Source organism: Chelonia mydas, chromosome 1 (assembly GCF_015237465.2).
Source record: "Chelonia mydas isolate rCheMyd1 chromosome 1, rCheMyd1.pri.v2, whole genome shotgun sequence".
In the NCBI taxonomy this organism is placed as follows: Eukaryota; Metazoa; Chordata; order Testudines; family Cheloniidae; genus Chelonia; species Chelonia mydas.
The window spans coordinates 324,180,029-324,411,080 of NC_057849.1; the positions used below are offsets into that span (position 1 = coordinate 324,180,029).

General features: G+C 42.4%; 2 protein-coding genes across 10 annotated transcripts; one reads left to right on the plus strand and one right to left on the minus strand.

The window, feature by feature from the left end:
• Nucleotides 1–14,380: 14,380 nt before the first annotated feature.
• TMEM60 (transmembrane protein 60) lies at nt 14,381–22,545 on the minus strand. The gene is made up of 2 exons (XM_037889229.2): nt 22,321–22,545; nt 14,381–15,045 (listed from the first exon to the last, which is right to left on the minus strand). Exon 2 carries the CDS (start codon nt 14,994–14,996, stop codon nt 14,592–14,594), a length of 405 nt encoding a protein of 134 aa, XP_037745157.1. The 5' UTR covers nt 14,997–15,045; nt 22,321–22,545; the 3' UTR covers nt 14,381–14,591.
• A 365-nt stretch (nt 22,546–22,910) lies between these two features.
• PHTF2 (putative homeodomain transcription factor 2) lies at nt 22,911–203,855 on the plus strand. Of its 9 annotated transcripts, XM_027826238.3 has the most exons (19): nt 22,936–23,228; nt 24,226–24,323; nt 49,133–49,212; nt 92,352–92,408; nt 115,898–115,967; nt 123,058–123,216; nt 128,130–128,295; nt 129,020–129,184; nt 141,326–141,527; nt 147,375–147,533; nt 157,801–158,019; nt 167,023–167,151; nt 168,639–168,911; nt 171,464–171,595; nt 177,562–177,648; nt 179,423–179,578; nt 192,341–192,436; nt 200,496–200,621; nt 201,408–203,855. In XM_027826238.3, the coding sequence occupies exons 3-19, from the start codon at nt 49,168–49,170 to the stop codon at nt 201,426–201,428; spliced, it is 2,262 nt and encodes a 753-aa protein (XP_027682039.2). In that variant the 5' UTR covers nt 22,936–23,228; nt 24,226–24,323; nt 49,133–49,167; the 3' UTR covers nt 201,429–203,855. The 9 variants fall into 9 exon arrangements, with proteins under 9 accessions (XP_007063857.3, XP_043408096.1, XP_043408090.1 ...); XM_007063795.4 differs by lacking the exon at nt 24,226–24,323 and having other exon boundaries at nt 22,911–23,228; XM_043552155.1 differs by lacking the exon at nt 129,020–129,184 and having other exon boundaries at nt 22,934–23,228.
• The last annotated feature ends 27,197 nt before the right edge of the window (nt 203,856–231,052 follow it).

Genomic DNA, 231,052 nt, shown 5'->3' on the forward strand with positions numbered 1-231,052 from the left:
AACTTCCCCAGTGCTCCAAGACCTATTGAAAATCAACATTAACAGAACACCAAGCACCTCAGCCAGCTGTCTTGAAACTCTTGTATGCAAGTTATCTGGATCTGCTGATTTAAAAACGTCTGAGTTTTAGTAGCTTCTTTTTAACATGCTCCAGAGATATCTGGGATCTGGATTTCAAAAACTTGGCATCTAGCTTTTGCGCTATTCCTCTTTGCTCTTCCCTGCTACTCGCTCTGCTTTGGAGTGTATTGTACTTGAATGTCAATTAAAGACTGGTCTTCTCACAGTCTGGTCACACAATTATGGGAGTCCACTGATGAGCTCATTAGTCCAAATAGATTAATTTAAATATTTGCTAGGTATGCACATATAGCCTAAAAGGACAAGCATTTATGAAAACAAAGGACTGTACATGCATGTTCCACAAAATATTTGAGATTAAATATTATATTTTTATTTTCCAATTAGCTTTCAATATCTAAAATTGAGTAGTGTCCTACTTCCTTTCTTGCCAGGAAGAACATGAGAAGAGTTCAGTTTTAATATTCTGAACTCTCTTGGTGGTGGTGTAAGACCCTTGCTAGTTATTTTATTGTCATTAAAATTAGCTGATTAATTTATCAGCCTAATTCTGTCATAGAATCAAAGAAGTTTAGGGTTGGACGAGACCTCTGGACGTCATCTAGTCTAACCCCCTGCTCAAAGCAGGACCAACTCCAACTAAATCATCCCAGCCAGGGCTTTGTCAAGCCAAACCTTAAAAACCTCTACGGATGGAGATTCCACCACCTCCCTAGGTAACCCATTCCAGTGCGTCATCACCCTCCTAGTGAAATAGTGTTTCCTAATATCCAACCTAGACCTCCCCCACTGCAACTTGAGACCATTGCTCCTTGTTCTGTCATCTGCCACCACTGAAAACAGCTGAGCTCCATCCTCTTTGGAACTCCCCTTCAGTTAGTTGAAGGCTGCTATCGAATCCCCCCTCATTCTTCTCTTCCGCAGACTAAACAAGCCCAGTTCCCTCAGCCTCTCCTCATAAGTCATGTGCCCCAGCCCCCTGATCATTTTCGTTGCACTCCATTGGACTCTCTCCAGTTTGTCCACATCCTTTCTACAGTGGGGGCCTCAAACTGTATACACTACTCCAGATGGGTTCTCACCAGTGCTGAATAGAGGGGAATAATCACTTCCCTCAATCTGCTGGCAATGCTCCTTCTAATTCAGCCCAATATGCCATGAGCCTTCTTGGGAACAAGGGCACACTGTTGACTCATATCCAGCTTCTTGTTCACTGTAATCCCCACGTCCTTTTCTGCAGAACTGCTGCTTAGCCAGTTGGTCCCCAGCCTGTAGCAGTGCATGGGATTCTTCCATCCTAAGTGCAGGACTCTGCACTTGTCCATGTTGAACCTCATCAGATTTCTTTTGGCGCAATCCTCCATTTTGTCTAGGCCACTCTGGACCCTATCCCTACCCTCCAGCGTATCTACCTCTCCCCCCAGTTTAGTGTCATCTGCGAACTTGATGAGGGTGCAATCCATCCCATCATCCAGATCATTAATAAAGATGTTGAACAAAACTGATCCCAGGACCTACCCCTGGGGCACTCCGCTTGATACTGGCTGCTAACTCGACATCAAGCCATTGATCACTACCTGTTGAGCCCAAAGATCTAGCCAGCTTTCTATCCACCTTATAGTCATTATAGTTGGATAATGTCACCTCTCATTTTAAATGCAAGTATTTTAATGTATTTGTTCTAACACTTCAGGGATTTTGAAAGAAATTATTTAAGTACTTAATTGTTTGATGGATTACAATCCATGTAGATGAAAATGTCAGTGTCTGGAGTTGGGGGGAAGGAGGGGTGGCCTGTCTGTTTTCTAGAGGCCATGCATTTTAAGTATTGCTTTTCTCAGGTAGCATTATGACAAAGTGGAGTGACTTTTACTAGCTGAGGAACCTGCCCTGAAATTATGTGGTGAATCCTAGGAAACAAAATATATAAATTAGCTGTTAGACTTGGGCATTAGACACTGACAAGAATATTTGGGTCAAGATTCCAAAAGTCATGTCCGTAAGCAATAATGCTTAAAAATACGTGCCTGTGGTGTAGTAACATGCAGCTGAGTGCTTCCCGCACCTCAGAATGTTATGTTAGACTAATATACATCCTGTAGTAACCGTTTCTTTATGAAACGCATTGTTCATTTTTATATTTAGTTATGCTGTAGCACTCATTTCCTTCCTGCTGTTAGAAATGTGTTTCTTGCTCTTTTATGACACTGTCTCAATTCCGCCCCACCCTACACACACACATACTACTTTACATTTAAGATGATTTGCACTTGACTTCTGTTTTTGCTGGAGGTGGACAGTGACATCACAATAGTCTGAACACTGAGCTGCAGCTTTCTCAGCCCTCAACTCAGGATGGGTGTTGACTTAGATAATTTGTGTTGTAATTATTCTAATGGTCACACAGTGGTAGCTGCTTAGACTGCCTGAGATTTGGAAAGATGTAGCTCAGGTTTCTGGTACTGTGACTATTCTTCTCCAGCAAAATTGGAAGTTCAAACGTAAGATGGGCTCAGTTTTAAAAAATGTCGTACATCACAAAGAAGCCATGAAGAGAACACACATTTTGTGTGTAGTTCAACAGTAAAACTTAGCTGCATGATTTCCACCTCTGGGTACATGTACACAGCAAAAAAACTCCCGTGATAGCAAATCTTATAGCCTGAGCCAGCTGACTCTGGCTTGAGCTATGGGGCTAAAAGTAGCAGTGTAGATGTTCGGGCTCAGGCTGGAACCTAGGCTCTGAGTCCTGGCAAGGAGGAAGGGTCTCAGGGTCCAGCCCAAGCATATACACCGCTATTTTTAGCCCTGTAGCACAAGCCCCATGAGCCCAAGTCAGCTGACCTGGGCTCTGAGCCTTGTTGCAGTGTTTGGGTTGGTTTTTTTTGTTGTTTTTTTTCCTGCATAGATGTACCCCAGTCTCAACACAACCAAGCTGATGGTCATGATGTGACAAGATGTGCAGCCATTTGGATGATTTGATTTCCTCCAGTCTATTATGACGGTATTTGGGAATGAGGCGGCTCCAGTCTGAGATGATCTCAGAAGGTAAAATGTTTTCATAATGTAACTATTAGCTTATTTTCAGCAACTCTAAAACCGACAGTGTTTCTAACTGGAAAATTATTGCTTTCCCTTGGACTCGAGTGCAGTGATTATTAAAAGGGTTGTCTGAAAGCAGTTAAATTTATGGGAATATAATCATAAATCCCTATTTTCATATGCTCATTCTAACTTTGAACTGAAGTTTCTCATGTTTTTAACCCCAAAATGATAATTTTTGGACATTTTGAGAAAAATATGTATGACCACTTGAGATATGAGTGTAAAAATAGTTGCACTAAAAAATTAAGGTATTTATTCCATACATTTTAAAAAAACAAAACAACTCCATTTGAAAATTCTGGGGCTCATTTCTTTCCATTTTCCAAACAGGTTCAGAGTTACATTTAGAAAACAATTCTGTAGATGAAAGTTTAAGCCACATAATCTTTTTGAGCCTTAGTTGGCAGTGAGGCAATGCATGCAATTCCCTTAAACACTACTTTCTACAGATTGACTTCTGTTCTCCCCTCTCTCTCTTTCCACCAGTTTGAGCTGTCACAGAACTAACCTCTCCTCTTCTGTGATAATCAGATATACTTGTAAATAACTATAAAAGTGGTTTACATTGTTAGCATATTATTATTATTTGTATCACCATGGTGCTTAGGAACCCTAGCCATGGGGTACCTCATTGTGCTAGGTACGGAAGAGACAAAGAACAAAAATCTAAGTGTAAAACAAGAAGCAATGGATGGATACAGACAGATGGGGGAATGCAAGTAATCAGATAATATTGGCAAGCATGGTGTAGGCTGTGGTCTCTGCACACCAGCAGCCTAACCATTGTGAAGTTTTATGTAGGCATCATGGCAGAGGAGGGTTTTGAGGAGGGATCTGAAAGTGGATGAGATAGCTTTATGGATGTTTATGGGGAGCACCTCCCAAGCATGTGGGACAGCATGGGAGAAAGCATGAAGGTGTTTGAAAATTTAGTAAGGGGACAGGGAAGACTGATCAGAAACAAGCACCAGGGTCTTGATAGAGAATAAGATGATAGGTAGGGTAGGGACTGACTGTGCAGAGCCTTGAAAACGAAAGCAGCTTATGTTTGATCAGATAGAGAATGGGAAGCCAGTGAAGGGATTCAAAGAGAGGAGAGTGACATAGTCAAAGTCATGGGCTAGGAAAATGATCTCTGCAATCTGAATGGATATGTGCAAGGCCAGAGAGAAGGATATTAGACTAATCAAAGTGAGATGAGAGCTTGGATGAGAGTTTTAGCTGTGTGGATGGACAGGAGAGGTCATATCTTAGAGATGTTACACAGAAATAATCTGCAAAACTCCAGACAAAGTTTGGATTTGAGGCTCTAGAGAGAAGTCTGAAGATGACACCCAGTTTATGGGTCTAAGTGACAGGCAGTATGGGGGGGGGGGGGGCAGGGTGGCCATAGTGATTGAGAGGAGGTAGTGGGGAGGATTGAGGGTAAAATTAAGAGCTCTGTGTTAGTTATGTTGATCTTGAGCTAATGAGTCGACATCCAAGAAGATATCTCTGAGACAGAGTAAGATTGTAGTCAGGACAGAAGGAGACAGGTCTGGAATAGAGGGGGTAGATCTGACAGTCATCAGCAGAGAGACTGTGATTGAATTTGCATTTGCAGATGAGATTACCCAGATATCAGGTGCAGAAGGAAGAAGAGAAGGGCACCAAGGACAGAGCCCTATGAAACCCTGACAAAAAGTTGGAGGGTGGATGAGGATGATCCTCCAAAGGACACACTAAAGAACCGATTGCAGAGGTAGGAGGAGAACCAGGAGATGACAGTCACAGAAACCATGGGAGGACAAGATTTCAAGAAGAGGAGCATGCTTGACTGTCAAAGCCAGGTGGGTGAGGATGGATTACTAGTTCTGAGCTTTCTATAGGAAGAGGTCATCAGAGACTTTGGTGAGAGCAGTTTCAGTGGAGTGCAAGGGATGGAAGCCAGATTGGAGAGGGTCTAGGATGGAATTGAAGGACAGGAACTCTAGAGAGCAATTCTAAACAGTGTGTTCAATGAAATTAGTGAGAAAAAGGAGATGGGGTGGTAGCTGGAGAAGCAAGTGGATCAAGTGTGTTTGTTTTTTTTTAAATGGGAGAGACTAAAGCATGTTTATATTGTGAGGGGAAAGAATCAGAGGGGAGAGAGAGATTAAGGAGAAGAGTAAGGGATGGAATAGAAGTGGATGCAAGGGAGATCAGGAGATGGGATGGAATGGGGTCACTGGGGCAATGCAAGGCATAAGGAGAAGAGCAGATGAGAAACTTCTCTGGGAAATCGGGGAGAAAGGAGAGAGAGTTGTTGGGGGAAGAAGGAAGGGAAGGTGAGTCGATGAGAGGGTGAAGACAGGTCATGTCATATTCATCAGATCTGCACATTGTAAGCTCATGAAATTTGCCCCCTCCCTCAAGTGGAGAGAGAATATACAGCAGCTTTTTGCCCCAAATTATAACTCCCACACACTGGTTTGTGATAAAGCAAAAACAAATGTATTAACTACAAAAGATAGATTTTAAGTGATTATAAGTGATAGCAAAAAGATCAAAGCAGATTACCTAGCAAATAAACAAAAACAGTCTAAGCTTAATATACTAAAAAGATCAGATATGAGTAGCAAATTCTCACCCTAATTGTTGATTCAAGCAGGCTGCAGGCTTTTAAGGGGCAAGATGCACTTGCTTGCAGCTTAAAACCCCCAGGTGTTCCTTTCACAGGCTAAAAATCCCTTTGGCCTGGGTCTAGCACTTCCCCCCCAGTTCACTCCTTGTTCCTTAGGTGTTTCCAAGAGTCTCTTTGGGTGAGGAGTCAGTGAAGAACCATGATGATGTCACTCCCCTGCCTTAAATAGCTTTTTCATATGGTGGGAACCTTTTGTCTCCAAGCTTGGTTCCCACGCCCTTTAGTGGAAAAATAATGGTATTCCAAGATGGAGTCCAATACCAGGTGATCTGGTCACATGCCCTGTAGTGTCATAGCAGCCATGACTCAGAGGCTGTTTGTAGCATCCTCAGGAAGGCTCCCTGGTGGGAGATTAGCTTCTTTTAACACTTATTCTCCCTAATGGACCATTGACTTGAATGGGCCAGCCATCTAGACTGACAGTCTTTTGCCTAGTGGGCGTTTTCCAGGTGTAAACATATTTGTAATAAATACATAGAACTTCAGATACCAAAATAATTCATGCATACAAAAAGGATAATCATATTCAGTAAATCATAACCTTTTTAATGATATCTTGCATGACCTATCTTGCATAAAATAAATCATAATTATGCCATACTCGTATAATAATACTATTACTATAACGGATATGGGGTGTAGTGTCACAGTGAGAGCAAGGAAACATGCAGTTAAGGGGCTGGATGGGTCATCAACATTCAAGTTGAAGGCACAGAGGATGAGTAGGAGATTGTGAGTGTGACAGGATCCCTAGGGTGCACCCTAGGGTGCAGCCTGGCACAGTGCCCCCTTAACTCACTCCAGCCTGGTCTGTCTCTCACACTGCCTTGCTAGTGACAAGCAGGAAACCCCTCCAGGTGCTGTTATCACTCAGCACAACCACATGTGGAGCCCTGCACCCAGCTAGATTGCATGAATGCTCCTACAGCCACTCATGAATCACACAGAGAAAAGCACCAGCCCAATCCCCCCAGTTCCCAGCCTTGCACCTCAGAAATATACCATCTTGCACTGCTCAAGATGAGCAGTGAAAATTTATTAATTGGGTCACCACTTCATCAATGGAAAGTGGATATACACTAGCCTTTGCAAACCTGAGCAGATTTACCAAACACTTCAGGCAAAGTCACTGGTAAAGATAAACAGTAAAACAAATTTATTGACTACAAAAGATAGATTTTAAGTCATTATAAGTGATAGGCAAAAAGTCAGAGTTAGTTACCAAAATAAAATATAACCACGCAGTCTAAACTCTTAACCCTATTAGACTGGGCAACATCTAGATTAAGCAGTTTTTCTCACCCCACTGAATATTGCAGTCCTTAATATACAGGTTTGTTCCTTAAACCTGGGTCAGTCTCCTCTGTTGGAGTCTTCAGTCTTCTCAGTGTCTTTGTTGCTTGCAGCATAGGTAGGGGCTGGAGAAAGGCCCAACTTGTGGCCCCTGTTTTCTGTTTTATACCCTCAGTTCCAAGTGCTTGGAGAACACAAGTCCAGGCACATCTGGTGGGCATTGCTGAGTCCCCAACCAAGGTTGAGCAATTCTCCTGGTGTGGCCTTATGCAGGTGAGTCATTGAATTGTAACTCCTCTGCTGGACAATGACTGGTGATGTCTGCTGTTCAGCATCCACCCAGGCATTGGTTACCTCCCTTGTCATTGTCTCTGGAGAACTAGTATCTGGGTGCTTCCTAAACCCACAGCATATTTTAGTGACAACCATACAACACAATCTCATAACTCCATATGCACTAATGATGTACATATTTAGATAGAACAGTGACTTTCACCAGACCATAACCTTTCCCCTGATACCTTACATGGCATGCTTTATATGCAAGATCACAATTATATATAAATGAGGAGTATGGGAGTTACAGGGTGCTCCCCCAAGGTACAGAATGTCACAGTGAGGAGAGGAACAGAAGAAGTCAGGAGTCAAAATCAGAGATAAAAGCTGATAGAGAGAGGAGTTGGGCAGACGGTAGATGACAGCAGCATAGAGGAGAAGAAAGAAGAGTTGGAATTTAGAGTTTAAGCTGAAAGGTCTTGGTTTTATTTTAGTTTTTTACTTTAATTGAATATGTGGTAGTTTCAAGTCTCTCAAGATTATGGATTCATCTAAAAATGGTTTGAGATATTTCCCTTTCCCTGCAATGTTCTGTGCTTCAAATAGACATTAAAAGTGTTTTTATGTCTTGTGCCATAAATATAAAGGGAAGGGTAACAACCTTCCTGTATACAGTACTGTAAAATCCCTCCTGGCCAGAGGCACAAAATCCTTTTACCTGTAAAGGGTTAAGAAGCTCAGGTAACCTGGCTGGCACCTGACCAAAAGGACCAATAAGGGGACACAGATTGCTTGCTTCCTTGATCTAATTCCATTAAAATCAGTAAGTACTAGCAAGGGAATGCGTTAGCTTATTTTTGTTTTGGCTTGTGACTTTCTCTGTGCTGAGAGGAAGGTGTATTCCTGGTTTTCTTTTTGTAACACTTTAAAGTTACAAAAAGAAAACCAGGAATACACCTTCCTCTCAGCACAGAGAAAATCACAAGCCAAAACAAAAATAAGCTAACGCATTCCCTTGCTAGTACTTACTGATTTTAATGGAGTTGGATTGCTTGCTTCCTTGATCTGTGTCCCCTTATTGGTCCTTTTGGTCAGGTGCCAGCCAGGTTACCTGAGCTTTTTAACCTTTTACAGGTGAAAGGATTTTGTGCCTCTGGCCAGGAGGGATTTTATAGTACTGTATACAGGAAGGTTGTTACCCTTCCCTTTATATTTATGACATCTTGGGGAATGGTATCCTTGTAACATCAATTCCTGCAAGGCCTTCACAAAAAGGGTCCCAAAAGGACAATAGTACCCTTTGCTCAAGAGGATCAAGTGGCACATGAGAATGGGAGATCTGGAAAGGTGTCTCCATGCACAAGTAGCGTGATTGCTAAGGCTCTCTCAGTGCTTAAGCCTGATATGAAATACCAGGCTGAAAGGGGTCATCCTCTTGTTAAAATATCCCCTGAGGAACCACAAGGACCAGGAATCCATAAAGTTTTGCAGATGAAAACAAGGAAAGCACCTCTTAAGTGCTAGTGATTCCAAGAGACTGCATGGTAACAGACCTCTGACAAGGGTCTCACCAAATGTACCTAGTTTCCTTGGATCCCAGAAAGAGCTTCCTCAGATCTGGGATGGTTACACTGGTTATCTGCACTGAGGTGCCCACATAGCCCATCTTGCCTAATACACCAGGAGCCTTCAAAGGCTCTGGTGGAAGAGATGTTGGGGGACAAAGAACTATCATCTGTCATACTGAACTTAATCCTGGGGGAATTCTGCACCCAAAATTAAAAATTCTGCGCACAATATATTAAAATTCTGCAAATTTTATTTGTCAAAATAACACTACATAATCAAGCCGGTTTTAATTATTTTGGGAATTTATTTCAAAATACCTGTCACAAGTCTGTCTGTAACAATACAGATACAAAAATAATTCCCCCAGGAGTAGAGAGTTAAAGAAACCCCTATGACAACCCAGTTTCTGTTTCTCTGCCTCCTCCTCCTCCCCCCAGAGCCTAGCCGCAGGGCCCCCCTAGCCCAGATACCTGCACACCCCCTCTCCACAGAGCCTAGCTGCGGAGGCCCCCTGGCCAGATATCCACACATATGCCCCCCAGAGCCCAGCCATGAACCCCCTTGCCCAGATACCCACACCCCCTCCCCACCAAAGCTCAGTCATGGGCTCCCCCAGCCCACGCCCCTGCTCCCCAGAGCCCAGCTGTGCCCCCCCAACCCAGACAGCCCCCCCCCCCCAGAGCCCAGGGATCCAGAGGAAGAAACAGCCTGATGCTGGGTCCCAGACTCGTGTGGAGTTTCCTGCACACCTCTGTCTCCTTCCCTCAGGGCATGCAGGGAATTGCAGCTGCCAGGAACCCTCTAGCTCCTTCCCCCTCCCCCAGACAGTATCTTCTATATGCGAGCTGGGCTCTGCTGGGTCCAGCTGACCCCAGCAGCATTGCAGCCAATTTCTGTGGAGGAAGGAAATTCTGCATGCACATTACTTTCTGCAAAATTCTGGATTGCGCAGTGGCGCAGAATTCCCCCAGGAATATGAACCCTAACTACAACCTGTTGGAATCCATCAGACTGCTTCATATAAGATTTTTCTCCTGACCAGTCTTTCTCTCCTTGGCACCAGATGGATGAGACCTCTCCCTGGTGAGAATCTGTTGTGAGTCATTCATCCAGATCTGTCTACACCTGTAGATTTGGGAGATGCAAATGAGTCAGAGAACATTTGAGCACTTAATGAATCTTATGAGGTTTGCAAGGGTGTTTGTCTACTATGAACTGGAGAAACTTTGTCTTGTCCTTACAACACTATGGAAGTAGCCCTCCCAAGAATCTGTGGCAAACCAGTCCTAAAGGCTGAAAGAAGATATTGTGCATGGTTTCTCCAATGAGCAGAATTTTTGCATAGGCATTTTTTCAATTTGCAGAGATGCAGTAGAATGTGTAAGACCGTTTCTATTAGAAATAAGACGTGGTTATAAAGGAGGAATAAAACCATTCTCCTTTCTCCCCTCCGAAGTCTTGTACTACTTCTGTCTCCAGATTTCAATTTTTCAGTAAGGTCAAGACCACTTTTCGCATCATTTTTTCATGAAAAGATCCCTGGGGGTGAGGAAGGACTGGATGTTGGTATGATCTTGAAGTCTGTTCTGTTTGATTTCTAGTACAGAGCAGTTTAACTAAATAGCTTGTCATACCTGAAACAATTGCGGACAAATTGTCTCCAAAAAGGAGGAAAAGAAAGAGAGGATTTAAATCTTACAATTGGTTTGGGATCCTCTGAGGCAGCAGAGGCTAGGAAAAAACAAACTTTGCCTTTTTTGATATGGCAAAAAATTTTACTAGACTGTCTGGGTCTCTGTACGTAGACAGATACAGAAGATTTATACTGAAATCACACCTGCTGACTTCTGAAAGAGAATTTTGTGAGGCACTGATTGACTCAACCTGAAATCTGGTGACCTTTAGTTCCTCCAAGACCTCATCCGTTTTAAAACTAAAGATCACCTACCTTTGTAAGTTCATCTGTTGACTTGATATTTTATAGAAATACCTGAATTCTGGAGCCATGTACATCAATTAAGAGAGAAAGTTGAAGACAAAGAACCTGTCAGATCTAGGTTCAAAATCCTAAAGTACCCATGCAGAGGAAAAACTTGGTAAGGTTTAACCTCTGGAACTGCCAAAGATATGTGAGATTCTAAAGATGTTCTTGTACCTGAACCAGAATCACTTTAAAGGTGAGATTGCAGCAGAATGGCAAGAGATCTGCTTTTCCCAGTTCTGAGAATATCTTGGCACCAAGCCTGAAATTAGTAGCAGTTGTGGACTCTACAGATCTGAATATTGCACCAGCTAATTCTGGAAGAGCTCCATATTGGGTCACTTGCTCTCTGTTCAGATCTCTATAAAAGAGTATACTAAAGGTTTCAAAACCTTTATAAGGTTCCCCATAGATTCTATAAGAGTTCTAACTTGCCTACCACAGGACATATTCTGAGAACATAACCAGGCAGTGGAACTAGCCAGTGTGTTTTTAATCTTGGGTCTGATAAAGGGACCTGCTCCTGCGACTCCTTTTGCAAGGCTAGCTGCATTTGGTATACAAATCAACATACACCTGTGGATTTTCCAACTCCAATATAATTTCCCACAGACTGGAAGCAATCCGGTGTTGCAGGCTTCCAGAGTGCATTTCCCACTCACTTCTCCACTGTCAATGCTGCTCTCATTTTGGTGTCTCTGTGCTGGAGCGAGCTTGGCACACAGCTCTAGGAATGTGGCCTTTTGCATCAAAAAATTCTGCAGCCACTGCTCATCGTCCTAAACCTGCATTATGATCCCACCAGTCAGTGCTTGTTTCCAGACCCAGACGCAGCACTCCACTGTCTGCAGCTGCTCCATGAATACCACCAAACAACCTTGAAATATTTTCTGTTATGTCCCTCAGCAAACTGCCCTCAAAGAAATTGTCATATCCCTGATTGTTGTGGTACTTCCTAGAGCCTGCAGATACAGTAGAATCATGGCATGTATTTGCAACATTCATGAGATTGGTGCAAAGCTCTGGGCGCTCCATGCTTCTTTCTGAGTGGCAGAAACGAAAAAGTTGTGTGTGAGTTTGTGAGATTTTTAAAACAAGCTGAAAAAAGTATGGGATGGAGACAGTTGCATGCTGGGAACCTGAACCCTAGCTCCTGGAGATACCTGGGTGAGTCAATACTATCCCATAAACATTGCAAAAATAACTCAAAAGGCATTCACTGGACAGCGATGCATGGCACACTGGAATACCTCCCCATGGTGCACCACCCTTTACATCAACACAAGTGCTCCTGGTAAGCACAAAGCTGATACAAGCAGCCAAATATGCCCAAATTATATAAACTTCAATGGCTATATGCCCATGTAACCTGCCTTAACCAAAGTCTGTAGTATACAAAGTATGCTACAGGTATCATCTGCCCTTTGAAGAGGTAAACAAGAAAGCTCACACCTTCAGGTGGAGTTCTGTCAAGGGGAGTTTGGGGCCTTAGCCCTGTTTCCTGGGAGGGTGCAGCAGGCTGTGTGGTTGCACCTCTCTGGATAGATCAGAAACCTGAGTGTGTTGAGTTATCCTAAGACAGGGCTGTGCCTGAAGTCACTGGTTCAGATGCCAGAGGCTTAAAACACATGAAACTAGTGGCTTTATCTTCTCAACTGGACCTGACACACATCCCTAAAGGGCTGAAATAAGGTTTTACAGGCAATCTTAATTCCAGCCCTTCCTAATTTTTGAGTGCTTGACTTTGTACCTTTGCATGTTTTAAATGTATTTTGTATGTAATTTTCTAAGTAGTTAAAAAAGTAAACCGAGAAAACAAATCCCATCATGAGGCATAATAGTGAAAACTACATGGCTCAGCATCAGGGACTGAGATCTTTACATCCACCATACAAACCTCTGCTACTAGAGTTAAGTAACTGATAGTAGTAGTAGGAAATCATTCTTTAGGTCAACCATCTCTAGAAGAGGATGGACATTTACCAGGGGTGGTCTCAAATGTTTGCTGACAAAGAATGGTGAAATTTACATCTTGGGATCCATTCCAGGAACTGGAGCAGTGTGTTATCTACTAGGCATAAAATATACTACCCATCTCCCCCAAGCTTGATTTCTTTTGCCTATCTCCCCCTACCTGCCTGTGTCTACCACACCACTGGCCTTTTGTCCCAGTTTTCTAACCTAGTCAGTCTTCTTCTCCACTCTTTAGGATTCTTATCCATCTCCTTGCCCATTCCCAGTTCTCTCTCTCACTCCCTGATCTTTTTCTTCCCTCCCATAGCCTTTGGCTACACACTCCCTTAATCACTGGACACACACGTTCCCATCCCCATTGGCTCCCGGTCAGTCTCCCTCCCTGGGTGTCTCATCTAATTTCAGCATCCTCATCTACCCTAGCTTGTCTGATGTCTCTCCTTCCCCCAGGCCCACTAGGTGCCTGCTAGGTTACAGATCTAGTCTCCTTATCTGGACAGGCCCAGTTCCCACCCCCAGGCTCTTTCTACTAATCTACTCCACAATTTCCTAGGTCTGGGTCTTGTCCTCTCCCCATTTGCATCACACAGCTTACTCTATGCTGCTTTGGTGCCAGGAGGGAGGTCACTGTCAGCACAGGACAGATAAACTCCCAGGTCTTATTTCCAGTCATTAACCCCAGAGCAGCTATTACTGGGAGAGTCTGACTTCACCTTTGTTGCCCTGGGCTTTGTGGGGATGGTGCATGAACACTCTGGTCAGCACTAGGAGCTGAGAGAGATCTGAGTGGGAACTGAATCTTTTGAGAGTTTTAGCTCAAGCCTCTACTGGACATGTGCAAACATTTTTTGCCCAAAGGCTTATAACTTGCCCAAATTTGTGCAGATGGTCACGGAGAATGGCAAAAGGCACCTCCCTGACACAAAGTGACTTCCTCCCTCACTTCAAATTCCTTGCTCCAAAATCCAGGAGTGCTAGAGTTTTTGAAAGAGAACCTGTCTCAGAAATGGCTGAACCCTATTAGCCAAAATTAATTAACTAAAAAAAAAATCATTCTGAGGCAGAAACCCCCTGGAAAATTTCAACCTGAACTGTTAGTCTGGCATAGTTGTAAATTACAGAAAAACAGCATCTTATGTGACATGTCAGGCAATGGTAATAGGCAGGGGTATTAGCCCCACTGTAAATACTTTCAGCTGTTATCAATGCTCCACAGAAAATTTAGCACATTATAGAAAATTGTATTAGAACTATTCTATCAGTTCCAAGGAGCTACTTATTACAATATGTAGTGGAAAACTAAATCCTCCTCCCAGAATTTAAACAGGTTGCACTCTTTAGAATGGACGGTCTAGTAGTTTTATGAGGCGGTGAAGATGTGTGTCACAAAAATGCATGAATTCTGTTTTAACAAATTACATCATGTTTAGAAACACAGCTGAAGTCAAACATACTTTATTTACATGAGGATATTTGTGACAGTTCTAAAATAAAAACTGAACAAATCCACTTTAAATACCAGTCTGTCTTAAATAAAATTTTCAGATTGACATTTATTATTTGTAGTTGCTGTGTGAAGTTTAAGCTTGTACCAAGATAGGATGATCCAGTAATTTCATATTGGTCAACTTGAAAAAGTTTTGTTACAACTTAGTCTCTTCGTACATAGAAGATGTTATATCCAAGCTCAATCATTCCCCCCATGAGCAAGGCCCATAAGGGGATAAAGACATACACTAGTTTCATTTCAGTAAATTGTTCCAGTTTAGCGCAGAGGGCAAGGCAGAAAGCTAATTTAAGCAGCATTGCGATGAGGTACCAGGCCTTTTTCTTTACGTTTTGAGAACCATTGCGAGGGTCATAGCCAGACTTACATCGCCCAGCCATTTTTACAATTAGCATAACGAGAAGGATAGTATCAAATATCCAGACTGGAATAAAGATAAGAAACCAGTTCCATGGTGCTTTCTCGTCCAATTTTAACACCAACATAATCAGGAAGAGTAATGTGAAAAGCCATGTGAGCAGCACTCTCTGTGCCAGGGACATTCTCATTTAAACAGCTTTGATAGGGAGTTTTCCCCCCGCAACTGTCAGCAACAACCTAAGACCAGGAAAAAAAAAAACAACCAGTCAAAAATGGCATATCAAGAACATATGGAATATATCTTGAAGATTCACAAGCAAAAGTTTCATTCCTTGTTATTGCTTTCAGAACCCATCACAATCCCACCTCACCTAGATAGCAGACATATTTCACATTTCCCTTTTATGACTCTGTTCTTCCAATGATACAAGTCTTAACACTGAGCATTTTAATTCTGGTCCTCTTCCCAAATGAATTCACCACTCAAACCTGAATGCTTTTTGTAAGCCAATTAGCCAAGCCCTCATCCTCTCATGTCCCTAACAAAACGCATTCTGCAGAGCAAATACAGCAATTTACAGTTAAACTATAGAGGCCTTAATCCTAAATCATCCTTAACTTTGGACTTCTCTGTGCAGGCTGTCATCTTTGTGAATCTCTCCAGATTGTGGTCAACAAATACAGTTTCTGCTTTGGAGGTTTGTACAAGGCTGAACGCTTTTTTCGGGACTATGACATACACAGAAGTATTATGTTACTTAGTTCCTGTCAAAGCACAAATAGTGTGTAAACTTCTCTAAAATGGATGCTGCTCTTGTAGAGATGCTTTTCTCATCAAAGGAGTAAAATGCAGAGGAAGTACAAGGTAGCAAAGACACTAACTGAAATGTCCTGGAAACTGCTGCTCAGACTGAACAATCTAAGGGAAACTAATAAGGGTTAAGGACAATTTTTGTGATAACTTAGCCAATAGACACCCAGCCCTTTGCACAGTTAGTGTTGGCTCTGACATCAGTTGTATTACAGTAGTGCTTAGAGGGCAGTCAGGGATCAATGCCCCACTGAACTGGTTATGGTGTGTATGAACAAACAGGCCCCAATTACAATCTAAGTTTATTTTGTTCCCTATTCACAGTTCCAGTTGTTCATGATTTTAGCTTGGTGTCACAAGAGCTGGAGTTCTGAGGGCTCCTGCATACAGCCCTATATATGACCTGCTACTACAATATTAAAGACCAAATTTCAAAGCAGGAAAGAAAGACAAGTGATTTCAGGAATACCAAACCCCTCCTACCCACACCTTCAGAAATGTATTTTAGATCCATGGTCCCACAGCTTTTTCTGCTTCCACTATTTCTCTGTCAGGCGGTGTTTTCAGAAAGTCAAACCCTACAGACATTTTTCCAAAGAGGATCTCAGCTGCCTAACAGCACATATTCAGATTTGTACAACTTTCTTCCTATTTAATCTTTAAGAGGCAAAGAGCTTTGCCCAGGAGACAGAAAAAGCTATTCCTATCCACTTGAGTGCAGAGACCCATTGTTTACTGAAAGTACTTCTCCCACATGCTCTGATTCCGAATTCCCATAGAAAGGGATAAACAACACAAGCTGCTGGCAAGGGATAAAACAAGAATGCTGCCTGGCTGGTGGGGGTACTATCAAGGAGATGTAGTCTGGAAATGCTAGTTTCATAAATGCACATCATCCAAGAAGGTGACTACTTCTTGGATAACCAGGTTCAGCAATTGTTGCCACAGACACCACAAGGGGAAGGACTGGCAATAAGGGAACTAGAAAGAGCAGAAAGCCAACAAACAAACTGACCATTTGTGACACAGAGCTAGGAGGCATTCAGCCTGGCTAAAATTATCAAATAGTTATCAGATAACCAGTAAGTCAACTATCGAGAAACGGAACAGAAAGCTATTGGGGTCATAGCTGATGGGCATCCTTGCAGTTTGGTAGCTGTTTGCCTTGTGACAGATTATTCAGTCATCCTGAAAATGCAAACAATTATCATTAGTGATTCCATATAAAGAAGAGTGGAGAGAGAACTCAGCAAGGGACTGAAGAATAACAGGATGGTGTGTTGTCTCCCTGGAGCAAAAATTTGACATGTAATTGCATGATTGGACAGGATTATGAAGATTGGACAGGATTATGAAGTAATCTGGCAAGTCTCCACTGCTGTTGAAACATTAGAACCAATGACTTAGCATCACATGGAACTACACAGACTACAAGAGACTTAGATCTTGAAAAGGAGCTGAAGATAAAAGACCAAGTGATATTCTCATAGATCCTTCTGGTCCCATCAATAGAAGGCTGAGGAGATGAATTGCTGGCTGCACTACTAGTGTGACACTGGAATTTTTGTGGAACAGTAGGCCACATTCCAGTGGGAGAGGGGGCACAATGAATGAGATGGCCTGCATCTTGCAGGCTCGGGGTAACAGGGGCTGAATTTCTCAGCTGGAGACTAGCAGAAGCAGCCTGGAGAGCATTAACCTAACAAAGAAAGGTGAGAGTGGAGGAGGCAAACGTCGTACCAACTCATATTCAACATGTTCCAAACACATTGAAGAGATGTGGGAAAACATGTGAAGAGAAAAAATTAATTAACAATGCTAGGAGTATGGGTAACAAGCCAGAGGAACTGAAAATTCTTAATTAATAGAAAATAGACATTGACCTTAATGAAACGGGTGGGACAAGTCACAGGTCTGGAATGTCAAATATCATTGGTTATAACCTGTTTAGGAAGGATAGTGACACCATTACCTGTTTTAGAGTTATGCTTAATGCAAAACTATAGGATCTTGACTGCATATAGATCACTGTGCTAACTACTGGGGAGATCTGTTACAGACCACCAAATCAAACCAGGGTGTTCTTAAATTGTCCTCTAAGTTACTCCTTTGGTAACTGTTTAGTGTATGGGGGGGAAAAAACGGTTGTTATGGACAACTTCAATTTGAGAGGCATGAAATGGAGGTTTTGTGCAGCTGGTAGTAAAACACTGGAGTTTAGAAAATAATCGTTTATAAGTTTATAACACAAAAAGATACTGCACCCAACACAAGAACTATTTTGGACCACATTATGATGGATAAAGATGAGTTAATCACTGGACTGGAAATTGCCCATTGACCAATGATCTTGATCTGATTATATTCAATGTAGACAATGAGGATAGTCCCAACTAATAATTTATGTATTTGGTACTAAAAGGGCTAAATTTCCCACAGTTGAGAAAAATTATGCGAGAAACTTATTGGAAAGAAAAATTAGATGGAAAAATATGACTAAAACCCAGCAGTTTAAATATGTTCTTCAGAGAGAGAATACTTAACAAGAGATGTATAGCCAAAACACTTACATATACCAAACGGCCAACTTCCTTCCATAAAAATGGTGATCTAACAACAAGTGATTAGATCATCCATCTCCCCCCCGCCCCAAACATGTTAAATTATGGAACGGGGGCTTTTTGTATGGAAATCTCTACTACAATTCCTTAGAGGTTTCCTCATTGTATCCTGTAAAAGGGGGATTGGGGTCAATCCTTTACCTCAGTGAGACAAATCTGTCAGATCCCAGGAGATTTTGTAGAAGACTTTATCCCTGCACCACAACTGGCCCCCAGCACTCAGGCAGGATGGCTCCAATGGAACCGTGCTATGAGGAAATGCCTTTTTCTGTCGTGCATTCCCTGCAAGAGGGCAACACAGGCTGACTGGGGAGTTGAAAACCCAGCATGGAGGCACCTCTCCACATAGGGATGTAGGGAGCATGATATGGTCCAAGCAATGCAGAAAATCTTGTCTGCTCTTTTAGATTTCTTGAAGTCAAAATTTTGCTCTTGGAGGATGTGTGCACGCAACTCACATTTATTTTAGTGGAAATATTGATGCATGGACCAAGGGTAGAACCTGAACGTAGAGCTCGGCAGGTAAGAAAAGGTTAATGTATTGGTCATCCTTAAACTGTGTAGTATATTAATGATTTGGACTTTTAAACAGTTTTTTTTTTTAAAACTGTTCTTCTCACCCTTAAAAGATAAGGTATCCTAAAACAATGTTCCAGTTCAAGGAACAACCTCATCCCTGTAACACTGAATGTTAAGAATGATTGTCTGGATCAATTTTCTTCAACTAATCCATGGCCATTTTACCTTATGAACGGCTTTAGCTACATATCTATTTTACTATGCTAAGGCATTTTATTTCTCGAGTTAAAAAATTTTTAGGGAAAGAAAACTACTGACATTCACTAACTCCAACTAATTATCCAAATGGAAAGAAATGCCATCTTCTGTTGTGTTTTTGGCACATAGTATATTCACTGCTTCTGGGTAACAAGTTATTGTCAGTTGCCTCATTATTTGGTACACTTCATATTCACAGCCTCCTTTTGCTGGCCTGAAGGCACTGATAGCAAGAATCCTGGACACCCCTTTTATTTTGGGATATTAGGGCTTGTCTGTCCCTGGACACTGATCTGGAATAAAGCAGGGTGTAATTTAAAGCAGATTAACTGTTTTAGTGGATGCTCTTACTCCCCCATAAATGCCATATTCCAAATTCGTTTAATCTAGAATAACTCCCTAGGTCAATAAACCCTTACTCTGTGTCTATACACTGGAGACTGGAGTGTAGACATAGCCTACACCAGTGGTTTTCAAACCGTGGGTCGCAACCCAGAACTGGGTCACAGAATGGAAGGGAGTGGGTTGCAGTTGCTTTGGTCAGCACCGCTGACCGAGCAGTTAAAAGTCCCATCAGCGGTGCTGCCCAGCTAAGGCAGGCTAGTCCCTACCTGTTCTGACACCGCGCTGCGCCCCGCAAGTGGCCATCAGCAGGACTGGCTCCTGGGGGGGTGGTGGGGGAAGCGGCACAGTGCTCCACGCACTGCCCCTGCCCCGAGCACCAGCTCTGCACTCCCACTGGCCTACTGCCTCTGCATCCTGGCTGTGCTGCTGACTGGGAGCTGCCGGAGGTAAGCCCACACCCCAATCCCATGCCCCAATCCTGAGCCACCCCTGAACTCCTCATTCCTGGTCCCAGCCCGCAGCCCTCACCCCCCCTACTCTAACCCTCTGCCCCAGACCTAAGCCCCTCCTACACACCAAACACCTCATCCCCAGCTCCATTGGATCACAGGCATCAACAATTTTCTTCAACTGGGTCATCAGAAAAATAGTCTGAAAGCCACTGCCCTACACTGATAGGAGTAGTTTTTCTGTCAAGGTAGGAATACCACCTCCCTGAATGCTGTTAGCTATGTTGATGGACAAATACTTCTGCTGACGAATATATCAACAGTAAGGGTTACGTCAGTGTTTTCCCCCACACCCCTGTGACACAGCTATAAGTATCATGTGTAGGCCAACCAAGCCTGAGTCTAGAGGAGCATTTCCTGCGATTATGCCTGGCCAATTAGGATTAGCAGGGTTCTGGAATTCATAGTTGACTTCTGATATCATGAACTCCTCAGGGCCCTGCACTACTGTGGTCTGTTCCCCACCCAGAGTGATTACTTGGAGCAGGCAGCAGCTGTATTCCTGTCCTCTGTGTCAGCAGGATTCTGCCATGGCGGAAGGTGCTTGTGAGTCAGTGATGTTCCCCGAAGCGCATGAGTCTTCACCCCTGGCCCAGGGGTGCCATTTTGGGGGGGGGTGAGGACTCTAGGCCCTCTCCCCAAGTTCCCTAGGGGAGGTCTTCTCACTCTAGCCCCAGACAGAGCTCTTAACTGCAACAGCTTGAGTGTGATATGTCATAACTTCTGAAGCTAGGAGCAGCATAGCCTTTGGTGCAGGGAGTTTGTTTATAACCAGAGACAGGGTGATTAAGACAAAAAAAGGCTTATCATTAAAGTAAAAAGAAAAGGAGTACTTGTGGCACCTTAGAGACTAACCAATTTATTTGGGCATAAGCTTTTGTGAGCTACAGCTCACTTGCTTATGCCCAAATAAATTGGTTAGTCTCTAAGGTGCCACAAGTACTCCTTTTCTTTTTGCGAATACAGACTAACACGGCTGTTACTCTGAAACCTGTCATTAAAGTAAAGTAAGTGATCCTGAAAGCACTGCCAGGCACTTCAGTTAAAAGATAGGAAACAAAGGGTAGGAATAAAAGGTGAGAATGGAGAGAGGTAAACAGTGGTTTCCCTCAGGGGTCTGTACTGGGACAAGTCCTATTCAACATATTCATAAATGATCTGGAAAAAGGGGTATGCAGTGAGGTGGTAAAATTTGTAGCTAGTTCAGTCCAAAGCAGACTGCGAAGAGTTACAAAGGGATCTCACAAAACTGGGTGACTGAGCAACACAATGGCAGAAGAAATTCAATGTTGATAAATGCAAAGTAATGCAGTTGGCAAAATATAATCCCAACTATACATACAAAATGATGGGGTCTAAATTAGCTGAACCCGTCAATAAAGAAGTCTTGGAGTCATTGTGAATAGTTCTCTAAAAACATCTGCTCAATGTCCAGCGGCAATTAAAAATGCTAACAGAATATTGGGAATCATTAAGAAAGGAATAGATAATATGAGAAAAATATCATATTGCCTCTACATAAATCCATGGTATGCCAACATATTGAATAGTGTGTGCAGATTTGGTCACCCCATCTCAAAAAAGATATATTGGATTTGGACAAGGTACAGAGGAGGACAACAGAAATTACTAGGGGTATGGAATGGGTTCTGTATGAGGACAGATTAATAGGACTGGGACTTTTCAGCTTGGAAAAGAGATGACTAAGGAAGGATCTGACAGAGGGCTATAAAATCATGAATGGTGTGGAAAAATTTAATAAGGAATTATTTACTCCTCATAACACAAGAACCAAGAGTCACCAAATGAAATTAACAGGCAGCAGATTTAAAACAAACAAGTATTTCTTCACAGTCAACGGGTGGAACTCTTTGCTAGGGGACGTTGTGAAGGCCAAACTGTAACAGGGTTCCAGTAAGAACTAGATAAGTTCACGGAGGATATTAGCCAGGGTGGGCAGGGATCCAACACCATGGTCTGCATGGCCCTCGCTGTTTGCCAGAAGCTGGGAGCGGGCAACTCGAGGATTGCCTGGTGCCTGTCCTGTTCATTCCCCCGGGGCACCTGGCAGTGGCTACGGCTGGAAGAATCAACCTCGACCAAAAACTGAACTGGCGCCCCTGCCCCGCCGCGACAGGACTCGCAGCCCCGCTGGGTCGAAGGGGAGGCTTCCCTCTGCGCCTCACTCGCCCCGCCGCTCCGGCTCCCCGCCCAGCGGGACGCCTCAGCCAACCGGCAGCTCTGAAAGGCTCGGGGGCGGGGTCCCCTACGTGCCCACGGGAGGGGCACCCGCTCCCGGCCGCAGGGCCGAGTCCGGCTCGCCCTCCCTGCAGCCCGTTCGGCCTGTGTTGGGCCCGCGCTGGGCACGGACAGAGGGTCCCCCCCACCCCGCTGGGAACCCGTCTCCGGGACCAGGAGACGAGAGGCCTCCACCTCTCCCTGTACCTACCAGGCAGGCCCGGGCCGCCCTGCGCAGCCGCCGCCTCACCCCGAGGCCAGAGCTTTCCCCCTCCCTTCGCAAGGTCGCGGCTCATCACGTTACAGCCCCCGGCCCCGACGCGCGTTGTAAGGGCCCCAGCCAACAAGCGGGTTGCAGGTGGAGAGGAGGGGCCCCCTCATTAGGGAAAAGAGAGCGCGAGAGACGCTCCGACCACCTCTGCAGCGCGCCCATTGGCTAGCCCATCACGCCATGAACGGACTCTGACTCACTCCCATTGGGCGGCAGAGGAGCCGATCAAATTGATGCCGTCTTTGCACCACGTCTTTAGATGGGCCAGATGCCCATCAAACTGAGCCCTGCCTTCGCACCATAGCCATTGGGTATAAGGGAACCTGAATGCACACTCAGCCCGCCCACTTTTTCCCTTCTGCCAATTCAGGGACAGGGACGTCAATCAAACAAAGGACTACATCAAGTCAGCGACTCTTATTGTGGTAGAGACTTGCCCATCTAACGGAATCCCGCCTCACCTCCTTTCCCATTGGATAAAATAGCTATCCATCACATATAGCGCCCGCCCCTCTTCATGTAGTCGAATGGGAGGGAGCTCCCTTAAATTCTTACGGAAGGTGGTAACTGGCTTGATGACGTATCTCCGTATGTCTTTCCTCGGGCTAGGGCGGAGCGTCGTTTAAAGCCCGGCCCCTTTCCCCGCCTCTGTCTCCTGGCAGCGCACTGTTCCCTCCTCCTCCTCCTCTGTATCCCGGCCGCGCGCTGTTGCTGCCGCCGCGACGGCTCTGCCTCCTCTCGAGCTCGCGCGTCTTCACAGCTGTTGCCTTTCGTTACCCCCGCACAGCTGCTGTTGTCTGCGGCGCGCGCTCTCCCCGCTGCCGCCTCATCGCGGCGCCGGGTAACCGGTAAGGTTTGAACCCCAACGGTTACCGGGGTCGGGGACAGAGGAAAAACCTCCTTACATACGGGAGGAGAGGGAGCAGAGGAGCCTACGCACCCCGCGTGGGTGGGGGGAGCCAGGCTGGCTCTGGCTCCTCCGTATACTGGGGAAGGGATAAGGCGATAGTGTGTGGGGAGGGGGGTTTAAGCTTTATTGGGGCAGGCAGGGGAAGGGAAGAGGATTGGGGGGTAAAGCAGCTTCCACACATGAGGAAGGCGTGGCAGTCGGGGGGGAGACTGAGGGGCTGGAGCTGTTGTCACTGGAGCTCACTGGTCTTTTTTATTGAGCTTTTATTTTATAGTGGTGGGTTTAGTCTTCGGGCAAATAGGTGTACTCTTACATTGTTCAAGCCCTGAGCTAATGGTTCCTTATTCATGGGTGCTGTGTGAAAAGCCTAATTTTGGGGCTGCTGTGAAGAACCCGTATTTTCTTGGGAGAGGGTGAATTTGGTTCAGTAGGTTGAGCAGATGATGGGAATCACATTGACTTTTTTTCCCCCTTGCCTTAAAGGCCCTGTATCACACAGTCCATGCTTTCAGCTCTGGCCTCGTCACCTTTCATATTCTCTCCTTCACACATTGCATCCCTTCCACTCATTTGCCTTTTTTTTTTTCATCCCCACTTCTGCATCTTCCTCATCCCACTGCTGACAGCCCCTCTATTCCAAGCTGCCCTTATGCTTGGATCTCCCTCTCAGAAACTGTTTGTTTGCCAGGCCACCTCCTTCCCCAAATTAGAAGTTCTCTCTAAAACTCCTCCTGACCTCTCTTCCATGAGAAGTGGAGGGGAAAGAGCGAACAGCTAAAATGAGCAAAATAATAAAACTGTCAAGTTGTGTAGCTGCCTTACTTCTGTTGTCCCTCTTCCCCCTTTGTCTATGACCCTCACTTACAACATTTTATACATTTTAGTCTCTATGCTCTTTAGACTAAAGTTTTATGGATTTTTTCATGTTTTATCAGGTGCCTACTATACTTTTGGGTGCTTGAAAAATAATGGGGAGTTGAGAATGCTGGTTTTTATTCCAAGCTCTGCCAGCATCTTGCTATCGTGACCTTGAGTAAGTCGCTTAACCTCTCTCATCGTTAGATACCCACCTGAAATATGATTTACCTCCGAAGAGCGTTGTGAGGTTTAATTAATGTTTGTAAAGTGTTTTGAGGTCCTTTTGATAAAAAATGGTTGAAGATAATGTTAAGTATTCGTATTATTATTTTGACATGGCATAGCTTTTTTTTTTTTTTTTTTTTTTTGGGTCTTCACTCTCCAAAGAGTGATACAATTTGGCAGTTTGGAATGTGTCCTCAGTAATCTTCCCAATTTACTTCTTTATGCTGATTCTAGAAACCAGATGGCTGCATCTTTTGTTTCAACTAAGGCATCTCCTACGGATATAATCTGATAATCCCAGTATGTGAAAGGCCACCATTTTTAGCTACATTTAGTGCAATTACTAAATGGCAGGTTATAGTCTCATTATGTATTACAATTCATTAATGCTCTGTATTTGCTGTTTTTGGTTTCCAGTATATGTCTCTCTTTGTGAGGAGCTGTATGCATTTGACTTTTTCTGCTGCTTTGGTGGGCTCTAGTGAACTGCCGTGTTTTGCTGCTTAATTTGTAGCTTCCTTGAAAGGATTATCCTTTTCTCAACAAGTTTATTTTTGTTTCTGTAAAGTGTTCAGGAACTGATGTGTGTAAGATATAAAACATTTATTTTAGTTTTAAGTTTTGTTTTGTTTCTATGGCTCCTATACAGTCTTTGCAAACTACTTCAGTGCTAAAAGGGAAAACAAAGGATACTGTTTGGAAATGATACATTTTAAGATCCTGATTCATATTTGAAATGGAATTTCCATGTAAGTAGGGTTTTTGTTGCAGTGTGTTTTTGGTACCAACATATTTATTACTCTAAATATAAACATTACTACTAATGTGAGTTTGAGTCATCTGAGCGGCAACTTTGAATTCATGAAAGACTTACTCAATGTGGATTTGTAGGAAAAAATGAATTATACTGTACATAACTCTTTAAAAAAATTATTCCAGTAACGTAACATTATAAGCTATTTCTACTCTAGAAAAAGGCCCAGTGCTAGAATAGTTGAAGTGTTTCAATAAGTTCACAAATGCATGGGGAAACAAGGAAATACTAATGATATTGGGCATGGACATATAGCGTAGTTGAATTAAGAGACCTCGTTCATTTTGATGGAGCAAGAGAGCTTATTCCTACATACCCAGCAGGGTGGGGCAGCTCTTGGAGCCAAACAATGCTGTTCCTGTACTGACTGGAAGGGGTCACTGGAAAGTCCTCATTCCTGAGAGTAGAATGTATTCTAAATAGGTTTAGAAGAATTAGATTGTTATCAGTAAATGTTCGTAAACTATGATTTCACCTCCCACACAAACCAACTAAAAATGTATACATCTATAATAATTAAAATTTGCAGGTAGGCAGAGTAAGGAAAATGCTCCTTGAGAACTTATTAGAGTTTGATTTAAGGATATTTACTTAGTATATTTTGACATGTGATGTTGATAATTTGTGTTTTAATGGTTCTCCTTCAAGTGATTGTGCACATTAGATTCCACTTTAGGTCTGTGCAAGTCTAGTGCACTAACGTGGGAGATTCTTGCCAGCAGTATGTCTAGGTGGTGCATGAGCCCAGCCAAGGCTGTAAAGTGGGTGTGTCCACCGCTATCCTCTCATTTCCTTCTCATGGCCCGTGGCAAGAGTCTGAGCTCCCCATAGCTTTGCAGTTCAGCCAGCTTTCTAAAAATCTTTTTGCAAATAGTTGTTTATACTTGGGTTAGTTTAATTAGCTTTAGGTTAGCTAGTTTAGTTTTAAAGTAAATCCTGGAGGTTAATTATGAAGAAATCCCTGGGTTTCAAACAATGTGCTACATGCAGGGCTGTGTTCCCTGTCCTGAATAGATAAGAAAGATGTTTGTTCTGCTTAGGGGAAGGGCATATGAGGGACAGATGCCCAATTTGTAGCTCCTTGCCCACTACAATGAAAAAGCAGACAGACTGTTGTTCAGTGGTCCATCTAATGGACATGATCAGACCTGTGTGTCCAGTATCAGAACTGGACCCTAACTTTGAACCAATAGATTCTGTATCAGGAGTGCCCCTCCTCTAGCACAAGACTTTAAGCACAACTTGGATGAGAAACATTGTTCTTCATATGCTTCTGCTGTCTCATCTAAGTGCTCTAAGTGTTCTTATCCTGAGAAGCATTCAAAAGTCTACACCCTCACCAAAGAAATTGTACAGTAAGTCTTCTGGAACTGGTTCAGCACATCAAAAGCACAAGAGCACGTTGGCTCTCTGAGGCAGTGCTGTTGACTCTGGCACTGTGAAGTCTGGTGTTTTCACCTGTCTCAATCTGAAGTGATGAAAAAGGCCCTATTTTGGCATTATTGATGTACCATGCTCTTTCACTACAGTCCCCACCTCTTTTGGTGCCTTTAACGCCTCATCTCTTTGTCTTGGAAGAAATTTGATGTCTCCCTCTACTGGACTCTTCAGGACTATTGGCTATGTAGGTACATCCAAAGCTAACAGCATTATTGTTTGTTCTGTGCAATCAGAACACTTAGCACCTCCGTGCAGTCATGTTACTCAGCACTGCTGTAACAACAGTAACATCAATATGGTCTGCACCATCAGTGCAAGAGAGGGTTACTTACCTTGTGCATTAACTGAGGTTCTTCAAAATGTGTGTCCTGGTGGGTGCTCCACTTCAGGTGATGGTGCGTCCCGGTGCTGTTAATCAGAGATTTTTGGTAGCAGTGCCTGGTGAGGCCATGCATGTGCAATAGCTGTCTCGCGGTGTCGTTGGAGTCTCGTTCAGTGTGCACACTGCCTGACCCCCTATGGTTCCTTCTCAACCGTCCTCGACTGAAGACGGAGCTCGGGGTAGTGCGTCAGCTTCTACCCCTAGAGATAGCAAAATAGTTAATTGTTCGCTTCAGTTTAACTTTCCTTAGATAAGTAGTTAGTGTTATAAAAAAAATTTACTTAGTTTTTTCTGTGTTCCCCCATTCCCTGCTTCCTGTGGAGCACAAAACTCAAAGTTCTTGGTCCACCTGGGACTTTACTTTGATCATGCCAGGCTCCCCTGGTGTAAAAAAATGCGGCTCTTGCAAAGAAGCTATGCTGTGCTCTGATGGGCACTCTCTCTGTGTGAGATGCCTCACAGAGATGCACATACCATCCGAGTGTGTCTGCTGTAGCAACCTGAAGGTGAGAGCGACTGGGATCTCCACCTCAAAAATGATCCTAATGGAAAAATCACTTCAACCTGAATCAGAGAGGGACACCCCGAAACCTTCTCCTTAGTGCTCTCCAACTAGGTCTAAACCAACCACGAAGAAGATATCCAAGGAACCAGAGGAAGAACCCGCTCCTAAGAAAGTATCCCTTGAACATAATTCTTTTTCTTCTCTTGATGAAGCCATCATGCCATCTCCACCCATCCTGGCTGATGACTTTAAGCAATTCCAGGAGTTATTCAAATGCATAGTGATTAGCCAGAACCTCCCATTTGAAGTCCAAGAAAATCAACATAAACTGTTAAAAATCTTGCAATCATCTTCTTCCTCAAAAATAGCCCTATTCATAAATGATGCTATTCTAAACCCAGCAGAAATGGTGTGGCAGACCCCAGCCACCGCCCCTCCCCCCCAACATGCAAAAGGGTGGACCAAAAATATTATGTGCCAGCCAAAGGAATGGACTTCCTGTTTGTCCATCCACAACCAAATTCTTTAGTGGCTGAAGCTGCTAACCACAGGACCAAACAAACTCAACACTGATCTATATCACAGGACAAAGACCATAAGCAACTGGACCTTTTGGGTCTACACCTCCCCGACATTGTAATTCCGGATTGCCAACTACAGTGCCCTTGTGGCTAAATATGATTTAGACAATTATGGAAAACTCTTCGAGTTTACTGCGGAGATCCCTGAAGACAGAGCACAATTCAAATCCGTGCTTATTGAGGTACAACTGGTAACAAGCATGGCCCTACAGGCCTCCCTGGATGTCGCCAGTAATGTGGTCCGTACCACGGCCACAGCTATAGTGATGCGCAGAGCCTCCTGGCTACTGTCATCCGGCATAGTGAAAGAGCTACAAGTAAAGGTAGAGGACTTACCTTTCAATAAGGAAAAACTTTTTTCAGAAAAAACTGAAGTTCTTCACACCATGAAAGACTTTCGCGTGACTCTTCATATGCTCGGCATCTATACGCTGCACCCTAAAAAGAAGCGGTACTGACTCTACCAACGAACCAGGGATACTCAATATACCTGCCCTCAATCCAGACCATCCGAGGCAGGAAGGTACAGAAATAGACCACCTTGATGCTGGCAGACACAACCACAACCAGCGGTGTCTCAACCTTCAGGGAACAAACCACAGTTTTGAAGGTCTGATCAAGGGTCTGAATGACCTCCCCTTGACACCAGCCCTTACCTTCCCATTTGGTCACCACCTGCACCACTGCCAGGCATGGGAGTGCATAACCCAAGACCGCTGGGTCTCAGAAATAATACAGTCGGGCTATTCTTGTCCCGCTACCTTACCCTCCTCCCCAACCCTCTTCAGGCACCCTTCTCATGAGCACCTCTTAAGAATGGAAATAGATAGTCTATGACAGCTAGTTGCCGTGGAACCAGTATCAACACAATACAGAGGGAAGGGTGTTTGTACTATTTTCTGACCCAGAAGAAAAGTGGTGGATGGTGCCCAATACTAGACCTACGAAAACTCAACAAATTCTTATGCTCCCAAAAATTCAAGATGGTCATTTTAGGCATAATAATCCCAGGGCTGGAACAGGGGGACTAGTTTTTAGCCATCGAACTACAAGATGCATATTTCCACATTACAATACATCCATCTCACAGACTATTCCTCCAATTCACAGTGGGACACAAGTGTGTCTACTTCATGCCAGATTCCTGGCCATCAAACATCTCAGAGACACTGTCTCCATCTGCCCATGAACTGAGGCAAGGACCTGTCTACAACTACTGGGACACGTGGCCACCACCACATGCCAGGTTACACATGCAGTGTCTCCAGGGCTGGCTGAGTTCAGTATACAAACACAGCCAGAGTATGATGGTAACACCACCTCTTGATGTTCTAACATCTCTACAGTGGTAGACAAGCCCTGGAAACCTCTGTGTAGGCATCCCTTTTCACCACAGAGCATCTTCAGTCATGATCACAGCAGATGCCTCCCTGTGTGGCAGGGGGGCACACCTGGACCACCTCACAGTACAAGGCAGGTGGTCTCCATCGGGGAGATGCCTTCACATAAACTTGCTAAAACTCAAAGCAGTAAGGAACGCATGTCTCCACTTTGTACCACTCATAAGGAACTAATCAATTCGTGTGATAACTGACAATGTCGCATGCATGTTCTAAGTCAACAGACAAGGGGAGCCTGATCTCACTCCCTATGCACCAAAGCCATGAGACTATGGGACTGGTGTATCCAACACCACATCGATATTTCAGCTTCCTACCATCCAGGATGCCAAAACACCACCGTTGACAAACTAAGCAGAAGGCTCTCACAGGAGTACAAATGGGAGTTGAATCCTACAGTCTTACAACAGATATTCCATCAATGGGGGGTTTCCATCCATCAATTTATTCGCCACAGCGCAGAACCACAAATGGCCTCTGTTGTGTTCCAGGGCAGGACTCAGTCCCTGATTGCTAGGAGATGCTTTCCTAATCCAGTGGGACAAGACACTTGTGTGCATTCTTGCCAATCCCTCTGATACACTGTCCTGTGCAAGTTACAGGATGACAAGGCCAAGATCATTATTATTGCCCCAGTGTGGGCCAGGCAGACCTGGTACCCTTACCTGCTGCGTATGTCAGTTTGTTCTCTGCGGACTCTTCCGATGAGACCAGACCTCCTGTCATAAGCCAATGGCCAGATACTCCATTTGAAAGCATTTTTTTCCCATGGTTCCGTTTGCATGAGTTAACCTGTTCAACAACATGTGTTTGACTAGTGTCAAACAGCAGATATGAATCCACACACAGTACTTACCCACAAGAATGGAAATGTTTTTCTATATGGAGTCTTACCAAACAGCTCACTCCCTGCACCATGCCACTACCAGTGATGTTAGAGTACCTTTTTAGAGCTGAAGAACAAGAACTCAGGACTGCCCTTAAGCTCTATCAAGGTACACCTCATGGCGATTAACACCTTCCATGACAAGATTGATGGATTCTTGACATTTACACATCTGACTACAAAACGCTTTCTGGCTGGCCTCCAGAATCTTTACCTTGAAGTACACTCACCCACATAGGATCTGAACTTAGTGCTCAAGGGACTAATGAGACCCCTCTTCAAGTCACTGGCTACCTGCTCATTACTACACATGTCTATGAAGGTAACATTCCAGGTGGTTATCACATCTGCTAGAAGGGTTAGAGAGATTAGCGGACTAATGGCCAATCCACCCTACACAACCTTTTTCAAGGACAAGGTCATGCTGCGACCTTATCCGAAATTCCTCCCCAAAGTGACGTCAACCTTCCACGTCACCAACCTATTAATCTCCCTACATTTTTACCCTAAACTGCACAAAATCTCACAGGAAGCAGCACTGCACACCTTGGATGTGCGAAGGGCTATAGCCTTCTACCTAGACAGAATGAAACCTTTCCGTAAATCCATAAGGCTGTTTGTCTTGACTACTGAATGATCCAAATATCCAAACAGCGGCTTTCTAAGTGAATATCTAACTGCATTAGCTTATGCTACCACACGCATAAGATAGAACCCCCAGCGGGGATCAGATCCCATTCTGCTCAGGCTATGGCAACATCTGTGGCATTTCTGCACAATGTACCCATTTTGGAAATTTGTAGCGCCACCACAGGGCATCAAAACATACTTTTGTCAATCACTGTGCCATTACACAGGACTCCAGGGCAGATGCCATACTAGGCCTTATGGTCCTTTCCACTTCTACTATGCACATAACTCCAAAGTCCCCTCAACCATAAGGGGTACTGCTCTACATTCACCTGAAGTGGAGCCCCCTCCCCCCAGGGAGAGCACTCGAAGAAGAGAGGGCTACTTACCTTGTGCAGTGGCTGAGGCTCTTCGAGATGTGTCCCCCTGTGGGTGCTCCACTACTCACCTCCTCCCCTCTGCTTTGGTGTTCGAAACTAGGACTCTACAGTAGAGAAGGAACTGAGGGGATCTGGTTGTGTGTGCGCTGAACAAGACTCCAACAGCGCCTCAAGGCAGTTACTGCACGTGCGTGGCCCAACCAGGCACTGCAACAGAAAATTTCTGTACAATCAACATGGTCTGTACCATCAATGCAATTAGTACTAATCAGTGAGGCTAACGCTGCTGAAGCAGTCTACTGTGCTAACATGGCTGGCACTGTCAGAACCTTTTGATGCTGTCTCTCCATTCTCTTAGGCTGATTGTCGGCACCAGGAGCTCCCCTGGTACAGTTGGCACTGATTGTATCCTTGGCATTTTGACCACCTTATCCAGTACCATCTATTGATTATAGGGGGTCTCCTTTACTGATACCTCCTTCAACCTCAATGGGCCAAGTGTGCCCTCCACACACATCTGCATCAGCAGTCTGGCATCACAACAGTGACTTCGTACCTAGGAAATAGTGGTCTTATAAGGAAGCCACTGTATGGTGCCCTTTTCCATGGGTGACCCAGGCTTTACTGGTCATGGCTGGTCAAAGAGAATTTGGATGTTTGTCAGTGTCCCATGCTGAAAAGAGTTCCTTCTCAACTTTGAGAAGCCCCTGAACGAGTTCCTTAACCAGTCCTTCCGCTATCCAGGTTGGACCTTTATTGAGAGAGGAGAAATAATGGAGGAACACACAGATGTCCCTCCATATCTTGTCACTGTCTGTGGACGATATATTCATGCCTGAGTGTCTCTCTCCTCCCCCAGAGAATTACAAGCTATTTCAGGATTTGATGAGACAAGTGGCCAATTCTCTGGGAATTCAGATAACTCAACAGAGAATCGGCAAACCATCCTTTACATTTTACAGATCCCAGCTCTGAGAAGGGGTGCCCTTCCAATTAATGAGGCTTTTGTGGAGCTATCAAACTCTGGCAGACCCTAGCATCCATTCCACTGACTGCCAAGAGAGTGGATAGACATCAAGTCCCCCAGAAGGACTTTGATTACTTCTTCACTCATGCCAATCCCAGTTCAGTGATCACAGCCGCATTTGAACGCTTGTGCCCATCACACCCTAAATTCGTCCTAAAGACAAGGAGCATGAGAGACTCAGCCTCTGTGGCAGAAAGGTTTATTCCACATCAAAAGAAGGTGGCAAATTATCAAGCTGTCTTGCCCAAGTATAATTTTAATTTCTCTGCAATTGCTAAATTTGTGGACAAACTACCAGAAGACTAGAGAGAGCAGTGTATGTCTGAAGTCTCTGAAGGACACTTTGTGCAAGGATTTTGCTCCAGCCAGCAACTGATTCAGTGGATATGGCTGCATGATTCATGGCCTTTGGAATTGATGTAAGATGTTCCTCCTCGCTCCAGGCGTCAGGAATTCCAAAAGAGCTGCAAAACTCAATTGAAAATCTGCCATTTGAGGGCTCTAGGCTATTCTTTGAATTTTTTTTATCCTCTCCTTTTTGCTATTAGTTTAATGTCCTCCTGACTACTCAGGCAGGCCTGTCCCTGAGGAGCTTGTTTCCCCTTCTACTGAGGTGGAGGCCATCCAAATTATATAGCTCTTTCCCTACAGAAGGAGGACCAATGTTCCATCAAACCAAAATCCTCCTCCACTTATTTAGGCAGCAGTTCATTTCCAGAATCTCCTGCCTTCTGTCTTCCTATGATACAAGCACCAGAATTGTCTGGTCTCTGGGGTTTTACATCGACCCTAACGGGATGCGACCTAGTTACAGTGCCATTCTCCCGAGCAGACACAAACTTAGGGCCAATCCCTTTCTGGGCTTTAGCTGAATCCAGAACCAGCTCTGAGACAACTACACTATCCTCAACCATCACAGGCTGAAAGGCGCCTTCTGTCTGCTCCACAGACAAAGAAGAGCCAGGCACGCTTTCTCCTTTACCAGAAACACAGCTTGGGATCTCATTCCCCTTGTCCCAGCACACAAGACTGGTCACAGACAACTCCTTGGAGATCAGGGTAGCTCCCTCCATAGGCAAGTCAATACCCCTGACAGACACAGGCACATTTCCTTCACTGTCACAATTCTCCACCCAGGTAATAGGTAAGGTACAGGGACACTCATCTTCCACTCTCCTCGCCTTCCCACACTGCTGACTAGACACAGCCATCAGTTCACAAGGCTGCCTAGGCTCATCCAGACTTTCCTTACCAAGCACCTTGCCACTCCCAACAGATCACCTGCCCTGCCTGTGTCTCCCCCCACTCAGCTGGGGTCTCAGCTCCCACTGGGCTCAGCGCTGCCCTTGCTGTCCTAATGGGGGTAGGCAGCGAGCTCCCTGCTTTCCTCACTGCATCAGAGACAGCCTGAGCTCCCTCTCCAATGTGCAAGGGGGGCGGGGAGCCCCAGGGGTCTTGTTGCAGGCAGGCAGGTAGCATAAGCCGAGCAGCTCCTCCCCCCTGCCAGCCAGGTCATCTGCATTTTCACTGACCATTTCTCTCTCCACCGATTGGTTCCCTGGATTCAAATTCAAACCCTTGGCAGTTACCGGAGCAGGGCCTGGATCCTGTCCCAAAGAGACAGTCACTCCACAACAGGGTCTCGCAGCTGGTATCCTGGAGCACCCCAACAGCCAGCCAGCCCGACCCCTCCTGGGTCTGCACAGGAGACATAGGCAGGGTGAGGGCTTCATCCCTAGGACCCTCACCCAGCTCACGCAGCCCCTCAGCATCTGAGGCTGCACCACCCAGGGCCTGACAACAGTTCTCTCTGTCCCAGGATCTCGCCACCTCAGGAATGTCTCCCCATTGACCATCACCTTCTGCTCCCACTGGAGGTCCGAGGGGCCTGGCCCCAGGAAACTCCACACAGACATATAGGTTGGGGTCAGGAGTGGGAGCCTGTCCACCTCCCCACCCATCTGGCTGACAGAGTCTTGTGGGAAAGGAAGAATCTCAGAGAAGATGATTGGACATTCCTCTTTCATATGTTTCCAAGTTCCCTGAAGTCATCTATTATCTGTAAGATACCTTGCAATGAAATAGCTGTAGTGCTTATATGAACCATCACCAATGGATCCTTGCCCGTCGACTTTAGAAGCTCTTCCAATCTTAGAGTGAGGTCTTGTATCTTGGGTCCAGGAAGGCAGCACACTGTCCTTTTGTCTGCCTGTCCCTTGCAGAATGTTCTTTTGCATACATGCACAAGTAGCTGGTGGTTACAACCCTATTTCAGTGGGGGTTCCTTTTCTAGACCCAGAACTGAGAATGACATTTTTAACATGTGTCCAGGACAGATTGGGGTGCCCATTTTGGTACACTCAAGGCATAAGTTCATTGGTAATGCTAAGAAGTCTCGCTTCACACAAACATGCTGGAGCTGCAGGTGATTCGCTGAGCAAGTGAGATGTTTATGCCCACTCTCAGGAATTGGGTAGTGCCATGTGTGTGAGAGCCAATTGGTTATGTCAGGAAGCTCTCCGTTGTTGGAACATATGGATTAAGAATTGCGTGTCTGTTTAAAAGCCTTCCATCTCCTGGGAGAGAGAGACGCCATTGTTAAAACCTGCTGAGGGAGTCATGTGGACCATCATGAGTGGTCCATCGGAAAAGGACATACTCCTTGTGATCTTTCAGCAGTGGGGAACCCCATTAATAGATTGACTATGATAGATCTCAACAACAAATGCAAGAAGTTTTGCTCATGGGCAAGTCCACAGGCTGGTTCAGTCACAGTCCCCATTTTCTCCCATGGTTTGGTTGGCTACTTATATACATTCTCTCAACCCCAGGGTAATCAGGAAGCTAAGACAAGATAAAGCAACATTGATTTTAATAGCTTCATCTTGGCCAAGACTATGCTGCATCGAGTCTCCATCAGCCCTCCAGTAATGTTACCTCTCATCAAGGATCTCCTATTTCAGAACCAGCGTCAGTCACTGCACCCAAACCTTCGGTGTCTCCTTCAGGTTCTTACTGCATGGATGATGATTGGCTAAATGATCATGAGAAACTTTGCTCTACAGATGTTCAGGAAAGATTCCACTAGGGCCACCTATGCTGCAAAGTGGAAAAGATTTTTCTCTTTGGGAGCCATCTCATCTAGTCTAATATAAGACTAATGTGCTACTGCATGGACATTAGCCATATACTAGATTACTTATTGCATGTGGAATCATTTGGCCTTTTGATTAGCTCTCTAAGGGTTCATCTAGGGTCTGTATCTGTGGCTTTACCACTGATAGAGGGTGTTTTTGTTTTGTTTTTTTTTTTCTCACCCTCTGGTGTTCAGTTTTCTGAAAGACTTAGTCTCTCTCATCCAGTACTAGTGTGGGATCTTAACCTGTCCTGTCCAGATTAATGGTGTCTCTTTTAGAACCCCTGGAGACTACGCCTTTGTCTCGGCTGTCTATGAAAACTGAGTTTCTGGTAGCAGTTGCTTCTGCCAGAAGAGTTTCAGAGCTCCAGGCTCTCCTAATTGACCCTTCCTATATGGTCTTTTATAAGGATAACCTTTCTCTCAGTCCACATCCTAAATTCATACCAAAGGTGGTGTGAGCTTTCCACATGAACTCATCTTTTTCAGCTTTCAGCCTTCTTTCCAAAACCATACTCATCTAAAGCAGAGGGAAAACTTAACACCTTACGTGTGTATTGTGCTTTGGCATTCTATATCAACTGTACTAAGTTGTTCAAAGCCTCTACCGGGCTATTTGCATGTTATGCTTGATAAATTAAAGGAGAACCAGTAGCAGCTCAGCGTATCTCAACTGTCTCTCTAACTTTATCAAACTTTTGTTTTGAACTTGTGACAGTCACTCCTCCACCGAGAATAATGGCTCAGTCTGCTTCTTCAACCTTTCTGAGTAACCATCCTTTTATGGACATTTGTAAAGCAGCAATGTGGTCTTCTGTGCATACGTTTTCAAGATGTTTTGATATCACTCAGACCTCTTGAGACAATGCCAGTTTCAGCAAATTGGTGCTTCAGATCTGAAGTTCTACCACTTGTTTGGGAACTGCTACAGAGTCATCTAAAGTGGAATGTAAGATTTACAATCCACTCAGAGAAAGTTTCTCTCTTGCAGTAACCGCTCTTTGAGATATGTTGTGCACATAGACATTCCACAACTCTCCCACCTTTCACACTATTTCAGACAATGTTTCAGAAGTGGCGAGATGGGACACAGAGGGAGGCGGCAGATATGTCCCCCACTTATGCCCTCAGCTGGGCACACAAAGAGAGATGAAGTGTGTGCCCTGCCTAGTGGTACGGCTGGCAAGAGTCTCCTACTTGAGTCCCCTGGGCGTGCACACTCCACTTTAGATGGGTATCTGTGCACAGCACATCTCAAATAACATTATTGCAGGTGAATAATCAAAAGTTTTAATGTCTTTAATCTCAATGTCTAGTGTCATGAAACAGTTGTCTAACCCCCTGTCGTTTGACCCCCTTAATAATTTCCTGCAATTGTAAATCTTCAAAAAATCTGAGAAAAATAAGTTTTGTCAAAATTATAGAAAATAAAAATCATTGTGCCAAACCTAATTTTAAGCACCAACATGTTTTTAGCATCATCCTCTGTTCTTCTGTAAACTTCTGAAATTCAGAAGAACATGGATTCTTGTGCTTATCTCTGGCGTTCCCATCTGAGTGAGAATACTGCAATTCACAACTACTTGAATTGCTATGGGGAAGCTCAGAGCACATGTGCATGGCGTACAGATTCACTCCTGAGATTGAGAACATAACTGATTTCATTTTAACCTTGTAGCAGTTAGTTAAAAGAAAACAGTCCTTTGAGATTCTTTTATCATTCACCAAGACCTCATCTTATTGTGAACATCTGCCACATAAAGGACAGCTGAACATAATTTCAAAGGATGAAACCTTCCTGAAGCATTGTTAAGAGGAGATCGTCTAAGTTTAACAGAGGGTGCTTTCTCTCATAGGTACGCTGTGCTGCTCCAGTATTCTTCTGGTCTGTAGGGGTCCGGAATGAAGTCTATGGATAGAGAACAGAGATGACTTTGACAGTATATATCTTTGAATTAAAAGAATAAAACCTCAATAATGTTTGTTGAATTGAATGATCTGTGGGGAAACAAAATGTTCAAAGTAGTACGTGTTGGGATGTTGCATATGCCTTCTTGCTGTGTAACATTTGGATGACAAATGTTTTTTAAATATAATCATTAGACTTTGTTATGCATATGTAGATATCCATTAAATTGTCAGTGGATCTACAACAATAGGTATTGTTTGAATGTTAAGGGGGGATGTCAGTCAGCATTAATACAGGTTTTTTTCCTCCCCATCACATACAGATACTTGTAAGGGGATTTTTGGCAATTACCTTCAAAGATGATATGCAGTACCCAACCTTTCTTTGTAAATGGGGTCATTTGAGACACCGACAATGGAAATGTGCCCAAAAGGGTAGATAACAACAACACATTTGTGGAATGATTGATTGAACTATGAATTCTGTGCAGCCTCATTATGTCAGATAGAAAGAAAGATTTTGAACAAGAAAGTAATTGTAAGAGAGAACATAGGAACTAGAAATTCTGTTACTGAAACGGATCTGAAGTCCATCTAGTCCAGTATTGCATTTTGAATAGTGGCCAGCACCAGTTGCTTCACAGATGGAGTAAAAAAAACCCTAATAGGCAGATGTGGGATAATCTGGCCCTTCACATTAGGTTTCATCCTGATTTCTAATAGAGATTGTCTTAAACTTTGAAGAATAAGGTTTAATATTCCTTCCAAAATTTAATTTTTGTTATCCATATAAATATCCAATCCCTTTTTGAATCTTTAGTTTTTGACCTCAAAGACTGGTGGTGGTGATAGAAATGTAGGGCTGGAGGGGACCTCAGGAGGTCTAGTGTGGCCCTCTGCACTGAGGCAGGATCAAGTATACTTAGATTATCCCTGACAGATATTTCAATAACCTGTTCTTGAAAACCTCTAATGATGGTGATTCCACAACCTCCCTTGGAAGCCTTTTTTAGCGCTGAATTATCCTTATGGTTAGAAAGTTTTTTCTTACTATCTAACCTAAATCTCCCTTCCTGTAGATTAAGCTGGTTACTTCTTGTTAAACTCTCCCTGATCATTGAGAACAACTGATCATTGTCCTTTCTTATAGCAGCCCTTAACATAAGTCTTCAAATATCAGATTTCTCCTCAGTCTTTTTCTCAGGACTAAACAGGCCCATTTTTTTTTAACCTTTCCTCACAGGTCAGGTTTTCTAACCCTGCTCCTCCCCACCACCCAAGCCTTTTCAGCAGTCCTACTGCCTAGCCAGTTATTCTCCATTTTGCATTTGTGTGTTCCACGGTCTAATTATCCATTGTGTGAAAGGATTTCCTTTTAATCAGTTTTGAATTTGCTACCGTTTTGAATTTCACTCACTGACCACTCATTCTGGTTTATCTTCTTTATGCCATTCAATATTTTATATACTTTTATTATGATTATATTTGTTGTCTTTCTAAAGTAAACAGTCCCGTTTTTTCAGTTTCATGAAGAGTTTTCCATGTCCCATATCATCCTCGGAGACCTTCTCTGAATGCCTATTAATTCTGCAATATCCTTTTTGAGGTGATGTGACCAGTAATGCACACAGTATTCAAGAATAGGATGCATCATTGATTAATATAATGGCATTATAATATTTTTACGAGTTATTCTCTGTTCCATTCCTTATGCATCCAGATGTCTTGTCTTGTTTCGCTTTTTAGACTCCATCTGCACATTGAGCAGAAGTCTTCACTGAGTTGTTTATGAAGAAGCCAGAGTTCCTTTCCTAGGTTGATAGCAATTGAGTAAGAACCTTGTAAGGTGTATGTGTAGTTTTGTTTCCCTCTTGTATGTATTACTTTGGATTTATCAGCATTGAACTCTATTGGCCTTCATATTGCAATTCATTTAGTTTGGCTGGTTCTCTGAAGTTGATCCCCAGTCCTTTCTAGTTTTGACTAATGAACATGCATAGCTTTGTCATATATACGTTTTGCTGCTTTGCTACTTGCTTCCTTTTCCAGATCATTAATAAATTATAGTAAAACAACACTGGATGTAGTACAGAATCTTGAGGCACCCTGTTAACCTTTTGTCATGATGAATATCAATCATATATAATCCTACCTCTTGTTTTTAGTTTTTGACCCGTGGCAATACGCTGCCTCTCACTTGTACCAACTATTTTCTCTAGTAGCCTCTTGTGAGGAACGTAATCCAAAACCTTTTGAAAGTGTAAAGTTTTATCAGCCATTTCTCCTCTATCACTTACTTCACTGATGTGTTCAAAGAGCGTTAATAGATTAGTGAGATACAAGTTTCCTGTGGAGAAACTGCTGGTTCGACCTATCATATACTGATCTTTCAGATAGTTTAAAAAAACAGAATAGTAAAATATCATTTAAACCAGTTGTCCAATACAGATGTAAGGCTTGCTGCTCTGCAATTCCTCAGATTCTCTGCCCCCCCACAAGAACTTTTTTAAAATATAGGCACAGTATTTAGAGGTTGCATGTTTTTGTTAGCAGCTCAGTCACTTGATACCTAAGTTCCTTCACAAGCTCAGTTGATTAAAGTTTTCAGCACATTCTATAAACAGCAATCTGGGAGTGGTTTTCTGCTTCCTGCATGCACTCATTAACATACCACAGCTTTGTCATACCAATTTCTTGCTACAGATCCACACTTAAAAATGTGTGGTATTATGGCTCTGCAGACAGGTGGCCAAGAAGATCATCACTCGGGGTGGGGGAAAGGGGAACAACCACTGTTTCTGGCTTTTGTTTTTGACCATTTATTAGGCATACAGCATACCTGACTTGTATGCACAGTTTTGGTCATTTTACAGTTGTGGGGAAATACTCAACTAGTACATCTAGAAAGGCATATATTAAAAGTATGTTAACGTATTTGCTCTGCAGTAGATGTACTTAATATTTTAGGGATTTTTTTTTAAAAAAAATCACACTGATAGAATGTATTTTGGGAAAAGAATAAGTGTAAACTTATTTTTTTCATAGCTTTTATCTGAGCAACTTTCTATTCTGCAGTATCATAGTAGCAGTAGCAAACATACAGGGCTGAACATTGGTGAGAAGGCAGAATTGGAGGTCAGCCATATCTGGTGTATGTTTTTAAAATGGAATATGATATTAATGATGGCTTGGTTTATTGTAGACTACCTAGCAATGGAAACCAGGGTAGTTGGACTAACAGGAATGATTTAATACAAAGGGTAAAAAGCACAGTTAAATAGAAATATAAAACAAGTCTGTACTCTTTGCTTTAAGAAACTGATCTTGCGCTACTGAGTTCAGTGGGAATGTTGCCATTGTTTGTAATAAGAGTGAGATCACACCCTAACAGCATATGGCTAAATAATATATGTTGTAGCATGTCAAAGACATGAAGACTCTATAGAGATGTAGAAAACTCTCAACTTTTAAGTGCAGAATTGACTGAGAAGATGACAAACTGCCACCCTAAATTAGGTGCGAAATAATGCAGATTATTTGCATGGGTGTTTTCACTGGGGCAATGCATGCAATACCGCCATATTTTAAAATATCTAAGAATGTTCAGTGATTTAGTTGATTGGATTAGCTAAATTTCCTAATACATTTCAAGTCCTGTATAATGTATAGTGATAACTTTCACAGTATAAAAAATTATGGTTAAGGTTGCATACAACCTTTCATTAAACCTGTTTTCACTCACAATTTTTTAAAGAGTCATTTGTTTATGTTAATGTTCCTACTTAATCTCAAACCAGAGAGAATGTTTTTGTGACCTCTTGCCAAAGTCTCTGACAACTTTTTAGCCAGCTCTTAGAACCAGTACTGTCTTCGTTCTCCTTTACCTGTCAGCTGCCTTTGACACAAGTCAACCATACTTTCCTTCTTAAAATCTTGTCCTTCCTTAGATTCCGGTTCTTTTTCTGTTTCTCTAACTGCTCTTTCAGTTGTCCTTTAGAGGATCCTCCTCCTCCTCCTCCTCTTCTAGCCCCCCCTCCCTTCAGCTTTCTGTGGGGGTTTCCCAGGACTCTGTCCCTGGTCCTTCTCTTCTCCCTCTACCCCTTATCTCTGGGTAATCTCACCTGCAAACACAAATTCAACCACCATCTGTATGTGGATGATTCACAGATCTATCTTTACTCCAGTTCTGTCTAAATTACAATCTTGGTCTGTGTCTGACACCCCCTCATGGATGTATTTCCATCAGCTCTGGCTCAACATGGCTAAAACAGAGCTCTTAATCTTACCCCCAACCCTCCCCTCCTTTCTTGATCATTGTGAACAACACCACCATTCTGTCTGTCACTCAGGCCCATAACCTGGATGTCATCTTTGACTCATACTGGATGTGAAGAACTAGAGAGACAGTCTGTCAGGGCCTTTGTTTAAAATGCTGCAACCAAACAGTTACCTTTTGTGTTTGCTAGTTTAAAGATGCAGACAGCTTTACTGTTTAACCATTTAAAGACAGATGGTGAACCCACAGCATAGGCTGTTCTGCTCGAGGTGGGCTGCCCCAACCCCATGTGTGTAATATCATATTATTTGAGCTAGCATGGCCCATTGGAGCTGCACCTGTTCCCTAGATGTCCTCGCAACTCACCCACCCAAGGACAAAGGGTGAAGTGGGCTAGTACAGAATCTCAGTACAGGACTCCCACATGGACAGCCTCTCACAGAACCACAGTTAATGTAAGATAGGAAACTAGTTTTCTCTTCAAGTGACTGTCTACACAGATTCCTTTCTTGGTGACTAACAAGCAGTTACCTGTTTGGAGGTGTTTCAGAGCTTTCCCCTTGCACTTCTACAGTGCCCTAGGGTTAGTAGGTGCTGGCTTCTTACTCCTGTGAACCATGTGCTTCATGACTTGTGTGGCTATTTATGGGCTGCAGTTGCCATATCCCTAATGATCTAGGACAGTTTAAGAAATCCCTAGAGAAGCTTGCACCTCACTTTTCCTTGCCAAAATAACGATGTAGAAAGACTGTATCAATCTCTTTGACCTGACCTGGTCTGTCCTGTCTCCACCTTTTTCCTCCTTAAAGTGTCTCTACTTAAGGGGCAGTTTGTCAGGGCATGTCTTGAGGGGGAAAATGTATGCATCTGGATTATGGTCCCTTAGTTGCTTTCTGTCACAATGTCTTCTACACTGTTTACAAATTATAAATAAATTGTAGGAAGTATTGAGCCATCTGTCACAGGCTTGGTAATTGTAAGCATATACTGTGCAGGTGAACTTGAACAAATTACTTCAGGTCCTGCTAGAAGATCTTTTCAAACCAGCTCAGCATTTGTATCTCAACCTAGCCTCAATCTTTGTATCTTGCCTTGTGGATAAAACAACTGATCAATTGTACCAAATGGGGTTTGAACATTTTCAGCCACCTTGTATCCTGTAGCTGTTAAGGGTATAGCTGTTATAGGGGAAAAATGCACATATTTGTAGAAAGAATGGCAAATCTGCTTTGCTCAGTGCCCCAGGAGGGGTCAAAAGATTGACTCTTCCACGTGACCCCACTGTTCTTGCCAAGCTTGGGTGGTCACATATCCGTTCTCTCCTCTTCAAAGTATAAAACTGTTTACATAGGTTGGGAAAAAAAAAATCACTTCTCCCCACAAAAAGCTAGAATAACATGTTTGTGGATGATGGAATTAATCTTTCAACCTGGGAGCAAATTGTGGGGTTACAGTATAGCACCAAAGCAACTGCTATTTCAACCCTTTGCAACTTTTTTGATCCTAGTGTATGGGGTACCTGCCCACTAGATTCATCTAAGTACAGTTCCAATGATCTTAACTGGCCAGACTCCAGTGGCCAGCTAAACATCAGCCTACCTGGACCTGTGTGGAGGCCCCAAAGTGTGGCTTCTCTGTCTGCCATAAAAGCCTAAGGGCCCTAGACAGAGGAAATAGATGGCTTACAAATATCGCAAGTTTGTCTGGAAGAGTCTCAAACAGCTAAAAATAACTAAATTGAAAGAGTTCAGTGCTTAATTTTAAGAATGCAGCTATCCAAAATTTCTTGATTTCTAAACCTTAACTATCTAACATTTATGAAATGCCCTTGTAACAATTTGTCTTAATGGACAATTTGTCTTAATCATTCCTTTGATTTTCATAGTTAATTAAATAACTTGGATATTATCTCAAAATACTTCATTAAAAACAGGTTCTCTTAATTCTCAGTTCATCTGTCCTTTGTTATGCTGCATTTTATGGACACTAAATAGGTAAGAGGACAGTTAATATAACCATGTAATTTATTTTGTTTTAATTATATATACAAAAATCCAGATGAAAGTGTTTTTTGTAGGACTATAGATGCATTACATAACTTATGCAAATTCCACCAACCCTTGAATGATTCTTGAGGCGGTGCTTAGACTTTTGGGACTCTCTATACAATAAAATAGAAAAATATCTCTCTTTTAAAAATAAGGTTCTTTATTTTGTGCTGAATTTTCATTTTTTAAATTAGATTTACAACGTAATTAGTTAAGTGGAGCAAAGAATTCTCTAACTTGTTTTTCAGGGGAAACCTCTTATGCACTCTAGAATTCCTGAGATCAACATTTAATATTTAATAAATTTCAGTTTTAATGTTAAAATTAGCTACACATTAGCAAAAGGGCATCCTTTAAAAAATGGAAGTTAAATCCTAGTGAAGAAAATAGGAGCATAAACTCTGGCAAACGAAGTGTAAAAATATAATTAGGAAGGCCAAAAAATTTGAAGAGCACCTAGCCAGAGACTCAAAAATAATAGCAAATTTTTTTTAAGTACGTCCGAAGCCAGAAGACTGCTAAACAACCAGTGGGGCTACTGGATGATAGAGATGCTAAAGGACCACTCAAGGATGATAAGGCCATTGCAGAGAAACTAAATCAATTCTTTGCATTGGTCTTCACAGTTCAGGATGTGAGGGAGATTCCCAAACCCGAGCCATTCCTTTTAGGTGACAAATCTGAGAAACTGTCCCAGATTGAGGTGTCATAAGAGGAGGTTTTGGAACAAATTGATACACTAAACAGTTATTCACCAAGGCCAGATGGTATTCACCTAAGAGTTCTGAAGGAACTCAAATGTGAAATTGCAGAACTACTAACTGTAGTCTGTAACCTATCATTTTAAATCAGCTTCTGTACCAAATGAATGGAGGATAGCTAATGTGACACCAGTTTTTAAAAAGGGCTCCAGAGGTGATCCTGGCAATTACAAGCCCGTTTGCCTGGTACTGAAGTCAGGCTAACTGATTGAAACTATAGTAAAGAACAAAATTATCTGACATGTAGATGAACATAACTTGTTGGGGAATAGTCCAACATGTTTTTTGTAAAGGGAAATCATGCCTCACCAGTCGACTAGAATTCTTTGAGGGGGTCAACAAGCATATGGACAAGGGGGATCCAGTGGATATAGAGTATTTAGATTTTCAGAAAGCCTTTCACAAGCCCTCACCAAAGGCTCTAAAGCAAAGTAAGCTGTCATGGGATAAGAGGGGAAAGTCCTCTTATGGATTCGTAATTTTGTTAAAAGATAGGAACCAAAAGATAGGAATAAATGGTCAGTGTCAGAATGAAGAGCAGTAAATAGTGGTGTGCCCCAGGGGTCTGTACTGGGGCCACTTCTGTTCAACATATTCATAAATGATCTGGAAAAAGGAGTGAACACTGAGGTCGCGAAATTTTTGTAGATGATACAAAACTACTCAAGATAGTTATGTCCCATGCATACTGCGAAGAGCTACAAAAGGATCTTTCAAAACTAGGTGACTGGGCAACAAAATAGCCAATGAAATTCAGTGCTGATAAATGCAAAGTAATGCACATTGGAAAACATAATCTCAACTATACATATAAAATGATGGGGTCTAAATTAGCTGTTACCATTCAAGAAGGAGATCTTGGAGTCATTGTGGATAGTTCTCTGAAAACATCCACTCAGTGTGCAGCGGCAGTCAAAAAAATGAGCAGAATGTTGGGCATCATTAAGAAAGTGGTAGATAATAAGAAAATATATTGCCTCTATATAAATCCATGGTACGCCCACATCTTGAATACTGCGTGCATATGTGGTCGCCCCATCTCCCCCCCCCCCCCCCCCAAAAAAAAAAAAAAAAAAAAAAAAACGGAATTGGAAAAGGTTCAGAAAAGGGCAACAAAAATGATTAGGGATACGGAACGGCGTGTGTATGAGGAGAGATTAATAAGGCTGGGATTTTTCAGCTTGGAAATCAGATGACTAAGGGGGGATATGATAGAGGTGTATAAAATCATGACTGGTGTGGAGAAAGTAAATAAGGAAATGTTTACTCCTTCTCATAACACACGTACTAGAGGTCACCAAATGAAATTAATAGGCAGCAGGTTTGAAACAAGCAAAAGGAAGTATTTCTTCACACAACGCACAGTCAACCTGTAGAACAATTTGCCAGAGGATGTGGCGGCCAAGACTATAACAGGGTTCAAAAAAGAACTAGATAAATTCATGGAGGATAGGTCCATCAATGGCTGTTAGCCAGGATGGGCAGGGATGGTGTCTCTCGCCTCTGTTTGTCAGAAGCTGGGAATGGGTGACAGGGAATGGATCATTTGATTACCTTTTCTGTTCATTCCCTCTGGGGCACCTGACATTGGCCACTTTCAGAAGACAGGATACTAGGCTAGATAGACCTTTGGTCTGACCCAGTATGGCCGTTCTTAGGCATTATGTTTACTGAATTTTTTTAAAAATTCAATGGATGTAGTAAATACTACCATTTGATAGTTTAAAAAAATGCCTTTGCTTATCCCCTTAATATAGTTTTAGTTTACCCTTTCAGTGAGAAAATTGGCAGACTTTAAAATCATAATTAGCGTGGTCCCAACAGTAATTTTGTTAAAATATCCGGCTGCAAGTCTGAAATGGTCCTCCTTTGCATTTATAATGATCTGGTTCACTTTCTTGAATATACTGTTGACTTCACTAAATGCCACTATTTCCATGGAAAAGTACTTGTTGACAAATTCTAACAAGGCAATAATATAAAGCAATGGGTACAACTTTTCATTGTTTAAAAAAATAAAGATGATTTTATGTGCAATGTGAATCTTAGGAATTTAAATACTAAGAAATGCTGTGATTTTCTTTGAGAAGATAACCAATTTTCTAGATAAAAGAAAAGCAGTAGACCCTAATCTGTGTGGATTTCAGTAAAGCATTTGATACAGTTCCATGTGGGAAGTTAAGTTAAATTGGAGAAGATGGGGATTAAATTAGAACTGAAAGGTGAGTAAGAAACTAGTTTAAAGGGGAGACTATAACTAAGGCTATGTTTGTGTCACAGAGGTCATGGAAGTTACAGAATCCGACTTCCAGAAACCTCCGTGACGTTCTCAGGACTCTGGAGCTGACAGTAATGTGGCCCTGGGAGGGTTCCAGCGACAATCGATGGGGCCCCCCCCCCCCGCAAAGTTCCAGCACAGGTGATAGACTCCTGAGGGGACCCCTCCTCAGGGTTCCAGTTACAGGCGACAGCTTGCCTGGGGGGAGTGGGTCGCCTTGGGCAAGTGGCTGGGGTGTCCCGTTTTTCCTTTGGGAAATATGGTCATCCTGCAGCTCCCATGATTTCCCCCACAGCTCCCAGCCGACACGATGGTGGGGGAAATCATGGAGCCACAGCAGCAAAAGTCAGACAGATTACAGCTTCTGTGAATTTTTTTTTTTTTTTTTTGTTGCCTGTGACCTGTCCATGACTTTTACTAAAAAAACCCATGACAGAATCTTAGCCTTAACTATAACAGGTTATGCTGAAAGGTGAACTGCCAGGCCGGAGAGAGGTTATTAGTGGAGTTCCTTAAGGATTGGTCTTGGGACCAATCTTTATTTAACATTTTCATCCATGACCTTGGCACAAAAAGGGGGCGTTAATAAAATTTGTGGATGACACCTAATTGGTAGGTATTGTTAATATAGGAGGAGAACTGGCATGTTCTACAAGAAGATTTGCATGACCTTGAACACTGGAGAAAGAGACATGGGATGAAATTTAATAGTGCTAAATGCAAGGGACTAACAACAAGAATTTTTGCTTTAAGCAGGGGATTTATAAGTTGGAAGCAACAGAGTAGGAGAAAGACCTAGGTGTATTAGTAGATGACAGGGTGACAGTGAGCCTGTGAAAAAGGGTAATGCAATCCTAGGATGCACCAGGCGAGATATTCCAGTAGGGAAAGGGAAGGTTATTACTGTTGTACAAAGCATTGATGAGACCTCATCTGGAATACTATGTGCAATTTTGGTCTCCCATGTTTAAGAAACAGGTGCAGAGAATGGCTACTAAGATACTCTGAGGAATGGAGAATCTACCTTATGAGAGGAGGCTTACAGAACTTGGCTTGCTGAGCCTAACAGATGCTGAGGAGAGAGATGATTGCTCTCTTTGTAAATATATCAGAGGGATAAACACCCAGGGAGGGAGAGGAATTATTTACGTTCAGGGCCAATGTTGGCACAAGAACAAATGGTTATATACTGGTTGATGGCCAGTTTATAGGGTTGAAATTAGATCAAGGTTTCTGATCATCAGAGGAATGAACTTCAGGAACAGCCTCCCAAGGGGAGAAGAGAGGGCAAAAAACCAGACTAGTTTCAAGACCAAGCTTGATAAGTTTATGAAGGGGATTGTATGATGAGGTTGTGTACAATGGCATGAGGCCCATTGTTGACCGCTATTGGCAAATATCTCCAGTGGCAGGACACGGGATGCTAGATGGGGAGGGTTCCAAGTTACTACAGAGAATTCTTTCCCAGATGTCTGGCAGTGGGCATCATTGACCTGCTCAGGGTTTAACCAATTGCCATATTTGGGATTGAGAAGGAATTTCCACCCGATCAGGTTGGCAGAGACCCTGAGGGCTTTTTGCCTTCCTCTACAGTGTGGGGCATGGACTTTAGTAACTCAGCCACAGGTTATGGGTCTATTTCAGGAGTGGGTAGATGAGTTTCCGTGTCCTGCAATGTGCAGGTCAGACTAGATGATGATGATTGTCCCTTCTGGCTTTAACGGCCTATGCTTCCACACTGCAATAAAAGACCTATGGCATGGCTGTGGCTGGCCCAAGTCAGCTGGCTTTGGCTTGCAGGGCTCAGACTGCAGGCCTAAAAATTACAGTGTAGATATTCGGGCTCAGGCTGGAGCCTAGGCTCTGAAACCCCATGATGGGGGTGGGTCTAGGAGACTGAGCTCCAGCCTGAACCCATATGTCTGTTGCAAATTTTAGCCCTGCAGCCCAAGCCCTATGAGCCTATGAACCAGTTGATCCAGACTGAGACTTGGTACCATGGGTTTTTTTTATTGCAGTATAGATGTATCCTATGAGACTTAGCTGGGCAGTAAAGCTTACTTTGTTTGCCAGGTATGGATTACTTTACAGAGTGGAGAAAGCTCTTGTAATAGAAACTTCTGTCTCCTTACTATGGCAGCAGATTTTTGTTTAGATGTGGAAAACTTATTACTAAAATAATGAGACAAATGTGACGTAAGTATACCTGTAGACCACTTTCCTCTGCAGGTAACTAGAGTAGTTTACATGCCTGTTGATCAGTCTTTTCTTGGAAGGTGGAAGTAAAAATTGTCTGTCTTTCAACAGGCTAAAATGACTACCGTGCGAATGCAGTAGAATAAATGGCGTCAAAAGTAACGGATGCTATAGTCTGGTACCAGAAGAAGGTAAGCTTTTTAGTTAAAATGTGGTGTTGATGCTGGTGGTAGTGGTAAAAGAAAGGAAGGGGGATTTTGGTGGTGGTTGGGTTTTTGTTTTCTTTTTTTATATGAAGTTTTTTTTTTTTCTCTTGAAGTGTTGATTTGTGTAGTCTCTGGAAATGAGTAGCTCAAACTATTTTTCCAAAAATGCTTGATTAAACGTATGTTAAGAGTGCTTGTGGCAATGAAACTTCTATTAAAAAGTTTGTGTTGATTCCTTTTGGGCTGCTTGGTTTTTTTTTTTTTTTTTTCTTAAAAGGAAAAATGTGGTTTTGAAGGAAAGTTTTCATTTATTGGTTGTAGACTAAAACGTTGGTGTATAGGAGAATTTACAGTTTATGTAGTACTTTAAAAAGTATTTGAAATAACACTATTTGAAGGAAAAGCAAACTGCAAGGCTGAAAGTAAAGATTTCATTTATCTTTTAACTCATCGGTTAATGGCTCTGCTTTCCAGAATATTCAAATTTTAAAAATTTTTTTATTTGTACTGATATGTGGTGTTTTTTTTTTTTTTAAATTATCTATTATTTAAATTATATATCTACAATTGTGTTTCTAGGATTTGTTAACCTATTCCATTAATGTACATGAAAACTGCTAAATGTTGCTCCATATTTTGGTTTTAAAATCTCAGCAATTTCAAACTGTATCATTCATGACTTAGTCTGCCACAGTTTTTTAATATACTTTAGAATTTGAACTGCTTTTTAGTTATAAAGCAGCACGGAGCTAGAATTCATGATTTCAGTGCTCTGATGCTAGGATTTAAACCAGGAAGGACTGTCTTATATAACGCATATTAGTTTAAAAATGTACTATATTTAGTTAGGCTCTAATGAAAAGTTATGGGTTTTGTGTGTGTGTGTGTGTGGTGGTTTTTTGTTTTGTTTTTGGATTTAAAAAAACCCCTCATTTGCTTGTAAATCAGCAACTCTTAATATTTTTTGTTCACTTGGGATAACCTATTGAGAATACACATCTCATTTTTATGAGCAGGGTGACAGCAGTTTACAGTTTCAGTATCATGGTTCACTATCCTACATACAAGATACACAATAATTATTATTTTCATTGCACTATTGTGTTGAACCTTTACAATTGTGGATAACGCGACATTGAAAAGGCAAATCTAAAACCTTGATAACAAATGAGATGCTATTTATAATGTAGTTTTGATTATATTAAAACACATTTAATTGTAAAATGTTTTCAGAGCATACTAGTGAATGAAGACTACTTCAGTGATCTTCAGTTATCCCTGTCCCCCATTATTTAGGTCTTTGCTAGAAGAAATGAAATAAAATATCTAAATTTAAAAGTGCAGGAGCCTTTTGTTGTAAGGAAAACTAATGGAAGAATTACTGACAAATAGATTGAAGCTTTAGGTGTGTGTTCTCCTCTCCGGTACTAGTTGCAAGTCTTTTTACAAGTCTGGTGTAAACCTTCGAGTCTGAACATTCTAAGGTAAAATTACATACCAACTACCCCCGTATTAAAATAATATTTTAGGTTGTAAAGTAATTGACTTGAAAGTTTAGATAATATTTTCATTCATTTCCCATGCAACATTAATTCAGTCCTCTTATGGTATGCTTTTTGATAGTCTTTAATTCCATGATCACCCCCTATTTTTTTTTCCCACTGCATCCTGGCCATTCAGAGATCAGGACGGATGGTGTTCAGGGAATGATTCAGAATTGTGTTGTGAAACTAGGCTATTTATAGGATCCCTGCCTCATTTGCTCTAGAAGTTGGAAGATATATAAGGAATGAGGTAAGGAACTGCTGAAAGAGAGGATGGTCTTGTGGTTAAGACAGGTGAATGGCACACAGGGATACTTTATTTTCATGTTAATATTGTGTTCCTGGGCCCGCTGTGAGAAAGTGGTGAGTCCTCGCAACTGCAACTAAAGTCAGTGGAAGTGGTGCCTGCTCAGCTTCTCTGGTGGTAAAATAGCTGATCAAATGAGAACAGGGGTGGAAATCAGGAGGAAGCCCTGACATGGCCAAATTGAGAGGTTGGCCTGAGAGGTTTGCCTGATGCTATCTGTAAAATGGGGAGAATAATACTTTTATCTCACTGGGGAGATAAATTCATTAATATGTGAATGCCCTAGAAAAGACAACAAGGAAATAATTCTGTATTCAGTCCAAAATCTGGATAACTTGCATTAAATAAAATAGGGACTGCACACTGAATGATGAAGATAAAAACAACCATTGAATAGATGTCTCATTCCCTATGTTGAATATTTTCAAGTGCTTGACTTTGCAACATAAAATATATTAAATAACAATTTTTACTGTAGTTTATTTCCTAGCCTGTACTTAAAAAGGGAAAAATTATATTCTGTGCAACAATAACACCCCCCCCACCTCCCCGCATCATCTTCAAGCTTTAAACCCTGAAGCTTCCTTCAGCATGGAATTCTGCCAAGTGAAATACAGGACCTGCTGCAGAAAGCTGTTATCCCGGGGGGGAAATGGGCGGCTGGGGCCATGAGCTTTGCTTGTTCTGGGGAGTGGTGTCAGGGAGTTTCATAGAATATCAGGGTTGGAAGGGACCTCAGGAGGTCATCTAGTCCAACCCCCTGCTCAAAGCAGGACCGATCCCTGACTAAATCATCCGAGCCAGGGCTTTGTCAAGCCTGAACTTAAAAACTTCTAGGGAAGGAGATTCCACCACCTCCTTAGGTAATGCATTCCAGTGTTTCACCACCCTCGTTGTGACAGTTTTTCCTAATATCCAACCTAAATCTCCCCCACTGCAACTTGAGACCATTACTCCTTGTTCTGTCATCTGTTTGCCTGCCTGTTTTTCTTCTTCTCCAGAAGATGGCGGGGTAAGGGGGAACTCCTGCTCTATGTGGTACTCTAGAGAGGAGAGGGGATCAGTAGGGCCATGCCTTGGGTCTTGTGCCTTGTTTAGGGGCACCTGGCTTACCTTCCTTTTTCCTCTATACTGAGAGGCAGGGGTAAGCTTCTTCCTCATATGGTGGTCCTAGAAGGAGAGGTGCAGGGCTTAATTTGTGCCAAGGCTGAGCCCCGACACCTCTAGGTTTGGCAATTCATAGCACTGGCACCACTTGCCACATCGGTTATGAAAGTACAAAAATGCTTGAGCCCCGGCACCTCTTTCATTACAAATTAAGCAGCTGGAGAGATGGGCTTTTGGGTCTGGGTAGGAAAAAGAGTTGGGGGGGAGAAACATGAACCAGCTCTTTCCTCCCTACCCCTGGAAACACTATTTGATCTTGGTGTTCCCAATGTAACATGTGTTGTGCTGTTGTTACTTTGGTAATGGCATGGGACCATGTTCATGTTCAGTTGTTTTGGCAATTCTAACAGTTTAAAACTTGAATGGAATTTCATGGATGAAGACAAGGCCCTTTTTTGACACCCCCCCCCCCAAGATTCTTCTCCCAGCTGAATTTCAAAGGCCTTCTGTAGAGAAAAGGGGTGTTCAGAGCTTTGCAAAAATGAAATATTTTGTGACCTTTTTTTAAATGGAAAGAATTAGGCAACCTAAATATGAAGGGTATGGTTTATTAATTTAAACCAAAAAGCTTTCAAAGTAATACAAAACTATTCAGATGCCTAGTGTAGCCTGCAGGGGCCCAGAGGCCTGTCACTCTGGATATCTCTCTCTGCTCCAGGACCAGTCACAGGAGTCAGTCTCCTTCCTACAGTTCTCCCTCCAACGTATCTCTTTCAGCCCTTTATAGCAGGGGTGGGCAAACTTTTTGGCCCGAGGGCCACATCAGGGTTGCAAAACTCTGTGGAGGGCTGGGTAGGGAAGGCTGTGCCTCCCCAAACAGCCTGGCCCCTTCCCCCTCCCACTTCCCACCCCCCTTGCTCCTTGTCACCTGATCACCGCCTCCCAGGACCACCCCTGCCCCATGTTCCCCGTTCCCTGACCACCCGCCCCCCCGAACCTCCACCCCATCCAACCGCCCCCTGCTCCGGGGGAGGGGGGACAGCAGGGGAAGGGCCAGGGGCTAGCCTCCCTGGCCAGGAGCTCAAGGACTGAGGAAGATGGTCCCGTGGGCCGGATGTCGCCTGAGGGCCATAGTTTGCCCACATCTGCTTTATAGGCATCACTGACCCCTTCTCAAGTGGGCCTGATAATTGAACAGGGTTGCTGACTCCATGCCCCTGGCCCTTAAAGGAGTAAGCTACCCTGTTAGTGTCACTACCAATTGTCCGTATTGCCTCTGAGCCCTGCAAACACTTATGACTAACTTTACTCATATGATCAGTCCCATTGGCAGAAATTGAGCTGCTCAGATTATTAAAGTTATTTTTGTGCTTAAGTGTTTTAAAATTCATACCCTCTATATTGTTACAATAAATGTACTGTGTCTTGGGAGAATGCATGTGAGCTCTTGTCTGTAGTAGTGTTCTGGAAAAGTATCATAACATGATCTGTTATGGTGACTAAGTCAGAATTTCCTTACTCTTAAGAATTTTAAGACTGATCCACACTACTTGAGGTTTATAAAATATTTATAGTGGGAGCTTACAGTTCATGTTCAAATTTAATTGATGATCTGTTTTTCATATATTCCCCTTTCTGAAATATTTATCTTTTAATAGTGATTTCATTGCTTTGCTTCTGCTCAAAAGTGACTTTTCCAGAAAGTTTCTTCAAAATTAGTTCAGCTGATTTTGAACTTTGAAAAAGGTATATGCATGAGGAGACTTAATCATTTTTTCTTTTTTAAGATGGAAGTTAAAGCAAAAATGCATGAAGTTTGATCAGGAGAGTTGGCATGGATGCAACTTTGAAAACAAATGCTTTTGCTTTGGGGAGGAGGGGAAACCATTAGTTTTACTTAAGAGAACCCTTTCAAAATTGTATATGTAGCTTGTCAGAACATGTCCGTAGGTCTACATGTGTATACTAATACACTGAACTTACATACCACAACTTGAATAGATGAGTAGCTGCACAGAAACATTTCCTCTTGAAAAGTCCTGAGAAACTTGACAAACACTGTCAATTTATTTTAAACTAGGGTGGATGAAAATCAATGACATTTAAAAAAAAAAAATCCAATTTTTTTATTTAAATCGGATTTTTCCTCAAAAAGCATTTTATCAAAAAAATACGATCTAAAGAATTTTTAATTAAGGTACATCGTAGCTCAAAGATATCTCCTCATGGAATAGGGATTATAAATTCTAATTCTATAGTATGAGACAATATATTCATGTAATGTTTAAGAAACACTTTTTGTAAATGAGTTCATGGATTAGGGACCCAATTTTATGGGGTTCCAGGGGCTTCCGTATAGATTATTTTGGTTAATCTTTCTATCTATCCAAAGAGGCTCAGTCTAGAAGATACCATCAGAGATGCTTAGTTTTGCAGTTCTCAAAGTGTGGATTTGTGTCTCCAAGATAATATGCTTGTTAATTGAAAAAACATTTTTGCTGTTAACAAGTAATATATATAGAGGTGAGAAATAACAGACCTCAACCCTATTATTCCTCTGCAAATTTGTGTACACAGAGTCAATCCCTTACTTCTCTAAAAGTGCAAAGTTTCAAAAAGTTCAATGAATAGAAGATTGTTGGGGGCAGAATAGATCTGGACAAGGAGAAGTCTGAAGATAAATGTGAGAAGGGAAGGACAGGCAGAAACAAAAGTGAAACTGTTAAGAGCAGCATATTCCAGAAGTCTTGAGGTCTTTCTGAGTGTAGCCTTCATTGATTTGAGATCTACCGTACCATCCTCTCACTAGAAGGGAAAACCTATAATGGCAGCAGGGTGTAAAAGAGACCCAGTTTGGGAATATTTTAGTGAAGTTCCTCTATCTGTGGGTAAGACAGGCATGCATGTGAAATGCAAACAGTGCAACAAAGAAATGCAAGGCCTGGTTTCCCGAATGAAACAACATGAAAAGTGTTCCTTCTCAGGAGGAAGCTGCGTTGAAGATGATGAAAGGAACATGTCTGAACATGCAAGATTTTCAGGTTGATAAACCTTTTTTATTTCATACTTCTTTCTTAAGGACTGCCTGTCTTCCTTCTGGACTATTCTTGAATTCTCATGTTTGAGCAAAAAATATAGTTTTTACTGTATGGTACTATCATTTTAGATGCAGTTGTGATAAAAAATAAATAGCTGAAATAGGTAGGTCTTCCTTCTACAGTTTCACCTTTAAAGTAGTACCCAGTGTCAGTGAATGCAATGGAGTAATACTAAATGAGCAGTATGGCAATAATAATTAAATAACTGCATTGACTTATTTTGTTTAGGAGAATCCATCCTCAACGTACAGGATTCTGAAGACTATCCACCTTCAAGATCACCATCACTTTCTATAGTTTCAGAGTTATCTGCCAATGATAGCATTTCAGTCATATCATGTATGTGTCACATAGCCACAGTAATCAACTGTAGCAAAGAGGGGGGGAAAAAAATCTCCATCATCCAGAAACAACCATAGATAAGTTTTTGATAAGAACCAGCAGATTACAGAAAGAGGTAATTGATGAAAAAATTGCCCAGTTTGTTTATGCAACAAACTCTCCTTTCCGTATAATTAAGAACCCACACTTTATTAACATGGTTCAGACATCAAGACCAGGATACAGTCCACCCAACAGTGCAGATGTCACAGGCAAATTGCTGGATAAAGTGTATGAAACAGAAATTGAGCAGTGTGCAGAAAGTCTAGAGGACGAATTATTAACCTGAGTCTTGATGGGTGGAGCAATGTCCACAATGATCCTGTTGTATGTGCTGGTGTGACAACAGAAGAAGGAAATGTCTTCCTTACAGAAACAGTTGATACATCAGGAAATGCGCACACACAGCAGAATACTTACAAGAAGTAGCCGTAAAAGCTGTAACAAACTGATAAAAAATTCAAATGTCTAATACGCAGGTTGGTCACAGACAATGCTGCAAATGTATCCAAGATGAGAAGAATTTATTTAGAAGCGTGAAGAGAGTCCCAAGCTAATAACATATGGTTGCAGTGCTTATTTAATGCACCTCCTAGTCAAAGACTTTAGTGTTCCAGAAATAAAGGCGAACGTTGTTGAAATTGCAAAATACTTCCGTAACAACCACTTTACAGCAGCTGCTCTGAAAAAAGTGGGAGGAACCAAGCTAACTCTCCCACAAGACATGCGATGGAACTCAGTAGTGGACTGTTTTGAGCACTATCTCAAGAACTGGCCTAATCTGATGACAGTTTGTGAACAAAATTGTAAAAAAATAGATGGCACTGTCACAGCCCAAGTTCTCAACATTGGGCTTAAGAGAAATGTTGAACACATGCCGAGTACCCTGAAGCCTATTTCTGTAGCCTTGAACAAAATGCAGAGAAATAGCTATTTATTTGCTGACACAGTTGAAATTTGGAAGCAACTGAGTGAGATCTTAAAAAGAAAAATATGCAGTGACAGAGTTGAATTACAAGCATTAAAAAGAACAAATGGGACAAGCATGGTCTCCAGCTCATTTTCTTGCAGATATTCTCAATACTCTGTACCAGGGTCAAACCTTAACGCTGAAGCAGGGGAGTTGGCTGTGACATGGGCATCCAGCAATCATCCCTCCATAATGCCAACTATAATAAACTTCAGAACTAAAGGGTGAGCCATTCAAGAAATAAGTTTGCTGAGGATGTTTTAAAGAAAGTCACATCAGTGAACTGGTGGAAGCCACTTAAGCACTTGGATTCAGAGACTGAAGTGATGATCTCACTTTTAACAGCAGTAGGTTCTTCTGCTGGTGTAGAAAGATTTTCTTCCTTTGGACTAATTCATTCTAAATTGAGAAATCGTTTGGGATCTGAAAAAGCTGGAAAGCTTTTTTTTCTTTTCCAGATTATGAACGAACAGGAAAATGAGGGTGAAGATGACTGAGTTAGCTCAGAAGCCAGTATTTTAAGTTTTTCATGTTCGCCTAGCTGATAGTCAATTTAATTTAACAATTTTTGTTAAAAAAACAATTTTAACAAAAACAAACCTGATTTTAAAAAACTTGAATGTTTAACTAAATTCAAAAATGCATATGCTTGTTTTGTTAAAATATTATGTTTGCTGTTGAAGAAAAAAATCCAGAATTCGTAACGTTGTTGTTAAATAAAACAATTTAAGTGTCTGTCTGGTAGTGTTCTCCTTAATACAGCATGGCAAGAAAATCCTCCAAATATTAATGATTAACCTGTTGAATTGGAGATCGTTCACATCCCAATGACTTCATAAATATCTGCTTCAATTGCCTTTGGTAAATGAAGTAACCAAACAATTATTCATTTTCTGATATAGCTGTAAAAGCTAATCTGAAAAGTTTTCAAAATAAATCACTTTATAAATGTATAGTGTGTACCTTCTAAAAATGAAACCTACATCTATCTCTGAGTTGTGAAGAATATGTATTAAGGTTATAACAATCAACAAGAATGTACTTTTATGTAGCAATCCATGATTAAATCAAGTCTTCCTGACTATTGATTTAAATCAATTTGATTTAAATCAAATCCACCTTATTTTAAACAATTTGCATGTCTACCTGAACGCCTTTTTCAGTTTTTCCTGGTTTTGTTTTCCATTGCTTTTAATAAAAAATAATTTAAAAAAATCTGTTCAACTCTTTTTTTTCCTTTTTAGCAAAGGAAAAACTAATGGTCTTCAAAGAGAAAACAGCATTTGACCTATTGCTAATTTTGCTGTGAAATACACAAACTTTGACAGAGTTTTTTGTTAACTAATAGGTACAAAAATTTTAGACAGGCATAATTTTCAAGTTGATGGTGATCTGTTAGGTGAGCAAGTTGAATTGGCGCTGTGCAAGAAATTTACAAGATGCTCAGCATCTTATCTCTGGATTTTCTTTGTTCTTAAATGCCGGGGGAATTTAAATGCAAGAATGTGACATTAATGTGTAGTGTTAAGATTGCAAGATCAGCATTCAATAATGAATTCTTAAAGTTAAGAAATCTTGAAATATTAACGTGCATACTATACCTAATATTTGTGTTCCTCTTTCCCTGGAAAAAGTAGATATTAATGATCTTAATGAATTGGGCCTTGTTCCTGCATCTGACTGCATGTCAGTTAACTTTGAGTCAGTGAAGCTTCACATGAATACAGAGGTTCCCAAGTACTCAGTCATTTGCAAGTTTTGGAGACTTTGTTATTAGTGTGCGTGTGTATATATAGTAAAACATACATGATGCGCAATATGGCAGTTACAGTATTGTCAACCCAAACATTCAAAAATTGTGATTCAGACCTCAAAATCATGAGATTTAAAAAAAAAAAAATTAAAGCTCTTTCTTTGCCTTCTAGTTTAAGACTTTTTAGGCTACACTTATGCTTGAAAATATGACCCTTCTTTCTGCATAACCGCAAGAACTAGAAACTTACTTTGTGAAAATGAAGACTCAGACTTAAGAAAAACACCCAGTATAATGACAGGTTTCAGAGTAGCAGCCGTGTTAGTCTGTATTCGCAAAAAGAAAAGGAGTACTTGTGGCACCTTAGAGATTAACAAATTTATTTGAGCATAAGCTTTTGTGAGCTACAGCTCACTTCATCGGCTTCACAAAAGCTTATGCTCAAATAAATTTGTTAGTCTCTAAGGTGCCACAAGTACGCAGTATAATGGGACTCCTGATAAAATGGTTAGCGTTTACAACATTGAAAATATTGTGAGGGCAAACCTTAATTTTTTTTTCAATTTCATAGCTTCTGAGTGCTTGACCTTAACTTTTTGTGTTAATTGGGTTTTTTATATAAATATCTCCTCTCTAAATAGTTTCATTGTAATCCTTTCATGCCAGTGACCCCTTCTGCTCCATTCTGAAACTGGAAGAATCCAGCTCTTAATATTGACTGATTAATGTATTTGTTGAGAATCAGGAAAACTCTTTTAAAACTTAATTGGTTTTAAAGCTCCCCTTTTTGCTGTTTTTTTAAGTGAATGTGTTATGAAGAGTATCAAAAGTCTGTACATTTCAAGAATGTACACTTGAAATACAGGGTGTTGAATGAAGTTTAGGGGAAGAATGGGAACACATTTTGGGCCCTTGCTATGTCACAATGCTCCCTTTCAAGTTTTTAATAGTAGATTTATTTAGCAAAAGGTAAAGTTTGCATAGATTATGGTGGAATTAGGCTTGTTTACGTGCATTTTTAATTTTAAATCTGTAGTATATTGTGCATCAATACCAAATTTGTCCCGAATTTGGCAAGATAAAAGGAACGCAAATAGCAGAATTTTGCTTATGCATAAGGGAATTGTATACAAAGCTCCTCCACTCCATCTCTGGCATCACTCAGCCAAGTCATGGGTGGCCCTGGCACCAAAGAAGTCTGTGCCAGATGGATTGGGTTTGTGACTACACTGTATAAAGACTTCAATGGGTACTAAAATTACATCAGCTCAAAGAAACAGTCCTTTTGGTGCCAGACTTCATCAGTGACACGGCTGATTTTTGCCTTCTAAAGAATTTGTTGGATCTGGGAGTTTCCTGTGTACTGATGAGATTGGATACTAAGCTGGTACCAGTTGCTCTTTCAGTAACAGCTTTGTTGTGTTGGAACAAGTTGATTAAAATTTTAGCACCAGGAGATTGTCTGAATCAGATTTAAGAAATACTGCTGCAGCATTCTTTTTGGCATAATCTCTGAAGCATCTCTGACTTTGGGGCTGCTGTGTTACCCTCAGACATAAGGCAAAGAGAAAGAGTGTTTAGTTTTGATATCTTGGAACATTTAGTATATAATTTAAGGTCAAGTTATTTCAAGATAAAATCTCAAAATATGTTCTAAATAAGGGTAGTGCTATAGTTTAATGGCAGAGCAAAGAATAAAGTATTTCTCAAATTGTGGCTTTTTTGTAGTCTTCTGATGCTGCCAGAATAGGCTTGAGATATGTGGGCAGCTGAAATACCAAAATCCAAGGTGTGTCACTAGAAAGGGAAATAGTGCTAGTGAGGCCAACTGGATGCATTTATACTGGTGTAATGAATAAGGTTGACTGACTCATATTTTTCCTCTGACAATGCTTAGATCATAGATACTTGTGAATACGTTTATTGTAAACACTTCAATAACATGCATTATTGCACTTTGAAGGCACTTCTCCACTATTGATCATTTTAAATATTTCATTATTTTCATAATGGTAATTGTCTACTTCAGAAATGTTATAGGGAGTGAATCCCTCAAAATTTAATACTGTTAATGTTCTCACCAAAAAACAAATAATTCACTAGTTAATAACTTGAGCACCACCATTAAAACATTTTAAAAATATATGTTTATTAAGGCAAAGTTCGTCTTCAAGCGATGGTCGCTATATGGATTCCAAACGAGGGTGTGCATGAGTGCATAAAAGTTGTTTTAAATTGCCAAGATGGTGGCAAAGAAGCACGTTACCACTGCTCCGACTTGGGAATCGGCCAAGAAATGGCATTCCTCAAATGGGCAAATACCCTTGGTACCTGCTGCACCAGCCTTTTCCATGGCCTTAGTAGCTGGACCATCTGACTGTTGGTGCCACGAGAGTGAAAGACCCTAAGCCAGTGAGCTCTGACATAGGCAATAAAGGTAAACTGAAACCCCATGCCTTGGCATTGGTGGAGCCAACTAGACTCTTAGCACTGAGCAACTGTGCACCGCTCCACATGATGGCACCACCTTCTGCCAGCATCATACATTCGATGTGCACACCAGCACTAACAACCATGCTGCAACAATCAGTAGGGTATTGATGACTGTCCTCCACAGTGCTGATGCCCCAACACCACAACAGTTCCTGCGCCACAAAGACCTCATAGTTATTTTGATGCTGGAATCCCCTATTCTCTGCACCGACTCCACCACGATTCGCTCAAAAATGGTAGAGCGGTGGGGATGATGGAGAAATCTATTCTCCTCAACATTCATCTCTGGTCCACGATCCACACAGACCAGACAGTCTGCACAGGGGCTATTACACTGATACCAAAGACAAACACCAATATGGTCACCCATGGATACCACCCATGCCATTTCCCCCCAAAGTGGGCATATTGGAACCCATGGGCATCATACCCCCCCACCACAAAAATCTTCCAGCCCACCCAGGGTGACCATACATCAGCCACCCGCACCTCCGGTACCAGGACCATTGGAATCTCTAGAAGAGGGCAGTGATCAGGAGGAAGAACTCTCTGTCCAGGAGATGGTGCCAGCAACCCACTTATCTTCATCTTCCCCTGATTACACTGTTATGCTACCACCTCCCAACAAAGGAGATCAATTCAAACAATTTCAAGATCTCCGCAAAATAGTGATGAGCTCACTAGACATGTCATTAGAAGAGGTCCAGGCGCAACAGCACAAACTCCTGGACATTTTACATACAGCGGCTTCTTCCAGAATCACTCTTCCTGTGAACGACGTGATTATGGAGCCAGTTAAGTCAATTTGGCAAATCCCTGCAATGATCCCACCTACATGCAAGAGGTTGGATAAAAAATATTATGTACCGGCGAAGGGAACGGAGTTCCTCTTCTCGCACCCTTCACCCAGTTAATTGGTGGTGGAGGCAGTACATGAACATGGCAGACAACGATACCCCGAAAACATGCCTTATGACAAGGACTGGAAGAGGTTCAACCTCTTCGGCCACAAGGCATGTTCCTCTGCATCTCTGCACTTGAGGTTAGCCAACTATGAAGCATTACTGGTCCAGTACTATCATAATTACACTAAACTCTTGGAATTTATTGAATTTATTCCAGAGGAGGAGAATGTCCCTCTGATATTAAGGATCTAAATGGGTCTATTTACAACCAGGACAGCACTACAGGCTGCCCTGGACTCCGGTGGACACAGCAACGAGGTCTGTAGCCACCACAGTGGTGATGGAGAAGGGTATCTTGACTCCATCTATCTGGGTTCCCCAAAGAGGTGCAGTTGACGGTCAAAGATTTGCTGTTTCACAGTCCCAAATTCTCCTCAGCCAAAACAGACAAGCCCCTCCATACACTCAAGGAATTGAGGGTGACAATGAGGTCCCATTTATACACATAGGACCAAGAAAAGATGAAGAAATTATGCTCCATAGAGGTTCCAGCCCACTTCCCAGACGCAACAGCACAGACAATACGAGCATCATGGGTGGAAACTGAGACCCTCGAGGAGATAACAGCCTAGTCCTCAGACTACTATGTCTCAGCCATCAACATCCAGACAGCAAATATGAAGCCTTGGTCGAGGGTCTGAGACCTCCCACATCTTTCAGCGCTGGCACCATTTCCCAACCATTTGGGTAAAATGGAGTCAGGTGTTCTCCAATCTGGCAAACTATTATAACAGACGGATGGGTTCTAGAAATCAAGACTGGGTATTCTATCCCTTTTATTTCCAACCCTCGTACCCAACCTCCTTCCCCACCCCTCTTCAGGGACCCCTCTCATGAACATCTGCTGCATCAGGAGGTAGCCCACAGGAGCAGTATAACCCATACCAACAAAACACAGAGGGAAGGGCTTTTGCTTACATTATTTCTTCACACAGGAAAAAAAAAAACAGGAGGACGGAGAGACCCATTCTTGATCTAAGACAACTCAACAAGTTTGTGAAGACCCAACACTTCAGGATGGTCACATTAGTCACCATAATTCCAGCGCTAGAAAGGGAGGGCTGTTTCTTGGTCCTCGAGCTCCAGGATATGTATTTTCATACAACAATTCACCTGTTACATCAAAGGTTTCTCCGATTTGCTATTGGACTGGATCACTTCCAGTACAATGTCCTGACTTTTAGCCTATCTACTGCCCCGTGGGTATTCTCGAAGGGCCTCGTAATCTTGGCTGCTTACCTCCGCAAAAAAGGAATCATGGTATTCCTCTTCTTGGACACTGCTTACTGAAAGTGTCAACACAACAAACAGCGTTAGAGGCCACCGAACAGACGGTAGCTCTCTTTACAAGATTAGGCCTCCAAATAAACGCACAAAAATCAATGCTAACACCAGTACAAGAACTAGAATTCATCGGAGCCTACCTCAGTTCTCCTGAGGTGATGGTCTCTCTCTACCATGGCAATGATTTCTAATCTTAACCAATCTGATCACCACGGCATGAAACAGTCCGCAAGTGACCTCCAGGACTTGCTTGCAACTATTGGACCCCATGGCTGTCACGACTTTTGTCATCAAGCATGCAAGACTACATGTGAGATGGCCCGCACAGGCACAATATAAACAAATGCCTCACAATGCCAAACAAAAAAAAAACCTCCATACTCTGGTGGACACAGCCAGACAACATCTGCCTTGGGGTGGGGTGTCTTTTTGTACAGAATCCCCCAATGATGACCATCATGACACACCTCACTTTTGGGTTGAGGAGCACATCTGAACTCACATTCTATCCAGGGCTGTTGGTTCCCAACTGAATCCCTTCTGTACATTAATCTTTTAGAACCACGAGCCATTTGCAATGCTTGCTCCCACTTCTTACCCATCAAAAAAGACAAGACCATACAAGACCTCACAGAGAAGGTGGTATGCATGTTTTACATAAACAGACAAGGGGGAGCATGCTCACGCTCCCTATGCATAGAAACCATGTTGCTCTGGCACCGATGCATCACGCACAGTATTGACATCACAGCATCATACTTATCTGGATGCCAAAACACCACAGCAGATGCATTAAGCAGGAACTTCTCTCAGGGCCATGAGTGGGAGCTGGACACACGTGTGTTCCACAATGTATTTAGGCATTGGGGCTTTGTAACTGCACAAAACGCCAAATGTCAGGGCTGAGTCTTCAATCCTTAGACGATGCCTTTCTTATCAAATGGGATGCTCCCCTCCTATACGCCTTTCCTACCTCCCACCTCCTAGCATGGGTTCCTTACAGGATCAGACTGGAAAAGTCCAAAGTAATCCTAATATAGCCCCCACATGGCCTCTGCAAATCTGATTTCCTTACCTTCTCAAAATGGCGGTGTGTTCACCACACACATGTCCACCTCTGCCTCTTCTCCTGTCCCAGGATGCAGATCAAATCCTTCCCCCCCCCAGGCCTGGAAATACTCAATCTCAAAGCGTGGTTGCTCCAAGGATCTGAAATTACATGCTTGAAGGAAGTACAAAACATTTTGTTAAATAGCTGCAGAACAACCACCCCACTCACACATACGTACACAAATGGAAGTGGTTAGATACCTGGTGCCAACAGAAAGACTGTATCCATCTCCGTCTCCTTACCTCTAATATTAGAACTTAAAAAATCGGGCCTCTCCATGAGCTCAATCAAGGTACATCTCTGAGCTATCAACGTTCCACCACAAAGTAGATGATTTATTGATTTTTTTCACCTTCCAACTCACCAAGCAGTTCTTCAAAGGCCTCAACATCATCTACCCTGAAGTGTGAAATCCTTCCCCAGCATAGGATCTCAACTTAGTCCTTCAAGTCCTCACCAGCCGCACATTTGAGCCGATGGCAACATGCTCTCTCCTTCACGTTTTGATGAAGGTAGCACTTACTGTAGCTATTACATCCGCCAGATAGGCAGAGAGCTGGGAGCTCTCATTGCAGACCCAGCATACGTAATCTTTTTCAAAGAGTTTCCCTGAGGCTGCATCCCAAGTTTTTGCCTAAGGTTGCCTCATCATTCCACCTCAACCAACCCATCCGTCTACTGACGTTCTATCCAAAACCCCACAGGCATAGATGAGTCAACACGCCATACCCTGGATGTATGCAGGACGTCCACAATTTACGTAGAACAAAGTCCTTCTGCAAGTCTCTGAAATTTATTTGTCTCAATAATTGAACGATCCAAAGGGGACACCATATCTAAACAGAGGCTTTTCAAATGGATTTCAGGTTGTATCGAATTGTGTTATCACAGATATGACCTACAGCCCCCTACAGACATTCGTATACATGCCTCCAAGAATGTTCTGGACGTTTGTAGAGCAGCAACTTGGGCATCAGACCACACATTTTACACAACACTATGCACTAGAACAGTATTCAGCATCCGATGCACTATTCGGACTCACCATATTATCTGCCACAACTTCAGCGCCGAAGCCCCTTTCCTCACTGAAGGGCATTGTTCTGAAGTCACCTAAAGTGGCGCACCCACAGGGACATCACTCGAAGGAGGAGAGGGTTACTCACCTTGTTCAGTAACTGAGGTTTTTTGAAATGTGTCCCCCTGTGGCTGTCCCACTACCCACCCTCCCTTCCCTCTACTTCAGAGTTTCACACTAAGGGTATGTCTACACTATGAAATTAGGTCAAATTTATAGAAGTCTATTTTTTAGAAAGCAGTTTTATACAGTAGATTGTGTGCCCCCGCTAAGCACATTAAGTCGGCAGAGTGTCCACAGTACCAAGGCTAGTGTCGACTTTTGGAGCATTGCACTGTGGGTAGCTATCCCACAGTTCCCACAGTCTCCGCTGCCCATTGGAGTTCTGGGTTGAGCTCCCAATGCCTGATGGGGCAAAAACATTGTCACGGGTGGTTTTGGCTAAATGTCGTCAGTCGCCCCTCCCTCCATGAAAGCAACGGCAGACAATCATTTCACGCCCTTTTTCCGTCAGGGCACCATACTGCTTTTAGCAGACGGTGTAGTAGGTCTGCAAACCGTCCTCATAGAACTACCGCTTCTGCTGCCACTCTGCTCTCCTGGTGGTCTCACGGGTCCTCTATATAACCGTCATCATCCGCCGCTTCTGCTGCAGCTCTGCTCGGCTGCTCTTGTGTCGCCATACCACAGCAAGCGTGCAGCCCGCTCAGCTGTTGTCCTGGGAGCAGATGGTGCAGTAGGTCTGCAAATCTGGTCATCCAACCACCGCTTCCCCTGCAACTCTGTTCTCCTGCAGACGCCATACCACGGCAAGCATGGAGCCCGCTCAGATCACTGCGGCAGTTATGAGCATTGTAAACACCTCATGCATTATCATGCAGTATGTGCAGAACCAGAACCTGCAAAAGCAGGCGAGGAGGCGACGGCAGCACGGTGACGAGAGTGATGAGGACCTGGACACAGACTTTTCTTTCAAAGCCTGGGCCCCGGCAATTTGGCCATCCTGGTGGCAATGGGGCAGGCTCATGCCATGGAACGCTGATTCAGGGCCCGGGAGACAAGGACGGACTGGTGGGACCGCATAGTGTTGCAGGTCTGGGATGATTCCCAGTGGCTGCGAAACTTTTGAATGTGTAAGGGCACTTTCATGGAACCTTGTGACTTGCTTTCCCCTGCCCTGCAGTGCAAGAAGACCAAGATGAGAGCAGCCCTCACCGTTCACAAGCAAGTGGCGATAGTCTTCTGGAAGCTTGCAACGCCAGACAGCTACTGGTCTGTGGGAATCAATTTAGAGTGGGCAAATCTACTGTGGGGGCTGCTGTGATCCAAGTAGCCAACGCAATCACTGAGCTGCTGCTATCAAGGGTAGTGACTCTGGGAAATGTACAGGTCATAGTGGATGGCTTTGCTGCAATGGGATTCCCGAACTGTGGTGGGGCGATAGATGGAACCCATATCCCTATCTTGGGACCAGAGCACCAAGGCAGCCAGTACATAAACCGAAAGGGGTACTTTTTCAATGGTGCTGCAAGCACTGGTGGATCACAAGGGACGTTTCACCAACATCAACGTGGGATGGCCAGGAAAGGTACATGATGCTTGCATCTTCAGGAACTCTGGTCTGTATGAACAGCTGCAGCAAGGGACTTACTTACCAGACCAGAAAATAACTGTTGGGAATTTTGAAATGCCTATAGTTATCCTTGGGGACCCAGCCTACCCGTTAATGCCATGGCTCATGAAGCCATACACAGGCAGCCTGGACAGTAGTCAGGAGCTGTTCAACTGTAGGCTGAGCAAGTGCAGAACAGTGGTAGAATGCGCATTTGGATGTTTAAAAGCGCACTGGTGCAGTTTACTGACTCGGTTAGACCTCAGCAAAACCAATATTCCCATTGTTATTACTGCTTGCTGTATGCTCCACAATATCTGTGAGAGTAAGGGGGAGTCATTTATGGCTGGGTGGGAAATTGAGGCAAATCGCCTGGCTGCTGATTACATGCAGCCAGACAGAAGTGTGATTAGAAGAGCACAGCAGGATGTGCTGCGCATCAGAGAAGCTTTGAAAACCAGTTTCATGGCTGACTAGGCTACGGTGTGACAGTTCTGTTTGTTTTCCCTTGATGAAAACCCGCCCCCTTGGTTCACTCTACTTCCCTTTAAGCCAACCGCCCTCTCCTCCCACCTTCGATCACTGCTTGCAGAGGCAATAAAGTCCGTTTAAAATTCATGTATTCTTTATTAATTCGTCACACAAATAGGGGGATAACCGCCAAGGTAGCCTGGGAGGGGTGGGAGAAGAGGGAAGCACCGGGTGGGGTGGGGGAGGAGAAGGCCACACTGCACTTCAAAACTTATTGAATGCCAGCCTTCTGTTGCTTGGGCAGCCCTCTGGGGTGGAGTGGTTGGGTGCCTGGGCCCCTCCCCCCATGTTCTTGGGCTTCCAGGTGAGGAGGCTATGGAACTTGGGGAGGAGGGCGGTTGATTACACAGGGCTGGCAGTGGCTGTCTGTGCGTTTTCTGCACTTCAGCCATACTCTAGAGCATATCAGTTTGATCCTCCAGTAGCCTCAGCATTGCATGCTGCCTCCTCTTATCACGCTGCCGCCACCTCTCCTGTTGTTCCAGCTATCTATCCTCTCGCACGTCCCTCCTGTCCTCACGTTCGTTTTGTGCTTTCCTGGACTCTGACATTGTCTGCCTCCACGCATTCTGCTGGGCTCTTTCAGTGTGGGAGGACTGCATGAGCTCAGAGAACATTTAATCACGAGTGCTTTCTTAGAAGTGCTTTCGCCTTCTTATCTGTGCTAGCCTCTGGGATGGAGATGCTAGTGGCAGCATTGAAACATTTGCTGCTGCGGGAGGGGAAAAAAAGGGAGAGTAAAATTGAAAAACCCATTGTCCATTTAAAAGGAAGGGCTGATGTTTTCGGGTTAACATGCAGCACAAACCCAACTAATCCCCCGCCTCCACCACCACCAATTCTCTGGGATGATTGCTTAACCCCTCCCCCCACCACGTGGCTAACAGCGGGGATGATTTCTTTTCAGCCACAGGCAAACAGCCGAGCAGGAACGGCCACCTCTGAATGTCCCCTTAATAAAATTTCCCTATTTCAACCAGGTGACCATGAATGCTATCACTCTCCTGAGGATAACAGAGAGAGATGAAGAACGTATGTTGTTTGAATGCCAGCAAACACCGGGACCACACGCTGCCGTGCTTTCTTATGCAATCATTCCAGACTAAGTGCTACTGGCCTGGCATGGTAAAGTGTCCTACCATGGAGGATGCAATAAGGCTGCCCTCCCCAGAAATCTTTTGCAAAGACTTTGGGAGTACCTCCAGGAGAGCTTCATTGAGATGTCCCTGGAGGATTTCCGCTCTATCCCCAGACATGTAAACAGACTTTTTCAGTAGCTGTACTAGCCACGAATGCATCCCAAGTCTTCAGGGCAAATTAAACACGCTTGCTTTTAAACCGTGTACTATATTTACAAAGGTACATTCACCAGAGGTGCCTTCTCTGCCTTCAAGGTCCGGGAGCCCGAGTTGGGAGGGTATTGGCTCCAGGGTGATAAAAAGTTCCTGGCTGTCGGGGAGAATGGTTTTTCTGCTTGCCTGGTGTGCGCTATTGTCAGTCTCCCCCTCCTCATCTTCCTTGTCCCCAAAATCCTTATCCCTGTTGTGTGAGTGTCCCTTGCAGGAGTCCTCATACAGGTGTGGGGTAGTTCTAGGGGCATCCCCTAGAATTGCATGCAGCTCATCATAGAAGCGGCATGTCTGAGGCTCTGATCCTGAGCAGGCATTTGCCTCTTGGGTTTTTTGGTAGGCTTGCCTGAGCTCCTTAAGTTTCACGCGGCACTGCTGTGGGTCTCTGTTATAGCCTCTATCCTTCATGTCCTTGGAGATTTTTTTCAAATATTTTGGCATTTTGTCTTTTGGAACAGAGTTCTGATAGCACAGATTCGTCTTCCCCATACAGCGATCAGATCTAGTATCTCCCGTTCGGTCCATGCTGGAGCTCTTTTGTGATTCTGGGACTCTGTGCAGATCTCATCAGCAGAGATGACCATGGTCACCTGTGCTGATCAGCTTGCCACGGTGGCCAAACAGGAAATGAAATTCAAAAGTTTGTGGGGCTTTTCCTGTCTACCTGGCCAGTGCATCCGAGCTGAGAGTGCTGTCCAGAGCGGTCACAGTGGAGCACTCTGGGATAGCTTCCGGAGGCCAATACCGTTGAATTGTGTCCACGCTACCCCAAATTTGACCCAGTAATGTCGATTTCAGCGCTAATCCCCTCGTCAGGGAGGAGTACAGAAATCTATTTTAAGAGCCTGTTAAGTCGACAAAAATGGCTTCGTTGTGTGGACAGGTGCAGGGTTAAATCGATCTAAACTCGTAGTGTAGACCAGGGTTAAGTGCTCTGCAGTAGAGAAGGAAAGGGGGGGGGATGGTCACACAGCACCAAATAATCACCTGAAGTGTCGCGAAATGGAGACCATGCATGTATGACCCAACCGGGCACTGTTATCACAAATCTCCAATTACAAGCAGAGGGGCACATGAACACCTAAAGTGGAGCACCCTCATGGACACACATCTCAAAGAACCTCAGTTACTGCATAAGGTGAATAACCCTCTCTTCTTAGTCATTGGTGGTTAACTGTTCTTGTACTGGGAGTCAAGACTCACATCAGGAAGCTGAAAGGTTAGAAGTCCTGAACAGTGTGGTGAGCAACTTGTATGGTCTACTTCCGTCTCTCTGTCCCATTTGAATAGTGAAAAATTGAAGTCCCTACTTCACTTCCCAGTATCAGCTAATGTAGTGTTGTTACCTTTCTTATAAAGTATTTTTAATCAGTAGATCTCAGAGTGCCTCACAATTTGTAGTGTATTTATCCTCACAGTACCCCTGTGAGGTAGGGAAAGTATTATACTGTACCTGTTTTATAGATGGGGAGCTGAGACACACAGGCTAAGTGACTTGCCAAGGTTACACAAAGTTTTGTTGCAAAGCAGGGAATTGAACTGAGGTTTCCCTATTCTTAGGCTAGCATCCTAACCACTGGAGCATTCTTCCCATCCTCAGTATGACCACTTCTTTTTCCTGCACATGTGCTCCATTTCCCTACTCCATTCTCTTGTCTCCTTTAACACAGTCCATACCTAGGAACAAGCTCTGCCCATCTCCAAACAAAGAGACTTATCCATAGTGTACAGAAGTAAACTACAGCAAAGTCTGCGGTACTGCTGTATTACTGACTTGCTACCACTTCTGCACTGTAGATCACTAAAGAAAGAATAAAATAACTTCTGAAGGATGTTAGTAAATGCAGTTATGCTAGGCTCTCATAATAAAATATTGAGTTTTTTTTTTATTTCTGGAACAGAAGGTCCATAGAAACTACTGGTAATTTAAAAATGAATTTGCTCTTGGGATTGTATTTAGTATCTTGGAATTCTGGTACTAAATATGATGCATCATTCTTGTTCAGAATTTCTAAGCAGAAAAATTATAGTATGGTTTTTTTTCCCCCTTAGGTATTAACTGTTTTTTGTGCTAAGTCTTTAAAACATTATATATAATGAAAGAGCAAGCATGTATTCTCAGAAATATAATCTTGGAGAATGGTAGTCTACCCTGGACATAAATTATAAATGACTTCTGAAATATTAATTGATTCCGTTAGAATCACAAGGTGCTGTGAGTATTGGACTACATGTTGATACCATCGCTATGTTTAGCTTAAAGTGAATATCGGTGTCCTTAACAAAGCTCAAATTCAGTCTTGGTGCACATAAGGCTTATTTATTCTATCTATTCATGAGCAAGATGCTGGGAAGAAATAATTTATAATGCAAACACAGCTAGCATGAGGCATTACTTAAATCACAGATTAGTGTCTTTGAAATAACTAAATTGATACATTGATCAAAGAACTTATTTCATATCAATTGCTATAAAAATTAGATTTTTTTTAAACCAAATAGTAGCATTATTTGAGCTGTATTAGAGGCACCATCCATATATCAATTAAAATTAAGTAAAGCTGTATAAATTATATTCTCTGAATGATTTTGTCTGGGAAGTTTATAAACAAAATCACTTACAGTTAAGGCTACATTTTAGTCACTGGTATTTTTAGTGAAAGTCATGGACAGGTCACGGGCAGTAAACAAAAATTCACGGCCCATGACCTGTCCATGACTTTTACTATATATCCTAATTAAAACTTGGGCGGGGGGTTGGAGGTGCTCTGGGAGTGGTGGTCAGGGGTGCCGTGAGTGCTGGGAGAGGTGGCCCAGGACCCCCGCTGGTGCTGGGGAGATGTGGGGGCATGGCCTGGGACCCCTGCTGGTACTGGGAGGGAGAGGGTTGGCGGGGCTGGTATGGGATCCCTCCCTGGCTCTGTGTGTCCATGCAGCTCTTAGGTTGAGTGAGTTTAGACTTATTTTAAAGTTTATATTCTTGAGGGAAAATGTAGCTATCCAGTTGCTCAAGTGGATTAGTGGTTAGAGATTTTGAATAGTAGCCAAGAAATGGTGGTGGTTTTTGTTTTTGTTGTTGTTTGGTGGTTTTTTTTTGTTTGTTTTTTTTTTACCCTTCAGTAGCTTGGCAGTTTTTAGTGTCTCCTGGTAAATCATATTCATTGCTTAGTAAAGAACATTGCTTTGTGAATCGGTTGTAAGGCACTGAGTGCATAAACTAGCAAAAAAAAATTTTTTTTAGGGTATCAGTATATTAAGTTTACTGTCAGTTAACTGATAGCTGTTATTTGTAACTTGTTAAAGATCTACTAAGCCATATTCTGCTCAGTTAAACTAGTGCAACTCTTAACTTTTAAGTTTTGGTCCACTTTATCCTTATTCAAACAAACTTTATTTTTTTAGAAGTATACTTTTATTTGGTTTTGGCAAAATTTTGAATGCATGTGAAGTGAATGATAGGAGACAAAAATGAAGATTGAGCCTCTTTGACAGGGTTAAATGTGATGGTGAAGTAAAGTTGAGGAAAAAGCTTTGGAGGAAAAATTAAGTTTTTGTGTGCATTTGAGATGGCATTCAAAAATCCAGGGTGAATAATGAGACAGACATGGATGAAAGATTGACCAGACGGGGGTTCAAACAATTTGTATAGTGCGGGTGCTGAGAGCTATTGAACCAAACTGTAAACCCTGTATATAATGGAAACTACTTCAAGCCAGTGGGTGTGACAGCACCCCCAGGACCCTTAATTTCAGCACCTATGTGACCAGAGAAATTAAGGGAAATGAGGGGATTAAAAATCATTAACATCAGTTTCAGAGCGGTAGCCGTGTTAGTCTGTATTAGCAAAAATAACGAGGAGTCCTTGTGGCACCTTAGAGACTAACAAATTTATTTGGGCATAAGCTTTCATGGGTTAGAACCCACTTCGTCAGATGCATGGAGTGAAAGTACAGGAGCAGGTATAAATACATGGAAGGATGGGGGTTGCTTTACCAAGTGTGAGGTCAGTCTAACGAGACAAATCAATTAACAGCAGGATACCAAGGGAGGAAAAATAACTTTTGAGGTGGTAAGTGAGTGGCCCATTACAGACACACCTTCTTGTGAACTCTCTGTAATGGGCCACTTACTTACCACTTCAAAAGTGTTGGTTGCTGAGAGCACTGGCTTCTGCATAATATTAAGACACAAATGACTACCATCCTCCCCTCTGATCTGTCTGCAGAGACACATGCACACTCAGACTCTGGATCTTATACATACAAATATTAACACTGTGTTTTCAGAGCTCCTATTCCTTTGAGATGAGTGGAGCAGTTTATTCTTTGCAGGACTATTGTTTCAGGCTGCCTGCAAACTCAGGAAGATAATATTTAATCTATTTACAGTCCTTTACAGAGAGGGAGGCTGGTGGTGGTCGGGGACTCTCTCCTCAGGGGGACTGAGTCATCTATCTGCCGCCCCGACTGGGAAAACTGAGAAGTCTGCTGCTTGCCAGGAGCTAGGATTCATAATGTGACGGAGAGACTGCAGAGACACATGAAGCCCTCTGATCGCTACCCCTTCCTGCTTCTCCACCAATGATACTGCCAAGAATGACCTTGAGCGGATCACTGCAGGCTACGTGGCTCTGGGAGGAAGGATAAAGGAGTTTGAGGTGCAAGTGGTGTTCTCGTCCATCCTCCCTGTGGAAGGAAAAGGCCTGGGTAGAGAGCGTCGAATCGTGGAAGTCAATGAATGGCTACGCAGGTGGTGTTGGAGAGAAGGCTTTGGATTCTTTGACCATGGGATGCTGTTCCAAGAAGGAGTGCTAGGCAGAGACGGGCTCTACCTAACGAAGAGAGGGAAGAGCATCTTCGCAAGCAGGCTGGCTAACCTAGTGAGGAGGGCTTTAAACTAAGTTTGCTGGGGAGAGGAGACCAAAGCTTTGAGGTAAGTGGGGATATGGGATACCCGGAGGAAGCATGAACAGGAGAGAGCGAGAGGGGAGGGCTCCTGCCTCATACTAAGAAAGCAGGACAAACAGCAAGTTATCTCAAGTGCGTATACACAAATGCAAGAAGCCTGGGAAACAAGCAGGGAGAACTGGAAGTCCTGGCATAGTCAAGGAATTACGATGGATTGGAATAACCGAGACTTGGTGGGATAACTCGCATGACTGGAGTACTGTCGTGGATGGATATAAACTGTTCAGGAAGGACAGGCAGGGCAGAAAAGGTAGGGAAGTTGCATTGTATGTAAGAGAGCAGTATGATTGCTCAGAGCTCCAGTATGAAACTGCAGGAAAAACTGAAGTGTCTCTGGATTAAGTTTGGAAGCGTCAGCAACAAGGGTGATGTCGTGGTGGGAGTTTGCTATAGACCACCGGACCAGAGGGATGAGATGGACGAGGCTTTCTTCTGGCAACTAACGGAAATTACTAGATTGCAGGCCCTGGTTCTTATGAGAGACTTCAATCACCCTGATATCTGCTGGGAGAGCAATACAGCGGTGCACAGACAATCCAGGAAGTTTTTGGAAAGGGTAGGGGACAATTTCCTGGTGCAAGTGCTGGAGGAACCAACTAGGGGCAGAGCTCTTCTTGACCTGCTGCTCACAAACCAGGAAGAATTAGTAGAGGAAGCTAAAGTGGATGGGGAACCTGGGAGGCAGTGACCATGAGATGGTCGAGTTCAGGATCCTGACACAGGGAAGAAAGGAGAGCAGCAGAATACGGACCCTGGACTTCAGAAAAGCAGACTTTGACAACCTCAGGGAACTGATGGGCAGGATCCCCTGAGAGAATAACATGAGGGGGAAAGGAGTCCAGGAGAGCTGGCTGTATTTTAAAGAATCCTTATTGAGGTTACAGAGACAAACCATCTGAATGTGTAGAAAGAATAGTAAATATGGCAGGCGACCAGCTTGGCTTAACAGCGAACTCCTTGCTGATCCTAAACACAAAAAAGAAGCTTACAAGAAGTGGAAGATTGGACAAATGACCAGGGAAGAGTATAAAAATATTGCTCGAGCATGCAGGAGTGAAATCAGGAAGGCCAAATCACACCTGGAGTTGCAGCTAGCAAGAGATGTTTAGAGTAATGAGAAGGTTACTCTTCAGGTATGTTAGTAACAAGAAGAAAGTCAAGGAAAGTGTTGGCCCCTTACTGAATGAGGGAGGCAACCTAGTGACAGAGGATGTAGAAAAAGCTAATGTACTCAATGCTTTTTTTGCCTCCATCTTCATGAACAAGGTTGGCTCCCAGACTGCTGCATGGGGAGAAGGTGACCAGCCCTCTGTGGAGAAAGAAGTGGTTTGGGACTATTTAGAAAAGCTGGACAAGCACAAGTCCATGGGGCTGGATGCGCTGCATCCGAGAATGCTAAAGGAGTTGGCGGATGTGATTGCAGAGCCATTGGCCATTATCTTTGAAAACTCATGGCGATCGGGGGAGGTCCCGGACGACTGGAAAAAGGCTAATATAGTGCCCATCTTTAAAAAAGGGAAGAAGGAGGATCCTGGGAACTACAGGCCAGTCAGCCTCACCTCAGTCCCTGGAAAAATCATGGAGCAGGTCCTCAAGGAATCAATTCTGAAGCACTTAGAGGAGAGGAAAGTGATCAGGAACAGTCAGCATGAATTCACCAAGGGCAAGTCATGTCTGACTAGTCTAATTGCTTTCTGTGATGAGATAACTGGCTCTGTGGATGAGGGGAAAGCAGTGGATGTGTTGTTCCTTGACTTTAGCAAAGCTTTTGACATGGTCTCCCACAGTATTCTTGCCAGCAAGTTAAAGAAGTATGGGCTGGATGAATGGACTATAAGGTGGATAGAAAGCTGGCTAGATTGTCGGGCTCAACGGGTAGTGATCAATGGCTCCATGTCTAGTTGGCAGCCGGTATCAAGCGGAGTGCCCCGAGGGTCAGTCCTGGTGCCGGTTTTGTTCAATATCTTCATAAATGATCTGGAGGATGGTTTGGATTGCACCCTCAGCAAGTTTGCAGAAGACACTAAACTGGGAGGAGAGGTAGATATGCTAGAGGGTAGGAATAGGATACAGAGGGCCCTAGACAAATTAGAGGATTGGGCCAAAAGAAATCTGAGGTTCAACAAGGACAAATGCAGAGTCCTGCACTTAAGATGGAAGAATCCCTAGGGGGGACTAGGGACCGAGCGGCTCGGCAGCAGTTCTGCAGAAAAGGACCTAGGGGTTACAGTGGACGAGAAGCTGGTGTGAGTCAACAGTGTGCCCTTGTTGCCAAGAAGGCTAACAGCATTTTGGGCTGTATAAGTAGGAGCATTGCCAACAGATCGCGGAACATAATCATTCCCCTCTATTCGGCATTGGTAAGGCCTCATCTGGAGTACTGTGTCCAGTTTTGGGCCCCACACTACAAGAAGGATGTGGAAAAATTGGAAAGAGTCCGCAGAGGGCAACAAAAACGATTAAGGGGCTGGAGCACATGACTTATGAGGAGAGGCTGAGGGAACTGGGATTGTTTAGTCTGCGGAAGAGAAGAATGAGGGGGGATTTCATAGCTGCTTTCAACTACCTGAAAGGGGGTTTCAAAGAGGATGGATCTCAACTGTTCTCAGTGGTAGCAGATGACAGAACGAGGAGTAATGGTCTCAAGTTGCAGTGGGGGAGGTTTAGGTTGGATATTAGGAAAAACTTCTTCACTAGGAGAGTGGTGAAACACTGGAATGCGTTACCTAGGAAGGTGGTGGAATCTCCTTCCTTAGATATTTTTAAGGTCAGGCTTGACAAAGCCCTGGCTGGGATGACTTAGTTGGGGATTGGCCCTGCTTTGAGCAGCGGGTTGGACTAGATGACCTCCTGAGGTCCCTTCCGACCCTGATATTCTATGATTTATTTAAAAGGGTATCCTCCAAATCATGAGGGACATAGTGGTTGCCTATTATCAAGATTTTTAGTTTGTTTTCTGATTTGTTTTTTTTCCTTAAAGTCCCCAGCTGCTGGAAACAGTGTACTCGAGAATCTCCACTTTCATTTAAAAATTATAATTAAAAAAAAAAAAGTTTTAATCCTGATAGTTCTGGAGAAGAACCTGAAAATCTTGATCCCTATATGCTTCAACACTAAAGGCAAATAAACTTTCCTAAAAAGTTACTTTTTAAGTCATTATTATAATTTATTATGTATTAATTATTTTTTTTTGGAGGGCCTGACTCATGATTTTTTGAGTGCTCAGGATTGTCAATACTAGTCAATACTAGTGTTAGAAAGATTGTTGTTAAAAACATAAAGTGGAATCTTAAATTTTGGAGCACAGTTCTGCACCGGCAGTAAGTAAATGGTGGATTCCAAAGCAAAGCTGGTGGTGTAATTAGGGCTCCGTTATATTCCCACACAACTTGCTGAAATGTTTCATGCTCTTAACTAGCTGCACAGTGCAAGCATATCATTAAATATATCACTAGTTGATTCAGCCAACTTAAACCATTGATGGCAATTGTCAATAATGGTTGTAAGTTGTGCAAGCAATTAACTTATTTTTAAAGTTTGGGGGGGGAGGGATATGGCGTTTCATATCCGTTCAGGAAGGGCATTCCATGGAAGAAAGCACATATGGTGTATTAAGGCTGGCATTTTTGTTGGCCCTGTGAATTTACTGAAAAGAGTTACCAGTGGATAAGAGATACAAGTGGATAGGCAGGGAGAGGCAGAATTATGCAGGCCTTAAGGGAAAGGACAAGAAGTTTGTATTTTAATAAAGTGGCAGGATTAAAAGAGTGTGTGTGTGTGTGTGTGTGTGTGTGTGTGAGAGAGAGAGAGAGATACTGGGCAAGGAAGTTGAAGTGGTAGCATTTTTTATTGAGGAGAAGACAGTGATGTAGATATCAGGGAGGCCAAAGAGGGATGAAATTACAGTAATCGAGATGGGAGATAGAGCATGAATAGGAATTTTAGCTGTAACGACTGAAAGAAAAGGATGATGTGAGAAAGAAATAGTGAAATTTGAACATGGCTCAAAAGAGGGAGGAGTAAAAGATCTCCAGATTATGGGCCTGAATATGGAGGAGGAGGGTGATGGTCAGAGAATGGGGCAAGCAGGGATGGTTTGTGGGGAAAAGATAGTTTTGGGTGTCTTTTTAAGGCATCGAGCTAGCGCAAGTATAAAGGGCAGTTTTTTAGCCCAGTAGCACTGGTAGTGGCAGCACAGCTGAGCCATGCCGAGTACAAACCCACCTGAAACTGGTGAGAATGTTTTCGGCATGGCTTCGCTGTCCCTCCGCTCCTGGAAACCATGCTACTGCAGTTGTTTATACTTACGTTAGCTCTCACTGAGGTAATGCGAATACATGTACATAAACGGGAATCACATCCTTAGCTCGTAGTGTAGACACAGCCTAAGAAAGAAGTCTGGGATACTGATAAAATCCTCACTTTCAATAAATTTATTTATTTTAAGCAAGGGTAAATAATTCCTCTTCAAGAAGGCAATGGTACGCTGCCAAGGGAAATGTTGAGATTCTCCAGTAATGAACTCAGTGCTTCCCCACAGAACTTTACAAACCAGGAAGAGTATGGACTTAACTGTCAGGTGGCAGACTAAATCTCTTTGAGGATTTCTAGAACCTCAGAAGCTAATACTGGCCTAAACTCAGAAGAATCTACATTTGTACTGCTTGGTCTCACATAGAAGCTGAAAATCATATGCATGTCCCCAAGCATGGAGATAATCAGAATCCACCAAGCTGTTAATTGCCAGAGTAAATTAATGGAAGGATAGCCAAATAACCCTTGACAGTTGATATACGATACATGATCAGTTCCTCAGCTCAAACAATACCAATAAAATCTTCAACTCATTTTTAAAATTGATTTGTTTCTACAATTAATCATTTACTTTGGCATAGCCACACATGATTCTCTGGTATTGGGTTTATTTTGTTCCACAGTAACATGTTGTACTTATTAGATAGTATTGTATTTTCCCTGGCAATAGCTGATCTGAGAGTAGAGAGGGTTGCTTACACAATATAACAAAGCATATTCATTTCAGGACTTTGGCTGAGCCTAACTGAATCAGTTCAGTCTGCATATAGAGTAATAGCATATAAACTCTGAAAAATGTTTTGCATTTAAAAGGTAGCCAAATGTTTCCTTTTCTTTTGAATAATCTTTCTCTTTGGTTAATCAACACTTAACAAAACAGAAGCAACCATACTTTTCAGCTACTTCAATTTGACTAGTACTCACAACTAATGTTGGTGTATATATGGTTGTATACGGAGAAATAAATATTAACAAGCATATAAAATATGCTAGCTTGTTACTATGTTTATAATTCTAATTCTATGATGATTGCAGAAGCCTGGAAAAAGTTTAATGTACCTGCCTTTTCAGTGCAGGGTCCAAATCACAATTATACAGTTTCTCCTAAGAAAGGCTTTATTATGATATCCACTATTTCTGGTACTTCCGTATTTATATGAACATCTAATTGAGGCGACATCACACTAGTCAGTAATGATTTGAGACATTCCTTTTGTACCTAAATTAAATGGCTGAGTGTATATTGATTAGTTTCTTTTATTTAATTATAAATCTGAATCTACTGGTGTCAGCTTGAATTTTCTTATATACTCTTTCCCATATACGTTGTTAATCAGACCCTTTTTTGTCCAGAAATGATATGCTTCATTATTAATATTGCTGTAAATTAATAGCGCTTGATTGAAACTTAGCCTAAAGGATCTGAAACCAAGAATTATTGCTGCTTTGATTTGTACCTTTCCTTTGTATTGAGTTCATTCTTTGGGACTTGTAAGTGTGGCATCTGTTGCTAAATGAAAAAAATGGAAAAGCCTTCTCTTCTTTCTTTGATGTGTTGGTCTTCCACACCTTAAGTTAAATTTATAAGGTTTATTTATACATGTTCAGGTAGGCACACTTAGTTCTTCCTGGACCCATATAAAAATACTTTGAGTATTTTTCTGACCTTTGTGTCACGGCAAATAGACAGTAAATGAGCTAATGGCTAAAATGTAAATTTCCCTTTCACAATCGAGGGTTATTTTCAGTTACAGAAATAGTGATTTTGTCTTGTATGTAATGTTTCAAGAAAACTCCATTCAGGTTTGATTGCTTTAGTAATACATCTTAATTATTTTGTTGTTTAAGGAACATTACGTTATTCTGAATGCCTTTTCTCTTTAAGTTCACTGTTCATGGTCAAAGCTTCAATAGATCATAACTGGTAGGCATAAACCTCGTTGGACAGAAAACAAGCTGTCACTGGGTATTACCTAGGAACACTGCTATATGTGGAAGTAATTGAAAATCTGACTCGTCAAGTGACTGCACATGTCCATTGCACTTCAGGTGTTTTGTGTACCAAGTGCATCAGTCAGATTTTTTTCCTTAGTGGTAACAGTTGGGGAGGTGGGGACACATGCACCTTCTGCTGCCTCTTGCTATTGCATGATGGCATAAAGGGAGGAGCCGCCCCAGACCCCACTGAATTCGTTCTTACCAGCCATGATTGGTAGTCAGAATGTGTTGGCTTGCTTTTTGCAAGTTTTTTCCTTCACAGGGAATTTATCTTATATTTCTATAAATAGGTGGTATGGTTCAATAGTAGTTTAGATTAGTATAGGTTTAATTTTTTTTCTTGGAACATCTGTTCCCTCTGGTTTTGGGGTGATAACGGCTAGTACTGAGGCATGCCTCGTTCTCTGGGGTTTCAGCATTGTGCCGGCTACAAAAGATGTATGTTGGCAAGGGATCCTCATTCCACTTGCCTAAAATGCCTTGGTAGGAGTCACATAAGGTTGACTGCTGCCAAATTTGTGAAGACTTTAAGTGCTGAATGAAGAAAACCCGAGAGGCGAGACTGCGCCACATCCTTATGAAGGCTGTCATGCAGGCTCCTTCTGAGCCTTCCTGCTTAAGGAGAACACAGAATGCTTGGTCATTGGTGAAGATTGTCCTCTGGACGTTTCCTCGAATCATTGGCACTGATTTGCTTCCTTGGTGCCGAGGAAGAAACACGACGGGTCGAAATCATCCAAGGAGCCAAGACTTAGCTTTGCTAGATCATCAAGGTCCCCAGTGCCATCCACTAGTAAGCACTCAGGAGGACAGGGGAATGGGTTCTCTTGCAAAAGACACTCGCTGGTACCAACCCTTTCACGTAAGGGGTGTTGACTCCAGCACTAATATTTGGGCCGTCTAGACCATCTCCTGCCACAGTACTGACCTTCTGTGCAACAAAATCAGCAACAAGAAAATCTCTCTCAGTACCAACAATGCTTGAGGCATACGTAGCAGCATGAGACCTACTCTGCCTTTCGGTGCCGGAATCCTTAATGGTACAGGAAACAGCTCACCCTGTACTGATGTATCCTCAGGCCCTGGCTACAGACTTACCTTAGGCTTCTGATCAGCTGTCAGTCCAGCATGGGGGACAAAGCATTGGAATATCAAGCATTTTCTCAACTAATTTAGTCTAGGGGTCGACCTACCGCGATATCCCTGGTACCAATCCCTAGGGCTGTGACCCGGACATCAGCACCATCGTGGAGGGCTGAGGGTCCTCCACGGAGTCTGAGGTAGGTTCTTATGCTCCTCTCTCTTGACATAGATGATGGCATTCTCTTTCTCCTTCATCAAGGGAATTTTGTTACTGATACTCACCAGATGTCCAGAGGCAGTCTGAGAGAAACTTGGAGCACGGATGGTTGTGGTCCTGTGCTGTACCCATGACCCATCGGGAACCCAGAGGAATGCCCCCTCTTTCTAGATCCTACTTGGTTCCTCAGTCTTTTAGATCTCCTACCAGGCGTCACTACCAATGTCAATACCGAGCAAAACCCTCAACGCCTGCAGGCTTTGACACCTCCACCCACTACAGCACAAGAGGATCAGCCTCAGCCTCCTTTATATTTGTTGTCCTCACAACATGCTCAGACTGTAGCTCCTCAAAATACCTCACTAGTCCAAGATGACTAGAGGGCTTACCAAGATCTTTTCAGGAGAGTTGCTACCTCTCTTGAAATACCTGTTGAGGTGGTCCATAGTCTTGTGGACGTTCTGGGTTCAGCAGGGCGTTCGAGAGTGGCTCTCCTTATCAACGAAGCCCTCCTGGAACCTAAAAGATCCTTGTGGCCAATGCCATCCTCTCTGCCTCTAACAGCCAAAATAACCAAGAGAAGGTACCATGTCCCTTCTCAAATCTATGAATGCTTTTCCTGCCCATTCCTTGTCAGGTTCCTTTGTTGTCTCAGCATTAAATGAAAGAGTATGTCAGGAATGGCCTTCTACCCCAAAAGGACAAAGACACAGAGACTTTTGGTGATCTTTTTTTGGTTGAAAGATTTATTTCACAGCTGGCCAACAATTTTAATATCTAGCCAGCAAATCTTACTGGCTGGGTATGACTTCTCTCTCTGAGACAATATGCTGAAGTCCTCAGACGAGTTGCCAGATGATCCCTGACAGGAATTTTTAGGCCATCATAGAAGTGGGCAAATTGGAGATTAGGATCTCGCTGCTAGTTGCCTTAGATGGGGCAGTTTTGACATCCAGAGCCATGTCATCTGCAGTAACTTTGCACAGATGTTCATGCCTTCAACCATCCAGTCTCCCACAGGATGTCCAGCAGACTATCCAAGATCTCCCCTTTTGAAGTACCTACTCGCTTTTCACAGAAGATGGATGAGGAGCTCCACACTCTGAAGGGTTCGAGGGCTATGCTGAAATCATTGGGAATTATACACTCCCCCCCCCCCACCCCCAAAGAAAGCTGTTCTGTCCTCTGTCTCTGTGGAGATATCCCCTCTTCCCACTTTGGCAGCCTGGCCATTCCAGAAACAGGAGGAAACCACAGAAGATCTCACCCTCCTCAGTTTTCTTCTGCAGCAGGTTCTTAGTCTGGAAATCCGAAGCAGTCTGTTTGACTGCCTTGTTGAGGACAGGATACCAGATCACTTTGTTTGAGTTCCTCCCTCCCCTATTTATTTTCCAACAGGTTATCCCACTTCCTATTTGTGTGGTCCTATTTTACCACAGACCAATTGTGTCCTAAGTGTTGTGGATCAGGGATACACCCTGCAGTTTATTTCCATTCTTTCCTCCGACCCCGCTTCCCATCTGTCTTCCGGGACCACTCTTGTGAGCCTGTGCTCTTCCAGAAGGTCCAGTCTCGCCTCCATTTGGGGGTTAAAGAAGAGGGTTGTTCCCATTCTCCAAGGGAAGGGTTTCTATTCATGTTACTTGATTCCAGAGGCAAAAGGAGGCCTCAGGCCCATTTTTTGACCTGCAAAATCTGAGCAAATATATAAAGAAACCTAGGTTTTGCACAGTGACTTTGGCCTCCATCCCCTCTCTGAATCCTGGAGACTGGTATGCTGCTCTGAACTTGAAGGATACATGTTTCCAAGTGGTTATCCATCAAAGCCGCAGGAGATTCCTTTAAGTTTCTGGTCACCAGCACCCATATCAGTTTAGTCTTTCCCTTTGGTCTGTCCACTGCCCCATGAGTATTTACAAAATGCATCGTGGCAGTGGTTGCATACCTAAGGAAAACTGGGGGGAAAGAATTTTATTACCTAGATGGCTGATTGGCTGGTATGAGGTTGATCTGAGCTCCAAATAGAAATCAGTCTCTCCAAGATCTGATCCCTCTTCAGAGTCAGTTGATAAACAGTATTCTCCCTGATTCAGAGAGTAGAATTTACTTGGGGAAGTTTTGGATTCTACAGTAACAAGGGTGTTCCTATCTCAAGCCAGATTCCAGGCAACGTTAAAAATTACCATAGAGCTCAAAGCCCGTCTGCTTTCAACATTGAGCAATTACCTGACTACTGGGTATGTGTATGTATGTGATTCGGTATGCCAGATTTCATCTGGGAAAGTTGCAGGGCTGGTTAAAATCAGTGTACTCCCTAGCTCGTCACCAATTAGACATGCTGGGTTGAGTGCCCACAAGAGTACTAGCCTTCTTGGACTGGTGGATGGATCTGGGCAATGTATGTATGGGTGTTTCCTTTGCCCCTTCCTTACCCACGCTGACTCTGGTTATGGACACTTTATTCAGTTTGAATGAATTAATACCAGTGGGGCTGGATACTATTCATCTGAGGATACTGAAGGAATTAGCTGAAGATATCTCAGAGCCACTGGCAATAATATTTACAAACTCATGGCTGACAGGAGAGATCGCAGAAGACTGGAGAAGGCCTAGTGCACTGCTGATCTTTAAAAAGCCGGGAAAAGAGGCCCTGGCAAGCTATAGACCTGTCAGACTGACTTCGATAGTTGGAAAGCTACTAGAGCAATGTATAAAACATTCAATTTGTGAATACCTGGAAGATGAAGGGGTAATTGCTAGCAGCCAGTGTGGATTCACCAAGAACAAATCATGCAAAACCAGCTTGGTTTACTTTGACAGAGTAACTGATTTGGTGGATAGAGGGGGAATGTGGTGGCCATAATGTACCTGGACTTCAGCAAGGCTTTTGACACAGTCCCACATAACGTTCTGATAAGTAAGCTGGAGAAATGCAGGCTTGATACAACTGCCATTAAGTGGATACATAATTGGTTAAACAACTGCAAATGAAGAGTAACTATTAATGGAATGTTTCAGAGTAGTTATTAATGGAATGATGTCCTATTGGAAGGAGGTCTCAAATGGGGTTCCACAGGGATCTGTTCTGGGTCTGGTGTTTAACATCTTTATTAATTACTTGGATGTAGAAATAGATAGCATAATCAAGTTTGCAGATAACACAAAGCTGGGGATGGGGTGGCTAATATTTTGGAGGATAGCACTAAAACTCAGAGATCTTGATAAATTGAAGAACTAGACACCAAAATGAAATTCGTCAAAGACAAATATAAGGTGCTGTACTTAGAGAAAAAAAACCAAATGGACAAATACAGAATGGGGGAAAACTGGGTTGACAACAGCACTGCTGAGAAGGATCTGGGATTTGTGGTGGATCACAGCCATAATATGAGTCAACAATATGATGCTGTTGCAAAAAAAGCAAATGTAATTTTAGGTTGCATTAACAGAGGTGTATAACATGCAAGTCCTGGGAGCTGATAGTATCACTCTGTTCAATACTGGTTAGGCGTCAGCTGGAGTGCTGTGTCCAGTGTTAGTCACCAATGTGTAGAAAAAATATAGAGAAACTGGAAAGGATTAGAGGTGAGTGACAAAGATAAAAGGAATGGGATAAGCCATACGAGCACAGCCTGAAGGAGCTGGGTATGTTTAGTATGGAAAAGAGGGGATTAAGGCGGGGTATGATAGCAGTTTTCAAGTACTTGAAAGGCTGCCACAAAAAAGATGGAGAAAAGTTGTTCTCTCTTGCCACAGAGGGTAGGACAGGAGGCAATGGGTTAAAACTACAGCATAGCAGGTTTAGATTAAATCTCAGGAAAAACTTCCTAATTGTAAGAAAAGTAGGACAATGGAACAGACTGCTTTGGGAGGTTGTAGAAGCTTTTTCACTGTAGGAGGTTTTCAAAAGGAGACTGGATAGCCATCTGTCTTGGATGGCTTGGACACAACAGGTCCTGCATCTTGGAGAGAGGTTGGACTGGATGGCCCTTATGGTCCCTTGTAACCCTATGATTCTCTAGGTTGGGGAGCTCATCTAGGAAATCTACGGACTCACTGTCTATGGTCTCCTCAAGATTTGGGCTCGCCAGAAAAACATGTGAGTTGTGAGCTATTCATCTGGCACTTCTCCTCATATCAAGGGAGAGACCCTACAAGTCCTCATGGACAACACTGTAACAGTTTTCTACTTGAACAGGCATGGAGTGGCCAGATCAGATAGTCCTTGTTTAGAAGTGATACATCTTTGAGTTTTGTTGTCACCAGAACAATACATCTCAAAGCCTTCCGCCTTCCTGGTGTTCAGTACAGCTTTGCGGATCGCCTGAGCAGAACAATCAGTGAGAATCATGACGGGTCTCTCAGCCAGGATATAGTGCGATTCATTTTTCAAATTTTGGGGGTCAGTGTGTCTCCTAGACATGTTGGCTACTTGTCTCAACAGCATATGCCAGCTCTTTTTTGTTCCAGGGAGGTCTTAATCAAGGATCTTTGACCAGACTCTTTCCTACGGCCTTGGAAAGAGAAACTACTGTTTGCCTACCACTCCTGTACCTCCCCAGATGTTGCTCAAGCTCAAGCAGAATCATGCTCACATGATCCCCATAGCACCAACATGGCCTCACCAGCATTGGTTCACCAGTCTGTTTGCCGAGGCTCCTTTGATACTACCTTCAGAAGCTAATCTGAACTCCCAGGACCATGGCTGCCTACTTCATCTGATGGCCTGAATGCTCCATGGTTAATGTCTCAGGAGGCAGTGTGTTCGGGGAATGTGCAAAACATGCTCATGAATACCAGAAAGTCACCTACTAAACATGCTTACTGGTTGAAGTGGAAATGATTATCCTTATGGTCAAAGCAAAAGGATGTTTCCCCAGTCCTGGCATCTATACCATGTTTTGGACTATTTGTTCCACCTAAAACAACAAAGCCTATCAATTAGGTCCATCAGAGTTTATCTGGCAGCTGTTTCTGCTTTCCACCCTCCAACTGTGGGCTGTCTGGAATTTTCTAATCCTGTGTCAATCAGATCTGGACAGAGTCTGGACACTTTAAATCCCCATGTTGTAGCACCATGGAGTCCAAGCGAGGAATGGGATCTAATTCAGGTGATGGTTCCACACTTTGAACGAATGGCTACTTGCGCTTTACTACATCTCTCTATGAAAGTAGTATTTTTGGTAGCTGTTACCTCCATGAGAAGAGTGACAGAATTACAGGCTTTGGTAGTTGACTCTCCTTAATGCAGCTTTTTTAATAAGGAAAAGGTATACATATGTCTGCATCCAAAATTCCTGACTAAAGTATCATAGAAGATTAGGGTTGGAAGAGACATCAGGAGATCATCTAGTCCAACTCCCTGCTCAAAACAGGACCAACCCCAACTAAATCATCCCAGGCAGGGCTTTGTCAAGCCGGGCCATAAAAACCTCTAAGGATGGAGATTCCACCATCTCCCTAGGTAACCCATTGCAGTGCTTCACCACCCTCCTAGTGAAATAGTGTTTCCTAATATCCAACCTAGACCTCCCCCACTCCAACGTGAGACCATTGCTCCTTGTTCTGTCATCTGCCACCACTGAAAACAGCTGAGCTCCATCCTCTTTGGAACCCCCCTTCAGGTAGTTGAAGGCTCCATGATTTTTCCAGGGACTGAGGTGAGGCTGACTGGTCTGTAGTTCCCCAGATTCTCTTTCTTCCCTTTTTAAAAAAATGGGCACTATATTTACCTTTTTCCAATTGTCTGGGACCTCCCCCAGTCGCCAGTAGTTTTCAAAGATAATGGCAGTGACTACAATCATATCAGCCAACTCCCTCAGCACCCTTGGATGCATTAGATCCGGACCCCTGGACTTGTGCATGTCCAGCTTTTCTAAATAGTCCTTAACCTGTTCTTTCACCAGTGAGGGCTGCTCACCTACTCCCCTTACTGTGCTGTCCAGTGCAGCAATCTGGGAGCTGACCTTGTCTGTGAAGACCGAAGCAAAAAAAGCATTGAGTACTTCAGCTTTTTCCACATCTGTCACTAGGTTGCCTCCCCCATTCAGTAAGGGTCCCACGCTCTTTTTGACTACCTTCTTGTTGCTAACATACCTGTAGAAACCCTTCTTTTTACCCTTCACATATCTTGCTAGCTGCAACTTCAGTTATGCTTTGGCCTTCCTGATTACACCCCTGCATGCTCGAGCAATATTTTTATACTTCTCCATAGTCATCTGTCCAAGCTTCCACTTCTTGTTAGCTTCCTTTTTGTGTTTAAGCTCACCGAAGATTTCTCTGTTAAGCCGAGCTGGTCGCCTGCCATGTTTACTATTCTTTCTACACATCGGGATGGCCTGTTCCTGCGCCCTCAGTAAGCCTTCTTTAAAATACAGCCAGCTCTCCTCCTGGACTCTTTCCACCTCATAGCCTCCCAGGGGATCCTGCCCATCAGTTCCCTGAGGGAGTCAAGTCTGCTTTTCTGAAGTCCAGGGTCCGTATTCTGCTGCTGTCTTCTTCCTTTTTTCAGGATCCTGAACTCGACCATCTCATGGTCACTGCTGCCCAGGTTGCCACCTACTTCTACTTCCCCTACCAGTTCTTCCTTGTTGATTCCTCCAGCACTTGCACCAGGAAATTGTCCCCAACACTCTCCAAAAACTTCCTGGATTGTCTGTACACTGCTGTATCGCTCTCCCAGCAGATGTCAAGGTGATTGAAGTCCTCCATGAGAACCAGGGCCTGTGATCTGGAAACTTCTGTTAGTTGTCTGAAGAAAGCCTCATCTACCTCATCCTCCTGGTCTGGTGGTCTGTAGCAGATGCCCACCACGACATCACCCTGGTTGTTCTCACCTCTAAACTTAACCCAAAGACTCTCAACAGGCTTTTCTCCAGTTTCATACTGGAGCTCTGAGTAGTCATACTGCTCTCTTACGTACAGTGCAACTATTCTACCTTTTCTCCCTTGTTTGTCCTTCCTGAACAGTTTGTACCCAATCACGTGAGTTAACCCACCAAGTCTCTGTTGTTCCAGTCACATCATAGTTCCTTGACTGTGCCAGGACTTCCAGTTCTTTCTGCTTGTTTCCCAGGCTTCTTGCGTTCCTGTACAGGCACTTAAAATAACTAGCTGATTGCCATACTTTCTCAGTATGGACCAGGAGGCCTCCCCATTGCACCCTCCTCCGTGTTTCCTCCTGGTATCCCACTTCCCCACTTACCTCTGGGCTAAGGTCACCAACCCCTGGTGAACTTAGTTTAATGCCCTCCTCACTAGGTTAGCAAGCCTGCCTGCAAAGATGCTTTTCCCTCTTTTAGTTAGGTGGATCTCATCTCTTCCTAGCAATCCTCCTTCCTGGAACAACATCCCATGGTTGAAGAATCCAAAGCCCTCTCTCTGACACCACCTGCGCAACCACACATTTACCTCCACAATTTGATGGTCCTTTTCCTTCAACAGGAAGGATGGATGAGAACACGACTTGCACCTCAAACTCCTTTATCCTTCTTCCCAGAGCTACGTAGGCTGCAGTGACTCGCTCGAGGTCATTCTTGGCAATATAATGGGTGCCCACATGAAGTAGGAAGGTGTAGTGGTACGAGGGTTTGATCAGTATCGGCAGGCACTCGGTCACATCCTGAATTCTAGCTCCAGCCAAGCAGCACGCTCTGAGTCTCCCAGTCTGGACGGCAGATGGATGACTCTGTCCCCTTAGGAGGGAGTCCCCGACCACCACCCGTCTCCTCCCCTTGGGAGTGGTGGTCGTGGAACCCCCATCTTTAGGACAATGCATTACATACCTTCCGTTCAGTGGGGTCTCCTTCTGGTCCCTTCCCTCAGATGACTCTTCCAAACCATTCTCTGCCGTAGTACCTGTGCAGAGAACCTGAAAACGGTTTCTTATCCCTGTCTGCATTGGGGATACATTGGTTTTCTTCTGGAGGTCACATGCTACCAATTTTCTTTCCCGTTCTGCATCGCACACTCTGATTCTTCAGCATGCTGTGCCTGCAGTACCAAACACTGACTTCTGTCCAGAAAGTCTTCATTTTCTTTGATGCAGTGCTGGGTTAATAGTTGGGTCTCTAGTCCTTTAACCTTGTCTTCCAATATAGAGACCAGCTTGAACTTCATACAGACTAAGTCGCTTCTATCCTCCTGAGAGAAAGACAAACACGGCACATCCTGTGCAGGTCACAATATCTGATGGCTCACTATCAGTGATATCTTCCTTTTAAGAGCCTCTGCAGATGTTGTATTTACTGCTCACAGAAGCCTGATAAGCAAAAAAAAAACCCCTCTGTGTGGGAAATCTCCCCCCCCTCCCCCCCCCCCCGGGCAAACACCCTCTGTTTGCCTGTCCTCTGTTCGCTGCTCACTTGCTTCAGAACTGGCTGTTTTTTATAAGGTTGCTGTCTTGAAGCAGTTGGCCCGGCTCAAAGTCTTCACTCCAGTCAACCACTCAAGGCCCACCTAGAACAAAGTACTCCCAATTCACACTTTTTTCAAACAAATAACCACATGGTCATACAGTCCTGGCAACCAGCTCCAGTCAAACAAATAGTCACAGGAGACAGACACTTGTATATTCACTTCAACTGCTCACAACACAGCCCCCCCCCGGTGCAGCACTCACTGTAGCTCCTCCCAGACAGTTCCCAGGCAAACTCCCTCTGTTCACCTGTCCTCTGTTTGCTGCTCCAGAATTAAAGTAGCACCAGAATTCCACCTTAATCAAGCCATATACTTGTCAACTTTCTTTCCTAAGTCCCATTCTCATAAGGCTGAGGAGAGACTGCACACCTTGAATGTTAGATGGATGTTGGCTTTCTACTTGGACAGAACCAGATCTTTTAGATCTTCATCACAGCTGTTTGTGACTTTAGCAGACTGGCTTAAAGGCCTTCCAGTCTTGACAGAGGATTTAATCTGCATATGTTTGTGCTATGACATTGCCAGTGTGCCCCCTCCAAGCAGCATAGTAGCGTAGTAGTCTCTACAAGACCTCAAACAGTTTCTATAGCTTTTTTTGGGCTTAGGTATTTATACCAGACATTTGTAAAGCTGCAACTTGTACTCCTGGGAGAATTCTGCACCACTACGCAATGCAGAATTTTGCAGAAATGAAAGTGTATGCAGAATTTCCTTTCTCCCCCAGAAATGGACTGCAGTGCTTCTGGTCATCATTAGGGGCCACTGGACCTGGCAAAACCCAACTCACACATAGAAGACACTGTCAGGGAGAAGGAGGAAGCTGCTGTTCCCCGCACGCTCTGAGGGAAGGAGAGGGCAGCGCGCAGGAAACTCCGTGCAAGCCTGTTTCTCCCTCTGGATATCCCTGGGCTCTGAGGGGTAGGAGGGCAGCTGTCTGGGCTGAAGGGGGCCGTGGCTGGGCTCTGGAGGGAGAGGGGATGCAGGTATCAGGGCAAAGGGAGCCCCGTGGCTGGACTCTGGTCGGGAGGGATTGTGGCTGTGTGGCCCCCTGACTTGGGTGGAGGGGAAGGGAAAGGGGCAGAGAAACAAGAATTGGGTTGTCATAGGGGTTTCTTTAACTCTCTACTCCTGTGGGAATTTGTGTGTGTGTGTATAGTGTGGCAGAGCTCCGACCTTGTCCCCATGGGTCCCGCGCTTCCACGTGGTTTAAGCTAGCCTCAGAGGCTCACTGCGACCCACCATGTAGACCTCCTCTCTCTAGGGCCAGGGTACAATCTATTGAGCCCTTTTCATCATAAGCCAGCAGGGAGGCTGGTGAGAGAACTCCCAGTCTCTGTTGTCCCTATGGGCTTATTCCAGAACAGTTTAGTCTCCTGTCCTGACGGGGCCTGTCTTCCTCTCCCAGGAGGTGTTTCTGTAGTGGCAGGTTGGGGGGATCCCGGGCCCTCCCTCTACTCTGGGTTCTGGCCCAGGGACCCTAATGGCAGCAGCTGTTGGCAGCTGACCTTTCACTGCCAGAGTTGCTACATTTTCCTGGGCCACTTCCCCACAGCTCCCCCACTTCTCTCTCTTAACGCCGCCTTCACCCTTACCTGAGGGCTCCCTTTCCAGTGGCTTGAGGGTGTCTTCATTACTCAGTCCTTCAGCTGCACTTGCTCTCCTCGGCCTGACTGGAGTGAGCCCTTTTATGTATCAGAGGGGCCTTAATTAGAGTCGGGTGTTCTCATTAGCTTAACAGCCTCACCTGACTTGTTGCAGGCTAATTGGAGTCATGTGTCCACCCTAGCCTGTAGCAGCCCCTGCTCTGGTCAGTCAGGGAACAGAAAACTGCTTATCCAGTGGCCAGTATATCTGCCTTCTACTACTCTGCTGTACCCAACTGGTCTGGGTCTATCACAATATTTAGACATACTGGCTGACAGGTGTTTTGAAATAAATACCTAAATAATTGAAACTGGTGTGGTTATGTAGTTTTATTTTGAGAAATAAAATTTGCAGAATTTTAAAATATTGTGCACAGAATTTTAATTTTTGGCACAGAATTGCCCCAGGAATAAACTTGGTCATTGGTACATAACTTTTTACAACTCATTGTGCTATATCTCAGTATTCCAGAGATGATGTTAAATTTGGATGAGTAATCCTTCATTCATTGTTCAGTTAGTCTCCAAAATCACCTCTGGATTGAACTGCTTGAGAGTCACCTGAAGTGGAATGGACATGCAATCTCTTGAAGGAAAAAATGGTTCCTAACCTGGTCTGTATCTGTGATTCTTTGAGATGTTGCACATGCCCATTGCATGACCCACTCTCCTTTCCCTGTATGTTGGAGTCCCTCAAGAAGGAATGAGGAAGGTCTGGGGGGGTGGGTCTGCCCTCTATGGGATTATGCAACAGCATAAGGTGCAAGCCCAAGGAAACGATGATCTATTGTTTTGTGTGTTCATGCTGTACCTTACCTCTGTGAAAACAGATTTGTTTTTTTGTTGCATAATGTTTCATTAAATGTAATTTAATTCAGATATTTTTGTTCTCTTTTTTTAGATTGGGGCATATGATCAACAAATATGGGAAAAATCTGTTGAACAAAGAGAAATCAAGGTAATATTTTAACATTTTAATAATTCTTTCTGTTCATAGTGTAGGTTATGGCTAACTTAATCTTAAATTTCAAATTACATAACTATGGTGACTTACACTCCTAAAATTCTTATTGCAATGAAAAAGTAATGTTCATAATGTTCTGAATTCCAGTGTATAGCAATAAGTAGTTTGTATGTTTATTGTATATTATTTCCTAATTACTGAAAAAAATGCTAGCAGTCCACAGTTCATGGCAAGAACTTTCAATTTTCTTTGTATGAATTCTAATGTCAGTTGTTTGAGCTGTTTTTTACTTTCAGTTAGTTACTCTGTACCACCTTATATCCTTCTTTTTGATGCTGTCATTGTTTTGTACAGTTTATTGGACTGGTAAGTACTTCGGGTTGGTGGTTTTGTGTTACTATGCATAAGCTGCTATGCTTAACTGTGATTCTGCGTTTTGGGGTGACTAACAGAATGTCATCAGTGTTTGATGCTGCCAACTTGTTATGCAAAAATAACAATTGGTAGGAGTCTTTTTTAATAGATTATGGAATTCATGCATAATTATGTTACACGATTATAGAAATGAAGTAGTTCTCCTAATTTTTCCTTGCAAATTAATTTATTATACCAACTTTTTTTTTCTCAAGTTCTGCATCTGGTAAATATGCTACTATTGCCTGGGCTAAAAGCTGTTGCTGATTTTAACATAAATAATTCTGATAACATATAAATTGCTTAAGATTTCACTGGGTTTTAGTGCTAGGACAGTAAAATGAATAGGATGAAAATGAATAGGGGATTTTGATGCGCTTCAGGCATGTTTTATTAAGTGGAAATTCAGCTGCATTAACACATCTGAGACTGACCTGGACTGTGTAATTGTGACCCTGACTTCACTATAGATGGCTTTTTTTGTTTGTTTTTCCCCTTTCATTCTGCACAATAATTGCTTTCTACTGAAATGTTCCTATCTTTATATCTGTTTAATGAGAAGAATGTTTGAATATATAAATATATTTTAGGTGGCACATTACTGTATACTAATAAGATAGCAATGCTTCAGTTAAATTGTTGCATCATATAGGTGTTTTTAAATTATGAACTAAATGGTTTAGCCATTGAGAGTAAGAATGTAATACTTTATAGCATTGGCTCTCAACCTTTCCAGACTACTTTACCCCATTCAGGAGTCTAATTAATCTTGTGTACCCCCAAGTTTCACCTCACTTAAAAACTACTTGCTTTCAAAATCAGACATGAAAATACAGAAGTGTCACAGCACACTATTACTGAAAAATTGCTTACTTTCCTATTTTTACCATATAATTATAAAATAAATAATATTGTACTTTGTATTTCAGGGTATAGTATATAGAGCAGTATAAACAAATCACTGTATGAAATTTTAGTTTGTACTGACTCTGCTAGTGCTTTTTAAATAGCCTGTTGTAAAACTAGGCAAATATCTAAGTGAGTTGATGTACCCCCTGGAAGACCTCTGCATACCCCCTGTAAACTCAGGGGTTGTACCGTATGATTGGAGAATTGCTAACATAGTTCCTATTTTTAAGAAAGGGAAAAAAGGTGATCTGGGTAACTATAGGCCTGTTAGTTTGACATCTGTAGTATGCAAGGTCTTGGAAAAAAATTTTGAAGGAGAAGGTAGTTAAGGACATTGAAGTCAATGGGACAAAATACAACATGGTTTTACAAAAGGTAGATCATGCCAAACCAACCTGATCTCCTTCTTTGAGAAAGTAACAGATTTTTTTAGACAAAGGAAACGCAGTGGATCTAATTTACCTAGATTTCAGTAAGGCGTTTGATACCGTGCCACATGGGGAATTATTAGTTAAATTGGATAAGATGGGGATCAATAGGAAAATTGAAAGGTGGATAAGGAATTGGTTAAATGGGAGACTACAACGGGTCCTATTGGAAGGTGAACTGTCAGGCTGGAGGGAGGTTACCGGTGGAGTTCGTCAAGGATTGGTTTTGGGACCAATGGGGGGGAGGGATAGCTCAGTGGTTTGAGGATTAGCCTGCTAAACCCAGGGTTGTGAGTTCAAGCCTCAAGGGGGCCATTTTGGGATCTGGAGCAGAAATTGGGGATTGGTCCTGCTTTGAGCAGGGAGTTGGATTAGATGACCTCCTGAGGTCCCTTCCAACCCTATGATTCTAGGAGAACAGAATTACCAAAGCATACAACCTCCTTTTAAGGGGGGAGGGATAGCTCAGTGGTTTGAGCATTGACCTGCTAAATCCAGGGTTGTGAGTTCAATCCTTGAGGGGGCCATTTAGGGATCTGGGGCAAAAATTGGGGATTGGTCCTGCTTTGAGCAGGGGGTTGGACTAGATGACCTCCTGAGGTCCCTTCCAACCTTAACCTTCTATGATTTAATCTTTTTATTACTGACCTCGGCACAAAAAGTGGGAGTGTGCTAATAAAGTTTGCGGATGATACAAAGCTGGGAGGTATTGCCAATTTAGAGAAGGACAGGGATATCCTACAGGAGGATCTGGATGACCTTGTAAACTGGAGTAAGAGTAATAGGATGAAATTTAATAGTGAGAAGTGTAAGGTCATGCATTTAGGGATTAATAACAAGAATTTTAGTTATAAGCTAGGGACGCATCAATTAGAAGTAACTGAAGAGAAGAAGGACCTTGGAGTATTGGTTGATCATAGGATGACTATGAGCCGCCAATGTGATATGGCCGTGAAAAAAACTAATGCGGTCTTGGGATGCATCAGGAGAGGTATTTCCCGTAGCGATAAGGAGGTTTTGGTACCGTTATACAAGGCACTGGTGAGACCTCACCTGGAATACTGTGTGCAGTTCTGGTCTCCCATGTTTAAGAAGGATGAATTCAAACTGGAACAGGTACAGAGAAGGGCTACTAGGATGATCCGAGGAATGGAAAACTTGTCTTATGAAAGGAGACTCAAGGAGCTTGGCTTGTTCAGCCTAACTAAAAGAAGGTTGAGGGGAGATATGATTGCTCTCTATAAATATATCAGAGGGATAAATACCAGAGAGGGAGAGGAATTATTTAAGCTCAGTACCAATGTGGACACAAGAACAAATGGATATAAACTGGCCACCAGGAAGTTTAGACTTGAAATTAGATGAAAGTTTCTAACCATCAGAGGAGTGAAGTTTTGGAATAGCCTTCCAAGGGAAGCAGTGGGAGCAAAAGATCTATCTGGCTTTAAGATTAAACTCGATAAGTTTATGGAGGAGATGGTATGATGGGATAACATGGTTTTAGTAATTAAATATTCATGGTAAATAGGCCCAATGGCCGGTGATGGGATATTAGATGGGGTGGGATCTGAGTTACCCAGGAAAGGAATTTTCTGTAGTATCTGGCTGATGAATCTTGCCCATATGCTCAGGGTTTAGCTGATAGCCATATTTGGGGTTGGGAAGGAATTTTCCTCCAGGGCAGATTGGAAGAGGCCCTGGAGGTTTTTCGCCTTCCTCTGTAGCATGGGGCACGGGTCACTTGCTGGAGGATTCTCTGCTCCTAGAAGTCTTTAAACCACGATTTGAGGACTTCAATAGCTCAGACATAGGTGAGAGGTTTTCGCAGGAGTGGGTGGGTGAAATTCTGTGGCCTGCGTTGTGCAGGAGGTCAGACTAGATGATCATAATGGTCTTCTCTCACCTAAATATCTATGAAAGTACACATACCTATAGTTTAGAACCACTGCTTTATAGCACCTTTCACATGGGAACTTCTCTTGATTTGGCAACACGTATAAGGTGACCATATGTTACAGATATATGGCTCTAAAAACCCTCTTTCAACCAGAGCTCTACAGTTGGTATCACTAGTTGACCTCAGAAAGGTAGCAAAATAATAACTTGTATACAAATGTCTTCTTTCAAGTTTGTCCTTCTGGGTTACAGTGGGGAGGATGTCTGGGTGTTGGGTCTTCTGATTCATCAGAAGACCTGTGTCTTATACAGACATTGTCTAATGCAGACTGATGAGTGTTCAAATTAAAAGGGTGGGTGGAGTGGTGGGACTTCAGAAGCATTCAACACAATAACTACCTATAATCTCAAATCCAGACATTGGGCACAGTACTTATTAATTGAAGTGTCATTTCAATGAAGACCAACATACTACTGCAGAGGTAATTAACGATCATATAAATAAGAAATTGAAATAAACTGTTTCATATACATCATGTTTTTTTGAAAACATGCTGCATGCGTATCAGGGTTAGCTCTTGTTTGGGCAGTCCTATTTTACAATAATTAAGCAATTATACATGAGTGGTTAAAATATTGCTGTTCACTGTCACATTTATATTGTGAGAGTTTAGTATAGTTACGCTTCATGTAACATGCTTTTATTACAATAGGTAGCTGGGGCTTTACACAACCTCAGACCTACCCTCCTACATTGTTGTATTGCTGTTATAAAAGAACTTGTGTAAACGTACAAATTCAGTAGTTTATGTAGGAAAATAAAATATCTCCATAGCTGGAAAATTTTCATGATTGATCAATTATTTCTCAGGTGTCCATGTTAAAACTAAGTTCTAGTTTACAGTAAATGTTAACTGAAAATGTGCAACTAAGTTCTTTTTAGTGTGCATTTGCATTCTTGCTTAATTGCTTAATTCTGTTCACATTCTCTTTTTTCTTTTCTGTTGCATTTTATTTCTAAAGATAAAACTTTATGAAAAGAATTTAAGGCCAAGGCTTTCTAAAATAACTAGTAGTTTTGGATGCTTTGGTTCTTGGGTACCGACTTGAGACATCTTAAAGGGTCCTGATTTTCTGAGGCCTAGCATGAGTGCTTTTTGAAAATTTGGCTCCATTTCAGTTTGGGCATCTATCATCACTAGTCAGTTTTTAATATATTGGGCTAAAATCCCACATAAACTTGATATGTGCATTCTTTTGGGATGTTTTACCTACTAAATGCATATTTTATTCAAATTGACTGAAATAGAGATAATATTCTAACTGAAAAAATAACACAAAACATACCTGCTTTGAAGTTTCTAAAGAGTAAACACACATTGTAACATCTTGCAGATAGATTCTGAAAGGAACAAGGACCAAGATTTTAAAAAATAAGTAATTTTATATGCCTCAATTTTTGTGTGATCAACCTGAAATACCCTAAAATGGTCTGATTTTCAGAAAGTGATAAGCATTCAAGCTTTAGAAAATCTGGCTCCTTTAATGTCTCATATTGAGCCCCCAAATTGAAGCACCCAAAATGACCTTGTCACTTTTCTGGAAACTTGGCCAGGCTAACTGTGGTGTCATGGCTGGGCATCCACTAATGTTAGTTTCAAGGTTAATGTTGCCAAGTATTTTATTTCTCTAATATTTGAGCTGTTGCATTTTGTCATTTTCAATATAACAAGTTCTAACTCTGTGCTATTAAAATATTAATTAAAATATATTTGCAACATTAATGGGATTACACAGGCTTATTTGGCAGCTAGGAATCTGCTCTGCCTATCAGTGTGGAACTCCTCCTTCCTGCAACAACCTGCGTTCTCAAGATTTCCTTTAGTGCTGTCATCAGTGTTCATCCCAATGCCGGCATCGATACTGGCCTCAGTACCCTCAACTCTCATGGTGCTGCATAGACTTTCTAGATTGCCTGGCGCCCCTACCAGCACTGAATCACCTCTACCTAAAGAATACTCTTACTCTTCTGACTCCAGAGCAGTGAGAGGCTTCTCTGGGTAGATTGCAAAGGTCAAGATCTTTGCCTTCTTCAGCTTGGGAAAGGCACTGTATTATGGTAGCTCTTAGGAGCCCACGTCACGGACTGGGACCCCATTGTGCTAGGTGTCATACAAACATAGAACAGAAAGATAAGACCCCGGGACAAGGACCATAATCTGAGTAAGATGAGACAACAGATGGATGGACAGAGGGGAAGAGTCCCAAGTAAACAATGAGACAATATTTGTTCAGTGATAGCCTGTAGTCTCTAAAAAGAAAAGGAGCACTTGTGGCACCTTAGAGACTAACAAATTGCCCTTAGGAGTTGGGGCCTTAGCCGAGTCTGGCGCCACAAGTACTCCTTTTCTTTTTACGGATACAGACTAACATGGCTGCTACTCTGAAACCAGTAGTCTCTGCACACTAGCAGCCTAACCATTGAAGAGGGATCTGAAGGTGGATAAATGAGGTAGCTTTACGTATATTTACAGAGAGTGTACTCCAAGGGTGCAGGACAGGATGGGAGAAAGCATGAAGATATTTGTTCAAAAATTTGACAAGTGGGCAGTGGAGGGTGGCTTTGTTGGCCAGTTGGATGAGAGAATTGACAGCTTGATAACTAATGAGATGATATGTAGAGTGAGGATTGACTGTGAAGGGCTTTGAAAGTGAATACATGCTACATTGTTTTTAATAGAGAAGTGAAGAGACAGTGGAGGGGTTCAAAGAGAAGGGTGGCATGGGCAAAGTGACAGTCTCCGAAAATGATCTTTTTAGCAGCATTCTGAATGGATGTGAGTGGGGCAAGACTGCATTTGTCAGGGTCAGAGAAAAGGACGTTGAAGTAATCAAGTTGTGAGGTGATGAACCTAGATGAGGGTTTTAACTGTGTGGATGGATAGGAAAGTCTCTGTTAGAGATGTTATGCAGAAAAAATATCAGCAAGATTTAGATAAAGCCCGAAAGTGAGGACCTAGAGAGGGGTCAAAGTTGGTAGTTAGAGTACCAGCTGGGATTTTGCCCCTGGGCGGGGCATACCCCACTCTCCCGGCTTCAAACCATGCTTGTCATGCAACAGGCTGATGCCTATTAGTGACCCCCATGACAGTTGTTTAGGGGAATCTCATAGAAAGGACAAGTGCAGAATCTGTAAGAACTTTCGCCCCAGAACCCAAAAGGAGAGGGATAGTTGCTTGAGGGCCCTCTTCATGGAGCCTGAGCTTCTTCCTGCATTGGAGCCCTCCTGCTCAGATCCTGTACTGCTCATCGGGCAGGCACCGATCATCACCCGGGTCTGTCGGCAGACCCAAGCCTTGAGAACTCTGCCCCGGTCACTGGAAGGGCAATGGTTGGACTAGGAGTTTAGCCCCTCGCCAAGGAGGGGTGATTCACCGCCGACCCACGAAGCCGGCTTGGCACCTGCAGTGATGGCATGGAAGCAGGGACAGTGGCCCACTTAGTGGTCATACTGGAACCTTTGGGTCATGCCCATTATGCCGTTCCCATATTACCACCAGTTCTCCCTGGCTGCCTTGGACAAACCACCGCCGGCACTGGAGCTGGAAATGGTACCAAATCCAACATGGGGGCAGGGCATCAGACTCCAGCACCTAAGGAGCCGTCCCCGGAGACGGAAGGGGAACCCACCCCTCCCTGGTGGTACTCGTCGTCGTTTCTAGACGAAGCAGTGATGGGTCCCTCCCAAATGGGCAGCTCCCCCTGATGACTTCAAGGAGTATCACGACCTCCTTAAAAGGGTGGCTACCAACTTGAACTTAAAAATTTGAGGAGGTCGCAGAGGAGTCCAATGACCTCCTTTAACATTATACCCTCCTTCACCCCAGCCCACGTCGCGCTGCCCATCCACCCGAGGGTCCTTAAGATTGCCAAATCGCTGTGGCAGACCTCCTCTTCAGTTCTGCCTGCTTCTCAGAAGGTGGAAAAGTAGTAGTATGTCCCTGCGGAAGGGTTCGAATATCTGTATGCACTCCCTCCAGCGGCATCACTGATTGTGTTTGCTGTTTAATGAAAAGCACAGGCAGGGTCTAGTCAGTGGCATGCCGAAAAATAAAGACACCAAGAGACTGGATTTATTTGGCAGAAAGATTTATTCGACAGCAAGCCTGCAATTTTGGGTGTATAACCACCAGGCCCTGTTAGGCAGGTAGAATTTTAACCTGTGGGACTCCCTTAACAAATTCAAGGAGGCCCTCCTGCAGGACCGAGCCAAGGACGCTTTAATGTACGAAGACACAGCAGTGGCAAGGGAGGCGCTTCAAATGACCTGGGATGCTACTGACTCAGCAGCCAGGGTGGTCACCTCCGCGGTGGCCATGAGGTGCAGCTCCTGGTTGCAGTCCTCTGGGTTATCCCAGAAGATGCAGTCCACTATACAGGACCTCCTGTTTGAGGGTGCAGGGCTCTTCTCTGAGCTCACGGACTTGAGACTCCTTGGCCTTAAAGACTCCCGTGCCACTCTCCGCTCCTTGGGGCTCCATACTCCTCAGCAGGCCAGGAAGCCATTCCACTCTCCATCTCCTCTGACTCCACAGTCTAGGTCCTGGGGGGACTCCCTGGCTGGGCACCTACAGGAGAAAGGGTCTAAGTGGCGACGCCCATCATCTTCCCATTCAGCTACTCAGCCTGACCTTTCCAGGAACCAAGGAGGCCAGAAGCAGTCATTTTGAGGGTGTGCTCCAGGACGATGCCCCAGTCACCTCCCAGGATCCATCCTCCCACTCTTTTTTTTTTTTTTTTTTTTTTTTTTTTTTCCCCCCCCTCCACTGCCTCCACCCCTTTCAGTTGGCCTGGTCGTGGTTGACCTCAGATGGTTGGATGCTCAAAGTAATATCCTCAGGTTACACCCTGCAGTTCATGGCTGACCCTCCCTTCCACCCCACTTCCCGGTCCCTCTTCAGGGACCCTTCTTATGAGCAACTCCTCGTCCAAAAGGTTGAGAATCTCCTGCGCCTGGGGGCAGTGGAGGAGGTCTCTCGAGACATGAAAGGAAAGGTGTTCTAATCCCGCTATTTCCTAATCCCGAAAGCAAAAGGGGACTTCAGACCCATTTTGGACCTGTGCCATCTCAACAAGTCTCACAAAAAGTTGAAGTTGTGCATGGTCTCCCTGGCCTCCATCATCCCCTCCCTAGATCTGGGAGACTGATATGCCGCCCTCGACCTGAAGGACACGTGTTTCCATTTTCCCAAGGCACAGGCACTTCTTTCGTTTTATGCTGGGCCAGCACCATTTCCAATCACGGCATTGCCTTTCGGTCTCTTGTCAGCCCCAAGAGTGTTCACGAAGTGCATAACCCCAGTGGCTGCTTACCTGAGATGCCAGGGTGTTCAAATTTACCTGTACCTTGATGACTGGCTAATAAAGGGTCAGTCCCGGGATCAGGTGCGACAGTATCTTGATCTGGCTTGTTCCTCTTGTCGCAACCTGGGGCTGTTAATAAACGAGAAAAAGTCAACCTTAATCCTGGTACAATGCATAGAGTTCATTGGTGCAGTCCTTGAGGCTCAGTTCCAAGCCATGGCGGACCTCATCTTGTGCATGTAAGTCACCCTATTACCACTGCTCACACATGCCTGCGCTTGTTGGGTCACATGGCAGCCCGCACCTATGTGGTCTGGCACATGTGGCTCCGCCTCAGGCCTCTACAGGTGTGGCTGGCATCGGTCTACGTCCCCAACAGACATAGCATGGGCCACATGGTCAGGGTCCCAGACCATGTACTGTCGTCATTCACCTGATGGCAGAGTCCTGCATCTGTATTGGAGGCAGGTCCCTTTGTGGCTCCATCCCTGCCGGTGACCCTCATCTATGATGCCTCAGATCTGGGGTAAGGAGCCCGCCTTGGCGATCGTGGCACGCCAGGTTGTTGGTTGAGTTACGATCACTCACTACACATCAACGTTAGGGAGCTCAGAGTGGTTCACCTGGCCTGCCAACCCTTCCTGCCTCATTAAAAAGCAGGGTGGTCCATGTCCTGATGGACAATACAGCGGCTGTGTTCTATATCAACAAGCAGGGCGGAGCCAGATAATCTGTCCTGTGCCAGGAAGCCCTCAGGCTATGGAACTACTGTGTACAACACGGTATCCATCTTGTAGCCGCATACCTCCTCGGGGTCAGGAACACTTTGGCAGATCACCTCAGCAGGACCTTCTTGTCTCCCACGAGTGGTTCCCTCCTCCCGGAAGTGGTCAGTTCCAAATGCCACGTTTGCTGCTCGACTGGGAGGATTGAGGCTCCCTGTTGGATGCTTTTGTGCTCCCGTGGTCGGGGGCTCTGTTATGCCTTCCCTCCAGTGCCGCTGATTCACAGAGTTCTCACGAAAATCAAGCAAGACAGAGTGAAGGTGATCCTCAGCGCCAGCTTGGCCGCTCCAGCACTGGTTCAGCCTGCTGCTTGACCTCTCGGTGGCTGCTCTATTACAGCTGCCACTGAGGCTAGACCTGCTGTCCCAGAACCACGGAAGTCTTCTGCATCAGACCTTGGTAACGTTGCACCTGACGGGTTGGCTGCCGCATGGTTAAATGCGGAGGAGCAGGAGTGCTTGGCCACTGTCCAGCAGGTCCTCTTCGGCAGCAGAAAGCTCTCCACCAGAACGACCTACCTGGCCAAATTGAAGCTGTTCGCTTATTGGACCTCGGATAAAGGTATTTGGTCTGAGCGGGCCTTGCTTCAGTTAATCCTGGGCTACCTTCTGCATCTCAAGCTCCAAGGCCTGTCCCTTTAATCTGTCACGGTCCATTTGGCCGCTATTTTGGCTTTCCATCCACTGATCGAGGGTAGATCAGTTTTCGCCTAGGATGTGACTGCCAGGTTCCTCAAGGGCCTTGAATGCCTCTACCTGCACATAAGGGACCCTGAATCTTGTGCTGTCATGGCTCATGGGATCTCCCTTTGAGTCACTGGCTTTCTCCTCTCTTTCTCCTGTCCTGGAAGGTCACGTTCCTAGTTGTGATAACATCCGTCCACCGCGTCTCTAAGATTAGGGCGCTTACCTTGGAACCTCCCTTCACAGTCTTCTAGAAAGACAGGGTCCACCTGTGGCCGCACCCACCTTTCCTGCCCAAGGTGGTCTCACAGTTTCATACGGGCCAGGACATTTACTTGCCTGTCTCTTTTTTTTTTTTTTTTCTTTTTTTTTTCTTTTCCAAAGCCACATAAGTTGGAGGAGGAGTGTAGATGGAATTCCCTAGATGCCAGTAGGGTGCTAGCCTTCTACATTGAAAGGACCAAGCCATTCCACAAATAAGCGCAGTTGTTCGTCACAGTGGCCAACAGGTTGGAAGGTCGTCTAGTGTCTGCTCAAAGAATTGCTTTTTGGATCACTGCCTGCATTCACTGCTGCCATGATCAGGCAGAGGTGCCACATCCGGTGATTGTAACTACCCATTCAACCAGGATGCAAGCCTCCTCGGTAGGGTTTCCTAGCCCAAGTGCCTATCCAAGACATCTGTAGGGCGGCCACCTGGTCATCTGTCCACACGTTCTCTGGGATAATGCTGGCTAGAGCAAAGTTACAAGCCGCAAAGCTGTGAACTCCAAGCCCACCTTCAAGGATACTGCTTGTGAGTCACCTAGAATGGAATCGACATGAACAAGCACTTGAAGAAGAAAAAACAGTTACCTACCAGATTTTCGAGATATGAAGAGCAACAGTTACAAAAAGGTATGTTGCCGGCACCCAGTGCCAGAGGCGAACAGCAGCAGGGGGTTCGTTACCCGGTGTGCGTCACTCAATAATCATAATGGGGTGGAGAAGCAGAAAAGTTTTATTTGCAGCTGCAAACAAGGTACAAGGAGAATAGAATCTCAAATCCTGCACACCAGAGCAGGTCATTACACACACGCTTTTATATTCCTTAATGCTACTGCACTACACATCAGCCAATTAAAACTTTGCACAAATACTTTTCCTTCCTTATGTGGGTTACAACAATATTTATTTCCTGCAACCTCTAACAAGCATTCCTAGCAACTTAAACAACCAGCACATTCTGTCTGGCCTTGTAGCTGTCTCTCCTATTATCTTTAACTTGGCGTCAGCAAACCTTACACTATGAGGCATTATCTACAACTGCAACATTGTTTTAAGAGTAAAAGAGCTTACTCAAACCAGCCAGGCCTAAATTCTATTAAGGGGGGTTGAAAAGAAGCCCTTAGGCCTTCAGTAGGGAGACCTCCTCGACCCTTATGGCCTTCCATCTCCTCAACTTAATTAGTGGCCATGCCCTGGGGTCTCCAACAGGTAGATAACCGTTTTTTCCCTCCCTAGCGTCCCCCAGCTTGGCCCTTTTCAACTATACACCTTGGAAGTATTGGGCACCTTTGGGCATACTATGGGTGACAAGGTCAGTATCAGTTACTCACTTCAGGCCTAGATTGTCAGCTCCCACCACCACCCAGAAAAGATACTTCGCCACCTCAAGTGGCTGAACATGTTTCTAATCTGACCCTATCAGATGAGGATATTCAAGACCAAGGGCAGCAGATGCCCACTCGTATCCCCTGATGAAGTGATCATGCCTTAATCATCCTCCCCAATCATGGATGATTATGGGTGTAGATATAGATATCTACATATCTGTACCCACAATCATCCAAGATTGGGGACCCAGCAGGGAGAGCTTGCTCTTGACATGTTCAGAACATTCTCATGAATAGCAGAAAGGGTTCCACCAGGACAATTTACCTTGTGAAAAGGAAGAGATTTTCTGTTTGGTCTCCTAGGCACCAGTTGTCCCCGTTTGAAATGCAAATTAATCATATCTTGGAATACCTACTTCATTTGAAGGAATTGGGCCTCTGAGTGAGCTCACTAAAAGTTCATTTGGCAGCCATCTTCAACAATCCACCCTCCCATTCATGATTCCTTGTATCACTTGGTTGGTAGGTTCATGAAGGGAGTAGTGGGAGGTTATCCTTCTATTTATTAATCCATCAGACCCTGGGACTTGGTGTTGACAATGCTCATGGGGCCATTGTTTGAACCACTAGCCTCCTGCTTTTTTTCTTATTTGGCTGCAAAGACTGTCCTTTGTGGTAATAACATCTACTTGAAGAGTGGGAGAGTTACAGGATCTGTTGATGGGACCTTCATATGTAAACTTTATTAATAGTTTCTTCAAGATCTCACATCAAATTCCTGGTTTACAGTGGTATTGAATTTGCGCCTGAATCAAATGATTCATCTACCAATATTTTTTCAAATGCCTCAAAACCATTAAGATGAAGACAGACTTCTCATTCTAGATGTGCACAGGCTACTCTTTCTATATTGATAGGAATAAACAATTTTTATGTTCTCCAAGACTATGAAGAAAAAACACTGTTGACATTGCCAGGATTCCAGTTTGAAGGAACTGAGGGGGTTGGAGCAACTGTACCCTTTCTGTCTTCAGCTGGAGTCGGGCACGAGGGACACACAGGACACCTTTGCTGACCCAAAAGCACTCTAGAAATGCTAAGGAGGAAATGAATATTTTTTTTTATTTTATACAGAGTTTGAATAGTATGTGGTAAATAAGGCCAGGGCTCCATATTGAATGAGGATAAAAATATTGAATAACTGGTTAGCCATTTCTGCAAAAATTATTTAGTAATGCTTTGTCTAATCCTCTGACTCTCCCTTTGTAGCATAGTATTTTCCTTGTCTTCTGGCCGGTATCTCATCTATCTGATCTTTGTGGTATCCAGATCTCCCCTCCCCTCCCTCTCCAAACACAATTTTTTGGGGGGGGGGGAAATAGCTGTAAAGAAATTCACCATCTATGATGGGAAACAAGACCACAGAGTCAAAAACTGGTGTCCATTTTTTATTAGTATGATCATTATGTCTTGGTTGAAATGGCATGCAAACACTTATCTGAAGGAAAGCTTTGGAGGGAAATGGATGTCTTTGTCCTAGTGGTAGGTAGGACAGGCTAACATTTCTCTAAATCATTGGAAGGTTTCACCTAGAGAATAGCAGAGCAAAGGTAGAGGGAAGAAAATGGGTAGCAGAATTTCTTCTTTGTGCTTTGTCTGCCTATATATCCATTAAGGAGGCAAACCTAATAGTCTGATTTATATGGCACGATCAAGATGGCAGGGTATAAAAATTCATTTATTTTAAACCTGAAAATGTAACATTTCATGTTAGTATAACTTAAAGTGTGGTTCCGTTCTAGAAAGTGACTCCATTAAAAATGACATGTTTAGGTTCCATATATGTTGTGTCTGAATGGTTCACATGTCAAATTTGCTCTATTTACACGTAAAATGATTTTTTTTTAAAAAGAAATAAGCGCTAGCCATGCAAACTCTATTTTTAAGTCATTCTGGGTTCTTATGTTGTCGTCTTTCATCATGTTGAATAAAATGTCTGCAGCCCAACTCCCCTTAAACGACACCTGTGCATCCCCTTTACCTGTGAAAGCTGCTTGGAACTTAGGGCATGTCTATACTACAAAATTATTTCATTGCTTGTGCTTATGCGTGCTATGCTTCTTGTGTTGGTGGTGTGCATCTCACAGGAGTGCTTGTATCGATGCACATTCCAGTGCACCGTTGATAAGTCTCTTGTGCAACTCTGCACCATCCAGTGCAGAGTGTTTTGGGAAGCTTTTGCAGTGCCTCATGAGGCTGAAATGAATTGTGCAGGGGTGACTGGAAGCATGGGGTCAACTTCCCATAATGCAGTGTTCTCCATCCCATAATTTCATCTGCGTTCCATAATATTTCGTGCATCTTTTCAAAATCCCCACAAACCTGTGCATGTCCCTCTTTGCTGTCCACCCTCCAACAGAAGCATGGAGCTTGCACAGTTCTGCAGCTTGTCATGAGCATTGCCAGCATGGGGCGCCTGATTCTGCAGTACAGACGCTCGCTGGGTTACGCATGACCCAACTTACGCAAATTCGCACTTACGGAAAAAATTCCATAAGCCAGAAATAGGATTTTCGAGTTGCGGAAATTTTTGCGTAACGTATGGGTATACATTTCCGACTTAGGCGAAATTCGAGCTACACAAGGCTTTCTGGAGTGGAACAATTGCGTAAGTCGGGGGGGGGCATCTGTATTGCAGAGCTGCAAGAGGAGTCGTGCAGCTTTGGGATGATGAGCAGTGACTGCAGGACTTTTGGATGCATAAAGCCACGTTTCTGGACCTGTGTGCCAAACTCGTCTCAGCTGTCCAGTGCAGGGACACCAAAATGAGAGCTGCACTGACAGTTGAGAAGCAAGTGGTGATTGTACTGTGGAAACTTGCAATGCCAGATTGATTCCTGATTGACCAGAAGCAATTTGGAGCCAGGAAATCTACTGGAGGGACTGTTACCGTGCAAGTGTGCAAGGCTATTAATCGCCTCCTGCTACGCAGGACTGCGAGTCAAGGCAACATGCAGAACATAATGGATGGTTTTGCAGCAGTGGGCTTCCCAAACTGTGGTCAGGCAATAGATGTCATGCATATCCCTATTTTAGCATCAGACCACCTTGCCACAGACTACATCAACAGAAAGGACTATTTTTCCTATAGTAATGACAGGCTCTAATGGATACCGGGGGCACTTTACCAACGTCAGTGTGGGCTGGTTAGGGAAAGTGCATGATGTGTGCATCTTTAAGATGACAGGACTGTTCAGAAAGCTGCCAGCAGGGACTTTCTTTCTCAACCAGAGAATTACCATTGGGAATGTTGAAATGCCAATAGTGATCATGGGAGACCCAGCCTATCCCTTGCTCCCATGGCTCATGAAGCTGTACACCTGCCATCTTGGCAACACCAAGGAACACTTCAGCTACCCGCTCAGCAAGTACAGAATGATAGTTGAATATGCTTTTGGTCATTTGAAGGAACACCTGGCATTGTTTACTCACAAAATTGGACCTCTGTGTGAAAAATTTCCCATTGGTTATAGCAGTCTGCTGTTTCCTGCATAATTTCTGTGAAGTGAGGAGGGAGAAGTTTCTGCTGGGGTAGAGAGTGGTGGTGGAACAGCTCTCTGCTGAATCTGAGCAGCTAGATACAAGGGCTATTAGAAGAACTCAGTATGAAGCTGTAAGTTTCAGGGAGGCTTTGAAAGACCATTTTAATAGTGAGCCAGAGTAGTGTGTTGCTGTAGTGTGCTCTATCTGGCCTTGCTCTTTTGTAGCCCAGTATGAATCTTGTAGAGATTGCTGTGTCTGTAGGAATATAATATCAATGCACCTATTAATATTGTCTGTGAATATTATAGATTCTGTGACAAAATGAAGTAATAGTAAATCGGTACATGTCAGACCTGCTTGGCACCAGACAGCATATTTTTTGAACTAATAAAGATGAAACTTGATTAAAAAATATAATTTTATTCAGTAACATGAACCAGGCAATTTAAAAAACCATTTTTAAAACTTAATAAATGAAGGGAACAAAATTTATGAAGGGGAAGAACACTGCATTTTAAGTACAAATACACCAACTGCGGCTTTCACAGATCAGTGTATGTGCAGCTATGATTGTCTTTAATGTCCCGTCGAGTGGTAGAGAGAGTGCAGTGACTAGTCATGCCACGTGGAATGTTGGGGGGGTAGGGGGAGAGAGAGGTCCCGATATTGAGTTCTCTATGGACTGCAGTGGGAGTTGAGTACAAGATTTGTTGAACCTGCAAGCCAACCGGAGTCCACAACATCTATGATTGCTGTCTGAGAAGCATAAGCATTTCCTGCTGCATGTCCTTTTCCTTTTTTTGCGCCTTTTTCCTCTCCAGTCAATTCTTAATGATCCTTCATGCTGTCTGCAAGGGTGATCCCAGACCCTGTGCTCATTCTCTAATGCAGCACTGGCTTGCAGGATCTCCTGGAACATGTTTTCCGTAGTCCTCTTCTTTCTTCTTATCTGGATCAAGCATTCTGTGAATGTGGAGGAGGAGACCCTGAAGGACACAATGGCAGCAACTGCAGATACAACAGACAGAGGTACCATTGTCAGTGTATTCACCATTGAAATAAAAACTTAGGATACTGAACTCACTTCCCTTGATCCCCAAACGTTGTAAGCAATATATTCTCCCTTCTCCTTGGCATTGATACAGCACAGCACCAGCCATGGAGCGTATGGCCCTCAGGGAGGGAGTGGGGGGAGAAATGAGTGGGGAATAGCTCACAGGCATGAGTATATTTATGTAGGGCAATGGAACTGAATACTGGCATTATTTTCCATGGGTGGTGGTGATTTAGCTGATATCTCATTCCTGAGAGTAACAGGCAGAGACCGCACAGCTACAGCTGGCGTCCTGTTGCCACCTGGGCCCGAATGCTGCTTGCCTGTGTACTGCAGTGATGCTTGCTGATGTCATTGCTGGGTAGCATGCAGAAGGTGTCCTATTGCAGTGGAAGAAATAAGGCAGCCATCCCCAGAAACCTTTGGCAATGGATTGCAGAGTACCTCCATGAAAATTTCATCAAGATCCCCAGGGAGGATTCACAGGACATCCTGATGCACATAAACAAGCAGCTGTGCATGGCTCACTCTGCCTAACTCCAGAGGAGAATGAAAAGCGGATAGTAACTCTACCTCTCTTGATTGTTTCAGTACCTCTTCTAGCACAAGTTTGTTTCTTTGTTCTTTTGATTTTCCTTTTAAAAAAAAAAAAAAGTGTCCTGCTACTTTGTGGGTTACCAGAGGTTCCTTCCCCTGCATCAGGCGTGCCCATGCTGGACTTTGGTGAAGTCAAAAACATGGCTGCCTGGCTTGCTGAGCAGCTGGATCCCCCAGTTGCCTGTCTTCTATACTACTCTAACTCTTCCTTGTCCATCTCCTCCTCCTTGTTGTTCGTGGTAGAGGTCTGTCACTTGGGCTCCTCTGAAGTTGCTGAAGATGGCATGCAGATCTTTGTAAAAGGAAGGTATGCAGCTCCACACCGGATCGATTGTTGGGCTCCCTGGCCTTCTGGTATGCCTACCGCAGCTCCTTGGCTTTCATGTGGCATTGCTGCTGGTTCCTGTTGTAGCCCTTCTCCTGCATCCCCTGAACAATCTGTTCATAGATGTCCACAAATTTTATGGCTGGACTGGAGCTATGTCTGCACAGCCTCTTTTCCCCACAGGCACAGGAGATCCAACACTTCCTGTGTATTCCAGGCAGGAGCGTGTCTGCAGTGTGTAGCCAGCATGGTCAGCTGGACAGTTACACTCAACAGTGGAGAGCTGCTAGATGTGCTCAGAAAGCTGGGCAATCAGGAAAAGGCATTTCAAAAATTTGCAGTGCTTTAAAGGGGAGTGGTGGGTTCCTGTCCACCTGACCCCTGGGCAACTAAGTTCACAACTGTGACCAGAGCAGTTGGTGTGAGACATTGTGGGACAGCTCCTGAAGGCCAGTAATAGTAAACATAAGTCATGCACTGTCTGCACTGACATTGCGTTGATTTAACTACATTGATCCTCAGTCTACGATGCTTGGGGAGATGGAGTAATTAAGTCGGCGTAGCAAGGGACTTAAGTCAGTGGGAGCAAAATTTAAGCGTAGACACATCCCACAGCTAGGTGGTCGTATACTGCCTTGCATTGACCTAATTGTGTGGTTGTATACCAGGCTTTAGTAAACAGTTGTGATAATGCACAAGAAGAAATAGTCAGGTTTCTGACTCCTACCTGTGGAAGCTTTGCAGGGCTAATAGAAGTAAAAAAAAACAAAACAGAATTAACTGATTGTAAAATAGCAAATAAACCTCAAAAGATTTAGTTGAATTCATTGACTACTGGCTTACAGTTTATAGAGAAGAAAATACTTGCAACTTTACATTTTAACAAATTTAATGGCTGCTTTATGTGATAAGATTCTTTTTTAAGTATGATAACTTAGCCTGTGTATTGATCTCATAGCCACTTTACACAAGATAATTGAACAGCAGAGATAGTTAAATTGTTTGAGTGTTTTCTACTGGTTCTATCAAACTCTATTCTATCTAGGGCAGAGGTGGGCAAACTATGGACCACATCTGGCCTGCGGGACTGTCCTGCCCAGCCCTTGAGCTCCCGGATGGGGAGGCTAGTCCCCGGCCCCTCCCCTGCTGTCCCCCCTTCCCCCACAGCCTCAGCTGCCCTAGCTCTGGCCTGCCTCCTGCTGGGCAGTGCGACGGCGTGCCTGGCTCCAGCCGGGCTGCAAGCTCCTGCTGCTCTGAGTGGCATGGTAAGGGGACAGGGAGTGAGGGGCAGTTGGATAGGTGTGGGAGTCCCGTCAGGGGGCAGGGGTGTGGATAGGGGGCGGGGCAGTCAGGGGACAGGGAGCAGGGGGGGTTGGATAGGGGGTGGGGTCCTGGTGGGCAGTTAGGGACAGGGGGTCCTGGGTGGGAGGGGTGAGGGGACAAGGAGCAGAGGGGGTTCGATGGGTTGGGGGTCCTGGTGGTGGTGGTCAGGGGACAGGAATGGGCTGGGGGGGTTGGATAGGCATGAGAGTCCTTGGGGGCCTGTTGGGGGAGGGGTGGATAGGGGTCGGGGCAGTCAGGGGACAAGGAGCCGGGGGGTGGGGGGTGGTTGGATAGGGGGTGGGGTCCCGGAGGGACGACAAGGGGTGGGGTTGGATGGGTCAGGAGTTCTGAGGGGGGCAGTCAAGGGGTGGGAAGTGGGAGGGGGCGGATAGGGGGTGGGTAGGGGGCACAGCCTTCCCTACCTGGCCATCCATACAGTTTCGCAACCCCAATGTGGCCCTCGGCCAAAAAGTTTGCCCACCCCTGATCTAGGGAATTCTAGCTAATTTACTAAGCATGTTACGAGGAAGTGTTTTCACTACTTATATTCTCATAAGCAGTGAACAATTAGTAATAAAATGAAAATGCTGTTGAAAGTTGCAGATTTTGTGCCATAGAAATCAAAATATAATGTAGCTTACTCTTTATAAAGTGTATCTAAGATTCCTATTAGAATGTTTAATTATGAAGTTGGTGCTATATTTTAAGAGACCTCACAGTAGAAACTTAAAATAATCTAGGGACATAACCCAGGAGATCCCTTCCAATCCTATCAGGTCCAGTACGCTGTTGTTGCAAACAACCCCATCATATAATTCTGTAAATAAATATATCAAGCTCCAATTTAAAAGTAGTTAGGTTTCTCCCCTGTCGTGTCTCCCCCCCGTCCTACTGGACTTCTGGTCAGAAACCTGCTAAATTGCAGCCTAACTTTATTTATAGCCTGTTTATATACATTTATTCATGTGCCAACGTTGTCCTCAAGCTTAAATAGCTCTTCTCCCTCTCTGATGTTTACCCCCTGACATATTTATAGAGAGCAATCATATCCCCTCTCAGCCTTCTTTTTGCTAGACTAAACAAGCCAAGCCCTTAAGTTTCCTCTTGTAAGGTAGGCTCTCCAGGTCTTCATTTCCTTGCTCATTTTAGTAGCCCTTCTCTGCATTTGCTCCAATACGAATTCTTTCTTGAACATGCGTGACTAGAATTGTATACAGTATATCAAATGAGGTCTTACCAGTATCTTGTACAAGAGTATTAATACTTCCCCATCTCCACTGGAAATACCTTGCTTCATACATGCTAGGAATACACTTTCCTTTTCCACAGCTGCATCATTTTGGTGGCTTAGTCATCCTGTGATTGACTAATACATCCAGGTCTTTCTATCCTTCTGTCATTATACTCGCTCCCATTAGCATCCTGCCTTTGCCCCCATGGTCTGCATTATCACTCTGATTGAAAACTGAGGCAATGTATTCATTTAGTTTGTGAGCCATACCTAGATTGTTTAATCTCTACCCCACTGGTTTTCAACTTGTGGCCCACGGATCCCAAAGGGGTCTGCACTTCCATTTGAAATATTTTAGGGGTTCACAAATGAAAAAAGCTTTAAAACCACTGCTCTACCCCATAGCAGCCCTACTTCTTTTCTTGTTCTCCTTTTATTTATATTGGTAAAAAAAAACCCTTTTACTATTCATTTTAACTTATTTTGCAAGGCCTAAATAAAGCCTGCCTTAAGCTCATTAAACTACTATGAGGCTTAAACAGGATTTCCTGTTGATAAATTTCAGAGTGGTAGCCATGTTAGTCTGAATCAGCAAAAACAATGAGGAGTCCTTGTGGCACCTTAGAGACTAACCAATTTATTTGGGCATACGCTTTCGTGCGCCCACGAAAGCGTATGCCCAAATAAATTGGTTAGTCTCTAAGGTGCCACAAGGACTCCTCATTGTTTTTGCTGTTGATAAAGTTACATACCACGCCCTTGTAAGATATCAGTTTTGGAAGGATTCACACCATGATACAAAACTCTTCCCCACCCCCAAAAGTTATACATGTTTAAAATAGTGGGTTTTTTGTGATAGCTGAACTTCCTTTTACATTTGGAGCTGTCTTTCTTCAGATTTCACAGTGCTCTACAGCTAATTTTGTATCTATTAAGATTCCCATTTCTCATTATGGAGGCTTATTTTCTTGCTCAGCATAACATATCTCAAAAATGAGACTGATGTGCAGACTGAAGGAAGACTTTTACACATCATGTTCTTTACAAGACTTTTCTGACAGTGTTTTAATTTTTACATGCAGCTAGTTTTTCCATATTTACAGTCTTGTAATATATTTAACTTGCTATAACCATGTTTAGTTGTGCTCTATGGTATGTTGCTTTGTTTTGATTAATTTCTCCTGTTTGTCTCTCCAGCATGCTACAGATTTAGATCAGCTAAATCAAAAGTGTAGAAACAGCATTGTCTTGTTCAGCATTACCAGCATCACATCTGTTTGAGCGTGCCAAACTGAAATTACCCATTTAAATTAAATGGAGAAAATTGCATGCATTCATGCATCTACTTTTCATAAGATGAATTTGCCAGTTCTGGCATTACAGTAATATGACTAATTATCACTGACATTTGTTTGCTTCTGCCATAAGTATAGTGTGACTTTGGGTAAGTCTACACTGCAACAAAAGACCCTTAGCACAGCTGTAACTGGCCTGAGCAAGTTGACTGAGGCTCACAGGGCTAAAAATTGCAATGCAGATGTTAAGGTTTGGGTTGGAGCCTAATCTCTGAGACCCCATTAGGGAGGAGGGGTCTCAGAGCTTGGGCTCCAGCCTAAGCCCAGATGAGTGTGCTGCAATTTTTTGCCCCTCAGCCCAAGTCCTGTGAACCTGTGTCAATGGCCTGGGCGCCAAAACTGAGTGCTACAGTTTTTTTTTTATTGCAGTGTAGATATACCTTTTAAGTCTTACGAAAAATAGTACGGTTGTGTACCTAATTTTATGAATGAAATTGACATTCTTGAAAATAAAAACTTAAATGTTTTACAAAGGCAACTGCAGTTTATTCATCAGTTTAAAAAGAATTGCAGAAGGATAAGGTTCAACCATCCCTGATGGTAATTCCACATCACTAACCTGCTATCTTTTGAGAACAACATATTAACTCTCAATCTGTAAAAACTGTACTCCATTGAGTCCATATCCATGTAATATGGCCAATGTAATTGACCTCAAATTTCAGAAAACAAATGAACCATAATTAAGTCTGTTTTAGTCACGGGTATTTTTAGTAAAAGTCATGGACAGAAATTCACAGACTGACCTGTCTATGACTTTTATTATATACCCCTGACTAAAACTTGGGGGGAGAGTTGTGGCCTGGGAAGTGCAGAGGGATGTCGGTGGGGCTGGGGCAAGCTCCCTACCCAGCCCCAAGCTACATGTGCTGCCTTTGCTCCACCCCAAGCCCCAGTCCTGCAACTCCCATTGGTTGGGAACCGCGACAATGGGAGCTGCAGGGACAGTGCCTGCGGGCGGAGGCAGCATGTGGAGCTAGGAGCTGAGGGAGGGGAGTTCCCTCCTGGAAAGCACTGCCCCGCACCCCAATCCCCAGCCCTGAGGTCCCCCCCCCAACTCCTGCTGCTGGGGGGTGGGGGGGCCCAAGACTCCCCCAGCAGCAGCCAGTGCGACCAGCCCAGGGGCTTCCCGAGCAGCTTCCGGTCCAGCTGCACTGGGCTGCTGCAGAGGTCATGGAAAGTCGTGGAATCCGTGACCTCCGTGACTAACACGGAGCCTTAACCATAATACATGAATAGTTTTCTAAGGCTTGAAAAAGCAAGTGTTGAACTGAGCAATCTCTTGTGGGACAGTCACTTAATAATGGGTATGTGTGTTCCACTGGTGGAGCAAAAAGACCACCTTCCTTTGCCTAGCTCTGCCTTTTTATGGCAGATCCTTGTTACCTGTCAGGAAAACTTATTACCCCTTTCTGGCACTGGGATTTAGCAATCTTAAAAAGAGGTTGCCGTTGACCTGCAGATTGCCGAGCACAACGTTGTTTGTCATCAGTTGTTTTAGCTGGTACTCCTTTGAGAACTAAAAGCTACATAGTATATATATAGATTGCAATTAAAGAGAAAAAGGGTGTAGTGTTTTAAATAAGGAAAATTATAGTAAACCACAATCCAAGTATATTACTAACTCTGGCAAATGTGTGTATAGTATTTTGCATTATCGTAGTCAATAAGAATTTTTAGGCACTACTGAAAATCTCACCCTAAGGGGGCAGTAATTGATTAATTTTCATTACATTATCCGATTAGTTGTAAAATGTTTTTATATCCCATCGTGGCTTTACTTTAACACATTGTTTTTATTTAATACCTGGTACATTGTTCTTTGGAATACTTGTTACTTTAGATTTCAAATTGTGAATTTGGCATTTTCTTCAATTTTTTCAAAAAAAGTGAAAGACAATTACTGACCCCATTCCTATTTTTAGCTAATGTATATCTTCTGTTTTGGTGTTTATGTTCTAATATTTTTTGCATATTACAGGGTCTGAGGAACAAGCCAAAGAAAACAGGACACGTGAAGCCAGACCTCATAGATGTTGATCTTGTAAGAGGTAGGGCTTGAGCTAGTAAATGCTGAATTTGTCAGTAATTTGACCTTATGGGGACAGTTATAAAAATAATTGCCTTTATCCTGATAGCCTTGCAGCAGAAGAGTGGAGTATAACTATAAAAATGAGAAGAAACCCTATGGCTAAAAGAACAGGAGTACTTGTGGCACCTTAGAGACTAACAAATTTATTAGAGCATAAGCTTTCGTGGGCTACAGCCCACTTCATCAGATGCATAGAATGGAACATATAGTAAGATAGATATAGATAGATACAGAGAAGGTGGAAGTTGCCATACAAACTGTAAGAGGCTAATTAATTAAGATGAGCTATTATCAGCAGGAGAAAAAAAACTTTTGTAGTGATGATCAAGATGGCCCATTTAGACAGTTGATAAGAAGGTGTGAGGATACTTGCATGGGGAAATAGATTCAATATGTGTAATGACCCAGCCACTCCCAGTCTCTATTCAAACCCAAGTTAATGGTATCTAGTTTGCATATTAATTCAAACACAGCAGTTTCTTGTTGGAGTCTGTTTTTGAAGCTTTTCTGTTGCAGAATTGCCACCCTTAAGTCTTTTACTGAGTGGCCAGAGAGGCTGAAGTGTTCTCCTACCAGTTTTTGGATATTATGATTCTTGATGTCAGATTTGTGTCCATTTATTCTTTTGCGTAGAGACTGTCTGGTTTGGCCAGTGTACATGGCAGAGGGGCATTGATGGCACATAATAGCATATATCACCAGAAAACAGTTGTCTCCTATTTACATCGAAATTAAAATTAAATCAGTTTAGTTTCCTTAAATTGTAGCTGTAGTAGATCATGTAGATTTATTATAGCTGTAGGCTTAAGAAAAGAGGAAACAATTACTAATTGTTTTCTATCTGATAGTGTCCATTTTAAGAAACTTCAGAGGAAAGTTCAAGAAATCCTGATAAGGGCACTTCAAGGAGTAAGCTTGAGCATAGTCTGAGAAGGGGTTTGGAGATGTTGTATAGTTATTTCTTGCCTGTAAAACAGGTGTATGTGATCATACTTATTGGCTAATAACAGCTCTTAGCCTCAGAGTACAAATCCTTGTCCTGACTGGCTGCTGCCTTTGGAACTCCTAATCTAAATGCTTATACAGACATGTGCATATCACCCTGTCACTTACCAGCCTCACTCTGATTTCAGAATCTCTGTTGCTCCTTGACCCTGGGAAGGTTCACACTCCACCCCAATAAGTAACTTTTACTATATTTTTAGCTTCCCTTCTCCCCTCTTTTCACACCAACGCCTCTTTTCATCTTCCTCTCTTTCAACTCCCTTTTAAATACTAAATGCTGAGCAATCCTGTGAGGCTCTGTGAGGGGTCAGTCAGAATCAGGAGATGGCAGCAAAATGAGGCCGGTCCCTATGTGACACAACAGGAGCTCTGAGGAGTTTTGAAAACTGAGCTGTGCCCCTGAGAAGTGCCTGTGTTCCCATTTCAGACTAGCTCAATTGATGGAGTGTCTCAATTGTTGGAGGGCTGCTCCCATTCACTTTTTAAAAGGATAAGATGGGAGTACAAAGTAAAGGAGCAATAAAAAATAAACACAAGTCAATTTTAAAAAAGACTAATGGTTTTGGGAACAAAGAAAGGGAAAGAAGGTGGAGACCATTTCAGTATAGCATGAGTATTTTCTGCTAACTCAGTAATAACCATATCCTTGGGTGAATAAACTCAGAGACCTAAGGATTGTTGTTAGCTTGTAATACCCTGTAGTTATTTTAAGTGAAACATGAAATGCAATGTTTTTGGCAATATAAAGCTGAAGGACCAGATTTATTGGTATTTTGTTAAGTATTTGAAAGTGAAATCTACAGAGGAGTAGTTCTTCCCAGGAATATATGAGCGGCTAGCACTGCAGAGCTATTTATTTATTTTATTTGTATTATTGTTCCATCTAGGAGCCCTAGTCTTGGACCAGGACCCCATTGTGTTAGGCACTGTGGAAATATCCATAGATTATGATCAGAACGGAAACAATTCAAGGTCATAGTATTGTATAAAGCCCCTCATAGGTTAGTCCCTAAGTACTGACGTAATCATCTGTGACCTTACGCCTCTGCTCCACAGTTAAAATCAGGCAGGGCATGCTCACTCTCCAACTGGGTCAGGGACAGGAGTGTCTCAGTTGAGGCTATGGAGCTCTCTTCGAAACAAGTCTTCCTGAGACCGTCTTTGACGCGGTGCAGATCCCATTTATTTTTGGCAGGCTATCCTTTTAGAACCATCATCCCTCTCTTCTGTTCTCTTACATGTTGTTACCTCCTTTTCATCCCTAGGGGTTGTGTTAACTGGGAATTGATCTCTCTCATTTGTTAGTGACTTGCCTGAATGGTGGTGGGTTTTGCCCTGTACCAGATCCTTTGGTTGGAACAGACTATATATAGTCCTATATATGTGTCGGTGTTTTTATTTTTGTTTTATATTAGTTTTACTGTACAGCTCTTCATGCTTTTCAATAGATGTCTTAAAATACGTTTGCATTAAATTAATTATATTTGAGAACAGGAATCAGTTAAATTTTCACCTTTCCGTTCTATGTTTATATAGCAACTAGTATAATAAGGTCCTGGTCTAGGACTAGGGGTCATATGTGTTACAGTAACAGTTTATACATAATATTATATGAACAAAAATCTGTTTAAAAGCACTGTAACTATAAGACGACATGGGATTTGTGGTCATAATATCTGTAAATGTCCATTGCTTCAGAAGTCTGGAGTATAGGCTATATTTAGAAACATCTAAAATGTATTACTCTGTTATGCTTGGGAAGCTTTATCATCTGTAGACCTATGAAACAAGGCAGGACTTCTCCCCAGCTTGTTACAGACTAACGGTTACGCTCTTTTGGGCAGGTTTATTGTCCAAACTTAAAACAAACAAACAAACAAAAATTCTTCAGCTCACTCTTTAGATATTGGGCTCTTGCTGTCTCTTCTCCCAAACTCTGGCAGTCCTGCAGCTTCCTAGCTTTCTCTCAGTCAGTTCTGCCTCACTGGGTCTTTCTCTTACTCAAATAGCCCCCTGTTTTGGGCTATTTGAGAGCTTCCCTGGGACTATTTTGTGACCCTGCTGGGTCACTCTTACTCTGCCATATCATTCAGGCTGCTCATCTCCTTCAGCCACAGAGAAGGCTTCTGCCCATTTGACTGCCTCCCACACTGAGATATGCTGGCATTGCCTAAATCAGCTCCCTTGAGTAGGACCTTTTAAAAATTTGTTCCAGGATGATTTGGTCCATGATTTTCTCAATTGAACTGATCTCTGGACATAGCCACCAAGCCATGAGGTCTTGTAATCTGTGACCACTACCTGTGATCATGGCCCCCATGGAAATGGTTCAGCCCAAAACCGTTGTTATACACTTCTGAAGTCAGTCCTAGTCTATCTAAGATGGCAGCCTTCACCCCAGGATAGGAGCCTATCTGCTTGTCACTTACTGCTTGGTATACTGCCTGTGCCTTGTGTAGAACTGATCAATGAAATTGTTTTTAATTGTTCACTTTATTAATATAACTTCATAAGCAAAGTTTTATGAATGAAACAACATTCATTCATAAAACCGGTTACCCCAATAACTGGCTAAATGAGTTTCACTTTCAATCCAATTGCTGCTTAAATCACTGAAACTTACACTGTTTCAACATTGTAACTTCTGTTCACTGTTTGCCATTCCTTACACTTGTCCATATTGTAACTCAAACTCCATTTTAACTTGTCCCAAACTCCATTTTAAAATGCTCACTCCATTTTGTAAAAGCTTGCTGCAACCTTCATTTTTGCAAAAGCCGATGTAATCTTATTAGTGTAGTTTAGATGTGTGAGTGAGGTATGTATGGATGATGGAATCAACCTCCAGCCCCAGCCTGTCCTGATGAAATAAAGTGTAAACACCAACAGCTGAAGATGTAGACAACGGCCCTGACAAAGCAAGAAAGAGTCCACCCTAAAAAGAAAAGAACAAAAGTACAGTTGAAGAAACATCAAAGCCAGGTCCTAGGCTGAAAGTCATGTCTGCAATTGAAGGGTGATCAATCACACCGAACCCAGAGGCAGCGTGACACAGCAAGACCTATAGACTCTGGATTCAAACTAAAGCCTACAAAAAGGATGGGTGAGATGGAAGACTTTGGAGGGTAACATTCTGCTGCCAACATGGAAGGGCATTGGTGCATGCCCAATAGAGACCCAGCTCTTCCTTGTGCCTGGCTTTCCTGGCCAGTTAGCCGCCACAAGCTACGAACCCAGGCCACGAACTCAAGCTACATTCAGGACTGGTAACAATCTAGCAGCTGCAGAGTATTTGATATATGTGTGTGTGTATACATAGGTATTAGATATTAGTTATTGGTCATAAGTCAAATTGTGTTATAATAAACGTGACGTCTTGCCGCCTGAAACGATCCTGTGCAATTTTGTCTGTATAATACTTGCCTATCAGGAACAGTGCTGTGTAGGCTATCCAAATTGACTCCTTCCTGCCCATTGCACTTGCCACTGTCTCCAAGGAATGGAGGAAGGCCTGTGGGTTATCGTCTGGCCCGGCTTCACCAGGCAAGGGACTAGGTGACCTGAGCTTCCTTCGCCATCACCAAGCAGGTTCCCCTGGGTCTCTTGACCCAACTGCTTCTGTAGCCATTCCTGTTGCTGGAAGGGGGGCCTCTAGCCAGTGCTGTTGAGCAGCAAGTTGTGCCTCTGTTGCTTCTCTAGCCTGTTTATCAAATGTAGGAGCATAGCTTGGGTCTTTGCTGTTCCTGTTGTTGCTGTGCTATCATCAATAGATGTATCATCTCCTCCATCTTCCTTAATCAGCCAAACTAGGTGGGCTCAGTCAATGCTAGGGCTTCAATTTCCCTTTTTTTTTTTCTTGGCACCAGTAATCCTCTTCGCTCTCCTCTGTACCGGGGCCAATTTCAGTGCTAGCCTTCTCTTCCATGTATTAGAAGAACGGCTTCTCCTCAACTTGCTATGGACTCATTACCACACCCACAGTATCTCTCAGGCAGGTTTATTATCCAAACTTACACAAACAGTTCTGCAGCGGACCATTTACATTTTAGGTTCTCACTTCTTCCCTTCCCAGGCAGTTCTGCTTCCTGCATCTTCCTAGCTCTCTCTCAGCCATTTCTGCATCACTGGCTCTCTGTCTGACCTTTGTAACTGCAGGTGCAGCCCTGCCCCCTTAATTTGCCCAACTAGGAGCAACTGTTCTGGCATAGGGAAGATGGACCTACTTCAGTTACGGGGGTCAGCCACCCTGAGAAATTCTAGAATTAATTCACAGGGTTAGGCATTGCAGCAGACTGCCAATAATAATACTACTAAGTTCTTATCTAGTGCTTTTCATCAATAGATCTGTGTTTTTAAAAAAGGAAGTATAATTATCCCCCTCTTACACATACATTTATTATTATGCCCTTCAGTAAAGCACATGTATCATGATGGAAAATTCCTTTTGTTTTAATTAACCAAAATGTAGAGCTATATATCGAGGTACAGTGCTTTTAAGCAAGATTTTGTGGATCCTGGAAAAAACCTCTTTATTTCTGATGATTTTTTTTAAAAATGCAATTTTTTTTTTTTTTTAGGAAAAACTATTCTACATGTATACGAACAAATGCATAAAATGTACAATTAATTATGACCATGGTTGAACTAAGTACAATGAACATACTACCTGCTAAAATAATGTAACAAATAGTTGCTTCTGACGTCTTAAACTAGTGCCAAGACTTCCAAACCTTTCCCATTGGTGTAAGGTAGAAACAGATTTATCGTTACGGGTGCAGGGAAGGATATTTTATTGTTCCTGATTTTTCCATATAGAAGATATGGATCCTATGTATGCTCACATTTTTATCTCCTCACTAACATATTCTTTTTTTTAATAGGATTATGTCTATTAAAGTATCTGTTTAGGCTTGAAACACTAACCAGACATCTGCTATCCAGTTTTAAATATTAGCCAGATGTAGACATGAAAAATAAGGGTGGGATTTCCACCAACAAGGTCCAGGGGCATCACACTGGTGGGAAACCCATCCCCTGTCGCATCAATTTTCTGGGAAAAGAGAAGGTGTTGGGATTTCCACCACGGTGTTGTCCCTGGACCCTGCTTAGTGGCTTCAAGTATCAGCCTCTGCCTAGTTAGTAGATAACTGGTAAACTTGGACTTTCATCCTTCTCAATTTGTTGTTAAGGGTGCTTTGTTTCTGTTTCTTTGCGACCCCCACAGAACTTCTTGGGAAGAGTTAAGGGGAGGAGGAAAGAGATCTTTGATACTCTACCCTATCACAATGCATAGCGTTTCTTGACTGCTGTGATTCTGCAGAAATTGATGGCTTAGAAACCACATTCATCAGGAAAAGCTTCTCTCACCACTAGCAAGTGGATTTTTCAAGCCCTGATTATTTTATTACGTTATTTGCTTTTCAGTATCTTAGTGAAAGATTCTTTGGTTTCAAAATGCTGACCGTGGATGACACTGTGATATCCACAGAATCTAGGAACGTTATATGGAAATATAAAGTTTTAGCACATGAGAAAATTGCATTCCGATGTTGCCCATACAGTCTAGCACATTACTACCGGAAGTCTCCAAAAGTGTGTGTTTGCTAGTGTATTTAACAGTTGTGTCCATAAAATGTATCTTTAGCCAAGTCTATGTAAATCTTAAATTCCTGGTCATTTGACTATTTGTAATATGTTTTAGGTAATTCAGGTAGAAAAACTAAGTTATCCATAACACATAGGAGTAACTTTATTCTAATAGAGCAAAATAAAATCATGCAGTTGAAAATAAACTTTCACTTTTCAACAAAAATCCTTAATGATTGCTTTATTCTAAGAGGTACTGGAGGTGGATTTGAAATTTTGAATCCTGAAGTAGGTTGCCTTTATACAACCTGGTTGGTGCATGTGTGTGTATATATATGTACTATATGGATGCATTTATACACAAGACAGCTTTGTGATTATATTGTACTAAAATGATAATCAGAACTTTATTAGATAAGTGTATTTAAGAATAACATTTGTTGTCTTTTTAATTTTAGGATCTGCCTTTGCTAAAGCAAAACCTGAAAGTCCTTGGACCTCTCTGACCCGAAAAGGAATTGTTCGAGTAGTTTTCTTTCCATTCTTCTATAGGTGGTGGTTACAAGTGACATCAAACGTCATATTTTTCTGGCTGCTTGTTCTTTACCTTCTACAAGGTATAATTGGATAATAAGATAATATAACAGCAAACATTTGTTTTTAACAATCTTGAAAATACTGTATCTTGTCAAGTTCACTCAGTACTGACAAGATACAGTATTTTCAAAATGCTGAGCAGTCCTAATAATGCACCTTTAATTTACACAGCTTACCCCAGCTAAAGTCTGCTTTCCAAAGACCCCCTCGTAAGTCCTGACAAATGTGGGGAAGAGCGTTGATGGCAGCACACGGCATTGTGGCCAGTAGGCATCAGGGAGAGGCTTCAGATTACACAGGGGGGAATGGAACAACCCAGGATTGGGAGGGCATAATGGAGGCTTAAAGCCATTCTAGCTCCCCTTCCACTTGAACAGTGAAATCTGTGCTGTGCTTTCATTCTCTCTGTGATGAATATGAATATTAAAGAGTTTTCTGAACATCCAGGGAATGCTAGAACTCTGAGCCCTGAGGAAAATAACCTCATCAGCACCCTTCCAGTAGCTCTTCTCCACCATTTTTCGCTGCTGCCTAAATTTCTAGTTCCACTTCCCAGTACTATTTCCTTTTGCTTGCCTTTATGTATACCCTGTTTCTAAGTGTATTTAAAATTCATAATTAATGTTGCATTTAGGATCTATAATTAGCTGTGCATTCTGGGTATATTTTAAATCACTGGAGAGATTTTACTCTGGATAGATGCAGTCCGGGGATAGTTGGGTGTATTTTTTCGTGTAATATGTTCACTAACCTAAAATCAGATTAAAAGTATGTTAACATGCTGTAAAACCATGCAAATATGTGTCCCAACAAATATCCACAAATGGACCTTCCTTTTTTTAAAATATTGAATAAATGTATATACGCTTCATAGAATCATAGAATATCAGGGTTGGAAGGGACCTCAGGAGGTCATCTAGTCCAACCCGCTGCTCAAAGCAGGACCAATCCCCAACTAAATCATCCCAGCCAGGGCTTTGTCAAGCCTGACCTTAAAAACCTCTAAGGAAGGAGATTCCACCACCTCCCTAGGTAACGCATTCCAGTGTTTCACCACCCTCCTAGTGAAAAAGTTTTTCCTAATATCCAACCTAAACCTCCCCCACTGCAACTTGAGACCATTACTCCTTGTTCTGTCATCAGCTACCACTGAGAACAGTCTAGATCCATCCTCTTTGGAACCCCCTTTCAGGAAGTTGAAAGCAGCTATGAAATCCCCCCCTCATTCTTCTCTTCCGCAGACTAAACAATCCCAGTTCCCTCAGCCTCTCCTCATAAGTCATGTGTTCCAGTCCCCAGTCATTTTTGTTGCCCTCCGCTGGACGTCTTCCAATTTTTCCACATTCTTCTTGTAGTGTGGGGCCCAAAACTGGACACAGTACTCCAGATGAGGCCTCACCAATGTCGAATAGAGGGGAACGATCACGTCCCTCGATCTGCTGGCAATGCCCCTACTTATACATCCCAAAATGCCATTGACCTTCTTGGCAACAAGGGCACACTGTTGACTCATACCAGCTTCTCGTCCACTGTAACCCCTAGGTCCTTTTCTTTGGAACTGCTGCCGAGCCATTCGGTCCCTAGTCTGTAGCGGTGCATGGTGTCCTTCCGTCCTAAGTGCAGGACTCTGCACTTGTCCTTGTTGAACCTCATGAGATTTCTTTTGTCCCAATCCTCTAATTTGTCTAGGGCCCTCTGTATCCTATCCCTACCCTCCAGCGTATCTACCTCTCCTCCCAGTTTAGTGTTATCTGCAAACTTGCTGAGGGTGCAATCCACACCATCCTCCAGATCATATATGAAGATATTGAACAAAACCGTCCCGAGGACCTACCCTTGGGGCACTCCACTTGATACCGGCTGCCAACTAGACATGGAGCCATTGATCACTACCCGTTGAGCCCGACAATCTAGTCAACTTTCTATCCACCTTATAGTCCATTCATCCAGCCCATACTTCTTTAACTTGCTGGCAAGAATACTGTAGGAGACCATGTCAAAAGCTTTGCTAAGGTCAAGGAACAACACGTCCACCGCTTTCCCCTCATCCACAGAGCCAGTTATCTCATCATAGGAGGTAATTAGATTAGTCAGGCATGACTTGCCCTTGGTGAATCCATGCTGACTGTTCCTGATCACTTTCCTCTCCTCTAAGTGCTTCAGAATTGATTCCTTGAGGACCTGCTCCATGATTTTTCCAGGGACTGAGGTGAGGCTGACTGGCCTGTAGTTCCCAGGATCCTCCTTCTTCCCTTTTTTAAAGATGGGCACTACATTAGCCTTTTTCCAGTCGTCGGGGACTTCCTCGGGTCACCATGAGTTTTCAAAGATAATGGCCATCTTCATTTAGAAGAATTTACTACAGTATCATGCATGTTACATTAAAATTAATCTTTGAAACAAGGTCAAAAATTGAAGACCTTGCACTTGAAGGGGATGGACTTTTTAGTTCTAAAACAAATGGACTCTTAGAGAAAATGAAAGAGATAGGATCAACAGTTATACATCAGGGTTTCTTGCAACCTTTTAAGAGGGAAATTCCTATACCTGCTTTCAAATAGCAAAGGCAAATAGCAAAGGCAACATTGTCCACCTTATTCTTCATCTTTGTATTTCAACAAAGGCAGACAACACTACCGGCAGCAACAATGGCAGTCACGGCTTCTCAGTAGCAATATAAAAGATGTCCCTTTAAATCCATGATGAGAGAAAGGAATTTGTCCTCCATTACTTCTGTACCTGCAGTTAAAGTGCAGGTGTGACATGAAGTTCAAGAGCAACAAAACAACCTTGAATTCAGTTCCCTGAACAATTGGAGACTCTTTGTCATGTTTACAGCAAGTGGCAAAAGATACTGTAGACAAATGGGTTTTGGATATTATAAAAGGACAGTTTGAAATCTTCCCTCCAGATCAGCGTCTCCTCCCTCTCTTTTCATGGATCCTTCTTTCAAACTGGTGTTAAGAATAGAAATCCTACACTCTATTAATGGATGGAGCAGTAGAGGAGGTTCAGGAAAATCTCAAAAACTGGGGTTCCTACTCCCACTATTTTCTAATTCCAAAGGAAGATGGAGGTCTTCATCCCATCCTGGATCCAGGGCTGAACAGATGCATCCAAAAGCTCTTCTTCGAGTAGTGTCCCTATGTGTGCTCCACTGTAGGTGTATCTGTGCCCCTGTGCCTCTAATTGGAGATTTTTAACAAGAGGTCTCTGGAATCACCGGGAGTCTTGCCTTCATATCCGTGTTCTGGAGTTAAGAGCAGTTTGTTGGCACTCGGATCATTCCTTTCTCTGGTCAGATCATTCAGTACTCCAGTGCAAAGATCAGTGGTTCAAGCGGCCACAGACAGTATAACAGTATATTAGAGGTGGCAGGGTCTCTCAATGAGTCAGTGGACCAACTACAGAGACTTTTCCCAGATGCACAAATGGTACTTCGGGGCTTCATAGCTACTTTGGGGTACTTCAGATAAAGATCTGTTTACAGAAGATTTAACACTAAGTACCCTTCTTTTTGTTCAAGAGCAGCAGCAGATGCTCACTCTCTAACAGATACATTCCTGCTACATTGGGGTACAGAGCTGATGTATGCTTTCTGACCATTATCTCTCATGTGGATGGGGTGACCAGATAGCAACTGTGAAAAATTGGGACAGGGAGTGGGTGGTAATAGGACCCTGTATATGGAAAGTCCCCAAAAATGGGACTGTACCTATAAAAACGGGACATCTGGTCACCTAAATATGGAAGATTGTGAAGATGATCAGCCAGGATACTTATTGCCCAAGCATGGCCAAGATAGCTGTGGTACATGGACTTGTGCCTTCTTTCCAAAGGGAATTAAAGACACTTACTTGTGTCACCATATCTTTTTGTCATAGCAGCAGGGGAAAGTGTACTGTCCACATCTGCTTTCGTTGCATCTGACAATGTGGGTGATAGGACTCTGACAGAATTAGAGAAATCTTTCTCTGTAGATGTACAATATGTTTTACTTAACTCTAGAAGACGAGCAACTAGGAAATGTAAAATGAAAAAAATGTTCACTGTGGCTGTATGATCAGGTTTGATCCTGTCATCTCCTATTCAGTCGATATTTGCTGTTTCTAAAGAAATGAGTTTGTTCATAACTTTCAGCACAGAGGCCAGTTTTAATAAATTATATATGAGTTTTATTCTGAGTGTTGGATTGCATGAGCTCATGCACCTCAAGAAGTTTCTTGGAAGCATGAACACTTTCTAGTTTAAATGTTTTCACAGGTGACACATTTCTTCATACATGAATATTCAGTTTATATAGGTTTCTTCTGACCAACTGTAAGAAATAGTTTTACCAAGACATTTTCCATGTAACAAGCTGACATTCTAGTTCAGAGGGCTCATGTGGTGTTTGAGATATAATCAAAAATGTCCCATAAAATCAAATGCATTGATCCATTTTATTACAATTCCAAAATGTGTAAACATGCTGTGGTCTACATACAGAAGAAAATAAATTTGTAATAGATGTGACAGTATGAATAAGTGATACTGTCCTATAGTTGTAAGTAATTTTTAATTCTTATAGTAATCATATTTAAAGATTTCTTCCAATTAACCTCTGAGATCACCAGACCTGGAAATTGTTTCCATGTGTCTGGGTCAGAAATGACATCTATATTTGCAGCATATAATTAAGATATCAGAATGGGTGTGGTTCTACTTCTAAGATTAGAGTAGAATCTGCAACCTGTCATTTAGCAATGCAAGTTGTATCAGAGGATATATTTAGCTTGAGTGAGTTAGGTGAAGAGCAGTTAGGATGTGTAAAAAGATCTCTACAGATGTGAACAGTTTTTTAATTTTGTGAAATATCCATGTTTGTTGACCAATAGAGTATTTCAAGACAATTCAGACTTTGAATTGAATATTTTTTTTCCCCTTTTTGCAGTTACCGCAATAGTATTATTCTATACAGCAGCAAGCCCACATAACATACCTTTGACTGAAGTAATTGGGCCAATATGGCTAATGTTGCTACTTGGAACTGTGCATTGCCAGATTGTTTCAACACGAACTCCTAAACCACCACCTAGCACAGGGGGTAAAAGAAGAAGGTACAGTCTATACTAAAATGTTTTCTATGAGTTAGGTTCATGAGTACATGAAATTATTTTGGAATATACAATCTCTGAACCAATTTGCAAGGTTTTGTCTACTATAGAGTATGATGTTATGCATTGTCTTGTAAGAAATTTGAGTACTGTTTATATGTTTACTAATCTTTAAAAGTGGCTGTTAAAAACTTTAGTCTTGTGATTTTACCTTTATTTGGCTATGTATTGAACCTTACCTTTTGCTTCAAATTGTTTGTTACTAAATATTGGTAGAGACTGTTCTGTAAATATGACTATAAACTTTGTATTATTCAGTATTCAATACTGATCAATAATCTTCCTGTTGGAGGCACAAATTAAAAGAATAACAGTGCAACCACCAACATAGGCCCCATCCTGCCAACACTTAAGTGAATTGGTTTACTACTATGAGTAATCCTGTTGAAATTGGTGGGACTACTCAACAGTAATTTTTCGGGTTTGAGCCTTTAGTGTTTATTGAAATTACATTTTTGTTTAGAAGAAATTATATAATGAAAATGGACAGTTCTAATGTGCTAAATGTTTTAAAATATTTATTAAAGCAAAATGGTAAATTACTAGATTAAAATATATTTTGAAAAGTCTCATATTTTGCATGCTTACAAAAATTGCTGAACACATTATAGAGCTAATGGATTACATTTATGAAGATGCCTTCCAATTTTAATCTCTTCTGATGAAGGAAATTAAGGAAAGCAGCACATTTGGAAGTACATAGGGAAGGAGATGGCTCTAGTACCACAGATAACACGCAGGAGGGAACAGTGCAGAGCTACGGTACAAGCACCTCTTACAGTATTGGCGCCGTCTTCAGAGATATCTGGCATGCTGCTTTCTTTTTATCAGGGTTTGTATTTATTTAAGGCTATGTATGTTAGATATGCACTATCCCTTTTCTGAAAAATTAAAATTTGATCTATATTTCTGTCAAATGTTTTTCTATTGAACAGAATATTTTTCTGTGTTTCTAACATACTCTGAATTATTTGAGCTTGTGTAGACATTAGTCTTTATTTTGGCAAATTCTAGTGAAATAATCCATGTGAAATACAAAATTAATGTCTTAATTTTACAAATGTGTTTGATGCTTGAGGGAGAAGTATTATATAAGGACTATCAAAGATAAGACACTTCAGTTTCTCTATTTTAAAATCCTGTCAGAGAATAACTTAGTGGTGGCAGTGGAATTCCATGGCATGACAAATTCAAATATATGTATTTCTTTGCTCTAACTCTATGCCTGTGTGCCAAAAAAAAAAAAAAAAAGGCAAAGTGTCAAATACCCATAAGATTTTATTGTTCGGCAAGGACCAGAGAACACTTAAGGTAATGAAATATGCAAGAGGCAGTTCTTCTTTTTTAAACTAAGGCTTTATCTGATTGGAGGTAAAATATAGTTATTATGCCCTTCAGTAGCCTATTTCTTTTGCAAACAATTAATCTATCCAAACAATAGTCCTCGGAAGACTTACGTAAAAACATTTAATAGCTCTCTGGAATCCAAATGCAAGTGCACTATACATCTTCATTAGAAATTGGGAGGCATTTAGAAACGGTTCAAAATATAGTAACTCCTCTCTTAGTGTTGTAGTTATGTTCCTGAAAAAAGCGACTTTAAGCGAATCCAATTTCCCTATAAGAATTAATGTAAATGGGGGGGAGGGGTTAGGTTCCAGGGACATTTTTTTCACCAGACAAGAAACTATATTTTTATATATAATACACACACACACACACACACACACACACACACACACACACACACACACACACACACACACACACATATATATGTACACACACACACAGTATAAGTTTTAAAGGTGGTCAAGTCAGAGGGTGGAAGAGGGTGGGATATTTCCCAGGGGATGCCTTACTGCTAAATGATGAATTAACCATAGAGGCCTCAGCCGAATGCTAACACGTTGTTAATGTAGCCTCACACTCTGCAAGGCAGCACGTATGGACGGAGGGGAGACGCACACCATGTGTATGAGGGAGAGAGATGCTCATTGCCCCTTTAAGTACACTGACCCCACTCTAAGTACACTGCCTTTTTAAGTATATCAGGAAGTTGAGACAGCAGCTGCGGCCAGCAAGCTCCCTCTGTCCTGAGCCCTGTTGTGTCCCCACCCTGCTCTATAAGGAGAAGGGATAAGTGGGGGGCAGAAGCAGGGGGGAGGGGGACACCCTGACATTAGCTCCCCTTCTCTCCCCCTCCGCAACTCCAAGGCAGAGGGCAGGAGCACTCACATGGCAGTAGGGAGGAGGGACAGCTGAACTGCCTGCAATTGATAGCCTGCTGAGCGGCTGCTGCATAGGGAACTTAAGAGAGCAGGGAGCTGATAAGGGGGCTGCCGGTCCACCCTGGTTCCAAGCCCCCACAAGTTAGCTGCAATGGACTGCTCTTCCTGCAAGCAGTGGACAAAGCAGGCGGCTGCCAAACAGCATTTTAAGGGAGCATTGCACAACTTTGTTCCCTAATTCATCAGCAACGTAACAATGAACAAAGTTAATCGGGACGACTTTAAGTGAGGAGTTACATTACATACTGTACTGTAAGGTGGTCTAAAATTGAGAAAAGGGATACTGCACTTTCTTACATGTATGTTTTATTGTGCAAGTCCAGTCAATATTACTACACTACATCTTTCATATTTGTGATTATGTGCTCTTTAACTCTGATAAAGATTATTCAGTTGTTCTAAAGTTAATTACCAGGAGCATCATATTGAGCTGCAGTCCTTTAGATATTTTAAAGCACTTAAAATTAAAATGGGATAAAATTGCATATAAATTTTATTTACATTTTTTCATTATGTAAACTAAACTGGCTTTGAAAAGTACAAGTAACATCAAACTGGTGATCTTTTTGAGTAAGCCCACATCTAAATGAATTGTTCTTTGTGCAGTCCATTCCAGTGCATTTGGAGCAGATTGTATAAAGTGCTGAATCTTTTACTTTCATAGAAGTCAACTGCACTTACCACCACACAGGATCAGGCCTGTAGCACCCCAAAATTTCCCCTCACTTTCTCAAGGGTCAACATCACATACACAATCTTTCTAGTTAAGCAGGACTGTCTGTGTCTCACTTTAGAGCTTATTTACATCATTTAATCAAATCTCAGGGTTATAAGCAATGAGAAGAACTTGCTGCACCCCATCCTGAAAGGCTAGAGCTTCTTTGGCAGCCCATCTCAGGAAACAGATTAGATTTGAGTTTGCAATGTTTCCTATGGCACATTGCATAGCATTATTACTAGGTCATTAGGAAGGCTCAAGTTGTCTTTGTCTACACTGTGAGTTAGGGGTGTGTGATTCCCTTGCTTGTGTACACATTAGCATTTGCTTTCATCAACCTAGCATGAGTGTAAACAGCAGTGTAGTTGCGGTTGTATGGGTAGCAGTAGCAGAGGCAGGGCTGAGCTGTGCTGAGGGCATACTCACTGGTTTCAGGTGGGTTTGTACTCAGTTTAGTTTAGTTCACTTAGTGAATTCAACTAAACCATATTAAGGCCACTTTAATTCTCAATAACAGTATCCACACAGGGATTTTATGCAGCTTAACAAAGCCAAATTCACACAGTTTGTTAGTTCGGATTCACTTTCCTGGATGTTCCCATGTAGACAAGCACTTAGCACTGTAGTTGAAGGCATGTTCAACATTTAAATGTACATGATTACTTCCATTTTTCTTAGTCAGAAAGGTCTAATTTCAGTCAACACACAGAATCATGGACGCTGGCTGTGATGAAATTTCATGCTATTTATTGCTCTCCTGCTGCTACAGAGCTACCAGTGTAGAAAATACTGCTGCTAGCATAGCCTTTGGTGTGGAACAAATTGAACTGAATTTGATTTGTGGCTTTTTTCTATACCAAAGGAATTGTTAACATCGTTGCCCAGATATTCACCTGCATGATTCATTGTGTATGAGCTGTTCAGTCAATCCCTTGCATTTTTTCATCTATAGAGGAAATGATTTGCATGTGGTTTTTTCCCCCCAAACACCTAAAATATTGAATACAATAATGAGTTGTGTGTGTGATGGTGTAACCCACACACCTACTGGCTGTGGTGTTCTGTCCCATCTAGTGGCATGGAGACCACTTTGAGAGAGAGAGTGAGTGTCTGCTCTACAGCCTTAGTTAACAGCCATATGGCTTTTGGCTCATGCACTAAGCTCCAGAGATCCCAGGTTCAATCCTGCCTGCTGACTACTGGGGTCTGTCGGCGTTACAATGGCACCTAGGAGCTGGGACTTTTCAATGCTTTTTTTCATTTTAAAACGTTCATTTCTTTCTGTTAGTATTTTGAAAGAAATAAAATTAAGCAGTTTAACATATATTGCCCAACAGTCTTGTCTTCCATCAGAGCTTAATTTCCAAAAGTGACAACTCTACTTTTTATGGAACAAAGTATCAGAAACATTGTTAAATGTATATAGTTTGGTCTAGAAGTGGGGCTGGCCACCAATCTAGTAGTTGTGCAGTGTATGTATACCAGGGGCTGAGAGCATTGAAGAGACAGAATACACACCTCTTGGAGGGATGGAGTGCTTCTCATTGATTTTCTAGCAATGTCTCTCTTCTCTGGCAAAAACGTAGGTCAGAATTTAAAGGCTCTAGAAGTCCAGCATTCTCAGGCAGGAAGTTCACAATGCAGAATCTTTGAAAGATGAGTGTGGAGGAAGTGTGCCCCAGTGATTCTTCCAAGAAAGGCTGAAGTTTACACAGTAACAACAGATTTCATGGTTGTAAACCCCCACCCAGCACTCTCTCCACATTGCTAGTTCATTATGTACTTTTATTATAATGGCTGACTGAACCAGTGGATCGTATTTACAGAAGTGGATGTATTGTTCTTGGTGTATATTGTAAATTGAAATACATGATAGAGTGAAAACAGTTTTTATCAAATATATACATACATTCAAACCTAAATAATTTGGAAGTGTTTGAAGTATATCCTTTCTGAATAGCAGAGTCCAATATCATTAATAGCTTGTAGAACATTCAGTACTTGATTTTCATCCAGCACAAGAAGGAATCTGTGAAATTCTGACCCAGTCTTGAATATCATTTTGGTGAGGGAAACCTTGCACAAACTGTATAATTTATTATTTATATTTTGATATTACCTAGAAATCTCAACCCGGTCGGGGTCCCATTGAGCTAAGCTCTGTACACATTCATAATAAATAAGTCAGTATCTGCTTCAAAGAACACACAAAATGGAACACCCCAGTTCTGAATTTTGAACAACTCTAGGATTGGGTCATGAGAGAATCTTTAAGATCAGCACAAAATGAAAGTAAAGGGAGCAGAATATTTCTCCATTTACAGAAAGATTTGCTCTTTTTTTCTCTCCTTCCTTCTCCCAATTTATGATAATGAAAATCTGTCTTCCAGAAACCTTATTTAAGCCTTCCTTAACACTTTCCTCTAGCTAATCCTGAGAGAACACCATATCAAAGTACTGCTTGGCCTGTCCTGTCTTTTGGTATGTCTGTAAATCGCAAAACACCTTCATATTCCTACAAGTGTTCATGTTATCCCCCTATATATTTCTTTTAGATTTTTCACACTTCATATAGTAATCTATAATAGACATGTATTAACATTCTAATAGAGAGTTACACATGTTCCCCACCTCAGGTGAAATTTTTAAAGCACAGTGCAGTGGGGAAAAAAATGAAATAATGTGGTTTTTGGGGAGTACTTTGGGATGGCTCTTTCCCAGTACTTTTCAAGTTCAAACAATGTTTTTTCTGGGAAAGGTCACATGAGCATAATGTTTTCCAGTGTGACCATTAATCCCAATTCCAGTTCCTGTAAATGTGTGCAGAGATGTTCAAACCTGTCTAACCTGATCTTTGCAGTGAAAGTTGATCATGGGGAAAACCAGGTTTTAGTTGAACCAGAACCTTTGTGAACTTTACACAAAGGCCTGTGAATGCATTTCGAATCAAAGTTGGAAGAATTATCACACCTGTACCTCATATCAGTTCAATAAGTCATGGAATAGCAGAGTCTCACTGGTTAGGCTTTTGCATTTTTTTTTATCTGTGCGCTGTCTAAAAGAACTGGATTGAATTTTCATATTTATTACTACTTATTTAATTTAATACTTTTGATGCTCTGTCTGCCAGAAGACATTTAATGAGCTTTGTTTCTTTATTAATATACTGTACACAGAAAAAAGCTCTAAGAAATTGAATTACCTGATTATCATTTAATGTTTAATTGTAGCAAATTGTTTGTGGTAGACTTGATCAGAATTGAGCACTTAATTGTCTTGTATTATTCTGAATTTGTACTAACTGTGTGTCTCATGAGATTTGCATTTCTTTTCAATACAGTAGCTATGAAGAAGAAAATATACCAAAAATATTGTTTTAATGCATTAAAATGAGCTTCTTCTGCCTCCCTCTTATTGCAACTATTTTGTCACTATTGCTCCTTTGTCTTATTTAGCATCTTCATTGCTGGAAGTTGGGACTTCCTGAAGCACATTCTCTTGCAAACATGGCCAGCTAGCACCCAAGGATTGATTTGCTTTCTTTCATAGTCTTAGTAATCCATTTTCCATAAACATAAATTATAGGTTTCATATGCACCTCCTTTTCTATCTCTCTAGTCTACTCTTCATCTATTAACTAAATAATTTCAACACTGTAGAACTGCACCAAAGCAAAATTTTAATGTACCTATTTTGGGTAGTTTGACATGTTTTTTTTCCTAAACTCTCAATAGTGTGTTCATGTGGACTTTATCAGGCTAATCTGTATTTAGAAAGTTTTTAAAATAAATATTGTGACAAAGTTCCTCCTCTGCCTTGGTGGGTCCTGTGCTTATTGGCGGATCTGCTCACCATAGAGGTTCACGGCAGCCTTCAGTTTGGCCACTTTCGCGGCTCAAATCTGCCGTTCGCTCATTTCACCTCATCGCTAGCCAGCATGGGGAAAGGAGGAAGAACAATCTCCACAGTCTCTGCTGATCCACCTAGTGGATCAGGGAACAGGCCAGAGACCTTCCCCTCTGGTGGAACCCACAGTCCAGATCAACTCCTGCAGTATCAAGTAGGGAGTTAGGGGGATGGGGGGAACCCGGGCCCACCCTCTACTCCAGGTTCCAGCCCAGGGCCAGCAGTCTACAGTGGCTCCTGTAACAGCTGCGTGACAGTTACAACTCCCTGGGCTACTTCCCCATGGCCTCTTCCCAACACCTTCTTTATTCTCACCACAGGACCTTCCTCCTGATGTCTGATAATGCTTGTACTTCTCACTCTCAGCTTCTTTTGCCTCTTGCTCCCAGCTCCTTGCACGCACCACAAACTGAAGTGAGCTCCTTTTTAAACGCAGGTTCCCTGATTAGCCTGCTTTAATTGATTTTAGCAGCTTCTTGATTGGCTGAAGGTATTCTAATCAGCCTGTCTGCCTTAATTGTTTCCAGAAGGTTCCTGATTGTTCTGGAACCTTCCCTGTTACCTTACCCAGTGAAAAGGGACCTACTTAACCTGGGGCTAATCTATCTGCCTTCTATCACTCTCCTGTAGCCATCTGGCCCGACCCTGTCACAATATGTATACAGGCTAAAGCATTGGTCATAAGAAGAAAGCAGAAGGCCTACAAGTGAGTCTTCAGAGGGGTTTTTTTAAGGTGTTTACTGCAAGGGTAGAAAATTTTGCCATCTTTTCTTCTCTTTAAGCTTTTAGTAAGAAGGTTATCCTTTAGAAGTATTCATATATTCTACGTCAGAAACAATGATTTTCACATTTCTGTGCTCCCATATTACCCAGTAGTAAACCTGACTATCAGCTTTATGGTTCTGTTTGTCAGGCAGTAAGTAGGAGGCAAGTTTTGTCATTCAGTTGCATAATTTTAGTTCTCAGTTCTTCCTCATTTGTCTGCTTTTTGCATACTGGAGGCATGGAGTGGCACTTATATTAAACCACTTACTCATCCAGTTCTTTATTTCCTTATGGAAAAAAATTTAAGTGAAGGAAACAGAAGAAGGGCAACTTGAATAAAGACCCTACTTTGTCACACCCCCAGTCTCACATATGATTCCAACTTTGTCCTGTTTTGCACCCAGTTCTCCACAACCATCTTTCTGCCCTCTTCATGTCACACTATACATAGAATGCCCTTCCATGAGCTGTTCTGCCAATCGACTGTCCTTATTTTAAATCCATCCTGTAGATCAACATCATAGACAACACAACAAAACGACTAGCAGTGAACTTGCATATCTGTTTAATTTATCTCATGAATAAATTGTTCATCAAATGTGGAGAGAGGGACATAAAAACAGTGGAATTGAAACTGGGAATTGGTGAAGGAGAAATATGGTCAAAAGGGCTTAATTGTGATTTGGGGTAATTTTTAATATTTTTTACTGAAACAAAATACATCCTTCCCCTTAAAACAAAACTGAAAAAGTCTCATCATCCCATCACTTTTTGTACATATTACATCTTTTCCTCTCACTCTTCATCTGCCTGTGTCTTTTTAGATTGTACATCTGTTGGAGTAGCGAGGGCTAAAGTAGACAATCCCAAGACTACATCCATTCTGTGCTGAAGCAGTTTGTGGGGGGGGGGGGGGGAAGTCAGATCATGCAAAAATACAATAGACCTTCAAAAATATTACAGCATGATTCCTCTTCTAATGTTGGGGGGAACTTCTGGGGAATACCTCTTGAGGCAAAATGCCCTGTGAAGGAAAATGCTTTTGGGGAATGCCTTTCTTGAAAAAATCTTGCTTAGCAGGGTCTGCCTGAACTCCCAAACTGAGGCCTTATAATTGTAAGCAGAGCCCAAAACAGACACAAGTGAACCAAACTTTTCTGTGTCTCCAACCCAATTAGACTCCCATAGATCCCTTTGATAAAATTGTACCTTGCTACTCTAATTCATCTGGTTCATAAGTGGCTATTCTGCTCAGCCTCTACTATGCTAGGGGCACTTCTGTAGCTCAAATAAGAGGAAAGAGCCTTAAGGAACTGTAGATATGAAAAATTATCAAGAAGAGCAGAAGTATGAAAATAAATTCCTCTGTCACAGCTCCATCTCTTGCCACAGCTGTCTCCTTCATGGGTTTCTGTCAGAAGCTATTCAGGAAAATAACGAGGGATGTAGTATTCTTCGTGGTCCTGAGACCTACTGTCTTCTCCAGTTCACTCTATTGCATTGCTCCCAATAAACTTTTAGGGCAACTGGATGGTAAGATTCAATTTAGATGGCTCCTCTCCAGACAGCACTGGCAAGTTTCCCTGACTTCCCGCTGACCATGTTCTCTCTTCCTCCCTTAAGTAAAGTCATGAAGGCCTTGGGCACATTGTCCAGTTCTACTCAAGGTGCTCTGTCTTTTTCAGGAATCCTTTAATGGCAGTAGAATAGCTGTTACATCCCTGGATCTATCTACAGTGTGTTGCTGGTGTATTTGGCTGAGGAACTGCCGTACTCCTAGGTAAAAGCTAGGACTGATCATGTCTACATACCCCCAAAGGGTTAAAACTCTTTGAGGGAGAAAACATTTGAACAGAACAACTTAATGTTGCTTCTGCCATTCCTGTTCTAGGTGTAGTTCCTCCACTGGCAGCTCTTTTTTTTTTTTTTTTTTTTTTAAGCTTTGCCTATCCCTCCCAGCCTCCAAAGCAGTATCACTGAAAGATTAGCTAACCCAATCCCCTTTAATCAGCTTTTTCCTATTGGGGGGCCATCTTCATTTCTTTGCAGACTCTTGTTGAGCAGTTTTGTTACAGGGTGATCAGAGTCGGATTTACAGAGACCTGGGATTTCTGGGCCTTTTGGCTATGACCTGAACTGTAATTCCAGTGACGTTGCCCTATTTGGGAGCAAAAATCAAAGATTTCTTTCATCAGCAGGCCACTTGTTTAGATCCTTCTCTGTCTTTCCCTCTTCCTCCCTCCTCCCCGCCCCCCCAATGCACAGAGGGGCTGGAGATTCTACTATCAATACGTGTTAGTTTATAAGGGGCTGAAGGCTTCAGTCTGATCCTAGATCTTCATTTTCTCAACCATCAAATCTTTCAGAAGAAGCTTTTCATAGAAATTCTCGTGTCTCATTCTGTGTTGTTGCAGAATGATTTTCATCATTTGGTCATCCTGAAAGATGGACTTTCATATCTCCATTTTTTCAGCCCAATACTGTTACCTGTATTTTGCCCTGGATATTCATTTCAAATTCTGTGCTCTTTCTTTTCATTCATCCTTACTCCGTCTTTATCAAGAGACTCTTCATCCTCATAGCCAGTTTGCCCCAGGAGGGGTGTCATGTATACCTCTACCTGGATGGCTTCTTGCTCTAGGCACTGAAATCTTATCTCTGCTGGGAAAGAGAAGGGCAATGACATTTATTCCTGCATCCTTCAACGCCTCTTGATAAGCCTTAAGGTGAATTCCCTATAAGTGCCCTCTTCAGCAAGTTCTACAATATATGGGTCTGCCTTGGGTAGCAGGATAAAGCATCCCAAACCCTTCCTGAAGCAACATGCATTCTTTCCTTTACAACAGCCAAAACATAATCTATTATTTAGAGTGCTTAGTTTTTAATGTGTTTGAGTCCCCATTTGAACCTATGAGGATTATTTTTAAAAAGTGTTTTTAGTTGTCATAACTTTGGCTTGTAGGTGGGAGAGCTGAGTTTCCTTGTTTCTCCATTCTAACTTCACATTTTCCAGATTTTCCAGGTGTGCTGCCTCCTCATGTGGCCCCTCAAATTTGTTTCATACTGTGACAGGTTCGGGCCAGATGGCTACAGGAGAGTGATAGAAGGCAGATATATTAGCCCCAGGTTAGGTAGGTCCCTTTTCCCTGGGTAAGGTAACTGGGAAGGTTCCAGAACAATCAGGAACTTTCTGGAAACAAGGCAGACAGGCTGATTAGAATACCTGCAGCCAATCAAGAAGCTGCCAGAATCAATTAAGACAGGCAGGCAAATCAGGGCACCTGCGTTTAAAAAAGGAGCTCACTTCAGTTTGTGGTGTGCATGCAAGGAGCTGAGAGCAAGAGGCGCAAGAAGGTGAGATTGAGAAGGCGTACTACTGGAAGACTGAGAAGTACAAGCATTATCGGACATCAGGAGGAAGGTCCTGTGGTGAGAATAAAGAAGGGAGGAGGATGTTGGGAGGATGCCATGGGGAAGTAGTCCAGGGAGTTGTAGCTGTCACAACTGCAATCCACAGGGTCCTGGGCTGGAACTTGGTGTAGAGGGCGGGCCCAGGTTCCCCCCATCCCTCCATTCTCCCAACTCCCTACTTGATACCGGAGGAGTTGACCTGGACTGTGGGTTCCACCAGAGGGGAAGGTCTCCGGCCTGTTCCCCGATCCACGAGATGGATCAGCAGAGACTGCAGGGATTATTGTTCTTCCTTTTCCCCATGCTGGCCAGTGATGAGGTTAACTGAGTGAACGGCAGATTTGAGCCATGAAAGTGGCCAAACTGAGGGCTGCTGTGAATCTCTGAGGTGAGCAAATCCGCCAATAAGCGCAGGACCCACCAAGGCAGAGGAGGAACTTTGTCACAATACTTTTAAAGTTCAGATGAAGGTTACTTGCCAACAGTGGGAGTTCTTCAAGAGGAGCCTTAGTATGATCCAAATACTGGGAGATCTAGTGGTGGTCCAGTTGCACAACCATTTTTTCTCATTAGTGGGGATATACAGAAGAAAGAACTCAAATAACTTAGTTTTACCTACCTTGTGTTCAGAGATGGTCTGGACATACACTAGTAATCCAGAAATCTAAAATGCAGCCGTTTACCTGCTTCATATAGCTCTGTGCCACCTTGTCCTGTTACAAGATCTCCATTGCTCACTAGGTAAAGATTTTGATCTAACAGTGCTACCCGTGTCTATAAGCTGTGTCCAAAGTGTGTCAACCTCAAAGGCTTGCAGGTCTGAGCTATCTGCCTCATCAGTTGGTAAATTAGCTACCTGCTCTTTCCTGTACACATTCACCACTACCATCCATTGGAAGCCACCGTAGATACCAAGTTGTAATTTGGAAGTGCAGTCATCCATTGTAGTAAGCCTTTCTTTAGAGTTTCTGCTTGTTACTATGTCTGCTGCTTACTCAAAGATGTTGGCGTGTAGGATGGGAAGAGATGGACACAGGACAGGGAAGATTATTCTTATTTGTAGAACTAGAACTGCTCTAGTTTCTGGTTTCTCTCTCTATTTCTGTCCTACCTCCTTCCTTCCTTCCTCCACTTAGTGTGTCATTTGAAATAGGCTGTATATACTTGCTCTACTCTTTTGTGCTTTGGAAGGGGAGGACTTAGGCCAGGAACTTTAACACTAATAGTCATACTGTTGCCAGGTAATATGGGAGACTACAACAACCTGGATTACTCCTCTGAAAATCTCTTAATTAACATAAACTTTTAGATTGCTGATGAAGTAAAGTGAAGTTAGGTTAAAAAGTTAAACTTTTGGATAGCGGTTTTCATTTTAATTCAGTATATGATTAATTCACGCTTCATGCATGGGTGTGCAAGGAATATGAAATTTAAGTTTCAATAATTATCAGTTAAAAATTCCTGAGAATAAACAGCTATTTGGTCATACCTTTACGTTTGTGTTTGATACAAAAATGTGAAAAAGGAAATCAATTCCCTTCAGAATTTGCAGTTGGCTTTGTCAAATTGCTGTTATAAAGCCTTATATGGTAACATACAGGTTTTCTTGGTCTCTCTCTCTTCTTTCAGTAGTATTCTATATAATATTCTTTCATGTGCTGGTTATTTCATTTGGTATTCTGTATTCCTACAGTTGTAACAGATAAGCTTTAAATGGTGAAAAGTAGCACAGATACTACTGTATCAGATGCTTGATTTAGATTACTAGTTTTCATCCATCTCAACAATTAAGTCAAAAATAGTTGGGGGAGAAGGACATAGACAATAATAGCCATATAGTAATTTTATGTGCATGTTTGTTTTTGTTTTGTTTTAAATCTAGATCAAAGAAAGCAAAGAATTCAATAGATAAATCAACAGAGACTGATAATGGCTATGTCTCCCTTGATGGGAAAAAGACAGGTAAAAGCAGTGAAGATGGAGTACAGACCCATGAGCCTCACTGTAAAGTGATTAGGCCAGAAGAGGGAGTTTGGAGCACAGGAACTGTGAGAAACACATACAACAATCATAGTCCTCACAAAGTAAGCATGGTTCATTTTTCATAACTAAAAGTAGTGTGTCCAATTACATGCACACTGTATTCCCACAGCAGTTTGGATAGGTTCCCATTTATATCTTGACCCTGTGTTTTTTAAAGTTAAAAAAAAAAAAAAAAAAAAAAAAGGACTTGTGTTAGGCTACTAAGGGCCTAAGTGCAAGATCTAGTTCTGGGTTTCTTGCTCTTAAATTTTTCCTTATGTTTTCTCTTCACTGTCCCATCAATATTTTCTTCCTTCAAAAAGAAATCTCCACCAAAATCTCAGGGCAATATTTTAATAAGAAATAAAAGAAAAATATCTGCAGGTAGACAAAATGCACTGCAAGCAATTGAATTTTGCATAAATGACTTGAAACCTTTTCGTAGTGATGTCTGCAGTCATCCTTCCCTGGCATAATGTGTTGGGAAATTACATACCATGTTGTACAACCTAGGCCATCCCAAAGGCAAAAATACTGCTTTTCAGAAATATTATATCTAAATGGTGGTAATTTATGTGAATGCTACTTCATAAATGTTTTGCCATAGACACAATAGGAGAACCCCAGCGGCACTGGTCACCCAGGATTCGGAAAGTCCATGTCTATGGCTCAACTCCTACCACAGGAACCTCATTTTACTGACCTTTAGGTTCTCTGATTTTCTTTAACTTGACTTACCATGTATCCTTGTATTTCTTATTTGTTTTAGCCTTCATGAGAAGGCTTTGCTTCTACCTCACCTGCTGCTGTTAGATTTTTCTCTGGGATGGGTCTGCTTCTCTGCTACAGTTGGACAAACTTCACAGTAATGATGACTTCCAAAATTCAAACAACCCCCCACACCTTCAAAGGGTTTCCCTGCCAATCCTCCATGTTCATAGTTTCTCCTTCCCCTTCTCCTGTGGATAAGTGCAGGGATCTGCAAGTGTTTTCTTTCCTTCCCTTCCCCATGGAAGTGAAAAAGCTCTCTGGAATGCAGAGCTCAGAAGGGGTTGATGAGAAGAAGGATAGTCTTCAGAAAGTAGAGCATAATGAGGAGGAAGGATGTGTTGCTAAACATGGAGCTTGACTGGTTAGGTCTGATAGCTCTCAGTTCTCCTATTTTACCTTACTTCATTCTCCTCCAAAACAACTCTACCATTATTGCTACATGAAGATTTGGAAGTGCAGCATTTAGGGAAAGCGAAGGGAAGCAAATGAGGAGCAGCCTATTATTCTACCTCCTAGAAGGTGATGGTGGTGGTAAAACAGGAATTTTTGCCTAAGGAAAGTTTCAGTGAGACAATGGCTTCATTCAATGAGATGCATTTTTAATGGAGGGACCCATTTTGGGATCTTCCATAGATAGGCTCCATAGCTAGTGTAACATATACACTCTTTCTGTACACCTAGTTCAGGTTTTGATACACTTGGGCAGGTGAGATTTAGAATATTTGTATACGGTAATTTGTTTCATGCTTATCCTTGATCATGTCCCTTGCTGTGCATTCTACTGATTGGCACACTTAATTTGTATTTACTGAGAAATTTTAGGATGCTTTCACTGATTTATCACTATCTGTTCTGGCATCATCATTTACAGTATGTTGAAGACAAAATAAGACTTGTGAAAATGTTTCTATAAAAAATGAGTTTCCTCAGTGTGCTTTATCTCACTCAAATGGTGAGCAAGTTTTTGAAGTTCCAGGCTCTCATAACACTTTTTATACATGCGTAAACAGTTTTCTGGATAATTATATATGTATATAATCTATTTATTTGGAAAAACAAAGACCTCTCTATATTTAGAATAAACTGTGAAAAAAATTGAGGTAAACTATATTTCCAAGAAATTAAACTTCTTATGTGACATTTCCCTTTATACCTGTTAACATCAGCAGAAAGGAAAAGTATTTTTCATATTTATGAAGAAATCAGAAAATATGATTGATTATTGCTAAATCTTGCTAATTCAGCATTTTGAAGTCTGACTATTTTAAAAGCTTTTGTTGCCTAAGGAGTCTTGATGCTTTGCTTCAAAGCAGAACTCCTGCAGCTAACAAGAAAAACTTCAGAAAGCAGGGTTATGAACAAACAATTTTAAGAGCAGATAATAGCCATTATTATAATTTTAAAGGATGAGTTATCTGTTTAATAACTAATTTTAAATTAAGTTGCCTTTTATTCCTTTAAATAACTTTGTTAAAAGAAACTTTGAGAATGGCAGAGTTCAATGAGGATGCACAGAAGCATTAACCTTTTGTCAAAATGTCTGCAACATTATTGTAATTTGGAACAACAAACACAGTATCTAAAAAGGCAACCAGTATTGGCAGTATATTAAGGTGACAAGCAACACTCACCTCATGCTGTGTCAGACCTGTCCAGTTTTCAGTAATCAAATGCTAAACAGCTCAACTGTTGAAGACCTAATCAGACTATAAGCCCAATGTATTTAGTAAAGCTGTTTAATTCTCAGGCCTAGTCAAAGCCTTCTGTGCATTGCAGGTGATGGAGAAACAATCGGAACCAATCCCCTTCAGTACAAACAATGATTTGCAGGAAAAAAGGCATTACTGCAAATCCTAATTTTTGTAGCATTGCGAGACCCAGTCATTGCCACACCATTATTCTAAACCCTGCTTTTAGGACCACCCACCCAAAGTTGCAACTCAGTGGACAAAATAAACAATAAGTTTAGCATGCCACCCATGCGCATCCCATGTAATTGTACCCTGTGCAATGCTGCCATGTCATTGATTCAAAGTCCAAAAGGCACATGCACAACCAGAGAAACCGCAATTACCCAGTGAGAAACATGTAACCCCACAAAAAGAAGTGCAATAGTTGTACTTGGCATTACTTATGCAACCATTAATCTGTAAGAGATTAGGTGAATTTTGTAGAGGTGGAAGTGCAGAGCAGGAAGAAACCTGCTTCTGCCTGATGTCTGGCTGCTACTAGCAACCCGCCAACGCTTCTTAGCCCTGGTCTACACTAGGGGGGGATTGATCTAAGTTACGCAACTTCAGCTACATTAATAACGTAGCTGAAGTCGACTTACTTAGATTTTTCCTCAGTCCCTGGAAAAATCATGGAGCAGGTCCTCAAGGAATCAATTCTGAAGCACTTAGGGGAGAGGAAAGTGATCTGGAACAGTCAGCATGGATTCACCAAGGGCAAGTCATGCCTGACTAATCTAATTGTCTTCTATGACGAGATAACTGGCTCTGTGGATGAGGGGAAAGCGGTGGACGTGTTGTTCCTTGACCTTAGCAAAGCTTTTGACACGGTCTCCCACAGTATTCTTGCCAGCAAGTTAAAGAAGTATGAGCTGGATGAATGGACTATAAGGTGGATAGAAAGTTGGCTAGATTGTCGGGCTCAACGGGTAGTGATCAGTGGCTCCATGTCTAGTTAGCAGCCAAATCCTTCTTGTAGTGTAGTGCCCCAAGGGTCGGTTCTGGTGCCGGTTTTGTTCAATATCTTCATAAATGATCTGGAGGATGGTGTGGATTGCACCCTCAGCAAGTTTGCAGATGACACTAAACTGGGAGGAGAGGTAGGTACGCTGGAGGGTAGGGATAGGATACAGAGGGCCCTAGACAAATTAGAGGATTGGGACAAAAGAAATCTCATGAGGTTCAACAAGGACAAGTGCAGAGTCCTGCACTTAGGACGGAAGAACCCCATGCTCCGCTACAGACTAGGGACCGAATGGCTCGGCAGCAGTTCTGCAGAAAAGGACCTAGGGGTTACAGTGGACGAGAAGCTGGATATGAGTTAACAGTGTGCCGTTGTAGCCAAGAAGGCCAATGGCATTTTGGGATGTATAAGTAGGGGTATTGCCAGCAGATCGAGGGACGTGATCATTCCCCTCTATTCGACATTGGTGAGGCCTCATCTGGAGTACTGTGTCCAGTTTTGGGCCCCACACTACAAGAAGGATGGGGAAAAATTGGAGAGAGTCCAGCGGAGGGCAACAAAAATGATTGGGGACTGGAACACATGACTTATGAGGAGAGGCTGAGGGAACTGGGATTATTTAGTCTGCGGAAGGGAAGAATGAGGGGGATTTGATAGCTGCTTTCAACTACCTGAAAGGGGGTTCCAAAGAGGATGGATCTCAGTGGTAGTTGATGACAGAACAAGGAGTAATGGTCTCAATTTGCAGTGGGGGAGGTTTAGGTTGGATATTAGGAAAAACTTTTTCACTAGGAGGGTGGTGAAACACTGGAATGCGTTACCTAGGGAGGTGGTGGAATCTCCTTCCTTAGATATTTTTAAGGTCAGGCTTGACAAAGCCCTGGCTGGGATGATTTAGTTGGGGATTGGTCCTGCTTTGAGCAGGGGGTTGGACTAGATGACCTCCTGAGGTCCCTTCCAACCCTGATATTCTATGATTCTATGACTTACCATGGTGTCTTCACCGCGGTGAGTCGACTGCTGCTGCTCCCCCGTCGACTCTGCCTGCGCCTCTCACGGCTCTGGAGTACAGGAGTTGACGGGAGAGTGCTCGGGGGTCGATTTATCATGTCTAGGCTAGACGCGATAAATCGATCCCCGCTGGATCGATCGCTGCCCGCCGATGTGGCGGGTAGTGAAGACATACTCTTAGAGGTACTAAGATAAGATTGACCAGTATCTGACCTTCCAACAAGAGAGAGCTTTCAGGAATAAAAATATAGAACTTTGTATTGAAGGAGTAATGTAAAATTAGGGAAAAAATGAGACTGAAGACTGCATACCAGTGTTGTCAATTACCAGTGTTGTCATTGCTAATCACCATACTAATACAGTTTAGGAAAAAAATGTGAAACGTAGTAACTTCTGAGTAGTATAATGATTCTTACAGTTCAGTTTGCAAGAGGCCACTGTCCATCAGAAGCATAAAAAGTCAATACACTATTCTGGTTGATTTAGAGCAGCTGAGCCACCCAGAATCTCCTCTGGGATAATGCTTTCCTTCCGTCCCATACCTGTTGGAGCCACTTGTTTGAAGAAAAAAAACAGAAAAGAAAGGTTGGAAGAAATACTGTAATGGGTACTTTTGTGATAATGGTCTTTATGACAAAACAATCAGCTGTTGAATGCTTCTTTCCCTGGCAGTGCACTGAAGTAAAAATCACCCTTGGAAATTTAGAAATTGGAGGGCAGAAGCCAAAGAGACTTTCATTGTTGTCCTCTATGAAACTAGTATATTTTTCTAAAAAAAAAACCAAAACCCTTTAGAATGAAAACTGAAATTTTCTTGGTGGTCGCTCCTACCATTCTCCTTTTGTGGGGGCAGCTTCTACATTAGCATGAAACCAGGGAATGATATATGCTCACAGTCCAAGCATTCTATAGTTGATTATGGGCTTACACTTCTTTGGGTTTGGTGGGAGAGGTGGTAAAAATAAATTAAATTTTAAGATTGGAAAAAGCTGGTAATATAAATTACTATGTTTGAGAAGGCAAAACCAAGAATAGAATGTCACTTTTTTTTCTTTTGAGGTCACAGTGATATACCATTTGGGGTTGCTGTGATTTGCACCTAAAACATCACTTGGAACATAAATATCTTGAATCCATTCTGTAGTATAGTATAAATTGGCCTGACACAAGACTGCTGTGCAATGATTAATCACCCACTTTAGTATGTTATAATCTTGTATTGTATATCACTTCCTGTACCAGCTTTCCATGCAGTCAACAACCTAAAAGAGGGAAACTGTTTTCTATGCCCTACTCAGCAAAAGGGGATTATTAAATATTTTTTAATTAAAAGAATTGATGAGAGAAAATTTATTGCAGTACTTAAAATGAATTAAAAGACCATTATGAAAAAATAGTGTGATTTACTAATAGTAAATTGTTAATTGGTCTAGGATACACACAGGACAGTAACAAATGTATCTGATGAAGTTTCAAGTGAGGAGGGACCTGAATCTGGATATCCCTTACGCCGTAATGTAGAACGTGCTTCTAGTGACTGTGCTCTTCGAAGCAGGAAATCCCACCATTATAAGAAACACTACCCTGTGGAGGTATGTTCTTTTCCCAAAAGTCCTTTTTGTAACTGGTTTGTCAACATCTCCATTGAGCTTATTTCTTCTGAATGCATTCTGGATCATTGGAATTTAGTGGTTATCTTGTCCATTTTAATAATTCCTGACGCTTGTTAAAAATATTCCTGTGAAGTAATTGTCTTTGGGAATCATTGCGATTTGGTGTCCAGTTTGCACAAGAATCACTTTGAACTTAGCATGTTTTTCACTTCTTTGGGTGGGGACAGTTGTCCACAATATGGATAATTGGTCTGTTGCTATGCTCTTACACCCCATCACATCAGAGCTTTGCTGCTTTCTATTTTGCCTTCCAGAAGCAGCCCCATTATGCAGCAACCATCTCCTTTGGAGGCGTATTCATCTAGGAAATTAGTTTCCTCTTATGTGAGAAAGAAAGCTTTCTTGCCAGAGATTTAGCAGACTTTCCTAATCTGTTTTGCACTTTTAGTCATTACTATGTTGATGCTAGTGCTTTCTCCATGTCATAGTTCAGACTGCACCCTAGCTTCTTTTACCATCATCTCCAATAAGTCCATTAGCCCATATGAGGGGAACTCTGAGCAGACAAGAGAATTTGATTCTACCTACAAGTTCTATTGTGAGAGGATCCATCCATGTGGAGGTTCTCCTGGATATGAGTGCGTAACATTCTTTTCAATTACTCAGAATATGGGGTATGCTATTGAAGCCACAACTGTTGCTGTTGCATGGCAACAAAAGAAGTTCCAATGTTTTGATTTAAAGAGCTAGTGAAGTCAAAGAGCAGAGCAGCAACCCAGCACTCCCTTATTGGTGGAGTCCTTCATAGAAATGAAATTCAGATGTGGGGAACCAAATGGAAATAGAATTCTCAGGTGACAACTTGTATTCTTTTGTTAAAGGCGTGCAGGCTTTAAAGCAAACTAGTGAATACTTAGTATTCTAGCTAGGGCTGTCAAACAGTTAAAAAAAATTAATTGTGATTAATCGCAGTTTTAATAACACTGTCAAACAATAATAGAATACCATTTATTTAAATATTTTTGGATGTTTTCTACATTTTTCAAATATATTGATTTCAATTACAACATAATACAAAGTGTACAGTTCTCACTTTATTTTTATTACACATATTTGCACTGTAAAAAATAAACAGAAGAGATGGTATTTTTCAAGTCACCGCACACGAGTACTGTAGTGCAAGCTCTTTATCATGAAAGTGTAACTTACAAATATAGATTTTTATTTATTTATTTATTTTTTACATAACTGCACTCAAAAATAAAACAATGTAAAACTTTAGAGCCTGGACGTCCACTAAGTCCTACTTCTTGTTCAGCCAATTGCTATGACAAACAAGTTTGTTTACATTTACAGGAGGTAATGCTGTCTGCTTCTTATCTACAATGTCACCTGAAAGGGAGATCAGGTGTTTGCATGGCACTGTTGTAGCTGGCGTTGCAAGTTATTTACATGCCAGATATGTTAAACATGTATGCCCCTTCATGCTTCGATCACCGTTCCAGAGGACATGCTTCCATGCTGATGACATGTTCTGCTCAATTGTCCAAAGCAGTATGGACTGACACATGTTCATATTCCTCATCTGAGTCAGATGCCACCAACAGAAAGTTGATTTTCTTTTTCGGTGGTTTGGGTTCTGTAGTGTTGTAGTGTTGCTCTTTTAAAATTTCTGACACCATGTTTCACACCTTGTCCCTCTCAGATATTGGGAAGCACTTCAGATTCTTAAATGTTGGGCTGAGTGCTGTAGCTATCTCTAGAAATCTTATATTGGTACCTTCTTTGCATTTTGTCAAATCTGCAATTAAAGTGTTCTTAAATCGAACAACATATGCTGGGTCATCATCCGAGATTGCCATAACACGAAGTATATGGCAGAATGCGGGTAAAACCATGGAATTCGCCACCAAGGAATTCAGTTACAAATTTAATAAAAGCATTATTTTTTTAAGGCGCACCATCAGCATGGAAGCATGTCCTCTAGAATGGTGTCCGAAGGGACATACTAATGTTTAGCATATCTGGCCTGTAAATAACTTGCAATGCCAGCTACAGAAGTGCTGTGGGAGCTCCTGTTTTCACTTTCAGGTAACATTGTAAATAAGAAGCAGGTAGCATTATCTCCTGTAAATGTAAATAAACTTGTTTGTCTTAGCGATTGACTGAACAAAAAGTAGGACTGAGTGGACTTGTAGGCTCTAAAGTTTTACATTGTTTTGTTTTTGAGTGCAGTTAGATTAAAAAAAAGTCTACATTTGTAAATTGCACTTTCACATTAAAGAGCTTGCACTACAGTACTTGTATAGGTGAATTCAAAAATACTATTTTTTTTATCATTTTTACAGTGCAAATATTTGTAATAAAAATGATTTAAAGTGAGCACTGTACACTTTGTATTCTAGTGTTGAACAGTGCGATTCAAACTGCGATTAATCCCGGTAATTTTTTTAAATCAAGTTAATTTGTTTTGAGTTAATCACTTGAGTTAACTGTGATTAGTTGACAGCTATAATTCCAGCTGATTCTTTCAGATGTCCTTTACCACCACAGGCTGGATTTATAGGAGCAGTGGTTCTTCAAGTAGATGCAGCCATGTATTCCACTAACTGGATCTGGAGAAGTTTGCCTAGCTGCACCTGTAGAGGGGTGATGCTCATGCCTCATGGCCATTGCCCCTCCCCATGCTACATGAGGCAGCACTGCCTGGACACCCCTCAGTTCCTTCTTACCACCTGTGGCTGCAGTCAGAGCTCAGTGTGGTCTTAATGTCACAACCTGTCAACTAGTTTAGTTTTTCCCTTGTTTTTGAGACTTAGTAGTACTCTGAGGACAGGTCTACATTTAAAATGCTGTAGAAGTGCAACTGTGTTGGTGCTGCTGTGCTGCTTCAGTGAAGACACTACTATGCCATTGGGAGAGTGTTTCCTGTCAGCGTAGTCAATCCACCTCCACAAGAGGTGGTAGCTATGTCAACGGGAGAAGGCCTCCTGTTGACAGTGCTGTCTACACCAGAGGTTAGGTTGGTATAACTGCATCGCTCAGGGATGTGGATTTTTCACAGCTCTGAGCAACGTAGTTATACCAATGTAAGTTTATAGTGTAAACGTGGCCCTACTGTTAGATTAATATTCGTCATATTAGTTTGTTTTCCTTGGCGATTCCCTCACTGGGTTTAAACATTGTCCTTCATGTGGGACAGTGATCTCCAACAATGATTCCCACCACTCTATCTTGGCAAGGCCCATGTTAAAGAGCATTGTGCGATCTGCAGATTGTTCAAAAAATGGACTCAAGTGGCTCGGGACCTTTGCCTGAAACAGCACATGCTTGAATAGGCCATGTTGAGGGCCTCCGTACTGAAGCAGGCAGTGGTTGAAGATCACCCTCTGATTCTGAGAGTGCTGCTGCTTCATGTTCCAGAGAAGGCGCTTCTCTGAAGAAATGGGTAGCAGGATTGACGCTCATCTTGTGATTGGGATTGAGGCCCCTGGCCCCATGTCTACTGGCCATCAATGCCTTATCCTTGCCAGTAACTTCCATGGAATCGCTGAGATGCTCCTCGGTTGCAGAGATCCTGCTCTTCATCTCGCTTGAAGGCGAGATCACTGGCCAGGTCTGCAGTGGTGACCATCGATCTGCCACAGGCCCAGGCACTGGCAGTCCTTCTTGTGAAGCCTCCAGAGTAGTCAGCCCTGGAACAGGATCCTGCTTGGCTCAGTGAAGGGCCTCTCCTTCATCTCTGGATAATTCTGTGCTGCTCTTCCATACTGAAGGATTTTAAGTGTACCAAGACCTTTTGCAGTGTAACTGCTTCCCTCAGTATCCAAGTGGAGCTCTTCCAAGAGAACACCCATAAATTAGTGGATGTCTTGCAGCCATCTGACCTGGGACAGACGCTCTCCTTATCAATTATGCGCTCCTTAACTGGCTAAGGCCCTCTGGATCACATTGGCTTCAGTGTTGCCTGCAGCTAAGTGCATGGAAAAGAGCTATTTCATTCCCATGCCAGGATTTGAGGGGTTTTACTCCCATTTGGCCGCCAAATTTCCTAGTTCCAACTGTGGTGAATGATAGACCTCGGCAGGGCAGGTTTAGGTCCATGCCCAAGGATAGGGATTCTAAATGAGTGGACCTCCTGGGTAGGACACCTCCTCTTCATTACAGATACGAATTGCTAACCAGCAAGCCTTGCTGTCCATGTACAGTTTTGTTGACTGGACCGCTATATCAAAATTCGCAGACCAGCTGCCCAAAGCCTCATGAGAGGAATTTTGGGTGTTTGTCACTGAAGGCTGCTTGGTGACTAAGACGTCCTTGCAATCTGTGCTGAATGTTGCAGGCACCTATGCCAGGGTGGTGGCCTCCATGGTCACGATGAGGAGGACTTCCTGACTGGAGCAATGCCTGAATTCTGCAATGTCCTGCAAGCCATTAAGAATTTGTCCTTTGGCGGCCAAATGCTGTTTTTAGACAAAGCTGATGAGCTGGTAGAGGGCTACGCTGCAGTCTTTAGGGGTGTATACACCAGTGGTGGGGAAGCATCACTACGGCATTCAACAGCAGCAGCAGACTTCTTTGTCCAGACCACTGTTCCAATCATTGCTCCTCTCTCCTCATCTCGCTGCTTTTGGAGACAGGCTGGCCTGCTTTCACAATGCTTGGGGCTCGATTATCACTGACAGCTAGGTGCTAAGCACCATCAGACCGGGTTATGCCATCTAATTCCTCTCCACAACCTCCCTCCCTGCCTCTCTTCAAGGACCCCACTCATGAGATACTGCTCCTCAAGCAGGTCTGCGCTCTGCTGGCTTTGGGAGTGAAGGAGGAGGTTCCATCAGAACACCAGGATCACAGCTTCTATTCCTGGTACTTCCTAATACCGAAATCCAAGGAAGGAGTAATAGCCATCCTCTACCTTTGCAGCCTCAACAAATATATTGGGTACATGAGGTTCCAAATGGTACCTATGGACTATTCTCCCTCAGTGTCTCAGAACAACTGGCTTGCTGCTCTAAACCTTCAGGACGCCTACTTTTATGCAGTGGTTTAGAAAGCTCCTTCAGTTCACCTTGATGGAATGCCTCTTTCAGTACACAGTGTTTCCATTCAACTCTTTTGTCCCCCTGTTTTTTACCAGATGCATCGTCATTGTTGCAACAAATATTAAGAAGAAGGAAATTTACATCTTCCCATATCTGGATGACACTTGATTGAGGGGCGAGTCCAGAGATGAAGTTCTTGCTCACATCAGTGCCACATTGTGTTTGCTTGACCATCTGAGTCTCATCCTAAACACTGGAAAGTCAACTTTGACTCCCGCTCAAAAAATCAAGTTTATTAAGTCTATATTAGATTCCTTGATGTCAAAAGCATTTCTGCCAACAGACCATTTTCAGATAATTCACCCTCTTTGCCTTAGTCTTCTGTCTCAGCCTTCCATGACAGTTTGGACATGACTGAGGCTCTTGGACTACATATCCTCTTGCATGCAGGTGGTCCGGTTTCCAAGGCTGTGCCTTCGCTCCTTTCAAATGTAGCTCAGGATGATCTACCATTCTACTTTTCATCCTCTAGACAGACTGGTTTGTGTTCCTCTGGTGGTTCTGGGGTCCTTGTAATGGTGGATTCATCCAGAGCATGTTTGCCAAGGCATTCCTTTTGTTTGGCCTTCACCAACCAAGTTGGTTGTTACTGATGCCTACCTGGTGGTCTGGCTGGCAGAGCTGGGGTCGTTGAAGGTACAGGGACTGTTCTCCAAGCAGGAGACCTCATTCCATATCAACGTGCTGAAGCTTCAGGCCATCAACAATACATGTCATGTATTTTTGGGGACAGTATCAGAGACTCAGTGATTCACATACTTACTGATAATATCACCGTGATGTGCTATGTGAACAAACAAGGTGGAGGACGTGCTCCAGGTTGCTCTGCCTAGATGCAATTAGGCTGTGGCAGTACTGCATGGTGGAGAACATTACTCCAATAGCCATTGGCTTACCTGGGGGTTCAGAATCATCTCGCAGACCATCTCAGCAGGTATTATGCCCTGAGTTATGAGTGGTCCCTGAAAACAAGTGTCCTCTTGGTCCTCTTCATAGCTTGGAGCATCCCAACAATCAACCCGTTCGCTGCAAGGGACAACAGGAAATGTCGTCTGTTCTGTTTTCAAGGGGGGCCTCAGTCCAAGCAGGTGGTCAGCTCTCTTGTACGTCTTTCCCTCAGTGCCAATCATCCCTCAGCTCATCCTTAAACTCAAGCTGGATTGGACCAAGCTTATTCTCATTACCCCAGTGTGGCTGAAATAATGCCAGCTCTCTGACCTTCTTTCACTGTGTATTCAACTTTCCATACTGCTTCTTCCCTGTCCCAACCTACTCACTCAGAAGCAGGGATTCTAGTTTTCCGTGATAAAAATCCAAAATTTGCTGATTTAAAAATAAATAAATATTTGCTTTTTTAATGCAATTAAAATGGAACACTGAACTTCAGTTTTCATAGCCACAATATATATAGCTATCAGTTGAACACAATGTTTTATTGATATACAGTAGAATCCCATTTATCCAGCTCTCCTTTATCTGGCTCTCTGTGTTAATCGAACCACTAGCCACCCAGAGCAGACCACCCAAGCTCCGCTGCTGTTAGCCTCAATTAAATATAACTATTTATAGTTCAGTTAACATGGAGAGCTGGATAACAGAGGCTCAGATAAATGGGGTTCTACTGTAAGTAAATGAGGAAGGAGAGCAGTGTCTGACTGTTCAACAAGTCTTCCTTAACAGTGGAAAACCATCCACCAGGATGGCCTGTTCAGTGAAATGGAAGTGATTTTCAGTGTGGTCATTAGCCTGTGGAATCCAACCAACGCTGGCTTCTATCCAGGACATTTTGGACTACCTGCTGCACCTTCAGTCGTTGGGGCTTGTGTTCAGTTTATTGAAAGTGCATCTGGCAGCATTATCAACATTTCGTTCTCCAATTCAGAGAAGATCAGTCTTCTTCAATACCATGGTAGCAAGTTTCATTTCCTTAGGTGACAAATCTGAGGAACTGTCCCAGATTGAGGTGTCATTGAGGAGGTTTTGGAACAAATTGATTCACTAAACAGTAATAAGTCACCAGGACCAGATGGTATTGACCCAAGAGCTCTGAAGGAACTTAGATGTGAAATTGCAGAACTACTAACTGTAGTCTGTAACCTATCGTTTAAATCAATTTCTGTACCAAATGACTGGAGGATAGCTAATGTGATGCCAATTTTTAAAAAGGGCTCCAGAGGTGATCCTGGGGATTACAGGCCCGTTTGCCCGGTACTGAAGTCAGGCTAACTGGTTGAAACTATAGTAAAGAACAAAATTATCTGACATGTAGATGAACATAATTTGTTGGGGAATAGTCAACATGTTTTTTGTAAAGGGAAATCATGCCTCACCAGTCTAATAGAATTCTTTGAGGGGTCAACAAGCATGTGGACAAGGGGGATCCAATGGATATAGTGTACTTAGATTTTCAGAAAGATTTGACACGGTCCCTCACCAAAGGCTCTAAAGCAAAGTAAGCTGTCATGGGATAAGAGGGAAGATCTTCTCATGGATTGGTAACTTTGTTAAAAGATAGGAAACAAAGGATAGGAGTAAATGGTCAGTTTTCAGACTGGAGAGAGGTGAATAGTGGTGTCCCCCAGGGGTCTGTACTGGGACCAGTCATATTCAACATATTCATAAATGATCTGGAAAAAGGGGTAAACAGTGCAGTGACAAAATGCACAGATGATACAAAACTATTCAAGATAGTTAAGTCCCAGGCAGACTGCAAAGAGCTACAAAAGGATCTCTCAAGAATAGGGACTGGGGAACAAAATAGCAGATGAAATTCAATATTGATAAATGCAAAGTAATCTGCATTGGAAAACATAATCCCAATTATATGTATCAAATGATGGGATCTAAATTAGCTGTTACCACTCAAGAAGGAGATCTTGGAGTCATTGTGGATAGTTCTCTGAAAACATCCACTCAATGTGCGGCCTTCATCTACAACCCCTGGTTTCAGGGGAAATTTCATCAAAATTGACATGGTACCCTGAAATGTTTTGATTTCGATGAATCAGCAAATGCTGACAAAAAAAAGTCCATCTAAATTTTTTCTTTTTTCTGTTAAAATGTTGTTATGAATGAAGGTTTCTTGATTCTCAGTCATATTTCTATGTTAATTTTATGTACATAACTCAAGCCTCAATTTCCAGTTAGTGGAATACGTGGCTGCATCTACTTGAAGAACGACTGCTCCTATAAATCCAGCCTGTGGTGGTAAAGGACATTTGAAAGAATCAGCTGGGATTATAGCTGTCAACTAATCACAGTTAACTCAAGTGATTAACTCAAAATATTTTCTCTTTCACATTTAGAATACTTATGTGGAAGAGGTAGACTGGAATATTTAAACTGTAGTGTGTAATGTAGCCTACAAAGGCAACAGTGAAATTGGAACTGAGTAACTTCAGTTCTTAATAATACTTGTATTGTTTATGGCTGACTTAGAACAACGCTTCCTTAGCTCTCGTCCCCTAGCACCCCTACTCTACTTGCACTACATGGATGACATCTTCATCGTCTGGACGCATGGAAAAGAAGCCCTTGAGGCTGGACTAGATGATCATAATGGTCCCTTCTGACCTTAATATCTATGAATTGCACCATGATTTCAACAATTTCCATCCCACCATCAACCTCAGCCTAGACCAGTCCACACAACCGGTCCATTTCCTGGACACTACTGTGCTAATAAGCGATGGTCACATAAACACCACCCTATACTGGAAACCTACGGACCACTATACTTACCTACAGCTTCCATCAAGGACATACCACACAATCCATTGTCTACAACCAAGCTCTAAGATACAACCGAATTTGCTCCAATCCCTCAGTCAGAGACAAACACCTACAAGATCTCTATCAAGCATTCTTAAAACTACAATACCCACCTGCTGAAGTGAAAAAACAGATTGACAGAGCTAGAAGAGTACCCAGAAGTCACCTACTACAGGACAGGCCCAAAAAAGAAAATAACACGCCACTAACGGTCACCTTCAGCCCCCAACTAAAACCTCTCCAGCGCATCATCAAAGCTCTACAACCTGTCCTGAAAAACAATCCCTCACTCTCACAGATCTTGGGAGATAGACCAGTCCTCGCTTACAGACAGCCCCCCAACCTGAAGCAAATACTCTCCAGCAACCACACACCACACAACAAAAACACTAACCCAGGAACCTATCCTTGCAATAAAGCGCGATGCCAACTCTGTCCACATATTTATTCAAGTGATACCATCATAGAACCTAATCATATTAGCCATGCCATCAGGGGCTCATTCACCTGCACATCTACCAATGCGATATATGCCATCATGTGCAAGCAATGCCACTCTGCCTCGTACATTGGCCAAACCGGACAGTCTCTACGCAAACGAGTAAATGGATACAAATCTGGCATCAAGAATCATAACATTCAAAAACCGGTAGTAGAACACTTCAGCCTCTTGGGCCACTCAGTAACAGATTTAAAGGTGGCAATTTTGCAACAGAAAAGCTTCAAAACCAGACTCAAACGAGAAACTGCTGAGCTTGAATTAATATGCAAACTAGATACCATTAACTTGGGTTTGAATAGAGACTGGGAGTGGCTGGGTCATTACACATATTGAATCTATTTCCCTATGTTAAGTATCCTCACACCTTCTTGTCAACTGTCTAAATGGGCCATCTTGATTATCACTACAAAGTTTTTTTTCTCCTGTTGATAATAGCTCATCTTAATTAATTAGCCTCTTACTCCACCTTTTCATGTTCTCTGTATGTATGTGTGTATATGTGTGTATATGTGTGTGTGTATATATATATATCTATATCTATATCTTCTTACTATATGTTCCATTCTATCTATATCTTCTTACTATATGTTCCATTCTATGCATCCGATGAAGTGGGCTGTAGCTCACGAAAGCTTATGCTCAAATAAATGTTAGTCTCTAAGGTGCCACAAATACTCCTGTTCTTTTTACGGATACAGACTAACATGGCTGCTGCTCTGAAACCTGTACTGTTTGTTGTTATGTTTCCAGTGAAACTGGAAAATTAAAATGAGTGGATTTATTATAGTTGACTTTAGTAATTGGCATTTTAAATAAACAGGGTGGAGTATGTAAACTGAATTAATGCCAGTGTATATCTTAATTGCAGGATACCCCTAAATCAGGTACTAGTTGCAGTTCACGCTGTTCAAGTTCCAGACAGGATTCTGAGAGCACAAGGCCTGAATCGGAAACAGAAGATGTGCTATGGGAAGATCTGTTGCACTGTGCAGAGTGCCGGTCTTCCTGTACCAGTGAGACAGATGTAGAAAACCCTCAAGTTAATCCTTGTGTGAAAAAAGAATATAGAGATGACCCATTTCACCAGGTTGGTGTCCTGTAATTATTTTTATTATCTAATGGAGTACTCGCTACCTGCAGTCCTAACAGCTTTATGAAGTGTTCAGGAGTTAGAACTGGGGAGAGAAACTTACTTTAAATGAAAATAACAGAAATTAAATGCTGAATTAGTAGCAAAGTTCTGATTTAAATCCTTTAAAACATGGAAAATTTTATTATGGGAGATGTAGTCCAGCTAGGGAGCCTAGCCCATAGAGGGAATATGGGGGTCATGAAGCACCAAAACTACAACTCCTATAAGGCACCACAGCTTTTAACTTGCTTCTAACTCAGCATAACTTTAACATATTTTATTTTAGGTTAATTTTTTGTTTTAAGGGCAATATCTATTAATAGATAAGTGTAAGACAGTCATACAATTCATGAATCACATGATGAGCAGAGCTATTATACTTCATTACTGCAGTGCAGATTTAGGAAACTAATCTTTGAATTAGACACAGATCAAACTGGACTTTTTTAGAGACATTCGTAGATTACATAGTTTATGGGACTATAAATGAAAATTTGTATACATTCACATGCATATTTAGAGAATATGGGCATTAAGTGTTTAAAATTCATCAGTTTCTCTAAAATATATATTCTGTTTTCTAATGATTAATATTGTAATTTTGGTTCTTATGATTTGCGTATACTTCCTAAACAGTTATTTTTAAACAAATACAGCAGCTGTGTTGTTAGAACTTAAAAAAAAAAATGAAAAAATAACTTTCCAATATAAACTGAGTATTTTAATTTGCATATTTCACAAAAATGGAGATTGCAGTTTAGCTTTTAGTTTTACTATTTACTATCTTTTGTTCTATTTATAGTTACACTTTGGTTAAATTTCAGATCAAGAATAAAATAAGTAAACTTACAATGGAATGGTATTATACCAGATGTGCTATCTTTACTTTTCTGCAGATGTTTGTTTTTGCACAGAAAATGTTCATTTGTGCATTTAAAAAAAAGAAAGAATGCTCCCAGTGGTTTTTACTCCATGAAAGGAAAATCCTTTATCTTTTTATTTAAATTTCACTCCACTCTGTCCCTGCAACTAACCAGATTTAAAGGTCATTTTAGTAATGTAGTTCACTTTCTGTTTAGTAACACTGAAGATTTGACCAGTGAGTGAGTAGCATTTAACAATAGGAAGAATCCAAATGAATAGTAGGAAAGCCATTCTGTGAAAAAGATCTAGCTTTAAACAGTTAAAAAAATTAGATGTAATTTTATTACAAGGCAAACTAGTAAGCTATACTCTTTCAGTATTCTTTTTAAATTTCTTCAATTAGAGGGAGTATTACACCACTGTTCAAGTGTTTTTATAGGCCAGTGTTTCTCAAATGCAACCACTGTGGCCGCATGCAGCCACCAGGAGCTTTTTGTGCAGCCACAGGCTCCTGGGTTGTCATTGGGGAGGCAAAGCAGTGTTAACAAACATACGCTTTTCATAGAAACAGACTTATGAGCTAGCAAGTCTTTTTTTTAAAAAAAAGGGAGGTGCGGGGGGGGGGCAAAAGAAACAACAAAAAGACAAGACCATGCAAAGCAAATTATTTGTTTCTATTGCGTTTTGGTCCACTAAAGAATAGAGACAACTGTACGTTATTTTTATTATTGAGTGCAATAAAAACCTACCTAAATTATGATTTATACATGTATATGTGCATATTTATTGTTCTAAAGTTAATAAAGTATTTTAGGAAAAATTGTCAGAGCGGCCACCAGCAAGAGTTGGTGGCCACACTCTGAGGCCACCAAAAAATTTCTTGTGAGAACGCCTGGCTCTTCATATTCACATTCGGGGTCGTTCCTCGGCTTCAACTTGGTCTTATTGTTACCAGTCTTTGCCAGCCCAGCTGTTCCTTGGTTTAGGCCAGGGGTCTCAAACACGCGGCGGCCCGTGAAGTTATTTCCTGCAGCCCTCCATATGCGCTGACTTCATTGGCAGCCAAGCTCCGTTCCCCCCACCCCCCCTCTTTCCCTCCCTGAGCGCACCACGTCCCCGCTCCTCCGCCTACCTCCCAGTGCTTCCCGCCACCAAACACCTGTTTGGCGCCGCTTAGGACTTTCCATTTCCAGGAAGGGGGAGAGTGAGCAGGGACGTGGCGCGCTTGGGGAAGGAGGTGGAAAAGAGGAGGGGCTGGGGCGGGGATTTGTAGAAGGGGTTGGAATAGGGGCAGGGAGGGGCGGAGTTGGGGTGGGGACTTCGGGGAAGGGGTTGGAATGGGGGCAGGGAAGGGATGGTAAGAAGTGGGGCAGGGCCTCATGGACTAGATGAGCAGTCTGAGGTATGAAGTTCAGCATGTATGATTGATTGTGAGTAGTTGGGAAGAATGGTTGTTAAAAGTGGCAACATATTTTGCATGAATAGTTACTTTAAAAAGTTCATGCCATTACAGCTATGTTGATAGACTGTTAGTGTAGATCGTCATCAGTGTTACTGACCACATAAGGAATAGTTACAGGTGTTTATATTTTGTTAAAACTCCTCTTTACATTACAGTTTTTAAAAAGTTAATACATTGACTTTTAATAGCATACTATATTACTCTTCCTCTTTTTCATTTTTGACTATACTTTTGTATCGTTGTATGAAAAGGTTTCAGTGATGCGGCCCTCGAGCCAATGTACTAGTCCTCAGGTGGCCCTCGTGGTGATTTGAGTTTGAGATACCTGGTTTAGGCTATGTCTACACTTATGATGGTGTGTAACGTACATATGCAGCACACACCCCTAGCACAGGAGTGTATATATAGCAGTGAAGACAATGAGGCAGTACTTACATGTGTAAAGGCACACCACAACTTCAGAGTATATATCCTACACAGCTCTTTACACACCCAAACAGTGCTTCCCTTGTCTACACTGATATTTTTAGCAGTCTAACATCCTGCTGCTAGAGCCTTTCCATGGTCCATTGTCTATCATCCTGCTGCTGGAGCTTTTCCCCGCTGCAGAGAGCTGCCAGAGTTTTTTCCTGTCACAGTGGGTAGCAACAGGGAAAGTCTCTGGCAACTTCCCTCTGCCTCCTCCCTGCCACAGCTTTTCATTGCTGTGTGTAGCTACATGCTGCAGTGTGGACACAGCCTGCTTTACTACAGCATGTACCTTCACATACCCTACATACCACTGCCAGTATAGATAGGGCCTTAAAGTACACCAATGTCAGTGTCTTTGAGGGCGTTGTTCTGAAAGAACTAGGTTCTCCAAGATCACCAGCACTTCCAGACATTTTGTTACTCTGTAGCCTTCCCAAGTTGTATTTTGGGGTAAGGCATTTTCAGAGGTAAAGCATAGCTGTGCCAACAAAAGCCCCAAATATAGACTGTTTTGCAAGTATAGCTGCATTCCCAATAGGAGCATTTGCCAGTATTCCTACAGAAGTAAATCACTCCCAAGTGTAGATATAACATAGACATAGCCTTAAACTTCTAAAAAGCTCCAGATAGCATAAATATATTAATGATGACATCTCAACCTTCAAACATACAAAACCAAAAAATGAAATCATAATGGGTGATTTCAACTATATACATATTGCCTGGGTAAATGTCATCTTAGGGCATGATGCAGAGAAAATTTCTAGACACCGTAAATGACTGCTTCCTGTAGAAGCGAGTCCTGGAACTCACAAAGGCAGAGGCAATTCTTTATTTAGTCCTAAGTGGAGCACAGCATCTAGTCCAAGAAATAGCTATAGCCGAACAGCTCAGTAATAGTGACCATAATGTTATTAAATTTAACATGCTTGTAGGAAGGGAAAATACTAAAAACAACAACAAAATGCCACTTCAATAACATTTAACTTCACTTATGGAAATTAAAAAGAGTAGTCACAAGGGTAAAAGGCCTGCAAGCAGCACAGAGACTATTTAAAAACATCATCATAAAGGCTCAGATTAAATGTATATCCCAAATGAAAAAAGACAGTAGAATGAAAAGAATGCCACCATGGTTTAATAGCAGAGTAATGGGGACCATTAGAGGCAAAATGGCTTCCTTTAAAATTTGGAATTCAAATCCTAATGAGGAAAATAGGAAGGAGAACAAACTCTGGCAAGTAACTTGTAAAAATGTAATTTGGAGAAGCAACTTGCTAAAGATAAAAAAATTACTGTTAGTTTTTGCAAGTACATCAGAAGCCTGCCACTTAGGCAGTGGGGCCTTTATATGACAAAGGTGTTAAAGAAACCTTCAGGGAAGACAAGGCCGTTGCAGAGTAGCTAAATAAATTCTTTGCATTGGTCTTCACTGCAGAGGATGTGGGGGAGATATCCACATTGGAGCTATTCTTTTTGGGTGAAAAATCTGAAGTATTGTCCCAAATTGATGTATCAGTTGAAGATTTTTTAGAATAAATTGACAAATTAAGTGCCGGATGACACTTAAGGACCAGATGATATCCACCCAATAGTTCTGAAGGAACTCAAATATGAAATTGCAGAACTACTGACTGTAGTATGTAACCTATCACTGAAATCAGCCTCTGCACCGGATGACTGGAAGGTAGAAAATGTAACACTGATTTTTAAAAAAAAAAAAAAAAAAAAAGAAGGCGGCTTCAGCAGAGATCCTGGTTGAGCTGAACTTTAGTACTGGGCAAACTTGGTAAAAACTATAGTACCGAATAGAATTATCGGACACCTACATAAACACAATATGTTGGGGAAGAGTCAACACAGCTTTTGTAAAGGGAAATCATGCCTCACCAATATACAGTAAAAGCTGTGTTAGCTGGCACTTTACCAATTGGAAAGCTCTATAAATCGGCATTTTGGGAGGGGGCTCTAGGAGGGAGTTGGGGTGTGGGAAGGGGTTCAGGGCAAGGGGTTGGTGCAGGAGGGGTTTTGGGGTGCCGGATCTGGGCGGCACTCACCTTAGGCGGCTCCCCGCAAACGGTGACATGCTGCTGCTATCTGGAGGCATGGCCAGGTGGTTCTGCGCGCTGCCTCTTCCTGCAGGCGCCACCCCTGCAGCTCCCACTGGTCACAGTCAATACTCCTAGGCAGAGGAATGGTGACAGGGGTTCCGTGCTCTGCATCTCCCATTGACTGGGGAACGTTACCAATGGGAGCTGTGGGAGCCGGCGCCCACCTAGGAGCAGCAGGGACATGTCACCGTTTGCAGGGAGCCGCCCAAGGTAAATGCCGCCTGGATCCGGCACCCCAAAAATCCTCCTGTGCCCCAACCCTCTGCCCCGAGCCCCCTCCTGCAACCAAATTCCCTCCCAGAACCCCCTCCTCCTCCCTCACCCCAGCCCTGAGCCCTTTCCTACACCCAAACTCCCTTTTAGTTAACCACAATTTTTGATTTACTGGCACCCCCCATTTCTCTGAACATGCCGGGTAACAAAGCTTTTACTGTATTAAAATTCTTTGAGGGAGTCAACAAGCATGCGGATAGGAGTGATCCAGTAGATACAGTATACTTGGATTTTCAGAAAGCCTTTGACAAGGTCCTTCACCAAAAGCTCTTAAGCAAAGAGGGAAGGTCCTCTCTACTGGGAGGACCAGTAACTGCTTGAAAGATGGGAAACAGTCAGTTTGCACAATGGAGAGAGATGAACAGATTCTTCTTTGAGTGCTTGCTCATGTCAATTCCATTCTAGATGTGTGCATGACCTCATGCACAATTGTCAAAATTTTTTGCCTTAGCAGTATCCATTGGGCCAGCTGTGGGGCCATCTGGAGTGCTGTGCTCATGCACCAGTATATGAGGCACTGCCGGCACGACAACCACTTAGTTCCTTCTTGCCGCGTAGGTCGGAGCGCCTTCCCCTTGCCTCCCAAGTGGATAGTGTTTTTTCTAGTACCTGTTGTCTCTTCTCTTTGTATATAGCTGTTAGTTAGTAATTAGGAGTTAAGCTGTAAGAGTTAGCAAGTTAGAGTCCTTGCAGGCACTTTACCCCGGGGCGGGGCATGCCCCAGCCTCCAGGTTTCAAGCCCTATTCAGACCGCAATAGACCTGTGCCTGTTAGCGACCCCCATGGCAGATTCCTAAAGTGCTTGGGAGAGTTGCACACAAAGGACAAGTGTTGAATTTGCAAAAACTTTCGTCCCAGGACTCAAAAGGAGTGGGACATTTATCTGAGGGCCCTCCTCATGGAGTCCATGCTTAGTCCAGTCTTGGAGCCTTCCTCCTCTAACTCCACGCCAAGCACCTTGGCATCGGTGAGGAGCACACCACTGGCACTGGGCTCCGCCCGGCACCACTCCCCTTTGCTGGTGCCCAAGAAGCGCCTGAAAAAGCGAGGCTCCCTGACACCAAGCAAGAAAGGACAATGGGCGCTGGGCAAAGGACCCAGTTCAGGCTGCCTGCTCATTCCAGAGCCTCAAGGGAGTGCCTCTCCATCTTGACTCCCCAGCCCCTCTTTCCCTCCCCCCCAAGGATCTGACTCTTGGGAGCATTAGGGGATCCAGGTACCTGGTAGTGCCTTTGACGTCTGAGGCCCTTCTGGTGGCTAGGGACCAGAGAGCCTTTCCAGTGCCGCCTGCGCCATGTACGATGTTGGATGTGCCTAAGGCTCCCCACGCTAAGGGCAAATCAGTCATGGGACCACCTTAGAGAGCAGTCAAATGCTGTCAATCCCCAGAGCAGAGGCAGCGCTCCCCGACTCCATGACCGATGTCTCTGGTCAGACAGTCCAGGTTGCTGGCACCGCGGTCCTGGTCTCCACCAGCGCAGCACAGATCACCCGCAGTGAGGCACCGATTGTCCTCCCACCAGCTGACGCCCCAGCGCAGGTCTCCATCCGTGCATCATTCTTCACTGGTATGGGACCGCTTACCTTTGCAGAAGCGATATCTACGTCCCTGGCACCAGTCCTCAGAGAGGTGCCAATCACCTTATTCGAGGCACTGCTCTGCCGCTCCTAGTATCAGCTGCCAGACCCAGGCATCTACAGTTCCGCCTTGGTCACCGGAAGGGGACTCATCTGGGTCGGAGTGGGACTTTAGCCCCTTGCCACGGCAGCAGCGACTCCTGTGGGCACCAGAGACTGTCTTGGCTCCTGCAGTGCCAGCATGGCAGCAGAGGCCAGTGGCCAGTCCAATGGCCTTATTGAAAAGTGTGGGGCATGCCGGCGATGCTGATGCCTTTCTCGCACCAGTCCTCCCTTGTGGCTTCGGAGAAGCAACTCCCTCCACCGACGGTACCAAGTTTGGTGCGCAGCACAGACTCTGATGCTGGGGTAGAGGAGTTGGTGTGCACTCCAAGGGAGCCCTCCCCTATGGGGGACAGTGCCCGAGGCCCTTCCACAGTGGTGCAATCATCATCCTCATCACCAGATGAGGCAGTAGCGGGGCCTTCACATGCTAGTTTTCCCGATGACTAGAGAGCACCATGCCCTGCTTAGAAGGGTGGCTTTGAATTTGGGCTCAGAAGTGGAAGAACTGGTGGAACAATCAGACAACTTTTTTGATGTTCTAACGGTGGCAGCCCCATCATGGGTTGCACTGCTGGTATATGAAGGGGTTCTAAAGATCGCTAAGGCCCTGTGGCTCATCCCATCTTCTATCCCGCCCACCTCCAAGGGGGTAGAAAAGAAATATTTCATCCCCACTAAGGGGTTCAAATATTTGTATACCCACCACCCTCAGGGTCGTTTGTCGTATCTGCGGCCAACGAAAAGGACAGGCATGGGTAAGTGAGTTCCAGCCCCCAAAACAAAGACACCTGGAGGGTGGACCTTTTTTGGGAGAAAAGGTTATTCAACAGCCAGCCTTCAGTTTAGAGTGTTGAACCACCAAGCTTTGTTGGGGAGATACGGTTTTAACTTGTGGGACTTCCTCAAGAAGTTCAGAGACTCCCTGTCTCAGGACTTGGGCCAGGAATTTGCTACCCTCCTGGAGGAGGGTACTGCGGTGGCAAGGCACTCTCTCTAGAGGGTCTGGGACACAGCCAATTCGACGGCCAGGATCGTTGCCTTGGACATAGTGATGAGGCACAGTTCCTGGCTTCAGTCCTCAAGTTGTCCCACGAAACGCAGTCCTCCATCCATAACCTTCCCATCGAAGGAAACGGGCTCTTTTCAGAGAAAACAGATGCGAGGCTGCATGGACACAACAGTTCTTGAGCCACCCTCTGCTCACTCGGTCTGCATACGCAGCAGACGGCAAGAAAGCAGTTCCGGCTATCCCCTGCCTCCCGGGTAGGATTTCTGGAGATAGAGGGTTCAGTCATCATTGCCCCTCCAGCTCCTGTCTGCCCACTCAGCCTGGCCTTGCGAAACACCAGGGAGGCCAGAAGCACTCCTTTTGAGGATGCGCTCGAGGAATTGCAGGGTGTAGCCCAGATATACTGAAAACCCAATGATCTGAGGTTACTCGTGACCATGCCAACTGGAAGGGATGCAGGCGATTGAGGAAAGAGTAGGAAAGTAGATTCTGAAAACTGACTGGCACCCTATGAGGAAAGGTTATAAAAAAACAAACAAAAAACTGGGCATGTTGAGTCTTAAGAAAAGAAGACTGATGGGGGCGGGGAGTACTGATAATCTTCTTATGTGTTATGGGCTGTTAAAAAGAGGATTGTGAACAGTTGTTTTCCATGTCCACTGAAGATGATAAAACAAAAAATAATGGGCTTAATCTGCAGCAAGAGAGAATTAGGTGTTAGGAAAAGCTTTCTAATTGTAAGAAAAGTGAAGTACTGGACTAGTCTTCCAAGTAAAGTTGTAGAATTCCTGTCATTGAAGGTTTTTAAGAACAGGTTAGACAAATACCTGTCAGGGATAGTCTAGATGTACTTAGTCCTGCCTCAGTGCAGGTGGATGGACTAGATACTTCTCAAGGTCCCTTCCAATCTTGCATTTTTATGATTCTATGATGATCTGGTACATATGAAAGCTCTTTACAACAATATTCAAGACAGAATCTGATGTAATTTCTTTTGTCAGCAGAAGTATTGACACTGAAGTAAATTTTGTTGGTGAACTATACAATACTTATTATATACAAATGAATATCCTTGCTTTTTATAGAGTCATTTGCCCTGGCTCCATAGTTCCAATCCAGGACTAGAAAAAGTAAGCGCTATTGTATGGGAGGGTAATGATTGCAAGAAAGCTGATATGTCAGTACTTGAAATCAGCGGCATGATAATGAACAGAGTGAGTATTCTTTTCTTTTTACTCCATGCAAACTATAATTAGCACTCAGAATTTATCAAGTTTTGGGCAGATTTTCTCTCTGATAATCTCCAGGAAATATCTTTAGAAGTCTTGCTCTGTGAGATCTCATTCTGATTTCATTTTGTCACCATCGGTGGTTACAAAAGTTATTAAATCTCAGATCTTAAAACCATGCATTTTAGATTCGAATGACTATATATCCACACAGTGAGCTTAATTGTTAGTCTTTATTTGGTTTGTTTTCAGGCACTTGAACATTCTGTGAATGTTGGTCCCCCAACTCTTAGGAACAACCAATTTCATTTCTGGGTTTTATGTGAATATCAAAAATTAGAAATATATTAGAGATACAGCTATAGATATAAATATCTGAAAACTAGAGTTAAGTTGGAAAAATATTGCTTACTTTATGAAATAAATCTTTAAGAAAATGGATGCTATGTCTGATGCACCAAAATGTTCCCAAATAAAATTCTCCTCTTAAGAGAAGACCAATATGACCCCATGTGTCAGGGGTAGTCGATTATTTTTTGTCAAGGTCCAAATTTCTTGGTCAAGGTCCAGACTCCAGAATAGTTTTTTTAATAACTATAATGATAATAAGTAAATAAAAAGATTTTGGGTCCGTTCAAAAGCATCTGATGGTCTGGATTTGGCCTGCGGTCCACCTATTGACTACTCCTTCATATGCTGTACCAATACAACCAATATGGACACCAGCAGAGATAGAATAGACTTCCATACCAAATCCAGACATACACAACTTTAGCTAAAGAGACCCTTCATTTGTTTTAGCAGTATTGAGAGCGTTTTTCTCTGTGGGCAAACCATTAGAAGGCAATACAGTTACATGCTTAGGTGAACCACATGTGCCTTATCCATATAGACAATATAGCCCTCTATTATTTATTTATATTGTGATAACACGAACAGACCCAGGTAGGATTGGGGTTTCATGGTGCTAGGTGGGGTACAAACATTTAGGAAGACATTGTCCCTGCAAAGAACTTACAATCTAAAAAGACAAAGATGCAGGGAAGGAGAACAAGGTACACACATGTAAGCAAAGCAATTAGGTTGATTGGCGCATATGTTGCTTCACTGTTGTCTTTATTTTTAATAAAATTACTCAGCTGCCCCTGAGTCATCATCTGTTTTAGTTCCTTATAAAAAACAATAATGTATAGGTTAAATTTATTTACTTACTTTATTTTCAGTGTGCATTAACTATTTTGATAGCTACCTATCCATCCTCAACCTCAGTTTCATTGTCATTTTGTATATTTAAGGTATATACTGTTTCTATAACAGTACATTTTGAAGGTGTTTAATAAATATTTTACATCTTGTATAGCTTTTTTTGGAACTGTCATTGCTAAACTGAAGTAATAACTAAGCTGTTGACGCTAATAGGCATGAGCTTAATTCTTATAATTAATGGATAACTTTATTTCTCCCATTTTTAGGTGAACAGCCACATGCCAGGAATAGGATACCAGATTTTTGGAAACGTAATCTCTTTAATCCTGGGTTTAACTCCATTTATATTTAGACTTTCCCAAGCTAAGGATTTGGAACAGCTAGCTACACATTCTGCTACTGAACTTTATATAATTGCATTTGGGTCAAATGGAGACATACTGGTTCTTTCTATGGTTATAATAAGTTTTGTAGTCCGTGTGTCCCTTGTATGGATTTTCTTTTTTCTGCTATGTGTAGCAGAGAGAACATACAAACAGGTAAGTATACTATCAAGCCTCTCTTTATTACATTCCTTTGTGGAAGAAAAAGAAAACTAAGTATTATGCTTGATGAGTTTTGTTGGGCATAAACAATTTAAACTGTTTCTTCTAAGGTCCATAGATCCATTACAGTAGGCACTTCAGACTGCTTCTCTTGGGGGGCAGAACCAGACTTGTCAGTCACTAGCAGAAGGGGAACACCTTGCCCTTTGAAGTTTCCTTTAGTTTTATCAGCCTCCTTTACAACCAGTGGCTCATTAAGATATCCCTGCTACAGAGTTTTTTCTGAGGAAAACTTTCACCTTTTTATTTCAAATTTCTGATTAACACTTTAGCTCAATAATTCTCCAACTAATTCTCAGCAATGTCCCAGAGCTGAATTTCCCTCAGTCCCCCTGTACCCCCTACAGGAAAGGAGTCAGGCAGGATTGGAATAGCCATCTCCAGGGGCAAGCAGCTCCCCCTCCCTTATTTGCACAACAGGAGTGATGCCAGATGGGCCATGCTCCAGATGGAAAATAGTGTCTAAATCGTTAGAGCCCATGTCAGCAGCCACACTCCTGACTGAGGAGCTCAGATGTCTTCTCCTCTTCTGCCTCCCCTCAGACAGTGTATGGAGGGCATTGGCTATAGCATGGACATTGCCAACACTGGATAGTCGGGCCCAGCTTCATCTCCCTGCTGCCGTCTCAATAACAGGCCTCCCAGGAGATCCCTACTGACATCCTAGGCTGAGGCCATCCAGGGAAATGTAGAACCATCTGGTTTTTATAGATTCCGTACACTAGATAAGATTAGAGCCTCTGGGGAGTCCATTCTTGAATCCCCCGGTACCTTACCTGAGAGATCCAGAAGGGATCTGTACTGGGGAGACAAGGCAATGAGCCCTGCCTGCTTGAGGGCAGAGAGATTGCTAACCACTTGAAAATCTTTTTGGAAGAGTGTCTTAGCTTAATTGTGTTCCTCTCTCTGAAGTGAGATCATAGGGACAGATTCCCAAAGGGGATGTAAATAATTGAAATCCGCTCTGGTTCCCCTGTTCCTCTTCATAGAGCATGGGTTGGCACATAAAGATAGAAAAGACCAAACCAAAGACTTGGGGCGGGCGGGGGGAGGGGGGGGAAGGGAAGGGTGGGAGGGGAAATTTTTCCTGAAGGAAGGAAGGCCAGTTGTCCAGATCAGAGTTAAGGGATTAAATAATACAATTATATATTTTAAAAAGACAGATAATCTTTTAGGCAGAATACTGAGTTCTGTGAAACTATAATTAGGAGGTCTGTGGCTGCTGTACATAAGCTATAACTACTTATCCCTCCCCATCTTCCCTGGGAAGATACAGGATGGAGATTTCCTACCACACTTAAGAAACTAGCTATAGGTCACCTACTCCTTACCAGGCTGTTTGGCTCGGCTATCACTCTGGGTTGCCATGCTTAAATGTGCAGATTCTTCTTCGAGTATCTGCTCATGTGGATCCTAGTACATATGTGACCTATACACAGGAATGGAAATCTTTTAACTAGCAGTGTCTATTAGAGCTGCAAATGAACTCTGCATGCTGTTCTGCTCTCTGCCCCCACCAAACACCCCCAATGGCATAAAGGGTGGGGCTGCCCCTGAACCACTACTCAGTTTTTTTTTCTTACAGCTTGTGACAGTGAGATAGACCAACTTCAGTGTCTTTTTAGCTACTGTAGTCTCTGTGTGGCTATATAGCTAGTGTAGTTACTATACTTAGTTTTTCTTTATTTTCATATGTATATTGTTAGCCCATTGACAAAAATAAATATATGTCTGTTTATATATATCTTTGTGTTTGTGTATATGTGAGAGAGATGGAATTGGGTTGTTTTTATTTAGCTGTCCCAATGCCAAGTCTATCAGCCCTATGGCTGTCTCAAAATTTCCAGGTTTTGAAACCTATCTGTTGTGCATCGTTCCAATAAATGAAGGACACAATAAATGCCTTTCTTCCCCCCTGGGAAAAGACCATAAGCCCAGAAAGTATGTGATTTTATAAGTCTTTCAGAATGCATCCAAAAAGCCAGAGAGCTGTGTTTAAAATTCTTCCTGATGGAAAAATCAATGAGAGGTGCATTATACTCTGTAGTCCTCTCAGAGGAAGAAACCCTTGCTTCTTTGGAATCTCACTCAGCATGTGTTCTGAGTTTTATTTGGTTGTTCTGTGTGTGTATGGTCGAAACTATTTGATAAACGTGACATGAATTAGTGAGTACTTTTGATTGACCCAATACTGCATTTTTCTGCAAATAAACTTTTGCACAGCTCTACTTGTAATGGATCTGTGTAAAATGCAAATTTTCAGGCAAGCACAGTTAAATTTTCCTATTCTGTAGCATTAATGGATTCATATAATTTATTGATGTATTCTTTTTAGTATAGCACTACCTCTATTTGTGCTCTTTAAAGTTGCATGTTTAATATAGGAAAGTAAATTGATAAGCCATGTTGAGCTCAGCTTTGTTTCACTGCATTTTTTAAATGAATTTGTAATCACTTAACTGTAAAATTTTGTTTATCTCTTTTAGAGGCTTCTTTTTGCCAAACTCTTTGGTCATTTAACATCTGCTAGAAGGGCAAGAAAATCAGAGATTCCTCACTTCCGGCTGAAGAAAGTGCAAAATATAAAAATATGGCTCTCTCTCCGGTCCTATCTGAAGGTAGAATGACCATATTTTTTCCTAACACTCTTACACAGTTAATATAAATCCATGTCCCATTGCTGGAAAGCTGATGATATTGTTGCACTGAGGTCTGCCCTCCTGTGAATTGCTAATTTCTTTTCAATATGCTCACTTCTCTCCTAGTCCAAGACATTTGGGCTGCACCTGTTGCAATAAACAAAGCTAGCTCAGACTTTTCCAACAGGCTCCTGGTCCTGACCAAGCCCTTTGTGCCTTTCTTTGACTCCAGTGGTGGTGGTTTAGTCTCCTTCCTTATCATAGACTCCCTTATGACAGAAAAATTCCCCCAGGAATATGATATATTGCCACTGCACAACAGAGAATTTTGCGGAAATTAATGTTGTACATGCAGAATTTCCTTTCCCCCACAGAAATGGGTTGCAGTGCTGCTAGTCACCACTAGGGGCCACTGGACTCAGCAAAGCCCCAGCTTGCACATAGAAGACACTGCTGGGAGGAGGGAGAGGGAACTAGAAGGTTCCTGGCAGCTGCAGTTCCCAGCATGCCCTGAGGGAAGGGAGAGGGTGGCACGCAGGAAACTCTGTGCAAGCCTGGGACCAAGCATTAAGCTGTTTCTCCTTGTGGATCCCTGGGCTCTGGGGGGGAGTGGGATGGTTGTATAGGCAAAGGGGGGCTCTGCAGCTGTGCTCTGGGGGAGGACCGGGTGTAGGTATCTGGGCTGGGGGGTGGGGAGAGCCTGCGGTTGGGCTTTGGGAAAGAGGTGGTGTGGGTGTATTGGCTGGGGGGGGCCCTGCTGGTGGGCTCTGGGTGGGGGAGGGGTTGTAGGTGTCTGGCCCCCTGCTGGACTCTGGGAGAAGGGAGGGAAGGGTCAGAGAAACAGGAACTGGGTTGTCATAGGGGTTTCTTTAACTCTCTACTCCTGGGGGAATTTTTGTGTGTCTGTTTTGTTACAGACATACTTGCTGACCGGTATTTTGAAATAAATTACCAAAATAATTGAAACTGGTATGATTATATAGTGTTATTTTGACAAATACAATTTGCAGAGTTTTGCAGAATTTTAAAATATCGAGTGCAGAATTTTTAATGTTTTGACGCAGAATGCCCCCAGGAGTAAAATCAGATGGAACAATCAGAAGATAAGGAGGAGCTCCATCTACAAGGAGACTCTCTCAAGAGTCATAAAAAGACAGCACTGCCATTATTACTCCCAGTTTGCAAACCCTTCTTCTTCTTCTTCCAAGGAATGGCTTGTTAAGGTTTCTGCTTTCCATCATACCAATAAAGGCCCTTCCAGAAACTTCTCCATAAGGGCAGATCAATCCTCTTCTTCACTTCTTAGGACTCCACAAAGTGAATCATCCTTCCTGATCATCAATTCTTCAGCGTAAAGCCCAAAACTTCACCCCCTATCCCCCACCCAAGTCCAAGGTCCAGTCCACCTCTAAAAGAAAAACTCAAGGTATCATCCCAGGTTCTTAAATTAAGTGACTGAGCTGCCTAGCAAATAATTTTCAGTTTTCTTTCCAAATGGAAGTTCTGGACTCAGGAGTGTTCTCTAACCACTTATTCACAGCATGTTTATAAAGATGTTGGTTCTGCTAACAGTTCAGCTAAGGTTTCTACAGGCTCATTTAAACCTGCTCTTCGGCGACATATTTACCAGAATACTATTTTCGGGGATCTTGCAGGAAGTGACCCCAAAGGACTCCTTCTATATGCCAAGTACATAGGTTCATCATAAACTTGAAAGAGCATTCCCTGATCCTCTTTCAAGAATAATCCACCTAATAGTTGAGGTGAACATAGAACTAGTTTTCCTATCTAGTCTATCTAATCTTACTATATAAGTACCCACAATAGATATCCATTAGTACTGCATCTGAGTGTTTTGCAATCTTTAATGTATTTATGCCTAGAAAACGTCTCAGATAGGGAAGTATTATTATCCCCATTTATAGGTGGAAAGCTGAGACATAGAGACTGTGACTTGACCAGAGACACACAGAAGTCTGTGGGACAGCACGGAATCAAATCCAATACTTCAGAATCCCAGGCTAGTGCCCTGATCACTGGAACTTCTTTCCTCTGTAGACAACAGAGATCTTCTTCTTCCTTCATATGACTGGTGGAGAACAGCAGCTACAATTTCACCTGAAGTTGATTGAGCCAGGTGACTACATCAGAAGTAGCAGAATTTATTGCTGTGATCCCTCCTTCATATTTATAAGATTTGATAAGATGCAGATAGTGATTTCTAGGGTACCATAGAATCTGGTGTCTTCCATCCTTCTTTATCTGCAGCTTCAGTTTCCAGCACAGAGATTCTCCACGGTTTGGCTGAGCCCTAGAGCCTTATGGAAAAGACTAAACTGCCTCCAGCCTTTGCAGGAAGTGAGGTGTAGTGTGACTGTTGGGGGAAGAGATTAGTCCCAGAAAGAGAATGTCAAGTAATAAATTTTCTATTTGGACTTTTTAATGAAATAAGCTTCCTTTCTAAGATTAAATATAAAAAAGCTACAATGTCTAGACTTCTCAATTTAGTTATATCTTTGAATGCTAACTTTATCCAGAGTATACTATTGTTAAAAATGCATTTTTTTTTTTCTGGGAGGCAAGGAGGTCCTCTGCTTTCCTTTGTGATCTGAAATGGTCTGTTCCCCTTTGCTTCCACCAAGTTTCCATTTCAAAAAGGTCAGGACATGACTTCATTTTGAACCCTTTCAACACCACTTTCTTAAAGGGAACTGTCAACTTAAAAATGTTGTAAACAAGTTTGTTTACCCATATTACTAATATTATTAAAATATTTAAATTAATATTGTATAATAGTTTTGAAATACAGCTCACTTGTTACTACTTATGCTCTTTATTTCTCACCTCTCCGACAATGGAAAACAGTTTCACTTTATATAGTTGCTTACTTAGTACTGCAGTATTTGTGTTTCAACACTGCAATTAAAAAAAAAAGAAAGCCATACCTACTAGGACCATCTGTCCATTGCTTCAGGCTCTCCTTTCATTATATGTAACAATCAGTTGAGTTTGAGTGTTTTTTTTAGCTCTGGGAAATTCAGAACTATCTTGAATTTAGCAATTTGCCTTTTGATTTCTGCATCTAAGAATTCCACTATGAAGTCTGAATCATCAAGTTGGTAATTTTATTTCAGAAAGCATGATTTAAAAAGAGAAATTTGCTACAACATGCTTGCATATAAGACAAATGTGAAGAGCATATATGAAGAGTTTACTACTTAATTTTTTTCAATTTAATGTTACATGATGGGTTAAATTCTGCCCTTGAATTACAAGTCAGTGATGAATTTGGCCCAATATGTGTAATTGTTAATACATCTTCAGTCCCCTTATTCTCCTGACTGCTCACTCCACCATCACACTCTTGAGAGCCTATCTGTTCTCTTTGCTAATCTTTCCAGTTCAGGTTTGTTTTCTCACCGATACCACCCATCTATTTAGAATTCCCATCTTCACTCCCCTTTTCTGAAACACTTATTATTTATCAATTATGTTGCAATAGTGCTTAGAGGCCTCACTCACCATGCCAGGTGCTGTGCAAACAAACAGGAAGTGACAATCCATGCCTTGAAGAGCCTAGCATTTCCTCTTTTTGCATTACAAATGGCCCCAACAGCAGTATGTGGTACTGTGCCAATGAAGGACTCTCTGGGCCCATTCCTGCCATTAACTTCAATTGAAGCAGGATAAGGCAGGGGGGAAGGCATAGGGTATAAACATTGCTAAGCCCATCATGCCACCTAATGGCTTTGGCCACTGAAATATGGTGATGGGCTGTAAACAAAGCTGTAAGTATCATTAAGAAGAAAGCAACAGCCTTTCCTTGTAAGCTAAAAGTTTTTCTGTTTGTAACCCTTCTGCCCGTCAGAGTTGGCAGCAACAAGGGCCGGGTTCAGTATCTAGGGGTTTCATTCCAATAACACTGGTGGAAATTCACTACCATCTTATATAATTATACTTTTGTTCCCACCGTGTAACTATTATAGCATAATTCACAAATTCTCCTCACCTCATCCTGTTCCCTCCCCACATATCCCTGAAAATAGGAGAGTCTTGCAACATGTCTGGAAGGTTAACCAGTTTGAACTCCGGAAGACCAAAGAAGGAAGCATTATTCCATAGTTGAGTGACCCTCACAGAGAGTGCCTTTCTGGTAGCTGCTTCTCATCTCTGTCAAGGGACCTCCATTTCAAGCAAATCTACTGATCACAACTGTGATAATATGGAATAGTGAAAGAGACCATCTCTAAAATAACATTGGACCAAAACCATATAGGAGTGCTTTAAAGGTCAAAATAAAAACCTTGAATTCTACCTGTAAGCCCAGAGCCACTGGTGTATCAGACAAGATGTTATCAGACAGTCTGCACAAACTTTAGCTTCAAATGGTCACAAGGTATTTTCCTAAGCAGAGCGCATTACGGTCATCCAAAGAAATTATTTAAAAGAAAAAAGCACAGAACTATTTTTAGTAGAACTTTAGACTGTTTAATATAACTGTGTTCAACCTATCAAGAACCAAAATTTTGTTTCACTATATATGCAGTTCATTTGGCCCCTGTAACATATTAAATCGACTAATAAACTGTAGGCTACATTGTAGTCCAAAAAAAAAAATTTGTCAGTTCTCCCATGCATTTTTTGTGGATGAATTTATTGCTTTATGAAAACGCTGCCAAAAGCCATCCAGAATGCAGACGCGTTCTGTTGTAAAGATTTCCTGGATAGTTTTGCCAAAGTACTTCATTTTTGATTTGTACAATTCTGCTGTTCCAGAGCCTGTTTTGAGCCAACTGTGCCAACTTGTGCAAACTGTGGGTTATATAATGTGGGGAGTTATGAAGCAAAGAGAGACACTGCCTTGATGCAGCTTGTATGTTCTGTTGTGATTCAAGACATTGAGATTTTTGAATGACATTCACATGTGGTATTTTCATTTCCCCTTTTTTGTTTTTTCCACAATTGTCACACATGCACCAATATACTCTGCTTTGTGCTAGGACAAGCTGTTCTCAATATTCACTTTGATCATTATCCAGAAAAAAAATGGAGTCACTGGATTCAGGAGAAATTATATGTCTTGTTTGTTTGGGTTCTAAGTGTGTCCCAAATAAGTAAATATAATGCCTCATCATCAAAAACTCCTGCATTTCTCATCTTCATGCAACAGAGAAGTAAAATTTTGAAAAGGGAAAAGAGAGATAGGAAGTAAAAATGAATGTATGTTCATAACGTACATATTTTTCAATCCAGCAGAGGGCACTCAATTCTTAAAAGGAAAAAACAAAAACAAAAACAGTATTACAGGATCATCTTGCTGTATATGTAACCAGGAGTGAGATTATTGAAAACAATAAAAACATGCCTTTCCAGTCATATCCTGTCCCAGACCTTTCTTTTTTTCCATCCCTTCCTCATGAGAATTTTCACATGTAGAAATGTAGTATGGCTATGTGGGATAATCTTTTGGTATCCCAGTGCAGTATCCTTATACTGAAAGAGATTGTTGTACTGATGCATGTAGATGGCATGTTGGTAGCAGTGGTCTGTATCTCAACTCTGCTGTCAACCCAAGTTTAGTTCTTTGCTATGGCCTGAGGCAGAATATCTTTTCCATTTATAGGGCACTTAGGGAAAACTATTAAAGTAGAAGCAACTTTTGATCACTGAGGAAACCAGTGTACTAGTGGTTTCATAGTCTATTATAGTTTCCCTGAGCCACCCGCTTCCCCTTTCTTCTTCATTGGTGATGCATTGTCTCAGGAAATATTAATGTGTAGTTACACTGTAAAATTAAAATACAACGTTTTGTATTTAAAGTTCTAGGTTACGCCACTGTGAGCCATAATCAGCCTGTGCTGGGGGTGTGAACCTGACTAGATCTACAAAGTTTCTTGGTCAATTACTACAGAGATTTTCACTCAATATGTTTCCCTTATTTTCAGCGGCGAGGTCCTCAGCGGTCAGTCGATGTAATAGTTTCATCTGCCTTCTTATTGACAATTTCAGTTGTATTTACCTGCTGTGCTCAGGTGAGGATACCTCATTTATGCAAAGGCAGCCAAGACTTTAGAATGCTTCTTTAAAAATGTTTCACTTTATAAGCAAGCCTTCCAGGCTGGAAGATATACAGTGAAAATAACTATCATATGGTTAGTGCCTTTTCAGAAGATTAATTTCTATTGTATATTACTCAGTATATCTATTTTAGAAGTTTAACTTTTTAAGCACCAGTGTATTGCTAAATGTATTCTACCAAGAGTATAAATTAAAAGTAAATATCTGTTATAATTTTTTTCATCCAGTTTTTTCCTGTCCCCCATGAATTTTGGATCTTAATGATTTCAAAACACAACCTGTCAAAAACCTGATTTTGCAGGCATTTTGTGTAATAAGATTTATCTGGAGGGATGAATTGGGGATTTTAAAGGTATAATATAGTAGTATTCAATGAGATATTTTAAAAGCATCTTAATTATTTGCATTCCCAGTGTTTGTATACTGTCTCTTATTCTTTTCATTCTGTTGCTATAAATTGCCGTCCTGATTTCTGTGAGATATAGGAAATGCAGTGGTATTGTAGCCATATTTGTCCCAGTAATTAGGGAGACAAGATGTGTGGTAATATCTTTTATTGGTCCAGCTTGTGTTGGTGAGAGAGCTTACACAGAACTCTTCAGGAAAGATTGCATTGTTTAGTGTGCTAGTATTAGCCTGCCCTCTAGTGGAATAAGCAAACCTATGTTTATATAGCCTGATATTTACTGAAAATACTTGCTTGGATGTCTGCAGATAACCACCAGGGGCTCTCTCATTTGAATCGACTAGCAATCATTTTTCCATTTCCTTTTTAACCAAAAATAATTTCACTGCCTTTTCCTGGTATATAATGTAAATAAGGCTATGATTTTGGAATGGAAACTTGTAATAAATTTCATGGCAGATGTGCAAAGGTCGTTCGAGGGAGCCCTGCTCCACTAGCTCGACCCTCCACTTTGCCCGCTCCTTACCTTACTCTCCCTGCTGGACACATTTGTCCCTCTTCCTGGATTCAGATGGTCCACAGCACCTAGAGAGAGGTACTGCCATGGTTTCGGCAACTGGCAGTTGAGAGCCCAGTTATCAGCACATGGAACTACATATAGTGGGACCTGGCTGCTGGACAGATGGATTAGGCCACAGCACTTTCCCTTGGAGTCTAGTTTTAAAAATGAGGCGGGGGAGAGGAGAGTGGCTCTTGGGCTCTCCACCCCCCTTGTCTCTGGCACCTGTGGAGCTGGGTTCAGCCCCATGGGACAGGCTTATGCCAGTTTTTATTCAGATGCATGATTATTGTGATTGTTGTGAGGCCCCCTGTGGCCTCCATACCAAAATCGTAGTGTTAATCATACATATTTTAATATGAACATAATTTTAAGTTTAGCAACTTAATATGGATTCAGTTTTCTTTTTAATCCAAGTGATAAGTATGTTGCTGTTTTCAAGCAAATGCGATAACTTCAGGAGTTCAAACCTCTTCATTTTGTATTAAAATATTTTTTTTGCTTTACTTACATGCTAAAGAGGCTAAACCTTCCTAAATTACTCTTAGGCCTGCTCAGCCCTTATATGGAAACCTATCTTGGTTAAAAGAATGTTGGTTTTGAAATATAAATTAATTTAAAAAGTCTATTACAAAGTAAAAACCAGATCCATACTTTTTACAAGAAAAAAAAATTATGAACTGAAGTTTTTATCTTACTGTAGCATTAACCTTTATTTTGAAGTTCAATAACTCTTAATTTTGCTTTTTCTCTTTGCTTTTAGTTGCTTCATGTACATGAGATCTTCCTTGATTGTCACTACAATTGGGAACTAGTGATTTGGTGCATTTCATTAACTCTCTTTCTCCTAAGATTTGTTACACTTGGATCTGAAACAAGTAAAAAATACAGCAATACCTCAATATTACTTACTGAGCAGGTGAGAATGTACGTAGACCTGCATATTTCTCTCTCCGCATGTCTTTAGTCTGGAAGTCCATGGGACATGGACTTTAAACAGCCCTGAATTCAGTGAAATCATGGTATTAAAGACATATACAACATGTAGCTCAGTTCCCATATTTTTCTCTAGTGCCAAATCTAGAGTAATGCTCAGTAAAAAGTGCTTTAAGGTTCACATAGCCGCTTCACAAATCTTACAGTAGTCTTTTGCAGGCGAGCTGCAGAAGCTGCTGGAAAAGTTCCTGTTGCCCTAGTAGAATGGGCTTCCTATAAGAAAAAGGATTTTTTAAAATTTAGAGACCAAGTGGGTGAGGTAATTTATTTTATTGGACCAACTTCTGTTGGTGAGAGAAGCAAGTTTTTGATCTTACACACTGCTCTTCGGGTCTGGGAAATGTACTCAGTGTCATAGCTAAATACAAGGTGAAACCGATTGTTTAGCATATTTAGTCAACACATATTTCAAGGGACAATTCAAGGTGAAGTCATAGGTCGGGAAAGGGGGAAGAATGCTGGGGTTGGGATTTAAGTGGGTTATAGATTGGATTTATGAGTGAGAGGTCAGTTATGGAGTGATTGCTTTGTGGAAAGTGTTCACCCATAGGTGATATGATGTTTTTGTCTTTTGTCATTTTTCTCTGTGAGTTCATTTGAGAGCTTAGTGATTGTCTGGTTTCACCCACATATTTTTTATTGGGGCATTTAGTGCACTAGATGAAGTCCCCCACATATTGTGATAGGCATGTGTAGGACTAATGGATCTTGAAAGGTGTGTTGTGAGAGGTGTTGATCATCATAGCAGTTGAAATATGTCTACAGGTTTTGCATCTGTTGTTCTGGCAGGGTCTGGTGCCATTTTGAGTTGGTTTGTCCTGATCTCTGGGGAGCTTGCTTCTGTGATGAGGTTGGAGAGGTTGGGGATTGTACGAAGGCCAGAAGAGAGTTCAAGAAAGATTTCTTTCAGGATGGGACCCCATCAAGTACGGGTTGTAATTGTTTGATGATTCCCTGTATGGGTTCCAGTGTGGTATGGTAGGAGACAATTAGATGTGTGGGGTAGAAGTGGGTTTTATTTCTGTATTGAAGCAGGTAATCTCAGGACATCTGGATGGTCTGTTCCCTGATGAGATCTACTTCTCTGGTGGAATGTCCTTGTTTGGTGAAGGTGGTTTTATGTGGGTTATAGTGTATATCCTGGACTTCTTTCTCAGAGTATATTTTGTGGTATGTGAATGCCTGCCTAGGGGTAGATAACAGATTTCTTGGTGTGTTTGGGATAGCTTGATGTATTTGGGGTAGTGAAGGTAGGGATGATGATGTGTGGGTTTCTTGTATGTAGTTATCTGTGGGTCCATTGTTGACCCATGAACCTGATCATCGTATTCAGGAAGTTGATGGTATTGTGGGAGTGCTATCTAGAGAGCGTTGAAGTTGTAGTGGAAATCTATGAGGGAGTTTAGGTCATCTGTCCAGAGGATGAAAATATTGACACATTTCAGGTGCATTTGTTCAGAAATTGTTCTTCAAGGTGGCCCAGGAAGAAGTAGGTATACTGGGGAGAGAAGTTTTCTTTTAACTGTTTTTCTCTTACTGTTGGTGTTCCAAAAGCTAATGGGACATTATGGCTGAAAGCAACAAGAATTCTGTTTTTAAAACGTATAGTTTATATTTACATAAGGTGTCTAAACAAGCACAGCTTACATGCAACTTCTCTCAGGGAAGGCCCATCTTACAGAGGATCTCTTGTTGGTGTCTCGTTTATGGAATCATAGAATTGTAGGACTGGAAGGGACCTCGAGGTCTTCTAGTCCAGTCCCCTGCACTCAAGGCAGGACTAAGATCCGTGTGATGAAGTTGTTCTTCACAAGTGTGGAGTTAATGCTGCAAAGGAGAAACACGAGGCTGCTATTGTGTGTGAAATCTGGCAGAATCAACTGGAGAAGGCAACCTTGCTCTGGGTGGGCGGGTCCCGTGCACATAAAGAATTACTAAACTGGTGGAAGGAGCAACCTCTTGTCTGTGCAAGCGTCCCTTTCTGCTGCTCAGCCCTATCAGTGACTCTAACAGCCGAAGCCCAACTCAACACCCTCATGTTTCAGGGCAGATGGACAGCCCACAAAATCAGTTTCCAACTTGTTGGAACTCAGGGTGATCAGGAATGCTTGCCTCCATTTCCTATCTTTCATCAGGGCGAAATGATCAGGGTCATGACAGACATGTCCAGTATGTTTTACATCAAAAAGCAGGAAGGTGCAAGATTCCCTTCCTTGTGCACTGAAGTTATAAAGCTCTAGAACTGGTGCATAATCAACCGTATCCAGATTTCAGCAGTCCACCTTCCAGGCATCTGGAACACTACTGCTGATGCCCTCAGCAGACACTTCTCCCACGACTACAAATGGGAACTGGACACTCAGGTCCTCCCATGCATATTTCAAAGATGGTGACAGCCAGAGATCAATCTTTTCGCCACCTCTGATAACTGGAAGTGTCCTCTCTTCTGTCCAAGAGGGATCTGGGTCACCACTCCCTGAGGGATGCCTTCCTTCTACCATGGAAAAGGACCCTGTTCTATGCCTTTCCTCCAATACCCTTAAAATTAAGGGCGCTGAACAAGATCAGGCAGTACCAGACCAGAGTTTATCCTCATAGTGCCTACCTGGCCAAGAAAAGCGTGGTACTCTTACCTACTTCAGCTCTGTGTCCAAATGCCGATCAAGCTCTTGATCATTCCTCATCTCCTGCCTTAGGATGTGGGTCACATGCTTCACCCCAAACTGGCAGTTCTGTGTCTCGGGGTCTGGCTCTTGGATGGTTCTCCAGAATAGAGGTTTTCTGCCCTACAGAGGTGCAATATGTGTTATTAAATAGTAGAAAAACGTCAATCCATGCTACTTATCTGCAGAAATGGAAGAGATTCGTCTACTGGTGTGGTTGTCACTACGTCTAGCTGGAAACAGTTCCCCTTTCCCTTATCCTAGATTACCTGCTGGATCTGAACTTCTACAGGTTATCCATCAGTTCAGTCAAAGTACATCTTGTTGCTTTTTTCCCCTGGTTGAGGAATTATCAATTTTTGCTCACCTGGTTTCATCAAGATTCATTGGTCTGGGTAATCTCTTTCCCCATGTTAGACCCTCCGCCCCATCTTGAGACGTCAACCTGATTTTCAACCACCTTCCGAGAACTCCATTTGAACCAATGGTGACCTGCTCCCTATTTCATGTATCTATGAAGACAGCCTGTAGGGCCATCGAGATTGGCACCTTGATAACAGATCCCCATCTTTACCATGTTCTTTCATGATAAAGTCTCTTTACGTCCACATCCTAGGTTCCTACCCAAAGTTACCCTGGATTTCCATCTCAACCAATCTATCCATCTATCAGTGTTTTTTCCAAAACCTCACAGTTCTCAGTAGGAATCCTATTTCCATATCCTGGACATTAAAAGGGCCTTAGCCTTTTAACTGGTAGGACTAAACAGTTTATGAGATCTCCTAGGCTCTTCATATCCTTCCCAGACAGGTCTAAGGGGGCTTGCATTTCTGCTCAAAGACTTTCAAAGTGGATATTGGGTTGTATTGCTACTGTTACGAGTCTGCAGATGGTCAGCACCCCCCTGCAGCCAAGTGAATTCAACCAGATGGCAGGTGACATCTGCTGCATTTTTTTTGAGAATGGTCCAGTATTTGAGAGAGTGAATTTCTACCTGGTCTTCAGTTTGTACATTTTTGAAGCATTACACCCTACTCCATGCTGTCAGATCTGATGTCACTTGGTTCTGCAGTACTGTCTTCAGTTCTGGATCCTGTTCCTGATCCTGATCCACCGCTCCTTCTAGGGATACTTCTCAGAAGTCACCTGAAGTGGAGCATCGATAGGGACAATACTAGAAGAAGAAATAAATGTTACCCTGTGATGTAACTGTGATTCTTCTAGATGTGTCCCCCTACAGGTGCTCTACTACTCGCCCTCCTTCCCCTCAGCTTCGGTTTTTCCTTAGAGGATGAATGAGTACAGAAGGAACCGAGGGCGATTAATCCACACACTCCTATGTAGCTTTGGTATCTGCCACAAGGAGGCATAGGGTGCATGTATGGGCCAAACAGATGCTGCTAGCTAGAAATCTTCGATTGACGGCTCGAGAGGTGCGTGCACACTTGAAGTGGAGCACCCATAGGGGGTGTCATAAATATAAAAGGAAGGGTAACCACCTTTCTGTATACAGTGCTATAAAATCCCTCCTGGCCAGAGGCAAAACTCTTTCACCTGTAAAGGGTTAAGAAGCTAAGATAACCTCGCTGGCAGCTGACCCAAAATGACCAATGAGAGGACAAGATACTTTCAAATCTGGAGGTGGGGGGGGGAACAAAGGGTCTGTCTGTCTGTGTGATGCTTTTGCCAGGAACAGATCAGGAATGCAGACTTACAAATCCTGTTAAGTTGATAAGTAATCTAGCTAGAAATGCTTTAAATTTCCTTTTGTTTAATGGCTGGTAAAATAAGCTGTGCTGGATGGAATGTATATTCCTGTTTTTGTGTCTTTTTTGTAACTTAAGGTTTTGCCTAGAGGGATTCTCTCTGTTTTGAATCCGATTACCCTGTAAGGTATTTACCATCCTGATTTTACAGAAGTGATTCTTTTACCTTTTCTTTAATTAAAATTCTTCTTTTAAGAACCTGATTGATTTTTCCTTGTTCTTAAGATCCAAGGGTTTGGGTCTGTGTTCACCTGTACAGATTGGTGAGGATTTTTATCAAGCCTTCCCCAGGAAAGGGGGTATAGGGCTTGGGGGGATATTTTGGGGGAAGATGTCTCCAAGTGGGTTCTTTCCCTGTTCTTTGTTTAAAATGCTTGCTGGTGGCAGCATATAGGGTTCAAGGACAAGGCAAAGTTTGTACCTTGGGGAAGTTTTTAACCTAAGCTGGTAAGAATAAGCTTAGGGGGTCTTTCATGCAGGTCCCCACATCTGTACCCTAGAGTTCAGAGTGGGGAAGGAACCTTGACAGGGGGACACATCTCAGAGAACTACAGTTACTGCACAGGTTGAGTAACATTTTCATCACTGGGTGTATACACTCTGCAGCTAAAAAAAATACAGCCAAACTTAATCAAAGCAGCCGTCTCAACCTTTTATGCATATTCTAGACCTGCTGAACCTCCAAGAAAGAGGCAGTGCTTCCATAAGAGGGATCCATCTGCTTCATCTGACAACCTCTTCATATCTGTCACCAACGAAGAGACAGCAGGTTTAACAGTTCTGTCGAGAGCTGTTCCAAACCAATCATTTTGATTTTTTTTTTCATTTCTACCCCTTTTTGGAGAGTCTCATTTATAACTGTGAAGCCTGGAAAAATATTACAACAGCCTAATGGATCCTCCAGATTAACCAGCCTGGTTATACTCTTCAGTTCCAGTCTATCCCTACACCCCATCCACCTTCCCCATCCCTTTTCAGGAGGATTCTACAACAAGAAGTTCAATCTGTGTAGTCCCTCACAACAATAGTAGAGGTTCCTCTTCAGTTCAGGGGAAAGGTCTCTTGTTCTCATTTTTTTCTGCTTCCCAACAGAGGAGATTGGAGAACCATTCTGGATCTAGGCAGACTCAATAAATACATTTGACTCAGATTCCGAACCATGTCCGTAACCTCAATAATCCTGTCCCTAGCCCAGTGGTTCTCAACTCTGGTCCACCGCTTGTTCAGGGAAAGCCCCTGTCAGGCCGGGCCGGTTTGTTTACCTGCCACGTCTGCAGGTTCGGCCAATCGCGGCTCCCACTGACCGTGGTTCGCTGCTCCAGGCCAATGTGGGTTGCGGGAAGGGCGGCCAGCACGTTCCTCGGACCGCGCCGCTTTCTGCAGCCCCCATTGGCCTGGAGCAGCGAACCGCGGCCAGTGGGAGCCGCGATCCGCCAAACCTGCGGACGTGGCTGGTAAACAAACCGGCCCGGTCTGACAGGGGCTTTCCCTGAACAAGCGGTGGACCAGAGTTGAGAACGACTGCCCTCGACCCACAAAATTGGTTTGCAGCTCTGTAACTCCATGATGCATATTTCCAACTATCCTGCACACAGGAAATATTTCTAGTTCATAGTTGGGTACACAACATTCCAATACAGAATTCTTCTGTTCAGCCTGTCAGCAGCCCCGGGCTGTTTACAAAATTTCTGGCAGCAGTGGAGGCATTTCTCAGGGTATGTCTACACTACAAACCTACGTCAGCCTATATTAGGTCGACTTTCAGCCACCGCAGTAATTACTGCAGTGGTCCATGTCCACACTATCCTCGGATCACTGGTGCAGATCCTCACCAGGAGCACTTCCACTGTCCTCAGAGTGGCAGTGTGGGGAGCTGAGAGCCTGGTCTCTCAGCTCCAGTGGCAACTTCCTGCCAGGTCCCTGGCTGTCCCACAGGCTATCAGCAGGCTGCCCTCCCTCCTCCACTCCCTGTTCCTCACCGGGAGCTGGGGGAAGCCACCCGGGCTTGTCCCCCCGATCCCTCCTCGGAGCCAGAGCCCTGCCAGGTGCTTCTCCCCTTCCCCGTTCCCCGCCAGGAGCTGGGGCAAGACACTCCGGGGGATTCTTGCTACCGGGGAACAGGCTCCAGCTGCAGTGGCTTCACACCCTCCCGCCTGCTCCCTACCTGGAGCTGGGCAGCCTTGTCAATTTCACAGCCATGAAATTGACAGGGCTGCCTGGCTCCTGGTAAGGAGTGGGGTCCTAAGCTGTGCGGGCTCCAGATGAGAGCAGGGTCCAAAGCTGCCTAGCTTTCCAGGTAGCGGGGGTTGCTTGTCAATTTCACGGCTCCTGTAAAGGATGCAGTGTCTACACAAACACTGCGTCGCCCTAACTACACCGACCTAAGTCATATGCCTTTCATGGAGGTGGACTTATGTCAGTGGATTAAGGCACTAACATCAGTGGGAGGACGGGTGTAGTGTAGACACTGACATAATTAAGTCGATATAAGCTGCCTTATGTGATCTAACTGTGTAGTGTAGACCAGCTCTCAGAAAGCAGAACATTCAAGTTTATCCTTGCATTGATGATTCGCTGATTCAAGATACCTCTCCTCAGCAAGTTTCATTTAACATTCGGTACATTTCCATCTGTGCACCAATTTGGGGCTTGCAGTAAAAAGGAAAATCTGACTCCATCACAACAAAATAAAATTCCAGGGGATCTTCTGGATTCCACTTCGGTATCAATCCAGATTTGAGACCACAGTGTGAATCATTACTCAATTGCAGAGCAACCCTTGCACAACAGTAAGATCATGACTAAGAGTTCTGAGGCATAATGCGTCATGCATATTCATCGCTCTTCATGCCAGACTTAACCTTCATTGTTTGTAGGACTGGCTGAAATCAGTTTACGCTCCAATATAACCTCATAGAGATATACTGGAAAGGGTTATTCAGTTTGTACTTTCTTTACTTCCATGATGGAAAGATTTGATTGATGTATGCAAGGGTGTCCCTCTTGCACCTCTTCTCCCCTTGTTAACACTGGTGATGGATGCTTCCAGTCTAGGTTGGGAAGCACATTTAAGTCATCAGACTCAAGGTCTGTAGTCAAAAGTTGAATCTCTTCTATACATAAATATTTTGGAGCTCAGAGCAGTTTGTCTGACATGTAGTGTTCTTGCCTCTAATCCAAGGCAAGTCAATTCCAGCGATGACAGACAATGCTGAAATGTTTTATTTAAACAGGCAGGAACGGGCCTCTTCTGTGTCAGGAAGTAATCCAGCTATGGGAGTGATGCATCAGGCATCTAGTATATGTCACTGCTATCCATCTAACAAAACTAATAACACCCATGTGTTTCAGCTGGGCAGGCATTTTTGATCTGACCAGGTGTGGTCCATAAAGAACTCAGTCAGCACATTTTCCAAAACTGAATGTAAGAGATCATAGACTTGTTAGCCACAGAAGTGAACAAAAATGCAACATCTTTTGCTTGAGATGAGGTCAGAGTTGGATCTCTATCAGGTGCCTTCCTAATATCATGATCTTGATTCCTGATGTCCACCATCCCCCTTAATTTTGCATACTCTGAGAAGGCCCAAGGATGCCACAGCAACAATGAATAAACTGCTCCATCCTGGCCCAGGCAATTTTTGTTCCCAGAGCTGCTGACACAGTCAGTTTGGATTGCAGTAACATTGCCTTTACTGTCAAATTAGATGTTTCAAGATGACAGGAAGACACTGCACCTTACAGCTTGGATGCTTATTGCTTAACCAGATGTAGAGAAGTCTTGCTCCAGGGATATACCAAATATTTTAATAGTAGAAAGGACCTGTGATGGGTTCCCCCCGGGGTTCTGTCTGGAACTGGGGTACCGCTGAGCCCTGTGACCCATCAGCCTGGGCTACCTCTCACTCTGTGCTGCTGTGACAAGCTGCAGACACGCTCCCGGCCTAACACTTCCACCAGCATACTCACAGGTAGGGACACAACCATCTGCAGTTATATGCAGGCTCTCTGAGCAGCCACGGCATGTGAACCAACAGTAGAGAGGCTACAGCCAAAATAATCCCCAGTTTTCCAGCCTAGGACCCCAGAGCGGTACCGTCCTGCCCCGGTCCAAACCCCAACCAGCATGAATTTATTATCCAGTTTGCCTCCTCCTCAATATGAAGAGGAATATGCAACAGCCTCTCCAAGTTAAGATTCCCAAGCACATCACTCCAAACTCACTGGTTTAGATTAAAACATAAAATAAATTAACTACAAAAGATAGATTTTAAGTGATTATAAGTGATAGCAAACAGATCAAAGCAGATGACTTAGTACATAAAGAAAAACGTCATCTAAGCTTAATATGCGAGAAAGATAGGATTTGAATTAAGAATCCCTCACCCTGACGGATGATACAAGCAGGCTGCAGATTCTTAAGGCACAAACTACACTTGCTTTGCAGCTTAGAATCCCCAGGTCTTTCATACACAGGCTAGAAATCCCTTTAGCCTAAGTCCAACACTTCCCCCAGTTCAGTCTTTGTTCCTCAGGTGTTTTCAGGAATCTTCTTATGTGAGGAGTGAAGAACAACAGATGATGTCACTCCCTGCCTTATATAGCTTTAGCATATGGCAGGAACCCTGTGTTTCAAAACTTGGTTCCCAGAGCAGTTTGTGGAAAAATACCGACATCCCAAGATGGAGTCCAGAATCATGTGGCCTGGTCACATATCCTTGTAAAGTCATAGCAGCCATTACTTACAGGCTGTTTGGAGTGTTCTCAGAAAGGCTCACCAGGTGGGAGATAAGCTTCTCCTAAGGCTTGTTGTTTTCCCTAATGGCTCTTTGCCCTGAATAAGCCTTTCCCAACCAACTATCTAGACTGAAAGCACCTTGTCTAGTGGGCGTTACCCAGGTGTAATTACATTTGAAGTACAGATACATAATCAATATTTATAAATTCAGATACAAAAATGATACATGTATACAAATAGGATAATCATATTCTGCAAATCATAACTTTTCCAATGACACCTTACATGACCCGTCCTGCAGAAAATAAATCATAATTATGCTGTAATCATATCATAATATCACTATGAAAATATGGGGTGCAGTATCACAGGACCCTAAAAGATCTACTTAAAATGACAAATGAAAAAATTTACTGTTTGGGCACAACAGTGTTTCACCTTTTCTACAGACCTTCCATTCATTTTGGACTACCTGCTTTCACTAAATCATCTGGACTTTCACTTTTATAGAATTAACAGAATCTAGCAGCTGTATCTTCTTGTAATTCATAAATTTGAAATCAAAAAATATTTTCACACCTTATGGTTTTTAGATTTTTAAGGATCTTAGTGTATGTAGTCCGACCCTCCCTCTCACCCCGATTAGGGAAACCCCCTCCAACATGGGACTTTAATGTAGTATTAGTAGGGCTGCTGAGTTCATTACATCATCTTTCAGTGGAAACATTGGTTTTAGTGGCTATTCTCTCTGGCCTGTCTGGTTGGCAAAATTAAAGTTTTAATGGCATGGTCATCGTACATTATTTTTCATTGAAATTAGGTTTCTTTTAGGCCTAATCAGAGATTCCTTCTTAAAGTGGTTTCTGATTTTCATATTAATCAGATATTCATTTACTGGTTTTCTTTCCCAAATCTGATCCTAGCAGTTCTGAAGGAAAATTACACACTTCTGTTATTTTGAGAACATTGTATTTTTATTATCATATAACCAAACCATTTAGAGTCTCTTCTATATTATTTATAGCCTATATTGAAAGAGTAAAAGGGAAAGCAGTTTCTTCCTAGAGGTTATCCAGATGGATTTCAGAATGTATTAGACTATGTTATTAAATAACTAAGCTTGATCTCCTTGCTTAGATAAAAGCTCATTCTGCTGGAGCTCAGGTAGCATCTGTGGCTTCCTTTAAAAATGTCCCCATCTCCAAAACTTGTAAAGCTGCCTCCTGGAGTTTAATTCATACTCTCATGAAACACTATGCTACTGGGGAGGCTTCTTGAGCTGGTGCTTGCTTTGGCAAGGCAGTTTTTCAATCCCCATTTGGTTAAGATTGTTGACCCACCTTCTAGCAGGAGGTCATTGTTTGGGAATCATCACGAGTGTAATACACATAAACAATCACTCGAAGAAAAGCAGCTACTTACTTTAAAGTAACTGATGTTCTTTGATATATGTTACCTAGTTGTAATCCATGCCCTTCTTCCTCACTATGAGATTCTGTAGCAAAGGAACTGAGATGCAGTTGGCCCTACTGTGCCCTTTTATGCCTTCTGGGGTGTGATGGTAGCTAGGGCACAGGCCTGGGCCAGCAGGCACTGCTGGTCAAAATGTTCTGATCTCACTACTGAGGGCTCCATGCACCAAGAGTGAAATACATTTAGACAGCACATCTCAAAGAATACCAGTTACTGTAAGGTAAGTAACCATCTTAAACAATTTAACAATTAAACAATCAACTTATGAGCATTTTGCATATTATGTAGCTTTGACTGAAGCAATTCATATGTGTTAAAAACAAACTTAGTTGATACTGAACTGACTGGACAGAGTACACATCTTTCAAAAATTAACAAAATTCTGAATTCGGCCATCTTGTGTTTCATGTTTTGTGTTCCCCAGTTTTCTCTTTATTGATACAACAAACTAACATTTGGAGAAATCTTCAATTTTAAATGCTACATGAATAAGATGGAGCTTAAGTTTGCCTTCCATAAACTAAGTTTTCCACTGCTTCCTCCTATTCTGGGTTCAGCATATGGACTTCCATTTTGGTATCAGTCATGCTGGAGAAATAAAGGATAGATTCCATAGTTTCTTTTTTTAGTTAGGTCAAGTCAGATTTCCATTGACACTTTGACATTAGTGTTATCAGCTTGTCAAGTCCTTCTGAAACCTCCTTCAATTGGTTTTGTAAGTAAAGTGCCTCTGTCTAGTGCCTTGATGTATAAAATATGTGCTATGTTTTGATCAAAGTTCTCTTTGTGCTCAGGGCATACTTTAACATACTTATGAAAACACGGAGACTCTGTGTCCCTGAGAGTTCCACAGACTTAGGAATCAGCCCTTCTTTTTTTCTTTTTTTTTTTTTGTAAACTAGCCATGAGGTTGGTTATTGCCAAAGGATCTTTGTATTGCCACAGTGTCCTTTAGTTATTACTTTCTCAATACTATTAAGTATGCTAAATACAGTTAGCTCACTTCATTCCTGTTTTAGAGATGGTTTTGGTTTCAGCACTATTCCCACTTTAAGTATAAGGAATATTGCTTCAATCAGTCTTGGGTCTAAAACCAGAATGCACATTTTAAGTGGGCTGACTGTAAATTAGAAGTTTAATATGATTGTACCTGACAAGTTCTCTCCTCTTTTTTGTTTTATTTTCAGAAGTAAAATCAGTAGCATTGAGTAGGAATGCATTTTTCCCTGTCTGGATGCTAGTAGCCATTATTGGGTCATTCCTCATGTTTGACCCTCAGTTTACGTTAATGCCAGATTAGATTCTTTCGGTTCTTTATTTTTTCCTCTGCTACTTGGTATCTGTGAGTTTCTCTGTCTGGAGTCTATCTTTAAATTGCTCATTTTATTCTACACTGAAGCTGATTTTTTTTTTTAAGTATAAAAAGTTACCAAGTTAAAAATTTTTTTAAATTTTTTTTATTAATTACCAAGTGAACTTTGCCACGTTTTGGGTGTTGAAGACAAACAAAAGTTGCTTGTGTTCCAGAGTTTCTAGAAGGCCTGGAACGGGGAGTTAAATTATAATTTTTAGCTACACTTTCAGGACAATGATGTCATCAAAAATGTCTTGCAAGATCATTGAATTTGTCAGTGTTCTGTGTTTCTGCTTCAATAAGGAGTTTCATTCATTAGCATATTTGATAATCACCCGGAGAATTTTGTCAGAGTATTAAGACTCCAGAGAGAACAGAGAATCTTGTGTCCTTTCAGCAACTTTTATTGTTCTTTCTTTCCAATCAGATTTGTGGATATGTCAAATTACAGATTCAATTTTTGTCTTAATGAGAGTCACAATTATTTTGTTACATCATAAAATGTGTTTTATTATAATATTAATCATACAAACATTCATTCTTAAAAAAAAAAAAAAACACCCTGGATTTCCACAATAGTTATGCATTTACCATATTATTACTGACTAATCACTTATCCCATTAACAATTGTTTTAAAATAGATTCTTGCTAACTCAGTTGAGGTATTAAATCAATATTTTATTTGAATAGATAAATCTATATTTGAAAATGGAAAAGAAGCCTAATAAGAAGGAGGAGCTGACACTAGTAAACAATGTTTTAAAACTTGCTACTAAACTCCTGAAGGTAAGAATGAAAATGGAGTACTACAATATTATACATGATCAAGAAAGAGAACATCTTGCTTAATAAGTCACCTTTCTAGCATTTCTGTAGTATGCACTAGAAACCCTTCCCCTTTAAACCCACTTTCCCTAATAGTCTGTGTTGTCATCAGGACACTTTCTCTAATAGGCTTCAGTCTGTTGTGTTCTGTCATCACTGTGGATTGCAAATAGAAATTTATTAAAATCATTGTTAAGTTTCACTTTGTACCAACAATACATGGAGAGTATAGTGAGGGGAGCCTTTGGGATAGGTGGCAATACACTGGACCAAAGAAGGCGGAATCTTTAAGCTTGCTTTGTTTTTGATCTCTGCTCTATATAAGGTGCTAAGTAGTCAATTACTGAAACATTAATACTCTTCTATAAAGCTAATCCTCCTAAATGCTGCAACAGTTGTTGGTTAGTTACTGTTTAAAATTAAAATCAACTTATTTTTACATATTTAAGAATCCTGTTATAGAAGTGAGAGAAGTGTTTTAAAAAAATAATTTTGTAGTCATGGTCATTTCTATGCCAGTTGCAGAGTATTTCATCCAGTCTAAATTTTAAATGATCTAGTTGTAAATGATACTTAAGTAAATGAGACTATGCCTGTGCATAAAGTCAGTCACATTTTTACAGGTGAACTCATTGTATAGGTTGTGACAGGGTTGGGCCAGATGGCTACAGGAGAATGATAGAAGGCAGATAGATTAGTCCCAGGTTAAGTAGGTCCCTTTTCACTGGGTAAGGTAACAGGGAAGGTTCCAGAACAATCAGGAACCTTCTGGAAACAAGACAGACAGGCTGATTAGAACACCTGCAGCCAATCAAGAAGCTGCTACAATCAATTAAGGCAGGCTAATCAGGACACCTGGGTTTAAAAAGGAGGTCACTTCAGTTTGTGGTGCGTGTGTGAGGAGCTGGGAGCAAGAGGCACTAGGAGCTGAGAGTGAGTGTACTGTTGGAGGACTGAGGAGTACAAGCATTATCAGACACCAGGAGGAAGGTCCTATGGTGAGAATAAAGAAAGTGTTGGGAGGAGGCCATGGGGAAGTAGCCCAGGGAGTTGTAGCTGTCGCACAGCTGTTCTAGGAGGCACTCTAGACAGCTGCATTCCACAGGGCCCTGGGCTGGAACCCGGAGTAGAGGGCGGGCCCAGGTTTCCCCCAAACCTCCCAACTCCTGGTCAGACACAGGAAGAATTGACCTGGACTGTGGATCACGAAAACGGTCAAACTGAGAGCTGACGTGAAGCTCCGAGGCGAGCAAATCCGCCAATAAGCGCAAGACCCACCAAGGTAGAGGAGGAACTTTGTCACAAGGTATAGAATAAATATCACTAAATCATCATGGGGAGTGTTTTGGAAATATTATACTTCCTTTGGCAACTGATTAATGGATTATGATCGAATGGATGGAAGTGTTCACGTGTCAGATTGATTGTGATTTAGGAAGTCATTCAGCAGAACCTTCTGAATCCCTTGTATTCTAACGCACCTTACTCATTATTCTCATGGACTTGTTCTCTGCGAATATGGAGACAGCTACTGGAGTAACTCTTCCCACTTGCTTCTGGAGGAAGGATTATGCAATTTTTTTTCTTTTCTGATGAGATCGTAAAAGTCCTGGTGTATCAGACTGGTTTTGACAACTCACCAGTGATTTGAACCTCTACAGCTGTAACTGTACAGCACAGCCTGGCTGTATTGGAATGCAGATACCAAATCTAGATCCATACACTATTCAGTGGCAAGAAACTGTTTGGTGAGGTACTGGTCACTACAGTGAAGAACCACTGAACTAAAACTACTACAGTGGGTGTTATTAAGAAGTTTCTACCTGTTTGAGAGAGAGAAGTGATTCTACCTGTATTTCCCATTTTAAGATAAGTAATTTCTGTTATATGAATAAAATCTTTCAAGCCTGAAGAAAGTTCTTAAGATTACTTGCTCTGGAGAAGGGAAAAAAACCAAAACCCTCTTGCTTCCTCTCTCCTAGGTATATCTTGGAAAGAGATTACAGATATCCCTTTCACTCTACTAGAGCAAAGGACTAGTTCAATATTTCCAGTGAAAGAGTCAGGAGAATACCATCAGGTTACAATAAGGCTGTGCTAGCCTAGGCCAACCTTGACTGCCTAGAGAGAGTGAGGTGTTTCAGAATCCTCGCTGACCAATGGCAAATGAATCTTGTAGATAATTAGGCCAGGTTTTCATCAGCATCATATCCTACCATACAATTTTGACTTGGTCTGTGCATCTGGCAAAAACAAGGACACAGATTGCATCCTGTTGCGCACTAGGGTAATTGTTCATATCCTAGTGGCAGACTAGAACACAGGTGTCTACAGTATACTTTTTGTTATCTGAGAAGGATGGAATTTTTGTCACAATTTGGATCTCTTCTGCCCATATCTCCATGCCCAGAAATCCATATTCAGGGTGGAAATCCTAATGTTCCTCATCCAAAAGATCATCTCTCAGGACTTTATGTTCAGTGGATCTCGGAGGCATATCTCTACGTGTACATTCACCTGGTTAACCACTGGTTAGAATACCTTTGTTATGAACAGGAACTCCTAGTATGTGGCCATTCCTTTTATTTTATTTATTCCCTAAGGAAGGGAAGTATCCTTGATCACCTTGATCGATCAGTCCTTCAGCCCTCATATAGATTGCGCCGATCACAACACATCTTCCATTCTTCTCATATCCTGGCCTTCCTTCTTTGTGTGCGGCCATGTCTTTTCACAATAAAATCTTCCCATCTTTTTGGAAGTTGGCAGAGTGGTTGTTTCAGTGGGTACTACTCGGCAACAGCTGCAGTACATCAATTGTTGGTGAGCGTCGGTATACGCCCAGCCTATCACATTTTACTATGCCTGCTCTCAACAACGACATCCTTCACTCCATTCTGCTGTCTGATCACTTCATTGGGGACTCGGTCGTGGATTGAAGTTCCCAGAATTCTTTCCATCGCCCTCTCCATGACAGACAAATTGCTGCTCCTGTCTTCATCAGAGCCCATGTTTCGCTGCCATACAGCATTGCTGGCAGTACTGTTGAGTTGAAGAGGCTGGCACGTGTTGCCTTGTTGATTTATCCATATTTTTAATTTCTTGGGTGATCTCCTGACCAAAACTTCTTTGTTCTAACTTACCCAGATTTACCTCCATGGATTGTCTTCATTCTCCAAACTCACAGATCCACCATCAGCTGGAAGATAAGCTCTTTTTTTCTTAGTTCAGGCTCTGATACATCTACAGGATCTGATTCTTGACTCAGCAGTCGGACAAAGTCTCTTAAATCCAACACATGCTCCAGGCCTACATTTCAAGTCCACAGCTCACCAACTGTTTCTAATGTTCTAAACAGGTACACAAAGTGAGTGAAGTGATATCTTTCATTGGACCAACTTCTGTTGGTGAGAGAGACAAGCTTTCGAGCTTACACAGAGCTCTTCTGCAGGTCTAAACACATACAGACAGTGAGCTGTTCTGTACAGACTGGAGGCTGATCGACACTGCAAAGTTAGGTTGGCTTAACTACATCACTTGGAGCTGTGTATACACCACTAGGATGAGAGAAGAACTCTTTAGTAGACCTAGCTACTGCCTCTTGGAGAGCTGGATTTACCAGAGACAGACAAACCCTTTCCGTCACTGTAGTAAGTGTCTACAGTTAAGCACTGCAGATGTGCTGCAGTAGTATTTCTATGTAGACATACCCATAAACTCCTGGGCCTTCCTCTTATTAGTTTGAGATCACAAGAAACGGTCCCTGACAACACTGACCACTGAAGTCCAGAGATCTTTGGGCTCATGCTTATTGTGGAAAACAACAGATGTCAAGAAAACTGTCAGATCCTCTACCCCTCAATTACAGCAGATTCCAGTCTGGATGGATGGAACATTCATGCGGGCACAATGTCCTTTCAGATCCTGTAATCCAGGTGAAAATCCAGTGTGAATACCAAACTCAAACTAAAGAGTGCTGAGCTTTTGTCAGTTTCTCTTAAATTCAAGAAGGGACAATTAGATCCTCTAGTCCAGGGGTCTCAAACTCAAATGACCACGAGGGCCATATGAGGACTAGTGCATTGGCCCGAGGGTCGCATTACTGACACCCCCCTTGCTACCCCTGGTCCTGCCCCCACTCCACCCCTTCCATGAGGCCCCGCCTCTTCCCACCCCTTCCCTGCCCCCATTCCAACCCCTTCACCGAAGTCCCCACCCCAACTCTGCCCCAGGGGGAGCAGGAGGGGTCGGCGGGGGCTCAGGGCAGGGAGTTGAGGTGCAGGAGGTGTGAAGGGTGCAGCAGGGGTTTCAGGGCAGAGAGTTGGGGTGTGGGGTGCAGGAGGGTGAGGGGTGCAGCAGGGGGTTGGGGTGCAGGGTGTGGCGGGGGCTCTGGGCAGGGGGTTGGGGTGTGTGTGGGCTCAGGGCAGGGAGTTGGGGTGTGGGGTGCAGAAGAGGTTCGGGGTGCAGGCTCTGGCCCAGCGCCGCTTACCTAGAGCGGCTCTGGGGTGGCAGCGGCATGCACTGGGGCCAGGGCAGGCTCGCTGCCTCCCTGCCCTGGCACCCCGCCGCTCTGCTCCGCTCCAGGAAGCAGCTGGAACCACGTCCCTGGGGTAGTGGGGGCACAGGGCTCTGTGTGCTGCTCTTGCCACTCCTCCAGGTACCTCCCCCGAAGCTCCCATTGGCAGCGGTTCCCCCTTCCCGGCCAATGGGAGCTTTGGGGGGCGGTGCCTGTGAGTGAGAGCAATGCATGGAGCCCTCTGCTGCCGCCCCCCGGGACGTGGTTCCGGCCGCTTCAGGGAGTGGCATGGGGCTCGCAGCAGGCGGGGGGGGGGGGCGCGGTGCGCGGGAGCTTGGAGGGCCACGTGTTTGAGACCCCTGCTCTAGTCTGATTGCCTGTATATACCAGACCATTAAATTTCACCCAGTTACTCCTGTATAGAACCCAGTAATGTGTGTTTAACCAAAACATACCTTTCAAAAAGGCATCCAGTCTTGATCTGAAGAAAACAAGAGATGGAGAATCTAGCACTTCCCTTGATAGTTTGTTCCAATGGTTAACAACCCTCTCCGTTAAAATTCTCCATCAAGCGAACCTGCTTGCCTGCCTGCTCAACAAGCAGTTATTCCACCCAGATTGATCCCCAGGTGTGGAGAATGGACACATTCTCACTCAACTTCTCTGGTCTCTGAATGACACCTTCCTTGCCTTAACTCCCCTGCTCCTCCTCTTTAGTCAGGAAAATCCAGAGCGAAGATAATTTTATTGTCCTCTTGTCACCCCCAGAAACGCTTGTTCCTCAATCATTCAGATGAGTCTTTGAGCTATGGCTTCCTCACCTCTCTCAGGTACTTGTGCATTAGAAATCAGTGCTTCATCAGAACCAGAGTCATACATTTAATAGCTTTGAGGTTGTCTGGTTGATACTCCAGTCTTTTTTCCACATGAGCAATAGAGATTCTCTTTCCTTCCAGAAAGCCCTCAACTGGCCTGGGCTTGCCAACAGAGTTGGGGGTCATCTTTCATCCTCATCAGGCCTCCACTGGATTTTTGCTAGAGTTTCTCCTAAAGGGAGAAGGAACTTCACTAGTGGTTCATCATTTGACTTGACTATACATCGTTAGCATTTGACTTGCAGTTCATCCTTATGTCTCACATTTCCTCAAGGCAGTCAAATATCTCAGAACCAGAAGATAAATGGAGTTTTAATTTGGTACTTTATACTCTCATTGAAGGTTTCCTATGAACCACTTAGAAAAGCTTCACCAAGAAGTTATTCATTTTTTTTTCTTCCTGTCATCATAAACCACTTCACTTGAACAAAATAGTTCTCCTAACATGGCCAGAGCTCTCAAATTCTCCTTTAGTCAAAAGAGCTTATTCCAAAAGTCTGGTAATTATGCTTACTTACGTAAAGGGCCAAAAATCTCTAAAGCTACAATCTTCAGATGTGCCAAGATGGCTATCAAAGAGTTCTGCAGTACTAAGTTTAAAAAATGCATCCTTCTGAAATTGCCTCCATTCATTTACCAAGCATTACAAAGCTGATGTGGAAGTCTCCTTAGGCACCTTCTTTGGGTGCAGAATATTTCTGGTTGAACTTTGTTAAATGGCAGAATCTAAAAACAAAGTTCAGAAGATTGGTTATTAAATAGTTACATATTGTTTTGAGGGTTTTTTTCCCATCTTCCTTCTCTCTGACTTTACTGTTTGCTATTTCCCCAGTAGTTGTACCTAGATTTGGGGGGAGGCCACTCTAAGAGAACAGCCCAATTTAGTCTCATCTGTTAATTGGTTTTCTTATGGAGTGACCCTCTGCCAGTGTGGAACATCCTTCCCTCTTTGTGGTTTTCCTAGGTTCCTCACCTATGTTTTCTAGCATTGGAGGCATTCTCTAGGTGTTTGGGTGCCAAAGTGACTCTGAAGGGCCAGGATCTGATACCTGGAAAAATAAATTTGCATATTCCTGCCTCCAGAAGCAAGTGGATAGATCTTCCACAGTAACTGAAGAGGGCTACTCAGAGAATATCAATTAACAGGTGAGACACCATGTAGTCTAGTCTCTTAGATATTTTCCTCATATACACTAGTATAGTGGAACCTTTAATCGGCACTTAATTTAGTACTTATTGCGTATTACTGAATTGTGCAGTTTAGCAAGTTTGTGGGGGGAAAGCGATCAGAAACAAATATGAGCATGCAGGAGACAAGTAACTTTATTTTTATGAGCTTCTCAACCTCACACCCCCTGAAAGTTGATGACATTTTTTGCTACTTATGCCTTTGTGAGAATTGCACAGTGGGGAACAGTAATTTTTCCTTTCTCCCACCCTTTGCCTCTCTATTTAGATTTTAAACCCATCATGGCTCTTACTCTTTACATCCTTACAATGTGTATGTATAGCTCTTACTAGAATGGGGCCACAGTCTTAGTTGTGCCTCTAGGAACTATTGTAATACAAGTAATAAATAACAAATGAGCCATTATAATTATTAACATGGGATGCCATTTGTAAAATGTGATTTTATAATTACCAACAGGTATTTTGGACAAATGTAAACAACTGTTTGTTACAGAAAGTTATGAGTCAAAGATAAAACAATAATAATATTTTAAAATAATTTAATAACTTTGGCACTATGCAAAGTGTCAGATAACACCATTTCACATAAAACCATTGTTCAATAGTGAACAAGGTAATCGCTGCAGCATTATGAATATTTGCTATGCATTTGTTTGTGTTGTCTTGATTTTTTTAAGTGATTTCTTAAATTTGGTTTCTTTTCATACTAAGAAAATAAGTGTTTTCACCTGGAGACATGCCCTTTGCATAACAAACTGGATTAATGTTTTTGTAGTACTAATTTCTGTCCTATACTAAGAATAAGATGAGAACTGTCATATTAACCCTTTGACACAATAGATAGCGCTCCTTCTGCTAAGAGCTAATGTGTTATGTATTATTGCTCAGCATCAGTATATTTCAACTCTTGTCATGAAAAGTTGTAGGTTTCTTTTTGTTTTTGCAGCAGAAGTGAGGAGGCATCAGAGCATGAGGTTGTTTTTTTTTTAAACCCTCTTTGACATTATTTTACAGTACAGCAGCCAGTCTGAAATGACTGAGCTCTTTAACTTTCCCTAGTATTCTGCTCAGCCCTTGAATTCTTGCCCTTTTCACTGCATAGCACCCTCTTTCTTTTGGAAGTCTAGTTTTCCCAGTATTTGTTGGATCCAGAGCTGGAACTTCAAGATGCTTCTCAAGTACATACAAACAGGCAGTTAAATCAGCTGCTTGGCTGTCCTGGTGCAGTAATTGGAGTTGTAAGCAGTTTTTTTCCTTAAAATATTTTGTCTTATTTGTCAACACTGTGACCACTTTACAGCCTCAAAAGCATTCAAAATTACATATCACAAATCTTGTTAATGTGATCCTAGAGGTATTAGTTCCATATTTCCTGACATTAAAATTGCTTTTGTATAATTTCTGTGTTTTAATTATGTAAATATATTTCTATCGGTAGGAATTGGACAGCCCCTTCAGGTTATATGGGCTTACAATGAACCCACTGCTTTATAACATCACCCAAGTTGTCATCCTGTCTGCTGTTTCTGGTGTTATCAGTGACTTGCTTGGATTTAATCTAAAGGTGACTGCTTCCAGTACCATGTATTGATCCAGAACACACAAAATGTCACAATTGTATGTGCATAGTGACCTCAGTAAAAATGCATAGTAAAGTTATGAATATTGTTTGAAAATAATTTCATCAAATTTAAAATACATAAAATTTATTCTATTCTTAGAACACATCAACCACCAGAAAGCTTTTCACATTTATTTCTTCCAACCTTGGGCCTTCATTTAGCAGATATACTTCTGTACAGGCTCAGTTAATTTATTTAACTAATCTTACAAGACCTACATCTAATTTAGGAAATTATCTCTGCCTCTTGGCCATTATTTCTTACTGCTAGCTTGTTTGCAGTTCTTGGAGTGCTACAGAAAATGCACATATCACCTCTTGCCCCACAATATACATGATGTCACAACACGATGTAGGATCACCTTGTCATACTACGCATCATGTCACTCCATCATGACTAGAGAAATGAACTGATAATTTAACACTCTCTGAAATCTGAATTGCATGAGATGTCATAATTTCCAGACTCAGGAGATAGGGGAATATCAGTTACAAAAGCTTTCAGTAGTATCAGGGCTCTAGTCCTGATGCTTAGCCATTCATCTTTCTAAATAGATTACAAAAATATCGGTGTTCTTTCACAAGTAAAGGAAAGCAACAATGATTCTGTACACTTTAGACACAGCGGTATGTTTTTAAATGTAAACACAGAGATGCACTGTAACTTTAATATTTAACTGAAAATTCATGCAAGACTTAAAATGTTCATTGCTGCTTTCACTTTTTCAGCTCTGGAAGATCAAATCATGACAATACACAAAGAGAAGATGTAGCACAGTATTCTGGCAAAATCCATTGATGGACTAAACTGCCTCAGAGCAGTCACTAAATCTGTGCTTCAGAAGTTATGGCCTCTTCAAGGATGGAGTTTGGAAAACTGAAGTGTTTACATCTGATTGTCTTGTGCAATCTTTATATTTATTTTATCATCTCACTGTTTTTTATGTTTTAGCTGACATTTGTATTTTATTTTCAAGTATTGGTATGCTTAGTTATTGAAAGGGTTAGAAAACTGATATCCAGATACTTGAGATCCTGGCAATGGGTCACACTGAATTATTGTATCTATGGTGAAAGCTAAATACCAATGCTAAGCTTTTATACTTCATAAGTTATGGGTAAAAACATTATATTTGTAGATTGTTTGTTGCAGTAGAAATGAAACCTATTTACAAATAACTTGAAGTACTGACAATACAGTATGACAGGTAATGGAAATATTTTATGTTAATGCTAGAAACAAGCTGGTTTCTTACTTTTTTGGTGAGTCCAGGATCTAATCTGATTAAGCTGCAGTTTAAACACCTTTGGATATTAATAAGATATTACATCACAGGTCAACAAGTGCTCTTTAATAACACTTTTATTAGAGCAATAATTGTAAATGGTTAACATGCTGTAAGACATTTTGATAAAATTAACTATTGTATTTATTTGAAACACTGGGCTATTTGCATAGATCCGACTGTGCATGCTCAGTATGTGCACTTTTTATTGTTACTTTTAATTAGGACCTTTATATATAGTAAAGGGAATATATTATGGTGGACTGTGGAGCAATATATTATTTTTGCAATCTGAGTATTTGGACTTCACTTATGAGTCAAAAAGTTGTTAATGGAAGATGGTAAATTATATACGCTCAAGAATAGGACAAATACTTTCCCATAGTACACTATAGTATATGCTGTTTATACCACACTTAACTTTAAGAACAGTTGTTCCATTATATAGAAACATTTCTTCTTTAAGTCTTATTTGTTTGCATGCCCACATCTCCTGCAATTATAAAAATGTAGCTTGCAAAATCTATCAACTAAAGCTAGTATGCAGTGTTTGTTGTAGTTAAGGCAATTTTAAAAACATGCTGCTAATGTTAGCATCACCAAGCTCCTCCTCAATGTTTTTATTTAGGTTGCCAAGTCTCCAGTCTAAACCCTGATGCTACTTAAGGAGCATGATTTTGATGACAGATTTGTTTTGGGGTTTACATTTTAGATTAGCTCAATTATTTCCTTAGAGTATTCATCCTTTCAGAGTTACTAGTTAGTTTGTGCTTAAACATAACAACATCCCACTTACAAAACTGTATTAGGAGGGCCAATATCATGTTTGAGTAGCCTTAAACATTTTACTTTTAGGGGAATATATTTATGATTAGAATTCAAAAAATCATCTGCTTCAGATTGGGAAAGGGTAGAAAATGTAATAGGCTATGTGATACATACATGCATACATAGTGTGTGTGTATATATATATACACACACTAAAAAAATCCATCATACATGACATATTACTAATCCTCAATCATTAAATAGTGGAGGCAATGTATCTTAAACTTGTGTGGTATAAAAAATTTTTATATACAAAGCAACGCAAACAAGCATTTTGTATTTTATTTGCCTATGTACTAATGTTTAATAATGACCAAAGTGCATTCTGGTTTTTGAAGGAATGTATTACTGGAGCTTTAAGAACATGTTATACTTAGTTTCTCATGTGATAAATTTGGCTGCATCTGATATGTTTCTTCTTCCTCTGTTATCTAATGTTGGGATTGTTTTTAGGAATTAAGTATATTTTATAAATAGGTTCCCCCCTCCACCCCAAAATATGGTACAGACCTACACAAAACTTAATTTTGCACAGAATATATTTTAAAGGGAGGGGGAGGGAGAGTACAGCAAGAATTGTGTAGGGGTAAAAGATGAGGCTGTTGGTTTTCACAGCCTGTCATTATAAAAACTAATTTTTCCAGAATAGAAATATTTTTGAGAAACTTGTGTTGAATATACTGCTTTCAGTTTAAAAAAAAAAGTTTGGGTTGAAGATGGAAATTAGTTTGTAACTACATATACCTCAGCAACTGGTGATATGCTGGATTGTTGCACTACCAGTAGGAGCGTGGGGAGAATAAAATGAGGGTTTGTAAAAGGAAGTGGAGGGTACTTCAGAGTAAATGCAGACACATGTAAATTGCTGTCATTAGGTATATCAATAATGCAAGAAATAAATGAGAGAAATGTTCTACATCCCTTAATATGAAAAAGCCAGTACAAAAATAGAGGTAAGTAGAAATATGGCGGATCTTGTGTGTTGTTTTTTGCCACATTTTGTAACTGAAAGTATGATGAGCCTTGGAATAAAGCATTCTGTGGCCGATGGTCTAAAACTGTGCAATGATCTGTGTTTCTTGTAATTCCACCATATTTCTATTGAATTTATTTGCTTACTTTGACCTAAATCCAGTTTTGTGATGCTGTAAAGGGTCAGATAACGCTTATTCTATTGGAATTAGGAGTGTCCTCCTTAGGAAAAGGGAGCTAAAGCAAGAATTCAAGTTAAAAATTTGAGGTGGCTTGTGAAATATAATTGTCAATAATACACCTCTTAACCATGGAAAAGGAACAGAAAAATGTACTCAGGATAGTTTTTGTTCATGCAGAGTGGCTTATTTTACCAGCAAAGAGCTTTGCAATTGGAAGTGTAGATTTCAGGCATAAGGGTTACCTCCTATTTGATTCATTTCACTAACGGGCAGCATAGGGCACCATTGAGCACCCACACCCTTAATTCTTCTTTGAGTTATTTGTCCACATGGATCCCACTTCTAGTGCACATGCACCCTATGTGTGTGAAATTTGATTCTTCAGGTCAGCAGTGTCCACTGGGGCTGCACCTATGCACTGCACATCATAGAATCATAGAATATCAGGGTTGGAAGGGACCTCAGGAGGTCATCTAGTCCAACCCCGTGCTCAGAGCAGGACCAATCCCCAACTAAATCATCCCAGCCAGGGCTTTGTCAAGCCTGACCTTAAAAACCTCTAAGGAAGGAGATTTCACCACCTCCCTAGGTAATACATTCCAGTGTTTCACCACCCTCCTAGTGAAACAGTGTTTCGTAATATCCAACCTAAACCTCCCCCACTGCAACTTGAGACCATTACTCCTCTTTCTGTCATCTGCTACCACTGAGAACAGTCGAGATCCATCCTCTTTGCAACCCCCTTTCAGGTAGTTGAAAGCAGTTATCAAATCCCCCCTCATTCTTCTCTTCCGCAGACTAAATAATCCCAGTTTCCTCAGCCTCTCCTCATAAGTCATGTGCTCCAGCCCCTTAATCGTTTTTTGTTGCCCTCTGCGGACTCTTTCAATTTTTCCACATCCTTCTGTAATGTGGGGCCCAAAACTGGACACAGTACTCCAGATGAGGCCTTACCAATGCCGAATAGAGGGGAATGATTATGTTCCACGATCTGTTGGCAATGCTCCTACTTATACAGCCCAAAATGCTGTTAGCCTACTTGGCAACAAGGGCACACTGTTGACTCATACCAGCTTCTCGTTCACTGTAACCCCCTATGGTCCTTTTCTTGGAACTGCTGCCTAGCCGCTCGGTCCCTAGTCCCCCCTAGGGATTCTTCCATCCTAAGTGTAGGACTCTGCATTTGTCCTTGTTGAACCTCATCAGATTTTTTTTTTTTGGACCAATCCTCTAATTTGTCTAGAGCCCTCTGTATCCTGTCCCTACCCTCCAGCATATCTACTAGTCGTCCCAGTTTAGTGTCATCTGAAAAGTGCTGAGGGTGCAATCCACGCCATCCTCCAGATCATTAGTGAAGATATTGGACAAAACCGACCCCAGGACCAACCCTTGGGGCACTCCGCTTGATACCGGCTGCCAAGTAGACATGGAGCCATTGATCACTACCCATTGAGCCCGATGATCTAGCCAGCTCTCTATCCACCTTATAGTTCATCCAGCCCATACTACTTTAACTTGCTGGCAAGAATACTGTGGGAGACCATATCAAATTCAAAAAGTGATCTTGTGCGTAAAAAGGTTGGAAACCACTGCCATAGAGCTTGGTCAAAATTTGGAATTTTCCATTCCACTAGAAGTTCAGACATTTCAGTATTTCCTTTTGTCCCAAATAGAATGAAAAGCTGAAATTTCCAACAAAACAAAAATCCCAGAAAATTTCATTCTGGAAATCTTGAAATGCCCTTTTCAAAACATTTTGTTTCGATATGGTTGAAACACTACATTTTGACTTCTATATTACACTGCAATATAATGTAATGTAATAGATATTTTTGTAATGTAAAAGTCAAAAAATGGTAGTCAACAACCAGTTCAAACTCATTTGAAATGAAGCACTTAAATAATTTTTAATAAAAAATTTGATTAGATCAATATGTTTCCATGGAATATTTCAGGTTAATCAAATCAACATTTTCTGATGAGAAAATTGTTCTGTTGGAAAATTTCCAATCAGTTATATGAAAAAACAATGTTAATGTTAACACAGAGATGTTTACAAAAGTAAAATCCTTAGGCTTTAAATCTTTTCCTTTTTGTGAAGCTTACCATACCCCTTAATAACAGGCACTCTGAGTGCCTTTTAATCAGGGAGAAGAGCAGATTCCAGACTGCTGTTCTATTGGTTGCTCATTTTCTAAAGTGTACACAGAAGGCGAGAGATGTGCAGTTAAAATCTCTGTTAGAGAGCTTCATAAGGACTATTCCTCTAAGCCACACTTCAGCAGTGCCCCAGTGAGACGTAATTCTAGCCCACGTGTTAGAAGTGCTTTCTCTACTAAACTAACCCCAGTTGTCAGCAGCCGAGGCTTAAAGGGCAAAAAAGGTCTCCATGATCCAGACTCCATCTATGACTGAGAGGAGTAGGAGCATCGTTCCAAGGAGGAGATTAAGCACATTCCCTCCATAGTCGTTATAGCTCTGTCTTGTATCATGCTCCACAATTGGAAGGCCAGTCACCAGCCAGAATTGGGTTCCACTGATGCCCCAGCACTGACTGTGCATCACACATGGCATCTTGACTTATTGGTACCAAATTTCTCATTATTATTATTTGGATTATCATAGTGCCAAGGAGCTCCAGTGATAGACCCAGAACCCTGTTGTGCTAGGTGCTGTACAAACACAAAACAAAAGCTGGTCCCTGAAACAAAGTGCTTAGAATCTAACTGAGACAAGAGACAACAGATGGATACAGACATACTGATGGGAGAGTACAAGGAATCAATGAAACAATATTGGTCAGAATAATAGGCAGTGATCTCAGCACACCAACAGCCTAATTGTTGTCAAGGTTTTTATAGGCATCACAGCAAAGGAGATTTTGAAGGCTAATGAGTTCGTTTTGTTGATGTTTATGGGGTGCTTCTCCCAAGCATGAGGGCTAGCATGGGAGAAAGCACGAAGGTGCTTATTTTGAAATTTAGCAAGTGAGTGATGGAGGCTGACCTCATGGGCCGATTAGAGGCGTAAGTAAACCTTTCCTTATTGAATAAGAGATAAGGGAGGCTGAGAATAGGTCTTGAAGGGCCTTGAAAGTGAATATATGCAGCTTATGTTTGATACAATAAAGAAGAGGGAGCCAGTGAAGCGATGCAAAAAGAAGGGTGACGTTCAAAGTGAACCGCTAGGAAAATGATCTTTGCAGCAGCATTTTGCATGGATGAGTGTGGCAAGATTGCATTTATTTAGGCCAGAGAAAAGGATGTTGCAGTAATTGAGACACGAGATGAGAGCCTGGATGAGAGTTTTAGCTGTGTGGATGAATAGGAAAGGCTGTATCTTTAGAGATGTTATGCAGAAAGAATCTGAAAGACTTGAGACATAGCTTGGTGTGAGGCTTTAGAGGGAGTCTATATCAAAGATAATACCCATATTATGGACCTGAGGGACAGATAGAATGGTGGTGTTGTCTATAGTAATTGAGAAAGGAGGTAGTGGGAAGAATTGAAGGGAAGGGAGAGAAGGAAGGTTAAGAGCTCTGTTTTAACCTTGTTGAGCTTGAATTCATGAGTAGACATTCACAAGATGTCGTCAGAGAGACAGGCTTAGATTGTAGTTTGTACAGAAGGAGATGGGAGTAGCATCTCACACTCATGTTTCCCTGTGAAGCATAGAATTCTAGCATAAATGTGTTCACTCAAGAATCGATCTTGCAGAGGATTTTCTGCTGGTCGGGATTCCCCAGGATCAATATATTTGCCACTGATCAAAACAAGAAATGTCGAATACTTCTGTTCTAGAGAGGGTTTGAGTCCAGGCTCCCTGTCAGATGTTTTTCTCATTCCATTAACACTGAAGGTCCTGAGAAAAACAGACAGGAGGCAGACTTCATTATCTTAATAGCACCAGTGTGGGTCAGGACCAATTTTTTGTACTCTGTTCTGCTTCTGTATTCAAAATCTGCAATCACTCTACCAGCTCTACCTAATGTAATCTCTCAAAACTTCAGTGAGATCCTGCAGCTGGATCCAACATCATTACATCTGACAGTTTGGATGTTGTCTGGATAATTGCTCCTGACAGGAGCTGTGCAACTCAAGTTCAAAACATTCTGATTCGTAGCAGAAAAAACTTTCGTAGCAGAAAAAACCTAGACTGAATTATAAAGTAAGGTGAAAGAGGTTTTTTCAGCATCATCTGCCTATCCATAGAGTCCCCAATTTCTGTATTTTGGACTGTTTCAGGGCTAGTACATAATCAGGTCTCTAGAATAGCTCCCACGAGGGTACATTTAGCTGCAATCTGGACTCACCACCCTCCGAATCAGGGCCATATCATTTTTCCTCATCCAGCATTTGCAACATTTCTTAAAGGTCTGGCACCTAATTTTTCCTCAATCTAGGTGCCCCCTCAGAATCTCAGTATACTGTTAATATGTGTAATGGGCCCCCTCTTGAACTCCTAGCAACTTGTTCCCTTATATCTCCTATTGAAAACCGCCTTCATGGTAGCTATAACTTCATCCTGAAGTGTAAGGGAGATCAGCCTTTGATGTTAGGGCCCCCTTTTATGTAGTAGTTCATAGCAGTAAGGTGATTCTCAAACCTCATCCCAAGTTTTTACACCAAAATCTGATTTTCCTCTGAATCAATTTTACAGTTTTCTTCCCCCAAGTCTCACTTTTTTCCATGGAAAGCTAAACTGCGCACTCTTAATGTTGGAAGGCTTATTGTTCTGCCTTAATAGAACTAAATCCTTTAGAATCCAAGTTGTTTATGGCTTTTGCTGACAGAGTTATAGGTTAGGACCAGTGCTTCTCAAGCTATCTGATGTGGGGGACTGACAATTTTTTTTTCCAATGTGCGCACAGACTGGCAGCTGATGGCTCACGGACCGGCACCGGTCCACAGACCACCACTTGGGGTAGCACTGGGTTAGACTATTTCAACACAAAGGGTATCCAAGTTGATGTCTAACTTCATAAAGGATGGCAAGATTTTAAAGGTTGTAAATTGTTTTAAGGGCTGAAGCCCAGATTCTGATCTCAATTACAGCAGTGAGAATTTAGAGTGTAACTGTGGCAGTGAATGGTATAAAAACATTTGGATTCTGTTTGTTTGATACTTTTTTGTTAGCACTCTGACAAGTCATTATTTAAACATTTAGATTCAGATTTTTAAATGTATTTAGATGTCTAACTCCCAGGAGCCTAAATACCTTCAAAAATCTGCCCCCTTGTGTCTGTTACACATGTGCAAGATGTAACTTTATTTACACTGGATTAATGTAGTTGTAAGTAAGATCAGTATGTGATCATATTTCATAAAAACTTGTTCTTTAAAGTGCTTTCCAAAAACCCCCAAACCTAGAAGTGAAGTCCAGATATTTTGGTTTGCCCTTCTCTAACTGCAAAGGACTTAAATGATTTAAACCATTCTTTCATTTGAGCTGACAGTTTCTCAAGTTTCAGCCCAATGCAGTTTGAAACTGCTGCAAATTGGGTTTTATAATGGAAAAACCCATGGTCTCTGCTATAGCTGTGCTGTCAGGAATGCTATATCTCATTCTATCAATAACTGGGGATCCTTCAGGGAGAACAGTCGGAAGCTGGATTTTTCTCTTCCTTTTCAACCTTTGGGCAAGGTTGAAACTGCTGCAGAACAATCTTCAGAACAGACACCTGAGTTCACTGAATGATTAAAATACCATCAAATTTTCATCACACTTTTCTTCCATTATGAATTATCAATTTGTTAGCAATCATAAAGGAGATTAACATAAAGAGCTTTTATGTTACAGGAAGGATTTTTTAGATAAAGTACATGTTTACTCACAGGTTCTGCTAATAAACAAGGACTGGACTGTTCCCTTAGTGAAGCTCATTTGACCTACTACATTTGACTTATTTTTTTATTTAGAAGGGATAACTGTAATTGCTTCCCCTGTACTTCCCCCCCCCCTTTTTTTTGTTCAGTCTTTAGAAATTATTTACAAGCATCTCCCACTTGAGCTTAATCTTTCTGGTAATGAAAGTAAATTTTATCAGGGATTATCTGCCTCCCAACCAAATGAAAATCCAAAACAAAGCCGCTAGAGGTGTAGTAGTAAATTAAATGATCTTTTGCTTACCCTTTATTCTATAAGCACAACTGAATGGAGCACAAGTCACTTCACTATTTGACAAATGCAGTTAATCTGACTAAACCTAAATGGTTTCTCGTCATTCAAACACAGAATATAAATCTCAAATTAAATAGCCAATAAAATTTGACATGGGTGTACATTTACTCTCTCGTTTTTGATTAAGTCAAAAGACCTCTGCGACATTGCTAGTCGTAGCAGAAGTTGGGTATACCATCTGGGAGGGGAGAGTTCTGGAATTCTAACTCTAATAGTAACTCTGTCTCTGAACTAGAGTGAGGAGTTGTCAGTTGGCTTGCGTTTGTGTCCTGTCAGTATGCTGTCCAGCTCTGCGCAGATAGTTAGCTTAGCAGACATCGATAGTATTACCCAGTGTTAAGTGCTAAGGCTGGAGTGTCATTGCCTGAATAATGCTGTTCAGGTTGCCCACTGCTTCTATCCTTGGAGCAGATAAGGCAGCCCGCTCATACAGCAGACTGCGATGTTACTCATAAAGAAAGACTACAAGCACAGTTCAGTGACAAAGGCACTAAGCCAGTTTTATTGCCCTCAAAAGACAGTCCCAGTGCCCTGGCTCCTTGGTTACAGTACGCTAACACACAAATGCCCTGTGACAAGGAATGGCTCAGTCAGCAGCAGGAATTTCTGCTATCCCCTCGCTGAACAAACAAGACAAAGTATCGTGACATTTATAGGATAAAATAGACAACTAAAATACACAACTTACACACCACCTTACATATTTCATGACATCTGCTTGTTAGCTCCCTTGTTCCTGATAATTGGAACAAAACATCCCTATTCATTATTTTGTCAAACCATCTTATCTTGTACTAGATTGGGGTGCATCTGTACTAGATTAAATATATTTACGTAACTATCTGGTGCCTAGAGTACTAGCAACAACTTTGCCACGTTCATGTACTGAACAGTGAACTTGTAAACATCTGCTTTAATACATGGCCTGACTTTGGTTCACAGCCTCTGGTTCAGGCCTCAAATCTTACACCAGGACCAGTGCACCAGGCTCTTTCTATCTCTGCTCCATAAGTCACCTGGGGCCACTTTGCATATAGCCACAACCATGATTCTGTAACCAGTAAGAACAACAGTAATCTTAACTGGTCACAAGAAAAAATGTTTTGAGTTCATAGCACAGCTTTTCTGCCATCATGAAGGTTTTTGCATCCACATCTTGTATGCTGCCTGTTTGTTTGTTTGCTTTGTTTTGTTTTGTTTATGAGTGCATTCAGGGCAGCTAACCCTAAGTGCCCCTGCAGTAGCTCTCTGAGTAACTTTTTAGGATTACAGCAGCTAATTTCCATTGTGGAAACCTGCTTATCAGTACAGTTGCTGCATCCTCCCACTTCTGTAACTTGCTGCTTAACAGCTTGGGAACATAACCGGGTAGAAATGGTAACAGCACAGAGCACTTGGAGCTAGTACCAGAAAAGCAGGTAGAGGCAAATAAAGAGATTCTGTCTGAATTACTGAACTTAAGAACATAAGAATAGCCATACTGGGTCAGACCAAAGGTCCATCCAGCCCAGTATCCTGTCTACCGATAGTGGGCAATGCCAGGTGCCCCAGAGGGAGTGAACCTAACAGGTAATGATCAAGTGATCTCTATCCTGCCATCCATCTCCACCCTCTGACAGAGGCTAGGGACACCATTCCTGTCCATCCTGGCTAATAGCCATTGATGGACCTATCCTCCGTGAACTTATCTAGTTCTTTTTAGAACCCTGTTTGAGCCACATGTTCAAGTACTCAGCATCCATGACTTCAGCCTGATTTTCAGGAGAGCTCTGCTTCCTTATGGGTACCTAAACAGAGACCAGATTTTCAAGCTTGCTCAGTAGCCAGCTGCACCCAATATGCTGAGCTCTTCTGAAAACCTGTCCCTTTATTCTGGTGTTTAAATGGGAGCTGAGCTCCTTTGAAAATCTGGCCCCAAATGTGTGAGCAGAATTCTGTTGGAAATGTCTGGTAAAACATTAGGGCCAGCATCAGCTAACCTTCACAGGCTTGTGAGGCTGGTATTCTCATTTTACAGATGGGCAGATGGAGACGCAGAGTAGCAAAGTCACTGTCTGAACTGAGCGAGGCAGAATCTGAATACACTCCATCCGCACCTAGCCTTGTGGGGCTGACCTCTAGCTCACCACACACACCCAAATGACAGGAGATATGCTTTGTCCCATACAGAGAAGGAAAAAAAGCTGGTCTCAGGAGGGGGAGGATCTTGGGTGGTATGATATTCTTGAAAACAGGATGAGAGTCAGGTTGGTGGGTGAGGCGAGGTTGCCAGTGGGAACACAACATTACAAAATCTTGCTATTTTTCTTGTAATATCCACCCGGTTCTGGGATGAATAGAGGCCTTCATATTGGGGGAAGAGGAACTGGAATAAATTCCCATTGTACATAATGTACCTCTGATGGTAGATAGGGCTTGAATGTATAATTGGTTCCACTTGTGGTCTGGGAACAAATTATGCTATTATCTCTGTCATTGCATGATACATGTCTATGTTTCAAACTGCTGACTTCAGTCCCCCCATGGAATCTTTATTCGTTTTCCTCTTCTATCTCAGATTTGCCAGGACAACTCAAGCCTTTATGGGCCTTTTCCTTGAGACAGCTATTGGTCTCTGGGATAGGGTATTATCAGTCTTTTCCAGGAGATTGGCTTTCTGTAGGAGGAATAAAATATATACTGAGAGTAATTAGAGAACAGTATCTCAAGGACATGAAAATATTGGGTGATTCATTGTTTACAATCTTGGCTCTATGTATTAAAAAAACCAAAAAATCCCACAACCTTTCTTCTTTAGGACAAGTCTTGGGAATGGTAATCATTTCCCTGCTTGCTACCAAAGTCTGGTAGTGAAACTCTGTTCAACAGTCATTACTTCATTCAAGACAGCAGGCAAATGACAAATTATTTTTCATTTTATGGTCCTTATTTTCAATGTAATTAAGACCAGTGAACGGATGGCAAATAGTTTACTTATTTTGTAAACCGACAGTGCTGGTGCACATTGTTGCACTTTGGCTGCCTATATTACTTGAATGTTTTTCCAGAATCCCCTGAGCTAATCTACCATCAGACTGCTGAGACACTGGATCACTGTGCTGTCAAACAGTTCAGTGTTAATATCTAGTGTGCTGGGAGGAGTTAGGTATCATGTGCGGGTTCAGCAGAGAAACAAGCACTGCATAAGCTCGACAATAGCTGTAAGAAAGTTCTCCATGCATTCTTTTAATAAAAGATACATTTTTACACGGAGTAGATAGCAGCAATTGGTTACTGGACCTCCTAAACTGGCTCACTGATTGATTGTATCTACTCTGGGCAGCATTAACCTTTCAAACATGCTGGTTCATTAAGACTTCAAAAAAGCAGGAGAAGCAATACAATATTCACTAACCCATATTGTCATTAGACAAATTTAAAATGGTTATGATTTTTATTTAAATCCCTTTACAATTTTCCCCCTGGATTTGTGCTAGCGGCCTCTCCTGCAAGAGACAGGCGACTTAGTTTAAGCCAATGCACTGGTTTAGCATGCACACTCGGGCCTTCTGTTTGGGGCAAGACTAGGGTGGGGCTATAAAATAAGGAAAACTGCTTCCTCTTTACTACTCACACATGCACACTCTAAAAATATACACTGCAAGTTGTGCAAGAAGTGATTTCCACTGTAATACTGCTTAGTGCAGCTCAGTAGCGCAGTTCATATAAGTTCCTTCTTGGATCACTTGGTAGAGATGCTACTTGGGGCACAAAAGAAGCCTGGATTGTGTCTCTTTCTCAGTTACTACAGCGCTTGCCCATCCATGTACAGTAAACCACAGAAATCTCTGCTAAATGATCATCTCCTCCATTGAGTGTCTGGCTACCAGTGAACAGAGTGCTTGGAACTTCCACACAAAAAATTAAAAGTTGCCTAATTGTTAAAACTGGTGTTCAATTTGCCATGTAGCAACACACAAAAGATTCAGAGGTTCCAGCATAACCACTCTACTGGGTCAGACCAATGGCCCATCTAGCCCAGTATCCTGTCTCTGACAGTGGCCAGTGCCAGGTGCTTCAAAGGCTAGAAGGGACTATTGTGATCCTCTAATTTGACCTCTTGAATAACATAGGCCACAGAACTTCCCAAAAATAATACCCTGAGCAAATCTTTTAGAAAAACATCCAATCTTGATTTTAAAATGGTTAGTGATGGAAACTCCACTACAACCTCTCGTAAGTTGTTCCAATGGTGAATTACTCTCTCAGTTAAATTTTTTCACCTTATTTCCAGAATGGAAAATCCTAATACTTTGCCCTGTACCTTTCAAGGCCCTGCATATGCTTTATCAGCTTGGGTTACTTTCCCAAAGGAGAAGACTATCAGGGCATTTTTCCTGCCCTTGACCTTCTGATTGTCAGCCACATGTTGGTGCAATACTATGTGCATATGTTCCATAAGCTAGCAGAAGATGTTTTCTCTCATTGTCGTAATGCACTGTGGAAGTATCTGTTTTACATGGGTATGGAGAACAGTCTACTAGGGTAACATTGTCTTCTGTGTACCAACTTGGTGTTAGTCCCCAAAATATTGCTTGCTTGAGCCTAACAGTTTCTTTGGATGTGACTTTCACTCACGGAAGGTATCAAACCCAGCCCTGCAAAAGTAGCAAAAATAACTGAGTTGAGGTCACGAGAAATGCATAGTGAACTAGGTAGAAAAAGATATCAAGGTTAGTGATTTACTTTGCAGAAACTTTGGTACCACTAAGATCCCCTGTAGAAAGACTTGGGGTGAAATTCTGGCTTCACCAAGATTAGTGACAAAACTTCCATTGGCTTCAGTGGGTCCAGGATTTCACCCCTTGGAGTTTCAATCTGATGCACAGAGAGATTCTGCTTTCTCCAAAACAAAGCAGTTACATGCAGTGTGGTTAGTCATGTGACTATCTAGTTATGCATGGACTTACCCAGTTTATGGGTGAAGTCATGTCAACATTTCATGTCCTTAAGCAACTGTAACTGAACGTTCCTAATTTTGAAAACTAAGCCCTATAATTTCATTTTCAGTGTATCCTTCCAAAATTTAATGTAACGCACAGAACACATCACTTTGAATGGCAATTTTTATGTGTTTTTTTTAAGACCTGTGGTGCAACAGAAATATAAAGTAAACCAGGAGATATGCAGAACATAAATCAATAAGAAGGTCAATCTGATGATCTCCTGATATACTCCTTATCTGATTTAATTATTACTTGAGAATCACTTCCAGATCCTTTGGGAGTATGTATGAGTAAGATTGAAAGAGATGTTTATGCAGTACATAGCTGATGGCTGTTTTGCCAGAAGCTGGGAATGGGCGACAGGATGGATCACTTGATGATTACCTGTTCTGTTCATTCCCTCTGGGGCACCTGGCATTGGCCACTGTCAGAAGACAGGATACTGGGCTAGATGGACCTTTGGGCTGACCCACTATGGCTGTTTTTATGTTTGTATGATATGCAGAACGTACTCAGAGCAGGCTGGGATGGCATTAGATTGCTGTGGGAACACCATTCCTTCCTTAAATCCAGTCTCAAACATATTTAAATTTCAATTGTCTTAACAAAAGTAAAGTAACAAAGAAATTAAGCAACAGAAGCAGATGAAGTCATCTAGCGAGAAGGAGTGGAAGGAAAATAGAAGGCCAAGGATTGGGCACTATGGAAAAGTTTGAAGGGAGGAGGCTGACCCACTGAAAGAGCCCACCAAAGAGGTAAGAGGGGAATGTGTAGACAATAGCTACAGACCTCAAAGAAGGACAACATGTTGAATAGTAGGATATGATTGACAGTGCCAAAAGCAGCTGAGAAGTCGAGGAGGATGTGGATGGAATAGGGGCCCTGAAGTTTGGCCACAAAAAGGCCATTGCGTTAGTGCTGTTTCAGTGGAGTGGGCAGAACAGAAGCAAGTGAGGCAGAGTTGGAGGAGAGAAACTCCAGGCAATGGTTGTGAGCAGCACACTCTTATTTTAGAGATGGGAGATGAGTTGGTGGTTAGCGAGGTGGGTGTGGTTTTCTGAGGAGTGAGAAGATGACACAAGAGTGAGAGGATAAAGACACAAGGACGAAAGCGGTTAAGAGTAGTCATGAGGCAGAAAGGGAGGCATGATTGGGGCTTGTGGAGGGATTTAGAGAATGAGAGCAAAGGAGAAGAAAAGGAAGGTGTTGGGATTGAGGAAAGTCCCTTCATATTTTCATGTGATTTAAGAGGGAGGGCAGTTTTTATAATTCTGGTTAATGTATTAGAAATAGATGGCTGGTTTGGGGTCGGTGGGTAGGGGGGTTGTATAAATGGTGGTACATTTCAGTGTGCTCATTCGGTGTACTAGAACATATGGCAAATTACTTGACCATACAGAGTCAGAGAGTGACTTGTGTTCTGCACATTAAACTCACAGAACAAACAAATCTTAACATTTTAAACTGGAAAACATGGCAATCATCTCACATTGTCTAGACTCTGCATCTGTATCATTCTTACATATTTTTGCAATTATTACATTCATTTCCTTTAACTTATTTTCTGCTAGCCCCATCTGCAACTTAGGTTCAGACAAAATAGCTTTTCATATTCATGATGTTAGTCACCGTGAACACTTTTGATGCTGCCATCAATTTCAGCCATAGTAAATTAATTCCATTCCGGCAGTGAGATGAAAGCTGTTTTTGACTTATCTACTGCAGATATTGTTAATCAAATGGAAAAATCCGAAAAGATATTTTATAATAATATTTAAGTTCCTTATTCATCCTCAAAAATCATATTATTGGGCAGATAGGATAGAGAAAAGTCACTATTAAATTTTTATAGCAGAAGTAATTAAAGAATTGTATCACAATAATAATAAACACAAGCACCCTATGGCAAACTCTTTATTACATACTCATTTTCATTAAGAAGTCCTAGTAAAACCCCCCTTGACTAAGTGGAATTTTGGGGAAATATGTTCTTTTATGTTTTCAATTTTGATAGGATTTTAAATTACTTTTGACATGGTTGAATAATATTGAATATATTAGTGAATTGCCTGTCCGTAAGCAAAGGAATGTGCCTAGATAATGTAGAAACCTCCAAACACAAGGAAAGGGCAGAAAGGCAAACTTCAAATAAAATCTCCAAATTCCCTATGCTTCAACAGCTAATGGGAATAGTCTGTGTCACCTAAAAGCAGTGATTGAGAACCACTTACTTTTGCCCTGGGCAGAGACTAAAATGTTGCCTCCAATCCACTGCTTCTAAAGGTAGGAAGTAAGAAAAATTATTATAAGCTGCCCTGGGGTATTGACACCAAATTTAGTAAACACAGAACAAAAAGAAAAAGAAGGAAGTCCCTGTCCCAAGAAACTAACAATCCAAGTATAAGGCAAAAGACAACAGATGGTTACGCTCGGATTGTGGAATACAAGGAAGCAATGGCAATTTTGGTCAGGATGATAGGATATAGTCTTAGCATATCAGCAGCTTAACTAGTGTCACTTTTTTGTAGGCTTCCAGCCAAAAGAGATTTGAGGAGGGATCTGACGTTGGATAATGAGGTAATTTTGCAGATGCTTTTGGGGAGCAACTTCCTAGCATGTAGCACAGCATGGGAGAAAACACAAAGGTGCTTGTTTGAAACATTAACAAATGGGAGGTGGAGGCTGGCATCATGGGCCAATCAGAGATGGGACTCGACCTTTCGATACTGAATAAGAGAAAATAAGTGGGATGGGGATAAACTGTGAAGGGCCTTGAACGTGAAGAAAAGCAGCTTATGATTACAATAGAGAAGGGGGAAGCCAGGGAAGGGATGCAAAGAGAGGGGTGGCATGGTCAAAGCGACCTTTAGTCTGAGTGGATATGAATGGGGCATGATTGCATTTGTCTAGGCCACAAAGAAGACTCTGGTAGTAATTCAGACATGAGATGAGAGCTCAGATGACAGTTTTAGGTGTGTGGATGGATAAAAAGGCCGGATTTGTCTCTTTCTGTGACACCACAGCTACTGTGTGGAATGTCACCAAAACAAGGAGCCAGACTATGGTAGTTTAGGACTGATGCCCTTTTAAAAACTACTCGGCACAGATATTTTCCCTTCATATCAACAATAATTACTTTTTGTCCTTTTATATGCATATAAATTCTACATAAATTCACATCTGTGTGTGTGTGTATTTTTAAAATCTGCTTCTATCTCCCAGCTCCACGCTCTAGCAGAGTTCTAGGACTGCCATCATTTTGTAGCAACTTCAGAGGACCTGACCATAAAAACATTAGTAAGTGGTAATGTGATGAATAGTCCTTTTTAGCCAGGGTACTAGGGACACATTTCTGCACTAGGTGGATTTTTAAGATTTTATTTTCAGTTCACCTTCAGGATTAGTTCAATATAGGACATTCTCTATCTTATAACTGTAATAGCTCTTCCCCCCCGCATACCAATGGCCCAGTTCAGATGGTGGGGTGCACTGTTCTGCTCTGCCTGAAGATGGAGATTGAAAGCTGCATTTTGAGTAATGCACAAGTTGAGCTTCCTACATCTAAGAGCTGCAGCTTGTTTCCTGAAAGCAGCATCTGATCCCTTGCAAGCTAGACTCTGCCTTTTCCGGAGACAGTTGGAGGCCTCAATTTCTTGAAGACAATAGTGCAGTAATTAACAAGTAGCACTCCTTCCACTTGCAGAGACCTCACAAAACTTTTTTAAAACCCTCCAGTGAAATAGGATAAACATAAGGAGTGTGAATAGCATATCAACATAAACTACTATAACAAAAGGACCAGCCTCTCTGAAACATACATAAACAGAGTTTAATAAGTAAAGTTAAATACTGCTCCAAAAATATGTGTATTTGGCAGTGGTCAGCAATGGATTTACTGAGCAGTAGGAAAAAATAAATCAAATGCAATTAATTTTGCTTAGTGCTTATATTTTTAAGCTTCTTTCTCAGAGACAACACATTCCGGATCCTCAGTATTTACCTTATTTTTATTTCCTGTTGATTATTCCTATTACAGAGTTTTTGGCCACACAGATTTTCATTATGGGGAAATCAGAAAGCACAGGCCTTGTACACACTTAAGAACATTTACACAAGTGTTGCTAAACTGACATAATGACACCACTGCATTGAGATGAAGACACTCTGCACGGGTGCAAAGCAAGGCTGACACGTGCAGCTTAAACTGGTAACATACCCAAGTCAACTACACTGGTGTAAGCACCTCTTTGCACTCGGGCAGCAGGTCTGCATGAGGGGTTTGCACTGGTGTAACGGTATTGAGCTAGTTATATTAGTGCATGTTTCTTTAATGTAGACAGCGTCTAGAGTAGTGAGAAATGAGCAGCTGATAAGAAAACAAAAAGACCTCTCGTGGTCTCTTCCAGTCCTATGATTCTATTATTTTATAAACAAGACACCAACTAGAGATCCTCTGTAAGATGTGTCTTCCTTAGGAGAAGTTGCATGTAAGCAGTGCTTGTTTAGACACCTTCTGTAAATATAACATTCTTGCACCTCAGATTAACTTTTTTGCTGAAACATAGGCAAGGGGTTTGTCTTTTAAGAAAACATTACATTGTTGACTGTAGCTGTTAACAACAGTTCCCAGTCAGCTTCAAAGACACAGTAGGATTCAATTTCTTAGTAAACAAACATTTAATACACACAAACATTTGTAACGTGTATTTGGAATACTTCTGAATAATGCTAAAACAAAAGATAATAGGTGGTAAATCTACTTACACAGATCTTTGTTGCTGTTACATATATTTAAGTGGAATATTTCAGTGTAACATTGACACTTCTATCGGTTAGTACACACACTCTGCTCTTCTTTCAGAGGTGATTTCTCAGTCTCTGTAGTTCAGCTCTAATATACAGTGTGTGTCATCTGGATTCTTCAGACCTGGAGAGCAATGGCAGCATCTCGGTTCTTTTCCAAACACTGTAGTCTTGTCAGCAAACAAGTCTTACAGTTAGCAGCATTCCAGCCCTTGAATCAAATAGTTGACTGGTCTCCTCAGAAATCTGTAGCCAGTATCCGAGATGGTACAGACAGTGGGATTATCATATAAAATATGCATTATTTGGATTTCTATAGGGCACTGTCTTTTTTCCCCAAATACCCAGTAAATTCAGGTAAGAACTTAAAAATCTTCACCTCACTGGGCTGTCCCATTCTCTCTCCGGCTGGGACAAAATCCCAATTTAAATCAGTTAGCTAATAGCTAAATGTTAAGTTCCATAAACAATGTAGCCCCTACAGGTGACAATTTCTCTCCCTCCCCCCAGCTCTCCTTCCAGGTCCATAAAGAACATAACAATGGGCCAAATATTATTCTAATGGAGGGCTTCCCTAGTAAGCAAAGCTGGACTAGCACACACCTCTATTCAAAGTGGTACAGGTACTGAGACCCAGCCGTCATAGCAGACGTATCTCTTAACCCTACATTGATCATTCACTGAGTCCACAGGGCTGTCTTTAACTCCTATATTTATAATCTTGTGCCCTTTCTTCCCCCACACTCTGATTGGCTCATCCTTCAACTAGTGAATATGTGTGGGACTTGCAAGACTCCTTGCTCACAATGAAAACTTCCCATACAGCTGCAGTAACAGCTACTGAGCATGTCCAGTAACTGCCAAACCGTAGTTCTGTATATTTGTGGCCCGCTGAGCTGAGTGCATGCCCTGCTGACAGAGTAGTATAATTAAAATCCACGTCTTCTCCCCATTGCTCTCTCCCTTTCATTTATAGAATCATAGTACTGGAAGGGACCTCAAGAGGTCTTTCAGTCCAGTCCCCTGCACTCATGGCAGGACTAAGTACTATCTAGACCGTCCCCTACAGGTGTTTGTCTAATCTGCTCCAATGACAGAGATTCTACAACCTTCCTAGGCAATTTATTCCAGTGCTTAATTACCCTAACAGGAAGTTTTTCTTAATGGCCAACCTAAACTACCCTTGCTGCAATTTAAGACCATTGTTCCTTGTCCTAGCCTCAGAAGTTAAGGAGAAAAAATTTTCTCCCTTCTGCTTGTAACAACTTTTTATGTACTTGAAAACTGGTGTCCAGTCCCCCCTCAGTCTTCTCTTCTCCAGATTAAACAAGCCCCATTTTTTCAATCTTCCCTCATAGGTCAAAATCTTGTTTTGGGCCAAAACAATTAAATACTGCAGTACAAAACATATGGAGTACATAAATACCAAGTGCAATGATGTTCCAAAGCAAACCCGAAGTGGATTGGTAGGCTAAGTATTAAAGTGTCATAGAAGTTAGAGATGAAAAAGCACTCTGAAGTGATCCTGTCCATCTCCCAGTCAGTGCTGGATTGGTCCCTATAACACATATTCTAGTGCTGTGGTCAGTCTAGTCTTAAATGCCCAAGTGATAGAATATCCAGTCCCCCATAATACTTTGCACACATATAGCAAGTTTAATTATCAATTGCTGTGAAATCTTCAGAGGTGTGCCAGTATTAGCACCATTTTACAGAGAGGGAAACTGAGGCAGAGGAAGGTTTAAATGACTTGTCCCAAAATCACACATGCTGTTACTGTGATAGACTGGACATAACATTTGACTTACCTTTAAAACTATTGAGTGAAATCTTGCCCCCATTAAGTCAAAGGGAATTTTGCCATTAACTTCAATGGGGCCAGGATTTCACCTAGTATCTGGTGTGGAATTTGCACTGACTTATGTTTTCGTTAAGAATTTTATAAAATCCACCCTTTTGAGAGTATAATTTTAAAAATTTGTATTTATCACTTGCCAGACCCATTTAAAAGAATGATGTCAAGCATCGGAGGGGTAGCCGTGTTAGTCTGGATCTGTAAAAGCGGCAAAGAGTCCTGTGACACCTTATAGACTAACAGACGTATTGGAGCTTTCGTGGGTGAATACCCACTTCGTCACCGCTGGCAAAAGAGTTCACGCAGAGTTAGTAAGGGACAATATTCTTAGAAGGTCAATAGTGCAGCTTCCTTCAGACTTCTTAACAGGATCTTCAAAGATTCATTTCTTTGTCTTCTCCAAACTTTGTGAGCCTGGGCTTTGCCTTCAGGATTCACTTGCAGCTTCAAATCTTTATGTGTACGTCTTCTGGGACCAGGGGCTCCAAAGTCTGAGGCTCAGTGGGTCTCTTCCGAAGATAGTGAATTTATACTATAGACTAAAACAGTCATTGCAATAGGCTGACATAAATACGTTCCATACTATTCCTTAACCTGTGATCATGAATGGCCCAGCGTTTGATTTCATGCATCTTTGCAAAGTCCCTGACTCCTTCCTGTCCCATTGGCATCTTGGTGTCAGCTATACTGGGGCTTTATAAGCCATCTTGCCTTTTGTTAAATATTGAAATCTTCTCCATCTCTTTGTTAGGCTTTATAGTTTTCGGAGAGATGGAATTTCAAACTTAAAAAAAATAGTCCAAACTTTAAGTCTCTTAGCAAGTTGCAGTTCCACTCTGCAGTATTGCAAGCAGCCAAGGCTCAAAACTTAAAAGTCAAGAACCCCCCAAATCAAGTGATTTTTAAAAAAATGTCATGTCGGGCTGTGTGTTGATTTTTTTACCTCTACCTGCCCCACCCTTGGGGTGTGTGGGGGGTGAGAGGGAGTGTTACCAATGCACCTAAATTTATCAAGGTGATTTTGGTCCTTGATGAAAGAGTTCTTATCTTCACAGCTGCCCATCCCTCTGCCCAGCAATAATTTTTCCCCTTTGGCCCCCCTATCAACACCTTAGCTCCCCATTAATTCTGGCCCCCCCATCAGTTCTGTCGTCAGATGCCAATTAATTCTGGTCCCGCAGTGCCCCCATCAGTGCTGCTTCTCCTCAGCCCCATCTTTGCTCCTCCTGCAGCTTTTGGAGTTCTTCACGCACACACTTGGGTGGGTGGGTGCAGGGCATATGTGTCTCTCTTCATTCTCAGGCCACACCCCATGCTGCAGGGAGGGAGAGGAAAGGGGGGAGCAACAGAGGAACTGTGCTTGCTCCATGGCTCACAAGAGGGGAGGAGAGCCACTCCCATCCGATGAGAATGGTGCCCATTCCTGGGAGAGAGAGCGAGAGAGCGCTGCCTGATTTTTTCAGCAGCCCTGATTAGCTGATCATCTCCAGGAGGTGGGGCAGTGGGAAAAACAGCCAATCAGCTGGAGCTTTCCCCAGCCAAGGCTGAAATTCTCAAGAGGGTGAGAGTTTCTTTGCTACTGGGAGATTGGCCCCAGTTGAACACAAATGACTCATGAAGAAATCATGAGAGTTGGCAACCCTGAAGCAGTTAGATCCTTTGATCAAAATTTCTATGATGTTCCAAGATTAAAGATATTCAGACCTCAAGGTGAGAGCAGACAGAGGTTTGCATTTGAAGTGATTTATTAACCTTCTGTAATGTAGGTCAGGCTAGTTTCCGAATATTGTTAGAGTCCTTATTAGCTGCCTCCCTTAGTATTATGAAGCAATCATCAGCTAAACATTAGTTACATTCAAAGTCTTTGTTCTTCTATGGAAGGAATATTCGAAGTGGATACAAATTCTGTGCTAGTACTCAGGATTAAGGTATAAAACCTCACCTTTAAATTACAATTCTCAAAAAAATCCCTACTCTTTAAGAAGAAAATTACCTCTGGTTTTTATCAAATTGCACAGCATCCTTTATGATCTTGCATATGCCCCCCATCCCCAGTAGTAGCAATCAACATAAAACCCAGCCAGTTCTCCTTACCTACAGTGACTATTCATTACCTTACTTGGTATCAGAAACAGTTTGTGAGACAATAGCTGAAAATATTAGTGCTCAAATCAGTCTGAAAATATAAATTGCAGCCGATTATGCAAGTGGAGCATGTACTATACAGTCCACCTATGTGTGGTGAATGGGGACTACTCTCAGACTCATCAGCAATTCAATCCCTTCTGCCATCTTTTGGTTGAGGAAAATAAATCCTCTTTTAACCCCACTAAGGACACTCAGCATGTCATGTAATATTATTATTGTTTTATTATATTGTTCTGAGAATGGATATATTGCAATGTGATAACAGTTGTCACCAATGTTCCTCCTAATTTTTCTTTGCACTGAGCAGGCTATGAATTCCACTGACCATTACTTTTTTGTCCTTGGGCAATCAATCTTACCTGTGTGTGTTGGGGGTGTGTGTGAGGGGATTGTGTATATGGGGCAAGGTTGTAACCCCCCCCCCCACAGACCAGTGGCGCGTGTGTGTGTGTGTGTGAGGGGTTGTGTGGAGGATGAAGGATGTTGGGGTGGGGTAGCAAGGGGTGTGTGTGTGTGTGTGTGTGTAGAGGGTGTGTATGGAGGTCAGGGGATGTATGTATGGAGTGAGGCGTGGGGAGGGAGTAAGGACCATGTAGGGGTATATGTTTGTGCGGGGGTGAGTAGGGATGTGTGTATGGAGGGGCTGGTGTGGGTTGGGGGTATAGGGTGTGTGTATGTGTCAAGTAAGAGGTGTGTGGGAGGGTATTGGTCAGAGGTGTGAAGGGTGTGTGTGTGTGGTGGGGGGGTCAGGGACGTGCAGGGGGAGGCATGCTGCCCCAGGGTTGCTCCTCACTAGTCTCAGACACTAGTCCCTGTAGACCCTGTCCCTGCCATTTGCAGAGTGAGGAGCCTGGCCAGGATTCTGTGCAGGGATGGGGATGGGTGTCAGATCACACCTCTGCCAGGCTGCTGAAGGGGCCGTGGCTGCAGCTCCCCCCTGCGTTGCCTCTCAGCAGCAGCAATCCCCATGTCCTTGGAAAGCAATTGTCGGGGGTGGGCTGTTGGTGCTTTGGCCCCATCAGGCTGCAGCTCTGTAGCTTCCACTGACCCAGCCAACACTGCAGTGTCCAGCCGGGCCCCTTCCCTGAGCTCCTGCACATGGGGCAACCCAGAGCCATCACCTCCTCATGCTGACCCCAGCATGGGAAGCATTTCCACCCACCGCAGCGAGGAGATGGGGTCACACGTGCCCTGTCATAGGATGGGGTGAGCAGAGCAGGGTTTTAAGTGGCCCAGGGCTGCAGAGAGGAGATTGGAGCAGCATAGTTTCTGACCTGCGTAGTATATAGACGATTGCAGCGCAGCCATTTACAAGGAACACTGGCTGTCACCTGTGTTTGTGACCCTAACAGGCCTTTTTGAACTCATAACATCAAGGCACTAGAGAGATTCAGCTGTGGTGTAGCTATCCAGGCATTGCTCTTGCTTGCCAGAAGAGGTTTAAAGAATTCCTCATTGTTTTTATGAAGGATTTTAGATTTAATTAGTTACTTGTGTTTCCTTCTGAATGGAGAACGTCTTTGTGATGTGCCAAAGCATATTGTTAACCCATGACAAATGCGATCATATATTAGTATTCATGGTAGACAACCAATCAGATTTCCATCTGGCAGTATTTCAGGCTTGATTCTGCTCATATAGACGTCAGTGACAAAACACCTGTTGACTTTAGTGGGGGCAGAACTGGCCTGTTTGTGCCGATTGTCATGGTTTCTTACACTTGTGCAGCAGTTTATCTATTGGTTCTGTCAATGGTGGCTGGGTGTATATAGATCCTCTTCTTCATGTCTTGGGAAGGCCAGCCAAGCGCCTTCTTATTACCCCTGTGTGTAACTCTGATGCCAGGTGGGCAGTGGAGTATAAGTGCAGTTGCACCTACATCTCCCAGGGAGTAAAGGAGACCCCCTCAGCCGGTGTTCCCCATAATCTCTGGGACGTGAATGGAAAGGTCACTGCCCCTACTTCCTTGAGAAACTTGGCCTTAGTTTTTAAAATAATCAGAATAATCTTTTTAGAAAAGCTTTTCTAAATAAAATAATGATGCTAATAAAAACAAAATGACACAAATATTTAGAACCTGCAGCATTCACTAAAAAATGAAGGAAATTAACAGCCCAAAAGCTTTGAAGTGATTAAAGTTGGCAAGATACTCCATCTATTAAAGCCAGAGAGCAAGTGCTTGGGCTCATGGGATCCACACAAAAAATAATGTAAGGAAAAAAATCTGTAATGATTCAGGGCCAGGATATTTTTTCTAAGAGAGGCCACATGTGGTCTGGTAGAAATAAACATTTTATAACATACCCATAGTGGCAAACTGCTGAAATGTTGTCAGGAGTCCATTTTAACACACATCACAGTGAAAAGCAGAGGTGCCTGAAGAGGGGAAGAACATAGGTACATATTATGCAAATATAATATTCTAAGGACATAGAGTATTTTCCAATACAGTATATAAATATATGGAACCATCACAAACTATCTGTCAGCATATTAGTACCTATTTGCTGCTTTGGTGCATTGTGACATATTTGTGCTCCTAAAGTTCACATTCTTCTTCAAGTAATGTTCCTATGGATGTGCCAGTTGCCCATGCTCCTTCGATCGGAAATTTTCAGCGGCAGTGCGTGTTCCGTCCACACCTATGCCACAGTTATCTTTGTGCCCCATACCAACAGTATACAGGGCTGTGATGCATGAAGCAACCTCAGTTCCAGGTCAACTGCCTATGACCTGAGATGGAGCAGTCAGTGGTGCCAGCTTATTTAGCCAGCTACCAGTTTCTCTGTTTACTTATTCTTTAGCTTACCTAGTCCTAACAGACTAGTTTAACTGTTTTTTATTTTTAATAGTTTAGTTTTATTCTGTGTGTGTGTGTGTGTGTGTGTTGGGAGGCTTTGCCTCCTCCACCCCCTTTTTCAGGGGACCTCTTTTTCCCTGAAGGAGCTTTTTTTCCTTGTGATATGCTTAAACACTCAGGATTTACGTGTTGCTTTACTTGCTGGGATTCCACCGCAGTTAGTGACAGCCATTCACAATGCATCCACTGTCCGGGAGATACTCATGTGCCATCCAAGTCCAAGATTTGCACAGGACTCAAGAGCTGTTCTAGGAGAGAGAGAGAGGTAAAGCTTTGTCTCCTAATGTTGGAGCATTCTCTCTGACCTGCATCAGATTCACACCTTGAGACCCTTCCGTGCAGATGTCTTCAAATGACCACAGTATCTCCTTGACTTCTGTAACTCAATTACCTTCTAGACCATCATGAGAGAGATCTGTGGGTGAAACACCCAATCTTTTGCCAAAAGGAGCCCTAAATCTCCTCTGAATTAACTTGGCCACAAGAAACATGCCATACTGGAGCCCTCATGCCTATGAAGGGTGCTGCTGAAGGCCCAAATGGTCTCACTATAAAGGTTTCAGAGTAGCAGCTGTGTTAGTCTGTATTTGCAAAAAGAAAAGGAGTACTTGTGGCACCTTAAAGACTAACAAATTTATTTGAGCATAAGCTTTCATGAGCTACAGCTCACTTTCACACAAACTTCCTCGTGGCTGGACTTTACAAAAACTAGACAAGCCATTTACAACATACACTTTGCTTCTCTACAAAAGAAAAAGGACACTAAACTATCTAAAGTACTACATGCCACAAGGGGCCACAACAGTGGTTCCCTTAATCCACCCAGCAATATTGTTAATCTATCCAACTATACTCTTAGCCCAGCAGAAGAATCTGTCCTATCTCGGGGCCTCTCCTTCTGCCCCTTAACCCCTACGAACAAGATACAGTTCTGTGGTGACCTAGAATCCTGTTTTCGACGTCTCCAACTCAAGGAATATTTCCAACACACCTCTGAACAACATACTAAGAGACCTTCCTACCAAGACTACAAAAAAAAGGATTCTGGGTGGACTCCTCCTGAAGGTCGAAACAACAGACTGGACTTCTCCATAGAGTGCTTCCGCCGACGTGCAAGGGCTGAAATTGTGGAAAAGCAGCATCACTTGCCCCATAACCTCAGCCGTGCAGAACACAATGCCATCTACAGCCTCAGAAACAACTCTGACATCATAATCAAAAAGGCTGACAAAGGAGGTGCTGTCGTCACCATGAATAGGTCGGAATATGAACAAGAGGCTGCTAGGCAGCTCTCCAACACCACTTTCTACAAGCCATTAGGAATGCATCCGATGAAGTGAGCTGTAGCTCACGAAAGCTTATGCTCAAATAAATTTGTTAGTCTCTCAGGTGCCACAAGTACTCTTTTTCTTTTCACTATAAAGGGTATATCTGCATCGAAACCCATAAGTACAGACAAACCCTCTAGTACTCATTGCTCAGTAGCAAAGCATTCCTCGGTACCATCTGAGGATGATCGAGGTGCTAAGGACTCCAGAGATGCTGAAAATACTACTGACAGTGACCTTCAGAGATATCTATGGTAGCCAGATCTACCAGTCAGTCTGTACCAATGCACTCTGCACTGTCCTCAGTACCCCAGGCTCCTACTGCTCAGACTCATCAGGCTTCTCTGCAGGTCCACTCAGTCCTGCAGGAATACAGATGCTCCAAAGACCTGCTTGTCTACGGTGATGAACCTGAGTCTCCTTTACTGAGTGTGAGAAGATTCTCAGTACCACATCACTTGCTTGTAGCAAATGGTTTCCCGTTACCCACAGGACATATCAGACAATCTTCTACTCGACCTTTGGTTGCCTCTCCTGTAGTCTATAGAAACTACAGCTCTTCGGAGTCCAACATTTCTAGTCAAGGTTGTTTTGATGATCAACCTTGCCCTGAGTGCCCTGGAGCTTTTGCTTCAAGGGACATTTTGGGTATGCTTACAAGCCTGCGGGAACCAGCCTCTCAGCCTGGGTTGGGTTAGTGGCGCTCATGCTGGAGCACTAGAGAGTGCTTTGAAGTTGCAGCTTAGCCTGGAGCCTGGGATGAAGCTGGCAGCTTGGGATGAAGCCCACCCCCCTCTCTAGGGTTCATCTAGAGGTTCAGTGCCTACTCTTTGGTTGTGGAAACAGTGAACGAACACAATAGGCAACATCATTCAAAAACTGCCCCACACGATAAGGACCAGAATGTGTAGACCTCTTCAGTTGCCTCTGTCATTCTGCAATTCAGAATTGCTAGTTACCATGCACTTCTTGCTATAACAAATCTAACTCTTTTGTTGAACATCAGCCCCAGAAGCAGAGGGAACAGACTCAGGCCATCATTGTTGAAGATTAGCTCCTGGCGAGAACAGCAGTGCAAGCTTTCCTTGGCACAACTGGCAGGGCAGATCGCGCCATTTCTATGTCTTTTGTAATGCACAGAGCCTCTTGGTTTCAGTACTTGGGAATCCCAAGAGAGGTTCAGAGCATGGTCAAGGACCTTTCATTTGATGGACTCAAGCTGTTTAGTAAGTCCACAGATGAGTCCTAGCACTCTCTTAAAGATTTAAGGACAACCCTTCACTCACTTGGAATGTATACATCTGCAAACAAGAGGAGATTTAGTAGATCACAGATGACACAAAGACCCCCCCATCTCAATTATTTACATACTACAGATCACTGGACCCTCATAAAAAGAAAAGCAGGGTGCAAAAGTGGAAAACTTCAGCTGCTCCACCTGTGTCAATGCAACTGTCCTCATCAGCTCAGTGTTCATTTTGATATTTTGGTTGGAGATCATGAACATGCCCACCTTTTGGATTTCAACCTGCATTATCCTGCCCACAGCTTTCCATCTTTTGGAGATCATCTCTCCCATTTTCATACCTTATGGGAGCAGATTACTTCTGACAAGGGATTCTGGACGTCATAACATTGTGCTACTCCATTCATTTCCATTCCATGCACTCCTCCCACGTTCCTGCCCTGTCCCTTTTCAGGGACACACCTCACAAACCTCTGCGGAGGCAAGAAGCTCTGTCCCTTCTCTGAATAGAAGCTATGGAACCAGGTCCCCCCACTATAGAGGGAAAGGGTTCCCAAAAAGAAGCATGGATGGAGATCCAGCCCTAGATCTCAGGATGCTGAATACATTTGTCAGAAGTTCAGGATGATAACATTTGAAGCTATTATACCATGTCTAGATCCGAGGGATTGGTTTGCAACCCTTGATGTATTCTCACAAGTTGTTTCTTGATGATTTGTCATTGGTCAAGTCCACTTTCAATACAAATGTTTCTCTTCAGCTTTCTACTGCACCCATGGTGTTTCCAAAGGTTCTGGCAGTAGTTGCTGCCCAGTTTTGTCTTCCCCTACCTCAATAATTGGCTACTGAAGGGACATTTTTACATTGAGGTCCAAGTTGCCATCAAGACAGTTACAACCCTATTCAGCTTGCTAGGACTTCAGCTCAACACCAAGAGGTCCTTTCTCTCTTATCTGGTCAGCAAATAGAGTTATTAGGGGCCATCCCGGATGCTACAACAGCTAGAGCTTACCTAGCAGAAGACCATTTTCTTACTCTGACAAATTCGATTACTTAAGTCCAAATTACTTAAATCCAAACCACTGCCAGGTTTTTTATTGTTTTCTTTAAAGATAAAGTATCCCTCTGACCACATCTCCAGTTCTTACCCAAAGGTACCTCAGATTTTCGTATTTCAGACTAGTCATCATCCTCTTTTTCATTGTAAATCTCATTGGTCTAAGGGGGATGCTGTCCTTCACACCTTGGACATTAGGAGAGCCTTTACCTTCTATTTGGACAGACCGAGACCCTTGAAGGCTTCTCCTCAGTGAGTGGTTCCCTTTGTGGACAGAGTTAAATTCACACGTGTGCCCATCCAGAGACTTTCCAAATGGGTTTCCAGTTGTACCCTCTCCTGCTATGAAGCTGCTGATGTCCCATGAAATGCAAAAGTTAATAGATTATTCCACCAGCTCTCAGTCCACCACTGTTGCCCTACTGATGGGCACCTATATCACAGAAATCTGCAACGCCCTCACATTGGCTTCCAGCCACACATTCTCAAGACACTGTGCTTTGGTGCATGCATCCCGAGTGAATGCTGCATTTGGGTCTGCTGTTCTGCAGTCAGTTTCAGATCCTACTCTGAAGCCCCCTCCTCCTGTGAAGAATACTGATTGGGAGTCCCCTGGAGAACCCAGAGGGATATTACTTGAAAAA

Excerpts from the sequence above, each read along its gene's own strand:
- PHTF2 (XM_007063795.4), top strand. The coding sequence starts at position 49,168 with ATGGCGTCAAAAGTAACGGATGCTATAGTCTGGTACCAGAAGAAG. Across the intron at positions 167,152-168,638 it reads GCGGCATGATAATGAACAGA|GTGAACAGCCACATGCCAGG; the intron begins GTGAGTATTCTT and ends TCCCATTTTTAG. Across the intron at positions 179,579-192,340 it reads CAATATTACTTACTGAGCAG|ATAAATCTATATTTGAAAAT; the intron begins GTGAGAATGTAC and ends TTATTTGAATAG.
- TMEM60 (XM_037889229.2), bottom strand. The coding sequence starts at position 14,996 with ATGAGAATGTCCCTGGCACAGAGAGTGCTGCTCACATGGCTTTTCACA.